Source organism: Amia ocellicauda, chromosome 8 (genome assembly GCF_036373705.1).
Source record: "Amia ocellicauda isolate fAmiCal2 chromosome 8, fAmiCal2.hap1, whole genome shotgun sequence".
NCBI lineage: Eukaryota > Metazoa > Chordata > Actinopteri > Amiiformes > Amiidae > Amia > Amia ocellicauda.
In genome coordinates this window covers 22,707,187-22,985,510 of record NC_089857.1, presented here as the reverse complement: position 1 = coordinate 22,985,510, position 278,324 = coordinate 22,707,187, and the positions used below count along the sequence as shown (strand labels likewise).

At 43.5% G+C, this 278,324-nt stretch overlaps 10 protein-coding genes, 1 long non-coding RNA gene, 57 other non-coding genes and 10 pseudogenes across 77 annotated transcripts in view; 9 read left to right on the top strand and 69 right to left on the bottom strand.

The window, feature by feature from the left end:
* Nucleotides 1-30, bottom strand: part of LOC136755698 (5S ribosomal RNA) — a 119-nt gene extending 89 nt beyond the window's left edge. The window contains exon 1 of the ribosomal RNA XR_010817812.1: nucleotides 1-30. This exon is cut by the window's left edge and continues 89 nt beyond it. This is a non-coding gene — a ribosomal RNA (5S ribosomal RNA).
* Nucleotides 31-1,052: 1,022 nt separating this feature from the next.
* LOC136755697 (5S ribosomal RNA) lies at nucleotides 1,053-1,171 on the bottom strand. The gene has a single exon (XR_010817811.1). It is a non-coding gene; the product is annotated as a 5S ribosomal RNA (ribosomal RNA).
* Nucleotides 1,172-2,193: 1,022 nt separating this feature from the next.
* On the bottom strand, nucleotides 2,194-2,312 carry LOC136755696 (5S ribosomal RNA). The gene has a single exon (XR_010817810.1). It is a non-coding gene; the product is annotated as a 5S ribosomal RNA (ribosomal RNA).
* Nucleotides 2,313-3,334: 1,022 nt separating this feature from the next.
* On the bottom strand, nucleotides 3,335-3,453 carry LOC136755695 (5S ribosomal RNA). Its single transcript, XR_010817809.1, has one exon. It is a non-coding gene; the product is annotated as a 5S ribosomal RNA (ribosomal RNA).
* Nucleotides 3,454-4,475: 1,022 nt separating this feature from the next.
* On the bottom strand, nucleotides 4,476-4,594 carry LOC136755694 (5S ribosomal RNA). The gene has a single exon (XR_010817808.1). It is a non-coding gene; the product is annotated as a 5S ribosomal RNA (ribosomal RNA).
* A 1,022-nt stretch (nucleotides 4,595-5,616) lies between these two features.
* LOC136755693 (5S ribosomal RNA) lies at nucleotides 5,617-5,735 on the bottom strand. Its single transcript, XR_010817807.1, has one exon. It is a non-coding gene; the product is annotated as a 5S ribosomal RNA (ribosomal RNA).
* A 1,022-nt stretch (nucleotides 5,736-6,757) lies between these two features.
* Nucleotides 6,758-6,876, bottom strand: LOC136755692 (5S ribosomal RNA). The gene has a single exon (XR_010817806.1). It is a non-coding gene; the product is annotated as a 5S ribosomal RNA (ribosomal RNA).
* A 1,022-nt stretch (nucleotides 6,877-7,898) lies between these two features.
* Nucleotides 7,899-8,017, bottom strand: LOC136755691 (5S ribosomal RNA). The gene has a single exon (XR_010817805.1). It is a non-coding gene; the product is annotated as a 5S ribosomal RNA (ribosomal RNA).
* Nucleotides 8,018-9,475: 1,458 nt separating this feature from the next.
* Nucleotides 9,476-9,656, bottom strand: LOC136757796 (uncharacterized; annotated as a pseudogene).
* A 284-nt stretch (nucleotides 9,657-9,940) lies between these two features.
* On the top strand, nucleotides 9,941-10,059 carry LOC136755690 (5S ribosomal RNA). The gene has a single exon (XR_010817804.1). It is a non-coding gene; the product is annotated as a 5S ribosomal RNA (ribosomal RNA).
* A 3,917-nt stretch (nucleotides 10,060-13,976) lies between these two features.
* Nucleotides 13,977-14,095, bottom strand: LOC136756253 (5S ribosomal RNA). The gene has a single exon (XR_010818349.1). It is a non-coding gene; the product is annotated as a 5S ribosomal RNA (ribosomal RNA).
* A 1,022-nt stretch (nucleotides 14,096-15,117) lies between these two features.
* Nucleotides 15,118-15,235, bottom strand: LOC136757426 (5S ribosomal RNA). The gene has a single exon (XR_010819453.1). It is a non-coding gene; the product is annotated as a 5S ribosomal RNA (ribosomal RNA).
* A 1,022-nt stretch (nucleotides 15,236-16,257) lies between these two features.
* On the bottom strand, nucleotides 16,258-16,375 carry LOC136757530 (5S ribosomal RNA). The gene has a single exon (XR_010819535.1). It is a non-coding gene; the product is annotated as a 5S ribosomal RNA (ribosomal RNA).
* A 1,022-nt stretch (nucleotides 16,376-17,397) lies between these two features.
* Nucleotides 17,398-17,516, bottom strand: LOC136757163 (5S ribosomal RNA). Its single transcript, XR_010819204.1, has one exon. It is a non-coding gene; the product is annotated as a 5S ribosomal RNA (ribosomal RNA).
* Nucleotides 17,517-18,538: 1,022 nt separating this feature from the next.
* On the bottom strand, nucleotides 18,539-18,656 carry LOC136757306 (5S ribosomal RNA). The gene has a single exon (XR_010819340.1). It is a non-coding gene; the product is annotated as a 5S ribosomal RNA (ribosomal RNA).
* A 1,022-nt stretch (nucleotides 18,657-19,678) lies between these two features.
* Nucleotides 19,679-19,796, bottom strand: LOC136757305 (5S ribosomal RNA). Its single transcript, XR_010819339.1, has one exon. It is a non-coding gene; the product is annotated as a 5S ribosomal RNA (ribosomal RNA).
* A 1,022-nt stretch (nucleotides 19,797-20,818) lies between these two features.
* Nucleotides 20,819-20,937, bottom strand: LOC136756878 (5S ribosomal RNA). Its single transcript, XR_010818932.1, has one exon. It is a non-coding gene; the product is annotated as a 5S ribosomal RNA (ribosomal RNA).
* A 1,022-nt stretch (nucleotides 20,938-21,959) lies between these two features.
* LOC136757032 (5S ribosomal RNA) lies at nucleotides 21,960-22,078 on the bottom strand. Its single transcript, XR_010819080.1, has one exon. It is a non-coding gene; the product is annotated as a 5S ribosomal RNA (ribosomal RNA).
* A 1,022-nt stretch (nucleotides 22,079-23,100) lies between these two features.
* Nucleotides 23,101-23,219, bottom strand: LOC136756502 (5S ribosomal RNA). Its single transcript, XR_010818582.1, has one exon. It is a non-coding gene; the product is annotated as a 5S ribosomal RNA (ribosomal RNA).
* Nucleotides 23,220-24,241: 1,022 nt separating this feature from the next.
* LOC136755687 (5S ribosomal RNA) lies at nucleotides 24,242-24,360 on the bottom strand. The gene has a single exon (XR_010817802.1). It is a non-coding gene; the product is annotated as a 5S ribosomal RNA (ribosomal RNA).
* A 1,022-nt stretch (nucleotides 24,361-25,382) lies between these two features.
* On the bottom strand, nucleotides 25,383-25,501 carry LOC136755913 (5S ribosomal RNA). Its single transcript, XR_010818021.1, has one exon. It is a non-coding gene; the product is annotated as a 5S ribosomal RNA (ribosomal RNA).
* Nucleotides 25,502-26,523: 1,022 nt separating this feature from the next.
* Nucleotides 26,524-26,641, bottom strand: LOC136757507 (5S ribosomal RNA). The gene has a single exon (XR_010819523.1). It is a non-coding gene; the product is annotated as a 5S ribosomal RNA (ribosomal RNA).
* Nucleotides 26,642-27,663: 1,022 nt separating this feature from the next.
* Nucleotides 27,664-27,781, bottom strand: LOC136757304 (5S ribosomal RNA). Its single transcript, XR_010819338.1, has one exon. It is a non-coding gene; the product is annotated as a 5S ribosomal RNA (ribosomal RNA).
* A 1,022-nt stretch (nucleotides 27,782-28,803) lies between these two features.
* On the bottom strand, nucleotides 28,804-28,922 carry LOC136756801 (5S ribosomal RNA). Its single transcript, XR_010818860.1, has one exon. It is a non-coding gene; the product is annotated as a 5S ribosomal RNA (ribosomal RNA).
* A 1,022-nt stretch (nucleotides 28,923-29,944) lies between these two features.
* LOC136756372 (5S ribosomal RNA) lies at nucleotides 29,945-30,063 on the bottom strand. Its single transcript, XR_010818461.1, has one exon. It is a non-coding gene; the product is annotated as a 5S ribosomal RNA (ribosomal RNA).
* Nucleotides 30,064-30,996: 933 nt separating this feature from the next.
* On the bottom strand, nucleotides 30,997-31,115 carry LOC136757255 (5S ribosomal RNA). The gene has a single exon (XR_010819292.1). It is a non-coding gene; the product is annotated as a 5S ribosomal RNA (ribosomal RNA).
* A 1,022-nt stretch (nucleotides 31,116-32,137) lies between these two features.
* Nucleotides 32,138-32,256, bottom strand: LOC136757357 (5S ribosomal RNA). Its single transcript, XR_010819386.1, has one exon. It is a non-coding gene; the product is annotated as a 5S ribosomal RNA (ribosomal RNA).
* A 933-nt stretch (nucleotides 32,257-33,189) lies between these two features.
* Nucleotides 33,190-33,308, bottom strand: LOC136757254 (5S ribosomal RNA). Its single transcript, XR_010819291.1, has one exon. It is a non-coding gene; the product is annotated as a 5S ribosomal RNA (ribosomal RNA).
* A 1,022-nt stretch (nucleotides 33,309-34,330) lies between these two features.
* On the bottom strand, nucleotides 34,331-34,449 carry LOC136757356 (5S ribosomal RNA). The gene has a single exon (XR_010819385.1). It is a non-coding gene; the product is annotated as a 5S ribosomal RNA (ribosomal RNA).
* A 933-nt stretch (nucleotides 34,450-35,382) lies between these two features.
* Nucleotides 35,383-35,501, bottom strand: LOC136756067 (5S ribosomal RNA). The gene has a single exon (XR_010818170.1). It is a non-coding gene; the product is annotated as a 5S ribosomal RNA (ribosomal RNA).
* A 1,022-nt stretch (nucleotides 35,502-36,523) lies between these two features.
* Nucleotides 36,524-36,632, bottom strand: LOC136757752 (uncharacterized; annotated as a pseudogene).
* A 933-nt stretch (nucleotides 36,633-37,565) lies between these two features.
* LOC136756544 (5S ribosomal RNA) lies at nucleotides 37,566-37,684 on the bottom strand. The gene has a single exon (XR_010818621.1). It is a non-coding gene; the product is annotated as a 5S ribosomal RNA (ribosomal RNA).
* A 1,022-nt stretch (nucleotides 37,685-38,706) lies between these two features.
* LOC136757695 (uncharacterized) lies at nucleotides 38,707-38,815 on the bottom strand (annotated as a pseudogene).
* Nucleotides 38,816-39,748: 933 nt separating this feature from the next.
* On the bottom strand, nucleotides 39,749-39,867 carry LOC136756066 (5S ribosomal RNA). The gene has a single exon (XR_010818169.1). It is a non-coding gene; the product is annotated as a 5S ribosomal RNA (ribosomal RNA).
* Nucleotides 39,868-40,800: 933 nt separating this feature from the next.
* Nucleotides 40,801-40,919, bottom strand: LOC136756543 (5S ribosomal RNA). The gene has a single exon (XR_010818620.1). It is a non-coding gene; the product is annotated as a 5S ribosomal RNA (ribosomal RNA).
* Nucleotides 40,920-41,941: 1,022 nt separating this feature from the next.
* Nucleotides 41,942-42,050, bottom strand: LOC136757693 (uncharacterized; annotated as a pseudogene).
* Nucleotides 42,051-42,983: 933 nt separating this feature from the next.
* On the bottom strand, nucleotides 42,984-43,102 carry LOC136756809 (5S ribosomal RNA). Its single transcript, XR_010818868.1, has one exon. It is a non-coding gene; the product is annotated as a 5S ribosomal RNA (ribosomal RNA).
* Nucleotides 43,103-44,124: 1,022 nt separating this feature from the next.
* On the bottom strand, nucleotides 44,125-44,243 carry LOC136755722 (5S ribosomal RNA). Its single transcript, XR_010817836.1, has one exon. It is a non-coding gene; the product is annotated as a 5S ribosomal RNA (ribosomal RNA).
* A 933-nt stretch (nucleotides 44,244-45,176) lies between these two features.
* Nucleotides 45,177-45,295, bottom strand: LOC136756995 (5S ribosomal RNA). The gene has a single exon (XR_010819044.1). It is a non-coding gene; the product is annotated as a 5S ribosomal RNA (ribosomal RNA).
* A 1,022-nt stretch (nucleotides 45,296-46,317) lies between these two features.
* LOC136756369 (5S ribosomal RNA) lies at nucleotides 46,318-46,436 on the bottom strand. The gene has a single exon (XR_010818458.1). It is a non-coding gene; the product is annotated as a 5S ribosomal RNA (ribosomal RNA).
* A 1,022-nt stretch (nucleotides 46,437-47,458) lies between these two features.
* Nucleotides 47,459-47,587, bottom strand: LOC136757448 (uncharacterized; annotated as a pseudogene).
* A 933-nt stretch (nucleotides 47,588-48,520) lies between these two features.
* LOC136757510 (5S ribosomal RNA) lies at nucleotides 48,521-48,639 on the bottom strand. Its single transcript, XR_010819526.1, has one exon. It is a non-coding gene; the product is annotated as a 5S ribosomal RNA (ribosomal RNA).
* Nucleotides 48,640-49,572: 933 nt separating this feature from the next.
* On the bottom strand, nucleotides 49,573-49,691 carry LOC136757021 (5S ribosomal RNA). The gene has a single exon (XR_010819070.1). It is a non-coding gene; the product is annotated as a 5S ribosomal RNA (ribosomal RNA).
* A 933-nt stretch (nucleotides 49,692-50,624) lies between these two features.
* On the bottom strand, nucleotides 50,625-50,743 carry LOC136757198 (5S ribosomal RNA). Its single transcript, XR_010819238.1, has one exon. It is a non-coding gene; the product is annotated as a 5S ribosomal RNA (ribosomal RNA).
* A 933-nt stretch (nucleotides 50,744-51,676) lies between these two features.
* Nucleotides 51,677-51,795, bottom strand: LOC136757020 (5S ribosomal RNA). Its single transcript, XR_010819069.1, has one exon. It is a non-coding gene; the product is annotated as a 5S ribosomal RNA (ribosomal RNA).
* Nucleotides 51,796-52,728: 933 nt separating this feature from the next.
* On the bottom strand, nucleotides 52,729-52,847 carry LOC136756046 (5S ribosomal RNA). Its single transcript, XR_010818151.1, has one exon. It is a non-coding gene; the product is annotated as a 5S ribosomal RNA (ribosomal RNA).
* A 933-nt stretch (nucleotides 52,848-53,780) lies between these two features.
* Nucleotides 53,781-53,899, bottom strand: LOC136756226 (5S ribosomal RNA). Its single transcript, XR_010818324.1, has one exon. It is a non-coding gene; the product is annotated as a 5S ribosomal RNA (ribosomal RNA).
* A 933-nt stretch (nucleotides 53,900-54,832) lies between these two features.
* Nucleotides 54,833-54,951, bottom strand: LOC136756648 (5S ribosomal RNA). The gene has a single exon (XR_010818717.1). It is a non-coding gene; the product is annotated as a 5S ribosomal RNA (ribosomal RNA).
* A 1,022-nt stretch (nucleotides 54,952-55,973) lies between these two features.
* Nucleotides 55,974-56,112, bottom strand: LOC136757487 (uncharacterized; annotated as a pseudogene).
* Nucleotides 56,113-57,045: 933 nt separating this feature from the next.
* LOC136757019 (5S ribosomal RNA) lies at nucleotides 57,046-57,164 on the bottom strand. The gene has a single exon (XR_010819068.1). It is a non-coding gene; the product is annotated as a 5S ribosomal RNA (ribosomal RNA).
* Nucleotides 57,165-58,088: 924 nt separating this feature from the next.
* LOC136755711 (5S ribosomal RNA) lies at nucleotides 58,089-58,207 on the bottom strand. Its single transcript, XR_010817825.1, has one exon. It is a non-coding gene; the product is annotated as a 5S ribosomal RNA (ribosomal RNA).
* A 933-nt stretch (nucleotides 58,208-59,140) lies between these two features.
* Nucleotides 59,141-59,259, bottom strand: LOC136756234 (5S ribosomal RNA). Its single transcript, XR_010818332.1, has one exon. It is a non-coding gene; the product is annotated as a 5S ribosomal RNA (ribosomal RNA).
* A 933-nt stretch (nucleotides 59,260-60,192) lies between these two features.
* Nucleotides 60,193-60,311, bottom strand: LOC136756647 (5S ribosomal RNA). Its single transcript, XR_010818716.1, has one exon. It is a non-coding gene; the product is annotated as a 5S ribosomal RNA (ribosomal RNA).
* Nucleotides 60,312-61,333: 1,022 nt separating this feature from the next.
* On the bottom strand, nucleotides 61,334-61,462 carry LOC136757642 (uncharacterized; annotated as a pseudogene).
* A 933-nt stretch (nucleotides 61,463-62,395) lies between these two features.
* On the bottom strand, nucleotides 62,396-62,514 carry LOC136756001 (5S ribosomal RNA). The gene has a single exon (XR_010818108.1). It is a non-coding gene; the product is annotated as a 5S ribosomal RNA (ribosomal RNA).
* Nucleotides 62,515-63,536: 1,022 nt separating this feature from the next.
* Nucleotides 63,537-63,645, bottom strand: LOC136757698 (uncharacterized; annotated as a pseudogene).
* Nucleotides 63,646-64,667: 1,022 nt separating this feature from the next.
* Nucleotides 64,668-64,786, bottom strand: LOC136756045 (5S ribosomal RNA). Its single transcript, XR_010818150.1, has one exon. It is a non-coding gene; the product is annotated as a 5S ribosomal RNA (ribosomal RNA).
* A 1,022-nt stretch (nucleotides 64,787-65,808) lies between these two features.
* LOC136757441 (5S ribosomal RNA) lies at nucleotides 65,809-65,927 on the bottom strand. Its single transcript, XR_010819467.1, has one exon. It is a non-coding gene; the product is annotated as a 5S ribosomal RNA (ribosomal RNA).
* Nucleotides 65,928-66,949: 1,022 nt separating this feature from the next.
* Nucleotides 66,950-67,068, bottom strand: LOC136757440 (5S ribosomal RNA). The gene has a single exon (XR_010819466.1). It is a non-coding gene; the product is annotated as a 5S ribosomal RNA (ribosomal RNA).
* A 1,022-nt stretch (nucleotides 67,069-68,090) lies between these two features.
* On the bottom strand, nucleotides 68,091-68,199 carry LOC136757697 (uncharacterized; annotated as a pseudogene).
* Nucleotides 68,200-69,221: 1,022 nt separating this feature from the next.
* On the bottom strand, nucleotides 69,222-69,340 carry LOC136757172 (5S ribosomal RNA). The gene has a single exon (XR_010819212.1). It is a non-coding gene; the product is annotated as a 5S ribosomal RNA (ribosomal RNA).
* A 1,438-nt stretch (nucleotides 69,341-70,778) lies between these two features.
* On the bottom strand, nucleotides 70,779-70,970 carry LOC136757793 (uncharacterized; annotated as a pseudogene).
* A 4,266-nt stretch (nucleotides 70,971-75,236) lies between these two features.
* LOC136757777 (U1 spliceosomal RNA) lies at nucleotides 75,237-75,400 on the bottom strand. The gene has a single exon (XR_010819601.1). It is a non-coding gene; the product is annotated as a U1 spliceosomal RNA (small nuclear RNA).
* Nucleotides 75,401-116,699: 41,299 nt separating this feature from the next.
* LOC136757794 (U1 spliceosomal RNA) lies at nucleotides 116,700-116,865 on the top strand. Its single transcript, XR_010819616.1, has one exon. It is a non-coding gene; the product is annotated as a U1 spliceosomal RNA (small nuclear RNA).
* A 4,177-nt stretch (nucleotides 116,866-121,042) lies between these two features.
* LOC136755686 (5S ribosomal RNA) lies at nucleotides 121,043-121,161 on the bottom strand. The gene has a single exon (XR_010817801.1). It is a non-coding gene; the product is annotated as a 5S ribosomal RNA (ribosomal RNA).
* A 644-nt stretch (nucleotides 121,162-121,805) lies between these two features.
* LOC136757776 (U1 spliceosomal RNA) lies at nucleotides 121,806-121,969 on the top strand. Its single transcript, XR_010819600.1, has one exon. It is a non-coding gene; the product is annotated as a U1 spliceosomal RNA (small nuclear RNA).
* A 1,258-nt stretch (nucleotides 121,970-123,227) lies between these two features.
* On the top strand, nucleotides 123,228-137,954 carry LOC136755274 (kinesin-like protein KIF24). The gene is made up of 14 exons (XM_066711741.1): nucleotides 123,228-123,423; nucleotides 124,842-125,379; nucleotides 129,030-129,213; nucleotides 129,390-129,487; nucleotides 129,933-130,151; nucleotides 130,373-130,460; nucleotides 130,852-130,973; nucleotides 131,237-131,342; nucleotides 131,636-131,707; nucleotides 132,338-132,447; nucleotides 132,696-134,554; nucleotides 134,955-135,663; nucleotides 135,772-135,865; nucleotides 135,973-137,954. The coding sequence occupies exons 2-14, from the start codon at nucleotides 124,877-124,879 to the stop codon at nucleotides 136,090-136,092; spliced, it is 4,284 nt and encodes a 1,427-aa protein (XP_066567838.1). The 5' UTR covers nucleotides 123,228-123,423; nucleotides 124,842-124,876; the 3' UTR covers nucleotides 136,093-137,954.
* Nucleotides 137,955-139,080: 1,126 nt separating this feature from the next.
* Nucleotides 139,081-163,756, top strand: ubap1 (ubiquitin associated protein 1). Its single transcript, XM_066710722.1, has 7 exons — nucleotides 139,081-139,251; nucleotides 155,712-155,758; nucleotides 156,473-156,594; nucleotides 157,765-158,586; nucleotides 158,771-158,986; nucleotides 159,112-159,213; nucleotides 159,453-163,756. The coding sequence occupies exons 2-7, from the start codon at nucleotides 155,719-155,721 to the stop codon at nucleotides 159,591-159,593; spliced, it is 1,443 nt and encodes a 480-aa protein (XP_066566819.1). The 5' UTR covers nucleotides 139,081-139,251; nucleotides 155,712-155,718; the 3' UTR covers nucleotides 159,594-163,756.
* Nucleotides 163,757-164,516: 760 nt separating this feature from the next.
* Nucleotides 164,517-173,276, top strand: dcaf12 (DDB1 and CUL4 associated factor 12). The gene is made up of 9 exons (XM_066710721.1): nucleotides 164,517-164,882; nucleotides 168,829-169,086; nucleotides 169,275-169,487; nucleotides 169,707-169,767; nucleotides 170,005-170,198; nucleotides 170,294-170,359; nucleotides 170,822-170,984; nucleotides 171,240-171,418; nucleotides 171,746-173,276. The coding sequence occupies exons 1-9, from the start codon at nucleotides 164,826-164,828 to the stop codon at nucleotides 171,902-171,904; spliced, it is 1,350 nt and encodes a 449-aa protein (XP_066566818.1). The 5' UTR covers nucleotides 164,517-164,825; the 3' UTR covers nucleotides 171,905-173,276.
* A 4,767-nt stretch (nucleotides 173,277-178,043) lies between these two features.
* ubap2a (ubiquitin associated protein 2a) lies at nucleotides 178,044-209,847 on the top strand. Of its 6 annotated transcripts, none has more exons than XM_066710711.1 (27): nucleotides 178,044-178,110; nucleotides 189,671-189,804; nucleotides 190,052-190,129; nucleotides 190,563-190,673; nucleotides 191,290-191,440; nucleotides 191,858-191,935; nucleotides 195,473-195,536; nucleotides 195,893-195,972; nucleotides 196,745-196,797; nucleotides 197,040-197,110; nucleotides 197,646-197,838; nucleotides 198,124-198,361; nucleotides 198,790-199,082; nucleotides 199,175-199,347; nucleotides 200,272-200,497; nucleotides 202,875-202,914; nucleotides 203,053-203,233; nucleotides 203,641-203,710; nucleotides 203,879-204,095; nucleotides 204,860-204,951; nucleotides 205,303-205,353; nucleotides 206,508-206,652; nucleotides 206,772-207,098; nucleotides 207,209-207,316; nucleotides 208,122-208,189; nucleotides 208,421-208,612; nucleotides 208,699-209,847. In XM_066710711.1, the coding sequence occupies exons 2-27, from the start codon at nucleotides 189,712-189,714 to the stop codon at nucleotides 208,792-208,794; spliced, it is 3,489 nt and encodes a 1,162-aa protein (XP_066566808.1). In that variant the 5' UTR covers nucleotides 178,044-178,110; nucleotides 189,671-189,711; the 3' UTR covers nucleotides 208,795-209,847. The 6 variants fall into 6 exon arrangements, with proteins under 6 accessions (XP_066566808.1, XP_066566810.1, XP_066566807.1 ...); XM_066710713.1 differs by having other exon boundaries at nucleotides 195,893-195,996; nucleotides 205,306-205,353; nucleotides 206,508-206,589; XM_066710710.1 differs by having other exon boundaries at nucleotides 195,893-195,996; nucleotides 205,306-205,353.
* A 1,539-nt stretch (nucleotides 209,848-211,386) lies between these two features.
* On the bottom strand, nucleotides 211,387-219,463 carry nop56 (NOP56 ribonucleoprotein homolog). The gene is made up of 12 exons (XM_066710715.1): nucleotides 219,218-219,463; nucleotides 217,980-218,069; nucleotides 217,461-217,575; nucleotides 216,921-217,088; nucleotides 216,394-216,592; nucleotides 215,774-215,961; nucleotides 215,287-215,438; nucleotides 214,965-215,065; nucleotides 214,514-214,662; nucleotides 214,043-214,164; nucleotides 213,435-213,578; nucleotides 211,387-213,340 (listed from the first exon to the last, which is right to left on the bottom strand). Exons 1-12 carry the CDS (start codon nucleotides 219,446-219,448, stop codon nucleotides 213,113-213,115), a joined length of 1,887 nt encoding a protein of 628 aa, XP_066566812.1. The 5' UTR covers nucleotides 219,449-219,463; the 3' UTR covers nucleotides 211,387-213,112.
* Nucleotides 213,776-213,844, bottom strand: LOC136757804 (small nucleolar RNA SNORD57). The gene has a single exon (XR_010819624.1). It is a non-coding gene; the product is annotated as a small nucleolar RNA SNORD57 (small nucleolar RNA).
* Nucleotides 219,464-220,082: 619 nt separating the features above from the next.
* LOC136754679 (uncharacterized) lies at nucleotides 220,083-224,190 on the top strand. 4 transcript variants are annotated; one of them, XM_066710720.1, is made up of 5 exons: nucleotides 220,083-220,625; nucleotides 221,072-221,302; nucleotides 221,467-221,633; nucleotides 221,775-222,829; nucleotides 223,095-224,190. In XM_066710720.1, the coding sequence occupies exons 2-5, from the start codon at nucleotides 221,092-221,094 to the stop codon at nucleotides 223,492-223,494; spliced, it is 1,833 nt and encodes a 610-aa protein (XP_066566817.1). In that variant the 5' UTR covers nucleotides 220,083-220,625; nucleotides 221,072-221,091; the 3' UTR covers nucleotides 223,495-224,190. The 4 variants fall into 4 exon arrangements, with proteins under 4 accessions (XP_066566817.1, XP_066566813.1, XP_066566816.1 ...); XM_066710716.1 differs by having other exon boundaries at nucleotides 220,083-220,691; XM_066710719.1 differs by having other exon boundaries at nucleotides 220,083-220,726.
* Nucleotides 224,191-226,423: 2,233 nt separating this feature from the next.
* LOC136754675 (retinol dehydrogenase 12) lies at nucleotides 226,424-232,633 on the bottom strand. Its single transcript, XM_066710707.1, has 6 exons — nucleotides 232,361-232,633; nucleotides 229,724-229,963; nucleotides 229,533-229,622; nucleotides 228,992-229,180; nucleotides 227,780-227,889; nucleotides 226,424-226,791 (listed from the first exon to the last, which is right to left on the bottom strand). The coding sequence occupies exons 1-6, from the start codon at nucleotides 232,521-232,523 to the stop codon at nucleotides 226,606-226,608; spliced, it is 978 nt and encodes a 325-aa protein (XP_066566804.1). The 5' UTR covers nucleotides 232,524-232,633; the 3' UTR covers nucleotides 226,424-226,605.
* On the bottom strand, nucleotides 228,391-228,985 carry LOC136754676 (uncharacterized). The gene is made up of 2 exons (XR_010817582.1): nucleotides 228,886-228,985; nucleotides 228,391-228,780 (listed from the first exon to the last, which is right to left on the bottom strand). It is a non-coding gene; the product is annotated as an uncharacterized LOC136754676 (long non-coding RNA).
* Nucleotides 232,634-236,942: 4,309 nt separating the features above from the next.
* LOC136755272 (retinol dehydrogenase 12-like) lies at nucleotides 236,943-240,533 on the bottom strand (the record flags this gene model as incomplete). The annotated part of the gene is made up of 5 exons (XM_066711740.1): nucleotides 236,943-237,310; nucleotides 238,295-238,404; nucleotides 239,507-239,695; nucleotides 240,048-240,137; nucleotides 240,239-240,533. Coding segments are annotated over 5 exons (870 nt in total), but the record flags the coding sequence as incomplete, so codon positions are not given.
* Nucleotides 240,534-244,363: 3,830 nt separating this feature from the next.
* tpgs2 (tubulin polyglutamylase complex subunit 2) lies at nucleotides 244,364-247,645 on the bottom strand. 2 transcript variants are annotated; one of them, XM_066710705.1, is made up of 7 exons: nucleotides 247,475-247,645; nucleotides 246,968-247,047; nucleotides 246,710-246,797; nucleotides 246,246-246,377; nucleotides 245,921-246,034; nucleotides 245,604-245,767; nucleotides 244,364-244,880 (listed from the first exon to the last, which is right to left on the bottom strand). In XM_066710705.1, exons 1-7 carry the CDS (start codon nucleotides 247,548-247,550, stop codon nucleotides 244,665-244,667), a joined length of 870 nt encoding a protein of 289 aa, XP_066566802.1. In that variant the 5' UTR covers nucleotides 247,551-247,645; the 3' UTR covers nucleotides 244,364-244,664. The 2 variants fall into 2 exon arrangements, with proteins under 2 accessions (XP_066566802.1, XP_066566803.1); XM_066710706.1 differs by having other exon boundaries at nucleotides 244,364-244,877.
* Nucleotides 247,646-247,662: 17 nt separating this feature from the next.
* kiaa1328 (KIAA1328 ortholog) lies at nucleotides 247,663-274,484 on the top strand. Its single transcript, XM_066710704.1, has 11 exons — nucleotides 247,663-248,026; nucleotides 248,866-248,901; nucleotides 249,823-250,019; nucleotides 250,371-250,468; nucleotides 250,697-250,812; nucleotides 256,885-257,009; nucleotides 260,268-260,890; nucleotides 261,815-261,922; nucleotides 263,133-263,311; nucleotides 263,444-263,549; nucleotides 273,263-274,484. Exons 1-11 carry the CDS (start codon nucleotides 247,972-247,974, stop codon nucleotides 273,501-273,503), a joined length of 1,884 nt encoding a protein of 627 aa, XP_066566801.1. The 5' UTR covers nucleotides 247,663-247,971; the 3' UTR covers nucleotides 273,504-274,484.
* The last annotated feature ends 3,840 nt before the right edge of the window (nucleotides 274,485-278,324 follow it).

Below are 278,324 nucleotides of genomic sequence, written 5' to 3'. Positions count from 1 at the left end.
GGGCGTATTCAGGCTAGTATGGCCGTAAGCGAGGGAAGCTGTCCCTGACACTCTACTTAAAGGGAAGGCAATATCCGTTTCTGACTTTTATATTTACCTTTGACCTGTCTCTCTCTCTGCTCTAAAGCCCGGGACACACCAGCGCGCCGCAGACAGTCCCTGCTAACACACAATGTTGTGGCAGACCGGAACTATATTTTACAACACGAACACATTGTATTGAGAGAACAGCTGTAGCTGAGTGCCTGCCAAGCCAGTCAAGCGCAATCTTGAGAAGGTGTGCATTTAAGTAAGGATGTCAATTGACATGCAGTATGAAAGGAGGTTGCATCACTATGATGCATAATATTGCATATATTGTATTTTCAGGTGTGGGCATTCATCCTGTTTTAATTTTATTTTGAAAGCAGAAGAATCATTCAACAGGCTGCTGAGAGAAATGTAAACCAGTAAAATACATGAAGAAAAACAAACCTTGAATATAAGTGCAGTTGTTTAAACATTTGAAAAACTATAGTGAGGGGGTAAGAAAACACACAAATCCAGCAGCTCTTGTATTTCAGTGCACCAGAACCCAATATTATTGGCGAGTCGGGTAGTCCATCATCACAGTTCGAGGGCAGGCATAATTTCAGTTATTTCATCCCGTTTCATTCACATTCGTGCCTTGAATGAGATTGAATGTAATCTTTAGTCTCAAGTATGTTCCCAAGTTTTACACTTTCGTGCTTTGCATGAATGGGAAATGAACCGTGTGTGTTGAATGAGGTTCCTTGTGAGCATTGAACTTTGTACGGTGGAGTTCAGTTTTGTGTTGCTGTAATTGTGTCACTTATTGACGAAAAAGATGAGGCAACTTTAGTTCGTTTTACCCATGATGCTCAATTTATTTACGAATGTATCCTAGTTACTTAGGACCGTTTTCGTTGGAGAACAACATCTATTGTATGTGTGTGTATTTGGGGAAGTAAAATCTGAAATAATGATGAAATTGTGTGTATCCAAAGTTAAAACTCGTGATTTGTCGCCCTCTGGTGTGTAAAAGGTGCAAAAGCTTACAGCACCTGGTATTCCCAGGCGGTCTCCCATCCAAGTACTGACCAGGCCCGAGCCTGCTTAGCTTCCGAGATCGGACGAGATCGGGCGTATTCAGGCTAGTATGGCCGTAAGCGAGGGAAGCTGTCCCTGACACTCTACTTAAAGGGAAGGCAATATCCGTTTCTGACTTTTATATTTACCTTTGACCTGTCTCTCTCTCTGCTCTAAAGCCCGGGACACACCAGCGCGCCGCAGACAGTCCCTGCTAACACACAATGTTGTGGCAGACCGGAACTATATTTTACAACACGAACACATTGTATTGAGAGAACAGCTGTAGCTGAGTGCCTGCCAAGCCAGTCAAGCGCAATCTTGAGAAGGTGTGCATTTAAGTAAGGATGTCAATTGACATGCAGTATGAAAGGAGGTTGCATCACTATGATGCATAATATTGCATATATTGTATTTTCAGGTGTGGGCATTCATCCTGTTTTAATTTTATTTTGAAAGCAGAAGAATCATTCAACAGGCTGCTGAGAGAAATGTAAACCAGTAAAATACATGAAGAAAAACAAACCTTGAATATAAGTGCAGTTGTTTAAACATTTGAAAAACTATAGTGAGGGGGTAAGAAAACACACAAATCCAGCAGCTCTTGTATTTCAGTGCACCAGAACCCAATATTATTGGCGAGTCGGGTAGTCCATCATCACAGTTCGAGGGCAGGCATAATTTCAGTTATTTCATCCCGTTTCATTCACATTCGTGCCTTGAATGAGATTGAATGTAATCTTTAGTCTCAAGTATGTTCCCAAGTTTTACACTTTCGTGCTTTGCATGAATGGGAAATGAACCGTGTGTGTTGAATGAGGTTCCTTGTGAGCATTGAACTTTGTACGGTGGAGTTCAGTTTTGTGTTGCTGTAATTGTGTCACTTATTGACGAAAAAGATGAGGCAACTTTAGTTCGTTTTACCCATGATGCTCAATTTATTTACGAATGTATCCTAGTTACTTAGGACCGTTTTCGTTGGAGAACAACATCTATTGTATGTGTGTGTATTTGGGGAAGTAAAATCTGAAATAATGATGAAATTGTGTGTATCCAAAGTTAAAACTCGTGATTTGTCGCCCTCTGGTGTGTAAAAGGTGCAAAAGCTTACAGCACCTGGTATTCCCAGGCGGTCTCCCATCCAAGTACTGACCAGGCCCGAGCCTGCTTAGCTTCCGAGATCGGACGAGATCGGGCGTATTCAGGCTAGTATGGCCGTAAGCGAGGGAAGCTGTCCCTGACACTCTACTTAAAGGGAAGGCAATATCCGTTTCTGACTTTTATATTTACCTTTGACCTGTCTCTCTCTCTGCTCTAAAGCCCGGGACACACCAGCGCGCCGCAGACAGTCCCTGCTAACACACAATGTTGTGGCAGACCGGAACTATATTTTACAACACGAACACATTGTATTGAGAGAACAGCTGTAGCTGAGTGCCTGCCAAGCCAGTCAAGCGCAATCTTGAGAAGGTGTGCATTTAAGTAAGGATGTCAATTGACATGCAGTATGAAAGGAGGTTGCATCACTATGATGCATAATATTGCATATATTGTATTTTCAGGTGTGGGCATTCATCCTGTTTTAATTTTATTTTGAAAGCAGAAGAATCATTCAACAGGCTGCTGAGAGAAATGTAAACCAGTAAAATACATGAAGAAAAACAAACCTTGAATATAAGTGCAGTTGTTTAAACATTTGAAAAACTATAGTGAGGGGGTAAGAAAACACACAAATCCAGCAGCTCTTGTATTTCAGTGCACCAGAACCCAATATTATTGGCGAGTCGGGTAGTCCATCATCACAGTTCGAGGGCAGGCATAATTTCAGTTATTTCATCCCGTTTCATTCACATTCGTGCCTTGAATGAGATTGAATGTAATCTTTAGTCTCAAGTATGTTCCCAAGTTTTACACTTTCGTGCTTTGCATGAATGGGAAATGAACCGTGTGTGTTGAATGAGGTTCCTTGTGAGCATTGAACTTTGTACGGTGGAGTTCAGTTTTGTGTTGCTGTAATTGTGTCACTTATTGACGAAAAAGATGAGGCAACTTTAGTTCGTTTTACCCATGATGCTCAATTTATTTACGAATGTATCCTAGTTACTTAGGACCGTTTTCGTTGGAGAACAACATCTATTGTATGTGTGTGTATTTGGGGAAGTAAAATCTGAAATAATGATGAAATTGTGTGTATCCAAAGTTAAAACTCGTGATTTGTCGCCCTCTGGTGTGTAAAAGGTGCAAAAGCTTACAGCACCTGGTATTCCCAGGCGGTCTCCCATCCAAGTACTGACCAGGCCCGAGCCTGCTTAGCTTCCGAGATCGGACGAGATCGGGCGTATTCAGGCTAGTATGGCCGTAAGCGAGGGAAGCTGTCCCTGACACTCTACTTAAAGGGAAGGCAATATCCGTTTCTGACTTTTATATTTACCTTTGACCTGTCTCTCTCTCTGCTCTAAAGCCCGGGACACACCAGCGCGCCGCAGACAGTCCCTGCTAACACACAATGTTGTGGCAGACCGGAACTATATTTTACAACACGAACACATTGTATTGAGAGAACAGCTGTAGCTGAGTGCCTGCCAAGCCAGTCAAGCGCAATCTTGAGAAGGTGTGCATTTAAGTAAGGATGTCAATTGACATGCAGTATGAAAGGAGGTTGCATCACTATGATGCATAATATTGCATATATTGTATTTTCAGGTGTGGGCATTCATCCTGTTTTAATTTTATTTTGAAAGCAGAAGAATCATTCAACAGGCTGCTGAGAGAAATGTAAACCAGTAAAATACATGAAGAAAAACAAACCTTGAATATAAGTGCAGTTGTTTAAACATTTGAAAAACTATAGTGAGGGGGTAAGAAAACACACAAATCCAGCAGCTCTTGTATTTCAGTGCACCAGAACCCAATATTATTGGCGAGTCGGGTAGTCCATCATCACAGTTCGAGGGCAGGCATAATTTCAGTTATTTCATCCCGTTTCATTCACATTCGTGCCTTGAATGAGATTGAATGTAATCTTTAGTCTCAAGTATGTTCCCAAGTTTTACACTTTCGTGCTTTGCATGAATGGGAAATGAACCGTGTGTGTTGAATGAGGTTCCTTGTGAGCATTGAACTTTGTACGGTGGAGTTCAGTTTTGTGTTGCTGTAATTGTGTCACTTATTGACGAAAAAGATGAGGCAACTTTAGTTCGTTTTACCCATGATGCTCAATTTATTTACGAATGTATCCTAGTTACTTAGGACCGTTTTCGTTGGAGAACAACATCTATTGTATGTGTGTGTATTTGGGGAAGTAAAATCTGAAATAATGATGAAATTGTGTGTATCCAAAGTTAAAACTCGTGATTTGTCGCCCTCTGGTGTGTAAAAGGTGCAAAAGCTTACAGCACCTGGTATTCCCAGGCGGTCTCCCATCCAAGTACTGACCAGGCCCGAGCCTGCTTAGCTTCCGAGATCGGACGAGATCGGGCGTATTCAGGCTAGTATGGCCGTAAGCGAGGGAAGCTGTCCCTGACACTCTACTTAAAGGGAAGGCAATATCCGTTTCTGACTTTTATATTTACCTTTGACCTGTCTCTCTCTCTGCTCTAAAGCCCGGGACACACCAGCGCGCCGCAGACAGTCCCTGCTAACACACAATGTTGTGGCAGACCGGAACTATATTTTACAACACGAACACATTGTATTGAGAGAACAGCTGTAGCTGAGTGCCTGCCAAGCCAGTCAAGCGCAATCTTGAGAAGGTGTGCATTTAAGTAAGGATGTCAATTGACATGCAGTATGAAAGGAGGTTGCATCACTATGATGCATAATATTGCATATATTGTATTTTCAGGTGTGGGCATTCATCCTGTTTTAATTTTATTTTGAAAGCAGAAGAATCATTCAACAGGCTGCTGAGAGAAATGTAAACCAGTAAAATACATGAAGAAAAACAAACCTTGAATATAAGTGCAGTTGTTTAAACATTTGAAAAACTATAGTGAGGGGGTAAGAAAACACACAAATCCAGCAGCTCTTGTATTTCAGTGCACCAGAACCCAATATTATTGGCGAGTCGGGTAGTCCATCATCACAGTTCGAGGGCAGGCATAATTTCAGTTATTTCATCCCGTTTCATTCACATTCGTGCCTTGAATGAGATTGAATGTAATCTTTAGTCTCAAGTATGTTCCCAAGTTTTACACTTTCGTGCTTTGCATGAATGGGAAATGAACCGTGTGTGTTGAATGAGGTTCCTTGTGAGCATTGAACTTTGTACGGTGGAGTTCAGTTTTGTGTTGCTGTAATTGTGTCACTTATTGACGAAAAAGATGAGGCAACTTTAGTTCGTTTTACCCATGATGCTCAATTTATTTACGAATGTATCCTAGTTACTTAGGACCGTTTTCGTTGGAGAACAACATCTATTGTATGTGTGTGTATTTGGGGAAGTAAAATCTGAAATAATGATGAAATTGTGTGTATCCAAAGTTAAAACTCGTGATTTGTCGCCCTCTGGTGTGTAAAAGGTGCAAAAGCTTACAGCACCTGGTATTCCCAGGCGGTCTCCCATCCAAGTACTGACCAGGCCCGAGCCTGCTTAGCTTCCGAGATCGGACGAGATCGGGCGTATTCAGGCTAGTATGGCCGTAAGCGAGGGAAGCTGTCCCTGACACTCTACTTAAAGGGAAGGCAATATCCGTTTCTGACTTTTATATTTACCTTTGACCTGTCTCTCTCTCTGCTCTAAAGCCCGGGACACACCAGCGCGCCGCAGACAGTCCCTGCTAACACACAATGTTGTGGCAGACCGGAACTATATTTTACAACACGAACACATTGTATTGAGAGAACAGCTGTAGCTGAGTGCCTGCCAAGCCAGTCAAGCGCAATCTTGAGAAGGTGTGCATTTAAGTAAGGATGTCAATTGACATGCAGTATGAAAGGAGGTTGCATCACTATGATGCATAATATTGCATATATTGTATTTTCAGGTGTGGGCATTCATCCTGTTTTAATTTTATTTTGAAAGCAGAAGAATCATTCAACAGGCTGCTGAGAGAAATGTAAACCAGTAAAATACATGAAGAAAAACAAACCTTGAATATAAGTGCAGTTGTTTAAACATTTGAAAAACTATAGTGAGGGGGTAAGAAAACACACAAATCCAGCAGCTCTTGTATTTCAGTGCACCAGAACCCAATATTATTGGCGAGTCGGGTAGTCCATCATCACAGTTCGAGGGCAGGCATAATTTCAGTTATTTCATCCCGTTTCATTCACATTCGTGCCTTGAATGAGATTGAATGTAATCTTTAGTCTCAAGTATGTTCCCAAGTTTTACACTTTCGTGCTTTGCATGAATGGGAAATGAACCGTGTGTGTTGAATGAGGTTCCTTGTGAGCATTGAACTTTGTACGGTGGAGTTCAGTTTTGTGTTGCTGTAATTGTGTCACTTATTGACGAAAAAGATGAGGCAACTTTAGTTCGTTTTACCCATGATGCTCAATTTATTTACGAATGTATCCTAGTTACTTAGGACCGTTTTCGTTGGAGAACAACATCTATTGTATGTGTGTGTATTTGGGGAAGTAAAATCTGAAATAATGATGAAATTGAGTGTATCCAAAGTTAAAACTCGTGATTTGTCGCCCTCTGGTGTGTAAAAGGTGCAAAAGCTTACAGCACCTGGTATTCCCAGGCGGTCTCCCATCCAAGTACTGACCAGGCCCGAGCCTGCTTAGCTTCCGAGATCGGACGAGATCGGGCGTATTCAGGCTAGTATGGCCGTAAGCGAGGGAAGCTGTCCCTGACACTCTACTTAAAGGGAAGGCAATATCCGTTTCTGACTTTTATATTTACCTTTGACCTGTCTCTCTCTCTGCTCTAAAGCCCGGGACACACCAGCGCGCCGCAGACAGTCCCTGCTAACACACAATGTTGTGGCAGACCGGAACTATATTTTACAACACGAACACATTGTATTGAGAGAACAGCTGTAGCTGAGTGCCTGCCAAGCCAGTCAAGCGCAATCTTGAGAAGGTGTGCATTTAAGTAAGGATGTCAATTGACATGCAGTATGAAAGGAGGTTGCATCACTATGATGCATAATATTGCATATATTGTATTTTCAGGTGTGGGCATTCATCCTGTTTTAATTTTATTTTGAAAGCAGAAGAATCATTCAACAGGCTGCTGAGAGAAATGTAAACCAGTAAAATACATGAAGAAAAACAAACCTTGAATATAAGTGCAGTTGTTTAAACATTTGAAAAACTATAGTGAGGGGGTAAGAAAACACACAAATCCAGCAGCTCTTGTATTTCAGTGCACCAGAACCCAATATTATTGGCGAGTCGGGTAGTCCATCATCACAGTTCGAGGGCAGGCATAATTTCAGTTATTTCATCCCGTTTCATTCACATTCGTGCCTTGAATGAGATTGAATGTAATCTTTAGTCTCAAGTATGTTCCCAAGTTTTACACTTTCGTGCTTTGCATGAATGGGAAATGAACCGTGTGTGTTGAATGAGGTTCCTTGTGAGCATTGAACTTTGTACGGTGGAGTTCAGTTTTGTGTTGCTGTAATTGTGTCACTTATTGACGAAAAAGATGAGGCAACTTTAGTTCGTTTTACCCATGATGCTCAATTTATTTACGAATGTATCCTAGTTACTTAGGACCGTTTTCGTTGGAGAACAACATCTATTGTATGTGTGTGTATTTGGGGAAGTAAAATCTGAAATAATGATGAAATTGAGTGTATCCAAAGTTAAAACTCGTGATTTGTCGCCCTCTGGTGTGTAAAAGGTGCAAAAGCTTACAGCACCTGGTATTCCCAGGCGGTCTCCCATCCAAGTACTGACCAGGCCCGAGCCTGCTTAGCTTCCGAGATCGGACGAGATCGGGCGTATTCAGGCTAGTATGGCCGTAAGCGAGGGAAGCTGTCCCTGACACTCTACTTAAAGGGAAGGCAATATCCGTTTCTGACTTTTATATTTACCTTTGACCTGTCTCTCTCTCTGCTCTAAAGCCCGGGACACACCAGCGCGCCGCAGACAGTCCCTGCTAACACACAATGTTGTGGCAGACCGGAACTATATTTTACAACACGAACACATTGTATTGAGAGAACAGCTGTAGCTGAGTGCCTTCCAAGCCAGTCAAGCGCAATCTTGAGAAGGTGTGCATTTAAGTAAGGATGTCAATTGACATGCAGTATGAAAGGAGGTTGTTAAGTCATGATGCTTAAAGACACAGGTCACTATGATGGATACATATTGCATATATTGTATTTTCAGGTGTGGGCATTCATCCTGTTTTAATTTTATTTTGAAAGCAGAAGAATCATTCAACAGGCTGCTGACAGAAATGTAAACCAGTAAAATACATGAAGAAAAACAAACCTTGAATATAAGTGCAGTTGTTTAAACATTTGAAAAACTATAGTGAGGGGGTAAGAAAACACACAAATCCAGCAGCTCTTGTATTTCAGTGCACCAGAACCCAATATTATTGGCGAGTCGGGTAGTCCATCATCAGTGTTCGAGGGCAGGCTTCATATTTCAAAACGTCGTGAGAGCACAGGGAAGATAAAAATGAGCAAAAGAACCCCCTGTTTCTTACTGTTGCCCCCTGTTTGATAGCCTTTCCCCGCACGTTTCCCCGCTTGCAATATTTCCCCCCATGGCTTGGTTTTACCCCCAGTCTGGCAACGCTGCCCTGAAACGCATGGGCTTATCTAATACTGTCATACAGGGCAGTCTCACCACTGTCCGAGCTGACGGTGGGGACTATATACACATGTCTATTATAAAAGTCCTTTGCTCGTACGTACTGCAGGTGGATGGCGATGCTCTGCGAAATTGAAGTGTGTACAGCAGATCATGTGTCGTATACACTGCCATGTGAAATGCCCCGTTGAGCTGCAATCATAAGGCAGTCACAGAGATGAGGGATGAGGTCTGTTGTGAATTGACAGCTGGGTGCGAGTCGTGTGAAGCCGAGTAAGAGACTTCGGTGTGCTCATGGGCAGAGCAGGCGGAACACGCCTGATGCTCGTCAGTTTGAAGCTCGTGTTCACAGCGCTTCATTGAGATTCGTGTTTTGTTCAGAACGGGATTGACTTTTAGTATCAATTAGCCAGGATTGGAGTGTGTATCTTGCGTTGCTTTCCATGAATGAGAAATGAAGAGTGAGCGTTTAGCTTTGTAGGGCGGGGTTCGGTGGAGATTGTAAGGGACCGAAGAAACGAGTAGAAACGGTGAGAGGAGGGGAGAACTTAGCGAGACAGCAGCTCACAGTCACAGTGACGCTTGCAGGCGTAATGGAAAGCGCGGAGCCGCAGGGGCGCCTGTGAGCAGCGCAAGAGCATCTGTCTTTGTACCGCGGGATCAGGGGAGAGCGCGAACGCAGTCCCCCACTACCAGAAATTATGCAGTCGAGATTCCCACATTTGGGGAATTCGCAGGGGTCAGCACAGCCGGAGTGCAATGGCCGAACGGCGGCGTAAAATGTAGTGCAGCGCCTTAGCAAAGACATTGCATGTAATATATTTCACCTCGCGTATATGTATGGTATGTGAAATAAATGGTGCTGATGAACTTGTTCAAGTGCGGGAGGTTGTTGAAAATGCGAATGATCTGAACTGCCAAATCACCAACTGATACGGCGACTGAAGAGAGTGCAGATCAGACAGTTTGGGCTCAGAGAAGTGTCACGTTGGCAGCGATAACACAAGAGTCACATCCCGACACACACTGAAATCACAGACAACACAAAGTCTTTACACGAATCACTAGTGGATGACACGGGCTTGTCTTGTTCATTATTAGTAGAGTGTCAGGGACAGCGTCCCTCGCTTACGGCCATACTAGCCTGAATACGCCCGATCTCGTCCGATCTCGGAAGCTAAGCAGGCTCGGGCCTGGTCAGTACTTGGATGGGAGACCGCCTGGGAATACCAGGTGCTGTAAGCTTTTGCGCCTTTTACACACCAGGGGACGACAAGTCACGAGTTTTAGGTACCATCCTCCTGTTTCTTTTCCTTCGACAGCAGGACGCGACACCACTATTTTGACTATACATGTTGTATTTATTTTTAAAAATGTTAAGTGATTTTAAGAATTGATTTTCATAAATTTTAATCACAAGTATTAAACATTGAATGAATGTTTTTATTGTAATGTAAAATACTTTAAACAATAAAACAGTATTTATTTTTATAAACCTCCTTTGATTGGAATTTGCATCATTTCAATTTGGCAAGTTGATCAGGATCATGCCGCTACGGATGCATGAACTATCAATAAACAATCACTCTGCACTGATCAGCTTTTACAGTCCAGGATGTAAGACCTCATATATTGTGTACATTGGAATTTGTAAAATGTATTATGCTTCGAATTGCACCGTATTATGTGAATTGCAATTTGTAATATGTTATGCCTTGTACTGCACTGTAGTTTTGCACTTTGTATTGTATTGTAAGTCGCCCTGGATAAGGCCGTCTGCTAATAAATAAATTATTATAATAATAATCAATGATTAGAGAACAGTGCAGATCCTGATCCGAATGCATATGACTTGGATTTACACTGAACGCTTCTCAAAATAAACAATACTGATAATAATTCTTAAAATTAGTTTTAATAAATACGTTTTGTATCGAATCGAGATTGGAACCTGACAGAAAAAAACATAATTCATAGTTTAAACTTAGTGGAGGAATGCATAATAAAAAGTGATGAAAGACATCATGTATGTGGTTTTGTTATAGATCGGAGCAGTTGATTGCAATATTTGACAGGGTAAATTGCCATGAGTTTTTTCACGGTTTGAACACGTCTCAACTTTTACTTCCATACTTACACATAGAAATGTCCAGGGATCGGCATCGTGTCCGAGGTAGAGAATTGAGGTCCGTGGTAATGTATTCAAATGAACGCAAACTGTTGACAACATTACGTTTAACCTATGAAACCTAATATTATGATTGCGAGGCAAGGGGGCTATATTTGGCTTCTACTACTCACCGTAGAGCTATGACGCCAAATGTGATGACGCTGAAGCTTTGCTATCCAATCGGAAAGCGTTAGCTACACCCGCCTTGTGTAACTTTTTTTTGTTTTTAACTAAAAACATGGCGTCGAATTCAAAGAAAAGATCGTTCAGCCCAGCTTGGGAAGAGGAATATTTAATTTCCGAAAGAGCCACAGATTGTTTTATGGAGTGTGCGAGATGTGGAGAAATAATGAAAGCGCTCAAGTCAACTGTAGCTTGCGACCCCGCTGAAAGATGGTGCAAAACAAATGTCTAAGACTTCTAACGTGTCAAGCACAGAGAAGGATCGATTCATCAGGGATGCCGAAGCCAAGAGTGGAAGCCAGGTAAGTGTAATGACGTACTTTCTTAACCAGCATATCAAATATGCACAGAACGATCTTTTATTATTATTATTATTATTATTATTATTATTATTATTATTATTATTGGGCAGCACTTTGGTGAAGTGGTTAGCGCTGATGTGTGTGTAGTTTACATGTTATTCCTGTCTTCGAGTGGGCTTTTGCGTGCTATTAAATTAGCTACACGCTTTGTATACAGCAGGGTAATATATATAGGCACATTTTTCCCCATCCATGTCTGCCACTGAGTCCGGAGATTTTGTCCGTTGTCCGTCGCGCAACATCGCGATGCCGACCCCTGGAAATGTCTAGGTAACAAATGGGTACAAATGTATATCCAAGTTGCACAGTTATCAGTGCTTAAACAATGAACTCATATGTTGTCAAAGAAAACATAATCTTGACTTGCAAGAATCACTTGCAAGTGCAGGTTTTTAATATAGATAGCCAAATGACCAGCCTATCCCTTTTAATATACAGTCGAGGTTAATTTCAATGAACATGAAATAAACCACACAACTGTCAACAAATTCAATTTACTGACAATGTGATCAGCATATTCTGAGATTGTCATGGCTGGAGGGTTTTATGTCCGATCGACCAATATCTGTCAACCACTTTTTTACACGATCACTGACTCAACCTTAACCCTGCCGATAATTTTGCCCTGCAAAATTGTTAAATCCTACGACTTATATGCGTAAAAACATCTTTTTTATTAAAAGAATGAAATCAGTTTATTATAAAATTGATAAGTCAACTCTTTGTATTATAAGATGGACTTGTTTTCACCTGTATTGCATTAGATATTGTCTAAATCTAAATTTGGTTGAACTCATGAAAGAGATCATTGATAGTTTGGATTACTGAAGGTATAATGATCAATAGATTAGCAGGCAGTTTATTTGACGCTTTAAACACATATAGGTAGAAGACAGTAAAGTATGGTGAAGTTTCAGTTGTGACTTTGAGACATTGCACAAAGTGTACTTTTACGTTTTGCTTTATATTGTACGTAAAAGATAAGTCTCCCTGGCATTTGATAGAAAGAACTAAGGTCTACAGGACCTTCACAAATCAGCTCGTTAACTGAAGAGATCGTAAAGTTATGGGGTCATGAAAAGCGATGAACTGTAAATGTTTGAGCAAAAGTACGACGTTTGATGTTGTATTACTGAAATCCTGGCAAGTTGTATGTGGATAACTTTCATTTCCAGCTTAAGTACATATATGAAGTCAAGAAACCATTGAGAGAAAGTAGTCCCCACGTTGGTGGAACGGAACCATATTTCTAGCCACATTCTGGTGTACAGTTGATGGCCTACATCTGCACCTCAGGTGGATAATTGAGCGACCGACAAGACAGTCAAATAGGGTTGCCAGATGCTACTCCGAGAATCCCCCTAGTGGTGAGCCGGTTTCCCCCATTTCCAAATGGGTCCCCCCATTTGCACGATAACCCTTATTAGAGAGGAGATGCATATACAGCATCGCCGTACGTATGTATATGGGCCTTAAATGCCCCATGAATGCATATGAACTTGATTAAAATAGGCCACTGAATCAATGTACTGCTGTAACTGTAACAAAATGGTGTCTTACCGATGAATGCTTCTGTCCCAGGAAATGTAAGCGTAACAGGCTGCTGACCAGGTGCATTTCATAGTCTTTTCATGTAATCTTGAGAAGGTGTGCATTTACGTAAGAATTTAAATTGACATGCAGTATGAAAGGAGGTTGTTAAGTCATGATGCTTAAAGACACAGGTCACTATGATGCATAATATTGCATATATTGTATTTTCAGGTGTGGGCATTCATCCTGTTTTAATTTTATTTTGAAAGCAGAAGAATCATTCAACAGGCTGCTGAGAGAAATGTAAACCAGTAAAATACATGAAGAAAAACAAACCTTGAATATAAGTGCAGTTGTTTAAACATTTGAAAAACTATAGTGAGGGGGTAAGAAAACACACAAATCCAGCAGCTCTTGTATTTCAGTGCACCAGAACCCAATATTATTGGCGAGTCGGGTAGTCCATCATCACAGTTCGAGGGCAGGCATAATTTCAGTTATTTCATCCCGTTTCATTCACATTCGTGCCTTGAATGAGATTGAATGTAATCTTTAGTCTCAAGTATGTTCCCAAGTTTTACACTTTCGTGCTTTGCATGAATGGGAAATGAACCGTGTGTGTTGAATGAGGTTCCTTGTGAGCATTGAACTTTGTACGGTGGAGTTCAGTTTTGTGTTGCTGTAATTGTGTCACTTATTGACGAAAAAGATGAGGCAACTTTAGTTCGTTTTACCCATGATGCTCAATTTATTTACGAATGTATCCTAGTTACTTAGGACCGTTTTCGTTGGAGAACAACATCTATTGTATGTGTGTGTATTTGGGGAAGTAAAATCTGAAATAATGATGAAATTGTGTGTATCCAAAGTTAAAACTCGTGATTTGTCGCCCTCTGGTGTGTAAAAGGTGCAAAAGCTTACAGCACCTGGTATTCCCAGGCGGCCTCCCATCCAAGTACTGACCAGGCCCGAGCCTGCTTAGCTTCCGAGATCGGACGAGATCGGGCGTATTCAGGCTAGTATGGCCGTAAGCGAGGGAAGCTGTCCCTGACACTCTACTTAAAGGGAAGGCAATATCCGTTTCTGACTTTTATATTTACCTTTGACCTGTCTCTCTCTCTGCTCTAAAGCCCGGGACACACCAGCGCGCCGCAGACAGTCCCTGCTAACACACAATGTTGTGGCAGACCGGAACTATATTTTACAACACGAACACATTGTATTGAGAGAACAGCTGTAGCTGAGTGCCTGCCAAGCCAGTCAAGCGCAATCTTGAGAAGGTGTGCATTTAAGTAAGGATGTCAATTGACATGCAGTATGAAAGGAGGTTGCATCACTATGATGCATAATATTGCATATATTGTATTTTCAGGTGTGGGCATTCATCCTGTTTTAATTTTATTTTGAAAGCAGAAGAATCATTCAACAGGCTGCTGAGAGAAATGTAAACCAGTAAAATACATGAAGAAAAACAAACCTTGAATATAAGTGCAGTTGTTTAAACATTTGAAAAACTATAGTGAGGGGGTAAGAAAACACACAAATCCAGCAGCTCTTGTATTTCAGTGCACCAGAACCCAATATTATTGGCGAGTCGGGTAGTCCATCATCACAGTTCGAGGGCAGGCATAATTTCAGTTATTTCATCCCGTTTCATTCACATTCGTGCCTTGAATGAGATTGAATGTAATCTTTAGTCTCAAGTATGTTCCCAAGTTTTACACTTTCGTGCTTTGCATGAATGGGAAATGAACCGTGTGTGTTGAATGAGGTTCCTTGTGAGCATTGAACTTTGTACGGTGGAGTTCAGTTTTGTGTTGCTGTAATTGTGTCACTTATTGACGAAAAAGATGAGGCAACTTTAGTTCGTTTTACCCATGATGCTCAATTTATTTACGAATGTATCCTAGTTACTTAGGACCGTTTTCGTTGGAGAACAACATCTATTGTATGTGTGTGTATTTGGGGAAGTAAAATCTGAAATAATGATGAAATTGTGTGTATCCAAAGTTAAAACTCGTGATTTGTCGCCCTCTGGTGTGTAAAAGGTGCAAAAGCTTACAGCACCTGGTATTCCCAGGCGGTCTCCCATCCAAGTACTGACCAGGCCCGAGCCTGCTTAGCTTCCGAGATCGTACGAGATCGGGCGTATTCAGGCTAGTATGGCGTAAGCGAGGGAAGCTGTCCCTGACACTCTACTTAAAGGGAAGACAATATCCGTTTCTGACTTTTATATTTACCTTTGACCTGTCTCTCTCTCTGCTCTAAAGCCCGGGACACAGCAGCGCGCCGCAGACAGTCCCTGCTAACACACAATGTTGTGGCAGACCGGAACTATATTTTACAACACGAACACATTGTATTGAGAGAACAGCTGTAGCTGAGTGCCTGCCAAGCCAGTCAAGCGCAATCTTGAGAAGGTGTGCATTTAAGTAAGGATGTCAATTGACATGCAGTATGAAAGGAGGTTGCATCACTATGATGCATAATATTGCATATATTGTATTTTCAGGTGTGGGCATTCATCCTGTTTTAATTTTATTTTGAAAGCAGAAGAATCATTAAACAGGCTGCTGAGAGAAACGTAAACCAGTAAAATACATGAAGAAAAACAAACCTTGAATATAAGTGCAGTTGTTTAAACATTTGAAAAACTATAGTGAGGGGGTAAGAAAACACACAAATCCAGCAGCTCTTGTATTTCAGTGCACCAGAACCCAATATTATTGGCGAGTCGGGTAGTCCATCATCACAGTTCGAGGGCAGGCATAATTTCAGTTATTTCATCCCGTTTCATTCACATTCGTGCCTTGAATGAGATTGAATGTAATCTTTAGTCTCAAGTATGTTCCCAAGTTTTACACTTTCGTGCTTTGCATGAATGGGAAATGAACCGTGTGTGTTGAATGAGGTTCCTTGTGAGCATTGAACTTTGTACGGTGGAGTTCAGTTTTGTGTTGCTGTAATTGTGTCACTTATTGACGAAAAAGATGAGGCAACTTTAGTTCGTTTTACCCATGATGCTCAATTTATTTACGAATGTATCCTAGTTACTTAGGACCGTTTTCGTTGGAGAACAACATCTATTGTATGTGTGTGTATTTGGGGAAGTAAAATCTGAAATAATGATGAAATTGTGTGTATCCAAAGTTAAAACTCATGATTTGTCGCCCTCTGGTGTGTAAAAGGTGCAAAAGCTTACAGCACCTGGTATTCCCAGGCGGTCTCCCATCCAAGTACTGACCAGGCCCGAGCCTGCTTAGCTTCCGACATCGGACGAGATCGGGCGTATTCAGGCTAGTATGGCGTAAGCGAGGGAAGCTGTCCCTGACACTCTACTTAAAGGGAAGGCAATATCCGTTTCTGACTTTTATATTTACCTTTGACCTGTCTCTCTCTCTGCTCTAAAGCCCGGGACACACCAGCGCGCCGCAGACAGTCCCTGCTAACACACAATGTTGTGGCAGACCGGAACTATATTTTACAACACGAACACATTGTATTGAGAGAACAGCTGTAGCTGAGTGCCTGCCAAGCCAGTCAAGCGCAATCTTGAGAAGGTGTGCATTTAAGTAAGGATGTCAATTGACATGCAGTATGAAAGGAGGTTGCATCACTATGATGCATAATATTGCATATATTGTATTTTCAGGTGTGGGCATTCATCCTGTTTTAATTTTATTTTGAAAGCAGAAGAATCATTCAACAGGCTGCTGAGAGAAATGTAAACCAGTAAAATACATGAAGAAAAACAAACCTTGAATATAAGTGCAGTTGTTTAAACATTTGAAAAACTATAGTGAGGGGGTAAGAAAACACACAAATCCAGCAGCTCTTGTATTTCAGTGCACCAGAACCCAATATTATTGGCGAGTCGGGTAGTCCATCATCACAGTTCGAGGGCAGGCATAATTTCAGTTATTTCATCCCGTTTCATTCACATTCGTGCCTTGAATGAGATTGAATGTAATCTTTAGTCTCAAGTATGTTCCCAAGTTTTACACTTTCGTGCTTTGCATGAATGGGAAATGAACCGTGTGTGTTGAATGAGGTTCCTTGTGAGCATTGAACTTTGTACGGTGGAGTTCAGTTTTGTGTTGCTGTAATTGTGTCACTTATTGACGAAAAAGATGAGGCAACTTTAGTTCGTTTTACCCATGATGCTCAATTTATTTACGAATGTATCCTAGTTACTTAGGACCGTTTTCGTTGGAGAACAACATCTATTGTATGTCTGTGTATTTGGGGAAGTAAAATCTGAAATAATGATGAAATTGTGTGTATCCAAAGTTAAAACTCGTGATTTGTCGCCCTCAGGTGTGTAAAAGGTGCAAAAGCTTACAGCACCTGGTATTCCCAGGCGGTCTCCCATCCAAGTACTGACCAGGCCGAAGCCTGCTTAGCTTCCGACATCGGACGAGATCGGGCGTATTCAGGCTAGTATGGCCGTAAGCGAGGGAAGCTGTCCCTGACACTCTACTTAAAGGGAAGGCAATATCCGTTTCTGACTTTTATATTTACCTTTGACCTGTCTCTCTCTCTGCTCTAAAGCCCGGGACACACCAGCGCGCCGCAGACAGTCCCTGCTAACACACAATGTTGTGGCAGACCGGAACTATATTTTACAACACGAACACATTGTATTGAGAGAACAGCTGTAGCTGAGTGCCTGCCAAGCCAGTCAAGCGCAATCTTGAGAAGGTGTGCATTTAAGTAAGGATGTCAATTGACATGCAGTATGAAAGGAGGTTGCATCACTATGATGCATAATATTGCATATATTGTATTTTCAGGTGTGGGCATTCATCCTGTTTTAATTTTATTTTGAAAGCAGAAGAATCATTCAACAGGCTGCTGAGAGAAACGTAAACCAGTAAAATACATGAAGAAAAACAAACCTTGAATATAAGTGCAGTTGTTTAAACATTTGAAAAACTATAGTGAGGGGGTAAGAAAACACACAAATCCAGCAGCTCTTGTATTTCAGTGCACCAGAACCCAATATTATTGGCGAGTCGGGTAGTCCATCATCACAGTTCGAGGGCAGGCATAATTTCAGTTATTTCATCCCGTTTCATTCACATTCGTGCCTTGAATGAGATTGAATGTAATCTTTAGTCTCAAGTATGTTCCCAAGTTTTACACTTTCGTGCTTTGCATGAATGGGAAATGAACCGTGTGTGTTGAATGAGGTTCCTTGTGAGCATTGAACTTTGTACGGTGGAGTTCAGTTTTGTGTTGCTGTAATTGTGTCACTTATTGACGAAAAAGATGAGGCAACTTTAGTTCGTTTTACCCGTGATGCTCAATTTATTTACGAATGTATCCTAGTTACTTAGGACCGTTTTCGTTGGAGAACAACATCTATTGTATGTGTGTGTATTTGGGGAAGTAAAATCTGAAATAATGATGAAATTGTGTGTATCCAAAGTTAAAACTCGTGATTTGTCGCCCTCTGGTGTGTAAAAGGTGCAAAAGCTTACAGCACCTGGTATTCCCAGGCGGTCTCCCATCCAAGTACTGACCAGGCCCGAGCCTGCTTAGCTTCCGAGATCGGACGAGATCGGGCGTATTCAGGCTAGTATGGCGTAAGCGAGGGAAGCTGTCCCTGACACTTTACTTAAAGGGAAGGCAATATCCGTTTCTGACTTTTATATTTACCTTTGACCTGTCTCTCTCTCTGCTCTAAAGCCCGGGACACAGCAGCGCGCCGCAGACAGTCCCTGCTAACACACAATGTTGTGGCAGACCGGAACTATATTTTACAACACGAACACATTGTATTGAGAGAACAGCTGTAGCTGAGTGCCTGCCAAGCCAGTCAAGCGCAATCTTGAGAAGGTGTGCATTTAAGTAAGGATGTCAATTGACATGCAGTATGAAAGGAGGTTGCATCACTATGATGCATAATATTGCATATATTGTATTTTCAGGTGTGGGCATTCATCCTGTTTTAATTTTATTTTGAAAGCAGAAGAATCATTCAACAGGCTGCTGAGAGAAACGTAAACCAGTAAAATACATGAAGAAAAACAAACCTTGAATATAAGTGCAGTTGTTTAAACATTTGAAAAACTATAGTGAGGGGGTAAGAAAACACACAAATCCAGCAGCTCTTGTATTTCAGTGCACCAGAACCCAATATTATTGGCGAGTCGGGTAGTCCATCATCACAGTTCGAGGGCAGGCATAATTTCAGTTATTTCATCCCGTTTCATTCACATTCGTGCCTTGAATGAGATTGAATGTAATCTTTAGTCTCAAGTATGTTCCCAAGTTTTACACTTTCGTGCTTTGCATGAATGGGAAATGAACCGTGTGTGTTGAATGAGGTTCCTTGTGAGCATTGAACTTTGTACGGTGGAGTTCAGTTTTGTGTTGCTGTAATTGTGTCACTTATTGACGAAAAAGATGAGGCAACTTTAGTTCGTTTTACCCGTGATGCTCAATTTATTTACGAATGTATCCTAGTTACTTAGGACCGTTTTCGTTGGAGAACAACATCTATTGTATGTGTGTGTATTTGGGGAAGTAAAATCTGAAATAATGATGAAATTGTGTGTATCCAAAGTTAAAACTCGTGATTTGTCGCCCTCTGGTGTGTAAAAGGTGCAAAAGCTTACAGCACCTGGTATTCCCAGGCGGTCTCCCATCCAAGTACTGACCAGGCCCGAGCCTGCTTAGCTTCCGAGATCGGACGAGATCGGGCGTATTCAGGCTAGTATGGCGTAAGCGAGGGAAGCTGTCCCTGACACTCTACTTAAAGGGAAGGCAATATCCGTTTCTGACTTTTATATTTACCTTTGACCTGTCTCTCTCTCTGCTCTAAAGCCCGGGACACAGCAGCGCGCCGCAGACAGTCCCTGCTAACACACAATGTTGTGGCAGACCGGAACTATATTTTACAACACGAACACATTGTATTGAGAGAACAGCTGTAGCTGAGTGCCTGCCAAGCCAGTCAAGCGCAATCTTGAGAAGGTGTGCATTTAAGTAAGGATGTCAATTGACATGCAGTATGAAAGGAGGTTGCATCACTATGATGCATAATATTGCATATATTGTATTTTCAGGTGTGGGCATTCATCCTGTTTTAATTTTATTTTGAAAGCAGAAGAATCATTCAACAGGCTGCTGAGAGAAATGTAAACCAGTAAAATACATGAAGAAAAACAAACCTTGAATATAAGTGCAGTTGTTTAAACATTTGAAAAACTATAGTGAGGGGGTAAGAAAACACACAAATCCAGCAGCTCTTGTATTTCAGTGCACCAGAACCCAATATTATTGGCGAGTCGGGTAGTCCATCATCACAGTTCGAGGGCAGGCATAATTTCAGTTATTTCATCCCGTTTCATTCACATTCGTGCCTTGAATGAGATTGAATGTAATCTTTAGTCTCAAGTATGTTCCCAAGTTTTACACTTTCGTGCTTTGCATGAATGGGAAATGAACCGTGTGTGTTGAATGAGGTTCCTTGTGAGCATTGAACTTTGTACGGTGGAGTTCAGTTTTGTGTTGCTGTAATTGTGTCACTTATTGACGAAAAAGATGAGGCAACTTTAGTTCGTTTTACCCATGATGCTCAATTTATTTACGAATGTATCCTAGTTACTTAGGACCGTTTTCGTTGGAGAACAACATCTATTGTATGTCTGTGTATTTGGGGAAGTAAAATCTGAAATAATGATGAAATTGTGTGTATCCAAAGTTAAAACTCGTGATTTGTCGCCCTCAGGTGTGTAAAAGGTGCAGAAGCTTACAGCACCTGGTATTCCCAGGCGGTCTCCCATCCAAGTACTGACCAGGCCCGAGCCTGCTTAGCTTCCGACATCGGACGAGATCGGGCGTATTCAGGCTAGTATGGCCGTAAGCGAGGGAAGCTGTCCCTGACACTCTACTTAAAGGGAAGGCAATATCCGTTTCTGACTTTTATATTTACCTTTGACCTGTCTCTCTCTTTGCTCTAAAGCCCGGGACACACCAGCGCGCCGCAGACAGTCCCTGCTAACACACAATGTTGTGGCAGACCGGAACTATATTTTACAACACGAACACATTGTATTGAGAGAACAGCTGTAGCTGAGTGCCTGCCAAGCCAGTCAAGCGCAATCTTGAGAAGGTGTGCATTTAAGTAAGGATGTCAATTGACATGCAGTATGAAAGGAGGTTGCATCACTATGATGCATAATATTGCATATATTGTATTTTCAGGTGTGGGCATTCATCCTGTTTTAATTTTATTTTGAAAGCAGAAGAATCATTCAACAGGCTGCTGAGAGAAATGTAAACCAGTAAAATACATGAAGAAAAACAAACCTTGAATATAAGTGCAGTTGTTTAAACATTTGAAAAACTATAGTGAGGGGGTAAGAAAACACACAAATCCAGCAGCTCTTGTATTTCAGTGCACCAGAACCCAATATTATTGGCGAGTCGGGTAGTCCATCATCTCAGTTCGAGGGCAGGCATAATTTCAGTTATTTCATCCCGTTTCATTCACATTGGTGCCTTGAATGAGATTGAATGTAATCTTTAGTCTCAAGTATGTTCCCAAGTTTTACACTTTCGTGCTTTGCATGAATGGGAAATGAACCGTGTGTGTTGAATGAGGTTCCTTGTGAGCATTGAACTTTGTACGGTGGAGTTCAGTTTTGTGTTGCTGTAATTGTGTCACTTATTGACGAAAAAGATGAGGCAACTTTAGTTCGTTTTACCCATGATGCTCAATTTATTTACGAATGTATCCTAGTTACTTAGGACCGTTTTCGTTGGAGAACAACATCTATTGTATGTCTGTGTATTTGGGGAAGTAAAATCTGAAATAATGATGAAATTGTGTGTATCCAAAGTTAAAACTCGTGCTTTGTCGCCCTCTGGTGTGTAAAAGGTGCAAAAGCTTACAGCACCTGGTATTCCGAGGCGGTCTCCCATCCAAGTACTGACCAGGCCCGAGCCTGCTTAGCTTCCGAGATCGGACGAGATCGGGCGTATTCAGGCTAGTAAGGCCGTAAGCGAGGGAAGCTGTCCCTGACACTCTACTTAAAGGGAAGGCAATATCCGTTTCTGACTTTTATATTTACCTTTGACCTGTCTCTCTCTCTGCTCTAAAGCCCGGGACACACCAGCGCGCCGCAGACAGTCCCTGCTAACACACAATGTTGTGGCAGACCGGAACTATATTTTACAACACGAACACATTGTATTGAGAGAACAGCTGTAGCTGAGTGCCTGCCAAGCCAGTCAAGCGCAATCTTGAGAAGGTGTGCATTTAAGTAAGGATGTCAATTGACATGCAGTATGAAAGGAGGTTGCATCACTATGATGCATAATATTGCATATATTGTATTTTCAGGTGTGGGCATTCATCCTGTTTTAATTTTATTTTGAAAGCAGAAGAATCATTCAAGAGGCTGCTGAGAGAAACGTAAACCAGTAAAATACATGAAGAAAAACAAACCTTGAATATAAGTGCAGTTGTTTAAACATTTGAAAAACTATAGTGAGGGGGTAAGAAAACACACAAATCCAGCAGCTCTTGTATTTCAGTGCACCAGAACCCAATATTATTGGCGAGTCGGGTAGTCCATCATCTCAGTTCGAGGGCAGGCATAATTTCAGTTATTTCATCCCGTTTCATTCACATTGGTGCCTTGAATGAGATTGAATGTAATCTTTAGTCTCAAGTATGTTCCCAAGTTTTACACTTTCGTGCTTTGCATGAATGGGAAATGAACCGTGTGTGTTGAATGAGGTTCCTTGTGAGCATTGAACTTTGTACGGTGGAGTTCAGTTTTGTGTTGCTGTAATTGTGTCACTTATTGACGAAAAAGATGAGGCAACTTTAGTTCGTTTTACCCATGATGCTCAATTTATTTACGAATGTATCCTAGTTACTTAGGACCGTTTTCGTTGGAGAACAACATCTATTGTATGTCTGTGTATTTGGGGAAGTAAAATCTGAAATAATGATGAAATTGTGTGTATCCAAAGTTAAAACTCGTGCTTTGTCGCCCTCTGGTGTGTAAAAGGTGCAAAAGCTTACAGCACCTGGTATTCCCAGGCGGTCTCCCATCCAAGTACTGACCAGGCCCGAGCCTGCTTAGCTTCCAAGATCGGACGAGATCGGGCGTATTCAGGCTAGTATGGCCGTAAGCAAGGGAAGCTGTCCCTGACACTCTACTTAAAGGGAAGGCAATATCCGTTTCTGACTTTTATATTTACCTTTGACCTGTCTCTCTCTCTGCTCTAAAGCCCGGGACACACCAGCGCGCCGCAGACAGTCCCTGCTAACACACAATGTTGTGGCAGACCGGAACTATATTTTACAACACGAACACATTGTATTGAGAGAACAGCTGTAGCTGAGTGCCTGCCAAGCCAGTCAAGCGCAATCTTGAGAAGGTGTGCATTTAAGTAAGGATGTCAATTGACATGCAGTATGAAAGGAGGTTGCATCACTATGATGCATAATATTGCATATATTGTATTTTCAGGTGTGGGCATTCATCCTGTTTTAATTTTATTTTGAAAGCAGAAGAATCATTCAACAGGCTGCTGAGAGAAACGTAAACCAGTAAAATACATGAAGAAAAACAAACCTTGAATATAAGTGCAGTTGTTTAAACATTTGAAAAACTATAGTGAGGGGGTAAGAAAACACACAAATCCAGCAGCTCTTGTATTTCAGTGCACCAGAACCCAATATTATTGGCGAGTCGGGTAGTCCATCATCTCAGTTCGAGGGCAGGCATAATTTCAGTTATTTCATCCCGTTTCATTCACATTCGTGCCTTGAATGAGATTGAATGTAATCTTTAGTCTCAAGTATGTTCCCAAGTTTTACACTTTCGTGCTTTGCATGAATGGGAAATGAACCGTGTGTGTTGAATGAGGTTCCTTGTGAGCATTGAACTTTGTACGGTGGAGTTCAGTTTTGTGTTGCTGTAATTGTGTCACTTATTGACGAAAAAGATGAGGCAACTTTAGTTCGTTTTACCCATGATGCTCAATTTATTTACGAATGTATCCTAGTTACTTAGGACCGTTTTCGTTGGAGAACAACATCTATTGTATGTCTGTGTATTTGGGGAAGTAAAATCTGAAATAATGATGAAATTGTGTGTATCCAAAGTTAAAACTCGTGCTTTGTCGCCCTCTGGTGTGTAAAAGGTGCAAAAGCTTACAGCACCTGGTATTCCCAGGCGGTCTCCCATCCAAGTACTGACCAGGCCCGAGCCTGCTTAGCTTCCGAGATCGGACGAGATCGGGCGTATTCAGGCTAGTATGGCCGTAAGCGAGGGAAGCTGTCCCTGACACTCTACTTAAAGGGAAGGCAATATCCGTTTCTGACTTTTATATTTACCTTTGACCTGTCTCTCTCTCTGCTCTAAAGCCCGGGACACACCAGCGCGCCGCAGACAGTCCCTGCTAACACACAATGTTGTGGCAGACCGGAACTATATTTTACAACACGAACACATTGTATTGAGAGAACAGCTGTAGCTGAGTGCCTGCCAAGCCAGTCAAGCGCAATCTTGAGAAGGTGTGCATTTAAGTAAGGATGTCAATTGACATGCAGTATGAAAGGAGGTTGCATCACTATGATGCATAATATTGCATATATTGTATTTTCAGGTGTGGGCATTCATCCTGTTTTAATTTTATTTTGAAAGCAGAAGAATCATTCAACAGGCTGCTGAGAGAAACGTAAACCAGTAAAATACATGAAGAAAAACAAACCTTGAATATAAGTGCAGTTGTTTAAACATTTGAAAAACTATAGTGAGGGGGTAAGAAAACACACAAATCCAGCAGCTCTTGTATTTCAGTGCACCAGAACCCAATATTATTGGCGAGTCGGGTAGTCCATCATCACAGTTCGAGGGCAGGCATAATTTCAGATATTTCATCCCGTTTCATTCACATTGGTGCCTTGAATGAGATTGAATGTAATCTTTAGTCTCAAGTATGTTCCCAAGTTTTACACTTTCGTGCTTTGCATGAATGGGAAATGAACCGTGTGTGTTGAATGAGGTTCCTTGTGAGCATTGAACTTTGTACGGTGGAGTTCAGTTTTGTGTTGCTGTAATTGTGTCACTTATTGACGAAAAAGATGAGGCAACTTTAGTTCGTTTTACCCATGATGCTCAATTTATTTACGAATGTATCCTAGTTACTTAGGACCGTTTTCGTTGGAGAACAACATCTATTGTATGTCTGTGTATTTGGGGAAGTAAAATCTGAAATAATGATGAAATTGTGTGTATCCAAAGTTAAAACTCGTGCTTTGTCGCCCTCTGGTGTGTAAAAGGTGCAAATGCTTACAGCACCTGGTATTCCCAGGCGGTCTCCCATCCAAGTACTGACCAGGCCCGAGCCTGCTTAGCTTCCGAGATCGGACGAGATCGGGCGTATTCAGGCTAGTATGGCCGTAAGCGAGGGAAGCTGTCCCTGACACTCTACTTAAAGGGAAGGCAATATCCGTTTCTGACTTTTATATTTACCTTTGACCTGTCTCTCTCTCTGCTCTAAAGCCCGGGACACACCAGCGCGCCGCAGACAGTCCCTGCTAACACACAATGTTGTGGCAGACCGGAACTATATTTTACAACACGAACACATTGTATTGAGAGAACAGCTGTAGCTGAGTGCCTGCCAAGCCAGTCAAGCGCAATCTTGAGAAGGTGTGCATTTAAGTAAGGATGTCAATTGACATGCAGTATGAAAGGAAGTTGCATCACTATGATGCATAATATTGCATATATTGTATTTTCAGGTGTGGGCATTCATCCTGTTTTAATTTTATTTTGAAAGCAGAAGAATCATTCAACAGGCTGCTGAGAGAAATGTAAACCAGTAAAATACATGAAGAAAAACAAACCTTGAATATAAGTGCAGTTGTTTAAACATTTGAAAAACTATAGTGAGGGGGTAAGAAAACACACAAATCCAGCAGCTCTTGTATTTCAGTGCACCAGAACCCAATATTATTGGCGAGTCGGGTAGTCCATCATCACAGTTCGAGGGCAGGCATAATTTCAGATATTTCATCCCGTTTCATTCACATTGGTGCCTTGAATGAGATTGAATGTAATCTTTAGTCTCAAGTATGTTCCCAAGTTTTACACTTTCGTGCTTTGCATGAATGGGAAATGAACCGTGTGTGTTGAATGAGGTTCCTTGTGAGCATTGAACTTTGTACGGTGGAGTTCAGTTTTGTGTTGCTGTAATTGTGTCACTTATTGACGAAAAAGATGAGGCAACTTTAGTTCGTTTTACCCATGATGCTCAATTTATTTACGAATGTATCCTAGTTACTTAGGACCGTTTTCGTTGGAGAACAACATCTATTGTATGTGTGTGTATTTGGGGAAGTAAAATCTGAAATATTGATGAAATTGTGTGTATCCAAAGTTAAAACTCGTGATTTGTCGCCCTCTGGTGTGTAAAAGGTGCAAAAGCTTACAGCACCTGGTATTCCCAGGCGGTCTCCCATCCAAGTACTGACCAGGCCCGAGCCTGCTTAGTTTCCGAGATCGGACGAGATCGGGCGTATTCAGGCTAGTATGGCGTAAGCGAGGGAAGCTGTCCCTGACACTCTACTTAAAGGGAAGGCAATATCCGTTTCTGACTTTTATATTTACCTTTGACCTGTCTCTCTCTCTGCTCTAAAGCCCGGGACACAGCAGCGCGCCGCAGACAGTCCCTGCTAACACACAATGTTGTGGCAGACCGGAACTATATTTTACAACACGAACACATTGTATTGAGAGAACAGCTGTAGCTGAGTGCCTGCCAAGCCAGTCAAGCGCAATCTTGAGAAGGTGTGCATTTAAGTAAGGATGTCAATTGACATGCAGTATGAAAGGAGGTTGCATCACTATGATGCATAATATTGCATATATTGTATTTTCAGGTGTGGGCATTCATCCTGTTTTAATTTTATTTTGAAAGCAGAAGAATCATTCAACAGGCTGCTGAGAGAAACGTAAACCAGTAAAATACATGAAGAAAAACAAACCTTGAATATAAGTGCAGTTGTTTAAACATTTGAAAAACTATAGTGAGGGGGTAGGAAAACACACAAATCCAGCAGCTCTTGTATTTCAGTGCACCAGAACCTAATATTATTGGCGAGTCGGGTAGTCCATCATCACAGTTCGAGGGCAGGCATAATTTCAGTTATTTCATCCCGTTTCATTCACATTCGTGCCTTGAATGAGATTGAATGTAATCTTTAGTCTCAAGTATGTTCCCAAGTTTTACACTTTCGTGCTTTGCATGAATGGGAAATGAACCGTGTGTGTTGAATGAGGTTCCTTGTGAGCATTGAACTTTGTACGGTGGAGTTCAGTTTTGTGTTGCTGTAATTGTGTCACTTATTGACGAAAAAGATGAGGCAACTTTAGTTCGTTTTACCCATGATGCTCAATTTATTTACGAATGTATCCTAGTTACTTAGGACCGTTTTCGTTGGAGAACAACATCTATTGTATGTGTGTGTATTTGGGGAAGTAAAATCTGAAATAATGATGAAATTGTGTGTATCCAAAGTTAAAACTCGTGATTTGTCGCCCTCTGGTGTGTAAAAGGTGCAAAAGCTTACAGCACCTGGTATTCCCAGGCGGTCTCCCATCCAAGTACTGACCAGGCCCGAGCCTGCTTAGCTTCCGAGATCGGACGAGATCGGGCGTATTCAGGCTAGTATGGCGTAAGCGAGAGAAGCTGTCCCTGACACTCTACTTAAAGGGAAGGCAATATCCGTTTCTGATTTTTATATTTACCTTTGACCTGTCTCTCTCTCTGCTCTAAAGCCCGGGACACACCAGCGCGCCGCAGACAGTCCCTGCTAAAACACAATGTTGTGGCAGACCGGAACTATATTTTACAACACGAACACATTGTATTGAGAGAACAGCTGTAGCTGAGTGCCTGCCAAGCCAGTCAAGCGCAATCTTGAGAAGGTGTGCATTTAAGTAAGGATGTCAATTGACATGCAGTATGAAAGGAGGTTGCATCACTATGATGCATAATATTGCATATATTGTATTTTCAGGTGTGGGCATTCATCCTGTTTTAATTTTATTTTGAAAGCAGAAGAATCATTCAACAGGCTGCTGAGAGAAACGTAAACCAGTAAAATACATGAAGAAAAACAAACCTTGAATATAAGTGCAGTTGTTTAAACATTTGAAAAACTATAGTGAGGGGGTAAGAAAACACACAAATCCAGCAGCTCTTGTATTTCAGTGCACCAGAACCCAATATTATTGGCGAGTCGGGTAGTCCATCATCTCAGTTCGAGGGCAGGCATAATTTCAGTTATTTCATCCCGTTTCATTCACATTGGTGCCTTGAATGAGATTGAATGTAATCTTTAGTCTCAAGTATGTTCCCAAGTTTTACACTTTCGTGCTTTGCATGAATGGGAAATGAACCGTGTGTGTTGAATGAGGTTCCTTGTGAGCATTGAACTTTGTACGGTGGAGTTCAGTTTTGTGTTGCTGTAATTGTGTCACTTATTGACGAAAAAGATGAGGCAACTTTAGTTCGTTTTACCCATGATGCTCAATTTATTTACGAATGTATCCTAGTTACTTAGGACCGTTTTCGTTGGAGAACAACATCTATTGTATGTCTGTGTATTTGGGGAAGTAAAATCTGAAATAATGATGAAATTGTGTGTATCCAAAGTTAAAACTCGTGCTTTGTCGCCCTCTGGTGTGTAAAAGGTGCAAAAGCTTACAGCACCTGGTATTCCCAGGCAGTCTCCCAGCCAAGTACTGACCAGGCCCGAGCCTGCTTAGCTTCCGAGATCGGACGAGATCGGGCGTATTCAGGCTAGTATGGCCGTAAGCGAGGGAAGCTGTCCCTGACACTCTACTTAAAGGGAAGACAATATCCGTTTCTGACTTTTATATTTACCTTTGACCTGTCTCTCTCTCTGCTCTAAAGCCCGGGACACACTAGCGCGCCGCAGACAGTCCCTGCTAACACACAATGTTGTGGCAGACCGGAACTATATTTTACAACACGAACACATTGTATTGAGAGAACAGCTGTAGCTGAGTGCCTGCCAAGCCAGTCAAGCGCAATCTTGAGAAGGTGTGCATTTAAGTAAGAATGTCAATTGACATGCAGTATGAAAGGAGGTTGCATCACTATGATGCATAATATTGCATATATTGTATTTTCAGGTGTGGGCATTCATCCTGTTTTAATTTTATTTTGAAAGCAGAAGAATCTTTCAACAGGCTGCTGAGAGAAATGTAAACCAGTAAAATACATGAAGAAAAACAAACCTTGAATATAAGTGCAGTTGTTTAAACATTTGAAAAACTATAGTGAGGGGGTAAGAAAACACACAAATCCAGCAGCTCTTGTATTTCAGTGCACCAGAACCCAATATTATTGGCGAGTCGGGTAGTCCATCATCACAGTTCGAGGGCAGGCATAATTTCAGTTATTTCATCCCGTTTCATTCACATTCGTGCCTTGAATGAGATTGAATGTAATCTTTAGTCTCAAGTATGTTCCCAAGTTTTACACTTTCGTGCTTTGCATGAATGGGAAATGAACCGTGTGTGTTGAATGAGGTTCCTTGTGAGCATTGAACTTTGTACGGTGGAGTTCAGTTTTGTGTTGCTGTAATTGTGTCACTTATTGACGAAAAAGATGAGGCAACTTTAGTTCGTTTTACTCGTGATGCTCAATTTATTTACGAATGTATCCTAGTTACTTAGGACCGTTTTCGTTGGAGAACAACATCTATTGTATGTCTGTGTATTTGGGGAAGTAAAATCTGAAATAATGATGAAATTGTGTGTATCCAAAGTTAAAACTCGTGATTTGTCGCCCTCTGGTGTGTAAAAGGTGCAAAAGCTTACAGCACCTGGTATTCCCAGGCGGTCTCCCATCCAAGTACTGACCAGGCCCAAGCCTGCTTAGCTTCCGAGATCGGACAAGATCGGGCGTATTCAGGCTAGTATGGCCGTAAGCGAGGGAAGCTGTCCCTGACACTCTACTTAAAGGGAAGACAATATCCGTTTCTGACTTTTATATTTACCTTTGACCTGTCTCTCTCTCTGCTCTAAAGCCCGGGACACAGCAGCGCGCCGCAGACAGTCCCTGCTAACACACAATGTTGTGGCAGACCGGAACTATATTTTACAACACGAACACATTGTATTGAGAGAACAGCTGTAGCTGAGTGCCTGCCAAGCCAGTCAAGCGCAATCTTGAGAAGGTGTGCATTTAAGTAAGGATGTCAATTGACATGCAGTATGAAAGGAGGTTGCATCACTATGATGCATAATATTGCATATATTGTATTTTCAGGTGTGGGCATTCATCCTTTTTTAATTTTATTTTGAAAGCAGAAGAATCATTCAACAGGCTGCTGAGAGAAATGTAAACCAGTAAAATACATGAAGAAAAACAAACCTTGAATATAAGTGCAGTTGTTTAAACATTTGAAAAACTATAGTGAGGGGGTAAGAAAACACACAAATCCAGCAGCTCTTGTATTTCAGTGCATCATTCGTGCCTTGAATGAGATTGAATGTAATCTTTAGTCTCAAGTATGTTCCCAAGTTTTACACTTTCGTGCTTTGCATGAATGGGAAATGAACCGTGTGTGTTGAATGAGGTTCCTTGTGAGCATTGAACTTTGTACGGTGGAGTTCAGTTTTGTGTTGCTGTAATTGTGTCACTTATTGACGAAAAAGATGAGGCAACTTTAGTTCGTTTTACCCGTGATGCTCAATTTATTTACGAATGTATCCTAGTTACTTAGGACCGTTTTCGTTGGAGAACAACATCTATTGTATGTCTGTGTATTTGGGGAAGTAAAATCTGAAATAATGATGAAATTGTGTGTATCCAAAGTTAAAACTCGTGATTTGTCGCCCTCTGGTGTGTAAAAGGTGCAAAAGCTTACAGCAACTGGTATTCCCAGGCGGTCTCCCATCCAAGTACTGACCAGGCCCGAGCCTGCTTAGCTTCCGAGATCGGACGAGATCGGGCGTATTCAGGCTAGTACGGCCGTAAGCGAGGGAAGCTGTCCCTGACACTCTACTTAAAGGGAAGGCAATATCCGTTTCTGACTTTTATATTTACCTTTGACCTGTCTCTCTCTCTGCTCTAAAGCCCGGGACACAGCAGCGCGCCGCAGACAGTCCCTGCTAACACACAATGTTGTGGCAGACCGGAACTATATTTTACAACACGAACACATTGTATTGAGAGAACAGCTGTAGCTGAGTGCCTGCCAAGCCAGTCAAGCGCAATCTTGAGAAGGTGTGCATTTAAGTAAGAATGTCAATTGACATGCAGTATGAAAGGAGGTTGCATCACTATGATGCATAATATTGCATATATTGTATTTTCAGGTGTGGGCATTCATCCTGTTTTAATTTTATTTTGAAAGCAGAAGAATCATTCAACAGGCTGCTGAGAGAAACGTAAACCAGTAAAATACATGAAGAAAAACAAACCTTGAATATAAGTGCAGTTGTTTAAACATTTGAAAAACTATAGTGAGGGGGTAAGAAAACACACAAATCCAGCAGCTCTTGTATTTCAGTGCACCAGAACCCAATATTATTGGCGAGTCGGGTAGTCCATCATCACAGTTCGAGGGCAGGCATAATTTCAGTTATTTCATCCCGTTTCATTCACATTCGTGCCTTGAATGAGATTGAATGTAATCTTTAGTCTCAAGTATGTTCCCAAGTTTTACACTTTCGTGCTTTGCATGAATGGGAAATGAACCGTGTGTGTTGAATGAGGTTCCTTGTGAGCATTGAACTTTGTACGGTGGAGTTCAGTTTTGTGTTGCTGTAATTGTGTCACTTATTGACGAAAAAGATGAGGCATCTTTAGTTCGTTTTACCCATGATACTCAATTTATTTACGAATGTATCCTAGTTACTTAGGACCGTTTTTGTTGGAGAACAACATCTATTGTATGTCTGTGTATTTGGGGAAGTAAAATCTGAAATAATGATGAAATTGTGTGTATCCAAAGTTAAAACTCGTGATTTGTCGCCCTCTGGTGTGTAAAAGGTGCAAAAGCTTACAGCACCTGGTATTCCCAGGGGGTCTCCCATCCAAGTACTGACCAGGCCCGAGCCTGCTTAGCTTCCAAGATCGGACGAGATCGGGCGTATTCAGGCTAGTACGGCCGTACGCGAGGGAAGCTGTCCCTGACACTCTACTTAAAGGGAAGGCAATATCCGTTTCTGACTTTTATATTTACCTTTGACCTGTCTCTCTCTCTGCTCTAAAGCCCGGGACACACCAGCGCGCCGCAGACAGTCCCTGCTAACACACAATGTTGTGGCAGACCGGACCTATATTTTACAACACGAACACATTGTATTGAGAGAACAGCTGTAGCTGAGTGCCTGCCAAGCCAGTCAAGCGCAATCTTGAGAAGGTGTGCATTTAAGTAAGAATGTCAATTGACATGCAGTATGAAAGGAGGTTGCATCACTATGATGCATAATATTGCATATATTGTATTTTCAGGTGTGGGCATTCATCCTTTTTTAATTTTATTTTGAAAGCAGAAGAATCATTCAACAGGCTGCTGAGAGAAATGTAAACCAGTAAAATACATGAAGAAAAACAAACCTTGAATATAAGTGCAGTTGTTTAAACATTTGAAAAACTATAGTGAGGGGGTAAGAAAACACACAAATCCAGCAGCTCTTGTATTTCAGTGCATCATTCGTGCCTTGAATGAGATTGAATGTAATCTTTAGTCTCAAGTATGTTCCCAAGTTTTACACTTTCGTGCTTTGCATGAATGGGAAATGAACCGTGTGTGTTGAATGAGGTTCCTTGTGAGCATTGAACTTTGTACGGTGGAGTTCAGTTTTGTGTTGCTGTAATTGTGTCACTTATTGACGAAAAAGATGAGGCAACTTTAGTTCGTTTTACCCGTGATGCTCAATTTATTTACGAATGTATCCTAGTTACTTAGGACCGTTTTCGTTGGAGAACAACATCTATTGTATGTCTGTGTATTTGGGGAAGTAAAATCTGAAATAATGATGAAATTGTGTGTATCCAAAGTTAAAACTCGTGATTTGTCGCCCTCTGGTGTGTAAAAGGTGCAAAAGCTTACAGCAACTGGTATTCCCAGGCGGTCTCCCATCCAAGTACTGACCAGGCCCGAGCCTGCTTAGCTTCCGAGATCGGACGAGATCGGGCGTATTCAGGCTAGTACGGCCGTAAGCGAGGGAAGCTGTCCCTGACACTCTACTTAAAGGGAAGGCAATATCCGTTTCTGACTTTTATATTTACCTTTGACCTGTCTCTCTCTCTGCTCTAAAGCCCGGGACACAGCAGCGCGCCGCAGACAGTCCCTGCTAACACACAATGTTGTGGCAGACCGGAACTATATTTTACAACACGAACACATTGTATTGAGAGAACAGCTGTAGCTGAGTGCCTGCCAAGCCAGTCAAGCGCAATCTTGAGAAGGTGTGCATTTAAGTAAGAATGTCAATTGACATGCAGTATGAAAGGAGGTTGCATCACTATGATGCATAATATTGCATATATTGTATTTTCAGGTGTGGGCATTCATCCTGTTTTAATTTTATTTTGAAAGCAGAAGAATCATTCAACAGGCTGCTGAGAGAAACGTAAACCAGTAAAATACATGAAGAAAAACAAACCTTGAATATAAGTGCAGTTGTTTAAACATTTGAAAAACTATAGTGAGGGGGTAAGAAAACACACAAATCCAGCAGCTCTTGTATTTCAGTGCACCAGAACCCAATATTATTGGCGAGTCGGGTAGTCCATCATCACAGTTCGAGGGCAGGCATAATTTCAGTTATTTCATCCCGTTTCATTCACATTCGTGCCTTGAATGAGATTGAATGTAATCTTTAGTCTCAAGTATGTTCCCAAGTTTTACACTTTCGTGCTTTGCATGAATGGGAAATGAACCGTGTGTGTTGAATGAGGTTCCTTGTGAGCATTGAACTTTGTACGGTGGAGTTCAGTTTTGTGTTGCTGTAATTGTGTCACTTATTGACGAAAAAGATGAGGCATCTTTAGTTCGTTTTACCCATGATGCTCAATTTATTTACGAATGTATCCTAGTTACTTAGGACCGTTTTTGTTGGAGAACAACATCTATTGTATGTCTGTGTATTTGGGGAAGTAAAATCTGAAATAATGATGAAATTGTGTGTATCCAAAGTTAAAACTCGTGATTTGTCGCCCTCTGGTGTGTAAAAGGTGCAAAAGCTTACAGCACCTGGTATTCCCAGGGGGTCTCCCATCCAAGTACTGACCAGGCCCGAGCCTGCTTAGCTTCCAAGATCGGACGAGATCGGGCGTATTCAGGCTAGTACGGCCGTACGCGAGGGAAGCTGTCCCTGACACTCTACTTAAAGGGAAGGCAATATCCGTTTCTGACTTTTATATTTACCTTTGACCTGTCTCTCTCTCTGCTCTAAAGCCCGGGACACACCAGCGCGCCGCAGACAGTCCCTGCTAACACACAATGTTGTGGCAGACCGGACCTATATTTTACAACACGAACACATTGTATTGAGAGAACAGCTGTAGCTGAGTGCCTGCCAAGCCAGTCAAGCGCAATCTTGAGAAGGTGTGCATTTAAGTAAGAATGTCAATTGACATGCAGTATGAAAGGAGGTTGCATCACTATGATGCATAATATTGCATATATTGTATTTTCAGGTGTGGGCATTCATCCTGTTTTAATTTTATTTTGAAAGCAGAAGAATCATTCAACAGGCTGCTGAGAGAAATGTAAACCAGTAAAATACATGAAGAAAAACAAACCTTGAATATAAGTGCAGTTGTTTAAACATTTGAAAAACTATAGTGAGGGGGTAAGAAAACACACAAATCCAGCAGCTCTTGTATTTCAGTGCACCATTCGTGCCTTGAATGAGATTGAATGTAATCTTTAGTCTCAAGTATGTTCCCAAGTTTTACACTTTCGTGCTTTGCATGAATGGGAAATGAACCGTGTGTGTTGAATGAGGTTCCTTGTGAGCATTGAACTTTGTACGGTGGAGTTCAGTTTTGTGTTGCTGTAATTGTGTCACTTATTGACGAAAAAGATGAGGCAACTTTAGTTCGTTTTACCCGTGATGCTCAATTTATTTACGAATGTATCCTAGTTACTTAGGACCGTTTTCGTTGGAGAACAACATCTATTGTATGTCTGTGTATTTGGGGAAGTAAAATCTGAAATAATGATGAAATTGTGTGTATCCAAAGTTAAAACTCGTGCTTTGTCGCCCTCTGGTGTGTAAAAGGTGCAAAAGCTTACAGCACCTGGTATTCCCAGGCAGTCTCCCATCCAAGTACTGACCAGGCCCAAGCCTGCTTAGCTTCCGAGATCGGACGAGATCGGGCGTATTCAGGCTAGTATGGCCGTAAGCGAGGGAAGCTGTCCCTGACACTCTACTTAAAGGGAAGGCAATATCCGTTTCTGACTTTTATATTTACCTTTGACCTGTCTCTCTCTCTGCTCTAAAGCCCGGGACACAGCAGCGCGCCGCAGACAGTCCCTGCTAACACACAATGTTGTGGCAGACCGGAACTATATTTTACAACACGAACACATTGTATTGAGAGAACAGCTGTAGCTGAGTGCCTGCCAAGCCAGTCAAGCGCAATCTTGAGAAGGTGTGCATTTAAGTAAGGATGTCAATTGACATGCAGTATGAAAGGAGGTTGCATCAGTATGATGCATAATATTGCATATATTGTATTTTCAGGTGTGGGCATTCATCCTGTTTTAATTTTATTTTGAAAGCAGAAGAATCATTCAACAGGCTGCTGAGAGAAATGTAAACCAGTAAAATACATGAAGAAAAACAAACCTTGAATATAAGTGCAGTTGTTTAAACATTTGAAAAACTATAGTGAGGGGGTAAGAAAACACACAAATCCAGCAGCTCTTGTATTTCAGTGCACCAGAACCCAATATTATTGGCGAGTCGGGTAGTCCATCATCTCAGTTCGAGGGCAGGCATAATTTCAGTTATTTCATCCCGTTTCATTCACATTCGTGCCTTGAATGAGATTGAATGTAATCTTTAGTCTCAAGTATGTTCCCAAGTTTTACACTTTCGTGCTTTGCATGAATGGGAAATGAACCGTGTGTGTTGAATGAGGTTCCTAGTGAGCATTGAACTTTGTACGGTGAAGTTCAGTTTTGTGTTGCTGTAATTGTGTCACTTATTGACGAAAAAGATGAGGCAACTTTAGTTCGTTTTACCCATGATGCTCAATTTATTTACGAATGTATCCTAGTTACTTAGGACCGTTTTCGTTGGAGAACAACATCTATTGTATGTCTGTGTATTTGGGGAAGTAAAATCTGAAATAATGATGAAATTGTGTGTATCCAAAGTTACAACTCGTGCTTTGTCGCCCTCTGGTGTGTAAAAGGTGCAAAAGCTTACAGCACCTGGTATTCCCAGGCGGTCTCCCATCCAAGTACTGACCAGGCTCGAGCCTGCTTAGCTTCCGAGATCGGACGTATTCAGGCTAGTATGGCCGTAAGCGAGGTAAGCTGTCCCTGACACTCTACTTAAAGGGAAGGCAATATCCGTTTCTGACTTTTATATTTACCTTTGACCTGTCTCTCTCTCTGCTCTAAAGCCCGGGACACACCAGCGCGCCGCAGACAGTCCCTGCTAACACACAATGTTGTGGCAGACCGGACCTATATTTTACAACACGAACACATTGTATTGAGAGAACAGCTGTAGCTGAGTGCCTGCCAAGCCAGTCAAGCGCAATCTTGAGAAGGTGTGCATTTAAGTAAGAATGTCAATTGACATGCAGTATGAAAGGAGGTTGCATCACTATGATGCATAATATTGCATATATTGTATTTTCAGGTGTGGGCATTCATCCTGTTTTAATTTTATTTTGAAAGCAGAAGAATCATTCAACAGGCTGCTGAGAGAAATGTAAACCAGTAAAATACATGAAGAAAAACAAACCTTGAATATAAGTGCAGTTGTTTAAACATTTGAAAAACTATAGTGAGGGGGTAAGAAAACACACAAATCCAGCAGCTCTTGTATTTCAGTGCACCATTCGTGCCTTGAATGAGATTGAATGTAATCTTTAGTCTCAAGTATGTTCCCAAGTTTTACACTTTCGTGCTTTGCATGAATGGGAAATGAACCGTGTGTGTTGAATGAGGTTCCTTGTGAGCATTGAACTTTGTACGGTGGAGTTCAGTTTTGTGTTGCTGTAATTGTGTCACTTATTGACGAAAAAGATGAGGCAACTTTAGTTCGTTTTACCCGTGATGCTCAATTTATTTACGAATGTATCCTAGTTACTTAGGACCGTTTTCGTTGGAGAACATCATCTATTGTATGTCTGTGTATTTGGGGAAGTAAAATCTGAAATAATGATGAAATTGTGTGTATCCAAAGTTAAAACTCGTGCTTTGTCGCCCTCTGGTGTGTAAAAGGTGCAAAAGCTTACAGCACCTGGTATCCCCAGGCGGTCTCCCATCCAAGTACTGACCAGGCCCAAGCCTGCTTAGCTTCCGAGATCGGACGAGATCGGGCGTATTCAGGCTAGTATGGCCGTAAGCGAGGGAAGCTGTCCCTGACACTCTACTTAAAGGGAAGGCAATATCCGTTTCTGACTTTTATATTTACCTTTGACCTGTCTCTCTCTCTGCTCTAAAGCCCGGGACACAGCAGCGCGCCGCAGACAGTCCCTGCTAACACACAATGTTGTGGCAGACCGGAACTATATTTTACAACACGAACACATTGTATTGAGAGAACAGCTGTAGCTGAGTGCCTGCCAAGCCAGTCAAGCGCAATCTTGAGAAGGTGTGCATTTAAGTAAGGATGTCAATTGACATGCAGTATGAAAGGAGGTTGCATCACTATGATGCATAATATTGCATATATTGTATTTTCAGGTGTGGGCATTCATCCTGTTTTAATTTTATTTTGAAAGCAGAAGAATCATTCAACAGGCTGCTGAGAGAAATGTAAACCAGTAAAATACATGAAGAAAAACAAACCTTGAATATAAGTGCAGTTGTTTAAACATTTGAAAAACTATAGTGAGGGGGTAAGAAAACACACAAATCCAGCAGCTCTTGTATTTCAGTGCACCAGAACCCAATATTATTGGCGAGTCGGGTAGTCCATCATCACAGTTCGAGGGCAGGCATAATTTCAGTTATTTCATCCCGTTTCATTCACATTCGTGCCTTGAATGAGATTGAATGTAATCTTTAGTCTCAAGTATGTTCCCAAGTTTTACACTTTCGTGCTTTGCATGAATGGGAAATGAACCGTGTGTGTTGAATGAGGTTCCTAGTGAGCATTGAACTTTGTACGGTGAAGTTCAGTTTTGTGTTGCTGTAATTGTGTCACTTATTGACGAAAAAGATGAGGCAACTTTAGTTCGTTTTACCCATGATGCTCAATTTATTTACGAATGTATCCTAGTTACTTAGGACCGTTTTCGTTGGAGAACAACATCTATTGTATGTCTGTGTATTTGGGGAAGTAAAATCTGAAATAATGATGAAATTGTGTGTATCCAAAGTTACAACTCGTGCTTTGTCGCCCTCTGGTGTGTAAAAGGTGCAAAAGCTTACAGCACCTGGTATTCCCAGGCGGTCTCCCATCCAAGTACTGACCAGGCCCGAGCCTGCTTAGCTTCCGAGATCGGACGTATTCAGGCTAGTATGGCCGTAAGCGAGGTAAGCTGTCCCTGACACTCTACTTAAAGGGAAGGCAATATCCGTTTCTGACTTTTATATTTACCTTTGACCTGTCTCTCTCTCTGCTCTAAAGCCCGGGACACAGCAGCGCGCCGCAGACAGTCCCTGCTAACACACAATGTTGTGGCAGACCGGAACTATATTTTACAACACGAACACATTGTATTGAGAGAACAGCTGTAGCTGAGTGCCTGCCAAGCCAGTCAAGCGCAATCTTGAGAAGGTGTGCATTTAAGTAAGGATGTCAATTGACATGCAGTATGAAAGGAGGTTGCATCAGTATGATGCATAATATTGCATATATTGTATTTTCAGGTGTGGGCATTCATCCTGTTTTAATTTTATTTTGAAAGCAGAAGAATCATTCAACAGGCTGCTGAGAGAAATGTAAACCAGTAAAATACATGAAGAAAAACAAACCTTGAATATAAGTGCAGTTGTTTAAACATTTGAAAAACTATAGTGAGGGGGTAAGAAAACACACAAATCCAGCAGCTCTTGTATTTCAGTGCACCATTCGTGCCTTGAATGAGATTGAATGTAATCTTTAGTCTCAAGTATGTTCCCAAGTTTTACACTTTCGTGCTTTGCATGAATGGGAAATGAACCGTGTGTGTTGAATGAGGTTCCTTGTGAGCATTGAACTTTGTACGGTGGAGTTCAGTTTTGTGTTGCTGTAATTGTGTCACTTATTGACGAAAAAGATGAGGCAACTTTAGTTCGTTTTTCCCGTGATGCTCAATTTATTTACGAATGTATCCTAGTTACTTAGGACCGTTTTCGTTGGAGAACAACATCTATTGTATGTCTGTGTATTTGGGGAAGTAAAATCTGAAATAATGATGAAATTGTGTGTATCCAAAGTTAAAACTCGTGCTTTGTCGCCCTCTGGTGTGTAAAAGGTGCAAAAGCTTACAGCACCTGGTATTCCCAGGCAGTCTCCCATCCAAGTACTGACCAGGCCCAAGCCTGCTTAGCTTCCGAGATCGGACGAGATCGGGCGTATTCAGGCTAGTATGGCCGTAAGCGAGGGAAGCTGTCCCTGACACTCTACATAAAGGGAAGGCAATATCCGTTTCTGACTTTTATATTTACCTTTGACCTGTCTCTCTCTCTGCTCTAAAGCCCGGGACACAGCAGCGCGCCACAGACAGTCCCTGCTAACACACAATGTTGTGGCAGACCGGAACTATATTTTACAACACGAACACATTGTATTGAGAGAACAGCTGTAGCTGAGTGCCTGCCAAGCCAGTCAAGCGCAATCTTGAGAAGGTGTGCATTTAAGTAAGGATGTCAATTGACATGCAGTATGAAAGGAGGTTGCATCACTATGATGCATAATATTGCATATATTGTATTTTCAGGTGTGGGCATTCATCCTGTTTTAATTTTATTTTGAAAGCAGAAGAATCATTCAACAGGCTGCTGAGAGAAATGTAAACCAGTAAAATACATGAAGAAAAACAAACCTTGAATATAAGTGCAGTTGTTTAAACATTTGAAAAACTATAGTGAGGGGGTAAGAAAACACACAAATCCAGCAGCTCTTGTATTTCAGTGCACCATTCGTGCCTTGAATGAGATTGAATGTAATCTTTAGTCTCAAGTATGTTCCCAAGTTTTACACTTTCGTGCTTTGCATGAATGGGAAATGAACCGTGTGTGTTGAATGAGGTTCCTTGTGAGCATTGAACTTTGTACGGTGGAGTTCAGTTTTGTGTTGCTGTAATTGTGTCACTTATTGACGAAAAAGATGAGGCAACTTTAGTTCGTTTTACCCGTGATGCTCAATTTATTTACGAATGTATCCTAGTTACTTAGGACCGTTTTCGTTGGAGAACATCATCTATTGTATGTCTGTGTATTTGGGGAAGTAAAATCTGAAATAATGATGAAATTGTGTGTATCCAAAGTTAAAACTCGTGCTTTGTCGCCCTCTGGTGTGTAAAAGGTGCAAAAGCTTACAGCACCTGGTATCCCCAGGCGGTCTCCCATCCAAGTACTGACCAGGCCCAAGCCTGCTTAGCTTCCGAGATCGGACGAGATCGGGCGTATTCAGGCTAGTATGGCCGTAAGCGAGGGAAGCTGTCCCTGACACTCTACTTAAAGGGAAGGCAATATCCGTTTCTGACTTTTATATTTACCTTTGACCTGTCTCTCTCTCTGCTCTAAAGCCCGGGACACAGCAGCGCGCCGCAGACAGTCCCTGCTAACACACAATGTTGTGGCAGACCGGAACTATATTTTACAACACGAACACATTGTATTGAGAGAACAGCTGTAGCTGAGTGCCTGCCAAGCCAGTCAAGCGCAATCTTGAGAAGGTGTGCATTTAAGTAAGGATGTCAATTGACATGCAGTATGAAAGGAGGTTGCATCACTATGATGCATAATATTGCATATATTGTATTTTCAGGTGTGGGCATTCATCCTGTTTTAATTTTATTTTGAAAGCAGAAGAATCATTCAACAGGCTGCTGAGAGAAATGTAAACCAGTAAAATACATGAAGAAAAACAAACCTTGAATATAAGTGCAGTTGTTTAAACATTTGAAAAACTATAGTGAGGGGGTAAGAAAACACACAAATCCAGCAGCTCTTGTATTTCAGTGCACCAGAACCCAATATTATTGGCGAGTCGGGTAGTCCATCATCTCAGTTCGAGGGCAGGCATAATTTCAGTTATTTCATCCCGTTTCATTCACATTCGTGCCTTGAATGAGATTGAATGTAATCTTTAGTCTCAAGTATGTTCCCAAGTTTTACACTTTCGTGCTTTGCATGAATGGGAAATGAACCGTGTGTGTTGAATGAGGTTCCTAGTGAGCATTGAACTTTGTACGGTGAAGTTCAGTTTTGTGTTGCTGTAATTGTGTCACTTATTGACGAAAAAGATGAGGCAACTTTAGTTCGTTTTACCCATGATGCTCAATTTATTTACGAATGTATCCTAGTTACTTAGGACCGTTTTCGTTGGAGAACAACATCTATTGTATGTCTGTGTATTTGGGGAAGTAAAATCTGAAATAATGATGAAATTGTGTGTATCCAAAGTTAAAACTCGTGCTTTGTCGCCCTCTGGTGTGTAAAAGGTGCAAAAGCTTACAGCACCTGGTATTCCCAGGCGGTCTCCCATCCAAGTACTGACCAGGCCCGAGCCTGCTTAGCTTCCGAGATCGGACGTATTCAGGCTAGTATGGCCGTAAGCGAGGTAAGCTGTCCCTGACACTCTACTTAAAGGGAAGGCAATATCCGTTTCTGACTTTTATATTTACCTTTGACCTGTCTCTCTCTCTGCTCTAAAGCCCGGGACACAGCAGCGCGCCGCAGACAGTCCCTGCTAACACACAATGTTGTGGCAGACCGGAACTATATTTTACAACACGAACACATTGTATTGAGAGAACAGCTGTAGCTGAGTGCCTGCCAAGCCAGTCAAGCGCAATCTTGAGAAGGTGTGCATTTAAGTAAGGATGTCAATTGACATGCAGTATGAAAGGAGGTTGCATCAGTATGATGCATAATATTGCATATATTGTATTTTCAGGTGTGGGCATTCATCCTGTTTTAATTTTATTTTGAAAGCAGAAGAATCATTCAACAGGCTGCTGAGAGAAATGTAAACCAGTAAAATACATGAAGAAAAACAAACCTTGAATATAAGTGCAGTTGTTTAAACATTTGAAAAACTATAGTGAGGGGGTAAGAAAACACACAAATCCAGCAGCTCTTGTATTTCAGTGCACCATTCGTGCCTTGAATGAGATTGAATGTAATCTTTAGTCTCAAGTATGTTCCCAAGTTTTACACTTTCGTGCTTTGCATGAATGGGAAATGAACCGTGTGTGTTGAATGAGGTTCCTTGTGAGCATTGAACTTTGTACGGTGGAGTTCAGTTTTGTGTTGCTGTAATTGTGTCACTTATTGACGAAAAAGATGAGGCAACTTTAGTTCGTTTTTCCCGTGATGCTCAATTTATTTACGAATGTATCCTAGTTACTTAGGACCGTTTTCGTTGGAGAACAACATCTATTGTATGTCTGTGTATTTGGGGAAGTAAAATCTGAAATAATGATGAAATTGTGTGTATCCAAAGTTAAAACTCGTGCTTTGTCGCCCTCTGGTGTGTAAAAGGTGCAAAAGCTTACAGCACCTGGTATTCCCAGGAGGTCTCCCATCCAAGTACTGACCAGGCCCGAGCCTGCTTAGCTTCCAAGATCAGACGAGATCGGGCGTATTCAGGCTAGTATGGCCATAAGCGAGGGAAGCTGTCCCTGACACTCTACTTAAAGGGAAGGCAATATCCGTTTCTGACTTTTATATTTACCTTTGACCTGTCTCTCTCTCTGCTCTAAAGCCCGGGACACACCAGCGCGCCGCAGACAGTCCCTGCTAACACACAATGTTGTGGCAGACCGGAACTATATTTTACAACACGAACACATTGTATTGAGAGAACAGCTGTAGCTGAGTGCCTGCCAAGCCAGTCAAGCGCAAACTTGAGAAGGTGTGCATTTAAGTAAGGATGTCAATTGACATGCAGTATGAAAGGAGGTTGCATCACTATGATGCATAATATTGCATATATTGTATTTTCAGGTGTGGGCATTCATCCTGTTTTAATTTTATTTTGAAAGCAGAAGAATCATTCAACAGGCTGCTGAGAGAAATGTAAACCAGTAAAATACATGAAGAAAAACAAACCTTGAATATAAGTGCAGTTGTTTAAACATTTGAAAAACTATAGTGAGGGGGTAGGAAAACACACAAATCCAGCAGCTCTTGTATTTCAGTGCACCAGAACCCAATATTATTGGCGAGTCGGGTAGTCCATCATCACAGTTCGAGGGCAGGCATAATTTCAGTTATTTCATCCCGTTTCATTCACATTCGTGCCTTGAATGAGATTGAATGTAATCTTTAGTCTCAAGTATGTTCCCAAGTTTTACACTTTCGTGCTTTGCATGAATGGGAAATGAACCGTGTGTGTTGAATGAGGTTCCTTGTGAGCATTGAACTTTGTACGGTGGAGTTCAGTTTTGTGTTGCTGTAATTGTGTCACTTATTGACGAAAAAGATGAGGCAACTTTAGTTCGTTTTACCCATGATGCTCAATTTATTTACGAATGTATCCTAGTTACTTACGACCGTTTTCGTTGGAGAACAACATCTATTGTATGTCTGTGTATTTGGGGAAGTAAAATCTGAAATAATGATGAAATTGTGTGTATCCAAAGTTACAACTTGTGATTTGTCGCCCTCTGGTGTGTAAAAGGTGCAAAAGCTTACAGCACCTGGTATTCCCAGGCGGTCTCCCATCCAAGTACTGACCAGGCCCAAGCCTGCTTAGCTTCCGAGATCGGACGAGATCGGGCGTATTCAGGCTAGTATGGCCGTAAGCGAGGGAAGCTGTCCCTGACACTCTACTTAAAGGGAAGGCAATATCCGTTTCTGACTTTTATATTTACCTTTGACCTGTCTCTCTCTCTGCTCTAAAGCCCGGGACACACCAGCGCGCCGCAGACAGTCCCTGCTAACACACAATGTTGTGGCAGACCGGAACTGTATTTTACAACACGAACACATTGTATTGAGAGAACAGCTGTAGCTGAGTGCCTGCCAAGCCAGTCAAGCGCAATCTTGAGAAGGTGTGCATTTAAGTAAGAATGTCAATTGACATGCAGTATGAAAGGAGGTTGCATCACTATGATGCATAATATTGCATATATTGTATTTTCAGGTGTGGGCATTCATCCTGTTTTAATTTTATTTTGAAAGCAGAAGAATCATTCAACAGGCTGCTGAGAGAAACGTAAACCAGTAAAATACATGAAGAAAAACAAACCTTGAATATAAGTGCAGTTGTTCAAACATTTGAAAAACTATAGTGAGGGGGTAAGAAAACACACAAATCCAGCAGCTCTTGTATTTCAGTGCACCATTCGTGCTTTGAATGAGATTGAATGTAATCTTTAGTCTCAAGTATGTTCCCAAGTTTTACACTTTCGTGCTTTGCATGAATGGGAAATGAACCGTGTGTGTTGAATGAGGTTCCTTGTGAGCATTGAACTTTGTACGGTGGAGTTCAGTTTTGTGTTGCTGTAATTGTGTCACTTATTGACGAAAAAGATGAGGCAACTTTAGTTCGTTTTACCCATGATGCTCAATTTATTTACGAATGTATCCTAGTTTATTAGGACCGTTTTCGTTGGAGAACAACATCTATTGTATGTCTGTGTATTTGGGGAAGTAAAATCTGAAATAATGATGAAATTGTGTGTATCCAAAGTTAAAACTCGTGATTTGTCGCCCTCTGGTGTGTAAAAGGTGCAAAAGCTTACAGCACCTGGTATTCCCAGCGGGTCTCCCATTCAAGTACTGACCAGGCCCGAGCCTGCTTAGCTTCCGAGATCGGACGAGATCGGGCGTATTCAGGCTAGTATGGCCATAAGCGAGGGAAGCTGTCCCTGACACTCTACTTAAAGGGAAGGCAATATCCGTTTCTGACTTTTATATTTACCTTTGACCTGTCTCTCTCTCTGCTCTAAAGCCCGGGACACACCAGCGCGCCGCAGACAGTCCCTGCTAACACACAATGTTGTGGCAGACCGGAACTATATTTTACAACACGAACACATTGTATTGAGAGAACAGCTGTAGCTGAGTGCCTGCCAAGCCAGTCAAGCGCAATCTTGAGAAGGTGTGCATTTAAGTAAGGATGTCAATTGACATGCAGTATGAAAGGAGGTTGCATCACTATGATGCATAATATTGCATATATTGTATTTTCAGGTGTGGGCATTCATCCTGTTTTAATTTTATTTTGAAAGCAGAAGAATCATTCAACAGGCTGCTGAGAGAAACGTAAACCAGTAAAATACATGAAGAAAAACAAACCTTGAATATAAGTGCAGTTGTTTAAACATTTGAAAAACTATAGTGAGGGGGTAAGAAAACACACAAATCCAGCAGCTCTTGTATTTCAGTGCACCAGAACCCAATATTATTGGCGAGTCGGGTAGTCCATCATCACAGTTCGAGGGCAGGCATAATTTCAGTTATTTCATCCCGTTTCATTCACATTCGTGCCTTGAATGAGATTGAATGTAATCTTTAGTCTCAAGTATGTTCCCAAGTTTTACACTTTCGTGCTTTGCATGAATGGGAAATGAACCGTGTGTGTTGAATGAGGTTCCTTGTGAGCATTGAACTTTGTACGGTGGAGTTCAGTTTTGTGTTGCTGTAATTGTGTCACTTATTGACGAAAAAGGTGAGGCAACTTTAGTTCGTTTTACCCATGATGCTCAATTTATTTACGAATGTATCCTAGTTACTTAGGACCGTTTTCGTTGGAGAACAACATCTATTGTATGTCTGTGTATTTGGGGAAGTAAAATCTGAAATAATGATGAAATTGTGTGTATCCAAAGTTAAAACTCGTGATTTGTCGCCCTCTGGTGTGTAAAAGGTGCAAGAGCTTACAGCACCTGGTATTCCCAGGCGGTCTCCCATCCAAGTACTGACCAGGCCCGAGCCTGCTTAGCTTCCGAGATCGGACGAGATCGGGCGTATTCAGGCTAGTACGGCCGTAAGCGAGGGAAACTGTCCCTGACACTCTACTTAAAGGGAAGGCAATATCCGTTTCTGACTTTTATATTTACCTTTGACCTGTCTCTCTCTCTGCTCTAAAGCCCGGGACACACCAGCGCGCCGCAGACAGTCCCTGCTAACACACAATGTTGTGGTAGACCGGAACTATATTTTACAACACGAACACATTGTATTGAGAGAACAGCTGTAGCTGAGTGCCTGCCAAGCCAGTCAAGCGCAAACTTGAGAAGGTGTGCATTTAAGTAAGGATGTCAATTGACATGCAGTATGAAAGGAGGTTGCATCACTATGATGCATAATATTGCATATATTGTATTTTCAGGTGTGGGCATTCATCCTGTTTTAATTTTATTTTGAAAGCAGAAGAATCATTCAACAGGCTGCTGAGAGAAATGTAAACCAGTAAAATACATGAAGAAAAACAAACCTTGAATATAAGTGCAGTTGTTTAAACATTTGAAAAACTATGGTGAGGGGGTAAGAAAACACTCAAATCCAGCAGCTCTTGTATTTCAGTGCACCAGAACCCAATATTATTGGCGAGTCGGGTAGTCCATCATCACAGTTCGAGGGCAGGCATAATTTCAGTTATTTCATCCCGTTTCATTCACATTCGTGCCTTGAATGAGATTGAATGTAATCTTTAGTCTCAAGTATGTTCCCAAGTTTTACACTTTCGTGCTTTGCATGAATGGGAAATGAACCGTGTGTGTTGAATGAGGTTCCTTGTGAGCATTGAACTTTGTACGGTGGAGTTCAGTTTTGTGTTGCTGTAATTGTGTCACTTATTGACGAAAAAGATGAGGCAACTTTAGTTCGTTTTACCCATGATGCTCAATTTATTTACGAATGTATCCTAGTTACTTAGGACCGTTTTCGTTGGAGAACAACATCTATTGTATGTCTGTGTATTTGGGGAAGTAAAATCTGAAATAATGATGAAATTGTGTGTATCCAAAGTTAAAACTCGTGATTTGTCGCCCTCTGGTGTGTAAAAGGTGCAAGAGCTTACAGCACCTGGTATTCCTAGGCGGTCTCCCATCCAAGTACTGACCAGGCCCGAGCCTGCTTAGCTTCCGAGATCGGACGAGATCGGACGAGATCGGGCGTATTCAGGCTAGTATGGCCGTAAGCGAGGTAAGCTGTCCCTGACACTCTACTTAAAGGGAAGGCAATATCCGTTTCTGACTTTTATATTTACCTTTGACCTGTCTCTCTCTCTGCTCTAAAGCCCGGGACACACCAGCGCGCCGCAGACAGTCCCTGCTAACACACAATGTTGTGGCAGACCGGAACTATATTTTACAACACGAACACATTGTATTGAGAGAACAGCCGTAGCTGAGTGCCTGCCAAGCCAGTCAAGCGCAATCTTGAGAAGGTGTGCATTTAAGTAAGGATGTCAATTGACATGCAGTATGAAAAGAGGTTGCATCACTATGATGCATAATATTGCATATATTGTATTTTCAGGTGTGGGCATTCATCCTGTTTTAATTGTTTTTTGAAAGCAGAAGAATCATTCAACAGGCTGCTGAGAGAAACGTAAACCAGTAAAATACATGAAGAAAAACAAACCTTGAATATAAGTGCAGTTGTTCAAACATTTGAAAAACTATAGTGAGGGGGTAAGAAAACACACAAATCCAGCAGCTCTTGTATTTCAGTGCACCATTCGTGCCTTGAATGAGATTGAATGTAATCTTTAGTCTCAAGTATGTTCCCAAGTTTTACACTTTCGTGCTTTGCATGAATGGGAAATGAACCGTGTGTGTTGAATGAGGTTCCTTGTGAGCATTGAACTTTGTACGGTGGAGTTCAGTTTTGTGTTGCTGTAATTGTGTCACTTATTGACGAAAAAGATGAGGCAACTTTAGTTCGTTTTACCCGTGATGCTCAATTTATTTACGAATGTATCCTAGTTACTTAGGACCGTTTTCGTTGGAGAACAACATCTATTGTATGTCTGTGTATTTGGGGAAGTAAAATCTGAAATAATGATGAAATTGTGTGTATCCAAAGTTAAAACTCGTGCTTTGTCGCCCTCTGGTGTGTAAAAGGTGCAAAAGCTTACAGCACCTGGTATTCCCAGGCCCTCTCCCATCCAAGTACTGACCAGGCCCAAGCCTGCTTAGCTTCCAAGATCGGACGAGATCGGGCGTATTCAGGCTAGTATGGCCGTAAGCGAGGGAAGCTGTCCCTGACACTCTACTTAAAGGGAAGGCAATATCCGTTTCTGACTTTTATATTTACCTTTGACCTGTCTCTCTCTCTGCTCTAAAGCCCGGGACACAGCAGCGCGCCGCAGACAGTCCCTGCTAACACACAATGTTGTGGCAGACCGGAACTATATTTTACAACACGAACACATTGTATTGAGAGAACAGCTGTAGCTGAGTGCCTGCCAAGCCAGTCAAGCGCAATCTTGAGAAGGTGTGCATTTAAGTAAGGATGTCAATTGACATGCAGTATGAAAGGAGGTTGCATCACTATGATGCATAATATTGCATATATTGTATTTTCAGGTGTGGGCATTCATCCTGTTTTAATTTTATTTTGAAAGCAGAAGAATCATTCAACAGGCTGCTGAGAGAAATGTAAACCAGTAAAATACATGAAGAAAAACAAACCTTGAATATAAGTGCAGTTGTTTAAACATTTGAAAAACTATAGTGAGGGGGTAAGAAAACACACAAATCCAGCAGCTCTTGTATTTCAGTGCACCATTCGTGCCTTGAATGAGATTGAATGTAATCTTTAGTCTCAAGTATGTTCCCAAGTTTTACACTTTCGTGCTTTGCATGAATGGGAAATGAACCGTGTGTGTTGAATGAGGTTCCTTGTGAGCATTGAACTTTGTACGGTGGAGTTCAGTTTTGTGTTGCTGTAATTGTGTCACTTATTGACGAGAAAGATGAGGCAACTTTAGTTCGTTTTACCCGTGATGCTCAATTTATTTACGAATGTATCCTAGTTACTTAGGACTGTTTTCGTTGGAGAACAACATCTATTGTATGTCTGTGTATTTGGGGAAGTAAAATCTGAAATAATGATGAAATTGTGTGTATCCAAAGTTAAAACTCGTGCTTTGTCGCCCTCTGGTGTGTAAAAGGTGCAAAAGCTTACAGCACCTGGTATTCCCAGGCAGTCTCCCATCCAAGTACTGACCAGGCCCAAGCCTGCTTAGCTTCCGAGATCGGACAAGATCGGGCGTATTCAGGCTAGTATGGCCGTAAGCGAGGTAAGTTGTCCCTGACACTCTACTTAAAGGGAAGGCAATATCCGTTTCTGACTTTTATATTTACCTTTGACCTGTCTCTCTCTCTGCTCTAAAGCCCGGGACACAGCAGCGCGCCGCAGACAGTCCCTGCTAACACACAATGTTGTGGCAGACCGGAACTATATTTTACAACACGAACACATTGTATTGAGAGAACAGCTGTAGCTGAGTGCCTGCCAAGCCAGTCAAGCGCAATCTTGAGAAGGTGTGCATTTAAGTAAGGATGTCAATTGACATGCAGTATGAAAGGAGGTTGCATCACTATGATGCATAATATTGCATATATTGTATTTTCAGGTGTGGGCATTCATCCTGTTTTAATTGTTTTTTGAAAGCAGAAGAATCATTCAACAGGCTGCTGAGAGAAACGTAAACCAGTAAAATACATGAAGAAAAACAAACCTTGAATATAAGTGCAGTTGTTCAAACATTTGAAAAACTATAGTGAGGGGGTAAGAAAACACACAAATCCAGCAGCTCTTGTATTTCAGTGCACCATTCGTGCCTTGAATGAGATTGAATGTAATCTTTAGTCTCAAGTATGTTCCCAAGTTTTACACTTTCGTGCTTTGCATGAATGGGAAATGAACCGTGTGTGTTGAATGAGGTTCCTTGTGAGCATTGAACTTTGTACGGTGGAGTTCAGTTTTGTGTTGCTGTAATTGTGTCACTTATTGACGAAAAAGATGAGGCAACTTTAGTTCGTTTTACCCGTGATGCTCAATTTATTTACGAATGTATCCTAGTTACTTAGGACCGTTTTCGTTGGAGAACAACATCTATTGTATGTCTGTGTATTTGGGGAAGTAAAATCTGAAATAATGATGAAATTGTGTGTATCCAAAGTTAAAACTCGTGCTTTGTCGCCCTCTGGTGTGTAAAAGGTGCAAAAGCTTACAGCACCTGGTATTCCCAGGCGCTCTCCCATCCAAGTACTGACCAGGCCCAAGCCTGCTTAGCTTCCAAGATCGGACGAGATCGGGCGTATTCAGGCTAGTATGGCCGTAAGCGAGGGAAGCTGTCCCTGACACTCTACTTAAAGGGAAGGCAATATCCGTTTCTGACTTTTATATTTACCTTTGACCTGTCTCTCTCTCTGCTCTAAAGCCCGGGACACAGCAGCGCGCCGCAGACAGTCCCTGCTAACACACAATGTTGTGGCAGACCGGAACTATATTTTACAACACGAACACATTGTATTGAGAGAACAGCTGTAGCTGAGTGCCTGCCAAGCCAGTCAAGCGCAATCTTGAGAAGGTGTGCATTTAAGTAAGGATGTCAATTGACATGCAGTATGAAAGGAGGTTGCATCACTATGATGCATAATATTGCATATATTGTATTTTCAGGTGTGGGCATTCATCCTGTTTTAATTTTATTTTGAAAGCAGAAGAATCATTCAACAGGCTGCTGAGAGAAATGTAAACCAGTAAAATACATGAAGAAAAACAAACCTTGAATATAAGTGCAGTTGTTTAAACATTTGAAAAACTATAGTGAGGGGGTAAGAAAACACACAAATCCAGCAGCTCTTGTATTTCAGTGCACCATTCGTGCCTTGAATGAGATTGAATGTAATCTTTAGTCTCAAGTATGTTCCCAAGTTTTACACTTTCGTGCTTTGCATGAATGGGAAATGAACCGTGTGTGTTGAATGAGGTTCCTTGTGAGCATTGAACTTTGTACGGTGGAGTTCAGTTTTGTGTTGCTGTAATTGTGTCACTTATTGACGAGAAAGATGAGGCAACTTTAGTTCGTTTTACCCGTGATGCTCAATTTATTTACGAATGTATCCTAGTTACTTAGGACTGTTTTCGTTGGAGAACAACATCTATTGTATGTCTGTGTATTTGGGGAAGTAAAATCTGAAATAATGATGAAATTGTGTGTATCCAAAGTTAAAACTCGTGGTTTGTCGCCCTCTGGTGTGTAAAAGGTGCAAAAGCTTACAGCACCTGGTATTCCCAGGCAGTCTCCCATCCAAGTACTGACCAGGCCCAAGCCTGCTTAGCTTCCGAGATCGGACAAGATCGGGCGTATTCAGGCTAGTATGGCCGTAAGCGAGGTAAGTTGTCCCTGACACTCTACTTAAAGGGAAGGCAATATCCGTTTCTGACTTTTATATTTACCTTTGACCTGTCTCTCTCTCTGCTCTAAAGCCCGGGACACAGCAGCGCGCCGCAGACAGTCCCTGCTAACACACAATGTTGTGGCAGACCGGAACTATATTTTACAACACGAACACATTGTATTGAGAGAACAGCTGTAGCTGAGTGCCTGCCAAGCCAGTCAAGCGCAATCTTGAGAAGGTGTGCATTTAAGTAAGGATGTCAATTGACATGCAGTATGAAAGGAGGTTGCATCACTATGATGCATAATATTGCATATATTGTATTTTCAGGTGTGGGCATTCATCCTGTTTTAATTTTATTTTGAAAGCAGAAGAATCATTCAACAGGCTGCTGAGAGAAATGTAAACCAGTAAAATACATGAAGAAAAACAAACCTTGAATATAAGTGCAGTTGTTCAAACATTTGAAAAACTATAGTGAGGGGGTAAGAAAACACACAAATCCAGCAGCTCTTGTATTTCAGTGCACCATTCGTGCCTTGAATGAGATTGAATGTAATCTTTAGTCTCAAGTATGTTCCCAAGTTTTACACTTTCGTGCTTTGCATGAATGGGAAATGAACCGTGTGTGTTGAATGAGGTTCCTTGTGAGCATTGAACTTTGTACGGTGGAGTTCAGTTTTGTGTTGCTGTAATTGTGTCACTTATTGACGAAAAAGATGAGGCAACTTTAGTTCGTTTTACCCATGATGCTCAATTTATTTACGAATGTATCCTAGTTACTTAGGACCGTTTTCGTTGGAGAACAACATCTATTGTATGTCTGTGTATTTGGGGAAGTAAAATCTGAAATAATGATGAAATTGTGTGTATCCAAAGTTAAAACTCGTGATTTGTCGCCCTCTGGTGTGTAAAAGGTGCAAAAGCTTACAGCACCTGGTATTCCCAGGCGGTCTCCCATCCAAGTACTGACCAGGCCCAAGCCTGCTTAGCTTCCGAGATCGGACGAGATCGGGCGTATTCAGGCTAGTATGGCCGTAAGTGAGGGAAGCTGTCCCTGACACTCTACTTAAAGGGAAGGCAATATCCGTTTCTGACTTTTATATTTACCTTTGACCTGTCTCTCTCTCTGCTCTAAAGCCCGGGACACACCAGCGCGCCGCAGACAGTCCCTGCTAACACACAATGTTGTGGCAGACCGGAACTGTATTTTACAACACGAACACATTGTATTGAGAGAACAGCTGTAGCTGAGTGCCTGCCAAGCCAGTCAAGCGCAATCTTGAGAAGGTGTGCATTTAAGTAAGAATGTCAATTGACATGCAGTATGAAAGGAGGTTGCATCACTATGATGCATAATATTGCATATATTGTATTTTCAGGTGTGGGCATTCATCCTGTTTTAATTGTTTTTTGAAAGCAGAAGAATCATTCAACAGGCTGCTGAGAGAAACGTAAACCAGTAAAATACATGAAGAAAAACAAACCTTGAATATAAGTGCAGTTGTTCAAACATTTGAAAAACTATAGTGAGGGGGTAAGAAAACACACAAATCCAGCAGCTCTTGTATTTCAGTGCACCATTCGTGCCTTGAATGAGATTGAATGTAATCTTTAGTCTCAAGTATGTTCCCAAGTTTTACACTTTCGTGCTTTGCATGAATGGGAAATGAACCGTGTGTGTTGAATGAGGTTCCTTGTGAGCATTGAACTTTGTACGGTGGAGTTCAGTTTTGTGTTGCTGTAATTGTGTCACTTATTGACGAAAAAGATGAGGCAACTTTAGTTCGTTTTACCCGTGATGCTCAATTTATTTACGAATGTATCCTAGTTACTTAGGACCGTTTTCGTTGGAGAACAACATCTATTGTATGTCTGTGTATTTGGGGAAGTAAAATCTGAAATAATGATGAAATTGTGTGTATCCAAAGTTAAAACTCGTGCTTTGTCGCCCTCTGGTGTGTAAAAGGTGCAAAAGCTTACAGCACCTGGTATTCCCAGGCGGTCTCCCATCCAAGTACTGACCAGGCCCAAGCCTGCTTAGCTTCCAAGATCGGACGAGATCGGGCGTATTCAGGCTAGTATGGCCGTAAGCGAGGGAAGCTGTCCCTGACACTCTACTTAAAGGGAAGGCAATATCCGTTTCTGACTTTTATATTTACCTTTGACCTGTCTCTCTCTCTGCTCTAAAGCCCGGGACACAGCAGCGCGCCGCAGACAGTCCCTGCTAACACACAATGTTGTGGCAGACCGGAACTATATTTTACAACACGAACACATTGTATTGAGAGAACAGCTGTAGCTGAGTGCCTGCCAAGCCAGTCAAGCGCAATCTTGAGAAGGTGTGCATTTAAGTAAGGATGTCAATTGACATGCAGTATGAAAGGAGGTTGCATCACTATGATGCATAATATTGCATATATTGTATTTTCAGGTGTGGGCATTCATCCTGTTTTAATTTTATTTTGAAAGCAGAAGAATCATTCAACAGGCTGCTGAGAGAAATGTAAACCAGTAAAATACATGAAGAAAAACAAACCTTGAATATAAGTGCAGTTGTTCAAACATTTGAAAAACTATAGTGAGGGGGTAAGAAAACACACAAATCCAGCAGCTCTTGTATTTCAGTGCACCATTCGTGCCTTGAATGAGATTGAATGTAATCTTTAGTCTCAAGTATGTTCCCAAGTTTTACACTTTCGTGCTTTGCATGAATGGGAAATGAACCGTGTGTGTTGAATGAGGTTCCTTGTGAGCATTGAACTTTGTACGGTGGAGTTCAGTTTTGTGTTGCTGTAATTGTGTCACTTATTGACGAAAAAGATGAGGCAACTTTAGTTCGTTTTACCCATGATGCTCAATTTATTTACGAATGTATCCTAGTTACTTAGGACCGTTTTCGTTGGAGAACAACATCTATTGTATGTCTGTGTATTTGGGGAAGTAAAATCTGAAATAATGATGAAATTGTGTGTATCCAAAGTTAAAACTCGTGATTTGTCGCCCTCTGGTGTGTAAAAGGTGCAAAAGCTTACAGCACCTGGTATTCCCAGGCGGTCTCCCATCCAAGTACTGACCAGGCCCGAGCCTGCTTAGCTTCCAAGATCAGACGAGATCGGGCGTATTCAGGCTAGTATGGCCGTAAGCGAGGGAAGCTGTCCCTGACACTCTACTTAAAGGGAAGGCAATATCCGTTTCTGACTTTTATATTTACCTTTGACCTGTCTCTCTCTCTGCTCTAAAGCCCGGGACACACCAGCGCGCCGCAGACAGTCCCTGCTAACACACAATGTTGTGGCAGACCGGAACTATATTTTACAACACGAACACATTGTATTGAGAGAACAGCTGTAGCTGAGTGCCTGCCAAGCCAGTCAAGCGCAAACTTGAGAAGGTGTGCATTTAAGTAAGGATGTCAATTGACATGCAGTATGAAAGGAGGTTGCATCACTATGATGCATAATATTGCATATATTGTATTTTCAGGTGTGGGCATTCATCCTGTTTTAATTTTATTTTGAAAGCAGAAGAATCATTCAACAGGCTGCTGAGAGAAATGTAAACCAGTAAAATACATGAAGAAAAACAAACCTTGAATATAAGTGCAGTTGTTTAAACATTTGAAAAACTATAGTGAGGGGGTAGGAAAACACACAAATCCAGCAGCTCTTGTATTTCAGTGCACCAGAACCCAATATTATTGGCGAGTCGGGTAGTCCATCATCACAGTTCGAGGGCAGGCATAATTTCAGTTATTTCATCCCGTTTCATTCACATTCGTGCCTTGAATGAGATTGAATGTAATCTTTAGTCTCAAGTATGTTCCCAAGTTTTACACTTTCGTGCTTTGCATGAATGGGAAATGAACCGTGTGTGTTGAATGAGGTTCCTTGTGAGCATTGAACTTTGTACGGTGGAGTTCAGTTTTGTGTTGCTGTAATTGTGTCACTTATTGACGAAAAAGATGAGGCAACTTTAGTTCGTTTTACCCATGATGCTCAATTTATTTACGAATGTATCCTAGTTACTTAGGACCGTTTTCGTTGGAGAACAACATCTATTGTATGTCTGTGTATTTGGGGAAGTAAAATCTGAAATAATGATGAAATTGTGTGTATCCAAAGTTAAAACTCGTGATTTGTCGCCCTCTGGTGTGTAAAAGGTGCAAGAGCTTACAGCACCTGGTATTCCTAGGCGGTCTCCCATCCAAGTACTGACCAGGCCCGAGCCTGCTTAGCTTCCGAGATCGGACGAGATCGGACGAGATCGGACGAGATCGGGCGTATTCAGGCTAGTATGGCCGTAAGCGAGGTAAGCTGTCCCTGACACTCTACTTAAAGGGAAGGCAATATCCGTTTCTGACTTTTATATTTACCTTTGACCTGTCTCTCTCTCTGCTCTAAAGCCCGGGACACAGCAGCGCGCCGCAGACAGTCCCTGCTAACACACAATGTTGTGGCAGACCGGAACTATATTTTACAACACGAACACATTGTATTGAGAGAACAGCTGTAGCTGAGTGCCTGCCAAGCCAGTCAAGCGCAATCTTGAGAAGGTGTGCATTTAAGTAAGGATGTCAATTGACATGCAGTATGAAAGGAGGTTGCATCACTATGATGCATAATATTGCATATATTGTATTTTCAGGTGTGGGCATTCATCCTGTTTTAATTTTATTTTGAAAGCAGAAGAATCATTCAACAGGCTGCTGAGAGAAATGTAAACCAGTAAAATACACGAAGAAAAACAAACCTTGAATATAAGTGCAGTTGTTTAAACATTTGAAAAACTATAGTGAGGGGGTAAGAAAACACACAAATCCAGCAGCTCTTGTATTTCAGTGCACCATTCGTGCCTTGAATGAGATTGAATGTAATCTTTAGTCTCAAGTATGTTCCCAAGTTTTACACTTTCGTGCTTTGCATGAATGGGAAATGAACCGTGTGTGTTGAATGAGGTTCCTTGTGAGCATTGAACTTTGTACGGTGGAGTTCAGTTTTGTGTTGCTGTAATTGTGTCACTTATTGACGAAAAAGATGAGGCAACTTTAGTTCGTTTTACCCGTGATGCTCAATTTATTTACGAATGTATCCTAGTTACTTAGGACTGTTTTCGTTGGAGAACAACATCTATTGTATGTCTGTGTATTTGGGGAAGTAAAATCTGAAATAATGATGAAATTGTGTGTATCCAAAGTTAAAACTCGTGCTTTGTCGCCCTCTGGTGTGTAAAAGGTGCAAAAGCTTACAGCACCTGGTATTCCCAGGCAGTCTCCCATCCAAGTACTGACCAGGCCCAAGCCTGCTTAGCTTCCGAGATCGGACAAGATCGGGCGTATTCAGGCTAGTATGGCCGTAAGCTGTCCCTGACACTCTACTTAAAGGGAAGGCAATATCCGTTTCTGACTTTTATATTTACCTTTGACCTGTCTCTCTCTCTGCTCTAAAGCCCGGGACACAGCAGCGCGCCGCAGACAGTCCCTGCTAACACACAATGTTGTGGCAGACCGGAACTATATTTTACAACACGAACACATTGTATTGAGAGAACAGCTGTAGCTGAGTGCCTGCCAAGCCAGTCAAGCGCAATCTTGAGAAGGTGTGCATTTAAGTAAGGATGTCAATTGACATGCAGTATGAAAGGAGGTTGCATCACTATGATGCATAATATTGCATATATTGTATTTTCAGGTGTGGGCATTCATCCTGTTTTAATTTTATTTTGAAAGCAGAAGAATCATTCAACAGGCTGCTGAGAGAAATGTAAACCAGTAAAATACATGAAGAAAAACAAACCTTGAATATAAGTGCAGTTGTTCAAACATTTGAAAAACTATAGTGAGGGGGTAAGAAAACACACAAATCCAGCAGCTCTTGTATTTCAGTGCACCATTCGTGCCTTGAATGAGATTGAATGTAATCTTTAGTCTCAAGTATGTTCCCAAGTTTTACACTTTCGTGCTTTGCATGAATGGGAAATGAACCGTGTGTGTTGAATGAGGTTCCTTGTGAGCATTGAACTTTGTACGGTGGAGTTCAGTTTTGTGTTGCTGTAATTGTGTCACTTATTGACGAAAAAGATGAGGCAACTTTAGTTCGTTTTACCCATGATGCTCAATTTATTTACGAATGTATCCTAGTTACTTAGGACCGTTTTCGTTGGAGAACAACATCTATTGTATGTCTGTGTATTTGGGGAAGTAAAATCTGAAATAATGATGAAATTGTGTGTATCCAAAGTTAAAACTCGTGATTTGTCGCCCTCTGGTGTGTAAAAGGTGCAAAAGCTTACAGCACCTGGTATTCCCAGGCGGTCTCCCATCCAAGTACTGACCAGGCCCAAGCCTGCTTAGCTTCCGAGATCGGACGAGATCGGGCGTATTCAGGCTAGTATGGCCGTAAGCGAGGGAAGCTGTCCCTGACACTCTACTTAAAGGGAAGGCAATATCCGTTTCTGACTTTTATATTTACCTTTGACCTGTCTCTCTCTCTGCTCTAAAGCCCGGGACACACCAGCGCGCCGCAGACAGTCCCTGCTAACACACAATGTTGTGGCAGACCGGAACTGTATTTTACAACACGAACACATTGTATTGAGAGAACAGCTGTAGCTGAGTGCCTGCCAAGCCAGTCAAGCGCAATCTTGAGAAGGTGTGCATTTAAGTAAGAATGTCAATTGACATGCAGTATGAAAGGAGGTTGCATCACTATGATGCATAATATTGCATATATTGTATTTTCAGGTGTGGGCATTCATCCTGTTTTAATTGTTTTTTGAAAGCAGAAGAATCATTCAACAGGCTGCTGAGAGAAACGTAAACCAGTAAAATACATGAAGAAAAACAAACCTTGAATATAAGTGCAGTTGTTCAAACATTTGAAAAACTATAGTGAGGGGGTAAGAAAACACACAAATCCAGCAGCTCTTGTATTTCAGTGCACCATTCGTGCCTTGAATGAGATTGAATGTAATCTTTAGTCTCAAGTATGTTCCCAAGTTTTACACTTTCGTGCTTTGCATGAATGGGAAATGAACCGTGTGTGTTGAATGAGGTTCCTTGTGAGCATTGAACTTTGTACGGTGGAGTTCAGTTTTGTGTTGCTGTAATTGTGTCACTTATTGACGAAAAAGATGAGGCAACTTTAGTTCGTTTTACCCATGATGCTCAATTTATTTACGAATGTATCCTAGTTCCTTAGGACCGTTTTCGTTGGAGAACAACATCTATTGTATGTGTGTGTATTTGGGGAAGTAAAATCTGAAATAATGATGAAATTGTGTGTATCCAAAGTTAAAACTCGTGATTTGTCGCCCTCTGGTGTGTAAAAGGTGCAAGAGCTTACAGCACCTGGTATTCCTAGGCGGTCTCCCATCCAAGTACTGACCAGGCCCGAGCCTGCTTAGCTTCCGAGATCGGACGAGATCGGGCGTATTCAGGCTAGTATGGCCGTAAGCGAGGTAAGCTGTCCCTGACACTCTACTTAAAGGGAAGGCAATATCCGTTTCTGACTTTTATATTTACCTTTGACCTGTCTCTCTCTCTGCTCTAAAGCCCGGGACACACCAGCGCGCCGCAGACAGTCCCTGCTAACACACAATGTTGTGGCAGACCGGAACTATATTTTACAACACGAACACATTGTATTGAGAGAACAGCTGTAGCTGAGTGCCTGCCAAGCCAGTCAAGCGCAATCTTGAGAAGGTGTGCATTTAAGTAAGGATGTCAATTGACATGCAGTATGAAAGGAGGTTGCATCACTATGATGCATAATATTGCATATATTGTATTTTCAGGTGTGGGCATTCATCCTGTTTTAATTTTATTTTGAAAGCAGAAGAATCATTCAACAGGCTGCTGAGAGAAATGTAAACCAGTAAAATACATGAAGAAAAACAAACCTTGAATATAAGTGCAGTTGTTCAAACATTTGAAAAACTATAGTGAGGGGGTAAGAAAACACACAAATCCAGCAGCTCTTGTATTTCAGTGCACCATTCGTGCCTTGAATGAGATTGAATGTAATCTTTAGTCTCAAGTATGTTCCCAAGTTTTACACTTTCGTGCTTTGCATGAATGGGAAATGAACCGTGTGTGTTGAATGAGGTTCCTTGTGAGCATTGAACTTTGTACGGTGGAGTTCAGTTTTGTGTTGCTGTAATTGTGTCACTTATTGACGAAAAAGATGAGGCAACTTTAGTTCGTTTTACCCATGATGCTCAATTTATTTACGAATGTATCCTAGTTACTTAGGACCGTTTTCGTTGGAGAACAACATCTATTGTATGTCTGTGTATTTGGGGAAGTAAAATCTGAAATAATGATGAAATTGTGTGTATCCAAAGTTAAAACTCGTGATTTGTCGCCCTCTGGTGTGTAAAAGGTGCAAAAGCTTACAGCACCTGGTATTCCCAGGCGGTCTCCCATCCAAGTACTGACCAGGCCCGAGCCTGCTTAGCTTCCAAGATCAGACGAGATCGGGCGTATTCAGGCTAGTATGGCCGTAAGCGAGGGAAGCTGTCCCTGACACTCTACTTAAAGGGAAGGCAATATCCGTTTCTGACTTTTATATTTACCTTTGACCTGTCTCTCTCTCTGCTCTAAAGCCCGGGACACACCAGCGCGCCGCAGACAGTCCCTGCTAACACACAATGTTGTGGCAGACCGGAACTATATTTTACAACACGAACACATTGTATTGAGAGAACAGCTGTAGCTGAGTGCCTGCCAAGCCAGTCAAGCGCAAACTTGAGAAGGTGTGCATTTAAGTAAGGATGTCAATTGACATGCAGTATGAAAGGAGGTTGCATCACTATGATGCATAATATTGCATATATTGTATTTTCAGGTGTGGGCATTCATCCTGTTTTAATTTTATTTTGAAAGCAGAAGAATCATTCAACAGGCTGCTGAGAGAAATGTAAACCAGTAAAATACATGAAGAAAAACAAACCTTGAATATAAGTGCAGTTGTTTAAACATTTGAAAAACTATAGTGAGGGGGTAGGAAAACACACAAATCCAGCAGCTCTTGTATTTCAGTGCACCAGAACCCAATATTATTGGCGAGTCGGGTAGTCCATCATCACAGTTCGAGGGCAGGCATAATTTCAGTTATTTCATCCCGTTTCATTCACATTCGTGCCTTGAATGAGATTGAATGTAATCTTTAGTCTCAAGTATGTTCCCAAGTTTTACACTTTCGTGCTTTGCATGAATGGGAAATGAACCGTGTGTGTTGAATGAGGTTCCTTGTGAGCATTGAACTTTGTACGGTGGAGTTCAGTTTTGTGTTGCTGTAATTGTGTCACTTATTGACGAAAAAGATGAGGCAACTTTAGTTCGTTTTACCCATGATGCTCAATTTATTTACGAATGTATCCTAGTTACTTAGGACCGTTTTCGTTGGAGAACAACATCTATTGTATGTCTGTGTATTTGGGGAAGTAAAATCTGAAATAATGATGAAATTGTGTGTATCCAAAGTTAAAACTCGTGATTTGTCGCCCTCTGGTGTGTAAAAGGTGCAAGAGCTTACAGCACCTGGTATTCCTAGGCGGTCTCCCATCCAAGTACTGACCAGGCCCGAGCCTGCTTAGCTTCCGAGATCGGACGAGATCGGACGAGATCGGGCGTACTCAGGCTTGTATGGCCGTAAGCGAGGTAAGCTGTCCCTGACACTCTACTTAAAGGGAAGGCAATATCCGTTTCTGACTTTTATATTTACCTTTGACCTGTCTCTCTCTCTGCTCTAAAGCCCGGGACACACCAGCGCGCCGCAGACAGTCCCTGCTAACACACAATGTTGTGGCAGACCGGAACTATATTTTACAACACGAACACATTGTATTGAGAGAACAGCTGTAGCTGAGTGCCTGCCAAGCCAGTCAAGCGCAATCTTGAGAAGGTGTGCATTTAAGTAAGGATGTCAATTGACATGCAGTATGAAAGGAGGTTGCATCACTATGATGCATAATATTGCATATATTGTATTTTCAGGTGTGGGCATTCATCCTGTTTTAATTTTATTTTGAAAGCAGAAGAATCATTCAACAGGCTGCTGAGAGAAATGTAAACCAGTAAAATACATGAAGAAAAACAAACCTTGAATATAAGTGCAGTTGTTCAAACATTTGAAAAACTATAGTGAGGGGGTAAGAAAACACACAAATCCAGCAGCTCTTGTATTTCAGTGCACCATTCGTGCCTTGAATGAGATTGAATGTAATCTTTAGTCTCAAGTATGTTCCCAAGTTTTACACTTTCGTGCTTTGCATGAATGGGAAATGAACCGTGTGTGTTGAATGAGGTTCCTTGTGAGCATTGAACTTTGTACGGTGGAGTTCAGTTTTGTGTTGCTGTAATTGTGTCACTTATTGACGAAAAAGATGAGGCAACTTTAGTTCGTTTTACCCATGATGCTCAATTTATTTACGAATGTATCCTAGTTACTTAGGACCGTTTTCGTTGGAGAACAACATCTATTGTATGTCTGTGTATTTGGGGAAGTAAAATCTGAAATAATGATGAAATTGTGTGTATCCAAAGTTAAAACTCGTGATTTGTCGCCCTCTGGTGTGTAAAAGGTGCAAAAGCTTACAGCACCTGGTATTCCCAGGCGGTCTCCCATCCAAGTACTGACCAGGCCCGAGCCTGCTTAGCTTCCGAGATCGGACGAGATCGGGCGTATTCAGGCTAGTATGGCCATAAGCGAGGGAAGCTGTCCCTGACACTCTACTTAAAGGGAAGGCAATATCCGTTTCTGACTTTTATATTTACCTTTGACCTGTCTCTCTCTCTGCTCTAAAGCCCGGGACACACCAGCGCGCCGCAGACAGTCCCTGCTAACACACAATGTTGTGGCAGACCGGAACTATATTTTACAACACGAACACATTGTATTGAGAGAACAGCTGTAGCTGAGTGCCTGCCAAGCCAGTCAAGCGCAAACTTGAGAAGGTGTGCATTTAAGTAAGGATGTCAATTGACATGCAGTATGAAAGGAGGTTGCATCACTATGATGCATAATATTGCATATATTGTATTTTCAGGTGTGGGCATTCATCCTGTTTTAATTTTATTTTGAAAGCAGAAGAATCATTCAACAGGCTGCTGAGAGAAATGTAAACCAGTAAAATACATGAAGAAAAACAAACCTTGAATATAAGTGCAGTTGTTTAAACATTTGAAAAACTATAGTGAGGGGGTAGGAAAACACACAAATCCAGCAGCTCTTGTATTTCAGTGCACCAGAACCCAATATTATTGGCGAGTCGGGTAGTCCATCATCACAGTTCGAGGGCAGGCATAATTTCAGTTATTTCATCCCGTTTCATTCACATTCGTGCCTTGAATGAGATTGAATGTAATCTTTAGTCTCAAGTATGTTCCCAAGTTTTACACTTTCGTGCTTTGCATGAATGGGAAATGAACCGTGTGTGTTGAATGAGGTTCCTTGTGAGCATTGAACTTTGTACGGTGGAGTTCAGTTTTGTGTTGCTGTAATTGTGTCACTTATTGACGAAAAAGATGAGGCAACTTTAGTTCGTTTTACCCATGATGCTCAATTTATTTACGAATGTATCCTAGTTACTTAGGACCGTTTTCGTTGGAGAACAACATCTATTGTATGTCTGTGTATTTGGGGAAGTAAAATCTGAAATAATGATGAAATTGTGTGTATCCAAAGTTAAAAATCGTGATTTGTCGCCCTCTGGTGTGTAAAAGGTGCAAGAGCTTACAGCACCTGGTATTCCCAGGCGGTCTCCCATCCAAGTACTGACCAGGACCGAGCCTGCTTAGCTTCCGAGATCGGGCGTATTCAGGCTAGTATGGCCGTAAGCAAGGGAAGCTGTCCCTGACACTCTACTTAAAGGGAAGGTAATATCCGTTTCTGACTTTTATATTTACCTTTGACCTGTCTCTCTCTCTGCTCTAAAGCCCGGGACACACCAGCGCGCCGCAGACAGTCCCTGCTAACACACAATGTTGTGGCAGACCGGAACTATATTTTACAACACGAACACATTGTATTGAGAGAACAGCTGTAGCTGAGTGCCTGCCAAGCCAGTCAAGCGCAATCTTGAGAAGGTGTGCATTTAAGTAAGGATGTCAATTGACATGCAGTATGAAAGGAGGTTGCATCACTATGATGCATAATATTGCATATATTGTATTTTCAGGTGTGGGCATTCATCCTGTTTTAATTTTATTTTGAAAGCAGAAGAATCATTCAACAGGCTGCTGAGAGAAATGTAAACCAGTAAAATACATGAAGAAAAACAAACCTTGAATATAAGTGCAGTTGTTTAAACATTTGAAAAACTATAGTGAGGGGGTAAGAAAACACACAAATCCAGCAGCTCTTGTATTTCAGTGCACCAGAACCCAATATTATTGGCGAGTCGGGTAGTCCATCATCACAGTTCGAGGGCAGGCATAATTTCAGTTATTTCATCCCGTTTCATTCACATCCGTGCCTTGAATGAGATTGAATGTAATCTTTAGTCTCAAGTATGTTCCCAAGTTTTACACTTTCGTGCTTTGCATGAATGGGAAATGAACCGTGTGTGTTGAATGAGGTTCCTTGTGAGCATTGAACTTTGTACGGTGGAGTTCAGTTTTGTGTTGCTGTAATTGTGTCACTTATTGACGAAAAAGATGAGGCAACTTTAGTTCGTTTTACCCATGATGCTCAATTTATTTACGAATGTATCCTAGTTACTTAGGACCGTTTTCGTTGGAGAACAACATCTATTGTATGTCTGTGTATTTGGGGAAGTAAAATCTGAAATAATGATGAAATTGTGTGTATCCAAAGTTAAAACTCGTGATTTGTCGCCCTCTGGTGTGTAAAAGGTGCAAGAGCTTACAGCACCTGGTATTCCCAGGCGGTCTCCCATCCAAGTACTGACCAGGCCTGAGCCTGCTTAGCTTCCAAGATCAGATGAGATCGGGCGTATTCAGGCTAGTATGGCCGTAAGCGAGGGAAGCTGTCCCTGACACTCTACTTAAAGGGAAGGCAATATCCGTTTCTGACTTTTATATTTACCTTTGACCTGTCTCTCTCTCTGCTCTAAAGCCCGGGACACACCAGCGCGCCGCAGACAGTCCCTGCTAACACACAATGTTGTGGCAGACCGGAACTATATTTTACAACACGAACACATTGTATTGAGAGAACAGCTGTAGCTGAGTGCCTGCCAAGCCAGTCAAGCGCAAACTTGAGAAGGTGTGCATTTAAGTAAGGATGTCAATTGACATGCAGTATGAAAGGAGGTTGCATCACTATGATGCATAATATTGCATATATTGTATTTTCAGGTGTGGGCATTCATCCTGTTTTAATTTTATTTTGAAAGCAGAAGAATCATTCAACAGGCTGCTGAGAGAAATGTAAACCAGTAAAATACATGAAGAAAAACAAACCTTGAATATAAGTGCAGTTGTTTAAACATTTGAAAAACTATAGTGAGGGGGTAGGAAAACACACAAATCCAGCAGCTCTTGTATTTCAGTGCACCAGAACCCAATATTATTGGCGAGTCGGGTAGTCCATCATCACAGTTCGAGGGCAGGCATAATTTCAGTTATTTCATCCCGTTTCATTCACATTCGTGCCTTGAATGAGATTGAATGTAATCTTTAGTCTCAAGTATGTTCCCAAGTTTTACACTTTCGTGCTTTGCATGAATGGGAAATGAACCGTGTGTGTTGAATGAGGTTCCTTGTGAGCATTGAACTTTGTACGGTGGAGTTCAGTTTTGTGTTGCTGTAATTGTGTCACTTATTGACGAAAAAGATGAGGCAACTTTAGTTCGTTTTACCCATGATGCTCAATTTATTTACGAATGTATCCTAGTTACTTAGGACCGTTTTCGTTGGAGAACAACATCTATTGTATGTCTGTGTATTTGGGGAAGTAAAATCTGAAATAATGATGAAATTGTGTGTATCCAAAGTTAAAACTTGTGATTTGTCGCCCTCTGGTGTGTAAAAGGTGCAAAAGCTTAAAGCACCTGGTATTCCCAGGCAGTCTCCCATCCAAGTACTGACCAGGCCCGAGCCTGCTTAGCTTCCAAGATCGGACGAGATCGGGCGTATTCAGGCTAGTATGGCCGTAAGCGAGAGAAGCTGTCCCTGACACTCTACTTAAAGGGAAGGCAATATCCGTTTCTGACTTTTATATTTACCTTTGACCTGTCTCTCTCTCTGCTCTAAAGCCCGGGACACACCAGCGCGCCGCAGACAGTCCCTGCTAACACACAATGTTGTGGCAGACCGGAACTGTATTTTACAACACGAACACATTGTATTGAGAGAATAGCTGTAGCTGAGTGCCTGCCAAGCCAGTCAAGCGCAATCTTGAGAAGGTGTGCATTTAAGTAAGAATGTCAATTGACATGCAGTATGAAAGGAGGTTGCATCACTATGATGCATAATATTGCATATATTGTATTTTCAGGTGTGGGCATTCATCCTGTTTTAATTGTTTTTTGAAAGCAGAAGAATCATTCAACAGGCTGCTGAGAGAAACGTAAACCAGTAAAATACATGAAGAAAAACAAACCTTGAATATAAGTGCAGTTGTTTAAACATTTGAAAAACTATAGTGAGGGGGTAAGAAAACACACAAATCCAGCAGCTCTTGTATTTCAGTGCACCAGAACCCAATATTATTGGCGAGTCGGGTAGTCCATCATCACAGTTCGAGGGCAGGCATAATTTCAGTTATTTCATCCCGTTTCATTCACATTCGTGCCTTGAATGAGATTGAATGTAATCTTTAGTCTCAAGTATGTTCCCAAGTTTTACACTTTCGTGCTTTGCATGAATGGGAAATGAACCGTGTGTGTTGAATGAGGTTCCTTGTGAGCATTGAACTTTGTACGGTGGAGTTCAGTTTTGTGTTGCTGTAATTGTGTCACTTATTGACGAAAAAGATGAGGCAACTTTAGTTCGTTTTACCCATGATGCTCAATTTATTTACGAATGTATCCTAGTTACTTACGACCGTTTTCGTTGGAGAACAACATCTATTGTATGTCTGTGTATTTGGGGAAGTAAAATCTGAAATAATGATGAAATTGTGTGTATCCAAAGTTACAACTTGTGATTTGTCGCCCTCTGGTGTGTAAAAGGTGCAAAAGCTTAAAGCACCTGGTATTCCCAGGCAGTCTCCCATCCAAGTACTGACCAGGCCCGAGCCTGCTTAGCTTCCAAGATCGGACGAGATCGGGCGTATTCAGGCTAGTATGGCCGTAAGCGAGAGAAGCTGTCCCTGACACTCTACTTAAAGGGAAGGCAATATCCGTTTCTGACTTTTATATTTACCTTTGACCTGTCTCTCTCTCTGCTCTAAAGCCCGGGACACACCAGCGCGCCGCAGACAGTCCCTGCTAACACACAATGTTGTGGCAGACCGGAACTGTATTTTACAACACGAACACATTGTATTGAGAGAACAGCTGTAGCTGAGTGCCTGCCAAGCCAGTCAAGCGCAATCTTGAGAAGGTGTGCATTTAAGTAAGAATGTCAATTGACATGCAGTATGAAAGGAGGTTGCATCACTATGATGCATAATATTGCATATATTGTATTTTCAGGTGTGGGCATTCATCCTGTTTTAATTTTATTTTGAAAGCAGAAGAATCATTCAACAGGCTGCTGAGAGAAACGTAAACCAGTAAAATACATGAAGAAAAACAAACCTTGAATATAAGTGCAGTTGTTTAAACATTTGAAAAACTATAGTGAGGGGGTAAGAAAACACACAAATCCAGCAGCTCTTGTATTTCAGTGCACCAGAACCCAATATTATTGGCGAGTCGGGTAGTCCATCATCACAGTTCGAGGGCAGGCATAATTTCAGTTATTTCATCCCGTTTCATTCACATTCGTGCCTTGAATGAGATTGAATGTAATCTTTAGTCTCAAGTATGTTCCCAAGTTTTACACTTTCGTGCTTTGCATGAATGGGAAATGAACCGTGTGTGTTGAATGAGGTTCCTTGTGAGCATTGAACTTTGTACGGTGGAGTTCAGTTTAGTGTTGCTGTAATTGTGTCACTTATTGACGAAAAAGGTGAGGCAACTTTAGTTCGTTTTACCCATGATGCTCAATTTATTTACGAATGTATCCTAGTTACTTAGGACCGTTTTCGTTGGAGAACAACATCTATTGTATGTCTGTGTATTTGGGGAAGTAAAATCTGAAATAATGATGAAATTGTGTGTATCCAAAGTTAAAAATCGTGATTTGTCGCCCTCTGGTGTGTAAAAGGTGCAAGAGCTTACAGCACCTGGTATTCCCAGGCGGTCTCCCATCCAAGTACTGACCAGGACCGAGCCTGCTTAGCTTCCGAGATCGGGCGTATTCAGGCTAGTATGGCCGTAAGCAAGGGAAGCTGTCCCTGACACTCTACTTAAAGGGAAGGCAATATCCGTTTCTGACTTTTATATTTACCTTTGACCTGTCTCTCTCTCTGCTCTAAAGCCCGGGACACACCAGCGCGCCGCAGACAGTCCCTGCTAACACACAATGTTGTGGCAGACCGGAACTATATTTTACAACACGAACACATTGTATTGAGAGAACAGCTGTAGCTGAGTGCCTGCCAAGCCAGTCAAGCGCAATCTTGAGAAGGTGTGCATTTAAGTAAGGATGTCAATTGACATGCAGTATGAAAGGAGGTTGCATCACTATGATGCATAATATTGCATATATTGTATTTTCAGGTGTGGGCATTCATCCTGTTTTAATTTTATTTTGAAAGCAGAAGAATCATTCAACAGGCTGCTGAGAGAAATGTAAACCAGTAAAATACATGAAGAAAAACAAACCTTGAATATAAGTGCAGTTGTTTAAACATTTGAAAAACTATAGTGAGGGGGTAAGAAAACACACAAATCCAGCAGCTCTTGTATTTCAGTGCACCAGAACCCAATATTATTGGCGAGTCGGGTAGTCCATCATCACAGTTCGAGGGCAGGCATAATTTCAGTTATTTCATCCCGTTTCATTCACATTCGTGCCTTGAATGAGATTGAATGTAATCTTTAGTCTCAAGTATGTTCCCAAGTTTTACACTTTCGTGCTTTGCATGAATGGGAAATGAACCGTGTGTGTTGAATGAGGTTCCTTGTGAGCATTGAACTTTGTACGGTGGAGTTCAGTTTTGTGTTGCTGTAATTGTGTCACTTATTGATGAAAAAGATGAGGCAACTTTAGTTCGTTTTACCCATGATGCTCAATTTATTTACGAATGTATCCTAGTTACTTAGGACCGTTTTCGTTGGAGAACAACATCTTGTGTATGTCTGTGTATTTGGGGAAGTAAAATCTGAAATAATGATGAAATTGTGTGTATCCAAAGTTAAAACTCGTGATTTGTCGCCCTCTGGTGTGTAAAAGGTGCAAAAGCTTACAGCACCTGGTATTCCCAGGCGGTCTCCCATCCAAGTACTGACCAGGCCCGAGCCTGCTTAGCTTCCAATATCGGACGAGATCGGGCGTATTCAGGCTAGTATGGCCGTAAGCAAAGAAGCTGTCCCTGACACTCTACTTAAAGGGAAGGCAATATCCGTTTCAGACTTTTATATTTACCTTTGACCTGTCTCTCTCTCTGCTCTAAAGCCCGGGACACACCAGCGCGCCGCAGACAGTCCCTGCTAACACACAATGTTGTGGCAGACCGGAACTATATTTTACAACACGAACACATTGTATTGAGAGAACAGCTGTAGCTGAGTGCCTGCCAAGCCAGTCAAGCGCAATCTTGAGAAGGTGTGCATTTAAGTAAGGATGTCAATTGACATGCAGTATGAAAGGAGGTTGCATCACTATGATGCATAATATTGCATATATTGTATTTTCAGGTGTGGGCATTCATCCTGTTTTAATTTTATTTTGAAAGCAGAAGAATCATTCAACAGGCTGCTGAGAGAAATGTAAACCAGTAAAATACATGAAGAAAAACAAACCTTGAATATAAGTGCAGTTGTTTAAACATTTGAAAAACTATAGTGAGGGGGTAAGAAAACACACAAATCCAGCAGCTCTTGTATTTCAGTGCACCAGAACCCAATATTATTGGCGAGTCGGGTAGTCCATCATCACTGTTCGAGGGCAGGCTTCATATTTCAAAACGTTGTGAGAGCACAGGGAAGATAAAAATGAGCAAAAGAACCCCCTGTTTCTTACTGTTGCCCCCTGTTTGATAGCCTTTCCCCGCACGTTTCCCCGCTTGCAATATTTCCCCCCATGGCTTGGGTTTACCCCCAGTCTGGCAACCCTGCCCTGAAACGCATGGGCTTATCTAATACTGTCATACAGGGCAGTCTCACCACTGTCCGAGCTGACGGTGGGGACTATATACACATGTCTATTATAAAAGTCCTTTGCTTGTACGTACTGCAGGTGGATGGCGATGCTCTGCGAAATTGAAGTGTGTACAGCAGATCATGTGTCGTATACACTGCCATGTGAAATGCCCCGTTGAGCTGCAATCATAAGGCAGTCACAGAGATGAGGGATGAGGTCTGTTGTGAATTGACAGCTGGGTGCGAGTCGTGTGAAGCCGAGTAAGAGACTTCGGTGTGCTCATGGGCAGAGCAGGCGGAACACGCCTGATGCTCGTCAGTTTGAAGCTCGTGTTCACAGCGCTTCATTGAGATTCGTGTTTTGTTCAGAATGGGATTGACTTGAATCTTTTAGTATCAATTAGCCAGGATTGGAGTGTGTATCTTGCGTTGCTTTCCATGAATGAGAAATGAAGAGTGAGCGTTTAGCTTTGTAGGGCGGGGTTCGGTGGAGATTGTAAGGGACCGAAGAAACGAGTAGAAACGGTGAGAGGAGGGGAGAACTTAGCGAGACAGCAGCTCACAGTCACAGTGACGCTTGCAGGCGTAATGGAAAGCGCGGAGCCGCAGGGGCGCCTGTGAGCAGCGCAAGAGCATCTGTCTTTGTACCGCGGGATCAGGGGAGAGCGCGAACGCAGTCCCCCACTACCAGAAATTATGCAGTCGAGATTCCCACATTTGGGGAATTCGCAGGGGTCAGCACAGCCGGAGTGCAATGGCCGAGCCTCGCCCTGGGTGAACCAATTTTTCAATTTTTCAATTTTTAAAATACTTTATTGATTCAATTCAAAATACCTGCAGTTCATTTACATCTTTTCATTTTCACTCAAACAACTCACATTTCATATCCTAAAATCATGTGCTAAAACTATGAAAGCTAAACTGTGCAGATATACATTTCCACCTAAATACTCAATAGGAGTTACTCTAGGTGAAAGAATTTAAATATTCAATGATACAGAAATAACCATGGAGTAAAAAAAATATATACTTAAACAATGACAACTGTCACATCCTATTTTTGTTTAACTACATAATTACTATCTCCATTGGAAAGTGTATTTTTTAAGAGGAGGAAAAAAAAAAACTATTTCCAATAAAAGTGCAAGTGCATAGAAAAAAACACCCTAAAAATAAAACTATATACAAATTATACATTTTGCCAAAAAAAATTAACATATATCCATTACACAGCCCAACACAATTTTATTGCAAAACGCCCCTAGCCAGCTCCCCTCCTTCCTCGATTTTCCACCATAAGACTGCCTCCTCTTTGCCCACCTTACCCACATCTCTTAGAAAATAATCTTTAGCTATAGAAACTGCCAATTTACCCACGTATTCTACTGGGACCTGAAGCCCCTTGATAGCCAACATATTTCTGGCTCGCAATAGAGCATCTTTACCACAATTTACCAAGGCCCAGATTCTATTTCGTGTGGGGGGCGGAAGGTTCATTTCAAAAAGTCCATATAATATACACGAAGGAGTATAGGAGAGAGGAGTTTTTGTCAAAAAGGGCCCAAAAAGTTTTTGCAAACAAACATTGTAACAATAAGTGTGAGACCGACTCCTCCAAAACAGCCAGGTCTAACACAGTGAGGGCTGGGGGTAATACCCCGTTTATATAAAAATTCTCTAATCGACAAACACTGATGTGCTATACTCCAGGCCAGATCTTTATGGGCATTAATAAGAAAGCCAGAAGAGATGCGTTTCCATGCTATTCTTGTCTGGGTCTCCGTCAAAAGACCAGCCGGTGTTAGTCTCTCCCCATCTACCGAAAGCAAGGTTTCCAAACTATGGGCATTAACTTTGTCAGGAGGGATGCTACTATGAACATAGATTCTTAAAAAAACTCTAACTAACTCATAGGGAGGGGGGCATGTATCCGAGAAGGGGGTGTCTAAGCTTATCCTTGTGCCACATACCCTGAGCACCTCTCTGCCCACCCAGAGACGGGCAAAAAAGGTCCAAACACGTTCACTGGGGGTGGTTAAACAACCTTTCAAGATAAAAGAAAAAAATAAACACCGCAGTTTTTTACCAACATCTGGTACACCCTTTCCCCCCAATTCTGGGGCTCTATACAATATTTCCCTCCTCAACCTCTCTTGTTTCCCTCCCCATAAAAACTGGAACATAAGCCTCCGAACAACAACTATGCACCTACAAGGGATAGGAAAGGTAGTAGCCAAGAAATTCAAGGTGGATAAAAGTTCTGATTTTATGACCAAGATTTTTCCTGTCATGGTGAGATCTCTGTCACTCCACTGGTAAAGTTTTCTGGTAATAATAGGGATTTTGTTTTCCCAATTAATTACCTCCATCCCCTGTCCAAAAAACACACCCAGAATTTTTATTCTGTCCTTCTGCAATCGAAGCCCATGATCCATTCTGGACTCTCTCCAATTATGGTAATAGAGCTCACTTTTTTCTTTGTTAATCTGTACACTAGAGGCCAAAGAAAATTGGTCACAAGTCTGCAGTGCTTTCTCTACCGAGACATTATCAACAAGCAATAGGGTAACATCATCCATATAGAGGGTCAATTTGACCTCCCTGCCTCCACTACCAGGCACAGGAAATCCCCTAATCGCCCAATTCTGACGAAGGGCACAAACAAGTGGCTCCATTGCTAAAACAAAAAGCAGCGGCGATAGTGGGCAGCCCTGTCTAACTCCTGAAGCAATATTAAATGGCTCGGATTTAAAACCATTTACTAAGACTCTACTTTTGCTGCCAGTGTACAACAAATCTACCCAAGCTCTAAAAACTTGGCCCAAATTCATTTTCATAAGAACAGATTTTAAAAACTCATGATTTAGATGGTCAAATGCTTTCTCAAAATCTAAGGCTAAAATACAAAGGGGGAGAGAACGTTCCTCTGAAAACAAGCACACATCTCTTAGCAGAGACAGATTATCTGCCATTAAGCGGCCTGGAATTCCACAAGATTGTTCTGTGCCTAGCACTGTGGCCACAACTGGCTGTAAACACAAGAAGAGGGCCTTGGACAAGATTTTTGTGTCCACTCCTAACAAACTGAGAGGCCTCCAATTTGTTATGTCTTGCTTATTGCCCTTTTTATGAAGGAGAGAGATAACACCTTCTCTTAAGGAGTCAGGGAGCAGACCTTTTTGAAGACTGTCATTGAAGATTTGGAGTAGTGGGTTACAAAGCAGATCCCAAAAGGCACAATAAAACTCTTTCGGGAGGCCATCAGCACCTGGAGATTTATCATTTTGCATACTCTCTACCGCCTTCCTCAGCTCCTCAACTGTGAGCTCTTTCTCCAAGCTGTCCCTGTCCACCTTACTCAAAGTTTGTTCTATTTTAGATAAAAAGGGGGAAACAGAATCCTTTTCTACTTGTGAGGGGCTGTATAACTTGGTGTAAAATGCCTCAACATAGGAGAGCATATCCCTGGAATCTGCCATTTCTCTCTGTTCTTCATCCACTATACTCTCCATAATGGTTTTTGAGCGGGCCACCTTCCTAAAAAAGAAACGGGTACACTTTTCATTTTCTTCTAGGAATTGTACTCTGCTCCTTAACAAGGTACCTCGGCTTCTCTCTTCAGCAATCCTCATCATATCTTTCTTTAGATTAGCGATATCCACGGCAACATCAAAGCCGCTATGCAGCATGGTGTAATAACGCTGTAGTTTTCCCTGTTTTCTGGCTAAAAAGGCTCTCCGTCTAGCTGCAACCTTACGCCCCTCCGCAATAAAAAAGGCCTTGGTTCTCCCTTTTACCTCCTCCAACCATTCTCCCATTGTCCCATATAAAAATTGTAAGGATGACCACTGGGTTAATTTTTCCTTGTAACGATCTACTATTTTAGGGTTTTCTAGTAATTTTAGGTTTAATTTCCAAATACCCGGGCCAAAAGCAGCACCCCCCTGGAATCTCACTTGACAATCCAATGCCTGGTGGTCAGTAAAACATGCTGGCCGAAGAGAGGCATCAATGATATGGACCCTTACTGACGCAAATACAAAATCAATTCGGGAGCTAGTACTGCGTCCCGACCACGTAAACCCTGGGGAGCTAGGGTGTTTACTTCTATATGCGTCAACTAGTTTAAAATCTTTCAATATGTCATTTAATAAGTGGGAGCTAGAATCTAATTTTACTGCAGATACGGACTGCCGATCTTTTCTGTCCAAAATACAGTTAAAATCCCCTCCCACAATGACATCCCTCCCACACAACAACAGGGGAGACAAGGCCCTAAAAAGATCACCCCGGCCCGTCACATCTGTAGGGCAATAAACATTAATTAACCTGATTAGATTTCCTCTCAATACAATGTCCACGCACAACAATCTCCCATCGATCACCCTCTGTACCCTTTCAATGTTGGGGGTCCCCCCTTTAAAGAGTATAGCAACCCCTGAAGCCCTATTGTTATTATCCCCAGACCACACAGAAATCCCCCCAGTCCACATGTCCTCAAACTTCTTATATTTATCTTGATAAGTCAGGCCACATTCTTGCAACATGAACACATCCCCTCTACCCTGGAGAAAGAAATCAAAGACAGCCTGGCACTTGACTCCGTCATTAATCCCCCGAGTGTTTAAGGAGACTATATTCAGAGACATAAGCAGAAAAGAAAAGATTATCTTAGCCATAGACATAGTCTAACATGTACCTTCAATTACTGCCCTTCTTTTCTTCTTTTTCTTTTTTAGAGAGGCTCATGGGCAGAGCAGGCGGAACACGCCTGATGCTCGTCAGTTTGAAGCTCGTGTTCACAGCGCTTCATTGAGATTCGTGTTTTGTTCAGAACGGGATTGACTTTTAGTATCAATTAGCCAGGATTGGAGTGTGTATCTTGCGTTGCTTCCCATGAATGAGAAATGAAGAGTGAGCGTTTAGCTTTGTAGGGCGGGGTTCGGTGGAGATTGTAAGGGACCGAAGAAACGAGTAGAAACGGTGAGAGGAGGGGAGAACTTAGCGAGACAGCAGCTCACAGTCACAGTGACGCTTGCAGGCGTAATGGAAAGCGCGGAGCCGCAGGGGCGCCTGTGAGCAGCGCAAGAGCATCTGTCTTTGTACCGCGGGATCAGGGGAGAGCGCGAACGCAGTCCCCCACTACCAGAAATTATGCAGTCGAGATTCCCACATTTGGGGAATTCGCAGGGGTCAGCACAGCCGGAGTGCAATGGCCGAGCCTCGCCCTGGGTGAACCACCTTCATGATCATGGTGTCTCCCCTGCCAGGTAAGTATGAGTTGTACACGGGCCGGCCCACACCCTGCCTCAGAGCGGGTTCTTCCGTCACACGGTGGGGTACTGTGCGCCACGCCCCTTGATTGCACATCTTCTCTACACGGGAGTGTCGATACTGGTGGTCCTTTGGGTTTGCTGTAACTGCGTCATGTATTGATGAGAAAGATTAGGCAACACTTGAGGTACACTTTTACCCATGATGCTCAGCTTATTTACATACCGCTGTACCATTGGTTCATCGTTATCATCCAAATTCCTGCACGGCAAAGCGTTTACGTGCGGAGACGGCGGCGTAAAATGTAGTGCAGCGCCTTAGCAAAGACATTGCATGTAATATATTTCACCTTTTTAATTGTTTTTTTATTTGTCCGTTGCATTTTCAGTTATTTTCAATGTAGTTGACTTTTTTTGTTGGTAGCAGTTTGCTTTAATCACGTTTGTTTTGTTGTTTTGTGCACTTGTTTATTTGAGTTCAAGTAATTGTTTACGTTAATCACTAAGATTTTAAAAATGTTAAGTGATTTTAGAATATTGATTTTAACAAATTTTAAATCATAAGTATTTAAATTTGTTTTGATTGTTTTTATTATTGAAATGTAAAATACTTTCCCAATAAAACAGTATTTTAACCCTTTTATGAATATTGCTTTTTAAAATTAATTTTAAAAATCGAATTTTAACTGTTTGTAAAGATTTAGTTGTTTTTAAAAGCACTTGTTTTGTTTGTTTCTTTTGGCTGTTATGTTCAATTTTTTTGTGAAATACATTGACCGTTTGGATTTAATTTTAAAATGCATCGGACTGTTTTGGTTTGTTTTTTATTTTTTTGTTTTATTTGTTTTTTGTTTTGTCCGGTGCATTTTCAGTTATTTTCAATGTATTTGACTCCTTTGTTGGTAGCAGTTTGCTTTAATCACGTTTGTTTTGTTTTGTGCACTTGTTTATTTGCAGTTCATATATATTGTTTATGTTAATCACTAAGATTTTAAAATTTTTGAAGTGATTTTAAGAATTGATTTAAAAAATTTTTAGTCATGAGTATTAAAATTTGTTTGAATGTTTTTATCTTTGAAATGTAAAATACTTTACCAAATAAAACAGTAATATTAGCACACATTAGTTTTTTGTATTCTGTTTACGTTAATCACTTAAGATTTTTAATTTTTTAAGTGATTTTAAGAATTGATTTTAATTTTTTTTAATCATAAGTATTAAGATTTGTTTTGAATGTTTTTATTATTGATTGTAAAATACTCTACCCAATAAAACAGTAATATTAGCACACAGCAGATCCTCTATGGACCAGCCAGAGGAATTACATCGACAACCCTGAGGTGCTGGTGGCGTGTCGTCTGCACAGTGAAACAGGCCCTGTGGGAGGGACGGAACATCTGTCTATTCAATAAGCAGGAGCTGGACCCAATTGTCATCGCGCGGAGGGACATGGTACTAGTTAGGGATTATGTCAATCTGGAGGTTCATCAGAGGGGCAAAGGATGAAGCCTTTAAAAACAGGCAAATAAAATATCTGGGGGAGCTCAGGATCCCGTGATGGGACCCCACCTCCGGGGACGGTCATCTCCCAATGCTGGACCCCGAGTCCAAGATCTTTTAATTGTTTTATGAATGATTATATTTTAAAATGAATTTTAATTGTTTTTAAAGATTTAGTTGTTTTTAAAACACTAATTGTTTAGGGCTTTTTTGGTTTAGTTTTGTTCTATTTTTTTGTCAAATACATTGTCCGTTTTGGATTTAATTTTAAATGCATTGGACCGTTTTTGTTTGTTTTTTATTTTTACCTTTTTAATTGTTTTTTTATTTTGTCCAGTGCATTTTCAGTTATTTTCAATGTATTTGACTATTATGTTGGTTAGCAGTTTTGCTTTAATCACGTATGTTTTGTTGTTTTGTGCACTTGTTTATTTGAAGTTAAGTTTTTTGTTTTCGTTAAATCACAAAGATTTTAAAATTTTTAAGTGATTTTAAGAATTGATTTAAAAAAAGTTTTTAATCACAAGTATTAAAAATTTGAAATGTTTTTATTTGTAAAATGTAAAATACTTTAAACAATAAAACAGTATTCTGTAGCTTCTCTGAATTTAATATTCAATAGGTATAATTTGGGTCAAGCTATCATCTATAATATATGGAGAACTATCCATGCCAAAATTAATACATAATTAAATTTTGAGACTCCTTCCCCTTTATTACTGTTTTACTGTTGGAGTATTTTACACAAAGTTAAAACAATCACATTTTAATTCTCATCTTTAAAATTCTTCTAAAGTTAATTTTAAAATCATCCAAGTGTCAATAAGAACCAAGAAAAAAAAAGAATCAGTGCATTAATAGAACCATTAGTGCATTGAACTAAAACAAATATCCATGAACACTGAAAGAAAAACAATTCAGAACAATCTGATGTATTGTGTCATAATGGTAAATGCATTAAACAAATAAAAAACAAAACATGCTACTAAAACAAAACAGTCTAATGTATTTATTATTTTTTAAACGGTCAAATCATAAAAGTAACATTCTTTAAACAATGAAATCAAAAACCCTGTGCATTTAAACATTTAAAATACTGTTTAATTTGGTATAGTATTTTACATTGGAAATATAAAACGTCAAATTTTAATACGTGTGATTAAAAAAAACAAAGCAATAACAAATCACCAAGTGCATTTAAAAACAACCAATTTCAATAAATCATGTTATTTTAAAATACAATAATTTACATTAAAAACATTATTTTACATTTACAAGGATAAAACCAAACACATTTTAATACTTGATTCATTTTTTTAAATTCAGTTCTAAAATCCTTTAAAACTTTTAAAATCCTAAGGTGTTTGAAAAATAAAAAACACAAAATGAACTCAATAAACAAGTGCATAAAAGCAATAAAAACAATTAAATTTGTGAATAAGTGGCAAACTGCGAAACCAGCAAAATTTTACAAAAACAGTTGAATGCATTGAATATTAACAGAAAATGCATCAGATAAATAATAATAATAATAATAATAATAATAATAATAATAATAATAATAAATGCATTTAAAGGGATAATAATGGTCAATGCTTTAGACAATTAAAAAACAAAAAAAACATCAAACATTCAAAACAACAGAAAAACAAGTCCCTTTAAAACAATTAATTTCATTAAAAACAATTATAATGGCTCAACAATCATATCAATAAGAGAATAAAAGCACTTGGACTCGGGCTCCAGCAGGGGGAGTATCCGTCCCCAGACGTGATAATACCGAATAAACAGATATTACGTCCTTCCCACAGGGCCTGTTTCACTGCACAGACGACACACCACCAGCACCTCAGAGTTGGTGTTGAAAGTCCTCTGGACGGTCGTCTATGCAGGAGCGGCAAACCTGTGGAGGAATGGAGAAGACAGGAGCCAGACCCTGCAAGCACAGAGGCATTCCTTAACAATGTGAGCCTCCATCTCCTTTCTCAGGCAGCCCTTGTAGGGGCAGGTGTCAAACGGGGCTAAGCCCCTTCTGTACATGAACACTCAGGTGGGGAGACACTGACTCACAGCCATCCAGGACACATCTTTTTGCCTATTTGTGAGGCAAACGTGCATAGCATAAGCCCAGATATTCCAGCAGGTTTCGGGAGGAAACTCTTCTATTCCGCTGGTCTCCTGGGCAGATCTCTTCTGACTACAGATGGTCTTGTAGTCCCAGGAGACCAGCACGGCTTTGTGGAGGCCTACTTCAAGTGCGAAGATTCAGAGTGCCCAGTAGAACAGCGGGGGATGCCACGAGTGTGGCCTGGTGTTATCCATGGCGCAGAGGCCCAGTGGTCTCAGGCTGCTGGCAAAGTAAAAGCGGTTCAGAAAACAGCAGCCTGGATGTTCTTAACCACATATGACAGATTTGTTTAAACAAAAAAAGTCCCAGCACTTGAAAAAATTAATATTGTCCTATTGAGACATATTGAGGGAAAAACAATTAATGTGGTTATGTTTTCTGAACTGGCTAAAATGGAGGATATCTATACGTGGCTTGTTTAATACTGCTCTGTATACCATGGGAGCAGTGTGAGAGATGCTGATGGGTTTAAACTGGGGCCTACAGGTTCCAAGTGAGACTGAACAAAGACAATGTGAATGGAGGCTTGTGTCATTTACCATCAACTATTCAGATTGGGTCATGTCGGGGTCATGTCTTTTACATGGGGCAACCGAAAGTTTATCGATGTTGTGGAACTGTAGGACATTTTGCAGCAACTTGTACCATAGTGAGTTGTAAAATATGCGGGGAGAAGGGTCACTTGGCCTCTAATTGTACGAAGCCTTTAAAATGTAATTTGTGCAGCTCTGAAGAGCACGTGTTCAAGAATTACCCCCATGCCTACGCTAACAAAGTTAAAACTAACACTATGGCTGAAATGCACAAGACTGTTAAAAGAAGGGGAATAACAGCTGAACCGAGCAGTGATGAGTCAGACCAGGAGGACGCTTAAACAACTCTTCCCCTAGCACCTGAGCCAGAGTAACAGCACACCAAGGACAAAGGCAGGATAGGATGTTAATATTTTCCCCCCCCATTCCCTCCTTTTGTCATAACGTGACAACTATTCCCCATTTCCCATTTTACCCAGTGTGTACACGGCTACTGTTGATCCCTACAACTATCAACATCGAGAAATAGGTTGGGAGGATTTTTTTTTTTTTTTTTTTATAATAGTCTTGTGCATTTAAAATCACCAGAACACAACAATCATTCCAGTTCCAGGGCAAGTAAGTATAAGCTTGGTCTCTGCACAACCAGTAATGGTCATAAGGAGTCAGAGCAGAAACAATCATTGGGCGTGTCTGCGAGTGACACCAGGGACCACACTACTTAGTGTGGTTGTGAATACTAAATGCTCCAGCAGACAATAATACTGTTTTATTGGGTTTAGTATTTTACATTTCAAAATAATATCAACATTTAAAAAAAAATTTTTTTAATACTCATAATTTTTTTTGTTAAAATCAATCTTCTAAAATCACTTACAATTTTTAAAATCTTAAAGTGATTAACTTAAACAAAATACATGTACTCAAATAAACATGTGCTTAAATCAGTAAAACAATAAACTTGTGATAAAAGGCAAACTGCCAAACCAACAAAAAAGGTCAAATACATTGAAATTAACTGAAAATGCATTAGATAAATCATAAAACAAAAAACAAAAACAAAACAATCTGATGCATTTAAAATTAAAAACCAAACGGCCAATGTATTTGACAAAATAACAGAACAGAACAACCAAAAAAAAAACACAAAAAAAACAAGTGCATTTAAAATCAACTAATTCTTTAAAAACAATTAGGCAGCAGACAATAAGTCAGGAAACCGGTTTTATTCCCAAACATTGCTGCTCTCGTTAAGAGCCGCTTCTGTTATGGCAAGGACTGTTGAACACTGACTGGCCAATAGGAAGCCCTGCACGGGCTTAGCAACTAAGTGCCATGGGGAGTCTACAGAATGGGGAACAGCAGCACATACATAACATTATTCATTTGTATATCATCTAGCAGTAAAGTTACATACTGTCCACCATGCATTTCTTCATACATGATTTTAACATACTCTTTCATTTCAGAAGGAGTGAGGCTCATCTGCATTTCTTTAACAGTGCAAACACAACAACACTTGAACAACACAAAACGGAGAAAAATTAATATTCCAAGAATAAAAAGCATATATATATATATATATATATAAGAGCACCAAGATTTCCTAGGGAGCCACTTATCCAGTTCCCCACAGACCACTCCGAGATCTGGTGAATTTGAGCTACTTTTCTTTTCAAATGTGATCTGTAAGATCATGAATCTATTCTGAGTTATCAGGTATATAGGTACCACATTCTTTACAGATGAGCACACACCCTCCTTTTTCTACCAGAGAGAAAACTAGGGCTTTGCGATTCTGTAACACCATATGGCAACCATTTCAGCTGTTATGTTATCAGCAGACTCAGCAGTTTCATCATGTTTCTATTGTATCTGTTCCGGTCAGCACAGACATCTTTAGCTGTGTGAGGGATGTGGATCATGGGAATTCCTCCCAGAGCATTGTGGGGCACGTGAGCACACTCAGCACCCTGATTATATTCAAGTCTTTTAGTAAACTAGTAGGACAGTTGGAGATAGGTGTTCTCTCTCGTCAGGTGGCTTTGTCGTCGCTGTTGAATCCTCAGTCATATTTTATCAGTGTGAGTGTTACTGTCTGTGGTCAATATGCAAAAGGTGAGAGGTTACTAGCACATCACCTGGTATTTGTGGACCCGTATGTCCTGTTGCTCCTTTTGGGCCACTGCTCCAGCCCTGTGCTGGCCTTGTTAGCTGGTGGCTGATGATGATGTCAGCTGCTTCTGGACTGATTTTCTCAGTCAGCAATGATCCCATTGGCTAGGCACTGAAGCGCCCTCTTTCCCTGGCTGTTATGGCGCAAACTATGGTTCTGCAGGCAACGAGGAAGAGGATCTAATCGAAGGGGGAATATCTCTCTGGTCTCCACCAGTGTCGTTTTGATTGCTTTGATGGGCAAGTGGATCCATGTCTTTCCTCTTCGTACTTCACAGCTGTGTGGGAGATCAGGAGCACCCGGTAGGACCCAGTCCACCTGGGCTGCTGGGAGGACTTTCTCTTGTGTGCTTTGATGTACACAGTCACCTGGTTAAAATGGGTGACAGTCCTGCTGGGCTGGTTGAGTCTGGGCAGCTTTTACCTGTGAATGGCTTCGAATGCTCATGTTAGACCCAATCAAAAAACAACATAGCATCATCCATCAAGTGGATGTCCATCTCCCTTACAAACACTGGAGGAGTGATGGAGAGTCTCATAAGTCATCCCATAATAATCTCACGCAGAGAAAGACCAGTTTTTCGATTTGCTGGCTATAGGAAGGGCATCTGGAGCTTGACAAATACTATTTTATTGGTAAAAGTATTTTACATTACAATAAAAAACAATCAAAACAAATTTTAATACTCATGATTAAAAAAAAAAAAAATCAATTCTTAAAATCACTTAAACATTTTAAAATCTTAGTGATTAACATAAACAAAATACTGAACTTCAAATAAACAAGTGCACAAAACAATAAAACAAACTAGTGATTAAAGCAAAAAATGCTACCAACAAAAGAGTCAAATACATTGAAAATAACTGAAAATGCACTGGACAAATTAAAAAACAATTAAAATGGTTAAAATAAAAAACAAACCAAAACGGTCCAATGCATTTAAAATTAAATCCAAACGGTCAATGTATTTGACAAAAAAATAGAACAAAACTAAACCAAAAAAACCCAAACAACTAGTGCTTTAAAAACAACTAAATCTTTAAAAATCATTTTAAAAGACAATCATTCATAAAAAGATTAAAAGATCTTGGACTCGGGCTCCAGCAGGGGGAAATGACCGTCCCCGGAGGTGGGTCCCATCATGGGATCCTGAGCTCCCCCAGATCTTGTATATGCCAGTTCTTAAAGGCTTCAGGATAAACACAAAATTGTAAAGAAACTAGACACAAAAGATCTATTTGAGGTTGATTCAAAACATTTGATTTGTTGTTATTACAAAGTAACAACAAAGACAATGTTATTTAGCTTGATAAGTCACACTGCAGAAAGGAGGCCAACTGATACATTGATCTTTTTGCTGCAAACAAACGTATATTCCATAGTTTTATAAATGTAAGATATGGATACAGACTGAACTGAACAGGGAATCTTTGAATTGGGACAATAAAAAGTGTTGCATCACTGTAATGGATTAATTAATTTCTTTACTAAATCCTTTGTAACAAAGCTCAAGTTTGGGTGCGGCTGTGTGTACCCAGTCAAGACAACGTAGCGGCTCTCTGATGGCATGACTCACCACACAAGCTGGGCAATGTGCCTTTTAAATCAGACACAAGTATATTTCAGCATTGTAAACTAATATAAACAGGGCTGGTGAAAAACCCTCTGATGGACCTCCAGATTGACATAATCCCTCACAAATACCATGCCCCTCCGCACAATGACAATTGGGTCCAGCTCCTGCTTATTGAATAGACAGATGTTCCGTCCCTCCCACAGGGCCTGTTTCACTGCGCAGACGACACGCCACCAGCACCTCAGGGTGGAAGATGTTAATCCCCTGGCTGGACCATATAAGATCTGCTGGGCGGTCGCTCGCACAGGAACGGCAAACCTGTGGAGGAACGGAGAAAACAGGAGCCAGACCCTGCAGGCGGAGGGCCAATCCCTAAAGATGTGAGCCTCCGTCTCCTTCCCCAGGCAACCCTTGTAGGGGCAGATGTCATAAGGGGCTGGCCCCTTCTGTGCATGAACACTCGGGTGGGGAGACACCGACTCGCAGCCATCCAGGAGACATCTTTCTGCGTATTTGTGAGGCAAACGTGCGTAGCGTTAGCCCAGATAAACCGGCAGGTTTCGGGAGGGAAATCTTCTATCCGGCTGGTCTCCTGGGTAGATCTCATCTGGCTACAGATGGTCTTATAATCCCAGGAGGCCAGCACGACTTTATGGAGGCCTACTTTGAGCGCAAAGGCTAGGAGCGCCCTGTAGAACGGCGGGGGATCCCACGAGTGCGGCCTGGTGTTATCCATGGCGCAGAGGCCGAAAGGTCTCAGGCTGCTGGCAAAATAAAAGCGGTTCATAAAACTCACTTTCTTGCCAGCAGCCTGGATGTTCTTGACCACGTAGGCCAACCCCTGCGCCTTTATCAGCCGCACAACGTCCGGGACCCCCCTGCCTCCATCCAGGGTACCCTTCACCATTTGCACTTGGAGCTTGACAAATACTGTTTTATTTCGTGTAGTATTTTACATTTACATAAAAACAATTCAATTTTTTAATACTTATGATTAAAATCTTTAAAAATCAATTCTTAAAATCACTTAAAAAAAAATTAAATCTTTGTGATTTTTAACGAAAAACAAAACAATTAACTTAAAATAAACGTGCCCAAAACAACAAAACAAATGTGATTAATGCAAAACTGCTCACCAACATAAAAGTCAAATACATTGAAAATAACTGAAAATGCATTGGACAAAATAAAGAAACAATTAAAAAGGTAAAAATAAAAAACAAACAAAAAAGGTCCAATGCATTTAAAATTAAATCCAAGACGGACAATGTATTTGACAAAAGAATATAACAAAACGAAACCAAAAAACCCCTAAAACAATTAGTGATTTAAAAACAACTAAATCTTTAAAAACAATTAAGATTCATTTTTAAAATCTTTTTAAAAACAATCATCCATAAAATATTTAAAAGATCTTGGACTCGGGCTCCAGCAGGGGGAACTGACCGTCCCCGGAGGTGGGTCCCATCATGGGATCCTGAGCTCCCCCAGATCTTGTATATGCCAGCTTGACAAATGTGGCAAGTTCACCTGCTTTGTGAGAAAAGACTGCTTCACACATTCCCCCTCCCCCTTTGCCCGTGTGGCCAACAACATGCGCCAGACAGGCAAGCCAGGGTAGGAGTGCCCGTGGGGCAACCATGCATTAGCAAATATTTGAGCTCTCTTATGGAAAGTGCAGTGGCCAGCTGCAATGTCCTGGAGCTTTTGGCAACACATCTCAGATTGTTTTTATCCTGCCTTAGGTCATAAGGTTCAATTTCATCCAGATATGATTCATAATGTGCATATCAGATAGATTCATAATATGGAATAAATGGATAATCTGTAGACACAATGTGCGGTTCATACAACATTAGAGATCCTCCTTATAAAAGGCATCTCTCTCAAATTGAACATTCAAAGGTACACAATAGGGCTATTTCTCTACCATGTAGGATTCTTTCCCTGGGAGCCTACAGCTCCCAACAGTCTGCAGTTTAACCTTATGTAGTACATTCCTGAGTTCACCTTATGACCTCCACTTTGGCACAGAAGAGGTTGCTTGCTAGGTTGAAAGCAGTATAGAAAAAAAACTCTCAAAACATGTAAAACAGTAGTTGACATCTGCACAGTTTGCAAGGTTTGCAGTATAAGATAAAGTTCTTAATAATCTTAAGTATGATGTATCACAAGCACAGATGATGTGGTATAGTACTCAATTATCGTCCACAGCACCATATGTCCTGCACTTATTAGATCAATTTTACTTATCAGTGCAAAACATACTCAGTTTTTGTGTGGAGTTGTCAAACTTTTCAAAGCAAAGGGCTCATCTCTGTCCTCTTTCACATCTAATTTATAAATATCTGAGATCTAATTAATATTCCTTAGACAATCTAGTTAACAATTATTAGATTAATTGCTGTAATTAATTGTTACGCTCCACACTCCGATGATAGAGTGGAGGGAAACATAACCGCCCATACACACACACTCTGGGGTAGGAAGGACAAATGTAATGGCGAGGGTACAAACAAATGTACCAGAAGACAGAACAGGTCTCCCAAAAGAGGGATTTTATTTCCTTTTGAATAAGCAAGGAACTACTTATTATCCAAGGTAATGAAAATTAATACAAAGGTTACATACACTCACCTAAAGGATTATTAGGAACACCATACTAATACTGTGTTTGACCCCCTTTCGCCTTCAGAACTGCCTTAATTCTACGTGGCATTGATTCAACAAGGTGCTGAAAGCATTCTTTAGAAATGTTGGCCCATATTGATAGGATAGCATCTTGCAGTTGATGGAGATTTGTGGGATGCACATCCAGGGCACGAAGCTCCCGTTCCACCACATCCCAAAGATGCTCTATTGGGTTGAGATCTGGTGACTGTGGGGGCCAGTTTAGTACAGTGAACTCATTGTCATGTTCAAGAAACCAATTTGAAATGATTCGACCTTTGTGACATGGTGCATTATCCTGCTGGAAGTAGCCATCAGAGGATGGGTACATGGTGGTCATAAAGGGATGGACATGGTCAGAAACAATGCTCAGGTAGGCCGTGGCATTTAAACGATGCCCAGTTGGCACTAAGGGGCCTAAAGTGTGCCAAGAAAACATCCCCCACACCATTACACCACCACCACCAGCCTGCACAGTGGTAACAAGGCATGATGGATCCATGTTCTCATTCTGTTTATGCCAAATTCTGACTCTACCATCTGAATGTCTCAACAGAAATCGAGACTCATCAGACCAGGCAACATTTTTCCAGTCTTCAACTGTCCAATTTTGGTGAGCTTGTGCAAACTGTAGCCTCTTTTTCCTATTTGTAGTGGAGATGAGTGGTACCCGGTGGGGTCTTCTGCTGTTGTAGCCCATCCGCCTCAAGGTTGTACGTGTTGTGGCTTCACAAATGCTTTGCTGCCTACCTCGGTTGTAACGAGTGGTTATTTCAGTCAAAGTTGCTCTTCTATCAGCTTGAATCAGTCGGCCCATTCTCCTCTAACCTCTAGCATCAACAAGGCATTTTCGCCCACAGGACTGCTGCATACTGGATGTTTTTCCCTTTTCACACCATTCTTTGTAAACCCTAGAAATGGTTGTGCGTGAAAATCCCAGTAACTGAGCAGATTGTGAAATACTCAGACCGGCCCGTCTGGCACCAACAACCATGCCACGCTCAAAATTGCTTAAATCACCTTTCTTTCCCATTCAGACATTCAGTTTGGAGTTCAGGAGATTGTCTTGACCAGGACCACACCCTTAAATGCATTGAAGCAACTGCCATGTGATTGGTTGGTTAGATAATTGCATGAATGAGAAATTGAACAGGTGTTCCTAATAATCCTTTAGGTGAGTGTATATGGAACATAGGACAGGGTTACACAATATAACAATAGGCAGGGTTTACAAATAACAATAGACAGATAAGGTAAACAAAGGGGTGGTGGTTAACTGACAAAGGGTAGGAGAAGGGCCTTGCGAATGGTCTGTCAAATCAACAAAGTAAAAAAAAGGCCCTGACTTCCCTACGCCTCTATCCCTACCTACAACAATACTAAGCCCTCAATCTAACCTACCTGCTACAGAAAAATGGTGACATCCACTCGCTCCTAACCTAGTGTATATAACAAACAACAGCTACGTGATGCAGAGTGTACCCATGGATTTCTTACCTAGCCCTTCTCCATACTGACAGGAATCGAATGGGAAACAGAAACAGAGCCAGGCAAGACAAAACAAGAACACCACCATAACAGTGTCCTCACACTCTGAACATACACAGGTACATATGAGTGATGGGTCTTTCTGTGATTGACCGGCGACAAAGGATGGGGGGAACCAATTAGGACCGGTAACACGCCCCCTCTTCAGCAGCAAATAGCACCTAAAAGAGATTCACAGACAAAATTCCAATTCCTTTCTACTTTTCCTAATTTCTTACTAGAAATATATTCAAGTTATATTTATCAGTCTATATTATTACTATTTATACATGAAGAAAAAAAATGTAGTCCAAGACCATTTGTAGTTCTTATGGGTAATCTCGCAATACGACATGGATAGGAAGGATAGAAACTTAATAAACTAACATACTACTTGTGCGAGACATTCTAACACTCCTTCAGGATCCAGTGTGTGAAGAGGGTGTCTGGTGGCTTGAGTTTCCACAAAGCCCTGTTGAATGCATATAAGGTGCATCATTTTATACCCATGAAGCTTCCCGTGTTTACCTATTTCTGCGATCACAAACAATGATACTTCAAGTAAAGCGGGCATGGTTTTCTATTAAAACCCTTCTGAATGTTCTCATACTGAGCACAGTTCCATTTACGTGGCTCAAACATTGTAATATTTATTTATGCTGAAGACCAAGGTTAAAGTAAAAGTGGACAATGTCTGACACACTTGCAATTCCTGTTTAGCGGGCTTAATACTCTACTGTGCTTGAGTGGCTGCGGTTCCTGTGGTTGTCAGTTCGACTCCAGCTACACTTTTAATTTGTGTATTGCCTGGTACATGTTTTTAATTAATATATTTTGTGGCAGCTTTTGGTTTTTGTTTAATGACAACACAACACAATGAAATATATCAGGCTAAAAGACGCATTTGTAGAACAATTCACATGAGCAATATAGTTCCTATCCAGTTCTGTCATATTGTGAGGTTACCCATAAGAACTACAAATGGACAACAACACCCCAAAAAAAAAAAAATCCCTGGCAGCAACACGCACCCAAAATACGTGTGGCAGCAATACGCTTCCGTACTATTTTGCTAAACCCCCCTTTATTATTATTATTTTTTTTCCAAATAAACGCAGGCCTCCACTGATTTATCATTTTTCGTCCAGGAGCAACCTGACTCCCTGCTTATATATATATATATATATATATACACACAATGAGGGAAAAAAGTATTTGATCCCCTGCTTATTTTGTATGTTTGCCCATTGACAAATAAATGATCAGTCTATAATTTTAATGGTAGGTGTATTTTAACAGTGAGACAGAATAACAACAAAAAAATCCAGAAAAACGCATTTCAAAAAAGTTATAAATTGATTTGCATGTTAATGAGGGAAATAAGTATTTGATCCCCTATCAATCAGCAAGATTTCTGGCTCCCAGGTGTCTTTTATACAGGTAACGAGCTGAGATTAGGAGCACTCTCTTAAAGGGAGTGTTCCTAATCTCAGCTCATTACCTGTATAAAAGACACCTGTCCACAGAAGCAATCAATCAGATTCCAAATTCTCCACCATGGCCAAGACCAAAGAGCTGTCCAAGGATGTCAGGGACAAGATTGTAGACCTACACAAGGCTGGAATGGGCTACAAGACCATTGCCAAGCAGCTTGTGAGAAGGTGACAACAGTTGGTGCGATTATTCGCAAATGGAAGAAACACAAAATAACTGTCAGTCTCCCTCGATCTGGGGCTCCATGCAAGATCTCACCTCGTGGAGTTTCAATGATCATGAGAACGGTGAGGAATCAGCCCAGAACTACATGGGAGGATCTTGTTAATGATCTCAAGGCAGCTGGGACCATAGTCACCAAGAAAACAAATGGTAACACACTACGCCATGAAGGACTGAAATCCTGCAGCGGCCGCAAGGTCCCCCTGCTCAAGAAAGCACATGTACAGGCCCGTCTGAAGTTTGCCAGTGAACATCTGAATGATTCAGAGGAGAACTGGGTGAAAGTGTTGTGGTCAGATGAGACCAAAATCGAGCTCTTTGGCATCAACTCAACTCGCCGTGTTTGGAGGAGGAGGAATGACCCCAAGAACACCATCCCCACCGTCAAACATGGAGGTGGAAACATTATGCTTTGGGGGTGTTTTTCTGCTAAGGGGACAGGACAACTGCACCGCATCAAAGGGACGATGGACGGGGCCATGTACCGTCAAATCTTGGGTGAGAACCTCCTTCCCTCAGCCAGGGCATTGAAAATGGGTCGTGGATGGATATTCCAGCATGACAATGACCCAAAACACACAACCAAGGCAACAAAGGAGTGGCTCAAGAAGAAGCACACTAAGGTCCTGGAGTGGCCTAGCCAGTCCCCAGACCTTAATCCCATAGAAAATCTGTGGAGGGAGCTGAAGGTTCGAGTTGCCAAACGTCAGCCTCGAAACCTTAATGACTTGGAGATGATCTGCAAAGAGGAGTGGGACAAAATCCCACCTGAGATGTGTGCAAATCTGATGGCCAACTACAAGAAACGTCAAAAAGTCGAAGGGGTCAAATACTTATTTCCCTCATTAACATGCAAATCAATTTATAACTTTTTTGAAATGTGTTTTTCTGGATTTTTTTGTTGTTATCCTGTCTCTCACTGTTAAAATACACCTACCATTAAAATTATAGACTGATCATTTCTTTGTCAGTGGGCAAACGTACAAAATCAGCAGGGGATCAAATACTTTTTTCCCCTCACTGTATATTATATATATATATATATATATATATATATATATATATATATATAATCCGATCAGCCATAACATTATGACCACCTGCCTAATATTGTGTAGGTCCTCCTTTTGCCGCAAAAACAGCCCTGACCCATCGAGGCATGGACTCCACTAGACCTCTGAAGGTGTGCTGTGGTATCTGGCACCAAGACGTTAGCAGCACATCCAAGTTTGTCCAGCACATCCCACAGATGCTCGATTGGTTTGAGATCTGGGGAATTTGGAGGCCAAGTCAACACCTTGAACTCGTGATTCATCAGACCAGGCCACCTTCTTCCATTGCTCCGTGGTCCAGCTCACATGCCCATTGTATGGCGCTTTCTGTATTGGACAGGGGTCAGCATGGGCACCCTGACTGGTCTGTGGCTACGCAGCCCCATACGCAACAAACTGTGATGCACTGTGTGTTCTGACACCTTTCTATCAGAACCGGCATTAACTTTTTCAGCAATTTGAGCTACAGTACCTCAAAAACTGCAGTGTTTATTTTTTCTTTTATCCTGAAGTGTTGTCTAACTACCCCCAGAGAACGAGTTTGGACCATTTTTGCTCATTTCTGGGTGTGCAGAGAGGTTCTCAGGGTATGGGGCACGAGGATAAGTTTAGACAACCCCTTTTCAGATACATGCCCCCCTCCCTATGAGTTTTAAGGACCTACCTCCCCAATAGCATCCCCTTTGATAAAATGAATGCACATAATTTGGAGACTTTGCTTTCGGCAGACAGGGAGAGACTAACCCCTGCTGGTTTTTTGACAGAGACTCAGACAAGAACAGCATGGAAATGCATCTCCTCTTGCTATTACCCCCAGCCCCCGTTGTGTCTGAACTGGCTGTTTTGGAGAAGAGTTGGTGCGCAATGTTTGATTACAAAAGCTTTTTGGGTTTTGTTTAAAAACTGGCTTGGAATTTTTGCACCTAACGTCTCTCTAACCCCTTCATGCCTATTATACGGATTTTTTTGAGATAGACCTTCCACCCACCATGCGCAATAGAATATGGGCCATAGTAAAATAGTGGCAAAGCTGCTATATTGCGAGCCAGAAACATGTTGGCCTTCAAGGGGCTTCAGGTCCCAGTTGAATCGGTGGGTAAACTGGCAGTCTCTATAGCCAAAGATTATTTCTTGAGAGATGTGGGCAAAGAGGAGGCAGCCTCACTGTGAAAAATCGAGGGAGGAGGGGAACTGGCCGGGGCCCTTCTGCAATAACAATCCGGATGGGTTGTGCAATGGATAAATGTTAATTTATTGGGTTTTATAGATGTAAAATATTTAACTGTATATAGTTCTTTTAGTAGTTTTTATTGGTGATTTTTTAATGCAATTTTTATGGAAATATTTATTTATTTATTTATTTAAAGGTACACCTTTTTATGGAAATAGTAATTATATAGTTAAGAAACAAAAGTAGGATGGGGGAGTTTATTCAGTATTGACAGTTATCAATGTTGTTTGTGTATATCACTATATATTTCATAGTTATTTATTTGTAATGTTCTCAATCAACAGTTTTAAAAATAGAATTGGTTCACCCTAGGTAACTCTTCCGAGTATTCAGGCGACAATACATTTTTCAATACAAGATTTTAATGTTGGAAATGTTTTTACACATATTGAACTTGTTTTTATTTTCAGATATATGATGGGACCCACCTCCGGGGACAGCCATCTCCCCCTGCTGGAGCCCGAGTCCAAGATCTTTTAACCTTTTTATGAAAAGATTGGTTTTTAAAAAGGACTTTAAAAAAAATGAATTTTAACCGTTTTTAAATATTTAGTTGTTTTTAAAAGCACTTATTTTGTTTGGGTTTCTTGGTTGGTTTTGTTCTGTTTTTTTCTTTTGTCAAATACATTGGCTGTTTGGTTATAATTTTAAATGCATCGGACTGTTTTGGTTTGTTTTTTATTTTATCGTTTTATTAGTTTTTTGGTTTGTCCAGTGCATTTTCAGTTAATTTCAATGTATTTGACCATATTGTTTATTTGTTTAAATGGGTTTATTTGGCAGTATTGCCCTGAACACAGGTTTATTTGATTTATTGCACGTTTATTTGAGTTTATGTGTTTTGTTAATCACTTTTTAAGTGGTTTTAGAATATTGATTTTAACAAATTTTAAATCATAAGTATTAAAATTTGTTTGAATGTTTTTATCTGTATTGTAAAATACTTTCCCAATAAAACAGTATTTTCAGATATAACTGCATTGATTGCATTGTTTTTTTTGAAAAAGCAAGGACTTTTTTCTTTCAAACTAAGGGAAGGCTGCTGTTGTAGGACGCCGGAATGATGTTCATTTGTAACTGTTGGAGGACTTGTTGATGGATCGTCTGCAGTTCAGTAAAATGATCTTGCAGAAAGAACTTGGTTTTGAACCTCGCCACTTGGATTTAATCTTTGCGCTACCCGGTTAAAAGGTATTTGAAGTTGTCTTTTCTACTTACCCTAAAAAATGTTTAGATGTTTTTGAGGAAAAGAAGAAAACAGAACAGAGTAGAGGGGATTATTGACTCTCAAGCCTTTCCTACCTCCCCCTTAATCTTTGAGGACAAAGATACCCAAGACACCCAGGACTGTCGGAAGAGAAAGATGGATTTGTCCCCTCCTCATATTGGGGAGGTTGAGGGTAGTTGAGTGGAGATGAGGGGAGCGATAACAGCAGCTGGCACTCATCTTTCAGCCCACCCTTCCTCAAATCTCAGTTGGTGGAACCCTTCAGATCGACTACCTTGATGAGAGTGTGTTCAGGGGAGGTGTGGCATCAGCCAGGGATGAAGAAAAAGAAGAAGAGGCTGAATGACGAAAGTAAGGACTAATTTAAAATGATCTCATGCTTGTATTATTTTATTTATAATGTCCTTACAAATTGTTTCCCTTAACACCAGAGGATTTAATGATGGGGTTAAGTGCCATTCGGTATTTGATTTTCTACACTCAGGAGGAGGGGATGTATTTATGCTGCAGGAGTGTGGGATAGCCTACAATGAAAAATATACCAAATCTGAGAATAGGTGGGGTGTGGGTCCTTCAGTATGGTCTGGAGACAATAATAATAGGTCATCTGGGGTGGCCATTATTTTTAAGGGGAGAAATTTTATTATTAACGGTGCAAAAAGATGTAAATTAACACTTTGTCCTTTGTCTAGGGTATTTTTTATGGCAGAGGGATGGAAAGTAGCAGCTAAATGGAGGGCAGTATTGGGTAGAAAGCAAAGTAAATTGCAATGACTTTACATCATGCTACATTGCGGATTTGATGTAATAGGTGAAATAGCCAGACTCAAGAAGGACATGCGTAGAACAGCTCCTTATTGAGGAGCACAGTGCAATTTTTGGAAGAGAATGAGAGGAAGTTGGTTCGCTCAAAGTCCCACATGTAAATTATACTGGATGGGGAGGGCAGGGAAAGAGTTGATTCTAGAGACATCCTATTATATGTAGAGTCTTTCTATGCACAGTTGTACAGTCCCCCTCAGATACATGACAATATATTTCAGTTTTTCTCCTCAAAATTAGAAAATCTTGAATGAGGAGGATAGGGAGCTCTTGGAAAGGGAGTTTACAGAGGAACTGAACCATGCTATGGAGAGCATGCAGGCTGGTAAATCCCCAGGTGCAGATGGTTTGCCCAAGGAATTTTATAATCAATTTTGGGACCTGTTAAGTGCATCTCTGCTTCAGATGTACAATGAAAGTTTTAGAAATAAATTACTCACTGATTCACTGAGGGAAGGCACTCTCTCTCTTTTATACAAGAAAGGATAGAAAAGGGACATTAAAAACTGGAAACCATTCAGTCTCTTAGGGGTGGATATTAAGATACTGTCTAAAGCTCTGTTTTCCCGATTGCAACTGGTGGTAGCCTCATTAATAGATGTAGAACAGACCTGTGGCATTCCAGGTCGCCTAATGAGTGATAACCTGGCTCTGATGAAGGATGTGTGCCTTTATTCTAAAGAGCGTTCTCTCCCCCTGTGCATCTTGGGGCTAGATTTAGAGAAAGCCTTCAACCACTTTAATCATCATTACTTAAAGGCTATTTTAAAGAGATTCATTTTGGCCCAGTACTCAAATCCTGGATAGATTTACTATATGCAGATATTTTTAGCAGGGTAATGGTTAATGGTTTTAGGTCTAAGCCCTTTACTGTAAGTTCAGGTGTGAGACAGGTGTCCACTCTCCCCATTCCTCTTTGTGTTAGCCATGGAACTCCTGGCATGCGTTCTGCACCAGGATCAGGCCATTAGGGGCAGCGGAGGCAAGCAGGTAACAATATCATTATACATGGATGATGTTACCCTCCTCCTCACAGATAATGCTTCAATTTCTAGAGCCCTGCAACAACTTCTCCCAGGCCTCCTTTGCAAAAATCAAACTATTTAAAACGTGAGATTTTTTACCAACACTGGAAGTAAATCGAGCCACCAGATGGTTATCCAGTACAGAATGACAGGATAAAGATCTTGGGGGTTTATTTCAGGAAGGACATGGAATCCTTAAATTGGGGAAAAGAAAAGGTCCCAGTGGTTATAGGGAAGCTTTTGAGGTGGAGTAACAGGGATCTGACCTTGATTGGAAAAATCTTGGTTGTCAAGGCACAGTTACTATCGACCCATATGTTTCTGGCCTCTGTTTTCCCAATTCCTTCTTGTGTTGTAATTTTTAGGACAGTTATGTTCTAGTTCCTTTGGGGAGCAAAACAAGAACGTCTAAGAAGGGAATCTATGTATAAACCTCTTGCCCTGGGTGGAAAAGCTGTCCCTGACTTCAGAAACAAACTACTTTGAATGTTTGTAGGCTTTATCCTACAAGGAGTTGCATTGCCACCTGGGACATGTGCTTGGACTTACTTTGCCTGTTTTTGGGTGAGCAGGGAGATTTTTAGAGCTTGGAATATAAGAATTAGCCTGGCAGTCCCTTTCTCCGATACCTGCCCCCACCTTTATAGGGTAATTAGAAAGCTTTTACAACTCTACCTGTTGAGTAACATTCCACAAAAGTCACAAACTGGAGGAGGTACTTGCAGCCTATCGAAATAGAGTCATCCTGGTAGGAATTTTAACCGATTCCCAAACTAGAACTGTGAAGAAAAACACCTCCATTAAGTTCTTGCTAAACATCCACAAAGATCTAGATTGGAGCACAGTGCACCAGTGTATGCCAGTTAGGACATTTCTTTATCGCCGTGGCCTCACACCTAGCCCACGCTGCGTCAGGGCCAGCTGTTGGGAGAATGAAGATATCTTCAACCTTTTCTGGTCTTGTGACTTTACTAAAACCTTCTGGATCATGTTCCAGGGGTGGGTTCATAGTTTTATGCCAGATTTCACCTTTACTGCCAGGTTTGTTATCTATGGGGTTACAGACAAAGACCTTCCACAGGATATATTTTTAAGATTATGGGCTATGGTCAACTGTGGTAAAGATGCCCTGTGAAGGGTGAGGAACATGGGGCTTTTCCTGGGGAAATGCCCAGGTACCAGTAGAAGGAGTAGGTAGCCTCGCAGCATCACTATTGAAATATTATTTTATAAGAGATGTAGAGGGAATGGGAAGAGCTGAGGCAGTGAGGCTATGGAGGATAGAGGAGGGAGGGGAGCTGGCTAGGGCATTAACATGATTCTATTATTCCTATGGCATACAGCTAATTCTGATCAAAAAGTTAAAATGTGGGTAGAACTGGGTACTGATAATGTATTATGGATGGGTTGTTATTGGATTTTTTCAATGTGTTTTATAATTAACTTGTAATAGATGTTTAAATATAAGGAAAAAACAGAAAGAAAGCGGTTTGGGTTCACCCAAGATGAGACAGTGTCATTTCCATCTATGTAGTTGTCCACTTTTGTTCTTAATAAAAAAAAAAAAAAGTATTATGTGTGGTTTTGTTTTTCGGTATGTTCCCTTTTTTTTCATTGGTATTACAAGAGGTAGGTTTTAATACATTTTTAATGTTTTTATGTTTTGTGTTCAAAATGATACATTACAATAATTTGCACTGATACAAGCACTTAAATTGATTATTTGCACACAAATGTGAGACTGAATAAGTTTTGCTTTCTTGATGTGAAGATGGACCTGATTTTAAAGTTTGTGGATAAACACTGAAGCCCTTTTGGATATTGGATTAAGACTGTAATTCTTGAAAGATTGATGTTTTTTCTGTTACTTGTGTTTTGCTGTATAATGACTGTACTATTTTTGAATTGAATAAATAAAGCCTTTAAAAACTGACGGCTGTGCTGACCCCTGAGAATGGGGATGCGCCATACTGTATTGCAATTTGTCTTGAATGTCATTGGGCTAAAGGCTACAGTGTAGAAATCAATAATTTGACTTGATTGGTCAGTCTGTAAACAAAACAAAAACCATTAAACACCTGTGCCCTCCCTCTCTGCATCCGTTGAGGCTCCTCAACTTACACGCCACGAAACATCCACCATCACAAAGACCACCTCCATCTCATCTGCAGACCTACCTCCACCACCACACCAACCAGCAGTCCTCCCTCCACCAGACTACACCCTGATGGAATATGTGCCTACACCCAGCACAGCAGGGACAAAGGTGTTAAAGGGAAGGACACATATAATGATGCCACTCTCCTGGCCTCAACCACCACTACCACCCGAGCTACTGCCACCGCCAGTGAGAAAACCCCCCGCCACCTCTACCATCACCAGACCTCTGCCCTCCCTCTCTGCATCTACAGCAACCCCTGGGATTGCTGGCCCCTCCACACGGCCCATAATGCCGGCCAGTCAGGCAACCCCTGGGATTGCTGGTCCGCCTACATCAGTCCCTACAACTCTGCCCATAATGCCTACTACTATTAGCACAGCGCACAGTACTGGCAGTCCTTCATTCTGCTCCTGTTTTTTCTTGGACTCGGGTTTCCCTCCAATAGTGAGAGAAACCTTTGTCCAGCAGGGGGCATCGAACTGTATTTGACAGTCTCTTTCTTTTCCTTGCAGGGAGCTGATCCATCAGGCCAGACCAGACGAGACGGGGAGGTGCCGGTTGACAGAGCTGCAGAGTCCTGGGTCCTTGAGGCCGAGGCGAGTGGAGATTGGGACGGACCGGGAGCGACAGGGGACCTAGCCAGAGGAGTCGGCGGACTCCTCGCGGAGTGGGTCCCATCCAGAAGCCCGGCCGACCATCTACCCGGAGCCCGGCCTGACCAGGACTGCTCCCTGCTGACGTCACCAGCCAGGATCCAGGAGAGGCCTCGGATCCCAGGGACCGACCAGGCCGATCGGCAACGTCCCTGAGGGAGGCCTCCTGCAGCCAGGGCCCGGACTTCTCCCCGCAAGGCCCGCTCCCTGCAAGAGCCCCGGAGGTGGAAGCTGCTCCCCAGCCAGGTGGACTTGCCCCGACCTCCGGATTGAGAGCCTCTGGACCCTTCTCCCAGGTAGGAAAGCGCAGCATGGCCCAGTGAACCACCGGTGTGAGGCGCCATAATGCGGTGCGCTTCAGCCGTGAGGCTGGAGCCGAGACCGCGGCCCTCACCCGGCTGGAGTTCAGCAGGTCCGTGCTGCAGAGGGGCCTGGGCTTTGCCCCTTCTGAGCTGAACAGCGTGGTTAAACTGCCTGGACCTAGGGACGTGTTTGAGGTGAGTTTTAAGAACCCTCAAGTGCTGGAGAGTTTCTGGAATCTATACAGAGAAAAAAAAGATAGTATGCCCCTGAGTGACTTTGTGGTCGATGCCCTGACTGATAGAGAGATTAAAATAGTAACTATCCAGTTTTATAATGAAGCAGTGGCAGAGTACAATGTAGAGGTATGGCTGAGGAGACACTGTGAGATTCTGTCTGAAAGCAGGAGAGTTAATGATGAGGACGGGGTCTGGACCGGTGTTCGGCGGTGGCAGGTGCGCCTGCAGGTGGAAGTGGCCGCCATCGGCGGAGTACGCCATCTGCCGAGCACCGTGGTACTAGGAGCAAATAGGGGGCTTGTCTTCTACCATGGCATGCCCAAATTATGCAGGAACTGCGGGGCCCTGGGTCATTTAGCCGCAGCCTGCACTGTTGTTAAGTGCAAGGTCTGCGGCGGAGAACATCTGACCAGGGCCTGCAAGCAGGAGAGGGCCTGCAACCTGTGTGGTGGGGGAGGGCATCTCTTCAGGAATTGTCCCTCCTCCTATGCAAATAGGGCGCGGGCCCTCGGGGGAGGTGGAGAGAGAGAGAATCAATTGGAGGCTCCTCCAAAGGTGATACCCCAAGATGGGGGTAGAGAGGAAACAGTCCTCAGGAGTCTCATAGGCTCCCTCTCTGACTCTGGGTCAGAAGTGGAGGCAGAGGGGGAGTGGACAGTGGTAGCGGGGAAGAGGAGGAGAGCAGAAAAGAGGAGCATGGGTAGGGGGGGTATGATGAATAAAAGGATCCACTCTGCAGCTCCTCCCCCGCTGCAGAGACCTCTCCCTCTAATTTCTACATGCCCCACTCTGACTCTGGAGAGGAGAGCTGTGGGCCTTCTCCACTGCCCCGAGTGGGCAGCCTGCTGGATGAGAGGCCCCCTAGAAATAACATTCCTCCTGCCCCACAACTGAGACTCTCCCAGGGGAGGGGTCAGGTATGCCCTCCCGGCAGTAGTGGGAGAGCCGCAGGTCCTCAAGAGAGGAGAGTCGGCGCCAGTGTCCTTTCCCATAAAGACCTAAGGGACGTAATGGCAAGGTCACTGGCGCTGGGGGAGGAGGCCTGCGGCAGCAGACAGCCGGGAAGGGAGAGACCACCCCCTCCCCCACCATTAGTAAAAAGAACAACTAGCGGGGTCTACCCAGTTCTCTCCCCAGTTGTACACAAAGCCTCTGCCCTGCCATCTGCTCGTCGGGCCTCGGCCACAAAGGAACCAGGGAGAACCACCAGCACCAAGGGCCCTGAGCCCAGTGGAGTTTCACCAGCCTTACCGGGTGGCGGGAGCCGAGCCCCCCCCATAGTCTTCCTAGAGGATCAAGCGGTGAGGCAAATGATTGAAATGATGGGTGTTAGCGATAAGCTGGGTGAGGGAGAAGAGAGGAGTGGGGAAGAGAAAGGTTTCTTTACATGATTGTTATAGAGCGGGTAATTGCCCTCACAGCCATTATGGCATTAATTATTATATCAATAAATGTGAGGAGCATTGCTGAGGTGAAAAAAAGGACCGATGTTTTAAACTCTCTGGCTGGTATGAAGGCGGATATCATCTGTTTGCAGGAGTGCGGCATCCCCTTCCAAAAGGAATATAAAGATCTCCGGGACACTTGGACCCTAGGAGAATCCTTCTGGTCGGGGTCCAATGTGTCCCGAGCGGACGGGATTGCCGTACTCCTGAAAAACCCCTTCATAAATGTAAAGACATTTAAGGTAATAGAGGCGGGCAGACTGGCCAGCCTCGATTTTAAATAAAAGGGGGCTGTATTGAGGCTGGTCAATGTCTATGCCCCCACCAGCCAGAGAGAGAGAGAGTCCTCTTTCTCCCTCACCTACGCCCGCTCCTGATCGGCACCTTACCAGTTTCATTTCAGGTGATTTCAACTGTGCTCTGAGGGATGTAGACCGGAGTAAGCCCCACAACGATAGATCCAGCAGGGACCTCGCTGCGTTCGTGGAGGACTTTGAACTCTGTGATGCAGGTCGTGACCTGGTCCCCTTGTTCACCTGGGTGAGTTCTTCTGGCTCCTCCTTCTCCAGGATAGATCTCGTCCTCCTCAGTAAGCCACTGGAGAGGACCGCCATGTCTTCGGAGGCGGTCTTCTTTTCAGACCACAGGCTCCTGACAACAGAGGTGCTCATCCCGAGCACACGGGAGTCGGGGCCTGGGGTCTGGAAGCTCAACACCTCCATGCTCGATGACCCTCGTGTTATTAAGACCTTTAGCAGACACCTCGAGGAGTGGAGGACCCTGAAGGACCTTTTTGATTCTCCCATAGAGTGGTGGGAGATGGTGAAGAAAAGGACCAAGGGCTATTTCATTCAGCTAGGGAAACGGAAAGCTCGTGAGAGGCGGGCGAGATATTCCCATCTAAACACCCGCCTCCAGCGCCTGAGTCTTTTTCAGCTCAGAGGCTTCGACCTAGCTGAGGAGGTGGCTCGGGACAAACTGAGTCTCTCCGCCCTCTATCGGGAGGAGCAAGAGAAGATCAAGGTCCTTTCCAGGGTCCGCATCATGAAGGACGATGAGAAATGCAGCCGCTTCTTCTTCAAGAAAACGAAGGAGAGGCAGCCTGCAATGTCCTCCATGATCGACTCCTCGGGGCAAGAGGTGGAGGGCAGAGAGGCTGTTGAGACAGTGGTGTGGGATTTCTACAGGGAGTTGTATGATCAGAAGGTGGTGGATCAAAATCTGATCCATCACTTCCTGTCCCTGTAGGAGTCCCGCAATGAGGGGGACGAGGAGGAGGAGGAGGATCCAGAGATCACCACCACTGAACTCTCCCAGGTGATAAAGAGTCTTAACTCTGGAAGGACACCGGGTCCCGATGGGATCCCTGCTGAGTTTTATAAGATCTTTTGGGAGGTGCTTAAAGAAGATCTGGCCCAGGTCTTGGGGTCGATGTACAGAGAGGGCAGATTGGCCCCTTCTATGAAGAAGAGTATCCTCTCCCTTCTTCACAAGAAGGGAGACCAAAAAGATCTGAGGAACTGGCGGACGGTCAGCCTCCTGTGCACCGACTACAAGATACTGGCCAAAGCACTGATGCTCCGGCTGCAGCGGCCACTCCCTCAAGTCGTGGGTCCCGACCAGGTCTGTGGTGCCCGGGGGAGATCGGCGGCCGACAACGCCATGCTGCTCAGGGATGTCGTGGCCTACTCGAACGAGAGAGGGCTTCCCCTGGTCCTAATCAGCTTGGACCAGGAGAAAGCCTTCGACAGAGTGGGCCACGAATACCTGCAGCTCGTCATGGAGAGGATGGGTCTCGCTCTTGGCCTGAGGAAATGGGTTAAGATCATTTACAGCGGTCTAAGCAGCAGGGTCCTTGTGAACCGCCACCTGACCGAACCATTTCCGGTCAGGTCAGGGGTCCGGCAGGGTTGTCCCCTGTCGGCCCTGCTGTACGTCCTCTGTCTGGAGCCGTTCATGCAGGCGATCCGCCGGGACGTCCGGGTGACAGGTTTCCATCTCCCGGGTTCCGGCGGAGAGCAACTGAAGGCCCTGGCCTACATGGACGACGTGGCCGTGGTCTGCACGGACGCTCCGTCCGTGGCCAGGGTCGAGGAACTGCTGGACGACTTCTGCAGGGCGACGGGGGCCGCTGTCAACAAGGCCAAGAGCGAGGTCTACCTCTCCAGGGCATGGCCTGTCGGCTGGGGCCCGCCGACCGTGTTCCCTGTGAAGCCGTTTATCAAGGTTCTGGGGATCACGATCGAAGGGACCAACACGGGCACCCGGAGCTGGGAGGAGGCCATATCTAAGGTCCAAAAGAAGATCCACGGCTGGAGCACAAGGACCTTGACGATGGCTGGTAAGGTGCTGGTCGTAAAGGCCATCCTCTTCCCGATACTCCTCTACGTAGGAATGATCTTCCCCCCAGACAAGGTCATCGCAAAACTAGTGACCCGAATTATATTTCGGTTTGTCTGGGGGAGCAAAATGGAGAGGCTGAAAAGAGTGCAGATGGTGAAGGGTACCCTGGATGGAGGCAGGGGGGTCCCGGACGTTGTGCGGCTGATAAAGGCGCAGGGGCTGGCCTATGTGTTCAAGAACATCCAGGCTGCTGGCAAGAAAGTGAGTTTTATGAACCGCTTTTATTTTGCCAGCAGCCTGAGACCATTCGGCCTCTGCACCATGGATAACACCAGGCCGCACTCGTGGGATCCCCCGCCGTTCTACAGGGCGCTCCGAGCCTTTGCGCTCGAAGTAGGCCTCCATAAAGTCGTGCTGGCCTCCTGGGATTATAAGACCATCTAGCCAGATGAGATCTACCCAGGAGACCAGCCAGATAGAAGATTTCCCTCCTGAAACCTGCCGGTTTATCTGGGCTAACGCTACGCACATTTGCCTCACGAATACACAGAAGATGTCTCCTGGATGGCTGTGAGTCGGTGTCTCCCCACCCGAGTGTTCATGCACAGAAGGGGCATAGCTCCTTATGACACCTGCCCCTATAAGGGTTGCCTGGGGAAGGAGACGGAGGCTCATATCTTTAGGGATTGCCCCTCCGCCTGCAGGGTCTGGCTCCTGTTTTTCCCGTTCCTCCGCAGGTTTGCCGTTCCTGTGCGGACGACCACCCAGCGGATCCTTTATGGCCCTGCCAAAGGAATAACATCTCCCTCCCTGAGGTGCTGGTGGCGTGACGTCTGCGCAGTGAAGCAGGCCCTGTGGGAGGGACGGAACATCTGCCTTTCTTAATAAGCAGGAGCTGGACCCGATTGTCACCGCGCGGAGGGGCATGGTGCTTGTGAGGGACTACGTCAATCTGGAGGTCCAACAGAGGGGCAAGGAGGAAGCCTATAAGAACTGGCATATACAAGATCTGGGGGAGCTCAGGATCCCATGATGGGACCCACCTCCGGGGACGGTCATCTCCACCTGCTGGAGCCCGAGTCCAAGATCTTTTAACTATTTTATGAATGAATGTCTTTTAAAATGACTTTTAAAAATGAATTTTAACTGTTTTTAAAGATTTAGTTGTTTTTAAAACACTAGTTGTTTGTTTTTTTTTTGGTTTAGTTTTGTTCAATTTATTTGTCAAATACATTGACCGTTTTGGATTTAATTTTAAATGCATTGGACAGTTTTGGTTTGTTTTTTATTTTTTCCTTTTTAATTGTTTCTTTATTTTGTCCAGTGCATTTTCAGTTATTTTCAATGTATTTGACTTTTATGTTGGTAGCAGTTTGCTTTAATCACGTTTGTTTTGTTGTTTTGGGCACAAGTTTATTATTTTGTTTTTGTTAAATCACAAAGATTTAAAAAATTTTAAGTGATTTTAAGAATTGATTTTAATTTTTTTTAATCACAAGTATTAAAATGTTTAATGTTTTTATTTGTAAAATGTAAAATACTTTCACTTAATAAACAGTATTCTGGGTGAGAGCTATGCAATTCAAGTGGAAGCATAAGGAACACACCTCAGAAGTAGGAACCAAACTGTCGCTGGTGCAAAATCTCCCTGTCTGTACACTCTGTGGCCAAACAACCCAGGGACATAAAATAAAAATGTTGCCTTGCAAAAATGATGTCCCCATCAAAAGGTCTGGACAACAGAGTGTACGACAGCTACGAACACTTCAACTCTGTTGTTGACAAGTTGTAGCAATGTAAATGTAAATAGGGATCCGACGTAAACAGCAAAAAACGCACTTTCGGTGTTCGGCCGAATAATGAAAAGACCGAATAAATTTTACCAATGCCGTTTTTGATGACACGATCAAATAGCAACTAGCTATTGCTGTTTATTTTGTATTCGCTGGAACTCGAACACACAGTTATGTTTCTGAACACAGAGCGGCAGTCTGAGTGTGGTTTGGAGAGGAAGAGTCAATCGTTTAGTCAAGTATATTGTATTAGCTAGATAGATAGGTCTTATACATTTTGTATTTCGCGGTTGTGACCGGATAACATTGCCACAAGGACGCTAATGTTAAGGTATTTTCGTTGCAGCTCACATTGCTAAACTGGCATTTGAATTAAAATTTATAAAAAATGAAAAAGAAAAACATATTGTTCGGTCAATTACAGCTGTAATTGCAAAATATTCCTTTTTAAAACAAATAGTCACAACCTTTATAGTTAATTTGAAATTGTGATAATAAAAAGTCATGATAATGTCAGGACAATAATACAAGAGTGACCAACATGCGTGAGAGTTGACAGCTCTGCTGTTATTATGCCATTTCCATACGTCTTCTAACAACGCAATTTTACATAAATATTTAATTAACAAAGTTGTTGTGTTAGATAAGTATTCATCATTTGCATCAATTACAACGTATTAATTTGTGTTGAACTGATTTGTGATAGAGACATGCATGTTTTGCTGCGTAGTGGAGATTCTGCTGAAGAGAAACGTGCGGTTTGTTTACAGTGCGTCTTTGCTGGCATGCATGGTATTGACCAATGGAAAGGACGTTACTGTCTGTCATCATCTCCAGAGATTATGTATTTTTTACCCAACCACAGACCGTGACTCTATGAATATCTAGCCAATCCAATTCAATCCTTTTAACCCACAGAAGGGAGTACCACTGAAGAGGAAGAGGAGTATGAAGAGTCTACACAGGTGTGCAATTAGCTTTTGTTATAGTGATTGATTAATTACCTGAATAATTGCCACATTTTAACATGTTCACCACACATTTATGCACCCCCAGTCAGTTATAGGCCTAATATAGGCTATTCAAGAAGGGTGCTCAAAGATGGCGTTCGGTGTTCGGTATTCGGCCAGGTGTTTAATTATATTTGGTTTCGGCTTCGGCCAAGAATTTTCATTTCCTTGCATCCCTATATGTAAATATGCTGTAATAAATCTGTAAATATTTTATGGGGTTGCATTGTACATATTGTAAATAGTACAATGACACCTTTTAAATTGTCTACACTGTAGTGCTGTTTTTCCCCCCCATTACATGCACTTTATTCAATAAAGTGGTCAGTGCTACAGCAGGGTTTTTCCTGCATAGATGGATTTTTGGTGCCCCCCAAAAAGGTTTTAGCGAGCGCCAAAGGAAAATCACCACCAGAAATGCAAAACAAAAAAAGCATTTCAAATACTCTCCGAATGTGTTTAATAGCAATTTATCAAACAACTGTTGAACAAGCAGAAGACAAACTTAAAATACAACATCTTTGACTTCCAGCAGTCAACTCACCTATATTTTACACTTGCAGCTGGCGCTGGATTTATAAGCAGCTGCTGCATTGGTTTGACTGCGCCTGAACGCTGCACTACGAAGCTGGCACTAATGGGAGAGAGGACTTCCTGTCATTTTTGACAAATTAAAACCGTTTTATTTCTGGTGAAATTCTTAAAAACGCTGAATTACAACCACAGCGTACTTTTTCCGTCATGTCCTGCCTCCTGCACCCCTCGCCTAAACCAAACAGTATTTCCAGTAGGTGAGAAAGCGTCTGACACAACAATCTCCTGTTGTGTGCTACATATGTGAAAGGACAACTGGTATCTGTCTGGATTCTCCAGACATTAACGGCTAGACAGCTAGCGGAGCCTTCAAATTGGATCACCTGTGAGGTAAGTTTCCAATGAAATCCATCGTATTTTCTATGTATTAATATGAGTATATTTATACATGCATTTCTTACTGGCCACCGTCAGCGCATCAATCAGCGACTGCCTTGGTTGGGTAACGAGAGTGATTAGCACTAGTAAATACAGAATACATTTATGTGAATAAATGTCAGTGTAACGGTCATTAAAATGCTTCCACTTGCTAACATCCAAATTCAAAAAATGTTGTTTAAATAACTTACACTGGTTGGCCCACATTTGTCTTTTCTTTTAAACCCAGTAAAATGTTCTGGTTGGACAGTGATGTGCTATATTATCACTTATATTAGATCATACCACTTCAGAAAAATGGGAGGAGTTATTACACATGGTAATACGCAGTGTTTTGTTGAAAATGCCTAAGTAATTAATTGGTAGATAAATACCAATTGTAATAGATATACATTCTGCATGTTTGTAAATTGTCATGCAATAGGCTGCCAGTGATAAATTAAGGATTCCATAAAAATGAGTCAGTCCATGAATCTGAAGAAAAAGCTGCGGCAGCTATAAACTCATCCAATTTCTGAACTGTACGAAACTGGTAAGGACCGTGCTACTTTTGGTTATTTATTTATTTTAATTATTTTTACATACATATTATTTTTAACTACTGCTTTTCAAATATCTTGCAAATGTTAAAAAATGTTATGAATAATATTCTGAATGTACGAGTCAGTGTATTTTGTTTTTAATACGATGTATGTATTTTGCATGCCTCATGGTTTTATTTTAAGTGAATCTGATATTTTATATAAAAAGAGCTAGGGCACTGCTGGTTTATTTTAAATTAATTGCAAGGGACGAGTATTTTACAAGTATGTGGATTAAAACTGTGGCAAACTTCTGCAGTATTTTTAAATAAACGATGTGTAATCTGCAATATAGAGTATATGCCCCACCCCAAAATTATTATTATTATTATTATTATTATTATTATTATTATTTCTTGGCAGGGCGACTTACAACATAAGTGCAAAACAAAGTGCAAAAATACAGTTAATAAAAGCCTATAAAAAATGTTAAAGGATTGTTCATATTATTTGTTGATAGCACAATCATTGCATTCTCCATTCAATTGGTGAAAACATCATTGAGGAACCAGCTCAAGAATGACCACCTTGCTGTGTGCTGCAGGGTGGCCATTGATGGACCGAAGGCTGATGAGATAGACTACCATGGCCTTGTCAGATCCTTTTATTTAGTCAATAAAAAGAGGAGGGTGAAATGCTCTGAAGCAGGATGTGACCTCTGCAACTGACTGACTGCCCTCTCCCAACCCCACACCCCTCTCCCTCAAACTCACTTCCCCCCCTTCCAATGTTGTAATCAAATTCTTTTTTTTAACCAGTTTTGTTAATGGGGTTTCATTTATTCAAGCATGATAGACATTTTTGTTTATCAAACGGTCAAAAATCCCAAGAAAATGCTTAGATTTCTGTCATAAGGTAACTCATTGCCTTTACTGTATGCGGACAGATCATGCTTACTGTCGTGCGTAGTCACCCCCCAGAGGCCTCTTCTGAGCCAGGAAGAACCTTGTACAGTAACAGATGTAGAGTGCCCGATTACTTGCAGGTAAGGACATGTGCCATAGTACAATGATATCAGATAATGTTGCACATATAGCAATAAAAACATGGGGCATGACAGTAAACTCAACCACATCATAACACTGGGTCCTCGAAATCGCTCGATCAGGAGAAAAATTAGACCAAATTGCACCAAACCAAAAAGTTGGTTAAGGTCTCAAAGGACCTCAGATTACTGCACGACTGTAGAATCGATCCCTGTGAATTCCCCAAATGTGGGAATCTAGACTGCATAATTTCTGGTAGTGGGGGACTGCGTTCTCGCTCTCCCCTGATCTCGCAATATAAAGACAGATCCTATTGCACTGCTCAGAGGCATCCGTGTGGTTTTGTGTTTTAGATTATACCGGGAAAGTTCACTATTAACCTCTCTCTCTCCCCTAGCTTCTCTTGCTAAATTCTCCTGTATTCTCAACATTTGTACTCTTTTCTTCATTCACTTACAATCTCTACCGAAACCCACCCTACAAAGCTAAACGCTCACAAGCAGCCTCATTCAACACGCACTCTTCATTTCTCATTCATGGACAGCAAGACAAGATACACACTCCAATCCTGTCTAATTGATACTAAAAGATTCAAGTCAATCCCATTCAAAACAAAACACAAATCTCAATGAAAGGGTGTGAAGCGGCGCACTATGCTGTGGACACAAGGTTATAAACTGACGAGGATCAGGCGTGTTCCGCCTGCTCTGCCCATGAGCACACCATGAGTAAGTCTCTTACTCGGCTTCACACGACTCACACCCAGCTGTCAATTCACAACAGACCTCATCCCTCATCTCTGTGACTGCCTTATGATTGGAGCTCAACGTGGAATTTCACATGGCAGTGTATACGGCACAATGCACATGATCTGCTGTACACACTTCAATTCCGCAGAGCATCGACATCCACCTGCAGTACGTACAACCAAAGGACTTTTATAATATACATGTATATAGTCCCCACCGTCAGCTCGGACAGTGGTGAGACTGCCCTGTATGACAGTACTAGACAATCCCGTGTGTTTCACTGCAGGGTTGCCAGACTGGGGGTAAACCCAAGCCATGGGGGGAAATATTGCATGCGGGGAAACGTGCGGGGAAAGGCTATCAAACAGGGGCCAACAGTAAGAAACAGGGGGTTCTTGTCCTCATTTTTATTTTCCCTGTGCTCTCACGACGTTTTGAAATATGAAGCCTGCCCTCGAACAGTGATGATGGACTACCCGACTCGCCAATAATATTGGGTTCTGGTGCACTGAAATACAAGAGCTGCTGAATGATTCTTCTGCTTTCAAAATAAAATTAAAACAGGATGAATGCACACACTTGAAAATACAATATATGCAATATTTATCCATCATAGTGACCTGTGTCTTTAAGCATCATGACTTAACAACCTCCGTTCATACTGCATGTCAATTTAAATTCTTACGTAAATGCACACCTTCTCAAGATTACATGAAAAGACTATGAAATGCACCTGGTCTGCATTTCCTGGGACAGAAGCATTCATCGGTAAGACACCATTTTGTTACAGTTACAGCAGTACATTGATTCAGTGGCCTATTTTAATCAAGTTCATATGCATTCATGGGGCATTTAAGGCCCATATACATACGTACGGCGATGCTGTATATGCATCTCCTCTCTAATAAGGGTTATCGTGCAAATGGGGGGACCCATTTGGAAATGGGGGAAACCGGCTCACCACTAGGGGGATTCTCGGAGTAGCATCTGGCAACCCTATTTGACTGTCTTGTCGGTCGCTCAATTATCCACCTGAGGTGCAGATGTAGGCCATCAACTGTACACCAGAATGTGGCTAGAAATATGGTTCCGTTCCACCAACGTGGGGACTACTTTCTCTCAATGGTTTCTTGACTTCATATATGTACTTAAGCTGGAAATGAAAGTTATCCACATACAACTTGCCAGGATTTCAGTAATACAACATCAAACGTCGTACTTTTGCTCAAACATTTACAGTTCATCGCTTTTCATGACCCCATAACTTTACGATCTCTTCAGTTAACGAGCTGATTTGTGAAGGTCCTGTAGACCTTAGTTCTTTCTATCAAATGCCAGGGAGACTTATCTTTTACGTACAATATAAAGCAAAACGTAAAAGTACACTTTGTGCAATGTCTCAAAGTCACAACTGAAACTTCACCATACTTTACTGTCTTCTACCTATATGTGTTTAAAGCGTCAAATAAACTGCCTGTTAATCTATTGATCATTATACCTTCAGTAATCCAAACTATCAATGATCTCTTTCATGAGTTCAACCAAATTTAGATTTAGACAATATCTAATGCAATACAGGTGAAAACAAGTCCATCTTATAATACAAAGAGTTGACTTATCAATTATATAATAAACTGATTTCATTCTTTTAATAATAAAGATGTTTTTACGCATATAAGTCGTAGGATTTAACAATTTTGAAGGGCAAAATTATCGGCAGGGTTAAGGTTGAGTCAGTGATCATGTAAAAAAAGTGGTAGACAGATATTGGTCGATCGGACATAAAACCCTCCAGCCATGACAATCTCAGAATATGCTGATCACATTTTCAGTAAATTGAATTTGTTGACAGTTGTGTGGTTTATTTCATGTTCATTGAAATTAACCTCGACTGTATATTAAAAGGGATAGGCTGGTCATTTGGCTATCTATATTAAAAACCTGCACTTGCAAGTGATTCTTGCAAGTCAAGATTATGTTTTCTTTGACAACATATGAGTTCATTGTTTAAGCACTGATAACTGTGCAACTTGGATATACATTTGTACCCATTTGTTACCTAGACATTTCCAGGGGTCGGCATCACGATGTTGCGCGACGGACAACGGACAAAATCTCCGGACTCAGTGGCAGACATGGATGGGGAAAAATGTGCCTATATATATTACCCTGCTGTATACAAAGCGTGTAGCTAATTTAATAGCACGCAAAAGCCCACACGAAGACAGGAATAACATGTAAACTACACACACATCAGCGCTAACCACTTCACCAAAGTGCTGCCCAATAATAACAATAATAATAATAATAATAATAATAATAATAATAAAAGATCGTTCTGTGCATATTTGATATGCTGGTTAAGAAAGTACGTCATTACACTTACCTGGCTTCCTCTCTTGGCTTCGGCATCCCTGACGAATCGATCCTTCTCTGTGCTTGACACGTTAGAAGTCTTAGACATTTGTTTTGCACCATCTTTCAGCGGGGTCGCAAGCTACAGTTGACTTGAGCGCTTTCATTATTTCTCCACATCTCGCACACTCCATAAAACAATCTGTGGCTCTTTCGGAAATTAAATATTCCTCTTCCCAAGCTGGGCTGAACGATCTTTTCTTTGAATTCGACGCCATGTTTTTAGTTAAAAACAAAAAAAAGTTACACAAGGCGGGTGTAGCTAACGCTTTCCGATTGGATAGCAAAGCTTCAGCGTCATCACATTTGGCGTCATAGCTCTACGGTGAGTAGTAGAAGCCAAATATAGCCCCCTTGCCTCGCAATCATAATATTAGGTTTCATAGGTTAAACGTAATGTTGTCAACAGTTTGCGTTCATTTGAATACATTACCACGGACCTCAATTCTCTACCTCGGACACGATGCCGATCCTTGGACATTTCTATGTGTAAGTATGGAAGTAAAAGTTGAGACGTGTTCAAACCGTGAAAAAACTCATGGCAATTTACCCTGTCAAATATTGCAATCAACTGCTCCGATCTATAACAAAACCACATACATGATGTCTTTCATCACTTTTTATTATGCATTCCTCCACTAAGTTTAAACTATGAATTATGTTTTTTTCTGTCAGGTTCCAATCTCGATTCGATACAAAACGTATTTATTAAAACTAATTTTAAGAATTATTATCAGTATTGTTTATTTTGAGAAGCGTTCAGTGTAAATCCAAGTCATATGCATTCGGATCAGGATCTGCACTGTTCTCTAATCATTGATTATTATTATTATAATTTATTTATTAGCAGACGGCCTTATCCAGGGCGACTTACAATACAATACAAAGTGCAAAACTACAGTGCAGTACAAGGCATAACATATTACAAATTGCAATTCACATAATACGGTGCAATTCGAAGCATAATACATTTTACAAATTCCAATGTACACAATATATGAGGTCTTACATCCTGGACTGTAAAAGCTGATCAGTGCAGAGTGATTGTTTATTGATAGTTCATGCATGCGTAGCGGCATGATCCTGATCAACTTGCCAAATTGAAATGATGCAAATTCCAATCAAAGGAGGTTTATAAAAATAAATACAACATGTATAGTCAAAATAGTGGATTTGACTATGGATCGAATGCAGTTCAGCAGAGAAGTTTTGCAGAAGGAGCTGGCCATGGAACCCAGACATCTGGACTACATTTTTGTCTTAACAGGTCAGAAAGCCTTTGAAGTGGTTTTTACGACATACCCTCTATTTGAGAAGTGCATTGATTTGTTTGAAAAAAGAAGTCGTCCCAGCATTTGAAAAAATTTATATTGTTCCGTTGACTGCAAGAGAGAAAAACTGTTAATGTGGTTACGTTTTCTGAACTGGCAAAAATGGAGGATATTTATACTTGGCTTGCTCAATACTGCTCTGTATACCATGGGAGCAGTGTGAGAGATGCTGATGGAGTTAAAACTGGGGCCTATAGGTTTCAAGTGAGACTAAACAAAGACACTGTGAATGGAGGCTTGTGTCATTTACCATCGACTATTCAGATTGGAGCATGTCGGGGTTATGCGTTTTACTTGGGGCAACCGAAAGTTTGTCGACGCTGTGGAACTGTAGGACATTTTGCAGCAACTTGTACCATAGTGAGTTGTAAAATACGCGGGAAGAAGGGTCACTTGGCCTCTAATTGTACGAAACCTTTAAAATGTAATCTGTGCAGCTCTCAAGAGCATGTGTTCAAAAATTGCCCCTATGCCTATGCTAACAAAGTTAAAACTAACACTATGGCTGAAATGCACAAGCCTGTTAAAAGAAGGGGAATAACGGTTGAACTGAGCAGTGATGAGTCAGACCAGGAGGTCGTTCAAACAAAGCTCCCCCAAGCACCTGAGCCAACGCCCCAAACCTTCTTTCAGTCTGCAAACACTTTGCCCTCTGTTGGTAAACAGGCTATATCGCCTGCAGATGAACTCCAACTAGAACAGCCTGAAGAAAATGCAAACCTAGCCCAGCCTTTTTCAGCAATTGGCAGACTTCCTGCAACATTTTCAATGAGTGCAGACCCAGAACTGCCTTTACTACAGCCTGTGGATGGAGTACAGCAGCCACAGCCCTCAAATAGTGCACAACTAGACCAGACAACACCTACAGCACAACATCCTGCTGATCTTGAACCTCCGCCTGACGTTCACCTGCTAGCAGCCCCCAAACAAGGTGAAACAGAATCAAGTGCAGTGACTAGTCCGGAGAATAGCAAGGACTTGTTCTCTTTACCCCTTGGCCAAGGTCAACAAGACTGGGATTGCACACAGCAGGTGGACACTCAGACCCTAGTACAAGACTTCATGGACATACTCTGTAGAGGTTCTGGCCTGGGAATTGATTTCAATAACCTTCCATCTTCCAGTGCCATCGAGCTTGATGATTCCACCAACAAAGGAGGTGAAAATATGGAGCCCAGAGCTCACCTAGATGTGAGCCCCCTGCCTTGGCCCTCTCAGAACGCCCTCCGTCAGGACACTAAGAAAAGAAAGCCCTCTCCTCTCTCCTCTCACAGGAGGGAGACCGAAGATTTTACAGACAGTGAAGAGAGCTGGCATTCTTCAGCTTCCAGCTCACCGGCTTTTCTTGAAACTGCATCTGTAAAAGCATGTACCAGTACGACGTTGATGCTACAGTCCACAGAGAAGCAATGGCAAGCCTCTCTAAAAAAGAAAAAGAAAAGAAGGGCAGTAATTAAAGGTACATATTAGACTATGTCCATGGCTAAGATAATCTTTCCTTTTCTGTTTATGTCTCTGAACATAGTCTCCTTAAACACTCAGGGGATCAATGACGGAGTCAAGTGCCAGGCTGTCTTTGATTTCCTTCTCCAGGGCGGAGGGGATGTGTTCATGATGCAAGAATGTGGCCTGGCTTATCAAGATAAATATAAGAAGTTTGAGGACATGTGGACCGGGGGGGTTTCTGTGTGGTCTGGGGATAATAACAATAGGGCTTCAGGGGTTGCCATACTCTTTAAGGGGGGGACCCCCACCATTGAAAGGGTACAGAGGGTGATCGATGGGAGACTGCTGTGCGTGGACATTGTATTGAGAGGGAATCTAATCGGGTTAATTAACGTTTACTGCCCTACAGATGTGACGGGCCAGGGTGATCTTTTCAGGGCTTTGTCTCCTCTGTTATTGTGTGGGAGGGATGTCATTGTGGGAAGGGATTTTAACTGTATTTTGGACAGAAAAGACCAGCAGTCCTTATCTGCAGTAAAATTAGATTCTAGCTCTCACCTATGAAATTACATATTGAAAGATTTTAAACTAGTTGACGCATATAGAAGTATACACCTCAGCTCCCCAGGGTTTACGTGGTCGGGACGCAGTACTAGCTCCCGAATTGATTTTGTATTTGCGTCAGAAAGGGTCAATGTCATTGATGCCTCTCTCCGGCCATTTGTTTAACTGACCACCAGGCATTGGATTGTCAAGTGAGACTCCAGGGGGGTGCTGCTTTTGGCCCGGGTACCTGGAAACTAAAGAGAGGTTGGGAGAACCAAGGACCTTTTTTCTTGCGGAGGGGCGTAAGGTTGCAGCTAGACGGAGAGCCTTTTTAGCCAGAAAACAGGGAACACTGCAGCGTTATTACACCATGCTGCATAGCGGCTTTGACGTTGCTGTGGATATTGCTAATCTTAAAAAAGATATGAGAATAGCTGAAGAGAGAAGCCGAGGTACCCTGTTAAGGAGCAGAGTACAATTCCTGGAAGAAAATGAAAAGTGTACCTGTTTCTTTTTTAGGAAGGTGGCCTGCTCAAAAACCATTATGGAGCGTATAGTGGATGAAGAACAGAGAGAAATGGCAGATTCCAGAGATATGCTCTCCTATGTTGAGGCATTTTACACCAAGTTATACAACCCCTCACAAGTAGAAAAGGATTCCGTTTCCCCCTTTTTATCTAAAATAGAACAAACCTTGAGCAAGGTGGACAGGGACAGCTTGGAGAAAGAGCTTATAGTTGAGGAGCTGAGGAAGGCGGTAGAGAGTATGCAAAATGGTAAATATCCAGGTGCTGATGGCCTCCCGAAAGAGTTTTATTGTGCCTTTTGGGATCTGCTTTGTAACCCACTACTCCAAATCTTCAATGACAGTCTTCAAAAAGGTCTGCTCCCTGACTCCTTAAGAGAAGGTGTTATCTCTCTCCTTCATAAAAAGGGCAATAAGCAAGACATAAAAAATTGGAGGCCTCTCAGTTTGTTAGGGGTGGACACAAAAATCTTGTCCAAGGCCCTCTTCTCACGTTTACAGCCAGTTGTGGCCACAGTGCTAGGCACAGAACAATCTTGTGGAATTCCAGGCTGCTTAATGGCAGACAATCTGTCCCTGCTAAGAGATGTGTGCCTGTTTTCAGAGGAACGCTCTCTTCCCCTTTGTATTTTAGTCTTAGATTTTGAGAAAGCATTTGACCGCCTAAACCAAGAGTTTTTAAAATCCGTTCTTGTGAAAATGAATTTGGGCCCAGTTTATAGAGCTTGAGTAGATTTGTTGTACACTGGCAGCAAAAGTAGAGTCTTCGTAAATGGTTTTAATTCCGAGCCATTTAATATCGCTTCAGGAGTTAGACAGGGCTGCCCACTATCGCCGCTGCTTTTTGTTTTGGCAATGGAGCCACTTGCTTGTGCCCTGAGTCAGAATTGGGCGATTAGGGGATTTCCTGTGCCTGGTAGTGGAGGCAGGGAGGTCAAACTGACCCTCTATATGGATGATGTTACCCTATTGCTTGCTGATAATGTCTCAGTAGAGAAAGCACTGCAGACTTGTGACCAATTTTCTTTGGCCTCTAGTGTACAGATCAACAAAGAAAAAAAGTGAGCTCTATTACCATAACTGGAGAGAGTCAAGAACAGAGCATGGGCTTCGATTGCAGAAGGACAGAATAAAAATTCTGGGTGTGTTTTTTGGACAGGGGATGGAGGTAATTAACTGGGAAAACAAAATCCCTATTATTACCAGAAAACTTTACCAGTGGAGCGACAGAGACCTCACCATGACAGGAAAAATCTTGGTCATAAAATCAGAACTTTTATCTACCTTGAATTTCTTGGCTACTACCTTTCCTATTCCTCATAGGTGCATAGTCATTGTTCGGAGGCTTATGTTCCAGTTTTTATGGGGAGGGAAGCAAGAAAGGTTGAGGAGGGAAATATTGTATAGAGCCCCAGAATTGGGGGGAAAGGGTGTACCAGATGTTGGTAAAAAAAACTGCGGTGTTTATTTTTTTCTTTTATCCTGAAAGGTTGTTTAACCACCTCCAGAGAACGAGTTTGGACCTTTTTTGCCCATCTCTGGGTGGGCAGTAGTTCACAGTAGTATCCCTCTTGACAAAGTTAATGCCCATAGTTTGGAAACCTTGCTTTCGGTAGATGGGGAGAGACTAACCCCGGCTGGTCTTTTGACAGAGACCCAGACAAGAACAGCATGGAAACGCATCTCCTCTTGCTTTCTTATTAATGCTCATAAAGATCTGGCCTGGAGTACAGCACATCAGTGTCTGCTGATTAGAGAATTTTTATATAAACGGGGGATTACCCCTAGCCCTCGCTGTGTGAGACCTGGCTGTTTTGGAGAGGAGTTGGTCCCACACTTACTGTTACAGTGTCTGTTTGCAAAAGCTTTTTGGGCCCTTTTTGACAATTGGCTTGGAAGTTTTTCCCCAAATTTCTCTTTAACTCCTTCGTGTATATTACATGGACTTTTTGAAATGGACCTTCCGCCCACCACACGAAATAGAATCTGGGCCTTAGTAAATTGTGGTAAAGATGCTCTATTGCGAGACAGAAATATGTTGGCTTTCAAGGGGCTTCAGGTCCCAGTAGAATTGGTGGGTAAATTGGCAGTTTCTATAGCTAAAGATTATTTCTTAAGAGATGTGGGTAAGGTGGGTAAGGTGGGCAAAGAGGAGGCAGCCTTACTGTGGAAAACTGAGGGAGGAGGGGAGCTGGCTGGGGGCTGTCTGCAATAAAAATTGTGTTGGGCTGTGCAATAGAAAAATGTTAATGTATTGGGTTTTTTATATGTTTTTTTTCCTCTTTTTAAAAAGTACACTTTTCTACGGAACTAGTAATTATGTAGTTAAACAAAAATAGGATGGGAAAGTGATGTTAGTATTGACAGTTGTCATTGTTGTTTATGTATATTTTTCTATATTTCATGGTTATTTATTTATAATGTTCTGCATCACTGAATACATAATTTTAAATTGAATTGGTTCACCTAGGGTAACTCCTTTTGAGTATTTAGGTGAAAATACATTCGCACAGTCTAGCATTTCATAGTTTTAGCACAAGATTTTAATATTTGTCATGGAAATGTTTTTAAACGTTAAACTTGCTTGAATTGTTTGACTGAAAATGCAAAGATGACAATTAATTATACATGTATTATTCTGAATTGAATCAATACAATTTTTAAAAATTCACCCAGGGCGAGGCTCGGCCATTGCACTCCGGCTGTGCTGACCCCTGCGAATTCCCCAAATGTGGGAATCTCGACTGCATAATTTCTGGTAGTGGGGGACTGCGTTCGCGCTCTCCCCTGATCCCGCGGTACAAAGACAGATGCTCTTGCGCTGCTCACAGGCGCCCCTGCGGCTCCGCGCTTTCCATTACGCCTGCAAGCGTCACTGTGACTGTGAGCTGCTGTCTCGCTAAGTTCTCCCCTCCTCTCAAAGTTTCTACTCATTTCTTCGTTCCCTTACAATCTCCACCGAACCCCGCCCTACAAAGCTAAACGCTCACGTGTTCCGCCTGCTCTGCCCATGAGCACACCGAAGTCTCTTACTCGGCTTCACACGACTCGCACCCAGCTGTCAATTCACAACAGACCTCATCCCTCATCTCTGTGACTGCCTTATGATTGCAGCTCAACGGGGCATTTCACATGGCAGTGTATACGACACATGATCTGCTGTACACACTTCAATTTCGCAGAGCATCGCCATCCACCTGCAGTACGTACAAGCAAAGGACTTTTATAATAGACATGTGTATATAGTCCCCACCGTCAGCTCGGACAGTGGTGAGACTGCCCTGTATGACAGTATTAGATAAGCCCATGCGTTTCAGGGCAGGGTTGCCAGACTGGGGGTAAACCCAAGCCATGGGGGGAAATATTGCAAGTGGGGAAACGTGCGGGGAAAGGCTATCAAACAGGGGGCAACAGTAAGAAACAGGGGGTTCTTTTGCTCATTTTTATCTTCCCTGTGCTCTCACGACGTTTTGAAATATGAAGCCTGCCCTCGAACAGTGATGATGGACTACCCGACTCGCCAATAATATTGGGTTCTGGTGCACTGAAATACAAGAGCTGCTGGATTTGTGTGTTTTCTTACCCCCTCACTATAGTTTTTCAAATGTTTAAACAACTGCACTTATATTCAAGGTTTGTTTTTCTTCATGTATTTTACTGGTTTACATTTCTCTCAGCAGCCTGTTGAATGATTCTTCTGCTTTCAAAATAAAATTAAAACAGGATGAATGCCCACACCTGAAAATACAATATATGCAATATTTATCCATCATAGTGACTTGTGTCTTTAAGCATCATGACTTAACAACCTCCTTTCATACTGCATGTCAATTAAAATTCTTATGTAAATGCACACCTTCTCAAGATTACATGAAAAGACTATGAAATGCACCTGGTCAGCAGCCTGTTACGCTTACATTTCCTGGGACAGAAGCATTCATCGGTAAGACACCATTTTGTTACAGTTACAGCAGTACATTGATTCAGTGGCCTATTTTAATCAAGTTCATATGCATTCATGGGGCATTTAAGGCCCATATACATACGTACGGCGATGCTGTATATGCATCTCCTCTCTAATAAGGGTTATCGTGCAAATGGGGGGACCCATTTGGAAATGGGGGAAACCGGCTCACCACTAGGGGGATTCTCGGAGTAGCATCTGGCAACCCTATTTGACTGTCTTGTCGGTCGCTCAATTATCCACCTGAGGTGCAGATGTAGGCCATCAACTGTACACCAGAATGTGGCTAGAAATATGGTTCCGTTCCACCAACGTGGGGACTACTTTCTCTCAATGGTTTCTTGACTTCATATATGTACTTAAGCTGGAAATGAAAGTTATCCACATACAACTTGCCAGGATTTCAGTAATACAACATCAAACGTCGTACTTTTGCTCAAACATTTACAGTTCATCGCTTTTCATGACCCCATAACTTTACGATCTCTTCAGTTAATGAGCTGATTTGTGAAGGTCCTGTAGACCTTAGTTCTTTCTATCAAATGCCAGGGAGACTTATCTTTTACGTACAATATAAAGCAAAACGTAAAAGTACACTTTGTGCAATGTCTCAAAGTAACAACTGAAACTTCACCATACTTTACTGTCTTCTACCTATATGTGTTTAAAGCGTCAAATAAACTGCCTGCTAATCTATTGATCATTATACCTTCAGTAATCCAAACTATCAATGATCTCTTTCATGAGTTCAACCAAATTTAGATTTAGACAATATCTAATGCAATACAGGTGAAAACAAGTCCATCTTATAATACAAAGAGTTGACTTATCAATTTTATAATAAACTGATTTCATTCTTTTAATAAAAAAGATGTTTTTACGCATATAAGTCGTAGGATTTAACAATTTTGCAGGGCAAAATTATCGGCAGGGTTAAGGTTGAGTCAGTGATCGTGTAAAAAAGTGGTTGACAGATATTGGTCGATCGGACATAAAACCCTCCAGCCATGACAATCTCAGAATATGCTGATCACATTGTCAGTAAATTGAATTTGTTGACAGTTGTGTGGTTTATTTCATGTTCATTGAAATTAACCTCGACTGTATATTAAAAGGGATAGGCTGGTCATTTGGCTATCTATATTAAAAACCTGCACTTGCAAGTGATTCTTGCAAGTCAAGATTATGTTTTCTTTGACAACATATGAGTTCATTGTTTAAGCACTGATAACTGTGCAACTTGGATATACATTTGTACCCATTTGTTACCTAGACATTTCCAGGGGTCGGCATCACGATGTTGCGCGACGGACAACGGACAAAATCTCCGGACTCAGTGGCAGACATGGATGGGGAAAAATGTGCCTATATATATTACCCTGCTGTATACAAAGCGTGTAGCTAATTTAATAGCACGCAAAAGCCCACTCGAAGACAGGAATAACATGTAAACTACACACACATCAGCGCTAACCACTTCACCAAAGTGCTGCCCAATAATAATAATAATAATAATAATAATAATAATAATAATAAAAGATCGTTCTGTGCATATTTGATATGCTGGTTAAGAAAGTACGTCATTACACTTACCTGGCTTCCTCTCTTGGCTTCGGCATCCCTGATGAATCGATCCTTCTCTGTGCTTGACACGTTAGAAGTCTTAGACATTTGTTTTGCACCATCTTTCAGCGGGGTCGCAAGCTACAGTTGACATGAGCACTTTCATTATTTCTCCACATCTCGCACACTCCATAAAACAATCTGTGGCTCTTTCGGAAATTAAATATTCCTCTTCCCAAGCTGGGCTGAACGATCTTTTCTTTGAATTCGACGCCATGTTTTTAGTTAAAAACAAAAAAAAGTTACACAAGGCGGGTGTAGCTAACGCTTTCCGATTGGATAGCAAAGCTTCAGCGTCATCACATTTGGCGTCATAGCTCTACGGTGAGTAGTAGAAGCCAAATATAGCCCCCTTGCCTCGCAATCATAATATTAGGTTTCATAGGTTAAACGTAATGTTGTCAACAGTTTGCGTTCATTTGAATACATTACCACGGACCTCAATTCTCTACCTCGGACACGATGCCGATCCTTGGACATTTCTATGTGTAAGTATGGAAGTAAAAGTTGAGACGTGTTCAAACCGTGAAAAAACTCATGGCAATTTACCCTGTCAAATATTGCAATCAACTGCTCCGATCTATAACAAAACCACATACATGATGTCTTTCATCACTTTTTATTATGCATTCCTCCACTAAGTTTAAACTATGAATTATGTTTTTTTCTGTCAGGTTCCAATCTCGATTCGATACAAAACGTATTTATTAAAACTAATTTTAAGAATTATTATCAGTATTGTTTATTTTGAGAAGCGTTCAGTGTAAATCCAAGTCATATGCATTCGGATCAGGATCTGCACTGTTCTCTAATCATTGATTATTATTATAATAATTTATTTATTAGCAGACGGCCTTATCCAGGGCGACTTACAATACAATACAAAGTGCAAAACTACAGTGCAGTACAAGGCATAACATATTACAAATTGCAATTCACATAATACGGTGCAATTCGAAGCATAATACATTTTACAAATTCCAATGTACACAATATATGAGGTCTTACATCCTGGACTGTAAAAGCTGATCAGTGCAGAGTGATTGTTTATTGATAGTTCATGCATCCGTAGCGGCATGATCCTGATCAACTTGCCAAATTGAAATGATGCAAATTCCAATCAAAGGAGGTTTATAAAAATAAATACTGTTTTATTGTTTAAAGTATTTTACATTACAATAAAAACATTCATTCAATGTTTAATACTTGTGATTAAAATTTATGAAAATCAATTCTTAAAATCACTTAACATTTTTAAAAATAAATACAACATGTATAGTCAAAATAGTGGTGTCGCGTCCTGCTGTCGAAGGAAAAGAAACAGGAGGATGGTACCTAAAACTCGTGACTTGTCGTCCCCTGGTGTGTAAAAGGCGCAAAAGCTTACAGCACCTGGTATTCCCAGGCGGTCTCCCATCCAAGTACTGACCAGGCCCGAGCCTGCTTAGCTTCCGAGATCGGACGAGATCGGGCGTATTCAGGCTAGTATGGCCGTAAGCGAGGGACGCTGTCCCTGACACTCTACTAATAATGAACAAGACAAGCCCGTGTCATCCACTAGTGATTCGTGTAAAGACTTTGTGTTGTCTGTGATTTCAGTGTGTGTCGGGATGTGACTCTTGTGTTATCGCTGCCAACGTGACACTTCTCTGAGCCCAAACTGTCTGATCTGCACTCTCTTCAGTCGCCGTATCAGTTGGTGATTTGGCAGTTCAGATCATTCGCATTTTCAACAACCTCCCGCACTTGAACAAGTTCATCAGCACCATTTATTTCACATACCATACATATACGCGAGGTGAAATATATTACATGCAATGTCTTTGCTAAGGCGCTGCACTACATTTTACGCCGCCGTCTCCGCACGCAAACGCTTTGCCGTGCAGGAATTTGGATGATAACGATGAACCAATGGTACAGCGGTATGTAAATAAGCTGAGCATCATGGGTAAAAGTGTACCTCAAGTGTTGCCTAATCTTTCTCATCAATACATGACGCAGTTACAGCAAACCCAAAGGACCACCAGTATCGACACTCCCGTGTAGAGAAGATGTGCAATCAAGGGGCGTGGCGCACAGTACCCCACCGTGTGACGGAAGAACCCGCTCTGAGGCAGGGTGTGGGCCGGCCCGTGTACAACTCATACTTACCTGGCAGGGGAGACACCATGATCATGAAGGTGGTTCACCCAGGGCGAGGCTCGGCCATTGCACTCCGGCTGTGCTGACCCCTGCGAATTCCCCAAATGTGGGAATCTCGACTGCATAATTTCTGGTAGTGGGGGACTGCGTTCGCGCTCTCCCCTGATCCCGCGGTACAAAGACAGATGCTCTTGCGCTGCTCACAGGCGCCCCTGCGGCTCCGCGCTTTCCATTACGCCTGCAAGCGTCACTGTGACTGTGAGCTGCTGTCTCGCTAAGTTCTCCCCTCCTCTCACCGTTTCTACTCGTTTCTTCGGTCCCTTACAATCTCCACCGAACCCCGCCCTACAAAGCTAAACGCTCACTCTTCATTTCTCATTCATGGAAAGCAACGCAAGATACACACTCCAATCCTGGCTAATTGATACTAAAAGTCAATCCCGTTCTGAACAAAACACGAATCTCAATGAAGCGCTGTGAACACGAGCTTCAAACTGACGAGCATCAGGCGTGTTCCGCCTGCTCTGCCCATGAGCACACCGAAGTCTCTTACTCGGCTTCACACGACTCGCACCCAGCTGTCAATTCACAACAGACCTCATCCCTCATCTCTGTGACTGCCTTATGATTGCAGCTCAACGGGGCATTTCACATGGCAGTGTATACGACACATGATCTGCTGTACACACTTCAATTTCGCAGAGCATCGCCATCCACCTGCAGTACGTACAAGCAAAGGACTTTTATAATAATATGTCGCAACTGACAGTTCAATCACTACAATTCACAGGAATACAAATATACAGTAATATACGCATATGCATATCAAGTTAGAAATAACCTAATGAAAACACACGTGATGGTGTTGTTTAATTAATATACGCTATATATAGTTAGTGAAAAGAAGAAAGATGCAAAAAATAAAAGTGTACCTAAATGGGAGGTTTTGTGGGAGGTTCTTTCAAACGTGTTAATGCATCTTTAGAAACTGTATCGATTTCCCTTTTCCTTATTAATAAAACATAGTCAAGTAACCCGGCGTTTATTAGAGACCGGCTTTTGTTTACATGATTGTGCAAATCTGAGACCCGGTACATTAGGTATAAATCGTGAACACCTGCAACGCAATCATTACAGGTCGGTAGTAACAGCTTTTTTGGAGCGCACAGTTTGAGGCGCGCTTCCGCCTTGGACCAGAAATACTCACTGATTGGCTCGCCGTACCGCTTTCTGTCCTATCACGACCGCTGTTTCACTAATCCCCGCCTCTCAGTGTCAGTGGCCCGTCATGAGTGGTGTGTCCGGCTGTCACTCAGGTCGCAGAGGTTCTGGAGGTGGACCCCGATTGGCTGGAGTCGCACGCGGGACAGAGCGCGCGCGCGGTTTGGAGCGCGGCCGTGTTGCTATGGAGACCAGGGAAGCGGCGGCAACAGACTAGCCTGAGATCCGACGCGTCGTTTGACTTATATACTTATATTATTATATATTTGTCTGATGTAGTGAAAACTCTGAAAAGCAGTTAAGCGTGAACGCGTTAGCTAATGAATTCAACACAATCATTACTTGACAGCGTATAGAGTTGCTAACTTTATTAGCATCCTCTCTGGGCTTACAAGCTGGTAAGTATTTTTGTTTCCGTACAGACTCAATTAAGGAGAGCTCACTTTAAACTCTTCTTGGCAGTTTCAGTGCTGACGGATAAGGGATGGTTACTTTGTGTCTTTTGCCAATGCGTGTGCACAGTTTGCTAATATCGTGTTTTAAGTATTTTGCCGGAAATGTGCCGCTAAGGTTTTTAACACAACATATACGTCGTTTACTGAACCGATTCCAGCGATTGATTGTTTCTGATGCCCTGCATTACTTGGGTTAAAGTTCAAAGTCAGCGCCGAGGTTGGTACAAAAAGTCGTAATAATAAGGGAGAAGTGGCAACTCAAACATGCATCTGCACTCTGCACATATTTGGCTGCAATGCTGTGACTTGTGTGTTTAAGGGAGACTAGCAAGGTTGGAGTATTGACTTGGCTCGTCTAAACGGATTATTTTCAAAGCTTCTTGCTGAAGCAAAGTAACTGCTTAGATTTTAAAGTGGCAAATCTAACGACGCAGTTTATGTAAAGAACAAGATCCTGAAGGTTTTTGCTACTTCTACATAGTTTGGGAATTTAAATGGAAAGAGGCCTTTTCTTTGTATAGCATCCTGCAAACAGCACCACAACTTAATGTGATGAACAGTGTTGTGCAGATGCAGGGTGTATAATGCTCTGACACAGCTGGCATATTCACTCTCTGGCTGGGTTTATTGCACTGTGTCCTGCCTTACTGTACATTACATTCCTCATGCCATGCCCCTGTGTGCTTCAGACTGCAGCTGTCTAGCACAGCACCACAGCTGCGCTGGTGTATCTATAATTATCCTGTGATATTTCATACTGCCCCACTGATAGAGTTTCAATACTGGACAGCATGAGACAGCAGCCGTGAGACAGAGCGTAGTGTGGAGGGGACGCCGAGGACCAGAGACAGAGAGAAAACTCCTTTGTTTTAGTTTCACGAAACGCATTCTAAAGATAAGGTAAATTAACTTAAATAATCGAAAACATTATAGATAAGTAGAGGAGACAGGACTGTAATGTGGGACTGGCCTCACAGTGGTATGTCTACAGGATACAGCAACATCTAATAGAATTACTGCATTAAAAATACGTGACCACAGGTCTGTCATAGGTTCTTGCAGCAGAGGGTTCAAATTGTTTGCAGGGCTTTATATGCTAAGGTGGGTATCTTTTTAAGAATGTTTTAGCCAATGGTACAAGGTGATGCCATGTTTTCTTAGCCTTGAGATTCTGGCCATTCCTTGGATTCCACTGGACTTCAAAAGATTATGTCTCTCATTTCAATTTTAATGATATTTCTGATACAGTTAGTTGTTTGATCAGTATGTATACAGGTGCGTGTGAACGTTTGTGAACAATTGCTGCTAGAATGAACGTTGTGGTTATTATTGTTTTATTTTTATGGGCTGTTTTATAACAGGGCTGGCAGGGAGCAGATTGAGTGGGCATGGTGAGATGGCGTCCTGTCTGTACGAGTGCCTGTGCGAGGCTGGGCTGCAGCGCTACTACCCCCAGTTCACCGCGCTCGGGCTGCGTCGGCCCGGGCACCTCTCTCACCTCACCATGAGCGACTACCCGCGGCTGGGCGTGCACCACATGCAGGACCGCACTCGGCTCTTCCACCTGGTTCAGCTGGTCAAGGCCCTGCAAGGAGGACAGGAGAAAGAAGAAGAAGAAGAAGAAGAAGAGAGCAATACGCCTCCCATGAGGGGCACCCCCCGTCGCCAGCTGGATTTCAGCACTCCTGCCCAGCCCAAAGCACCGAGACCCCAGCCCAGGCATGGCAGCGACATGGAGCGTCCCTTACACAAACACAGCCACAGCAAGGGCCGGGCAGCAGCCACACACAGGCCCAGCAGCCCAGCTGAGGAAGAGCCAGCCCTCGTACACAGGGTGGCACACAGCCAGGGCTACAACTATGGGCTGCCATGCTCCTCGACCAGGTACCCAGCACCTCTGTCTTGTTACTCCTTCATCTATTTGATCATTGCAACTTAAAATGTAATTGTGTCAATTCCTGCAGCTCTCTCACCAGTTGCCGATCTTCTATTCCCCCCGGGATGATGTCTTTTGATTCTGTCTTTTATCCTGTCGAGCATCTTCAGTTCTAAAATTGTCTAAACATTAAAATCTGAAATAAATCATAATGAAAAAAACAAGCCCTAAAATAACCAAATACATAAAACTATCAGTGCATGAATTCACAAACCTTAAAAGAACAATTCAAAACAAAACTATCTGATGCATTGTAAAAAAACAGTAAAAGCATTAGACAAATTAAAGAACAGAAAATGGAACCAAACAAAACCATCTAATGCATTTTTATAAAGGAGAACAGCTAATGCATCAGACAGATCAAAGACCACTAAACAGTCAAAGTAGTAACAAATCAAGTGTATTTACAAACAAATAATTTCGATAAAATCATCAAATTATTTTAAAATACAATCATTTACATTCATTTAAAAGAATAAAAGCACTTGGACTCAGGCTGCAGCAGGGGAAGTATCCGTCCCCAGAGGTGGGATCCCATCATCCCATCATCTTCAAGGAAAAATACTATTTATTGAGTTACAAATAAAAAATGTAAAAGGTATTTTACATTTACAAAAATAAAATCATACAAAATGTTAATACTTACAATTATTTTTTGTTTTAAATCCATTTCTAAAAATCATTTAAAATCCTGATATAAATCATATTCAGAACTAAAATAAAACCAAGTGATCAGGTGCATTCAAATCAAACAATAAATTCATAGAACCAAGTGCAAAAAGTGAATCTCAAATAAAAAAAACTGTTACATTGAAAAACGTAATGGTAAATGCATTAGACAAACAAAAAACATAACAAAGAAAACCAAACAAAAATAATCTAATGCATTTTTAAAGAAGGAAGAACGGTCAATACAACGGACAGATCATAAACCAAAACAAATCAGGATATAGAATTTAAAATACATTACAAACAATTCAAATCAATTTAAAAGCAATACTTTTCTTGAATAAAATAATAAAAGCACTTGGACTAGGGCTCAAAATACATTGAAAATGCTGTTTTTATTGTTTGAGTATTTTACATTTAACAACATAAAAACATACAAAAAATTAAATTCTCATGATTAAAATTTTGTTAATATCCATTTCTAAAAACCATTTAAAATCCTGATGCAGAACAGAACTTAAAACAAAACAAAGTGACAAGTGTATAAAACAATAATTACATTAGATTAAATCAAGTGCCAAAAAAGTGAATATTCAAATACGTAAGGGTAAGGAAAAGAATCTGGTGTATTGCAAAACTTAATGGTTAATGCATTGGATAAAACAAAAACCTAGCAAAACCATCAAAAACCAAACAAAACAATCCAATGCCGTTAAAGAAAAGATAACAGTCAATACACCAGATAAATAGATAAATCATAAACAAAATAAAACCACCACAGAAACAAATCAGGATATACATTAATACTTTATAAATACTTTAAAAACAGTTTTATATATATATATATATATATATATACACTCACCTAAAGGATTATTAGGGACACCATACTAATACTGTGTTTGACCCCCTTTCGCCTTCAGAACTGCCTTAATTCTATGTGGCATTGATTCAACAAGGTGCTGAAAGCATTCTTTAGAAATGTTGGCCCATATTGATAGGATAGCATCTTGCAGTTGATGGAGATTTGTGGGATGCACATCCAGGGCACGACGCTCCCGTTCCACCACATCCCAAAGATGCTCTAATGGGTTGAGATCTGGTGACTGTGGGGGCCAGTTTAGTACAGTGAACTCATTGTCATGTTCAAGAAACCAATTTGAAATGATTCGACCTTTGTGACATGGTGCATTATCCTGCTGGAAGTAGCCATCAGAGGATGGGTACATGGTGGTCATAAAGGGATGGACATGGTCAGAAACAATGCTCAGGTAGGCCGTGGCATTTAAACGATGCCCAATTGGCACTAAGGGGCCTAAAGTGTGCCAAGAAAACATCCCCCACACCATTACACCACCACCACCAGCCTGCACAGTGGTAACAAGGCATGATGGATCCATGTTCTCATTCTGTTTACGCCAAATTCTGACTCTACCATCTGAATGTCTCAACAGAAATCGAGACTCATCAGACCAGGCAACATTTTTCCAGTCTTCAACTGTCCAATTTTGGTGAGCTGGTGCAAATTGTAGCCTCTTTTTCCTATTTGTAGTGGAGATGAGTGGTACCCGGTGGGGTCTTCTGCTGTTGTAGCCCATCCGCCTCAAGGTTGTACGTGTTGTGGCTTCACAAATGCTTTGCTGCATACCTCGGTTGTAACAAGTGGTTATTTCAGTCAAAGTTGCTCTTCTATCAGCTTGAATCAGTCGGCCCATTCTCCTCTGACCTCTAGCATCAACAAGGCATTTTCGCCCACAGGACTGCCGCATACTGGATGTTTTTCCCTTTTCACACCATTCTTTGTAAACCCTAGAAATGGTTGTGCGTGAAAATCCCAGTAACTTAGCAGATTGTGAAATACTCAGACCGGCCCGTCTGGCACCAACAACCATGCCACGCTCAAAATTGCTTAAATCACCTTTCTTTCCCATTCAGACATTCAGTTTGGAGTTCAGGAGATTGTCTTGACCAGGACCACACCCCTAAATGCATTGAAGCAACTGCCATGTGATTGGTTGGTTAGATAATTGCATTAATGAGAAATTGAACAGGTGTTCCTAATAATCCTTTAGGTGAGTGTATATATATATATATATATATATATATATATATAAAAAAAATATTTAAAAGATTTAAAGGTCTTGGACTCGGGCTCAAGCAGGGGGAGTGTCCGTCCCCGGAGGTGGTATCCCATCATGGGATTCTGAGCTCCTCCAGATCTTGCATTTTCCAGTTCTTAAAGGGTTCCTCCTTGTCCGTCTGATGGATCTCCAGATTGACGTGATCTTTCACCAGGTTCAAGCCTCTCTGTGCGATGGCTTTCGGGTCTGGCTCCTGCTTATTCAACAAGCAGATGTACCGTCCCTCCCACAAAATACATTGAAAATACTGTTTTATTGGTAAAAGTATTTCACATTTCAAAAATAAAAACATTCATACAAATTTTAATACTCATGATTAAAATTTTAAAAATCAATTCTTAGAATCACTTAATTTTTAAATCTTTGTGATTTAACGAAAACAAAATACTAAACTTCAAATAAACAAGTGCACAAAACAACAAAACAAACGTGATTAAAGCAAACTGCTACCAACATAAAAGTCAAATACATTGAAAATAACTGAAAATGCACTGGACAAAATAAAGAAACAATTAAACAGGTAAAAATAAAAAACAAACCAAAATGGTCCAATGCATTTAAAATTAAATCCAAAACGGTCAATGTATTTGACAAAAAAATATAACAAAACTAAACCAAAAAAAAAACCAAACAACTAGTGTTTTAAAAACAACTAAATCTTTAAAAACAGTTAAAATTAATTTTTTAAAGTAATTTTAAAAACAATCATCCATAAAATGCAATGACTAGTATTTAAAGTGTGGCCCTGTTACTGTTTCCACTTGAGTTGCTGTGGCTGTCAGCTCCTGGGGTCTGTGTTTCAGGGGGTCCGGTGGTATCCCAGGTCCTTCGGGGGCGGACAGGATCCGTGTGTGTGTGCGTAAGCGGCCGCTGGGCCGAGGGGAAGAGAGGCGGGGGGAGGTGGACGTGGTGAGCATCCGGGATGCCAGGTCTCTGCTGGTCCACGAGAAGAAGGAAGCCGTGGACCTGACTCAGTACATCCTGCAGGCAAGAGATTCCCAGCATGCACTGCACATACTCGCCAGCTTCCTCCACAGCTACAGTCTGTCTGATGATACCAAGCACAGACACACTTTCACATCGGCTCACACTTCAAACAGATTGTGTATATTGTCTCAGGCTCTCCAGTTAATACACCTAACAGAGGTCTCTCCGTTCCTCAGCACGTGTTTTATTTTGACGATGTTTTTGACGAGTCTTGCTCCAGTGAGGATGTGTACCTGAAGACAGCGTCCCCTCTGATCCAGCACATCTTCAGTGGGTAGGAGACTTGCTTCCCATTTACTGCAGTTCAACACTTCCTCCCCCTGCTCTTCCTTTCCCACTCTAACCTCCTCCCCCTGCTCCTCCATTCCCACTCTTCCAAACATCCATGACCAAAGGGTGGCACCAGAGAGACTGCTTTCTTCTTTGATTAAGAAGATGAAGATGAACGTTTCATTCCCTGCACTTGACCAAAACTTCTTTCCAACAGAAGTTTTGAGCATCTATTTGACTTTTCTCTCGTAATATATTGTCTCCCCCCTCGCTTTAACATTTATTTGCCAGATGGAAGTTCTAGAAGTAGACTAGAATCAGGACTTGATCAAAATGTGAACAACAAGGTACCCAATTGTTTTCGTGCATCTACAGGGCTTTACAGATCAGAATATGAGTTTGCGCTGGAGTAGCTGTGTTGATGCTCCCTGTCTCGCTCCCCACTTTAGTGGTAAAGCCACGTGCTTCGCATACGGGCAGACGGGCGCAGGGAAGACACACACCATGATGGGAACGGCACGGAGCCCCGGCCTGTATGCGCTGGCCGCCCGCGACATCTTCAAGCAGCTGGGGGAGTTGGCACCCGGCCGCCCCGCGCTGCACGTCTGCATCAGCTTCTTCGAGATTTACTGCGGGCAGCTGTATGACTTGCTGGACCACAGGAAAAGGTGCGTGTAGGGGGCTTCGAAAGCCGGACATTTTTGACATAGACCTCCTGTTCACGGCAGGATTTCTCGGTGGGAGAGAGCTGTTGGTGCTGTTCTGCTTTATTTTTTTATTTCCAAAAAGTGTGCTGGGGTGCTTCAAAGTTTCAAAGTGTGAATTGAAACTGTGTAATGCTGTCCAGGATGGGGGTGTAATGTTAGGCCTCCCCTCTCTCTCCATGCAGGCTGTTTGCCAGGGAGGATGGGCATCATGTGGTCCAGATCGTGGGGCTGCGAGAGGAGAGGGTGGAGTCGGTGGCCACGCTGCTGGAGGTAATTTTTTCACGATTGTTTCTTGTCCGTTTATTGAAAAACTGAACAATCTAGCCTGCAGTATAATATCCAGCGCAGTGCTAAGTCAAATTATGTGGTAAAAAACAATCAAATGTGCGTACATTAACAGAATAGAATGAATCTTGAATCACAGTTTTTTATTATTAATATTATTATTTATTCTTATTGTTCTTATTATTATTCACAAGAACTTCAAATACTCAAATGTCGCATACTTCAAAAGGTGATATAATTCAACTGAAATACCATGGCATTTGATAGAGGATCATCTTTACAGTGTTTGTTGTCTTTTGTTTATTTATTTTTTATTTGTGTCCATGGTGGGAAGGGGGTGTTGTTAGTAACGCTTTGTGTGCCCTGTGCTGTGCAGATCATCTCATGGGGCAGCAGAGAGCGCAGCCGGGGAGCCAGCGGCGTCAATGCGGACTCGTCTCGCTCCCACGCCATCTTACAGATACACGTCAAGAACAATTCCCACAGGCTGATCGGCAGGTCAGCACGCTCCCGCCGCCAGGCCTCGCTGTGCCGTACAGGGGCCAAGTCACAGCACAGCTACAGTAAAAAACAACCCCTCCACACAGACACACAGACACAGTCTACTACCACCACTAGGGTGCGCTGACGTCACATCCCACAACTCTGACACCACTCTCCATGACAGAGACGTGACTGACACTGCCTTCACGTCCTGATTGGTCAGGGCTGTGAGGGTAGTCAGAGTATCAGTGCTCAGACTGGGGACTGTTTGGTTGCAGGATTTCCTTCATTGACCTGGCCGGCAGTGAGAGAGCGGCAGATACCAGGGACCCCGACCGCCAGACCAAGATGGAGGGAGCAGAGATCAACCAGAGTCTGCTGGCTGTGAGTCCGCCCTCCGCCGCCTCCACTGTGCTGTCTTAGTGCCGCTGCTGCCAAGGACAAGGAGTAGGCATGGGGCAAACTACACACTGAGTATAGGCATAAGTGTGATTGAAAGCGAGTGTCGGCACCTGGCTGGTGATCTTCACTGGTTTACAGATGTTCACTGTTTCAAACACTCCTCAAAGACCCTGAAGGCCCATCTCCATAGCTGCAGAACACGATTATCAATGTTATTAATGAACGTGGTGACTTTCAAGGTTCAGGTGGCACAGATGTTTGTGTTGGTGTTTCAGCTGAAAGAGTGCATCCGAGCGCTGGACCAGGAGCAGTCCCACACGCCCTTCAGGCAGAGCAAACTCACACAGGTCAGAACTGCAGGGTCGACATTTTTCTCAAAACATTCACATCTTCAGTCAATACAGATTTATTAGCCTAAGGCCTAAATATCTTTCATGATCTTTATTCTGAACTGTGATATCACTGTACGCCATTTAATATGTCTTCAGTAGGTTACCTGGACCGAATACAAAATTTCAAATTGTATGGTGTGCCACAGAGTTTTGGAAAAGACACATATTAGAGAAATGTGCTATTAAATACATTAATTATTTCTGTCAGAGTTACACAAGTGTGTACATCAGGTGTTTAAAATGGGCTGGGTGGGCAGAAGGGGTTGGTATGTTCACAAAATGTGATGTTAAGTAGGTAAGGCTTGAAATGTTTTGAAAACAATGTTCTAGTGAATGGCAAGAAATAATTAGGGGTATATCATAATTATTCAGCCATAAATACATATTTTACCTTTTAACTTTTTTTAATTAGGGTCACATTTTTTGGTGGTAACTGCAAAAAAGTTGAAAATGTACCAAACAAAATAATTTATCAAATTGGATGTTGCTGTTAAGTGTGATATCTTTGTATCTTTTGCTTATGTTTGTGTTGGTACATGTTGCATTTATTCCATCGCATTGTTCTTGGAAAATGTGCTCTGCTAGGTGCTGAAGGACTCATTTGTGGGGAATTCAAAGACCTGCATGATAGCGAACATCTCTCCCAGCTACATTGCCACAGAGCACACCCTCAACACCTTGCGCTACGCAGATAGGTGAGCGCCGTTCTGTCCTGCCAAGTCGGTCACACGGGAACTGGACTATACCAGATCCACCACAGCCATGTGAGAAAGTCATATTTTATTTGTTTTGGCATCAGTAGATTATTGACTGACTCTGTGATCTGCTTCTTGCTGCCAGAGGTGCTTGGGCATTTGTAGAAGTAATTCAGTCAGTCATTTGCATATCTTTATAACAGAGAGATATTCTTTTTAAATGACAGTTTTGTATATGTGTGCTGTAGGGTGAAGGAGCTGAAAAAAGGGGTCAAGCCTTCTCCGAGTTATAAAGGTGCCAGTAGGCTGGTGGGCAGCCCCTCCCCGAAACGCAACAAAAACCCCTGCAGAGAGAGGACGTCCCCGAAGAAAGTAAGGCTGGGTGGGTTCAAGGGGGCCCGGGACCCCGCAGGGCTGCTACCAGGAGACGCAGAAGCAGGGATATTTTCCACAAACGGCACCCTGCTCTGCTCCACACCCAAGACAGGCACGACAACCCTAGCCCAGGCATCTGCACGGGAAGCATGGCCGGTGCACACAGCTGTTGGGCGGGGGGCGCTGAATAGAGGCACACAGGAGGAGAAGTGGGCACAAGGCCGTCGAGACGGAGGGGTGAATTCCGCAGGCTCTGCCTCAGTCGCTCACAAAGCGCAGGCCGTGACGCGGCCCGTGTGGAAAGAGACTGTGCCCAGAGAGCATCTACGGGACTCCAGCTTGGGAGGAGTGTCAGTGCAGGAGAGCAAGAGAGCGCAGGGGGGCCTGGAGACTTCACACCCATGGGCCGAGTCCCATCTGCACCAGAGGGAGGGGGAAATAGAGAGATGGAGGGAGAGGGAGAGGGAAGGAGAGGGGTGCATGCAGTGGAGGCCGGAGATTAAAAATAGGGATGACATGGATTGGAAAAGACGAAGGGAGTGGGGAAGAGGGAGCGAGGAGGAGAGGGAGAGGCAGAGCCACCTGAGAAAGTACCATCAGCAGCTCCAGCAGCCACACATTCTGCAGCAAACCCGGCTGCCCTACCAGCCTCTAGAGGAGCTGCTGGCCCGGTACCGGGCACAGAGCATGGAGCTGGACTCCATCCGGGGCCCGGCCTTCAGGCTGCACGGCCACATGTCCCCCGAGGACACCGCAGAGGACAGCCCCAGCGACTGCAGCCAGGACTCCCTCTCTGTGGTGGGGGGCAGCAGCAGCGAGGAGGACAGCGTCAGTGTTCATGCCGAGGTCTCCCACGTCTGTGGATGCAGATCGGAGCCTTGCGCCCCTGTGCACCTTGACAGGAGCAGGACAGGAGACAGCCGTGCTGAAGTGGGATCTGGAGGAGATCTCGTGGAGCTGGACAGAGGGGATTGGGAAGATCGGTCCAGGCCCCAGCAGCGGGAGAGGGAAGTGGTCGACAAACCTGCACTGCTAGAGCCCGGGATCAGTGAGAGCTGGGGTCAGGGAGGAAGGCCACGCTGGGGGGACTGGCAGCAGGACCGCCAAGGTCTCTCTGACTGGAGTACAGAAGAGGATTTACCCACCTACAGGTCGAATGCCAGCAACAACGCCCCCGAAAAACCCTACTCCCCAACAGGGGACCAACAGCAGGGCAGCAGCTACCTGAACGACCTGTCTGCTGACCACAAGCAAATCAACTCTGTCCTCTCGGATGAGCTGGGAGACCTGACCCCGTCTCCTCCCAGGGCCTGCGTCAATATTCCCCCGACCGAGGCTGATCTCTGTGGGGTGGGGGCAGGTGGAGATGCAGTGAGGACGCTCATGTCACCGGTCACGGGGGCCACTGAAGCACATGAGGACAGCAGCAGTGTCTGTCCACCACACTCGGACGATTCTGCCGCCACAATGGACCCTCTGACCATCTCCCTCTTGGACATCGAACGGCAGGCAGCGACGGACTCCTTCTTCCACTGCGGCTCTCCATCTCCTGGGCTTTCTCAGGCGGGGGGCACTCGGGAAGAGCCTAATGAGGAGATGCACTGCCCTCCAGAGGGACCCCCGGTGCCCCCGGGCCAGAGTCCACAGTATGCAATGGCACAGGATGGCCACAAGGGGCAGCCACACACACAACTGGAGCCCAGCCTTCCCACTGCAGTGACCGCAGTGAAGTGTGAGTAGCAACACAAGTGCAGTCTCCTAATATACCGTATATGTGTGGTTATAAAGTAACAGTTAATCCACTGTGGCAGGAAGACAGATACGTTCGAACAGAGGTGAAATTTGCAGCTTGATCCAGGTTACTTGCAAAGAAAGCCACAACCTTGACATGTAATTCCCAACACTGTTGTCTGTTTCAAATTAAACACTATGAAATTTAATCAAATTCAGTGAATCTAGAAACAGCAGGTAACTTATTTAGGCCTTTATTTAACTGCCTAAGTTATAAGATTCAATGTAATTTTATAGTTCACAGATTATAAAACTCCTCCACCCAACAGTAGATTGATACATTCTCAGACTATATTCTTGAACCAGTGGATAAACTAGTCCTCGCCTCGTTTCGTTCTCAGGTGCTCCCACAGACTGTACAGCTCTGGGCCTGCGGCCGTGTGAGGAGAGGTCAGAGGTATGTGCGACACGGCCGTCCCTCAGTCTGATCCCCATCCCAGGCAGCTTCCTGGAGAGCTCCGCCCTGGAGGCCAGCGTCACCCCTTCCCACGATGCCAGTGATCTTGCCGTGCCCTCTGAAGACTTCCCTCTGCCTCCCAGTGGCCTCTCCCCTGCTTCTACCACCCAGGAGGGGTCCAGGGTGGGCTTTTCCTCCCCGGGGCTGGTCTGGCAGCCAGGCAGCATCAGAGGGGAGCTGGGCCCAGCAGAGTTGAGCCCCATCCTTCCAGCGCCAGCAGCAGTGATGCCTGGGCAGAGTCCCAGCCAAGAGCCAGGGCCCGGTGAGAGCTGGACCTGGAGGGGCGCTGAGCTGTGGCAGGAGGGGCTTGCAGACTACCGGCTGCTGAGGTTGAGGGCTGAGGTGCTGGAGGCCCTGGGGCTGAAGCTCTCTGACACCCAGGGCTCTTCTCAGGCTGGTTCAGAGGGCATGGCAGAGGCAGACCCCAGCAGTCCTCTTAGGTCTGAGCAGGGCTCCCTCCCCAGCCCAGAGGACCGGGCTGCTGAACAGGGTGTCACACAGCACGGCTCTCCCGTGCCTTCCCTGCCATCACCCACTGGAGCTGGACAGCCTCTCCGCCTCGCCCAGCAGCAGGACGCACTTGGAAGAGCACAGTAAGAGTGTCTCAGTCTTCACGTCTGTACTGACCCTTGACTGTCATGGGTTGAGATTAAATGTGAGCCACGTTGCCCTCAGTGTCTCTCTGCTTTTCTCCCATCCAGGCGGCTGGTGGTCCAGGCGCACCATGAGGAGCTGGAGGAGATGGCATCCCTGGGCCGCAGAGAACAGGCCCTGCTCAGCCTACAGCCTGACATGGTGAGAGACGAGAGAACTGTTAAGAGGGCATTTCAGCACACTTGACCCAAATAAAAGCTTAAAGTCGTGGGCTGTGACTAAACCCCCTGTCTGCTGTGTCTCGGCAGGATTTTACAGACTACGTGCTCAAGCTGGAGGAGATCATGGAGCTGAAGGCCAAGTGCGTGCGCAGTGTGAGGGCCCAGCTGCAGCTCTACCTCACCTACCCCGGGGCCACCTGTTCCTAGCACCTTGGCCCGCCCCTGCCGTCTGTCTGTCTGTCTGCATCTCAGAGTCCTGGGGTGTGTGTGTGTGTGTGTGTGTGTTGCTCGAAGGTTCTCTCCTTCTGTGCACAGACTCCTTATATATGCAGGAACAACTCCCCTACCTCACCTCTCCTCTCCAGCACTTGATCTGTAACACTCTGTAGCGCTGTCTGTCAGAGGGAACACAAACTGAGTGCTGACTCTGTATTTTATTGTGTAAACAAGCCCTGCCTTGCTTTACCTGCCTCAACCCCAGGGTGGCCTTTTAACTGTGCCTGACGTGCTCGTATATCATGTTTTCTGTCAAGACTGCATTGCTGTGGCGCGTGATATCTGGCACTGTGCCCCCTGTTCCTCAGCTTGTCATTACACACATAGTGGATTCAGTCTCAGTGTTTGAGTCTCTTCCTTTCTGGTAAAGTATCTTAAGACACTACTGACAAAACCATGTGACACACTGGAGACAGTTGTTTTTAAAAAAGGTAGAATATCTTGGTTTTGTGCAAATTTGATAACTGAATGTATGAAGATATCAGATTTGTTTCATTCCATTTTGTGTCCTGCTAGCAAACCTTGTTGTGGTGCTGTGTGATGGGGCAGCAAACGATACTGGACACTAAATATGACATACATACCCTCACACAGTTAAAAAAGGCTTATGATAGATGGGCAGGTGCATAAATGCAGTATTTAACACAACAATCCCTGAGGGAGAGGAGAAACAGCTTTTAATTGTTTAATAGTTGTGTTGGTATAATTGTCTCCAACCTGTGAGCTGTAAATCTTCTGGTGCACAAGCCTCTCCCCGCTGTACTAATGTGGTATTTAATAATGTTGAATAATTGTAAGCCCCCAGAGGGCAAATACAATAGCAGGATTAAAATGCAATTTAAAAAGGGCTGAAGTATTTATATTCCATACGATTTATGTAATCAAGAAAATCCTGTGCCCTCTGGAAGTCAGAAAGGTAAAGCAACTCAAAGCAAGGAGGAGAAACAGCCCTCGCGACTACTGTAAACTGAAACTTTCAAGGTGAAGTTTCTGTCTAACCATCCCTGTATATACAACAGCGGATAGAAAGTATTATGGGTTACTAGTAATAGTGGAACCAGACTCAGATAGCAATCCGATAACATTTGTCCAACACTGAGAGGAATACAGTAACAAATACGGACATTTTGATATTGGGAGTGGCCCGCTGTATCAGAGACATGTGGGCTTCACTGTCTTGGCAGTGGAAAGACACTGTCACTGTGGCATAGAGCAATAAGAACTCCTTCCTGGGTGTGGCAAACCATACATTAAAATGTGCAGAAAACATCTGGGGTGGGGACATTGTTGGGCATCTATTACTGGACAAAGAAGGCTGCAATACCCCTGATTGCTCACCAGGGAGCATCCTTGAGGCCAGGCTAGGTCTCTTCTTTAAATCTTAGGGCTGCTAGACACAGGAGAGCCTTCAGAACATATTGCACAGAACTAAATTGCATCAAATGCCTAAAGTATAAATGTCTGCAATATCAAATACAACAGCTTTCCACTTAATTAGCATATTTACTTATGTTATGGTTGCTCAATCTCAATAAACACAAGGGACCACTTAAGGGGAAACTTCACTTACAGGTATTGTATGTGTTTTATGCAACTGGCCCTTGGTCTATTGTTACAATGAAAAGATTAATAGTTTTAAAATGTTATTATTATTATTATTATTATTATTATTATTATTATTATCATCATCATCATCAGTTGCATTTAAAGTTAAATAATTAATTGCTTTTGGTATCAGAAACTGGAAAGAAAATCTTTGTTAATTTAAATTAATGGTAATTAAGGAAGATATTCCTTCATTTGTTTGTATGTTTAACTACTGTTAAATAAAATTGATTGCATCTTGTACCCACTATGGTTTGTCTTTTATGATCAGATCTGGTATCACAGATGGTGTGTCATTACAGAGCACGGCCCTTCAGGCTTCATTGTACAGTGACACAGCGTTGGGCCATGAATGCCAAAAAACAAACCAAAAACTTCCCAGGCAGTGAAAGAAATTCATCACCAGCCAAAGCGTCTACTGGTTTTCCCTGTTTCATGATGTGATTCTATTCACAGAGTAAGAGCCTTGCGTCACCACAGGCCTGAGTCCGAGTGCCAGGTTTCACTGGAGATTGACGATTTATTTATTAACATTCTTCCCCTAAGAATTAAATTGTGTATGGCACAAAAGCACAATTTGTTGGCAAGAACATCCAATAAATCTTTTGCCATGGCCTATTGTCTTTTTCAGTAAAGAATACAGCAGATTGATCAAAAGAGTTGGGCCCATTTTGTATTTCAACTGCCTCACTTGGCATCCCACCAGCTATAAGAACTGGGAGATTTGGGAGACCACCAGGAGGACCACTCCTCCTCTTGAGGACTCATGTTCATATTTTCTCCATTTGTTTTTAAATGTATATATATATATATATATATTAGATTAAAGAACAAATAGGTTTACATGTCCTTGTTATGGCCCTTAGAATTGCAACTGCTGTCTGCTTTACAGGTTTTGTTAAGATTTGGAAAGTTGTAGTCAAGCAATATGCACTGCAATTAATCTTAATGATATATTTGTAGTAGTCGTCAGAACTGAAATAACTACGTTCAGTCGGCAGGTGTGGCATATTCGCAGTAAATGTATTTGGCACATTACATTTCTCCAGTTTGGGACTTTAAATTAAGCTCTGTCTGACAAGACTACTGAAGAAGACACATTTTGTCGACAAGGTCCGAGCGACGACAACCCACTACATCTCTTTATCTGACTTCTCGGGCACAAAACGAAAATAGCGATTGAAACCATAATAAACAATATGATCTCAGCCCCCATGACTCAACTTCACTCCCAAAGAGGGGGGCGGGCCGGAGTTCACGACAGAGCAGAGCCCTCCTATTGGTCCCGTCTGCGTCACTCGCTGAACGTGATGACGTCAGGGAGGACCGAGAGGTGGAGAAATGGAGAGACAATATGGCGTCCTGCGATGAAGCAGGAAATAGATTTCGGTTTCATTAAAACTTATTTCAGACGAGATTCGAAGCAGAACAGTTCGGGGGCAGCCGGAACAGGCCTTTCGGACACACAAGAAGTAGCAGACACAGGTGAGAGGGCGCCAGGGCGGTGCTGGAGAGGATGAGAGCTGTCGGAGGGAATGGGGACGGTTAGGTTTACATGGATACCCGTCTGGACATCGGTTGTTCGTTGTGTGTTTGCCCGTTACATAAACCACAGACAGCGGGCTGAGGGGCGCAGCAGGCCCCGGCTCCGTCGATAAACAGGCTGAACGAGTTGGTGAGTTTTAAACTGGGAGGCTAAGCCGCGGACCGACAGATACCCGTACAGAAGTTTCACTGTCACCGCTGTTTACGGTCTGTTTAGGCGAACAGTAGGTTTGGGTCCAGGCTGGCTCTGTCTACCACGTTGTCATGATTATTTTGCAATTCAAGATTTCACTATCGATACCTAATCCAAATACCTGCGTGATTGTCTGTTTCAGCAGGACTTTGTGGCCTCTAAACCCGACAGTTTATTACTGTAGTGATGAAGTACGATGTTGACATGCGTGGCTTTGTAGCGTACGGTGTGTGTATTACTGTAGCCCATAGCTGTGGGCTTTCATTGGGACAGTCATTCTGGTTAACAGCCTTTTATTAGTGAATCGTTTTAATTCCCTGTCCGTAATATATGAGAGTCACCAGAAATGATGCAGGTCTTGAAATAAGTAGAGGGTTGTAATGCACAGTGTTACATGACCGAATAAGATGAACAATAATGTGATATTGTGTTACAGCCAAAAGAAGAAACGATTCCACAGATTTGAGACTGATCACCAATACCGGTAGTCGTCAAAACTTGTGAGGTTTGAAATACGGACACTAGGAGTGAAAAAATAAAAATGCGCACACAGACTTGAACCTCACAGAACAATCTCAATGACTACTATTACAATTATAGTCGTGTTTACTAACCCCTTATTCAATTCCCTGAAGTTAGACCAGATAATGCTTTCTGGTAGAAATGTGTGTCACCGACATTGTCGGGTACGTTTGACGGTGAAATCGGCTGCAAGTTTAATTTTAACAAACGATATACGTGGCTGCCAAGGTAACTACCAAAGTAAATGACAGATTTAATTAATTGTTTAATGGGAATCAAAATAATTGTAAGAGCTGCGTTGTGACGAACCTTGCTTTAGTCTTCATCTTTTATTCATGGCAGTAGTTTCTGATTGATTTTGCTTATTCACCTTTACAGAATAGACAACAATTATTTACACTGATTGATGAGAAGTGTGGTAATGTGTATGTACCTAAGCAGAGCAGAACCTCCTAAATCTAGTAGCAAGAGTAATTGTATATTCATACATATTATGACACATCATGTGGATGGGGTAATAGGTAATGTGGTGGCCTCATCCACTACATTAATGCATCTGGACAGTACTTCAGCAGTTGGTGGATTGGTGTATTCATCATCTGTAATGTGAGGACAGGAGTCTCTAGTAGTCTTGCTCCTGTTTTGATCAGTCTTCTGGAATTGCATTGTCTAGATGTGATGATCAGAAAGGGGCATGACAGTTAAAAGGACTTGCCAAAGGATCATGCCCTCAGAATTGAAAATCAGCCAACAGAAACTTGAAATCTTTCAAACGGCAGTCATTGTTTACTTTAATACTCATTTAGTTGGATGAAGCTTTTATTGTGGGTGTCTTGTATGAGTTACATGTGCTATTTCTAATGCAAATGTGTGTGCTTTGTAAATAACGGGATCCAATGCGGAGCAAGTACAATATTTGAAGCAGAGAAAAAAAAGTATACATAAGTAGTTGGAGGGAGCTCCTGTGAAGAGAGCAATAAGTCACTACCAGTGGTCTTTATTGGATGCCACACTGAAACACATAGGCAGTCATAGTGAGTAATTGCTCTCTGGTAATTCCCATTCTCGCAAGGTTTCCATAGAATGGCTGCTCTTTCACTGCTGCTGGACTCGAAGACCAGCACTGTGGGGTTTTTGGAAGGCTTTGCCTCTTCATATAGTGACTTGGTGTAAAAATAAACAGTCACCTTTTTGTGAAATAAAGCTCCCTCTGTTTTAAGAATGCAGTGAGGAGACACTGTGCAACTAACTGAAGACATTGCCCTTTTTGGTTACTGGGATAGTTTTGATTCGGCTTGCAAACAAGCGCACAGTGATTGATTTTGTCTTTTATTTTTTAGTTTGAGGAGGAAACCTGTGACCTGAAACAAGTATAGTGTGTCTGGCCAAGAGCGGTGGCTTGGCTTGTTTTTGGCACATCCGCTGAGGGTGTGAAACAAACTGATTTGAATCCCAGTGGTCAGAGTACATCAGAGTTGTATAGTTTATTTTATTGGTAAACCTCTTAACGGGATCTTATCCACACATTCTATGGGAGGAAAATTAACCATTTGTAGGCACCACCGGGATAAAGCATGCTGTGCTTATTAGGGTACACCAGGGTTACACTGCTCTGGTGCAACAGCGTGTTTGGGGCTCTATGAATAATTTACAGCCAAATACCAGTGGGAGAGTGTTACATTTTCCAAATTATGTAAAACATTAGTTCAGTTCCTTATGACAGAGCTCAGACAGAAAATGGAAAACTGGAGAATCTTTGGAGAACTGGAGTTGTGAGGGGTAACGTGTGGGCTCAAATTAGCACCATAAGTAATGAATTCAAAATAAAATATATCATAAACGAGATATTTAGTTGAGAAAAAATGGATGTTGAGATAAAAGAATCAAAAGCAAAATGTATAGAATTGTAAACAAAAATAATGATATCAAAAGCAAACCAAAAAAACTTGATTTTAAATCGAAAGCAAAACTCGAATTGATTGATTGATTTCCCTCAGGCGCTCGCTTGGAGTTGCTGCCTGTGGTTGACTAGAAAGTAAATTGTATGTATATTTAGTAGTCTCCTGCCCACTAAAAGCACATAGTTTTGTCCTGGCATGACAGATTCCAATTAGCTCTTACATTTTGGGTGTTAGGAATAATGATACACGTCTGGATGGAGTCCCATTGCAACAGATTCTAATGTCTTAATCGGTTACTGTTTTGGCAGAAGCTGAATTGTTGTGCAATGAGGCCTGTGATAATCTGCTAGGTAGTTTAATGTAACTGGCTTTGATTAAATTGCTGCTTTATTTACTGCAGTTTTGCCTGCCTGTGAGTGATATATAATTTTACTTATTTAAATTTAAGATGCCTCTAACTGGCATTGGCATTCCTTGTGATCCTATACGGTTGGAAAGCTGTTTGTAGACCTTGCCTTGACAGCAGCCTGAGATGGACCCAGTGTTTGAGAGCCACACTACATCAAGAGCTGATGGACAGTCAGAAGACAGCGTGGACACTTTCATTGCTTATTTGTCACAGCTTAAGAAACAAATGGCATTCGCCTATAGCATTAGCTTGTGATATGTGCCCTTTGTGTGGACCACCTGTGACGAGGTAATTTCACTAACGGCTTCATTATTGCTACTCAGTGTAATTAATCAGAGCCCATTTAATCCTAAGGAGTATTTCATTCTCTCACTTGTTTCTTTGCTAATTATGTAGTTATATGAGCGCAAGAATTAAACCCTTACATGAATTACAGATTTACTTTTGTTAGATGAATATTTGCACCTAAAGAAGACATTTTAACCTGTATAGTGATTTCAGCCCATTACGAATGTGAAAGGACACACTTGCTGCTATTACTATGTTTTGGTTCCTGATTTAGCTTTGCTTTGTGCACTCTTTCTGGGCAGCCATGGTCTGCAGCATTTCTCTGCAACTTTGGAAAGATGACAGCACTGTGTTTGTCAGGGGCTTTCCATGTGTTGGGACTATATGAAACAATTGTTTCATTATTAAGCATGGGTTGTTTTGGAAGGGAAATATACGGGGGGAAAAATGCACAAAACAACCTGGAAGATAACTCCTCTATTATAGCACAAGTTCCTAATTGTTTGTTGTCTAGTCTGTTCAGTAGTTACTTAATTATCTCCTGTGTCATCCTTAAACATGAATTACTGTTTCAGTGAAGAAAATGCAAAGCATTTATACTCTTGGCAGCATAATCAAGCTGTTTCATTTCTTTTGTATACGCAAGGAAATTCAAGACAAGATCAGTACACTCTTTTTTTCCCTTTGAAAGCAATCACCTGTCAGACTGTCCTGCAAAAGCTACATTAAAATCACTCTTAATTCTGTTTGTTTCTGTGCAGCTGTGTTTGTGTATTCAGCAGAATTGGTAACCTAAGATCCCCCCCCCAGTTGAGCTGCCATACCAGTTTAAGGAAAGGGGCTTTGATTCACCTTGAGTTACAGAAAGAGGAGAGCAAATTGGTTTTGTCTTGTCTGACATTTCAGAGCAGCACACAGGAGCCCAGTTAAGGCTTTGTTAAGGGGAGGTGAGCAGGGAACAATAAGGCATGTATTTAACCAGGAAAGTTCCATGGAACTTCAGATTTGTTTTCTAAAGAGACATGATTAATTGGGAAGAAGCAAGATACAGATCTGAACCGTGACTATGATGTGAGTGACTTCAGACTTTGACTTTGTGCTTCTCTAGAGAGACATGCTTTGCAATTATTGAGGATAATATTGAGAGAGAACCCTTAGTAAACCTTTGGCATCTGAAATACAGAACCTTCTACCACACAGAACTCCCTGTCATCCTCCAGGACAATGGGTGTGGAATTTCTGATCCAGACAGAACTTCAACCAACTGTTCCGCCTACTTCATTCCCAGCAGCCACTTGCATTCGGAACTACTGTCTCCTAATCAAAATACTGCATCACAGTTGCTTACTCTTAACTTTTGAAACTGAGCAGAGTAGCTTCATTGTGTTGGAGCTACTGACCAGACTTTCTAATTTCATTTTTTTTCTTTTTGTTGTTTAGCGTCAGTGGCTATGAAACCAAAACTGCCTTTTGTGTATGAACACCCATTGCAAGAGATTAATCTGTTAATCACTTAACACTGAAAAGACTGTTTAGTTACAACATTGATCTTGTGATGCACAAACTGCATACATTTCTGCTATGTAAATAAACCAGAATAAAGTATCATGTTACCAATCAGAAATATATTTTCCAGACTGACAAAACTGAATTTATGTGATCAAATTGATCCCAGTAAAGCAACATCCTTAAGGAAAAGCCTAATGAAGTAACTGGGAAAACTTTAAAATCACATATTTAGTGGTATCTTTCAGAAATAACTTTTGAACTTTTCAATGTATTCACCCAGTCTGACACTGAGCTGCACTGGCGTGAGCCAGGATGTTATTTTAGTGATAACTGCAAATAATTGTGCTTGTGTTTACAGTTGTCTCTGTGTCTTCGCAGCTTTCTGCTTTTCTGGGCACTGGGCTGTCCTTATAAGATAAGAGATTAAACACCGTGTGAATTAGGGGTTTTGTTTTGTTTAGTATTTTTGGAATACATAGAGGATATCCCAAAAGTGTAGGCAGTCAGACATTTTTCAGCCAGTGCTGAATTTTCGTATAGGCATGTGAATATGGCAGGGCACCATAGATGTAGGCATGTGTGTAATTATTTTTCCTCTTTTTAAGAATCCGCTTCCCAGAGCTTTTGATGTCTTTCTCAAGGGAGCATGTGCTTCCTTCCAGAAAAAAAAGTATGTTTTTTATGTAACCTCCTCCTTGGCAATATAGGTGTTCGTTATCATTTCAGTTTTAATGAAAGCTTGTTCGTTTAGGATCGGGTCATTGATCTTTAGAGTGAGGGAATTGCACTTCTGCTTTGCCACAGTTTGGATCTTGATTTCCAGGTGGTATGGTGCTTGCTTGCTGAAGGCAGGGTGAGGCTGCCATGACTCACCTGAACGTGCCTGTGATTTGTGTAATTGATGTCACTCTCAGACACACCTAGCTCTCCAAAGTTCTGCTATGCTGTTGGCCTATGAATAATAAAAACCTCCATGCAGCAACTGCAAGGAATGTCAAGCGCCCATTCTCCAGGCATGCTGACTTAATGTCTATCTGCTGAGATGCCAGAACTTGTCATAAACACCTGTGCCTCATCTGGGGCTTATTGTTTCCTTGGTGCTGGTAACGGCAGGTACTCTGTCCCTTCAGTTTCTGAGGGAAATTAGCCCTCTGTCTTCTGCTCAGTGATTGGTGTTTTGGTGGTCACAGGCTGGGCTCTTTTTGAGGTCTTCAGGCTGTAGAAAGACATTTCTTCAGGTAATAAACTCATTGATGTTTTAACAAGGTCTTATTGGTCAAAGTTGTATTGGTGTAGCCTATGTCTGTAAAATCTATAAAACCAGAATGCATAAACAGTCTGCACTCACATTCTGTATTGGCCCTTCCTTTTCCCCATTTCAACATCCTGGCCTGAGAGAGCAAGATCGTTGGTTAAGAAGCTCAAAGTCCCTACAAAAACCAATTTCAAAATCCTCAAGGGGTTGGTAGATGAATTTCTAGCAATCGGAGAGATCATAAGGAAGGTTTTCAAACAAGTAGGCTGTTCAGCCACCCTTGCCTGCCTTGCTGTAATTAATGCATTAATGCACCTCATCTGGCTCCCAGTGGCATTAAATAGTGTGACCCAGTTAACTATGCCACACATTTACAATATCCACAGTGTGCAACTGCAGTTTAAAAACTGTTTAGCAAGTATTGGCAGATGTTAGTTCTGACTTATTTGCTACATCTTTGTTAATTCCTTTTCTGGATTTGCCTCCATTGACCTTCATCTATTTGCACTGTTTTAGTGAGCTGATCACCTGTAATAGTTAGTTAAACCATGACATAACAAGTTGTGCTATGTGGTGTATCTCCACGTGTCTTCTGTTACAGTCACTTGTTTGTTAAAACTGCTGCGTCAACCTTTTCACATGCATTTTCGTCGGCACACTCCTTCCCCCGGCCCCAGCCTAATGCAAGTCTGCTTATGTTCTCCACGTTCATATTGTAAGAAGCTTTTCTCACAGTTGATGGTGAGTTACTCTTATATTTGCAGACCCCTGGCCCACATAGTACCTGTTCTCTCCTCGGGAGACCTAAAGTATTTCACAATGGAAGTGCTGTTTTACTGAACAGAAAGCCAGTCACCTCACCTTAGATTTCCATTCCCGCCTTATAAATGGTTGTTTGTGTAATGTTGTTCTTTTAAACATGGGATCTATCCAACATATCTGATTGCTAGATCATAAGCATTTTGTTTTCCATATGCTGAAAGTTAAGTGTCTCCCAGGATGCTTTGCTTTAGACACCTATAGATTTAATCTATTCTGAAAATGCAGCGTATGATTTGATAACCGCCTCCCATTTTAGTAAAAATTGAAGATTGTGTATCTGTAAGACTCCCCATTTAACTAATTAAAGTAATGTCAGGCTTTGGTAGTTTTAGGGTTGGCACTATTTCATCCAGAAGATGAACAATTCTGTCTATTATTTTTAATGCTAGAGATTTTATTGGATTTGGCATTAGTTCCAAACAGGAAAACGGACCAAAACATCAATACAAACTGAAACCAAGTGTAAACATTTTTAACAAAAATAATACTTTAGAAAATGAACCACAACTGTGCAACCACAAATCATTTCTCTGAAAATTTAGTTACGTGACAATAACCCCATTCACACTGAAACAGTTGCCGGTAATTTGTCTGCATTTTGTTGCCAGCAAGGTCTGTATGAATGGGTCATTGCCGGCAATTTTCTGGCAAGGCTCCTAGTCTAATTGCCGGCAACGTGTCTGTGTGAATGTAGCAGGAAAATGATTGCGGGCAAATTCAGTGTCAAGTCCTTGCCTGTCGTAACCAATCAGAATAGGGGCGCGTTTTTGCGACCACAACCCGACAAGGTTAAGTCACCTTTGAACAAGAACTTGTGACCGTAACGAGAAACGGACCGGGTTTCTAGAAATGACGGAGGTTGAAAATAATATAGTCGCAGCAATTCTGAGTGTTACTGATGAACCAACAGGTTGGCGTATGTAATGCTATCTGTTGTCACACATATGTCAGAAGTTATGTACCAATAAATCATACAAAATATATTCTCTATACAGGCAAACATGTTACCCCCTCACCCTGGGTTTGTTTCAAACGAACTCGTTCGGTTCGGTTCGGTTCGTTTGCTTTGAAACAATGTATCAGTCAGTGTGCTGTTTACTTGTCTTGTGTACAAATGCGTTCAGTTTGTAACTCGGGTTCGTTTTCGTGATTAATTTCAATGTTTTCTCGGGACTCATTTTGCAATAATAAGATGAGCTTGGTTCATTTTGTATTAATAAAACACTGGACATTTACATTTTACGTGATTAGTGCATATAAGAAATGGCAGCATAACGCATACAATAACAAATACATATGACTGCATTGTATTGTTTACTGTATATTTCCTATACACGTGTGTAAATTTGATTTTGTAAATTGCATTATGCTTTGAACTGTACTGTTTTGCACTTTGTGTTGCTCTTATTTGTAAGTCACCCTGGATAAGGGCGTTTGCCAATAAATAGATAATAATGACGCAATACTACATGCAGTCTAACATATTTGACTCCTTCTGATATAACCAAATAATACACAGAATGCACAGAATGTGCTCAGATCTGACCAGCAAAGCAATTCATTTTCATAATCGTATGACAACAGTTTGAACGGTGACGCATCCAACTGTCTATTTAAACACTGTATGCAGTTATACAGAACACAGCAATAGCCTCGTATATTTGTGAATATTATAATCAGCGTTGCGCTGCCAAACAGTGATTGTTTTGCCTGTATACACATATACAATAACACAGTAGTGTGACATCTCCTCAATATCCATCTCGTAGTATTTTACTGCTACTGCCATATCTTTAAACTGGGACATGATCGCACTTTTACAAACACGTCCGAGTGTCGGTCCGACTCTGCTCTCCGGATCCACGGGCTTCTGTACCATCTTAGTCCCATGGCCACAGTGCTCTTGCCAGCAATCTCTGTTTTCTGTGTGAATGGGTCCTTGCCACCAATTTTCTGCCATTTCAAACCCGGTGTGAATGGGAGGCAACGAGAAAAAAGTAGGAAAACGTTGCCAGCAATTTTCCGGCAATATTCCGACATTTCAGTGTGAATGGGACTTTAGTGACATGTTTTTTTTTTAAACACTGGGGATGACGATGTCGTGCACATGTGATGCATGTAAAAATGTTTAGACTTCCCTCGTTGTGGGACATGCACCAGAAAGAGGCAGCCAGGATAGTGCCACTGATGTCTAGGGCACCATTGTTGATGGTTCCTGAGTTGATCTGCTCCCTGCCTGTCGACAGCCCGACCGTCGAGCTGTGGAGCCCTGTGTTGTGCTGAGCAGCGATGTTGCAGCACAAGCCTCCCGCTGCCTTTTACACTGCAGGCCTTGCATTGCCTCACTGCAGAGCACAAGTGTAGAGGAAGTCTGATGCAAGTGTTTCTGTATGGGGTTCTATGGGGAGCAGTCAGTTATGAAACACACAATATAAAAACAAGATGTATATTTCCACCTCCTATAGTAATAGTAGGTATAGTATAAATGGTAAAGTATATTCCTGTTCGTGAGAAGGGGTTAAAGTTAGCTCCTTTTTAATGGGCTGATTTATTTTTCGTTGTGAAAAAGACAGATGTGTCTATGTGCCTTAAATACAGGAAACTCTGGCTTCTTCTACAGTGTCAGAGCCCAGAAAGGGAGAAAGCAATGCTGATGACTGACTGACTAATTTCGCTTCTCTAATTGAGTGGAGAAAGAAACCAACCTTTTCGTCCAGTGCATTTGGATTGCAATGCTGCTAACCGCTCATTCACTACCCTGCTGAGGCCGATGCCAGCAGAAGCACTTGGCAGTGACCTAAATTTAATGCACACCAGAATGCTTTTTGTGCCTGCCTTTCGCAAACGCAAACCAAAATGATTTTCTCTCCTCTTCCCCGATTTCTTTCCTCTCGAGCATGTAGATTAAGATCGGCGTAGCTTTCGATAGGCGCTGTTGAAGTAAGTTACTCATGACATGCCTGTCAGGATCTTGACAGCAGGGTGCTCTGCATTGCAGTACATTGCGGCTCCATCTCAGGTTTTAGGGGTTTAGTTTTTAATTCATACTTTTTCTTGCCAGTGTATCCCGCTTATATCCACCCTCAGATTGTTGCCATTTATTAAGGGTGAGATCATGTGTGGCAGCTGTACTCTGAGGGAGACAGCAGCGGTCACTCTGGATATACAGGTCAAATCCGCTTTCTCTTGGGATAATGAGAAGAGGCAGGCAGCAGTGAAGGGAGGAGTGGGCACTGGTGTAGTGCTCTGCTACTGTCAGTGAAAAGAAACTGGGGGTGCCAGGTCCCACTGTTCTGACCCAGTGTCCAGACATGTCCCCATCGGACCTATACTGGTCTCTCTGTCAGGTGGAATCCATTCAGGGCCTCAGCTCAGCAGGAGACCATAGAGTTCAGTGGCAGTGGGAGTAGGTGCTTGCAGGGAAAGGGGGTAGAGGAGGATGAATGTCACAGTGCTCTTCCACAAAGACATTTATAATGCGCACTCAGCTCTGTTTCTGGTTGAGTGGTTCTTTCAGTCAGGTTGTTGAAGCTGCTGATCCTCAGCTGGTGGACAACTAACATGGGGCCCAGAGGTGGCTACAGTTCAGTGTTCGATTGCGTTTCTGTCAGGTGGCGCTACAGCAGTGGGGTATCTTGGCTGCAATAAGACTGATGCCGATATATGCTCAGTGTATTTAATTTGCTCACCCTTTAGGTGTTGAGATCTTAAAGGGGTTTTATCGTAAGTATTGAGTGCACTCTCATTTGGACCAAGAGAGCTAAAGTAAGACTCGTCCTGTTAAACACGTGCAAGTCAATCACAGTCAGTTCAAAGTGTTATCTTCTGCCTGCCTCCTGTTCCCGGTGCTAAAATGTATTTCATGTTTGGTTTTCCGGTCTGGGTGTCTGAGTCGAGATTGAACTAAAGGTTTTGTGTTGACTTTGCCAATGCCTTTCAGAATTCTGAACACCCTTATCTCGGCTCCTCAAAGTATTCTGTGCTCCAAAATGCTTTGATTAAACAACCCCTCCTTTTTCCCCTGCTCTGCTCTGGATTCTTTCCAGATTGGCAATTTCTTATTTTTTTATCATGTGTGATATTTATTACTTTACAAAACAGGTGGTAAAACTTTATGCATGAATTTTGCTACTGCATGGTAATGTATAAACAATTTATACTTCCAGAATTTGCTTCTAATTAAACTGTGAGACTGATCTCAGAGGTCCCTTAATCTAGCAGATTCTATCAGTTCTTGGAAGAATCAGCTCTTTAGAAACTGTGAAGTGTTTGCCAATTTGGCCAAAATAAGCCAATTATTAGGTGAATGAGGTCACTGAAAGCAATGAAAACTTGAAGACACCGTGGCCCTGCAAGACCGCAGGGCAGAGCACACACAGCAGCCTTGCAATAAATGTTTATTTTGTCCGAGAGATATCTATCTCTATCTATCTATCTATATATATATATATATATATAGTACTGTGCACAAATTTTAGGCAGGTGTGAAAAATGCTGTAAATTAAGAATGCTTTCAAAAATAGATGTTAATAGATTATATTTATCAATTAACTAAATGCAAAGTGAGTGAACAAGAAGAAGAAGCTACATCAAATCAATATTTGGTGTGACCACCCTTTGCCTTCAAAACACCATCAGTTCTTCTAGGTACACTTGCACACAGTTTTTGAAGGAACTCGGCAGGTAGGTTGGCACAAACATCTTGGAGAACTAACCACAGTTGTTCTGTGGGTTTAGGCAGCTTCAGTTGCTTCTCTCTCGCAATGTAATCCCAGACAGACTCAATGATGTTGAGATCAGGGCTCTGTGGGGGCCATACCATCACTTCCAGGACTCCTTGTTCTTCTTTATGCTGAAGATAGTTCTTAATGACTGTCGCTGTATGTTTGGGGTCGTTGTCATGCTGCAGAATCAATTTGGGGCCAATCAGATGCCTCCCTGATGGTATTGCATGATGGATAAGTATCTGCCTGTACTTCTCAGCATTGAGGAAACCATTTATTCTGAACAAATCCCCAACTCCATTTGCAGAAATGCAGCCCCAAACCTGCAAGGAAGCTCCACCATGCTTCACTGTTGCCTGCAGACACTCATTCGTGTACCACTCTCCAGTCCTTCAGCTAACAAACTGCCTTTTGCTACAGCCAAATATTTCAAATTTTGACTCATCAGTCCAGAGCACCTGCTGCCATTTTTCTGCACCCCAGTTCCTGTGTTTTCGTGCATAGTTCAGTTGCTTGGCCTTGTTTCCATGTCGGAGGTATAGCTCAACACACAGACTGCCGGTCTACGTTCAGAAAGATACCTGTGTGTTTGAGTTCCAGTGAATAACAAATAAATAGTAAAAGCTGGCTGTGTGTGTAGATTAATAATATGACTTTTTCTGTTGCCCGTCTTTCCTTTTCTGTTATTGCTAGTGTCGCAGAAGTGTGAGTCTTTTATGTGGGCATACCAGCTGTTAATTAATGGGAAACGCTGTATATACACACATCGTTAACCTTTCAACGATATACATACACCTCTCCAAGGTACCCTTTGATTTCTGCGCATCTCTTCATTATGCATCCTGCTTACACGACTTCCTGGTGACGTGCCAGCATTTTGAGTTTCCTGACTAATGTTCAAGGAGGGCTTTATCAGAGGCTTTGGGCAGAATCTTCTAGTGCACAGTAATAGTGATAGTCTCTGGACAAGCCTTCCGTGAACCCATACGCATTCTGTATTGCACTTAAAGGGCTAGTCCTTGAACTTGTGTTTTATGGTCTTTCAGGATACAGTTGTCAGCATGACTTATAAAGCATGCCATGTGCATTCCCCTGTATTTGCACAGCGTGTGTGCTGCTGCACTGGTTTTCGCTGGAGGCTGGAGCTTGCGTCATCCACTGGACCTGCTGTAGCAAGATGGCAGGTGTTTTTCAAAGGAGCAGTTGAGAGAAGGACACCCATAGGCAGCCAATGTAGAACTTCAAAACCTCATGTGTTCTAGGCAGGAAGATAAATAAATCTGTGACTAAAGAAGTTCTATCCTGCAAAAAGTTGTTCTTTGTTGTAAATGTTCTACATGTATTAACAGCTCCCTGTGCATTACCTCACAGCTGGGTGAGTCACATGACCAGGGTCTGTGAAAGTTTGGGAGCAAGGAAGGTGAAGTCTGTTAATCTATAATGACACACCAGGGAAATCAAACTGGGTCAGTCAGCGCCGTCTGCCTGTGTAGGAACTGGACGATGTGCCCTGGAAAAGAGAACACATTACTCCCTAGTAAGAGCTCCAGCGATTTTGCACAGAGGTACTTGGACTACAGTTTGGAATTTTTCACAGAGAATGAAGTATGATGTTCTGACAGTAGGCTTGTCCAAGCTATTATCACTAGTGTGCACAAGCTGCCTCAGAAAACCAAATAAAAATTAGTACAACAAGTAAGTGGTTAGTATGACACAACTGTATCTTAATTTTCCAGACCTGATCTGGATCTGAAATCTCTGCTGCTGAAATACTACACTTATTGTGAAGGAGGGTGTTGTCGGATATTTTTGGGAGTGATTTTCTGTTGCCTGTCTTTAGAGGCCTGCATGTTAATTTAAGTAACTGCACCATACTCATGTCATGCATGTCACCCCAATCAGGGCAGAAAAAAAATGAAGTTTTTGTGTTGCACAGAATGCTTCCCTTCTTTGATCTATAATTGCAGTTCATGACTCATTTAAGGACCTGAGAAAGATTGGCAAATTAGCTTATTTTTTGTGTGTGGCACAACACCAAGCACAATATGGAGCAGACACAAAGCACAGGGTCTGGTAGCTTCAAGGCATCATCAAACTGCTTCTTGAAGAATCTCAGGAAATTGTTTCTCTGTAACATCCTGCTATTCCTCCCTATATAGCTTCTGGCAGCTGCCTTAGAGAAGTCATTTTAAAATCAATTTTTGCCAGAGTAGTTAATTAGCATGCTAATGAAAAACTCGGCACGAATTACAACCAAGCCCCATGCTTAGTGCGCATACCCCCAAATGGATATGCCGAGAGTCAGAAATGGCGTACTGGGAAATTAGTAGACAAGATTCATACAGTGCAGCATTCTACTCACCAGTAGGTCAAAACCAATAGAACACTACAGTTATCGGGCCAGAAGTTCCAATTAATCATTAGCGGAAAATTCTGAAGAGAAGGTCTTGTTTGAACATCATTACTTGGCCAGTAATCTACTGCAGTCCTCAAATAGTCTATATTTATAAAGCATTAAACTTGATAAGAGTTTGAATACCACTGAGGGCAGATGCATGATGTCAAGTTGATTATGCCCTGGCACACTACAGAAGTCAATATCACTCAGCATTAATAAAGGGACACTTTTTTTTGTTTTCAGCCATGGAAATCTTGCAGTGCACCAACAAGCATCACAGTACAGTAGCGCCCAGCTGCAGCACAGGAACCCTGATTAATTCAATGCTACAATAAATGCTGTCACACTTCTGGCTTTGTTCAGATTTATTTTTAGGTGCCATGACTGTTCTGATTTTATTTATTTGGCCCAAACTTCCAAGCCTATATTTACCAACAGATATTCATAGGAACTGCTGTGAACAACTGAACCCATCTTTATAGCTTTAACAGTTTGGTCATTTGTGATCTTAGGTAGCCATATTGCATTTTTGTTTGTGTGGCATTTTTACAGAAATCTTTGCCAAAATAACATTTAAGAACCATATAAAACTTTAGTTAGGTGAATGAGGTCACTGACATTGTTGCCATAAGTTTTCAATTTGTTCAAAAGAAGGCACCTGGTTATGTTGTGTTTTAGGACAAACCTTTTGAGTACTTCTTCTGTGAAACTGTTTGTCTGATTGTGAAACTATGTAAACGGTCCCCTCTGAAGTTTGTTCGAATCAAATTTGCTGCAGTAAAAACATTGCTGCAGTGCGCCAATAAAATGTTGGCATTGTGTTACTTGCATATGTTCCTCCATATCTGTAATATTGCTCTATTGTGTGTTATGCAATGTAATACACTTTTGAAACGGCCCACTTTACACACATTGCTGTATTTGTGAACTCCTATGCCATACATACGTGCTACAAAGCGTCCCAACTAACAACAACTCCACCTGTTCTCTGCCATGCAACCATTAGGCTGCATATTTGGCTTTATCCTCACCTCCTATATGCAAATTGCAGAATTATAAATATGTCTGTAATCATTTATCTCTCTGTTCAAATGGAATGTTCTTGCTTTCCCAGTAGTCCTAGTGCTTGCTGATGTTACAATCTACCCCCCCACACACACATTTCTCAATAATTTGAATTGAAACCTCTACATACTATGTATACCAAGTGGAATAGGAGATTCCATAGAGGAGTGCCTTCCCCCCCCCCCCTGTTTTTTTCATTCATTGTGTATGTTTATCGGTGCATCTGTATATTTCAATGTCTGTCTGCATGTTTGAGCGTCTGTCTGTGAGTCCATTTGGGAGAGACGTGCAGTGCAAGCACTGTGTTGGAGCCGCAGCCTTGTTCTGCTGCTGCTGCTAAATGTGAGGAGCTGTCTTCTCCCACAGCTGTCAGCATACTGGCAGCAACCATTATGCTCCCTAACGGCTTCACCGCACTGAACCTCGCCCGTTTATTCATGGTGTCTCATCGAACTGCTTTTGTTTTATTTTATTCAGTTTGTTGGTACACAGTTTTGTTTTCTATACCAAAGACACTCTCAAATCACCAGGCATGTTTGCATGCGTGGCTCCCTGTTGATCTTCTGCCCCTGGGCCCCTTGCGCTCGTCTGGACTCCGATAAATGCGCCTGTATTACATGAATCCAAAGAGTGCATGGTGAGAGTCTCGCAGCTTCGGCTAGGCTGTAGCCGTATAAAACAGTCTTCTAAAAGGTTTACATTATAATGAGAGGGAAAATGGTTGAAGATGGACAGCAAGGTGATCTGTGATGATGGGGTTGTAAAGGTACAACAAACATTGAAAAGGCAATGGTAACCAAATAAAGATCATGGTTTCCTCATTTTCAAATATAACATTGAATGAAAATGGGAAGCACTTTTTATTGATGTATTTATGTACTTTTAACTTTGAATTCTGCAACTAAAACTCTTTGTTTAATGTTCCCATGATCACCACTGCAGCTCGTGCTTGTGGCCGCAGATAGATAAGCACAGCGGTGAAACCTGAAGTCTACCTATTGAGGGTGGTTAATGGAAATTCAGGAAACTACAGAAAATAGAAGCTGAACCAAGAAGTATAGTGGGACAATGTAGTAGTATTTAAAGTTATTCCCCCCCCCCCCCCCCACCCCTGTATGTTTCTGTTATCGAACCGTGCCCTTTCCTGTCTGGATACATCACGTCACATCAGTGTCTGCAGCTCCCAGTTTGTGTGGCTGCTGTTCTCCAGGAAGCTCAGTTTCCAGAATATTCTGTTTGGCTTGTTTACATGGAACGGTTTAATTACTGCAGGAACATAAACACATTCAAATTGTATGTCTTTTGTTTTCACAGAGTCTAAATGGCTTCAAGGAAGTCTGGGTCAGATTTCCACAACACTGGTGAGTTTATATCAGGGAGTGTATGTAAGGTAGATCTTATTGCCAGATATCTCGTTTTAGTTTTAAAGCACTCCATCAGTCCTAACTTGTATGAATGTCTTTTTTGTTTTAATGAAGTTAACAACAGCATTCCAGAGCTGAGGGAATGTTTCGATTTTTTTTTTTCAATACTGCTTCTGTTTTAAAACTCGAAATCTATAGGGGAGCTAAGCAGGTGTGTCGACTCTTGGAAAATTAATCTTAGTTTTGATCGAGATTCCTTATAACTTCTAATATAAAACCTGAGTCTGACCATTTCAAGTGATCTCTGAGGGGAGCTTGAAATAGAAAGTGGTGCATTCAAAGTTAAAATTAAATTAAAAGATGGAAGATGCAAAGTATACCAGTGGAGCTTAAGGTGTGATATATTTAGACAGATTTTGTTTAATCGACAACTTTAAATTGTAGGGGCCAAAGGCATGGTGTGTGTGCGCATAGAGAATTTTTTCATTTGCAGGATACTGGGACTAATACGAGAAGGATCTCTGGGCTGGGGTCAGCACTACAGGTTCTCAATCTCACTTTAGTTTGAGAAGTGAGGCAAACAGAAAAACACTTTCTGAATAGACTTTAAAACGTCACAAACCCCAGGAATGGCCAGACACACTGAATACCTTGACTAAGAATGATGAATGTGGAAGGGTCTTGATGGTGCCTTCTCGTCTTCTCCTGCAGGACCTTTCAGTTATCTGGATGATGTTCCCTTTAAGATCAGCGACAAGTTCAGAAGCCCGGCTAAAGTAGGCCTGCCCATTGGCTTCTGTCTGCCAGACTGTTCACAGCTCTCTGAGTTAGAGGTAAGAGCTGGAGTGGAAATGCCCGGAACCCACAATTAATTCACAGATTTAGGTTACCTACCCCGTTTTAGGCCCTAACAGCAGCCTGAACCCCAACCTTAGCTAATGCCAGCATTTCAAGATGGCCCATAAAAATCTACATCTGACTCGGTAGATAAACAACCCCAACCTAAACAAAAGATTTCATTTACTGTTTGCTCTGAACTTAACTGTAGCCCAGAACAAAATGTAACGCTAATTAAAATGCTAAATTATTTATAGTGCCTTATTTTACCAAATGTCGCAATTATGCACTCTAATTAACCTAACTAATGGTCAGACTAGTCTTACTTCCATCTGTTTTCATCCCTAATTAAAACTTCGCTTTGTCAAAATTTCCAAATTTAGATTTTCAGTTTTTTAGTGAACATTCTTAAACATCCAAATCTTAATTTCATACAGATGGCAGTTAATTAGCCTAACACTTAAATAATTGAGAATCTTTATTCTGAACTGTGATTCTGCATTGTGGTGTCAAAAGGAGAGACCTTACACCATTGTATTACATCAGTAGTTTACCTTCCCCTAATTAAAACTTGCCATTGTAAAGAATATAATTGTGTGTGCAAAGTAAGTGTGGGGGGAAAAAACCCAGAGAAAAATATAATCTTAATTAACTAGGCCTAAATAATTCCCACAATAATGATACAGCTATGTACATCAGGACAAGCTCAGGTTTCTTGCGGTTTTATTTATTGATTGATTTATTTATTTTTGTTGAAGTTGATAAATGGGTGGGTGTGCTACACAGAATACAATGTTAAATATGTGGGACTTAGGCTTTGAAAGGTTGGGAAACAGTGTACTAGACTATGATTTAGGAGCCTCATGTTATAATGGCTGAGATATTTGGGGGTCTTCAGGGGACCCCAGAAAAGCTTACAGATCCCCTGGGTTCTTAAAAACTAAGTTTAATACACCTGTATGTTTATATATTCTGAGAAACTGCAAAGGGCTGCCACACACTGATCTGTGTCCAGAACTGCTGCACATGAGGATCCTGACTTCAGTTGACTGGGCTCTGAGCAACCTGCATCTCAGGCAGTTTATAATTCAGTCTCATTGCAAAGTGCTGTTAGAGGCTTATGATGAGAAGCACCCACCCTCTCTCTCTCCCTACCTCTGCTGCAGTATGACTTCTCTCTGGAGCGGCGGACGGTGCGCTGGGCGGAGGAGTTGGCGGGGGTGCGGAAGGCCCAGGAGCGGGCGCGGCTGAAGGCAGAGGCTGCCCAGGCAAAGGGGGAGGGGGCTGGTCAGGAGCGGCGCCTCAATGGGGATCTGTCCCCGTCCGGAGACGATCCAGCCTCCTCACCACCCCCTCCCCTGCCTCCCGCAATGAACCCCGTGCTGGCGGGCCTGAGGCACAATGCCATCCTGACGCCCCTGCCAGCACCCAGCCTGCGGCAGCGCGAGCCCAGCCCCCCGGCACCGCACTACCTCAACCTGGCTGATTTCGAGTGTGAGGAGGACCCCTTCGACAAGCTGGAGCTCAAGACGCTCAATGACAAAGAGGAGCTGCGCAGCATCCTGCAGCTTCAGGCCGTCACGCCGCCCGAGCCCAAGCTGCCTCTCAATAAACCCGGCCTGCTGCACAAACCCAATGGGCTGGTGGCCCTGCTGCAGCTGGATGGCCCCGGTGGTCCCCTGTCCTCCTCTCCCCCTCTGGGCTCCCAGGGTCCGCTAGCAGCCTTCCCCTGCAACATCCGTTCCCTGTCCTTCCCCAAGCTGTCCGAGTCGGAGGAGAAGCCGCCGCCGTGTGAGGACCACCGGAGCTACAGCGCTGTGGCCTCCCTGGGCCCTGTGACACAGGGCCTCCCCAATGGCACCCACACATCCCAGCGGGGCTCTGTCAAGAGTCGCCCCGAGGGGCAGGAGGATCTGCCTGGCCCCCAGTCCTGCCCCCAAGTTCCTGCTGACCCGCACAACCACACACACAATGGAGCTCCCACACAGGTGAGCACTCGGCGCTCAGTGGACTTGCTTTTTGTTTTAAGATGGAAGTTTAGTCCATAAACGCACAATATTTCATTTTCCAGGCTTCCAAGTGTTGTCTGCTTATTGGGTTAATTTAGAGCTGCTTTGAGGTGATCAGTGACGTACTCCCTTTAGTTAACTCTTGCCTCTCTCAATTCCTCAGCCTAACACTCACACAGGGCCCCCCCCTGCGGTCAACACAGCCTCCTCCGGACCCTCGGGCCCCCCTGCTCCCGCCAGTGTGCCGGCAGGGCACTGTGGGCCACTGATGGCACTGTCGCAGAGTGAGCGCCAGTGCCTGGAGACCATCGTTGCCATGGGGTACCCGTGGGAGGGTGTCATCAAGGCCATGCAGAAACAGGGACAGAACATGGAGCAGGTATGAAGTCCTCTGTGTGGGGTCTAGTATTGGCTTGCTGAAGAATACTACAACCAAATATTAAATAAATGTATATTAAAAGTTACATTAATCTTGTACCCTCTTCTTTCCTGGTCTCTCTAAAGGTCCTGGATTACCTGTTTGTGCATGGCCGCCTGTGTGAGCGGGGCTTTGACCCCCGTTTGGTGGAGGAGTGTCTGGAGATGTACCAGTGCTCTGAGGAGAAGGTTAGTTCTACTGCCTGAATGCTCTGAGCCTGCCTCTCCATCTACTCTCTCTCAAACACTCTGTACTGTCCCCTGTCTTCACCCTGTCTCTTTCTCTGCATCACACTCTTCCCACTGGCCTTTGCTTACACCCTGTCTCTGTACTCCAGCTTCCTGTCACTCTTCCTTGTCACTCTCGTGCTTTTGCTCCCTGCCTGGTCTCTCCAAACCTCTGACGGCCCGTGACTGTGTGTCCTCAGGCTCTGGAGTTTCTGCAGCTGATGTCGAGGTTCCGGGAGATGGGTTTCGAGCGAGACGCCATCAAGGAGGTGCTGCTGGTCCACAACAACGACCAGGACAAGGCACTGGAGGACCTCATGTCTCGGGCCACTGCCAGCTGAGGGCCAGCCCTGGGCCATGCGCTTGCCCCTCGTTCCCTCCCTCTCCTCTCCTCTCCAGACGCTCGCGGACAGAAATCCTGCGCCACATACACACACCTGCAGAGAGAGAGAGTGGGCGAGAGAGAGAGGTGGCGAGAGAGAGTGCGCAAGGGAAAGAGGGAGGAAGGAAATGGGGGTTGCACAAGAGACAAAAGCTGCCTTCTCCAGCTCTTTCCACTGGGTTTTGTCGAGCAAGTGGGACATGAATCGACAAAACCGCAAAACAAGAAATGAACAAAAACAAATTAACATCAAAAAGGAGGAAATAATATTTACATGCTTTTTGGCGCTTGGTGTTTGTTGGGGCTGCGGACAGGGAGACTGGCGGAGAGGACACTGGGTCCCCTGCTGCAGCCCCGGGTTCGAGGCTGGGACTAAGACATAGCTAAAGAGCTGCCATCTTCAGCAATCCCCCCCAGCCCCGGTGGGGATCTGGGTATGAAACAACAAACAAGAAATCACACAAAAAATGACAACTAAAGAAGTGCCCTTTCTGCAACCGGTGGATATTTCCATTCTTGGAAGGAATTAAAACAGATCTTTTTTTTTGTTTGTTTGTTTGTTTTTCTTTTTTTTCTTTCACTCTCTTTGGGGATTTTTTGTCCTCCCATACTTTCGGATTTAGAGACTGCTTTACTGGACTAAAAAAAATAATATAAATAAAACTACTGCGCCTTTTGCTCTTGCACTGGATTTGGACCACAAAAAAAAACTGCAGGAGATGCAGAAATAAAAAAGAAATATATATATAAAATGAAACAAACTACAGAGACTTTCTGAAAGCTGCTCCAAATGGTATATAAAAGTGTTAAGGAGTTTAAAAGTATATTGTAGGTTTGTGTTGATGTGCAGCCAACCTTTAGTGCAATAGAGACTGAAGTGGTCTGGCAGTGCTGTCCTCTGGGATGGCCAGGGGGAGACCCTGCTTTCTGAGCTGGGCACTGGAGGTACTTTCGCTATAATACTGCCCCCTGGCGTCTCTGTGTGAAGTGCAGCGGTGCCAGGAGACTTGTGGACTGTGTGAGATTGTGAAACTGGGATTTGCTTGTGTCCTGAGTGTTCCAGAGACCATGTCACCAGCCCAATAGAAAAATAAATCATACATCTATTGATGTTATTTTATTTTTTTCTTCCTCCTGGAATCTGATGTAATTGCTCCTTGAAATGAGTTACCACAACAAGAATGGTCTCCCAGTAGTCTCTATGTAGGGCCAAGATTGATATCAAGTCTGTGGGGCACACGTTAGATGTGTAAAAGTGCTATGTTAAGAATTATTTATTTATTATTCATTTTCTGGTACTTCAGGTTTTTGTATACCCTCCCTAGTTGGTTCCTCCAGCTGTATCGAGATGTATTTTAGAGAATTGAAATCGGAGTTCCTGAGCAAGCTAGTGAAGTGAAAGTGACTCAAAGATTCATAGTGCAGCAGGGTCCCAAGGTCTCTGGGAAGCAGCAGTAGCTTAAGGTTTAAATCTGGATACTCCAAAGCATACAGAGAGTCCAGTTCTCTATTTAAGGAGTGGAATGGACGCGTGTTCCCTATCCAGAAGACCCCTGTGGCCCTCGAGTGCTGGACCTGCGGGTTGTGAAGCCAGACAGTGCCTGAAGCTCTGTGTAGAGTAGGAGTTGGGGAATTGCATCTAACAGCCCTGATTAACCTGACCTCATGTCTTTTCAATGGAAAGACGATGAACTTGTTAAGGGATGTGAGGCTGATTGCAGTGGTGAGTGTTCATGAAGTGCAGGTGAGTTAATGCAGGTTGGTGTCTTAACAGCTTTCTAAAGGAACTGCTCAGGGTGGGGAGTTACTGATCTCTGCGCATGATCTGACAGAAAGCGGAGATTAGTCTGTGTTTTGTGGGTTGTGGTCAATTCACTCTCCGACGTCGTCACTTCCTTAAAATTGCAGAAGAATCATCCCATTGTTTTGTTCAGTCACGGGCAAACTGTAAACTACCCAAGCCCACAGAAATGCATCACACATTAAAACCAACAAGAAAGCAAGCAAGTCCCTTGAGATCAGTTGCAAACCACTCTGATAAAAGCCTCTTCCATTGATGCCCCAGGAATCCCCCCAGACAGTGCCAGGGACTTAGTGAGGTGTAATCAGTTCCGGTGTGTGGGAGTTTTCTGCTTCCTGGACTCCACTGTTTCTGTTAGTGTCCTCCATTGTCAAAGAAGAGATTCCCCTGAGAGTGTGAGAGACACCTTGGTTGTCCCAGTTCCAGAAACCATCCAGACTGAAATCTGCTTTGGTTACATTACAATTTTAATTTCCCAATTTGCCCATTACTCTAATTTTTTCTTTAAAAATAAGGAAGGTATATTTAATCTTGGCTGAGGATCTGGAAGTGCCCCACAATGTACAGAGTCCACGAAGAGGGAATCCTTAAAACACTGCACATTTTTATTAGTGATTTTTATCTGAGCGCTTCTCAGAAATGCCTTTGTGGGTTTAAATTCTTTGCTGCTTTGTATTTGCAATTCTTCTAATATCACAAGTGCAAAACTAATACTGTGTTGAACATTGTGTGCATACCCTGAGTCAGATGTGCCCACACAGGCACAGCAAGGGCATCCGCTTGTGAAGAGCTGAGCCAGGGTACAGGTTGACAGGAGGACAAGACATCCCTTGGACACATTTGAGTTGGGTTTCAATCAAAACTCCGTACAAAAACTGACAGGACGCGTTACGGTTCAGATTGCAGTACCATTAAAGAGAACTGATCCGAATCTCCATCCAGCATTATTTTATTTATGTTTTGGACCCTTGCACTAGATCAATGTGTTGACCTAATGGTATTAGGTCAGTTCCTATTATTGTCATTTATTATTTGTATTGTTATTATTCTTTTTAATGTTGGTGTCACATGGCATCAGAACAAAAACACAACACACCAGTCTTCAGGGAATCTCGTATTGTGCCAAATCCCACTACTGATGTGTTTTAAGCTGATGGGAGAGGCAGCTTATCCAGCTGCAGCCAGTGTTCGTGAACCGGTATCCTTTGACTTGCATGGTGTTTAGATCTGCTTCTGCTCACAAACCATGGAATTGCACTGAAATTGAATGTAAAGCGGATTTAAATTCATAGGAAGTACCTGATGCTTAACGATGCAATTGATATTGATAGTGTGTACAAGGTGGGTTTAAACCGAGAAGACGAGGCAGTTAAAATCTGCTCCATTCTGTAGCAGTGGGAATGAATTTGACCACAGCCCTGTTTTACATTCATGGAGGGTAATAGGGTACATCTTTACTTAGTGTCGGATGGTTTTGATTTTTTTGTTTCCCTTTGGTATTAAACATAGACTCTATGTAGTGCACAAAGACCGTGTTTGCCATGGAGGCACTGTGTTATACCCAGGATGTGTTAGCTGGGTCGATCTCTTGAATGGCAGAAAGGTTGGAAAAGTACTTCAACAACAGCGGTTCTGACAGAGGGGACTGGAATTGGTTTGTCCTCGTGAGAGCCTGCTAGCTTTTTTTTTTTTTTTGGGGGGGGGGGGGGGAAACCCAAGGAAACTTGTGAAATCAGCATCCTTAGTTCTGTAATCACCAGATGTACAATTGCTAAAAGTAATCCAACTTTGCCTCCAGTTAAATAAATACTTTTAGTTGTTTGACTAATCTATTCCTGAGTGTGTATATATAGAGAGACGTGTTCTATACTGCACATTCTTTTGGTGACAATAAAATTGAATTGACAGTTACACATTCTTTTATGCCCACCATTTTGCAACCGTCAGTTGTGATTCAGCAGGACTCTGCTCCCACTTTGGCCACAATAACTGGAGCATGTGGGCCAACCCTGTGAGACGCACATCAACCCGTGACATGCATCCCATCGCCCCCTGCGAGCCCCGGAGCACAAACGGCAGGGCCCTGGACAGACTTGCCCTGCACTGGTATTGCCCAGACATGCAGAAACTAGGAGCCCCTCAGCCAACTGTATGGCACCTTAAAAAGAAATCTGCTGAAATCCTGGCATATTCTATAGAATTGCAAAGAGACTGGGGTACAAACTTTCATATGTCCCTTCTCACCCGGCAAGGGTGCTGTGGAATAAATTGTCATCAGCGAGTAGATGTTTAGCAAAACTAAAATAAACTGGAAAATGCTACAGCTTGTGTGTGTTTGTATGTATACATGCATGCATGTGTGAGTGTGTGTATATATGTATATATAATTATAATAAGGGGCGGGAGAGACTGACAGTGATCAGATATGGTAATGAGAGGAGGGCTCATGTGTGTGTCTGAATTTCAGTGTGTATATGCATGATTAGGTCAGTGTGGGTGTGTACTGGTGAATATTATAATTTCCTATCAGACATGATCTAAAGATTGTGGATTTCTGAGAGTGATATTCCATAGCCATCCAAAAACACATTTATTTTTAAAGCCTTTGGCTTAACCTTCCTAATAAGCCCTGTGCTTTTATAACAAATGTAAGATCAAATCTGGCAGTTCTGCCTGCTCTTCACAGAAAGAGTACCCTCTACTGCTCATTCATATAATACATTTAAAGGGTACAGTCTACTAAGACAGTTTTCCTAAATTACAATCGCAAAGGCTTTCTGCCAAAACAAAAACAAAACACGGAGGACAGTTCAGTGCGGCTTGGCTTCAAAAGGTTTGGAAACCAATCCATAACTGGAGTAGAAAATTGAGAAATCGTTGGAGTCAAGTTGTATAGCAATAAACGGTAAATACGCATGCACAAAAGCATCAAACAACAGAGCACACACGGAGGACCGGGCACACGCTGACGTCAGATTCACATTACCAGAAAACAAGTGCCCGGCTGCGCACGCAGGCTGCCGCCCGGCCCGCTCTTGTTGATGTTTGACTCCTTCAGTGCGCCTGCGCGGGGCCTGCTGTTGTTGCCGTTGGTGACGCGGGGTGCAGAGAGAGGGAGGAAGAGTGATAGAGAGGGGGAGCTCTCCTGATCGCTCCTCGAAGACAGACCTGTCCTGTGCACTTCTGTACCAGCTGGATGGTGGCGGCGGCGGCGGGGGGACACGACTGACCTAGCGACACGGATTGTGGGCTTCTTCTTCACAGGCGCTTCTCTGGAGGCCTAGGACGTGGCTCAACCCGGGCTATAATAAGCAAATCGCCATTATATGATCCAGTACCCAGCGGCGCTCCTGCCCTCCATGTGGGTGAGGGACCTGTGTGTGTCCGACTATGGCGAGAAAAACAGTTAGCAGGAAAAGGAAGGCAGGCGAGTCCAGGGAACAACAGGTAGGCTCCGGCCCAGGCACCTTCATTTTGGGTCCTTTAATGATCTCTACGTGTGTGGTTATGTATTTGTTGATTGTCATTTTAGTTTTGGGGGATTTTGTTGTGCTGATACTTAAATCGGCAGAGGAGTCGTGGGCTCTGCGGTGTTGGGAAAGCGGGTCATGGGAGCACGTAGCAATCACTGTTGGACCAGAACCGGGACCAGTGCACCGGATCACAGGACACGCTGCATTAATTGCGCCTGATGATCCGAATTACTTACACCGTGACTGCCATAGCGCGAAAACAAGTGAGCAGATAAACAAATAGCGTCGTGGTTCAACCCAACCTATCGCGATATTTTATTTTTATATTTGAAATGAATATCTGTACTACTATTATTGTCGTTCTGCATCTACATTGTTGACGGTGAATGAGGCCAGTACAGCAGTAAGTCAAAACCAGTTTCTGAAATGAGTTTGGGTTTGGGTTCCGGGTTAGCAGGAGGAGGCCCGTAAGCCTGCGTTGGGAAGGCCGTCCTCCAGAATCAGCCATATGGGATCGGCAATATATTGGGGAAAAGGCTGGCCTGTATTTGGCTGTGTGTGGAAACGCAGAAAAACAGACCCAGTTGGTGCTGTCAAGTCCACAGTTTGAAAGGTGTTCCGAGTCCTGACCCCACCGCCTGCGAATGAACTTGAGGCGTATTCGCTAACGATCAGCTCTATATTAATTTAATTGTTTATTTCCCTGCAACAACAAAAGCAAAGCAGTCACTATAATAATAATGATCTGCAGTAACTAAACACTTTCTCTAGCAAACAGCAGATCCTTCAAAGTTTATAAACGCCTTGCACACGGATTAGCGTGCTCTTAACTCGGCGTGACCATGACGTCACCGAACCGGGTGACACCAGGAGCAGCAGCTGTAAAGTTCACGCAGCAGAGGCGCTGCGCGATCGGTGGGGTGCAGTTGTGTGGAGAATAAAACGGTTGATTGGTGTGTTAGTATGGTCTTCAAGCATCAGGGCAATACGTGTGTTTTTGAAACGTGCATTTTGGCAGCAACTGACAGCTTCGGTTGACATTGTGTAACTGTCTTTGTACATCTCCTGTCGTTCTGCATCAGTTGTTTGAGTTATGTGGTTGATGATTACCTGCGACAGGATTAGAGCCCCCACACAGATTAGGTAAATATATATATCACACACACACACACACACCTTCCTATTATACAATTCCATGTAACACAATATTTTTGAGGCAATAAGGAATGCAATAATATTATTTAACTGTGGTTTAATTTTCTCTCTGTTTATTAGTGCACCTTTTATTTTGCATTATTTTAAGATACATATGTATTTTATTTGTAGCTTTTAATTAGTTGCTGTAAAATATTACTCTAAACAATCCCTAGGCTTTGTAATTAAACCAGATTTTTCTGCCAGTTTAATAATACAATCATCAATTAGGTATTTATTAGGCATGTTCTTGGGATTTGTTTTTATTAAGGACAATGAGGCTGACACATCTTTGTGTTGCTGGTTAATTAAACATGAGCTGGGGTTAATCAGGCGTAATGGTGGAGATTCAGGAAATCGTTGGGCCTGCGTTGGGCCAGTGGCTGCTGATTTAATTGAAAGGCCTCTGGAATATTTCAGAGATCCAGATCTGTAGCCTAAATTAATGGTAAGAGGTAGAATTACTCGCAAAAACTACCCCATAAATTGTTTCTTATTCTAATGTTTAGGCCCAGTGTGTTTTTTTTTTTTTTTTTGGATATTCTTTTCTTGCTGTGACTTTTCGTGAACAAGCAATTAGGTGTGCAACAAGTGTGCTTTTGTTTTTTGACACTGAGAATGCACATCTGCATGGTTCTTCTGTGTGCTCATAATTGAGGACATTAAGGCAATCATTTCTCAGGTTCCTTCTCTGCCTAGCTCCACACAATGCTGTAGGTGTTTGTGTTCCTCAGACAGGGCAGGTAGTCTGTCTGAGGCCCTGCCCTGCTCCTTCACCCCACTGGCGCTGGGCTTCCTCCCTTCACTATCTGTCCTAAAGTCCTCTGCACTGTACCGCAGATGGCGGTGGTGATAATAACTGTTGGAGGAGCAGCGTGTGCTCTGTGCAGCTCCAGTGTATTTAATTTATCATGAGAAATGTTCAGTTTCCTGCTAGATTTTCCATGAGAGAAAGGGTTAGCCTTTATTGTACATCTTAATATTACAACAGGCACGGTTTAGCTCCGGCTCCTGTGCTGCGCAGACACAAGTGGGATTTTTCCATGCTGTGAAATATTGAGCTGATGTGAGAATTGAAGCCATCTCTGTGTGTGCCTCATTTTGTGCGTTGTGATTTTTACAGAGATGGTAGATGTCATGTGGGAAGCGTCTGGTGATACCATCCGCAGTGGGGAACACTAATGAATGTGTCTGTTTGAGTACATGAGACATATTCAGCACATCGGATCCAATATTTATAGCAGTAAAAAAAGAAAAAAAGGTAGGGCTTTTGGGCCAGTGTCTTGTGTCCAGAGAGCCCAGCCCGGTGGAGAGAGACTCCCTCTGATCAGTACTGGAGGTGAGCCCCCATCCCTGGCTGTTTGAGCTGCCGGCTCCACACTGACCTTGCAGGAATGGCTGGAGATACTAATCCTGATCTGACCTAGTTGGCTCCTCAATGTGGGTCAGAGAGTGGCACTGCACCATGGCCCTGCTGGTCACCGAGCTCAGTGCGCCGGCATCTGCCCTGGACAGCAGGAGCCATGGGCAGAAAGGGTTTTATCAGACTTTTAGAGAGTAAAAATCTCCCTCCAAAAAACATTAAAACAAATAAGAGTTTGAATCCCTGCTGGGAATTCTCTAGCTTGCTGAAATATTTCTGGAATCTCTGATGTGTTGCAACTTCAGTCAACTATTTTTTTGTATTTTGTTTTCTTAAGAGGAGAAAACCAGTTTCAAATTAATGTGCATTGTCTGATATATTTCTATATGGCTCTGAAAGAGTGAGAAAGAGGTAGGCAGCAGTTAGTTAATGTAGAGACAGAGGGGAGGGTATTATTGTCCTTTGATCTACATCAAGGTTTTATAGGTTAAATATGTTTTACTTAGGAATTGATTGCACTGTGATACAGGTGTCTTTAGGCTTATTCTTTTGTATTGAAGTGCATTTTCTGTTTCTTGAAGTATTCATCTTTTCTGTGCATCATCTATGAACTCACTTAAAAGGACTTTGCTGTATTCTCACACTTGCCATGACATCATTATGGTAACACGGACAGTCTGCAGTTTGCAGTGTGGTGTAACAACTGTGCAGTGTTGCATTTGTGGTGAAATCAGACAGAAGAGGTCAGAGTGTCCTCTGGCCTCACACACAGCACTCTGGGTCAGGGAACCCAGCCAAAATGCTCTTATACTGGGCTGCAGCTGTTCTATCCCTCTCCCTCCCTTTGTTCGTCGCCAACAAGCAAACTTGAAAAAGTATTTTCCTTTTTCTCTACACAATCTGTAGCATACCTGAAATATGCTTCAATATATTTTGAAAATATAAACAATATGCTAACAAACAAAGTATTAAAACATTAAAAAATGTAAACCTGACAAAACCGATAGTCTACACACACTACATTTCCTCTGTGTTGTCTGTGGGTAGCCTAGTTATATTCCCAGAAAAGGCTGTTTTTGTTGTTTTTTCCAGTCAGATCAGCCTGTGTTTAAATGCTGTGTAACGTCTCTGTTTCTAGTTGATAGTGGTAAGACATGTTCCTTTGTTTTCACTTACTGACATGAAAGACTTCACTCAGTAGAGAGTGACGCACAGACAGTGCCCAGCTTAATTGCTTTGGCATTTTAAATACTGTTCTTTTTTGCACAACTCATAACTCCTCCATCTACAGTGTTTCTGTTATGTCTTAGTCTCCCCCTCTGTATCAGTACCAGTAACTAACTTCTCTCTCTCTCACCCCTAGCTGGGCTGGGCGCAGTCTCTGTGCAAGCGGCAGCGGGTGACGGCAGTGCGGCGCTCCATGGTGTGCGTTCTCCGTGGCCGGGAGTTCCGGCAGCAGTACCACGAGCACCGGCTGCAGCAGAGCATGCGGGGCTACGCAGCCCAGCGGCTGCCCGGCATCCTGCGCGAAAGGGAGTTCGCCCTGGGCACCCTCAACAAGGTGTTCGCTTCCCAGTGGCTCAACCACAGGCAGGTGGTGTGTGGGACTAAGTGCAACACGGTGAGGGGGCGATTGGTGTCTCTTTGTGTGTCTATTGTGTCACCTTTATCTGGAGGAGACTTGCTGGGGCGGGGGGAGGGATTGAGTTTGGGTGCAAGCAGCCTGGTTATTCATGCGTCTCTTTCTTTCCTCTCTTGCTCTTTTGCCGACCCGGCCTCTCTCCCCCTGCCTCACCTGCGCTGTGCCAGCTGTTCGTGGTGGACGTGATGACTGGGAAGATCACACGCATCCCCATGCTGAAGGACAGGGAGCCAGGCTGTGCTCTGCTGGATCAGCAGGGCTGTGGGATCCACGCCATCGAGCTCAACCCATCCCGCTCCCTACTGGCCACCGGTGGGGACAACCCCAACAGCCTGGCCGTATACCGCCTGCCCACCCTCGACCCCGTCTGCGTGGGAGATGTGAGTACGCCCGGGAAGGGCCCGCTCGTACCTGCAGGCATTCGCAGAGACACTGGGGCACTCGCATGCACCGAGTCGTGCTCACACACACACACACACACACACACAGTCTTTAGTAGTCTTTAGCTACAAGCCCTGAAGCAGTCAGTGTTCTTGGCAGAGCGTGCTGGCTGTGGGCGGTGCCGTGTTCATTTTCTCTTCTGTTCTCCTTTCTCCCAGGAAGGCCACAAGGACTGGATCTTCTCCATCGCATGGATCAGCGACACCATGGCTGTATCGGGTGAGTGCTCTTTCCTGGCTGCCGTGGGACTCCAGCACACAGGTGTTTTCACTTGGATTTTGAGCTCCTATAGATCCACACGGCCACACTGCTCACAGTGGAGAATTGCTGAGCTAGCTAATCCACTTATTCCCGGTGGCTTATTGTAGTCTGAGGTCTGTGCCATTGCTGTGCAGTCTTTACTCAGTGTGCGGTTCTGCAATTACCCCTCCACTGAGTGTCTGTCTTTGTGCGCAGGGTCCCGGGATGGCTCAATGGGCCTGTGGGAGGTGTCTGAGGAGGTCCTGAGCCGGGCAGAGCGGCAGCGGGATGCGGCCGGGGTGCCCACCTACTCTCACATCGCACACCGGGCCCTCAAAGACATTCCCAAGGAATACACCAACCCCTATAACTGCAAAGTGCGCGCTCTGGCCTTCAACAACAACAACAAAGTGAGGAAACGCGCACCTCTCTAGATAAAGAGCAGGAAGCAGCAGGGTAACTGAATAAGTGTAAATGCTGACCAAGAGTCTCCTCTCTCTCTCAGGAGCTCGGAGCGGTGTCCCTCGATGGCTATTTCCACCTTTGGAAAGCAGAGCAAAGTCTGTGCAAGGTGAGTCAGAGCCTGTTTGGCCCCCTTCTTATTAGCACACAAACCTGGGTTCTGCTATTCCTTATCATGAGAGGGGTATAAAGTGGATTGACCCCTCGGGAGGGCCTCAGCCAGGTCTGACCCAGATAGATCAAGACACTGTGTGTAACTTCGTCAGTGACTGTAGATCTAACCTACTTCTGGTGTGAAAGTGCGTAGCCAGCCTGCTTGACGCCGTGCACCAGATGCTAGTGTGAAAGGGGCTTATGTAGCTCTTGAGGGGAGAAGGCGGGCGGGCCTTTGTAGATTAGACTTTAAGGTTCAGTTTGTGAGGTGCTGGGCCTGTGCTAGGACCCCATAGACAGCTGGAAGAGATGGCCCTGTCAATCCGGGCCTGGCACACCTTTCACAACGTGTTTGACTTGGTTTGAGAAGGTGCATTGCGGCCAGTCCTCCGTTAGTAATATCTGTGTTCTCTCTCAGCTGCAGTCCATGAAGCTGCCTCACTGTAAGGAGAACGTGTGCCTGGCGTACGGTCAGGAGTGGTCAGTCTATGCTGTTGGCTCCCAGGCCCACGTCTCCTTCCTGGACCCCCGACAGCCCCCCAACAATGTGAAGTCTGTGTTTTCCCGAGAGAGAGGGAGTGGTGAGTACACGCATCCTAATTTTGTTCACAGCTGCTGAGAAGATCCTCTGTGTTGGATTCCATGTGAGCAATATACATAACATGTGCTCTGAAAATTGGGACAGTGTTGGAATCGCAGGCCTTCTGTGACCGATAGTTTGGGTTCTTGCAAAAACATATCATATTGAGCCTGCCCTGTACCCTGACTAGTCTCTATGTGTCCTGGCTGTGCCGGCTGTGCAGTGACGGCCCTACTCTGTGTTCGTCTGTCCCCAGGGATCCGCTCAGTCAGTTTCTACGAGCACATCATCACAGTGGGCACAGGCCAGGGCTCGCTGCTCTTCTATGACATCCGTGCCCAGCGCTTCCTGGAGGATCCCTCGGGCGTGGGCTGCGGGCACAAGGGGCGGCTGGGGGATGGCATCCTCAAGCTGAGCACCGGCAATGGCTGGCTGGTGAGTCAGTGTGTCTCGCTCTCTGTGAATGAGTCATCTGAGCCTTCCCGCCCAGCACGAGGCGGGCAGAGGTTATATTGACCTGAGGGTGAAGGGCGAGATGGGCTTCGTGCTCGTCCATGCCGGACTGTGGCTGCTGCTGCTGCCCTGCCTCTGTCTAATGATTTCTAAGCTTATGTGGCAGTATTTCGTAAAAAGAGTTGGGGAAAATTTCAAATTACTGGAGAAAGTGTAACCAGTCATGAATTACTTCGGGGGCAGGTACAATTAGAATTAGCTGTGGTGCCCAAACTGTGTTTAACTCCTGTCCCTCCTCTTCGACCTCAGAACCACGACGAGACGTGGAGAAGCTACTTCTCGGACATCAGCTCATTCCCCAACGCAGTGTACACGCACTGCTACGACACCTCCGGCACCAAGCTGTTCGTGGCTGGGGGGCCGCTGTGCTCCGGGCTGCATGGCAACTATGCGGGACTGTGGAGCTAGCACCGAGCCAGCCGGCCTGCCTGTTTATCCATCCATCCATCTATCCTTCCTTCTATCCACCCCTCGCTCCATCTCTCCACCACAAACATCCATCACTTCTCTCTTCAGCCCCACCTGTTTTTTTTGTTTGTTTTTGTTTTAATTCAATTTGATTTTATCTCTAGTCTTCAGGAAGCAGCAGGATGAGCTTTTTGTTTTTCGTCTAGTCGTCCTGCATCAGCTGGTAGATCTGAAGCGTGAGAGAGAGAGAGAGAGAGAGAGAGAGAGAGAGAGAGAGAGATAGAGAGAGAGAATGGGGCTGATAAAGATGTGAAACAAAAGTGGAGCAAAGACCATTCCCTTCTTCTGGACTGGACAGATTTCTTCTGAGATGATCACACCAGCATTGAAGTCCTATTAGAGACAACTATGAACCTTTATTCTAGGGAGTCTTTGTAAGATAACAAACCGAGCAAGCCTAATGTCTCCGGTGTGTTGAGACTGGTCTGTGAGTCTGCAGAGAGAACTGACGGACGCAGACCCTGTAGGGGAGGCTGGTGACCGAGTGGAGAGCTGGAATGATGACGTTGTACCATGTTGGAAATTAGATTTTCCTTTTTTTCTTGGTTTGTTTTTTGGGACGCCTCTCCCTCCTGCTCCAGCACAGTCAGTGTGAACGTCTCTCCTCGTGAGATAGGCCAGCCATACGCACCGTACTGTCCAGGACGCCCACAGCTAAGAGGACTGAAGAGTGGAAACCCAAACCTGTCCATCCCAGGAACTGGAGGATTTGTTTCTTTGTCTTTTAATTGTTTTTTTTTGGTTGTTGGACTCGATCCTCCTGATCGTGACGGTTCTTATTTATTCACTGTAGTCGCAGCCCTCTCTCCCACCATTGTGGTCCCATCATGGTCCTCTGTGTGTTTCTGTTGCTTCTGAGTTTTTATTAGTCGAGTGGTCTCTCCCCTCTCAGGCGGTCAGAGACAGGACATTATTTATTACTTTGCCTTCTCTGTCTTTCTGTGAAAGACCACTGCAGGCAGTCATTGTGCGTCATGGTACTACGTGTGTCTGTATGGTACTAGAACAAAACGAGAAATAAATGACCATATATCTAATGAATAACCATCACTTTTATTTTATATATAAATATATAAATATATATATATACATGTATGCCTGTGTGTATATATTATGTACACATGCACATACATACATGTATATACAAATTAATTTAACTAATCTGTTTTTGTTTCTGGTGGTGCCCTCTTTTATATACACTTCATGAAATGTTTTTACAAATTATGAGTCTGAAAATATTGTTAAACATCAAACAAAAACTAACAAACAAAAAAAGTTAAATAAAAGTCTATTGATGTATTTTTTTTTCCAACTGAAGGCTTATGGCTTGTTTATTTTCTCCAGAAAGCTGGACCTGTTCTCACCCCTCGACTGCACCAGCTTAGCAGAGGTTTTAGATCGATAAATATGAATGAATCGATACTTTTTCTGAATTCAAATTTCACGCCCCTAATTTGTGGTGCAGTCTTGAGTTAACCATAAAAGCTTGAGGTCAGGTTTGCTGATGCCGATAGCGCTGTGCTTTCAATCATTCATCAGAATACATGAGTGCTGTGAAAGCTTGGGAGAACTCGAGGCATGGTTCTACTATTGAGTGCGTACATTCCTCAACTCAGATCCTCCAGGGCTATAGTCTTAGTTGGATGATTTATTATTTCTTACATGGTTTCACTTCAGCAAATGAGTTTCAGTGGGTAAAAAAGAAGCAGTTTGGAATAATAAATAAATAAATAAATACAAATCTTAAGGACCTTAAAGACCTTAAGTGTTGAGGACCCAACCCAGCCAGCGTTGAGAAGTTCTAGCTGCCATCCCTTCTAGACCGGTGAGGACTAAGTGTATGCTGTAGCAATCGCCTCTAGAGCACATGAGCCACCCACGCCGTGATGAGACTGGCAGGAGGGAGAGGAAAGGGAGAGTGTACGTGTGCAAATTGTTATAAACTGGGGGCTGTTCAGACCAGTTTTCCATCCTGCTGTGTGCATCTTGCTTTCTGGTTAGTGGGTAGAAGCTGGTAAGGACCTGAAAGGAATAAAATTGCAATGTGATGTTTTCCAAGAGAGGCAGAAGCTTGTGTTTACAGTTTCCTAGTTTCGACACCAGGGGGGCATGTAGTTTCAAATGGGCTGGAAAACAATGCTGAAAAGATTTAGTGTTAAAAACTTCTGTTATTAAATGTAGTCTGTATACCTGGAGATAGTGTAGACTGGAAAACACTACAGCTACAAGTAAGGTGTGAGAAGCAGTGGACAAGCTGAAATTGAGTGAAAGTTTTGTTTATATGAGATGAATGCAGCACACACACGGTAACTTGTATGTGATTTTCCCACTGCTTGTGCACAGGTAAGTTGAGGCATGTTTTTAAGGAATGTCAATCCTGTTAATTCTACCATTCAAAGAAGACACAAGAGAGAGGATAATACTGTGTGGATCTGTGTCACCAACATTGCTTAGGTTCAGGTCCAATATACAGCGATCAGCCATAACATTATGACCACCTGCCTAATATTGTGTAGGTCTCCCCTTTGCCGCCAAAACAGCCCTGACCCATCGAGGCATGGACCCCACTAGACCTCTGAAGGTGTGCTGTGGTATCTGGCACCAAGACGTTAGAAGATCCTTTAAGTCCTGTAAGTTGCGAGGTGGGGCCTCCATGGATCGGACTTGTTTGTCCAGCACATCCCACAGATGCTCGATTGGTTTGAGATCTGGGGAATTTGGAGGCCAAGTCAACAACCTGAACTTGTGATTCATCAGACCAGACCACCTTCTTCCATTGCTCCGTGGTCCAGTTCTGATGCTCACATGCCCATTGTAGGCGCTTTCGGCAGTGGACAGGGGTCAGCATGGGCACCCTGACTGGTCTGCGTCTACGCAGCCCCATACACAACAAACTGCGATGCACTGTGTGTTCTGATGCCTTTCTATCAGAACCAGCATTAACTTTTTCAGCAATTTGAGCTACAGTAGCTCGTCTGTTGGATCGGACCACACGGGCCAGCCTTCGCTCTCCACATGTATCAATGAGCCTTGGCCGCCCATGACCCTGTCGCCGGTTCACCGCTTTTCCTTCCTTGGACCACTTTTGATAGGTACTGACCACTGCAGACCCAGAACACCCCACAAGAGCTGCAGTTTTGGAGATGCTCTGACCCAGTCATCTAGCCATCACAATTTGGCCCTTGTCAGAGTCGCTCAGATCCTTACGCTTATCCTTATCCAGATCCTTATCCTTTATATATATATATATATATATATAGATAGATCATCTTTTTAGATTTAAATGGCTTATTGAGCAAGTAGGAACTTGATGTAAAACATTTATGACTTGTGTGTGTGTATATATATATACACTATAAAATCAAGGTAAATGCAAGTACAAACTGCCGTCCTAAAAATCCCTAGGCCTGTAGTACATGCATATCTAAAAATCAGACATTACAATTATGTCTATACTGACATTGTTAATAACAATGTAAACTGTTCTAGTTTTTCTGAAACTACAAATGACTTTCACTGCCTGAAGTGCTGCTTTGAGCTGAGTGTTGGAAAATATTTTATGAGGATGAAATTCATATTGCCGTTGCAGCTGAGGTGTTTATTTCAATGTGTAATGTTTGTCATTAATGTGTAGGTCAATCAGAACACTATTTGTGTATTTTTTCTCTTCTAGAGCTGCCTCGATGCCCACAAAAGGCAATATTAGCTTGCCCTTTGTCACCTTAAATGAATTCCCACTGCTTATATATGCCTAAAGGGTCTGTTTTCTGTTGCTGCCACACAAGTAATTTATATTGGTGCAATCAACAAAGAATATTTTGATCGGTTCTCCTCTTTCAGGACAGGGTATGACAGAATGCAGCCCAGTGATATATGACCTTACGCAACTATCTGGTGCCTATTGACTCGATTCTCGGCAGGTGTTTCTCCTTATGTTTCCGTTTCCCTTGCTCGCTGTCTTTTTATAAAGCACAACCTCTGTATTTGCTCTTCAGGAACTCAATTAAAATTAACTCAAGAATGATCGTCGAGTGAACAGGGGCGCCAGCGGACGTGTGAGAAATTAAATTAGAGGGAGATTATATTTCATGCCATGTGTAACATATCTGGGCTTCTAGGGAGACGCGTCCCCTGGTTTGTGAAGTGTATGAACCTACACTCCATGGCACAGTGAGTTTTTTTTGCTAGTTTGTGTATAATTGAAATTGTAATCCTCGCCACAACAGATTATTATTCATAATAAAATAAAAACATCTATTTATTGGCCTGACGATGTTCGTGGTGAGATGCCAGTAACCGCCGCTCAAACCCCCTGCAGGACACATGTGCCACACCAGTCCAGCGGCGACTCTCGCCACGCAAAAACAAAGACGACGCATAATCATGACGTCACAAATATGGTCGGGCTTTTGAGATCTATTTACACACAACCTTTTTTTATTTTAGTTGTATATTTTTTTTTATGTACTCGCTCAGATATCGAATGATGTGGTCAATTTATATATTTGATATATATATGTTTTGGGCCGTCAGCGCGCGAGCTCTTTGCGGTGCACGAGCTCATTGAGCAGTGATGGCATGCGCGTGCACACACAAGCGGCCTCGCGCGCGCGCGCTGGCAAATGACGTTAGTCGGTGCATTCTTAAAACAATATATTTGTTCACTGTCAAATATCATTTCTTTAAACTCTATCAACGATTTAACATTAATCTATTAGAAAATGTGTTATTTATTTATAGAGAAAATAAGTTGTTCACTATGTGTCTGCTTTTTCTTTTAAATTCCACATTAACCCAAATAAAACGGATTCGAGGACGTAAGGATGACGCAATATACCTGTGCTCTTGCATCTATCATTTCTGATAGTTTCATAATTTATTAATTTGTGTCTTTAATCTCAGACACTCTCACTGTACATTTTAACCCTTAAGAACCCAGTGTGACATATATATCAGAAAACAATTAACAAAATGGTTTGACAAAAATGTCCCCCATTTATCAGGCATCTGTATGTGACTTATAGGTTTTCAATGGGTTAATACTCAATCAGAATTGCATTACTGCTTGCGAATGGCTTTGAACAGTTTCTTGGTATCGAGCGGCCCTTTCTAGTGTACGGTGTTGATTGTTTTTGGATGATTTCCACCAAAGGGACAATGAGCTCTGCAGGAACAAGCATGTTGGCAAGGTCGAGGATGGCAAGGTTATGATTAGACTACGCCACCTGCCCCCAAATTCCTCAACACTTTCACACAGTTTACAATCTGTTAACCACAAAATCCTTTACATAGCTATCAACATTTTCAAATGTGTATGTCCCAGTAGTCCACCTGATTAATTCTTGTAGTTTTGCCAGGTCTGGGGACAAGGGGGAGTGGGGGATCATGGGCACTGGAATCAGTCAAATGAGCATGACAGCCTGAATGACAGATTTAAGTACTGGAAGACAAGCACACCAGACCCCCCGTCATACACTTAGCCCAATAACATTTATTGTGTTATTGTGGTGGTATAATACCACAAAGTGCAGATGAGGAATTTGAAAAACAAAATAATATCTGGAAAGGAAAAAGATACAAAAGAACATAAGGAAGTTTACAAGTGAGAGGAGGCCATTCAACCCATCATGCTCGTTTGATGTCCATTAATAACTGAGTGATCCAAGGATCCTATCCAGTCTGATTTTAAATGTTCCCAAACTTTCAGCTTCTACCACATCACCGGGGAGTTTGTTCCAGATTGTGACGCCTCTCTGTGTAAAGAAGTGTCTCCTGTTTTCCATCTTGAATGCCTTGAAGCCCAATTTCCATTTGTGTCCCCGGGTGAGTGTGTCCCTGCTGATCTGGAAAAGCTCCTCTGGTTTGATGTGGTCGATGTTTGATGTTTCATGATATTTAAGACATGGCAGCTCCATTCTTCAAAAGTGTATGTGCTAGATATAGATCATTCTTAAAATGTCCCATTATGGTGCGTAATTAATGATATCATGACCCTTGCCTACGAGGGGAAGAGGACGCTGCGCGCGCGCGCCCGGCGACGCCCTCTGCCTCGGGGCCGCGCACGCAGGCCGCGCGAGTGTCTAGATCGGCGGCGGCAGCGCGGGTCACGTGACGGTGTCTGCTGGCTGAGTGAAGCACGTTAGCAGGTAACCAGCCTCCGGAGACGCACCAAACCCGTCCGAAATATCACTTAAAGGCGGCATTTTGTGTTATATTGTTTAAATATAGTTCGATACACTAGCTAGGGCGCTGGGCAGTGGGGTACGGGGGCTGGCGCCGATGTAATTTGCTACGGACTGGCTCCTGGCTGTGTGGGGATTGGAGAGAGAGCGAGAGTGTGGCCATTTTCTTTATATATTATATATATAAATATATAGTTAAACAAAGCTGCCCTGTGCCTAGCACTAGTATGTGATGTAATGATGTAAATAAATAATGAAATAAACGTGACAAAGGGGCTAGAATACGGGTGCCGGGCGAGTCTGGTTCGGCGACAGCGAAATAATGGACAAAAAGAACAAAAGGGGGCTTATTAGTGTCAGCCTACAGCCCCTCTATTAATCGAGGTAAAACGGGTTGTATTGCTGGGATCAATGGGATGCCGTTTATCTCGGTCGATAGCAAAGCAAAGCAAAGCAAAGCGTGGTCACTGGGAATCTGTAAACATTTTACATCAGCAGAAACAGCCCGGACTAAGATGAGTACCGGCCGGGTAGAATGTGCGGGCTGCCGGGTGGCTCCTTCACGCACTCTCGGTGTGAACCGGAGTGGACCTTACTGGCGACTGCGCTTTGTGTTCGCCCTCTGTCTCTCTCTCCGTGTGTCGAGGTAGTTTGTCTTCAATATGAAATGCGGTTATAATGCTGTGATGTAACTTTCCCTCTGTGTCGGCAGTGAAAGTTGATCATATTTGGTTATTAAGTAGTTGGCGGCTCCCACAGTACCGGCTGCGGCTTGGTTTTGGAGATCTCCGCGGTACCTGTTCACACGGCGTCTGCAGATCCGAGCTGAGCAGTTAGTGTTACGGTTGTGTAGCATGTCTGTGTGCGCCGAGGCCATTTTCTGTGTGTTGTTGCTGTTGAAACAATACAGATACAGTATGGTGAACTGAGAAGTGCTTCTCCCCTAAAAAGGGAGAATAGTGTTTACTGTAATTCAAAACCAAGATGGGGTTGTTCGTGGGGTTCCGAGGGGGGAAACTCAAGCCACGATTTTCCTGTCTTCGGTTTCTTAGCCCCCGTCGACATATTTCACAGGACCATATTGTTCTTGCTTTCATTGATCATAACACGATTCCTGTATAAGGGAACAGTGCATTTCAGTGCAGGATTGTTGCGGCGATTGTTTCTTTAACATAAACAAACGTATTGTGATCAATTCGCAACAATTAAGTGTTTCTTTTTGCACACAAAGCGCAATACAATTTGAGAAATAATGTGTTCCAGCCATCAGCATTTGTTGGTGCTTCATGCAATAAAATGTATGTGATTGAGTGCGTGTTTTCATTTTGTGTGCATTTTGTTGACAGCACGGAAGCATATTTGGAGCTGGCTGGGATTATTTCCTGGGTTATATCGTTGTTTGCTGTATTCCTGTGTGATTGTACTAGATATGGGCACTAGAAGCCTGTTTGCTCTTATTTGTCCGTCAGGAAGGTTTTCTCTCCTCCGTGTAATTTCTCTTCTTGTCCTCTTGTCACTGTACCTCTCACAGAGGGACACAAAGACTTTGAGAGGCATGATCAGTCTTTGGCCATACGTCCCTGTAACTGTTATCTCAGGTTGCTTTCAGATGCATTGCAATTCATCCAGAAATATCCTCCTTATTGCATTAGGAAGATTTTTGTTTTTCTTGTTCAGAATAGCTATATTATGTAGACTTGTTTTGTTGTAACAGTAGCTTACAAAACCAAAACAAGAAACATTATTAAAAATGTTTTATTGATACTTAAGCAGTTTGTGAGCAAGATGTTCATTTATCAGTGCAAATACTGCAATCTCCTTGTGATGGGAGTCATGAGGAATGGATGGAGAGAACCTGGTGTAGTAAGCTTTGGTGAAAAGAAGCTCATTGTTTGAATTGTGGAATCTTTCATGTTAGCCTACTTTGGTTGGATCTCGATTACATGTATCTGGTGTAATTGAATTGTGCTGATTGCTTGTGGAGTATTCTGTCTTGATGGGTATGCAAGGACCTGGAAGCCCCAGGTAGGCATTTGTAGTTCAGAGAATTAGCCTACATGTTGCATTCTCTTACTGTAATCAGTAACTCAATCTTCTCAATAATGTGCCTGTCAATTATTATAATTTGTCCTGTCTTGGGGGGGATCCATAGCGACTCCAGTCCAGAGGAACTATGTGTAAGGCAGTCTCTCACTTCCAGAAATGTAGTGTACTTCTGTCTGGTAGAGATTTAATAAATAGGAAGGAAGTAAATAGTGGGGAGTGTTCGGGACGCACATTTAAAGTGGTGTATGATTCACAGGCTGCTCCGGGGCCACCTTTTTTCTCATTCTTACCAGAGGCTATTCTGTTGTTGCTGTTAATACAAAAGTACATAGAAACTGCAAAAGAGAGTCTTCAGTAGAAAGGCATGGATACCTGATTGATAACCAAATAGAGATGTTGACTATTGTAAAGAGATAGATGATACTCGTATAACTGACTACTCATATAACTGACTACTGGCCATGAGCTCTTTGGGTTGTGGTCTTTGGCAGAGAGAAAAGCAATCCCCGCCTGCAGGGCTGTTCCTAAGGGCTGAGGTTCAAGTGTCAGTACCACATAGACCTAGGTCCATTGCCTGCCGGCTAGTGCAGGGCTGTAACAGTGCCTTCTGTATATTACGGGGCTGTCAGTTTAGCCTGAGTCTTCAGATGATTAGGCTTTGCAAAAATCTATATTCGGTGCTTGCTAACTTTAACCCCAAATAATGCATCTCCACACGCAACTATGTAGCTCTCTCTTTTCCTCCTAAACTGAATGTAATTTAAACTCTAGGAAGATAAACGCAGTAGGGGAAACAGGCTGCTTGGAAGTAATTACAAAAATATTCTTGGAGTTTCTAGTGAGCAGTTAGAGGTTTGAAAATGATGGCTCACTCCCCAAACCAAAATGAGAAAAGAAGGTAAATAACTAAAGGATACTTGACACTCACAGCCCCACTATAGCTTCCATCAGTATTTTTTCTTTCTTTCTAAAGGTATTTTGTATTGGCATGATCTGTAATTGTACCGAGCATAAATGTGCATCTTCTGTTAATTTTTTCCTCATCACCCTAGTCTTACTATTATTGTGATTTTTGTCAATAGTGTCCTGTTTGATTCAGCTCTTATTTTGTACAAGTTAATTGTTCATTCTTTAAGGTTGGAGATGATTGCATGTAGTGTATTGTGCATGTGTCCCATTCTCGTTTCAATCGAAAGTTGCCATTTCGTTTCAACTCCACTTAGTTCAGTTTTCTGTGATGGTCCTTATCTCCTGTGCTTTGTTCTTGCACCTCATCATTTTTCTTTCAGCAACTGGGGTATTTTCTTACCACAGTTATAAGCACGTTTACATACTCTGCTTACTCATTAGGCCTTTTACAGATCGGGGAGTGGTGGGGTTTGTATGGCACTTGTACTATGATGCAAAAGTTTTGGCTCTTTTCGTCAAGTCATAGACGAACACGTATAATACTGTATAGATTTCTGTTATGGCTTTGGCTGAGAGGAGTATTTATTTTAACACTTTCTCGTCATAGAACCTGCCCCCTGCCTCCCCCGTCTCTATCGTTTGCTGGAGTTCATCCAAGGCCCTTATTGAGACCTTGCAGTGAGGATCAACATGAATCAGCAGTCACAGTCTGGCCTGGGGAATCAGAGACCATGTTCTCGCTGTTCAAAGACCGATCTTCTCAGGTTCGGTCCTCAAATCAGCCCCTGATACCATCTGCCTTTTTTAGTCCTTTTCATCTCCTCTTGCCGACTACATTGTGAAATCCCTGAACCTGTGTGTGTGTGTGTGGGTGGGTGCTTACTGCGTAACGCAATACCTTCCAGCACTGGGATTATCCTGGCTGCCAGTCACTAGATGCTGTCTAGTGCCGAATCTGGCAATTTGCAGATGATAGTTGAACAAACACATCGTGTTTAAATTGGAGTCCTACCAGAGCACTGTGCAACCTTCATGACTCTCTCAGACAGTTGCTGTCACAGTGACATTCATAGACTTAGATGTGTTGTCCTGAGATTATATAATTTTGTTTATAATTTTTGTTTAAATGGTAAAAACAGTAACTAACTCAACTTGCCCAAGCTTCTAGCCTGGCTTCAGTGAACTGCTCTTTTGGTGGCAGTATAAATTGGCTTTACTAGGATGGGTGTGGGATGGGATGGTACTAGTAAAGAGTGCAGTGAAATTGGTGGTGTTCAGAGACTGGATTCAAATAAATTGCCACTCCACGAATGTCTAAGCATTAGAGAGTTGAGCCTAACCCTGCCCTTAAACCTAAAGTTAAGGGTTGTTGATTAACACGCTCTAGTACTCTAGCTGTGTTGTATAATTTTATAAATTATCGTGATTTAGCTGTACACTTATTCCGTCCCCCCCACCACCAGCCATGTTCTCCCCCATCTCTCGCTCTCTCCATCACTTTCATATTTCCTCTCTTGTTCTGTCACACTCTCCTCTTGTTTGTTTTTCATCTCTCCCCTATGTCTGTCTCTTCCTCTCTCACAGTCTCTGCTGGTGTGTGGCTTTTTAGTTTTTCTCACCCTCGCGGGTTGGAGGGGGAGCTCGGGGAATGTATTTGTACACTTGCAGCCTGGAGAGCAAGAGAGAGAGAGCACAAGAAAGTGTTTCATCAAAGATCTCCCTTCTCTGAGCGCTCCCGTGTCTATCCTTCAGCGGCAAGAGACAGAGAGGTATGAGAGAATAATACAAAGCCCAGAGGTGCTCTGTGGATCGCTCCTAGCTCTTTCTTCTACTCCCTCCTTCTACTCCACTGCTTCCTGTCTTCTTCTGAGGCTGATGTCACCCCTTTAGTATGAGATCACCAGAACTTTTTTAAGAGGGTGGTGGCAGGGGTGGGAGACAGGGAAGTGGAGAGTGTGTCTGGGAAAGCAACACTTCAGGAGGAAGAGAATAGCAGTGTGTGGGGCGGGGGGCAGAGCTGCATTGATTTCACCATCCTATCTTTCATCCTTCCCTCCCTTCCTTGTTGTCCTCTATTTATCTTCCTCATCTCTCTGTTTGTGAATGGCCGTGGGGTGGAAAGGAACCTTCCTTCTTGCTATAGAGACCGAGAGTGAGTGAGGCAATCGATCTCGAGGGGGGTTGGAGGAGGAAGGCAGGAAGACATAACCAGTGAGATTCCCCCGTGCTCTGATGCTGTAGTTGTACAGCGTACTGTGCTGCAGTGGGCAGGCATGTGTGTGCTGGGTGTTAGTGTCCAGATTTTTGTTGACACTTTGCACTGTTTCTGACTCTTTATGAGAGAGAGAGAGAGAGAGAGAGAGACACTTTTGATACACTATTGTATAAGTATACTTCAATTTCAGCTTATGGACTGACAAGGAGATGGAGAAAACATATTGGAGAAAATTAAAATTATTTTTCAAGGGAAATAAAATGATTTTGGAAGCAGAGAGAGTCCCTTCCTGAACAGGCTAACAGTGTGTTGTAAAGACTTGTGAACTTAGTGTAAGGACCTGGGCTGAGGAGCACATTAACAGTACTGGGTATCATCAACTTTGTCATTGCTTTTGAATAGTCTTGGAAGGTCCTACTATTACCAACCTGCTCCACACGGAAGAAAAAAAACAACAACAACACAGTTCCTTTGTTTTGTTTTAAAATGCTGTGTCACGTTTCCTTGTCTAAATTGCAGCCTTGAATGATTTACAAATATGCAAACCTCAGGGTGCTGGGCAGAGCATTCCACTTGGAGTCGCTGTGTTGTTCAGGCATTTGTTTCTGGGGAATCGCCTGTTCGGGCTAGTGTCGTGTGGGTGATGGGCAGACGCTGGTACTATTACTGCTGTCCTCATTGTGAGGGTCTGGGTGACATGGTGGTTTTCATCACAAAGCCAGAGACCTTGAATTCCACAGTGTGTTTAATCAGTCCATCGCAAGCAAGCATTGCAAGAGTAAATGTTTGGGATTTAAAAAAAAGTCTGTTTAGGTTTATTTCTATGTATATGTCCTTGAAGGTATACAGCAACTGAAAATATATGTTTTTTTGGCATATCATTATTTGCCAATGGTTTTGCATGTTCTTTATCCTTTCAGTGCAATCACTTTTATGATCAGTGTTTTGTGCACCTGTAGTTTTCTGTGTGTATGCTGAGTGCAATTAGGAACCATTGTTTTTAAACAGGAGAGGCTGCAATTCTGGATCAAAATATGATTTTCTGAAAGATCAGCAGCTTTGGGGGAGGAGGGGGAGGGGGTTATATAAACAGTTTTTCTTGCTTTCATGCCTAATTATGTATTTGAGAACCATAAAACAATTATTTTAGGTTTTCATATTCTTATCGTTAGGTATTTCTCTCAAAAGCTCTTGAGCCTAATTGAGAACGATAAGTGTAATTGAAGAGAAGGGATAACAGTCACTGTGCACCGGCATTATAGACTATATCATTATTGTCGCAGCCTTTTGGAAAACAAGTAATTGAATTCAGATGTCTTAGAAGTGTAATGCTCTGTTCAGAAAGCAGTTTGGTAAAAAAGGCCCATGTTAATAAGCAGAGGGATTCATCGCTCCAGACACTTCAGCCAAGCATGGAGAAGGTGAGGGCTGTTGTCTGTAAAGCCCTCAGTCTGTGGGATGGGAAGGGGCTGTGACAGTCAGTTCATGGTGTTGCCTGCGATGTAAGGAAGATTCACATGCACTGGCAGTTGGCTGTCAGTGTGATTAAGTACAGAATCCATAAGAGTAGTCTTAGCATTTGGTTAACCTCTTAAAAAATGATCGTAGTTAAAGTGTGTGTAGATCCTTGTTGGCATTTGAGGAGTGAAGTGGTGCTCTCTCCTTATGTTTTATTTGTGTGCTTATTCGTATTTAAACAGTAGTCTTTAATAATGGCAACCCTCTTGTATGTATTGCAAGTCACATTTTAAAAGGTACTCATTAGACATTCTCAGAGTGTATTAAATGTACCAGTTTAAAACTAAATCATTACAGTATTTAGTAAAAAAAAAAAAATCCTTAGGGGGTAAAGGAAGTGCATTATTCATAAGTCTTAATTTAATTGAATTCCCTGTAACACATTAAACACTATGCTATTCTTAATGGTGTGCCTGCTGTTTTAATGTGCTGTTTGTTTAGGAAATCTACCAGCTTTGAATGGTAGTTCACACCCCTGAGTCCCCCTTTCTAGTGAAGCCCTGTGCCCAGGGCCAGGGACACACTTTCTCTTTGTCTGTCTTTTTGTCGATCTCTGTCAGAGAAAGGGGAGGGGGAATGCGTGCCTGTCACCTATTTGCTCTATTTATGTAACCATGAGAAGTCTGTTATACAGTGAAGGGTAACATTAGTCACCACATGGCAGCCAGAGTGGAAGTCTGATTGACAGGGAGGTCTTGGCATGGCTGGGAAACCCTGCCAGTGTACTCTAAGGCAAGCTTATATAACGACATAAGCACATAGGAAAAGGTTACCGATCCAGCCTGCTTATTTGGCTGCTCGGTGCTTTACTGAGCTGAACCCAGAACTCCTCTTGCTGTGTCTTGAAGGACTCCCAACATTTCCCACCAGAACGTTGTTGCAATGTTCAGATCGGACTTTCGAGGATGGGCCACGTGCTTTTGGATGGGAACAAATGATTTATCACCTACTTACAGTTGGTTACCAAATGGACCTAGAAAACAATGTTAATTATTAAAGCTTGTGGAGGAGCAGCGTGTGCTTGTCCTCTGCTTTGGGATCAGTAAGGGGCTTGTGAACGTGCCCTGGATGGGGTGGACAATGCGGGGGTGTGCTGTTTGACAGCTCTGGGGGGGTCCTGCCCCAGACTGCCCTCCACTCGAGGCTCTACAGATGCTCCTGGTGGACCACGTGGTATATGTAGTGTGCTCGTACTTGCTGTACTGATTGAATACTTGCCACCCTCTCCCAGTGTCCGCTGAAGGGAGTTGGGCTTTGTGCTCCAGAGGCCGGGCTGGAAGCTGGGAGCCTCAGTGCTGCTTGTTGGTGGTCTGCTCTCCTCTTGGCCTCATTGATTCCCGATGCGGATCTCGCAGAGCAGCGGAAAGAGGCTATAAATTACAGCGCTGGCAGAGGGGATAGCAGGGTATACCAGTGCTCGATAAAATGTTGCCTGCACCAGGGACAGCCCTGTGTGTGGTTAAGTGCCTGTCTGTATCTCTGGGTACATGTTTACTGTATATATGTGGTGTGTGTATGTGTATATATATATATATGTGTATATATATATAAATATATATGCATGAGTAGACCTGTGACACTCCCGGGGTGTTGTGGATTGTAAGACGATACGGTGGATTTCTCATCAGAGACCTATATTAAGCCAATAGATAGCAGGTGATATCCTTACACTGCCGGGCTTCAGGACATGCAGAGTGTGCCTGCAAGACTGGCTGCTCTTGTGCAACGTGAAGCCTGTTGAGCAATGTCAGGAGTCTGGGGTATGGCCCTGCATAATCACTGCCCAACAGCATGATTGCGAACGACTGTTATTCAGCACTGACCGTTACAAATAAAGTGGTGGCTCATTTCGTGTCCTGCGGGCTCCTGTCAGGTCACTTCTTTGTATCAGTGTTCGTTCTCTGCCAATCTTGGTGGCGTCTTTGCCTTGATAGTTATGTGACATGCTGATGGCTGCCCAGCTGTAGAAAGCCTTCACAAAGCCATGCCAGAGGGACAGTGCCGGGGAAGTGATTAATTCTCAAAAATGATTCCCCCGTTGACTACTTCGGCATGGAATGACACTAATTTGATTGCCTTGCACAGCTGCCTAGCATGACAAATAGACACATTACACTGAAGAAACAACATAATGTGTCCAATAACACATGTGTAAGCTTACTAAAACGGTAGGTGGTATCAGCTTTCCCCAATTAATTGCTCAAGTTCCTGGAATAAGTTCAGTAGCTGGAGTGATGCAATAACTAGTAAATGTTACTGGGTGATACCTGTATTTGATTACTTTCCCTGAGTTGACTGTGGTCCAGTGTTTGGTGAGGGTCTCCTTTTAACTTAGTTCTGTGTCTTATCCCCACATTGAGGTTTCCCAAGTGGAATTAAACATTGTTTTGATTATCTCACCCTCATTTATATCAATCTAATTGTTTTCCGTTTGACCTTATTTTCACCCCACTTAGTCGCTTTATGAACAGCCTGTATATCAATTTTGACACTTTCCTAAACAATGTGGTTCTCTAAATTGTTGTGGCAACAGCTGGGTGTTTGGTATCTGTTCCATCTCGAGCATTTGTTTTTGTAAACATTTCAAATTAAAATGAGACTCTGAATAAAACAAGATTTATACACAAACAAAGACACAGACTACTGCCAAATTATTTAGTAAACTTACAAGAAATTGCTTTGAAAACTTATTTTCTTTAGTGTCCAGGGCTTCATTACTGCTCCTCAATGTAGCTGAACCCTTTGGTCTCTAAGTTTAGAAGATGTTCTTGTTGTATACCAATCAGATACCGCTATTGCAGTTTTTCCTGTGTGGGCACTGGCTTTTCTCATTTTTAGATTGGGCTCTTAATCTACTGGTTTCAAAGTTATACAAAAAAATCATATAATTACACAAACATCCCTTTGATGTGTGTGTGTATATATATATATATATATATATATTTGTGTAACCCACAGAATGTCAGTGTCAATACTTCTGACTTATTTCCAAGTGGATAAAAGTTGAGTCCTATGTGTGGTTTGAATTGCTTGCACTGGGGTGAATAGCTGTGCCTACTGACACTTTCCTCCATTGTTTATGGGCATATCTTGTGTATGCTCTTTCAGAATAATTACAAGCTAAATAAAATGCATGTAGGCCCTTATACTCCTTCATGTGCATATGAGGCATTAATTCTTTATCCTGCATTGTTGGTCCCCAGCCCTGGTCCTGGAGCCCTGTGATTGTGCAGATTCTAATCGGTTTCATTAATCTGTGCAGTATGCCTGTTTAATAAATGACTCTTTGGATGCAAAAACCAATCAGTCAGGCAATCCCACTTACATATTTTATCATTTATAAAATGCTTTTTATTGCTTATTTAAAATGTATATTTTTACAGCTCAGTTTACATTAGTCCGTGTATGTTCTGGTTGTATTCCTTCTGAAGACCCGAGAGAAACTGTGTTGAAGGGAATCAGGCTGATTTCCCCCTGGCTCTGTGCAGGCCTGGTTTCAGTGCAGCAGTGTGCGGTTCTCTGTGGGGGAGGAGGAGGAGGAGGAGGTGGGGGTGTGAGGAGGTAGGAGGAGTTGCCTGCTCACAGTGCTGCCTGTGTGCTCCATGCTGTAAGTTTCCAGCAGCTGCCTGTGATAGAGGAGCCTGCTCGTGTAAACCCCCCTATCTTTCTCTCTCTCCCCTGTTCACAGTACACGGGCCCTGAGCTGTTCGGACATTTACTTCATCAGTAAATGTGGAAACAGACAGGATCAAACATATTTGTCCTTAATGTGCACATGTATTTATTTTCCCCTCTCTCTCTTCTGAGTAAAAAATAGCTGTGAGCACATCATGCCTTCTGTGTATAAATTGAATAGCCCAGAAAGGTAGTGGTGGAGAGCGGCAGGAGTGGGGTAGATGTTGGAATGAAGTCGGTTTCATTTCCAGAGATGACAGAGCTTGCAGGTCTGGTGGGGTTGTGTGGCCTCGGTGGGTGCTGCTCCCTGTTGGCCTAGGGGCGAGGGGGAGCCTGCCGATCATGGTCGTGCCTGGGATGGGTGGGCTGCGGGGGTCTGAGCGCAGACAGCGACTCTGCTGTGCCGTGCAATGACTTCGTAAGTGCCCGAGGAAATCTCTTGAGATTACCAGAGGACCATGCTCCATCTCTCCCACACTGCATGGGGCGTGGAGCACAGGGGTACGCTATATATTAGCACAGTAGAAAGATGGGACATACAGTGAAGGAGCCCTCACTCTGAGATAGCCATGGTGTGTGTTGTCTGTTGTTAAGAGAGAGGGAGGGAGGGGACATCTTTCTGCCTGTTACCATTACGGCAGACATACGCAGGAGCATGCTTTGCCTGTTTGTTTTGGTCTGCTTTGGTCTGGTCTCCCTTGCTCTGTGTGTGTGAATGTTTTGTAGTAAGCACCGTTCGGTGAGACAATTGAAATGAATTGAAGAAAAGATTTCTGTTTTTATGAAAGTCTAGGGGCTTGCAGACCGAGGCACTCTGAATGTGAAAAAGATTGTTTTCCTCCATTTATGACATTGGTCCCTTGGAGGCTCTGGAACTTGTAATTTTTCCAGCCCTGTCTATGAGACAAAAGGGAATCTTCTCATTTTACAGTTGCATTTATGATTCAATAAGCTGTGAAGAATTTACCTTTGCCAGTAGTTGGTTGTCCTTACCAGATAGCTCGTAACTTGTCTACTCCATTCTTCCTGTCGTGCCCTATTGTGACATCGGGACTGATGACAGGACATTGGTAGCACTTTGAGATGGCTCCAATAAATGCAAAATATATGCTTGGTTAAATTTGCTAACCATGCTCCTTCTCTTGTTTTGTCCCTTTACAGATTTTCTATTTTGTACATACATTGTTTTGTATATACTGTATATGATGACTTCGATAGGCAGCGAGAGGGCCCGGGGGAATCGGGACAAAGCGCCGCCTGCAACCACACAGACACAGCCCCAGAAACAAGTACAGGTTAGTGCACAGACACAACCTGTGAAACGGCTATGGGCGAGTGGACAGACATGCAGACATTGTCCATTGTCCAACAGCAGTTACTCTAAAAAGTGCACCAGTGAAGGGCACATGAAAATAAACTAAGATTAAATTAATTCAGTAAGTGTCTGAGTGTGGTATAGAGGGTTCGTGCTGCGGATTCTCACAGCTATCCTGGGTGTGTGAAATTGACTTTGTGCGTTTCTTTTTCTATTTTCCTCTGCAGGCTACAGCCGAACAGATCCGACTTGCTCAGATGATTTATGACAAGAATGATGCAGACTTTGAGGACAAAGTGAAACAGGTGATGGTCTCTAGCCTTACTGTGACTTCCTGTGAAATAAGAGCAGGGAAAAAAAGCAAAATCTGATGGAAAAATTAGTCCTATACTTCCTCCCTGCTACCCTATTTTGCTGCCTGACATGAGTGTGGCACACTTAATAAACAACCGACAGGCGGGCAGGGGAAGCTTGGTCCAGCAGGTGTTAAGGACAGTCTGCTCTCACTCAGTTTGTGATGCAATTTGAATGGAATGTTTTTTTTCCATAACATTTTGAAAAGATGAATAACATTAGGTTATTTTGTAGATTCCTATTCACAGAACACACCTGCACACCTGGAAGATACCAAGTGTTGTGGGAGAGCGGGCAATGATACTGAAATAACTTTTAAGTGTATTAAGAAAAGAAAAAAAAACTGAGCGTATCAGCTGATGGGTGGTGTTGGTATCTCTGCAGCTCATGGAGGTGACTGGAAAGAACCAGGACGAATGCATTGTGGCGCTACACGACTGCAATGAGGACGTCAACAGGGCGATCAACATCCTGCTGGAGGGCAGCTCAGATACGGTGAGACGGGGGGTGCACAGCTGCAGTGGAGAAGTGACACTTGCACCATTACACTGACACGCGTGTACTCGTTACATAGCATCCCCAGCGTGCACAGAAACTGTCATCTGCCTGTATTGTAGCGGTGTTAAAAAAAAATAAAAATCTAATGCCATTAGGTGCTCTGATCGATAAAGCTGCTGATTTCCCCAGGTAGAGAGGAAGGTTTTCTGTGGAGCTGAAGTCACAGAGTCCCTCCAGTCACTGAAGTGCCCTGAGCCCTAGAGCACTCTTCACATGTTGCTACTTTATCAGCTGTTACATCTCTACTACGTATTTCTGTTCCACATCTCATGAACTGTTTCACACAGTGCTCCAGAAGAGCAGGGAGCAGGGTCCTTGATCCAAGTACCTGGAACTCTGTGGGCATATGGGTCTGAACAGTCTTGCATGACACCTGGAAGTCTGGAGACAGGCCCAGTCCCAGATCTGTTGCCTTTTCATCCTATGTTTCATGATTTGTCCTTTAAGCATGTTCAGTGCAATGTCAGATTAGCAAATGTGGGGTTTTGTGTTGGCCAACTGGAGTTAACATTAGATTACCCCCCCCCTCTCTCTTCCTGTCTGTGTGTCTCAGACCTCCTGGGAGACGGTGGGAAAGAAGCGCAGTCTGGGCAAAGAGGGATCAGAGAACAAGGAGAACAGAGAGAAGCGCGGCGAGCGGGAGCCCAGCCGGGGCCGTGGGGGGGCCAGCAGGAGGGGCCGAGGGGCCAGCCGCAGCATAGAGTGTGGGTGTCTTGCCGAGGGTGCCAGGAGAAGCAAGGGAGGGGACGGTGTGGGACAGCGCTGTTTATATAGAGTGTTTGTGTGCTGGGAGAGAATAGCGTCTATCTAATGTTCAGTGTGTGAGTGTTGGGAAATAGATCTGTGTACAAGAGTGTGTGTTGGTGTGCTATGAAAGAATGGGTGTCTTAGTTTGTACCGAATAGTGTCTGCAGTGTGTGGTAGGAGAGAATGGTGTATATACAGAGAGTGTGAGAGCTTTGTGTACACTGATGGAGAATATAGACTGTACGTGTGTGAAATTGCAGAACACCTGATAGCTGGTAACTCCTGGAGCTCCTGTGCATAGTGGTTGTGTTTTCTCCCCCTGATTAATCATCTCACAGCGCAGTACTGACTGTGACGCTGTCTGTGTTTTTCAGTCCGGTCTGAGGAGAACGGGGTGGACCTGGGCCCAGGGGAGCGAGCCTTGGACCGAGGCCGGAGGGGAAGAGGCAGAGGTGAGTGCTGCCCTGTCGGTATTTGTCCTCCTATAACGTATCTTTCCATTTGTTCCCGATGTCTAGGAGGGCTAATGATGGCTTGATGGCACTGGGTCCTCTGGTTTCAATGTCTTACACTTTGAAGTCTCAAGACCAAGTGTGTGTGTGTGTGTATTCCTTTATTTATAATAAATTCACACTCACAGAAGTTTGGAGGTGATGTTCCAGGCACTGTCTGTTCTACGGTTGTATGCATATGTATAGAGTCGGTGTCAGTGAAGACATTTCTGTACACTAGGTGTAGATGTACAGTGACATGTGCACGGCAGGTGAAAGTCCTCAACATGAGCCGCAAACAGCAGAGCCGCTCACGGCCTGTGCAGGAGACGAGTGTGACACGAGTCAGGCATGGAGCAGCAGGGGAAACCCCCAGGGAAATGCACATGCTGTTTACTTCTACTTTGCCGTTTTGCAAAGCTGCACAAGCACCTGTTAGCGACCCCTGTGCTGGACAGCTCAGCCTGGTGTCCACTGAGTGACACGTTGGGGCCTGAGCTACCCCACCCCCCATCTCCCTGGGATTGGCACAGCTGCCTCTGCCAGCCCCTGGGCTGGGCCCTCACAATGTGGCCGTAGTGATCAGTGTGGGGGGAGGGGATCGGGTGGGGTGCAGGGGGCAGTGGTGTTTGAGGAATGTTCTATTTGTGGCACAAACCAATTACCAGGAGCCCTCTCAGAATGTGAGGAATGCACCGCGTTAGGCAGTTGCTCCCGGGCTGCGGTGGAGGGGATGCGGCAAGGAAGGCTGTCCCTCAGGCAGGCCAAGGAAACGTGTGTACACATGCGTGTACGCCATCTCCTGCGTGCTGGTGGTGTGTTTGTGGTGTCCCTGTGTGTGTAAGTGAAGGTATGTTTGCAAGTCTGCGAGTGTATGCGCTCACAAACGAGGAAGGGAAGGTAACTTGAGCTCTTTATTTTCTAAGTCAAGGCTGCTCTCCGAGGGGATTGTTTGGAGTAAAGACAGCACAGCCCTGATTCAGTGCCCAGCCGGTTTGGCCAGGGCCATGCTTGTTGGCTCCCTCCCTCAGCACTGTTGACTGAGGCCCCGATCTGGTGTTCTTCACATAGTGCAATGCCTAGGACCCAGTCACATTTCTCTGACTGCTGCCACTGCTGCAGACTCGACTGAGACATGCTGATGTTGACAGGGTGCTCCAGCAATCGCTTCATGCTAGCAGTATAAATATCAGCCTTCAGAAAGACCATCTGCAGACTTCAAACAGATGGAAGTGTAAATAAGGCCATCTTGGCTGATAGATCCCTGATGCGTCTCTTACTTGAGCAGCAGAGAGACTGGTACACAGTCTACACATATCAGTCCAGGAGGCGCCCATATTGCATTTTCCCTTGAACATGCAAGTTCTGCCAGTTTCCCCAATAGGATGTTATAAGATGGAGTATCTGGGTGCATCCTGTTTGTACATGCTGTCAAACATTTTTCATCTATTTTATAGTCTCTGTGCATGGCTCATTTAAACTGGAGGGAAACAAATGACAGAATGCCTCCATATTGCAGCAGTGCCAATGAGGAAATGGCTTTGTAAAAAAAAAAAAAAAAACTGGCACATTCTCCAAAGGGATTGTCTTTCAGGTTAGTCAGCCTAGTTTGGGAATGTTTAACATTATCTACCTCTCTCCAACATGGTTATTTTATGGAATAAAATTACAGGCAGAGGGCAACTGCAGTCAATTCAGGTACAAAGTGCTTTATTGGCATGACGAGTACAAGTCTTGCACCTGACTTCTGCCTTCCCAAACATCAGTGTTAAGCAACTAAACCACTTTTGCAGCGTTTGTTGCTTTCCATCCTTCCTCCTCCCTGTGCATATTGTAAGATGTCCATATGAATGGGATTTTATGGTGAAGACCTGTACATCTACCACCATGCCCTCTGCCACATAGCTTGGAGTGTCAGTGTAACACAGTGGCATAAAGCCCTGACCTTAATCCCCTAGAACACTTCTGGGATTAACTGGATCAACAAATCTGGCTTGAGAGACTGACTTCTCTCTCTCTGCAGTGGCAGGAAAGGGCACAATACTGAACCATCCGAAGGATTGAAGCCATTTGTAAGGCCATGGGTGAGCCTTAACCTTGTTCCATACATTCTGACTAGCTGTCTAGTGGTATGGGTCTGTTGTCCCAATACATTTGGTGGTAGTTTATTTTCCTCTGCCTTCAGTTTATGCACATCTGCTCATTTTGTGTTGTGTACACACAAGGGGGTATTTAATTCTCAGCAAAAGCAGAGAATGCCCAATGACAGTGTGCGGTTGTGAATTGATAACTTTCTAATGTGAATCCTGTGAAAATAATTGCACAGCAGCTTAATCTCCAGCTTTGATTTGAGCTAAGCAGCCTACGTTCCCTTCTTCAGATTTACAAATTATAGGCCCCTTTCGCTTTTCCTCTGTGTGCACTTCCTGCTGGAGGTTGTAGAGGCTCACAGCTGTGTGGGGGTGGGGGTGGCTGTAGTTCCGGAACACCATGTAGTGGAGGGGGAAGGGGAATGGGAGCGAATGGGAGGAGGCCTCTGGTTTACCTCCACCAGGGTTCAGCCAAGCGTGGCTGTAGATTCTGTGGTTCACCAGGAGAAACTACTCTGATGTGGGGATGCAAGTGTGGCTTTTGATTATTCCAGGCTTAATAAAATGTGGGATTAGTGGTGGGGGTGGGCGGAAGGATTTGAGCTTAAGATGAGAGAATGCAGAAAGCCCTGAATTTGGGGTTCGGATAAGACCTGAGGGTTAAAAGATAAAAAGCAAGATCTGACACTAAACACGACATGCTGGTTGTAACTGGAAACCACCCTGGCTGTGCTGCCCTTGCTGAGCCTCCAGTCAGCAGCAGAGGTCCACTAACACTGTGCCATCTGCTGTTTGTGTCAGAAATTACCCTGGAGTCGCATACGCTTGACCATTGTTGCCGATTTATCCTTGATGGAATTGGTTGAGGGTTCAATACAGGACATTGTATGTGGGCATTGTCCCGGTTGGTGCTCTATGTGCCAACATGAGCCATCCCTGCATCCTGCCACAAGCATCCTGCTCCCATTGCACAGTGAGTGAGCTTTGAGGTTGTTCGTTTGAACTGACCACACCTGTACTCATTCTCAGTCTTGTGTAGTCTAAGATCAGGTCTTAAATCAGACTGCTCGTGTTTTCCCATAATGCCACTGTCACGTGCTGCTATACATCATTTAAAACTACTGCAAATGGCACGGAAAAAGGGACTGTGAACCCAGGGTGGAACTGACAGCAACTGAGAGCCAGTGTTTTCTGTAGGATACACATGGGGGTGTGGGTAAAAATAGACCTAATTGAAGGCATAGGTCATGCATCTGCCAAGCCTTTTGTTACAATGCAGCATTAGTGCTGTGAGAACTACAGAGGGGCTCCCCCTGGTGCTGAGAGGGGGAGGAACAGACACTTGACAGAGGTAGCACAGCCAGAGAGGTCGGACATAGACTCACGCTGGTGTTGTTGTTGCTGTCAGGGTCTGGGGGCCGTGGACGAGGCAGGGCTGCAGGAGCCAGCAGGTTTTCAGCGCAGGGAATGGGGTGAGTCCTGCAGTTTCTGTCTCTCTTCAATCTTTTTGCTCTTGTTCACTTGCTGTAACGTGAAGAATGTATCATAGTGCATTGAGGAATGCAGTAATACACAGGCAGTGATCACCTGTTGGTAGATGGAGACTGCGCCTATCTGAGAAATTAATTGAGAGTGTAGGGGCATCAGAGCTAAGAGTTTAGATTGATTTGTTCTTTAAGGATAGTTCTTCACTGTTTATGCTTTCTCAAATTGTTTGTCTCTTTCTGCCTGTCACTTTTTACGTCAGTCTGTCAGACTTTCTCTCTCTCGATCTCTAGCTCTCGCTCCCTTTCCACCTCGGTCTTACTCTGTGCATCTTACTCTGCAGGACTTTTAACCCGGCAGACTACACCGAATCCTCGGGATCAGGTGCTGGTGGCTCCAGGACAGATGCATGGGAGTCTGGCGGTAATGATGCCGATGATGGGACAGGTCAGATCCTGTGGACTGACTGGTGGGGCCGTTTAGGATGGGGTTGGCGTGGTCTCTCTCTTGGAGAGAGTGGGTCGTGGGATGTGGGATGTGGCTGTTGGCTATATTAGTGGGGCTCTTTCCTGAATCGGTTTCACTAACAGCTGTGTCCAGGTCTGGTCTTTTAGGCACTGAAGGCTGGACAGGTGTACATCTCCACATATCATCTCCAGCTATCATTTCCTCACTTTTTTTAATTTATTTTTTATTTTGTCTGAAGTCATTGATATAAAGGTTCCAATAAGATGTAGTAGACTCCCACATGTCATCCATCACAAGCACTGAAATGCTCTTCAGAGTTATGCTTTGAGATGTTTGCTTTTCTCTTCAGAAATTAACTACTTGACTGGAGATTTCAGGCCTGCAAACAATATAGCAATAGACAAGATTGTAGTTTATTTTTTAAACCAGTGATTTCATCATACACATCTTTTGGTTTCTCTGTTCATTGTTGTCGGTTTATTTGTGATGTGGTTCTGGAACATGTGATGGCCATGTTTCTGTGGAGAAATGGCAGGATGAGTCAAATGCTTCTATTTCAAACCGTGAAGGCATTTGGTCATTTAAGGAATATTCAATGTGCATCATTCTGCATGCCTGCCTGTATTTCTCACATGTTCTGTCCCATCTTAGTGCTTCTTCTGACTGCTGTCACAGTCTCTCCCCTCTCTTCTCTCCTTATCTTTCTCTGTGTTGCTGCCCTCCCCAGGAGCATGGAGAAACTCTATGGACGACTGGACTGCAGATGACTGGAATGAAGACGTGAGTTATTAACCAGGAGTGGGGAAAAAATAAAATGAAAACAAGCTGTGGGACATCAAGATACAGCTGACTCCTTTAGAGCTAGTAGTTTTTAAGCTTTCTACACAGGTGTGGTCTCTCCTTTCTGAACTTGTATACAATACTTTTTGTGGAGCTTCTCCTGTTAGGATTTGTGTGTCATGCATCTTCTTGGAGCAGGATTCTGTGGTCTGGCGATGACATTTTGTGTTTGTCTGCTGCAGCTGTCTGAGACCAAAGTCTTCACGGCTTCCTCTGTCCCTGCCACAGAGAACCACATCACTCCTGGGCAGAGGTAAGGACTGGCCACTGCCCTCCCCACTCCTCGCAACTACTTCCAAAAGCTTCCTTTTTGCGTAAGGAAGTGCGGAAATTCGCTTTAGAACAAAACGCGCGGTGAAAGCATTTCCGATGCTGGGATTTGTTTTCATTACCTGTTTTTTAGTTCAGCCACAACACTAGGCTTAAGACTGGGTTGTGTGCATCTTCGTCGTGGTCCACACACTGTTACAGGTCAGAGTTATAGTCTGATAAAATATTATTGATTGATATAGTGAGTATTCATATATTTTTTTCTCTTCAATTAAGGACAAATTTGGTCCTAGAAGGCTGAAGGGAATACAGACATTTATTCCATTGATTTCTCTATATTGTTTAATTTACCAATTAACCAGCCTGTGTGATCAGGTCTAAGCATTTCCAAGTCTTTATAAAGGTGATTTTATGGTTGAAATGGAGCTCTGCAACACAATCCTGGTCTAAGGACTATTGCAAGGCATGTGGCCCTGCTGGAGCTCGAGCCTGGGCTGTGATATGTTGTTGTCTTCCAGCATCGACCTGGTGGCGCTGCTTCAGAAGCCGGCACCCAGCAGTGTGGGGGGGGAGCTCGGCTGTCTGGAGCCGTCGTCCCCGCAGAGCCTGGGCCAGAGTCTGGTGTTCACCAACTCGCACCACTCCACCGTCACCCTGCCCCCCGGGACCACCAGCACCACCACCGCCAACAGCTACCCGCACCATGGCCTGGTGAGACGTGACTGCAGGCACGCATGCACACAGGAATACACGCACAGACAGATGAATAGACACAAACAAATGGACAGATCCTCACAGACTAACACCCACTGTTTGCATGCAGACCTAACAGGTTCATAGAGATGTGTAAATAGACACTGCCTGACAAACTCAGATCCTCACAGATAAGCCGAAACAGCTGTCTTTCTCTCCTCCTAATCTCTCACTTTCCCCTCCCTCTCTCTCAACATCTCACTTTGTACTCGTCCCTCTCTCTGTCTCTCCCGCTCTCCGCAGTCCTCTGTCCTAGGCTCAGGTTTCGGTGAGCTGGGGGGCTCTAAGCTGGGTTCCTCGGCAGGAGCGCAGATCCTGGAGCAGCTGAAGGGCCCTGGTCTGGGGCAGCTCCCCCCACTGCAGGCTGGAGGAGGGGGCAGCAGTGGATCGTCTGGGGCTCCTGGTGGCTCTGGCGTCACCACATCATCTTGGGACATCAAGCCCATGGGTTCCCAGACTACTACAGCTCTCTCCCAGTTCAGTGAGTACAACACAGATCTCACACACACACACACACACACAGTGCAGCGCTGTCTCCACGCTGCCGCCCTAGAGGAGATGATGATGCCTACAAGCACATACCTGAAACAAGTATGTTGAGAACCTCACTGTCTGAATCTCCCCCAGGAGCCACAGCTTTAGAGTTCCTGTCCTGTGGTCAGACCCACGCTGCCATGCCCATCCCCAGCCTGCAGGCTTCACAGGCTGTGCTTTATCAGCAAATGTCTTCCTACCAGAATGTGCCGCACACTTAAACACACACACACACACCACATTTTCTCCTATACACCACTTCTGTGTCAGATACCCACACATGCCTATCCGCATACTGAACAGATGTGTTGACCGACTCCCTCACTCGATTGGACCGTCTGTTTTCAGTGCTTTGCCTCGGTTCTTCTCCACCAGATTTCAAGTCGCAGCCCGAGCCCTCCCTGGTGCTGAGCCAACTGAGCCAGAGACAGCACAGCCAGCCGCCCCTGCCCCTCGCCCGCCAGCCCAGCCCGCCCGTGCTGCCACCCCCTCCCCCCGGCCTGGACTCCTACGCCCCCTCCCAGCCCAAACCACGTGACCCCTCGCCCCCTGACTCCAGCAAACTGCTGCCGCTGCCACTGGGTGCCATGGACCCCCAGGGCAGCAACGCCACCTCACAGCACAAACAGATCAAACCGCAGAAACGCCGGATACCTCCCACTTCTAAGGTAAGCCACGTGAGAACCAGTACAAAGACGGCCAAGATGAACCAGATGACACAATGGCATGCTGATCCCCGTCTCTCGCCCCTCTGTGGCAGATTCCCTCCTCAGCAGTGGAGATGCCCGGCTCAGCGGACATCACCGGGCTCAACGTGCAGTTCGGAGCGCTGGAGTTCGGGTCAGAACCCGCCCTGCAGGAGTTCGGGTCATCGGACAGCAGCACTGAGCTGGCGCCACAGACGCAGAACAGCCTCTACTCCAAACCCATGAGGTGACACCCCCGCCACGTCCAAACAAACACTCCCACTTCCCCGTGCTGCACTTGCACACCTCTGGGGACTAAAAAGCACTCAGTTTTTTATTTTATTTTATATCCTAGTTTTATTGGTCCTCATTTTTTATACAGATTCCTTTTTCATTTTCTTTTCTACATTATGTACAAAACTAGGCTTGCTCACTTTCGAGGGGATTCAGAAACCTTATTGCTACAGTTAGGGTTGTGACGAAGTTTGAATCCGCTTTTGTTGACTTTGAATATTAAACTCAAATCTTTTGATGAATTTGTAGCAAAATACCCATTTCAACCTACACACATATGAAGCTCATTCAGTCAGGACGTTCCACATTTTACTCTAAGCACATGAGCCATGTTTATTAACTTGAGAACAGGTCAGTTCAGTCCAAAGTCGTTTTGACTAAAGTTGATTTGGCACTTGCGTATATTCTGTTTTGTGGTCTGATTTGTATCATTATTTATTTATTTTTGAAACCTATCGAATATCAAATTGTATTTCCACACAGCCATATAGCCTACAGGTGCATACTACTTATTTCATGTCATGTTATCATCGGTATCCTGGTGTAATTAGTAAATCCTATTTGCTAGAACTGTACAGACTTGCCACCTATTCTGATTTCTAAAAATGATCGATCAACAAACAACTAAATAAACTGCATCCGCATTCAAGGGATATGGATCTCTGTCAGCTTCGTCACATCCCTGGATGCAGTGTGGGTTTCCTTCTCTGTTGCAGCAAGACTACATCTGTAATAGGAACTGGGCAAAAAGACTGATAACCCTCCATCACGATGATGGTTTTTGTTGCTTAGATTTAATTTGACATACTGGTCTGGTTTATGGAGCACCACAGAGCTCAGTAAATGTGTAATAGTAACAGACAGTTTACCCTCACAGTGAGGCTCTGAGCAGCTCCATGGCGATGCCCCTGGCCTCTGTGGAATCGACCTACACTACAGCCGCCGTCACCTCCTCCAGCATGCCCCCCACCAGCGCCGCGCCGCCACCCACCACCTCGGGTGCAGCCTCTTTCGAGCAGAGCCCCCCCCAGCACAGCCGCATCACCTTCCCCAGCCCCATGGCCCCCTCCCCAGCCAAGGAGCCTTCACCAGCACCAGTCACGGTGAGTCTGTGAGCAGGAAGCAGTCAGCATCCTTTCGCACAGTTCAGTTTATTACAGCAACACGATGCAGCAGTCAATTGCTTTAAAAAGCCTTCACTGGAGTGGCTATTTGTGGAGTACTCAGCTGAGCAGCCTGGAAAGTCATTATGATCCACACAGAGCGAATGTAATAGTATGTAAAACTGACTAGGTACGGGATTAGCTGGATAAGGCACAGCACGGCTACTCTGACATCGAGGCCTAGCCTGAGCCTTTGCAGGTATCCCCCTAAGCAGTGTCCTGCTGAGTCATATAGCGCTTTTCCACCGACATGGTGCCGGAGCTGGTGCTTGGCCTGGGGACCAGCTGAACTTTAAGCGAACTGGCCTGCATTTCTACCGGTTTGGGATCCGAACGCTGATGTCACTGGATGTGGACGTTCCCAAGCACGGAGTAGAAGTGGAGAAACGCACGGCAATAATAATCAGCACCGAGGCGGACTACGCCCTTAATTTGCAAGCTTGACTACCGTCTCTAGAACCCTGTTTAGCCATCAAAATTAAACTCATTCAGCGTCTACACACAGCACAAATGCATTGTAAAAAAGAAGAAAAAAAAACGTCACATGTAGACGAGCAGAAATGAAAATATAGCTATACGAATATGCAAAGATGGCTCAGCCTTTTGTTTATATGCAGACACAAAATAATACATGTTTCCCCCTCGTTCCTTCATTACGAGGACGTTAAGATGTTACATGGAATTCAAATGCTAGATTAATTTCACATTCATAATCACAATCCTAAAATACAGCCTGTATAAAACATTTAATTGAACAATATTTGTCCTTCCCTTGTTCATAGGAAAATGTCCATAGGTGGAAACACTGAGGTTTATGCATTAAGGGATTTATACCGATTCGCTATTTCAGACACTTTTACTGTATTGAATAAAAAAAAAAAAAAAAAAAATTTAGTTAACATGCATTTGTCACCGAACACACAGTTTATTATGAATATACTTTGTATGAGTGGATACATTTTCATTCATTTTGTGGCATATTTTGTTTTATTCTTGTTTAAAAAACAATGACTATAGGCCAGCCTATGATTATGGATGGGGCTGTTTTGGGGGTATTTGCAGAGCAGTCGTGGACAGATCAATAAACTGTCGGATGATCTCAGGTGATGTTAATGGTTTGATGGGAAATTGTGCTTATTGATGAAGTCTGTGATGATGGTCCTAAATCATTGTTGCATTGTCCCTGTCGCCAGACACCGCAACAATGCTCTTGTTTTGAAAGTCGCCCTGGATAAGAGCGTCTGCTAAGAAATACATAATAACAATAATAAACTGTCAGCACTCTGCTGGCGTGTGATCACCCCCTCACCCGCTGCGCAAAGCACATCACTGTCATCAGTGCTCTGCTGCAAACAGTGAGTGTAGTGCTTCTGCACGGCAGTGATTTTGTGTTTGTGCAATTGTTGAAATACAGCAGCAACAACAATGTAAATTGTGTTTCTTCATGTGTTTTAAATTAGTTACACTTTTAGGACATAAGTATTCCATGTACATTGTGATTATCAATCTGTATATACACATGTAGGTAAAGTTGCACTCATCAGCACATATTCTGTGCTAAGAATTAATGTATTCATAAATTATTAATCATGTGCAAACCAACCAGGGACACATGATTCATAGGGGGCACTGAATTGGGCATAACACCGCATTTCTGCCAGTGGCGGAAGAAACTGCCCAGTTAAGGACCAGTTAATGACCAGTTCATTAACAAACAATATTCAATTTCTATCCAATCTATATCGTCGCATTAATGCTCCATCATAATATTGCTGTAACATGTCTTTCCTTTCACGTAAAGTGAGCTCAGTTGTCTCTCATTGCTGCCATTTGCCAGTTAGTTGACCTGGTGAGACCATATTTTTACTAATGTGTCTCTCTAATCGACAGACCGTTGTTTGGTGGTGATTTCTCTCATTTTTAACTCCAGCAAATAACTTTTTGTGGAGACGACTTTACCCCGCCCACCAGCCCCTGACGTCACGGGTTCCTTTGTTTCAGACCAGGAAGTTTTTGGTGCCTGAAAAAGAAACTTTGTGCCGGCCGGGAAACTTTTTTTTTGCAGTGGGAATGTGTGGAACGGTTCCAGATTAGGCACCGGCTCCGAACCAGCACGGACACCATGTCGGTGGAAAAGCACTAATAGTGGGTCTGTTAAGCTGGAAATCGGACTATTCTGACTAGCTAGCCAGGAGTCCTGTGATTGAAGCCTGCTCTTTCCCACTGACACAGCAGAGAAAGCTTCATGACGAGGCGTGAAACTGTTGCTGATGTTTAAACTATGAAATAACTCTGGCACTTGTGCTGTTTGTTCCAGAATGGCTTCAACGGAGTGAGGACACCGACCGGACTAGACAGTAAGTCGGTTTCATCATTGTGTGTGTGTCGTTGTTTGTGACTCTGCGTGTGTGTCGCTCTGGCTGTGTGTCAGTGTTTGACAGTGTGTTTGTGTGAGAGAGAGTGTGAGGTGTTTGACAGTGTCCATGTGTTCCCAGCTACATCAGCCTCCTCCACCCCGAAGCCGGAGTCGCCCTCTCTGCCCAACGTGGGCTCTCTGTCCAGCAGCGCCGCCCCGCCGACACCGACCCTCCTGCCCCCCTCGGCGCCCCAGCACAGCTCCGCACTCTCCAGCCTGACGCCCGAGCTGCCCTCTGCCTCGCTGCCCCAGCTCAGCAGGTGGGATTTCTCTGCCTGGGTCTTCCTCTGTCTGTCCTTGCTGGCAGCTGACTGCACTTCCCCAGCCCGGCATGTTAGTCTGTCTCTCTAAACCACCTCAAGGCATGTCTGTCTCTCTCCCCTCATGCAGACACGTGTGACAGAATAGTTGGTTGAAATAGCGAATAATATTCTTAATATATAAGAAGCCATGAGCTCTCAGCCACTGAAATAAAGTGTGTGTGTGTATAATATATATATATATTTATATATATATATATATATATATATATGCATGCAGACAAAAATATGCACACTCCTCTGTAGTATTGCTCAGGAATAATGGTGGATGGCTTGAAATCGGCCCGTAAAGTACACTCAAAATAATGAAAAATCTCCCTCTCTCTCTTGCTCCCTCCATCCCACAGTTCCCTGTCGAGCAATCATCAGAACAGTCACTCGTCGGCATCAGTGCTGTCGTCCAGCTCCGCTCTCACAGTGAGTGTCTGGCCTGGTGTCTCTCTGTCTACCTGCCTCTCAGTCACAGGTTGATTGTGACTTCAACCGTCTTCGTCTTTTACTGATGTTGACTTCATCTGCTTTAAAAACAAAACGGAAATTAGTGTGTGTGCGCTAACCAAGCTGCCCTTTCCCTGTGTCTTTCAGTACACCAGTGTGGACTGTGTGAGCTCCTTGCCCCCCTCCACCGCCTCTGCCTTCTCCGCCGCTCCGGCGCCCGTCCCCCCCAGCAACAGCAGTGTGGGCGGGGGACCGGTCAGCGTGGCCAGCAGTCTCCACGCCTCAGGGGCCCTGGGGCTGACCGGCAATGGGGCGTCTGTCCCGTCCGTCTCCAGGACTGCGCCGCTCCTGTCCTCCTCCTCCGGTAGGCTCTGATGGGCCATCCCAGCTGCCCATTCTCTGACCTTTAATTTCGGGTTAATGAACGTCCCTTTTAACTAGGTTTTTACAATATCTGCCCACCCCGCCCCTGGCCTGGACTCCTATGTCCCCTCCCATTCCGCAACAACTCCAAAAATGCACTCGGTACAATTACCCACCCCACATTATCACCCAACCCAAAATAATCTTCTAAATAAATACGAGAGAAAGTTTGACAGAAAATAGACTGCAGATGTTTTTGATGGCTTGTGTATTTTGTGCCATGACACAATGGCCAGATGGGCACGTTCGAGCCTGAGCGCTGGGCGCCATGTGTCGATACGCTGCAGCCTGTATCTTCTGAGGGATGTTCAGACGCTCGCCGACATGACTCTGGCATCCGCAGTATCCAGTCCACGAGATCAGGGCCCGTTACCATGGGTACGGCTCACGTCTGTTCCAGTGGGGGTCTTGCCTGTGCTTTTCCGGGGCTTGCTCTCCTACTGTGCGTTTTTAATTATCTCTTGTCATGCTGTTTTGATTACAGCAGGAACTTGTGTTTCTTTTAATTTTTTTTCGCAACATCAAGATTGCAAGCTGTGTTGCAGAACCCCCCCCACCCCCCCCACCCCCCCCAGAATGAAAAACAAATAAAAGTAGAGGAGATCCAGTTCTACTTCTGCGGGCATATTGTGACTGTGAGGTATTGTCAGATTGACTGACTGATCTGCGTGCTACTGTGTTCTGTTTTCTCCTCCTCTCCTGTAGGTAAAGCCCCCCCAAACTTGCCTCAGGGGGTCCCTCCTCTGCTGCCCAACCAGTACATTGTGGGTCCTGGGGGTCTGCTTCCTGCCTACCCGGTAACTGCACTGTACTGCTTCCCCACTCTTTTCCCTGCTGCGATACCGCACTGTACCACACAGCCCTTGGCCTGGTTTAAATTAGCAGTGTACACATGGACACAATGCCAAGCATAAAGCAGAGTACACTCAAACACCGCCGTCGTGTCTGTAGGGAGAAATGGGAGTTTGAATTTCAATATGGTGGGGCCTCTTTAGTAGGATTTTTATTATCATCACCATAATATATGAAGTTATGTATGGCCATAGAGAGTAACATTCTTGTGACACCAGTCTGAAAGTCACAGCTCTCTGGCCGGAGGGTTGTGTCTGAATGTGACGCCCGCTGTGTTTGTGTGTCGTGTCCTAAAGCAGATCTACGGTTACGAGGACCTACAGATGCTGCAGTCCAGACTGCCCATGGTGAGTCAGCTTTAACCCTTTCCTTTGCACAACACTGGCTTGTCTATTGCATGCAAACTCCAGCAGAAACAAACCCTGCAGTGTATCGGACTGTGCCGAGACCTCCCTCTGTGATGTAATAGTCATCACCTTTTCAATAACAAAACACCAAAATCAGTCTCTGGTATGCTCCTTATGGCAGCCTGGGACAGAACGACATGCCCTGGATGTTTTTTTGAAACATTTGTGTAGTACTACATGAAAGCATTGTAATTCAGTTCAAATGAAGCCTGTTTTTTCTGGGTTAGGGAGCAGCAGGTCTCCAAGTAAAAGGGTGCGAAACCCACCCAGCAGTGTCACGGGCACTAGTGAAGCAGGGGATGGCGTTTTGGGGGGGCAGTGTTACTCAGGTACCCGGTCTGCCCCCAGCCCTCTCCAGCTCTCCCTGATGTGTAATTGAAGAGTCACGGTTTCCAGTGAAGAGAAAATTTACCCCTTTGGCTGATTCGCTCCAATAGTCGTGCCTTCGTACCCGCTGAGATGGCAGATTTCCCTGGGGGTGAGCTGATGCAGGGTCTGCTTGCTGGTCTGCGCTGCGCTGCACTTGTGTTTGTGCACTGTTTTGCTCCTTATAAACCAGGCTAAATGCGTTAGATGCTTTCTAAATTACAGTGGGAGGTTCCTCTCTCTCTCCGCATGCTGACCTATCTAGATTATAACAGTCAAGCTTTGTAACAATAAGGCCTGTACACTGTATCCTCTTATTGTGGTCGTCTTAGACCAGTGCACACCTCAGGGATTCTATCCAATCAGTTGAATTGCTTCATTGGTTCAATTATTGGGCTTAGTAGTTCAGTATCAGCCCTGTGTTGAAGCTATGCAGTGATCTGATAGCTTGGAGAGACCAGTAAAAGGAGCAGGGTTGGCTGTGTTAGTCTCGCTGACCACAGGCCTGGCCAGGTCTGTGTGCCTGCAGTTCTCAGGCATCCCTACTGGGGATTCTGCATTCTAAATGGACAGACCTCAGTTCTTACCATTCAGGTTCAAGTGAGCTCACAGAAGTAGTTGACTCTGCTGTGCTGCTACTGGTTTGATTGATCCATTCATTCTCCTACCCACCTGTTTCTCTGTCCCTCTCTCTCTCTGTCTTTTTCTCTTGCTCTCTCTCTCTGCAGGATTACTATGGAATCACATTCCCAGGCCCCACAGCAACACTAGCAGGCAGAGACGGGAGCCTAACCAATAATCCTTACTCAGGTATGCTGCGCTGGGTTCGCTGTGCAGAGCCCTGGCAAATTAACATGAGCAGCCTTGATCGAGGTAATCCGTTTCTCTCTCTCTGTCTCTCTGCGTCTCTCTCTCTCTGTCTCTCTGCCACCCACATTGCGATCTGAAGCGCTGACCGCCGCCCCCCCGCCCCGTCCTCTCTCCCCCCCCAGGTGAAGTGACGAAGTTCGGCAGGGGGGACTCGGCCTCCCCGGCCCCAGCCACCAGCCTGGCCGCCCAGCCGCCCCAGCCTCAGAGCCAGGCCCAGCAGACACACCACAGCGGGCAGCAGGCCTTCCTGAACCCTGCACTGCCGCCGGGCTACAGCTACACCGGGCTTCCCTACTACCCCGGGGTGCCGGGCGTGCCCAGCGCCTTCCAGTACGGCCCCACCATGTTCGTGCCCCCTGCCTCTGCCAAGCAGCACGGCGTGGGGCTCAGCACCCCCTCCACCCCCTTCCAGCAGCCCAGCGGCTACAGCCAGCATAGCTATGGCTCAGGTAGGGCTGCCGGGCCAGCACAGTCACTGGCATGAAACATTCACACTCCTGTTTGGAAAAAGAATGAAGTAAATTCTTTTGAATTGATGATTAAAAAGTCTCTCTCTCAGGTTATGATGATCTGACAGCGGGCACGGCTGGAGGGGAGTACGGGAAAGGGGGCTACAGTGGCTCATCTCAAGCACAAGCCAAGTCTGCTGCCACGGGGCCGGGCAAAGGTGAGGGCCCACCTTTGTCTTAGTATAAAGTCATACTAACGATAGACACTCGGTTAAATGGTTGCATAAAACAGACTTTCCTTAAACTGGTCATGTTTAGTCAATCACACAGTGCATTCTGGGAATTTTAAGACTTAAAAAAGACTAAAAAAAAAAAAAAACTAAAAAAAAAACATGGCGGACACTTATCTAAAACAGCAACAATCCCAGTTCACAATAACTGAAAATCTATGCTAGATATTCAAATCTAATGCAGAAATATATAATTTTGGGAAAATCTTCTGAAACGCACTCAAACGCGATGTGTGGAGCAAAATAAGTTAACAGCGTCAACCTGCTGTGTGTATAGTCTGTAAAAGAGACAGTTAGAAACGATGAAAGAATATGCTAATTTAACATCCGCACCCTTAGCCAGGGAGACCTTACAGGATACAAAAGCAAAACAAATATGCTAAAATACAGTACACAATTAGAAATGTGTACAAGAGTGTGTGAGAGTCAGTGGGAGAGACCCCCTGTCAGCATCAGTGAACTCAGGCCATCAGTTTGAATGGAAAGATAGACTTAAACTCTGTTAGCCTGGGGGGTGAGGAGGAGGAGTCTTAAGTCTTAATCAGTCTTCTTCAACTGATTAACTTGCATTGGGCTTGTCCAACTGTCAAATTAAGACAAGTCTAATATGGTTTTATGGAACCGGCTCCTGAGAAGGACCAAAACAGTCACTTTGCTTCTGCAGTTTGTCAGTGTTGTGAAGTGTGTTCTGTGAATCGGTGGGTGAATTGTCCTTTGTCCTCTCTGGTCCCAGGTGTCTCTGTGACGTCCAGTAACACAGGAGTGCCGGACATCAGCGGCTCTGTTTACAACAAGACTCAGGTGAGTCAGACTGTCAGAACTGGATCATGACCAAGACTGACATGTGGCCCCTTCCTAGTGTCCAGGAGCCACACTCTGGACTCCTCTTTCCCACGGCCCTTTTCCTGGTCCCTCTGCACTCAGGCTGTCCAGCCGCTGCCCGTCTCCATCCTTAAGCACCTGATCTGACCTGAGAGGCCGTTTGTTGTCTCTGAACTCAAAATAACGCAATACTGCTTCTCTCCCCTGCAGTCCTTCGATAAGCAGGGTTTCCATGCGGCCACCCCCCCGCCCTTCAGCCTGCCCTCGGCACTGGGCGGGACAGGCCCCCTGAACCCCGGGGCGGCCCCTGGGTACGCCCCTGCGCCCTTCCTGCACATCCTGCCCGCCCACCAGCAGCCCCACTCCCAGCTGCTGCACCACCACCTGCAGCAGGATAGCCAGGTACCCAAACAAACCGCACCCACACACCCGCACCCACACACCTGCACCCACACCACTCCCCTGTCACGCTCTGTCTCCCCCTGCAGGGTGGGACCAGCCAGCGCAGTCAGTCCAACAGCATGCAGCAGAAGACACAGACTAACAAGTCCAGCTACAGCAACTCTCCGTACTGGGGCAACTAAGGCTGGTGGGCGACCCCCTCTCAACACCCCCCCCACAGCCCCCACTGGGGGGGAAGGAAATCAAACTGACTGGTCAGAGACGTCATCGCTGCCTTCCACTGGGAGACCAAGACAGAGTTTAGTGCAGATCAGCCGCACCGCCCCAGTTCTCACTCGCGTTTTTTTTTTTTTTTTTTTTCTTCTCCTGTTGTTGTATGTAAAATATTTATGTATGTATTTATATATATATATGTAATAGTAGAACCTGAGATGTGGTCTCTGCATTTTTGAAGGATGTTTTTTGTCTTTTTTTCAAATTGTAGGGGATATTAAAAAAGAAGAAAAAAGAAAAGAGAAATTAATGGAGAGAACTTATTTAAATAAAAAAAAATGGGGGGAAGGAACAAAATAAAAATAATGAACCTCAAGGTGTATGGAAAAGATTTTTTTATATATATATATATATATGAAGCTCTGAAGAACTGAAGAATTATAGTCATTAATATAAATTGGAAGGGAGGCCCCTCTTTAGACCAGTTTCTGTAGCTGGGGTTACACTTGCCCAGCATACAGCTTGTAACAGACCCTTCCTTTTCTTTTGGGGTTAAACTGGATTTAAAAAAAAAAAATTGTTCTTGGTTTGTGATTTCCCTCCTTTTATAGCCAGTGCCACCCTGTTCGCTGCCTGTAACTGGGCAAACAGCCAGAACCGCACTGAAGGTACAACTCCCTGCCTGTTGAACAATTTTGTCTCTCATTTGGTTTTAAATCCTTCAGGATATTTTTTTTCTCTGTAATGAGAAAAGACACCCTTGTATTTTTTTTTTTCTTTATTGTATTTTTTCCATCCCTCAAGATTGTTACAAATCCTTTGTGAGCCAAGAAGTATGTCCCATACCTGGCTTTCCCCCTTCTTATCTCGGCTATACTGAGTCTGGAATTTTATTTGTATTGTTTGGACAGAAAACCCGTTTTTTTGTAAAACCCCCCCCCCCCCAGGCCCATTCAGTTTATTTTATTTTTTTTATTTAGTTTTAAACCTGTCGCCCAAATAAAGTTCTGAGCAGTTCAGAATGCGTCTGTGCTGTTTGTGATGTATAACAGAGAACCTATTTCACTTATTTTATTTATGAATTTCATATACAATTATGTACAGGGGAAAATAGATCCTAGACTATTGTAATGCATTATAGTTGCACATTATGACCAGAATGGATGGCTACTAGTCAGCTCTTGTTATACGGCCTGGTCAAAACGGGCCATGTAGCGGGGGTGGTGTTACAGTGAGTATTAAAAAAAAAATCTACAGTTTGCAATAAATTCAAGGGAGTTATTTTAAGTATGATGCTCATTTCCAGGCTATTTCACAAAACTTCAAAAAGTAGTCAAGGTATTTTACAGTAGATACACTAGTGGGCCCTACTCATACAGTAGGTATATACAGTATTTAACTATTTTCCTGATGCATCACTAAACTAAAATTATTAAAAAATCAGTTTCTTCAGTACTGTACTGGTGCTCATAAACTCCACTATATGTAGCACAACTAGTGTTTTGACAAAGCAATTACTGAATACTGTACCTTCAGTAACATATTGTTCAAGTACAGTTCAAACTGAAATAAACCAGTTCTGTACTTAATATGCAAACCTAGTCAGAATCTACAGTAGTTTTTAATTCATTGGACTTAATTGAAGCAGAACCATCACAGAACAAGCCTCTCACTGTACTTTTTATTCTTTTGTCCTTTGTGGTTTATAGAAGTCACTTTTTAGACTGTCGAGCCTTTCCAATCAGCTATGCAGCACATGGTAAGGCTGGAGCAGGGACATTAGTTCAGTATTTAGTTGGCGCTATAAGGTAAGCTACAATGGCTGTCTGTCTGGCTTGGGAAGCTGGTGGTTAGTAGGGGTGGCAGTATAGTGTATAGTATATATATATATATAGGAAGACATTTGTACACATGAATAGCAGGTGCTATAGTGGGACAGTACTGTAATATTGGGGTGACAAAATAGGTGCAAGTGTTAGCATTGCCTGTTTGTTTTGCAATATTCATGCAGGATTGTGGGATCAGAAAATAAACATTCAAGCAGCATGGTCTGTGATGTTGGCTTCCCCATGAGCAGCTTGTGTGAAGGACAGCTGAGCTGCGAGACACAGGGGACCTAGACACTCCGGCCAGCAGAGGCGAGAGTCGCACAGTAGGGATATACATTTGTGTCCTAGTCTCCAGCGCACCTGTGGAGGCCTCTACTCCACTGCCTGACTGGAGCTGAAGTGTTACTGGGGCAGCTGAACACACCTTTAAAGATAATGAAGCAAAGGTACCTTTAAAAACTGGGTTCTGTTCCAGCCTAACTCTAATTTATGCACTTAAATTGACCTTGGCTTTGGCATTAAAAAAATACTTTCAGGATAACCATTGGTGGCTCTTATCCTCCAGTTTGAGATCCCCACTTTAAATATTACCATATAAATTCCCATTAGTACTAATGAAATACTCAAACTCTTTCCCTTAGAATAGCAATACTACAGTCTGAGGTTCTTTTTTAGATCTGAAAATGTTGAGCCGTTTTCCTACTGGTCCCCCAAAGATGCACAAGACCGGCAGGTTATGTACAATTTTATTACACAGATCAATCAAAATACGTGAGCAGTTACAATGGACGTCTCTGGTTTGGTTTATGATAAAGCAGTAGGTTTTACATTCCAACACAAAATAATCTAAATCCCCTCCAGCTATGGCACGGGATACCATGAGGACTGAGTGTCAAAGGTCAGTCAAACCCTGTACTTCCTCATGGGGCCCCATCCTTCCAGATATAAGTCCGCTACCCTTGGGTCCATTACTTGTCAAGTTTTCCTGACTCCTCCCCTATCAAAGGTATTAATTACCCACAAAGTCATGGTGTGCTTAAACAAAAACTATTCAGCTGTAAAGCTAGTACAGCTTAATCTTTCACAACAGGGAATCCATTTCAGCACAAAAATACAATCCCTCTTTTGGCCAGGACTACTAAGTCTTGATAAAAAAAATTGTCAATATAAAAATACCATTCTTGCATTACATTAAGAGCTAAACCGAAAACCTCAAAAGGCAGCACTTAAGGTCACAGTTACAAACAAGCTGTCTGGGAACTACATGATATGAACCGTGTAAAATAAGCACAAGACAGGAAAGCGGTGGGAAGCTGCTGGCGATGCGCCGAACCCACAGTAGTGTGAACCAGCTTCCCCAAATTATATAGAAAAATACCACACAATGGATTCATATGTTGATCACCAGCTGACCGATAACATTTAAAATCAACCCAGTTGAAGTCTCCACAAACAGCCCCATCTCACGATCTTCACCACAGCTTCGATGTTTTGTTCAGTCAGGCACTCATCCCCTTCACTGGTCCAACTCAACACCACTCACCAGCAGATGAAGTCTCTACAGAAGACTTGCACCCCATCATCTTTCCTTCTCCACACTGGCCACCACACACAGCAAGCCAAGGCCCACCTTGGCCACCCCTCCCTAACACGACCAACACGTTCCAGTAGAGATCCCCCTCACAAAGCTGCTCCTAATGAACAAACAAGCCTCGTAGCAGTGTGCATACACATTCAGTCTCCTGAGTGCATCACTTGCTCTCAAGATCTGAGGGGGTGCTAGAAGAGAAATCTGACCACTTGAACATACTTCCACCCACCCCACTCCCACTGGAAGCTGGGGGGAGGGACTTCCTGCATGCTTTAGGCATGTTACATGGGCTCTGGGAAGTGAAGTCAGAGTAACAGTCTAAATTAGCACGGTTTAAGATCTGGAGTGGGATGAAGAGCAGTCAGCAGTCCTGGACCACCAGTGTGGGGGGAGAAAGATTTTCACTCAGATTTACAAAATGCATACACTTCCCATTTCTGAGACATCACACACGGACGAGGACCTCCTAACCCCATCACTAGCCCACAGCGTCCTGCAGCATTACTGCACTGACCAGAGCCGACCTATGAGTCGGCAAGGCTCAAGCACTCCAGTCAGGTCAGTGTGTCCATTACTGGAGCCGATTACACTGGACTTCAGTCCCTTCCGGAAATGGAGCCTGAACTCGGCCCTTAAAAGATACAGAAACAAAAATCAGCGTTTTTAATTTTTTTTTTTTTATATAAAAGCTTCTGAGTGGAGACTCTTGCATCCACAATGCTGACGCCAGTTTCTTCTCTTCAGTTTAAAACCTTAAGGCAAGCATATCACCAATGGGGGAGGGGGGGGGAGATAAGATAACGCTGCACAGTACTAGAAGAAATTTCAAAATTGTTTCAGTCTTTGAGGACGGCAGGTGCCTGGCGGTTATTCATCTTCCCCTTTCATTTTTTTCTTCTTCTTTTTCTTCTCTGTCTGTGGTGTCTCTGGCACAGCCTCCTCCTCCTCCTCCGCCACAGCCTCGCTCTTTCGCTTCTTCTTCTTGGCCGGGGTGGCCTCCTGCAGCCCATTCTCAGACAGCACCGCCGCCTCCTCCTCTTCTGGTTTCTGCTTCTTCTTTTTCTTCTTCCCCACCGTCTCCGTTTCACCGTTCTCCTGCAGAGGGAGGGAGGGAGCGGTGGTTAAGAACACAAAGTCAAATGCACAGTAACATGGGGGGGGGGGGTGGTACTGTCCCCGGATCTCTTACCTCTCCATTAGACTTGGCTTTCTTCGCTTCAGTCTCCTCCTCTCCCTCGGCTGCCAGTTCTTCCAGCCTCCTCTTCTCTCTCTTCTTGCGCTTCTTCTCCTTCTTCTCCATCTTTCGTTTAATCTCCACAGCCACCTCTGTTGCCTGGGAGACAGAGAAAACGAGGTCATCAGACACCAAAAGTAAAGATCTATGCAGTACTGTCTACGGGCCTCAACAAACTTAACTTCTGCTCCAAACACTCAACTGCTCTAGGGTTCAACACTGACTGTTCATCAGATCACAACAGCTGGAACACTTCCAAGTCAACCTTGTTCATATTTTGTGGCAAGACCCTTGCTGTGTCAGGCTCATTAAATCAGTTTATGCCCCCATGAGTTTGTGTCGGGGTAAGAGACTCATCACTCACAGCCGGGTGGGGTCCGAACACTGGGCGGCTCCCATCTGCCCACCAGGGCCAGGGGCACCGTGACCAGTCTGAGAATCTTAGGCTCGCTACCAATACCAGCAGGAAATTCAGACCGTGTGCGTGGGTAACCGGGAGTGTCACTAGTAACGGCTAAACAGACACCCCCCACCAGCTCAGTCCACCTCCCCCGACTCCATACCTCCAACATCGCCTCCTTCATGACGTCCAGGTTCTTTCGTGGCGCGTCTCCGGTCTCGTAGAACGAGAGGCGCTCCTCCACCTGGTCTCGCAGCTTGTCCCCATACACACTGGTGGGGATCTCTGATGGGCACCAACACACAGACCATGAGTAACACAGCCAACACTGACTGTCCCAGTCCTCTCCCCTCTCACAGACCCAAGTCTTCTCTTCTACAGGGTAATGCTAAGCCCAATGGGACCATATAAGCATTTCTCTGTGCAGACTTTGCTCAGTTGAAGTTTCTCAACATCCACCAGAGGTGGGATACTGTTGACGAAAAATTGAGCATCATTGCTAAAGTCTGCAGAACTGATGCACTCTCCTTTACACCATTAGCACTTTTAGTCACAGTAAACTAGCATAAACGATGCAACTCCGCTGCTCTTCTCCTGGTTCACAGCTCTAGAGATGCTCAATTCCACTCCTCACCTGAGAAGCAGTCGATGCGGGAGGCGATGGTGCACTTGTTGGCCAGGTAACGCGAGATGCGGCCCTTGTTCTTGGCGGCAGCGCGGCCGATGAAGGTGGAGTGGAAGATCAGGCCGTACTTGGGCGTGTTCCCCCGTGTCTTCAGGGCTCTGTGGATGACCGGCATAATCACACGCTGCATTTCCTGCACCCCCTACCAATGCCAATCTCCTCACCCAACCCAAACCCACCCGATGCCAATCTGTGGTTCTCTTACACTGAGCTGCAGTCTGCACCACCTCCCTCCATCCATCAGTACCTATCCTCTCCCTCCCTCTCATCCCTCTCTCACACAGTGCCGGGTGGCTGCTCAGAGAGCGGGGCACGGCCGATCATTCAGGCACCATGTTGACGGCCCGTCACTCCGCAGCCCCGCCGGCCTGCCATCACCACAGCCACACCAGGGCAATACCTGAACAGCGCCTTCTCTGCACCCAGGATCTGCACTGTGGAGGCCGGGTACTTCGCCAGGTTGGTCAGGCTGCCGGCGTGGGAGATCAAACGAGCACCGACCTGTGGAGGTAAAGACGGGTTAGTTAAACTTACATGAGGAAAATATTGAAGACCCCTGAGCTATAAATAGAATGGAAGCTCTCGCTGTCCGGGCATATCAGCACCTACAGGCTGTCATCAGTGCGTCAGAGGATTGACAGATTTGGTTAACATCATGTGTCCCTTTAGAGAGAGCTGCAGTGGGAAGAGCCTCCGGGGAGGACCAGGCAGGAGACACGTACCACATCACCGATGAGCGTCGCCAGGTTGGGTGCCACCTGGTTCATCTTGGAGTGGAGGTACTCCTGCAGCCCCTTCCGGTACTCGGCCAGAGAGATCACACGGCTGGAGAAGCTCTCGATGTTGATCAGGTCGATGGGGGAGATGTCCATGCCTGAGGGAGGGAGAGTGAGTGAGTTTTAAATAGCTTTGGACTGAGGAGCTCCAGCACTGGGCCATCATGGTAACCCAAGAGCTAGTCTTTCAAGAGAGCAGGAGCTGAGGACAACTTCAGATGGCTGGAGGTGGAAGCCTCCATGAGAGATGTGTGGAGACTGGGAGGGAGGGCACATCAGAATAAAGGCTGTCAGTCACGGGGAAATCAGTGGATTGACAGATTTTAATAACATCACTTATGACCTCCTCCAAAACGAGCAGAGCACTAAGCACTGCTGCATCAGACAGGCTTGCTTGGTTTGGGTTCAGGAGTATACTTGGCCGTGTACTGACCCATGGAGCTGCGCGAGGCATCCAGGACCGCCTGGGCCTTGGCGCTGTCCATCACCACCTCCTCCATGGCCTCCAGGTTCTCCTCGCTCAGCTCCTTGCGGTTGCCGATGAGCTTGGCCATGCGGCAGTAGGTGTAATTGTCGCTGACTATCTTGATCAGCTCTGGGAAGTGGTAGCCGTACCACTCTCTGCAAGGGGAGAGGGAGGGAGGTGAGAATTGTACAGTACACATTTCTGGGGGCCAACTGGATTAGTTATGTGGCCCTTAGTGTCCACAGCATTGGTCTTCATTATAAACGAGTGAAGGTAAAGCAGATCAAAAGTCATTTTATTTGTATAACGAGAGTCCAAGAAAAATAAATAAAAAAATCAAACCATGTGGACTGTGGCCCCTCGTTCGCAATACTAAAGGTGCTGTCTCCCCCACCCTGCACCCCCTCAGAGGAGGATAGAAGCAGCCCTGCCCTGTGTAGGGGGAGTGGGGGAGTGATGCTGTTCCTCCACTTTCTATACAGACAGCGCTGGAAGGGCACTGCCTGTGGTAAGCATTGGGAGGGGCTGAGGCACGCAAACCACACCATAACCAGAGTATAGCATCCACGAAGGCGCCAGGGACCAACCTGACGCGCATGGAGAAGGTGTTGATGTCCTTGTCCAGCTGGTCCAGCAGGGCGATGGACTGGATGATCATGTTATCGGCCCGGTTGACATTGAACTTGACCTTGGCGCGGGAGTAGCTGTGGCCCAGACCCAGTTGGGCCTTGGAGGCAGACTGAGCCGTCAGGCCCTTGACCAGGGTGTGGAAGTGCAGGCGGATTCCTGGAAGAGGAGGGCAGAGCAAGAGAGGAAAGAGGGAGTGAAAGAGGAGATGGAGTGAAAAAGGCAAAAATTACTTTTGGGACTAGGACTGAAAGGAAAAAGGGGTCTCTGACATTCTGCCTAACTTTTCAGTTTTTCAGTATCAAACCATCAGATGTCAGTTGATCAAATGTCATCACAAATTAGGCAGAGTAATCAATCCTGGCACTACAATCCAGGTGTCTAGACAAGAAGCTCTCAATCACACGACCTTTGTGGATATTTCCCATCAGAATGCTTCAACATGCAAGGTAGGTCGTGTAGTACAGGTAATTTTAACAGTTCTCACCTCTGAGGATCTCCGCCACAACGCCCCCGGTCTGGATGGACAGCCCCAGCTCCTCCTGCAGCGCCGCGCCGACCTTGGCGTCTCCCACTCCCAACATCACCTTCCTCTTCTTGCCAGAGGCGGGCAGATTGGTCTCCAGGAGCAGCTTCAGGTCAGCATGGACCACGCCTTTAAAGGACATCACCAGAACAAAATCAGGACCGGGCAGAGTGGGGCAGGTATAGCGAGTGCAGCACAGTGCAGACAGGAGAGAGGGGAAGGGCAGTCAGGACACAGAGCGCACACGGACAAGGAGAAATAAGAGAATAAAGAGATGGGAGAAGCAGGATAAACTATTCAAGTCTTCTGTACTTTTACTGCAGATTCACAGAAAGGAGAACTGGCCCAAATGTTCAGTTTAATGTTGTGTTGGCATCACTTCTATCAGTGGATTGACAGATTATTGAAACATCACTACATCTGGGCTCAGATATACCATAGTCCTGGCTCCTGCACTAACCCACACCACCCACCCCTTTCCCTCTATCCTCCCTCTCTCACCCTCAGAGATGGCATTGATGTTCTCCAGCGCAGACTGGGCCGATTTGAAGGGGAAAAAAGCCACCAGCTTCACAATGGTGTTGAACTTCCCCACATTCAGCACACACTCCTCCACCTGGCCACAGAATATAATTTGAAGCACACGTTATAAACAAGTCTGGCGAAACGAGACCACGCTGTGTGCCCGTAGGACACATTACAGCAGAGGTGCAGACGCCACACCAGGTGCTGTGATTTGATCTTATTAGGAGTGGAAGAATCTGCTAGGGATGGGCATTTGAAATTACATCTTAAATGTAATTAAGTGGTGCCATGTGATTTTAAATGTTACAACCCTTAGGATCATGTATAAAAAGCTATCCCTGTTAGATCTCCCAGAATTACTACTCACTACCTACCAAATACTAATATCCCTCTCAATGCTTGTGCCCATGCCTAGAATTAGCCCAGACAAAGGTCACCCTAAGGAGACCTGCAATGGATGTGGATTGAGTGAGATAGTTCAATAGTGGGTCTCACCTGGGGCAGAAGCATCCCAATCTCCTCCACCTCCTTCACAGCGAAGAGAGCATACCCCGCCGCATGCTCGAACAGCACGTGTAACAGCACCTGCGAAGATCAACACTCAGTTAAACAGCTTAAAAGTACGAGTTTTATAGAGTCAGCCATAAACTATTAATATTAAACTTCTCTCTGCAATATTAAGCCAGTACCCTCTAGCACAGTGCAGCCATATACACAAATCTGTATATTCTCCCCCAAACAGATAAACATCCTCGTTGTCTGCCCTGCAAAATGTCAGGGCTCAGTTTATAAACATGGATCTGCAGCTATCCCTTTCGTAAGTGGATCAAAAAGCGCAGACAGGCACTCCTGGGTTTGCGCAACAGAAGCTGCCCCCAGTGGAACAGTACGGGATATTTAAAACTACCTTCTCACCAACACAAAGCATGGCGGCTGATAATATCCCGATTTTAACTTTTCACAGCCCAATGCAAACGGTGGAGGGGTTTGGGTTGTGAGGGGAAAAGGAGCAAATGCCGGATGCACTAGTACGATAGCACAATAAATGTTAGGGCAATGACCCATACACGTAGGAACACGTGGTCGGTAGGAGATGGTATGGTAACTTGTGGATTGATATTGATCATGCATTTTTGCACCGGCTGCAGTAATGTAAGGGAGCGGACTCAATCCTGCCGCCACGTGTCTGCCAGGCGGCCACCATGGTGGCCGCCTGGCAGACACGTGGCGGCAGGATTGAGTCCGCTCCCTTACATTACTGCGAACCGAGACCACCAGTACCGGAAAGACACGAAAAGCCAAATAGGCCCAGAAACAGACCCCCACGCCGAGCTGCATCACCCACTTCGCACAGCTTAACTGTAACGATATCGACATTTCCAGGCCAATGAGGCCTACTCCATCCACACGCAATAGGCTCCTCGAAAAAAAGTCGCTAAATAAGAGAGCCGCTATTCTTCATAAAACACCGCATTTTTTCCGAGACCCGGCACGGCCTATTCACAGGGCCCAGATATGGTGCCGATTACTCGTCTGCAGGCGTGACCCGGACTGCATGGCCACGAACAGGCGCAGGCCGTCTGCTGCCATTTGCCCTCGGATCCCTTGAGATGTGCAGATTGTGGGAGGCTGGTCTTTCGCTCTAGTTCTAGTTCTAGTTGTGCGGGGATTCAGTAATCACACCTAGTAATGGTTATATTTCTCGTCTCTTAGATAAAGCATGCGTCTCTCACCATGGTCGTCCTCCTCTTGCGGCGCCTCTTCTCTTCTGCCTCCCAAGCAGCACCGCGCGTCGCATTCACTGCGCTCCAACTCTCGGGCCCTCCCCTCAGCCCTCTAAGTATCGCGACATCCGGCAGGGCTGGCGCGGTTTTGGCTCTAGAGCGCCCTCTGCCGCCACAAAGACAGGCTGGCGGTAGCGTAGCGCAGATGTCCGCAGATCTGAGCAATCCCAGCCCTCCCATTGGTGGAGCCGCGCAGATCTGCGGACATCAGCGCTACGCTACCGCCACCGAGGATCTTGTGTCGTGTGGGTGACACATCTGAGGGCTTTTCCCAGTCGCATCTCTAACTACTCTCATTTTAAAACTTGAGGAATTGAATTAAGATGCAGGAATTGATTGTTCTTATGCAGGATTACAATTTGCATATAAAAATGATTTACTGTATTTCTCTGGAGAAGCCCATTGACTTATTCCTTTGTCTTAACAGAACAAAATGAAGAGTGAGATTATTTCTAAGAATCTATACAGGTGGACAATTTTTTCAAGCCACACATATATCACTACCTTAACCAATCAGGTGCCAGTACTGTGACAATGCGCATCACTATAATCTCAATTCATATTTAAGGTAATGATGCCTTATAACCAATGAACATCCAAGCAAGAGTCGGATTAAACCGTGGACTGTTCTGTAGATACAGCCTTTATTAGACACATGAAAGCCCACATTTTCAACAAAACTCGCAAAAAACGAAAATGATACTATTCATAATAAATTGCCTAAAGAACACGATTAGATATAGTCATATGAATAGCCTGCGAATTATTATTTCCTAGCACACACCCTTATCCAGGATGACTTACAACTGTTACAATATATCACATTTTGATACTCCCTGCTAAACTCCAGATGCGTAGCGACACTTGACAGCTGATGACTGATGTGACAAATAAGCGATGCATGGCAAACAAACCGCAAAACCACGTACGAACATCTGACGACGACAATGTCCTTCTCTGGACACCGTACTGCTCTCACACATAAGTAACACTGGCTTAACCCTTCCCACCCGATCTCTTCTGCTGCTGACACACGTTACACGTTTAAATACACGTTCAGTAACCATCAAATAGTTAATGAAAGTAAGCACGAAACAGCAGCTGGATACACAGCCCTAGAGCAGGCGGCCGCGGGAGGGTGTGCGGGAGCGGACGGGCTTCAGACGCGGAAGCAGAGCCGCACACACGGCTATTCGCGCTGTTCCCAGCGGTTTACGCGGGTTGTCGGCCTTTGGTTCAGCACGGCGACAGGAAGGGTCATCTGCCGGGGACTGCGGCTCTGTGTGGAGGGTCACGTCGGTCTGGCAGCCGCTGAGTCAGGCGACGAGTCCACGTAGACGGGAATCCAGGAGCTCAGGTCTGCCCCCGGCCCTGTGGAGTCGGCCCGTCTTCCCCTCCATGTTCCAGGGCGTAGTTGTGAGAAGTGAGACTGGTACCCTGGCAGAGCTGGCTGGTATTGTACGCGCTGAGAAAGGGAACATTTCTACGTGAGGGACATGCACTCAGGGGGTCCCTATGGGATCTGGGTTGCTAGACACTAAGAACTCATTGAATGCGATATGAGGCAGCAGCAGGTGTGTAGAGTACACAATGCATGCGTGCTGTCACTTGACTGAGGTTGCCAGCCTGATTGTGTTTGCAGGTCCATTGTAAATATGTTTAGCTTAAAATCACTGCTGCAGCATATCACACTATTGTTACATTTGCAATAAGAAATACATGAAAGGTGGCGTTATTGCTTCGGCAGGGGGATATAACAAGCACACTCTTCAGTGCATGTTCTGTGTTCCATCGGACTTGCAGGCCCGTCGCAGAAGTGGGGGATGCCTCTGTTTCGTGGGCTGCAGTGGCAGCGAGAGCGAGGGCGCTGGACGGGGGGGGACCGGAAGAGAAGGGGAGAGGTGTGGACCCTTGTCCGGCTGTGTCTTGTCAGCCTGGCCGACAACATGAAGGAGGTGTGGGCCAAGGACTATGCCAACAACTACCTGGACCTCTACAACTTCCGATACATCATGGGCCCCTTCAGCCTGCTGCGTGAGCACATGGAACATCTGTCTGTCTGTGTGTCCATCTGCCTACGCATCTACTTTCTCTGACTGCCTGTGTATCTGTATTTTCATCCTTTTTTGTGTGTGTCTGCCAGGCCCAGTGTGGTTACAGATGTGTGAGCACAGTTCTCCCTCCCTCTCTCCCCTCAGCGGGTGAGCTGGTAGAGGAGCTGCTGTCTGTGCTGTGCTCTCAGCACCAAGCGTCCCGCTCCTCCCTGCACCTCCTGCTGGTGCCACAGCTGCGCCGACTCTGCTTGACGCCCTGCAGCGGCCTGGTCACCACACCTCTGTGCCAGGCCATCGCCCTCCGCTGCCAGGTCAGCCCCTACCCACCTCTCTCTTATCCTTGGGACGGAGAGGCGTCGTATAGACCTGACTGTGCTTGGCCTCCTTGGTATCTGTCACAAAGTGGTTCCATCATGCAGTGCTGAATTTCTTCCCCCTCTCTCCCGTCTCAGGGCTTGCTCTCTCTGGACCTCTCTGGCTGCCAGCGTGTGGCGCCTGCTGCGCTGGCGGAGGTGGTCAGCAGTGTCCCCAGGCTGCGCAGCCTGGCTCTGTCAGGGTGCCAGTGTGACAGGGGCGTCATGGCGGCCATAGGGAGAGGCTGCCCGTCGCTGCAGCACCTGGACGTAACCCGCTGCCAAAGCCTGCCTCCCCGCGCCCTGCTGCACACGGCCTATCTGCCCACAGAGGGGCGCTACACACACAGGCCCCTGCGCAGCCTGCTGGCCACTGATATCGGGCTGGGGGACGGTGGGGGGGACGGCGTGGGCTCGGCTGTTTTCCTCCTCCTGGCCCTACCCAATCTGGAGCGTCTTGAGCATGACAACCTGGGCGAGGCCTGCAGGCTCCTTGACGGGCTGGACTTCTGGGACTGGGATGGGTTCGCAGTCCAGGATGGGTTCCCCACACTGGGGGAGGCACACACTGTCCGGCTGGGCGATGAGGAGAGCCAGGGGGTTGAGGGAGGAAGAGGAGAGTGGGAGGGAGGCTCAGACGGAAAGGGAGACAAAGGAGTGGATGGAGACAGCGGCGGGAAAGAGGGCTGCAGAATTGGGCAGCGGGACCCCAGTGGGCATTTGACTCTGAGGCTGAAGGAGGTGGGGGCGGTGCATTGTGGGGATCTGTATTCTCTGGGGCGGCTGTGCCCGGGCCTGCGGTCACTCTTGGTGCTCTGTGAAGATACGCGGAAGCTAGCCAGGGAGCTGGGCCTGTGGGCTGGCCTGGCCAGTCTCACGGTGCAGTACTCCGGCTCTCTGGTGGAGCTCCTCCCCGCCCTGGAGAGAGGGGGGCACTGGCTGTCCTCACTCTGCCTGCGGGGGCTGCGCATCAACTGCCCCGCCTCCCTCATCGGCCTCCTCCGCTGCTGCCCCTCGCTGCGCAGCCTCGAGCTGCAGCCGCAGTCCCCCCCACAGCAGGAGGAGGAAGAGGAGCAAGAAGAGGAGGAAGAGGACCCTCTGTCTCCTCCTCAGAATATTCCACGTCTCCCTCAGCTCCGTGTACTCACTCTCAGGTAAGACATCATCAGCTGCCTGTTATACAGGGGGAAACGATTGCAAAGGGCTGCAGTAATCACTACAGGCAGGCAGATTGTATTCCAGAAAGCCTTTCTGTTTTGGTTCCTCGTTTTGATTCTGTAAACGTTTTCTGTCTGTGTTGGTCTCCTCTTTGCAGAGGGAGGAGTGCCACCGGGTGGACCATTAACACCATTACAGCAATGTTGCTGCAGAGCTTGAAATTCAAATTCAAATGAACTTTTCTCTCTCTCTCTTTCCCAGCTTTCTCTCTGACGAGCCCCAGAGATGCCCTGCCCTGGTGCCGTGGCTCCTGCAGGGGGTGCTACAGTCTCTGCTGTGCGGTTCCCCCTTGCTAGACAAGGTCCTCTTGTTCGGCCTGCCCTGCAGCATGGACAGGGTTTTCCGGAAGGTTCTGAATGGCAGGCCCGGAACCTCCGGAGTCTCCAGAACCGCCAGTCCCACACCGCTGCAGAACCTCCGGGAGCTCAGCCTGGCCCACTGCCATGTCTCCACAGACACAGCCCAGCGCCTGATCGCTGAGCACAACCGGCTGAGCCTGCTGGACCTCAGCGGCTGCTGGGGGGTGAGCCGGGCGGACTTCACACAGTTACAGAGGCTGGCCAGCAGGAAGAGCCGGGAGCTCGTCATCCAGTGGAGCTGAAAGCAGGGGAGGGTGTTAGAATCTTTAAAGTCTTTATTCAGGGCTACTTAAGGGGTTTACAGGATTATTATTATAGGTTGTTTGCAGGTTAGAGATGGGCGACTGAAGGACGGGGAGTGAAGGATTTTTTAGTAGATATAAGCATTTGAAGACTCTGAATTGGTATGATGAAGAAAGTGTTTTATGTTAACTATATCATATTTTATATTGATATTATAAATAATGACATTTGTGCAGACATGGTGAATTGGATTTATTAGTGGGAGCCCAATCAAAGCAGTTAATGATACCCCCTTTCTTAAATTCTCTCACCGTTTCTGTTTTTGTATGATAAGAGAAATGGGTTTGTCCGAATGTATCTGCCCATGGGCTTGACCGCTTGTGTGGATTTCCTGTTTCTCCTCTCAAAGCTAAAGATGTTACCTCGTTGTTAAGAAAACCACAAGATCGTACCGTTTGTATGCTGTAACAGGACCAGACATCTGCCTCCGTGATGGCCCTCTCCCTTAGGAAGAGCAGCCTACAAACTTTCCAGAGCTTGCATCTTTTGAAGCCTTTGATTGGATGAACGTCCACAAGATTCTACGTCATTTTCCTATAAAGCTTCACTCATGTTTGTAAACACTAAGTTCTCACTGAAGGAATTCCCTGACGTGGTGCTTCCAAGCCGGCTTGATTAAAGTTCTATTTGCTTTATCTCTACGACTTCTCCACTTATTTCCGAGACGGGTTCTACAGTATTATTTTTGGTTGTGAAGAACATGAAAACTTTATAACAGGAGATTGTACAGCAGCCATAACAGAGTCTGATTCATGCACTGCAGAGACGTTTTTAATGAGAAAATTGAATTTGTAGTCACTCTGAAGTTGTAGTAAGTAAATCATATTATATTTTGATATATATTATATTGTGCTCTACCAAAAAAATGAAATGCGTGTTTTTGTTTACATTATTGTAGAGAGCTTCAGCTGCAGAGTAACGCTTCACAGATGTTTCAGTGCCTTTCATTGTCGAAACAGCCAATTAGAGTAGAGTTGGTGAATCCGGTCTCGCAGGCCGTCGGTCGGATGAACTCTGGGGCTGCGTCCCAAATCGTTCACTTCGACAAGTGTACACTTTGTGTGACGTAGTGCTGACGTCACAGATTGTGCACTTGAGTGAGGAGGTTGTACCTTGTCTCCGCCTTTACCTTTACCGCACAGAGTTCTGGGACTTCAGCGCTAAACACTTCCGCATCAGTGCGCTGTTTAGTTCACTGCGCCAAAGCGAGCATGAAGGACAAACAGCGCGATTAGGCTCCTTCTCTCGCTGCGGAGGGCCTGGGACAGCCCTTAAGATGGCCGCCGCAGTACCCCCGCCCCGCAAGGGAAGGACGAGGGAGCGAGTGTGAGATTTGGGACGCAGCCTAGCTGATGGCTCCAGCTTCATCACATAGCCCCACCCCCCCTTCCCATTTCCCAGATAGCTTCAGATGAACAGCCCTCCCTCTGAACCATGGCTCCTGACGCCAAACGCACAGACAAAACATTGCCACAAGGATCTTTATCTACCAGCAGACTCAGTCTAAAAGCAGCCTGTATCTGATGTGTATTTCCACTCATCTGATAATTAAAACTACTCTGGAATGATATGCAGTCAATAGTTCACATATCACTCTCCATTTTAACTTCCGCAGCTTGTCTAGACCTAACCCTCGTTGCAGCGCACCCTGCCTTGCTTATTCCAGAAACATTATATCATCCATCCATCCATCCATTTGTTTTCAGTAACCTCTTCATCCATAACAGGGTCGAACCTAGGTGTGTGAGACAGCCTGGACAGGACCGCAGATATCACAGTGCAGCTCACACTCACACAACTCACGTGACAACAGGCCATTCACTCACTACCTCAGTCAGTGTAGCATCAATGGCCGGGTCTTTGCCACTGCATTGTTAATTCACTTTAAGTTCTAACATCTAAACTGTAGATTCATTCGGAAAGCCGAACAGGAAGGTGTGTAGCTAAGATCTGAATATTGTTTTTTCCTAGTTTGTACAAACCTTTTTTACCAAGAACCAAGTAACCAAATGGGTGGAACTGCTGGGGTCAAGAGTTCAAGAGGAAGTTCAGGAATGCTGAGTGGAATGAACTAGTCTGGAATCAATGATAAGATATGGTACGACAAACAGTGGATGAGAGAGGGTACGCACAGGTCAAGGCCAGCTTGCAAGGCCGTCAGGAAAAGACTCTGATTGAATCTAAGATGGGCAACTTAAAAGTCCTTATGGCCATGTTTGTGTGAACATCATCGCTCATGTATGAGTCACCTGGAAGTGTTGAAGAATCTGTGTGCTTGTAATTGTTTAAACTCCAACACTGATTAATTTTCGTGTGGAAGTTTCGGTTGGATTGCTGTTGAACGGCTTTTCTCCTGGCCGGCCTCGCAGTGCAGGTGACTGGTACTATGGTTACCCAGCTGCCTGTTCACCCAACAATAAATTGTATACACTTCATGTGTAGTGTTGTGGATGAATTCTGCTCTTCCAAGGGCTATTTGTGTGATTGTAATAAAACCACAAAAATCTCTTCAGCTATGCAATAAAATTTAAGCAAAAGAAGGAAACGTTTTACTAAAGTTCATTGTGTAATACCTGCAATCCCTGTTTTCTCCGGTGAAACTATCCATTGCATTGAGTCCCTAGGTCTCCTAGTGATGTACCAGCTTTTGCAGGGCTACCATGTGACATGTCTTGGTAAATGAAAGATCACATCAATGAATGCAAAGAGTTACATGTGTAGAGCATATGTTCTGAGCTCAGCATGGAACCGGCATCTTTGGAACATCTGTGAGAGTCAGATTTCTACAGACTGAACAAACAAGAAACCTTGCATTCTTGAGAATGAAACACACACAAAGAATGTGAAACACAATGAGGAACCGGTTGCTTATTTATCAAACCAGATGTTTTATTGCAGTCATAAAACCTATAAAATCCAACCATGACAACTAAGCAGAAACAAGAAGTGTCTGTTTCTCCGGTGAAGAACGGGTCAGAAAGTTCTCTCCTACTCTTCAGTCAGCTCTGACGTGTGAGGTCAAAGGGCCCGTCCTTGCCGAGGCGGCGAGCCTATTGGCCGGAGAGTCCGACGAGCCTCTCGCACACCTCCCAGTCCTTGGTGGCGAGGGCGGGGTCTTGGGCGAGGGGCGCGGGCAGCGTGAGGGAGCAGTCGCTGTCGAAGTACTTCCCCGAGATGCCCTCGACGTCTTCCGACACGGCACAGTAGATGGAGCTGACGGCTCCTTCCTCTGAGGACTGTGGGCAGAGAGACTGGGCTGAGCGGGGTGAGAGTCACGCACACGTGCCTGTCTAGGATAGTGCATCAACCTACCGCCACCACCACTGTCAGACCTCAGACACTACACACTAGAGTAATAACCCCGGGCACACTGATTGATAGTCCCCGGTGAATATTTACACACTGTCTCTCCGCACCAAGCTCAAGGACAACACTTGATTATTTGTATAAGTAAACTTACAATTTCTAAAGCAAGATAATAATAATAATAATGAACTACAATAATAAACTAGCCCAAAAAACAGTTTATAAACTTGAGTAAAGCACCTTTGAGTTCAACCCCATGCATTTCTCAAACACCCAGTGATAAAGAAGTGAACTTTGAAACGCCACAGGGTGAGTCTATGAGTCAGGATTGGTCCGGTGCACAGCAGACCTGTGACCGAGTGCCCTGAAACTCATAACCCTGATTATATAATGTCTTGTTTCCCAACTGGTCTCTTTCACAATGTCCACTATTCCAGATGCTTGGTTATTTTCTTAAAAAAACAAAAATAAAAAAACAACAGAAATCTGTTTTTGCAGCAGGTAGAACTTTAAATGTCTCAGAGTCGCTGAGGAATTTGTTCTGATTTTATTTTGTAAGATCTTTATGGAATATGTATTCGAATTTCTAAAGGGCCCCAGCAAAGTTGTTCCACAAGGCGCATACTGTCAGTGTAGCTGATGCTGTGTCTCTGTGCCTCTGAGAGGAAGTTTGACCTGTGTGCCTGTGTGTTTGTTTGTTTGTGTTCTGGTGGAATAATGAAGTGTTGTAGAGGTAGCAGTGTGGTTGCTCAGGGCTCTGGACTCTGGAGTGGAGGGTTGTGGTTCAATCCTAGGTGGGGGACACGGTTGTTCCTAGATAAAAACCCAGCTGTAGAAATGGGTTTTTGTATGTAAAATAATGTGATAGATAGTAGGGTTACTTCAAACTGTTATATCCTCACTGCCATCATACATCACCTTGAAGAAGAAGAAGCCAATGATGTTGAAGATCAGCTGCACCACGAAGTTATAGTGTCTCATCACCTCTGTCAGCACAACTCCGGGATGCAGTGAGTTCGCGGTCACCCCTGAGACACACAGAGCACCATTAACTACACCCCAACAACATGAATCAAACACTGGGAATACAGTTACTGCTGTCTGTTTGTGTGCTGAAGTAATTGTCCTCCTCGTCACTGGGGCTTTCACTCGTATAGAACTACCAGAGAGGATAGGATTGGGCAGTCTTAGCCTTTTCAGACAAAGAAATCACTGTGTCACCAACACACCAGTTTAGACCCCACTGACAAATACGTAGGTGTAGTGAGTTATAAATTACATGCCTTTGATGTGAATTAGAGTTACTCATTGTTTTCATAAGTCATTTCCAACATTGCACTTATGTTGTAAGTCGCCCTGCCAAGAAATACAAATAATAATAATAATTTCCAAATCACAGGGAGCTGGCAACGGATTTTACTAGAGCCTTGTAATACATATAAAATGAGACCATGAATATGCTTTCTGGGACTACCTTCTAAAGTTTAATCTAAAGTGTATAACTACGTTTAAACAATTAATGCAAAGAGTTAAGTTGATTAAATAGGTTTTAATATAACTTTTCCACTTTTCCTCTAATATAATTACACAACACATAAACAGAGAAGAAATTAGGGTAGCAAGGAGTAACAAATGCAAGATCCAAACACAAAGTGGACAACCAAGAATTTAAATTAAATCGATTTTAAATGACCTCAAAATTAAAATGTATTTATTTTATTGTCTTGTCAGAAATGAAGATAGTTTGAGTGTATCCAAGCGCAACCAAGGAACTTCTGAAGTGTCACCGTATGTTCGGTCTCTCTCTACCCAACTGTACAGTCATGCGCAGATTGGGTTTCTGGGGAGGAATCTGGGCCGCTTGCCTGGTCAGTCCACTCAGTATTGCCTTCGTGAAGCAACAGCTTTGCATCTGGCTTCTGCGTGAATTTGCATTAAAGAGCCATGACAATGGTAATCAGGATGATGACTGAACACAGGAGACTGTCAAAACAGATATAGTTATGGAATGAACAGAACCTTACCTGTAGCTAGAGTATCAATGGTGATAGGTGTTGATATTCCTATCCAGGTCACCTACCTCCCACCCCATGACCTCCCCATGACCTTTGGCCCCAGCGGTGTCAGTACCTGAACCCTGCAGCCTGCGCGCCAGCTCGTTGGTGCAGATGATGTTGTGCAGCTTGGTGTGGTTGTACACGCTGTCCATCACGTACTTCAGGTTCTCACCCCGGAAGTGGGAGAAGTCCACTTCCCCTCGCCAGTGATTGGTAGAGGAGACATTCACGATGCGGGCGGGGGAGGAGCTCTTCATCAGGTCTGCGGAAGCGAGGGGAGAGAGCAAGGCAAGGTAAGAGAGGAGAGGAGAGGAAGAGGGAAAGCCAGGGAGGAAAGAGGAATTAAGAATACAGATAGAAGAGGGAGTCACTTTATCATATTTAGGTTCCAATATGATAAAAAGTCAATTGTATCAATTTTCCTATGTAGCTCAAAACTTAGACCAGACTTCTAACCTCCAAATCCCCCAGAGCATATTCTATGGTAGAAGCCAGTGGACACCTGACCCATGTTGTAATGTCATGCCCTTGAGCCCTGACCCTATGATGTAATGTCATGCACTTGACCCCTGACCCTATGATGTAATGGCAGGTGATTAGGCCCCTGAGCTCACCTAGCAGCAGGTTGGTGAGCAGGAACGGCCCCAGGTGATTGGTGGCGAAGGAGACCTCCAGCCCCTCTGGTGTTATCCCTCTGGGTAAACCTGCATCACAGAGAGACAGCAAGACTGATCCACCCACAGCTCACCATAAACAAGAACCGCCACCCCAGCCACCCGCCACTATTCCTCCTTCCGCCACTGACCAGAGGCCCCCGCATTATTGACCAGGATGTGCAGGTGCTTCTCCTCCTGGGTGAAGCGCTGGGCAAAGTCCCGCACCGAGGACAGCGAGCTGGTGTCCAGGAGGCGCAGGTGCACGTTGGCGTTGCCAGAGCAGGCACGGATATCCTCCAGCGCCCTTTGACCGCGCTCCCTACTGCGGCAGGCCAGAATGACACGAGCCCCCCGCCGAGCCAGGTCCAGGGCGATGAACTTCCCGATGCCTGAAAGGGAGGGAGAGATAGAGAGAGTGGGGGGAGAGGAGACGCACGACACAAGAAATGCAGTACAGTCCAGTCACAACATTTCCAACACACAAATCTTGAAGTCTTGAACAACCTTAGAAGCCAATGGCAAATCTCTGCACCGCACAGCGGTATTTTTAATAAGACGGTAAGACCTGCTGGCTGTGGGATCACGTGACACACAGCTTCACACAGCATGACTTCGCCTCACCAGCCGTTTCAGTTCTGTACAGACCGTCACAGTGTGTGTGTGTTGCATTCGTTCACTATTGATTGCTGATCCCTTCTATTATAACTATGGCAAGGAGCAAGTGCCAAGGATCTCATTCAGATGGTCACAGATCACTCAGTTTGCAAATAGACTTGTTTTGTTCAGAACAACCTAATGATTAATCCAGTATATATGAGTTTTATCAAGTTCAGATCAAATTATGTAAAATCATTGTGTATTGGTACACAGTAAACAGAGTTTTCCATCTTGACATTGTGACCTCTCTACGGGTGTGTGTTGCTTCTACAAAAAAGTGGATGGTCTTGGTTTGATCAGTAGACTGTCTGGTTTCAGAATATGTCATAATTGTCAATATTTTCAGAGAGTTTGTATTCCTACTCAGACCAAGTGTCCCCCCACCCCCCTATTTCTTTTATACATATAACGCTGGTCCTCTCAGGCCAGTGATGCTATGGAAACGGAGGAGAAGGAAGAAACTGAATCACTGGGGGAGGTTTAGAGAGGATGATAATTAAGTGGCACAGTAACCAGGGGGTGAGAGGAAAGGAAAGGCAATATGATTAAGAAAGAAGAGGGCAGGATGTGGGGAGCATAGCCTGCATTTACAGTGCCTTACAATTGCATTCAGACCATCTCACAGTTTTCACATTTTGTTGCTTTAAAGCTTGCAGTCATGACACTTTGAAGTAGGAGTTCATATACAACCGAACCCATACATTCCAAACAAAAACAAAATGATAGTAAATAGAGAATTCATATGAAATAAAAATGGAAAAGTCATGATTGCATAAGTATTTAAACCCTTTGCTGTGTGCAAACTAAATCAGTTGCACACAATGAGTTGAATGGCTTCTGTCTGTGTGCAGTTATAGTGATTGTAATGCTTTCAGAATTAAAACACCTGTCTCTGTGAGGTTCTTTGGTCAGGAAGTGAATTTCAAGCAAAGAGTCAAATATGAAGACCAAGGATCTTTCAAAGCAAATCAGGGATCAAATCTGGCGATTACTCAAGACACATTGCTTTACTAGTACTCGTATTGTTTATTTTAATTTCCCCTATGCTCCCTTTCCCTTGGCGTTGACTGTGACCTATCATCTTGTCTGCACTTATCAGCTTTTACAATCTAGGATGTAAGACCTTATATATTGTTTACTGTATCTCTTATACACTTGTGTAAATTGGAATTTGTCAAATGTATTATGCCCTGAACTGCACTGTATTATTGCACTTTGTATTGATTTTATATTTTGTAAGTCGACCTGGACAAGGGTGTCTGCTAAGAAATAAATAATAATAATAATAATAATAATAATAATAATAATAATTGAAAATAACAGACCTTCCCTTCCATACTGGAATGCAATATATGCAAATACAATGTAAACTGTATATATTATTATTATCATCATCATTATCGTTATTAGTATTTCTACTATTATACAGCTTGAATTTAGTGCAGAACTGTATACAGTAGAAATAGTAGACCCTGGTCCTGGAGAGCCGCAATTCTGCAGGATTTCCAAGTCTCTCTTAATTACCAATCAGTGGCTATCTTGAACACAGGGACTTTTTGCCTAATTAAGACGCATAATTGGTTCAATTAAGCAGTTAACGATCTGGATTAAACAAAAACCTGCAGACCCAGCGGCTCTCCAGGACCAGGGTTAGTCACCCCAAGTATATATAAAGGTCGGACTCGGACCAGTTTATTACTTTTCTCATGGATTAACTCTCAGTCGTGGTTAATGGTTAGATGAGGTCGAACTGGCAACTGCTCAATCGTAACGCCACACCAAAGCGCAATCTTTTGGGCGCATTCTAGAAGCGCAGATTTCCACTGTGCAGAACTGCGCAAATCTGCGCTAAAACAGCCCGACCTGTGATGTCCTCCCATCTATAGCCTACATCCCATGCATGCGCGGTCCAGAATCACACTGGGTACGTTTTTTAATTATCATGTGTATACAGGTTTTTGTGTCAGCAAAATATGAATCCAGAAGATGATAAAGGAAAGACATGTACTGGACAAACCGGTCTCATTTTTGAACGCACAATTTGTACAACCTCCGTCTCCACTTTCTATAGTGCCACAGTAATCAAAGTGAACAAAGTCATCAATGGACCTGAGCTCAGCCCTGCTCACCTGTGTTGGCACCTGTGACTATCGCTGTCTTTCCAGTCAGGTCAACGCGGCAAGCTTTGGGGCTCCAGGACCGTTTCCTCTGCGCCCTCACCACCAGCCCCAGGACCACAGTGGTCACCACCCAAAACGGGTGACAGAAAAGGCCGCTCCATGACCACTCCATCCTCAGCGCAGAGCTGCACGGACACTAACCCGCTCTCTGGGGGAGCCCGCACCGCTGGCGATAACGCAAGTCCACAGGTCTGTAGTGCTGACCAACATCCAAGGCTATTTCAACTGCCGATTCGGCGCTGGGTCTTAAAGTTAGATTGGTTCATGGTCGGGTCTGCGCTGCTCCACCAATGGGATCGGTGGGACTCTGCAGATCTGACTTAATAAGTAGCCTATTGTCGACAATCTGATCTTGTTTCTTTGTTTTATCTGATGAATTTCCTATTCATTTCAATGTATTCGACTGTTTTGTTTAATTGTTGTTCTTTTGGCAGTTTGACAACTTAACAAATTGATTGTTTTGATTGCTTTAATGCGTTTTGTCTTTAATTCACTTTGTATTTTTGTTTCTAATCACTTTAAGATTTTAAGGTTTTAGAACTTATTTTAGAACTGGATTTTAACATTTTTTTAATCATGAGAATATATATATTTTTGTATGGTTTTATTTTGTAATGTAAAATACTCATTCTAATAAAACAGTATTATCGATAATTAGCAATAGATCAAGTGGATCCCGGGCTACAGGCTTTGCAGGCTGCATTCCTTTCAGGAGTCTTGGGATAGGGTCAGTACTTACATTTTCACTTTTATTAGCCCTGAGATTCACAGCCAACTCTCCACTCCATCTGTTTATCAAGTGAAAGCTTATGTTGCCATGAATGTATCCACAATTGTTTTTTTGTACAGTCAGTTCAAACTTCATGTGTTTTGCTAAGGAACTGCTGGAATGGGATGTGAATATCCTTGTGTGAGGGGGCTCATTGTGTATTGAGCTTGTAACAGTGACGTAACCCCACTGAACAGATTGTTTTATACTCCCGAGACCAGTCTTTATCCTCAACTGGAGTATGGTGCTCCGATAGGTATATGCTACACACAAGTCCATATTTAATAGCAGCAACCTTCTCCCTGAGAGACTCACTATTGCATTCTTCTGTAGTTCCTCAACATCCTATTGTGTGGTTTGTCAGGCATCTGATATTCATAGCAAGAACCGGGTGATGTACATGAATCTGGATTCTGGAACAAATGGCAAAAACGGGTGACCTATTAACAAAATCAAACAGTCCCCAGTTTATCGTAACTTAAGTGGAATGCTGCTCAATTCTGGAGTGTTTGTTTAGGAAATACATTTGATGTAAAGCCAGATGTTGAGTAGGAACTGTAGTGCATCACAAGGGTATACAGTATACTATATAAAAAAATTATAGGGAATGAATTAAGGTATGTAGGTTGTAGTAGTGAATTATATGGAATAATAATATTAATCGGTACTAAAGCTGTGCATATACGATTTTAATGTAGTGTAATTATGATTAGCAGTAGAACTAAGATTGTATTGTATATAATACAGTATTCAATTAATATAATATACTATAATAATGATTAGCATAAGTGGAGTAAGTAGTATTTAATAGTCTAGTAGAAGTGGAATACGTATTAGTATATAAAACAGTATTAAATGAATGTAATGTAGTATAAATATTATAAGTAGTATAAGTGAAATAAGTATATGTAGGCTATACAGTAGTAAACAAATGTAGTATAATTATTATTAGTAGTAAAAGCGGAATGAGTATTAGTATAATACAGTATCGTATGGGGATATCATATGGTAAAAGCTTCTTAAATGCAAGATAAAATCATAGAACATTTGCTATTTTATAGGGAATTAACTGAGGTATATAGTTTTCTTTCTAACCAAGTCTCGAAGCGCAAAGTTGTGATGAGTGAATAGTGTGGAATAATAATACAAATAATCTGTATTCATTATCCGTATACAGTAATTTAATCTGTTATAAGTATTATTAGTAGTATAAGTGCTATGCGTATTAGTATAATACAGTATTTTATGGGGAAAGCAAATGCTCTCAAACTGCTTTTTACAGGTTGCAATCGGCAGTTCTAGGGGGAAAGAACATCTGAACTAAATGTGGCACGATAAACAGACTTTAGATGGCCGTTAGGTCTTCTTAGTATTTAGTTGTTAGCCACTAAATTAAATTGCCTGATAAACGCAAATGTTTCTTAAAAGAAGGCTGTCAATAACTGCCTTCTGAAGCTTGATTTAACTCTCTCTCCTTTTTCGCTTTCCTTTGCTGAGAGGCCGATTCAATTGTTTGCTAACAGACATGATGCCAGTGCAGCCGGCAGCCAGCCGGTATCTTGTCTTGAGTGAGGAGGGTGTAGGTGCAGGTGAAGCTAAAGCGCTCAGTGGGACTCACTTCAGCATCAGCATTCAGCACCTTTGCCTTTGACCGAAAAAGTACCTAAGCAGTCTTTCCTTGTCATCTGTCTCTGTATTTAATTCAAATAATATTATTTATTATTATTATTATTATTATTATTAATAATAATAATAATCAGGAGGTGATATTAATGAACAATGTATTTCCAAGTTTTATAGGCTATGTACTGCTTAAGTAATTAATTAATTGATAGGTGCTGAAAAGTTTTTTGGCTGAACTTTCTAATCATATATTTAAATCATGATTATATAATGATTTTATATTATCTCTGTATTATAATTTCCTTGATACATAATTGAACAATTTCTACATCTGTCTAGCTAGTACTACATTACATTACATTATATACACCCGCCGCTGCAATATTGTCCCAGTTGACGTGTCTCCGCCTTTACCGCACAGAGTTCTGGGACTTCAGCGCTAAACACTTCCGCATCAGTGCGCTGTTTAGTTCACTGCGCCAAAGCGAGCATGAAGGACAAACAGCGCGATTAGGCTCCTTCTCTCGCTGCGGAGGGCCTGGGACAGCCCTTAAGATGGCCGCCGCAGTACCCCCGCCCCGCAAGGGAAGGACGAGGGAGCGAGTGTGAGATTTGGGACGCAGCCTAGCTGATGGCTCCAGCTTCATCACATAGCCCCACCCCCCCTTCCCATTTCCCAGATAGCTTCAGATGAACAGCCCTCCCTCTGAACCATGGCTCCTGACGCCAAACGCACAGACAAAACATTGCCACAAGGATCTTTATCTACCAGCAGACTCAGTCTAAAAGCAGCCTGTATCTGATGTGTATTTCCACTCATCTGATAATTAAAACTACTCTGGAATGATATGCAGTCAATAGTTCACATATCACTCTCCATTTTAACTTCCGCAGCTTGTCTAGACCTAACCCTCGTGGCAGCGCACCCTGCCTTGCTTATTCCAGAAACATTATATCATCCATCCATTTGTTTTCAGTAACCTCTTCATCCATAACAGGGTCGAACCTAGGTGTGTGAGACAGCCTGGACAGGACCGCAGATATCACAGTGCAGCTCACACTCACACAACTCACGTGACAACAGGCCATTCACTCACTACCTCAGTCAGTGTAGCATCAATGGCCGGGTCTTTGCCACTGCATTGTTAATTCACTTTAAGTTCTAACATCTAAACTGTAGATTCATTCGGAAAGCCGAACAGGAAGGTGTGTAGCTAAGATCTGAATATTGTTTTTTCCTAGTTTGTACAAACCTTTTTTACCAAGAACCAAGTAACCAAATGGGTGGAACTGCTGGGGTCAAGAGTTCAAGAGGAAGTTCAGGAATGCTGAGTGGAATGAACTAGTCTGGAATCAATGATAAGATATGGTACGACAAACAGTGGATGAGAGAGGGTACGCACAGGTCAAGGCCAGCTTGCAAGGCCGTCAGGAAAAGACTCTGATTGAATCTAAGATGGGCAACTTAAAAGTCCTTATGGCCATGTTTGTGTGAACATCATCGCTCATGTATGAGTCACCTGGAAGTGTTGAAGAATCTGTGTGCTTGTAATTGTTTAAACTCCAACACTGATTAATTTTCGTGTGGAAGTTTCGGTTGGATTGCTGTTGAACGGCTTTTCTCCTGGCCGGCCTCGCAGTGCAGGTGACTGGTACTATGGTTACCCAGCTGCCTGTTCACCCAACAATAAATTGTATACACTTCATGTGTAGTGTTGTGGATGAATTCTGCTCTTCCAAGGGCTATTTGTGTGATTGTAATAAAACCACAAAAATCTCTTCAGCTATGCAATAAAATTTAAGCAAAAGAAGGAAACGTTTTACTAAAGTTCATTGTGTAATACCTGCAATCCCTGTTTTCTCCGGTGAAACTATCCATTGCATTGAGTCCCTAGGTCTCCTAGTGATGTACCAGCTTTTGCAGGGCTACCATGTGACATGTCTTGGTAAATGAAAGATCACATCAATGAATGCAAAGAGTTACATGTGTAGAGCATATGTTCTGAGCTCAGCATGGAACCGGCATCTTTGGAACATCTGTGAGAGTCAGATTTCTACAGACTGAACAAACAAGAAACCTTGCATTCTTGAGAATGAAACACACACAAAGAATGTGAAACACAATGAGGAACCGGTTGCTTATTTATCAAACCAGATGTTTTATTGCAGTCATAAAACCTATAAAATCCAACCATGACAACTAAGCAGAAACAAGAAGTGTCTGTTTCTCCGGTGAAGAACGGGTCAGAAAGTTCTCTCCTACTCTTCAGTCAGCTCTGACGTGTGAGGTCAAAGGGCCCGTCCTTGCCGAGGCGGCGAGCCTATTGGCCGGAGAGTCCGACGAGCCTCTCGCACACCTCCCAGTCCTTGGTGGTGAGGGCGGGGTCTTGGGCGAGGGGCGCGGGCAGCGTGAGGGAGCAGTCGCTGTCGAAGTACTTCCCCGAGATGCCCTCGACGTCTTCCGACACGGCACAGTAGATGGAGCTGACGGCTCCTTCCTCTGAGGACTGTGGGCAGAGAGACTGGGCTGAGCGGGGTGAGAGTCACGCACACGTGCCTGTCTAGGATAGTGCATCAACCTACCGCCACCACCACTGTCAGACCTCAGACACTACACACTAGAGTAATAACCCCGGGCACACTGATTGATAGTCCCCGGTGAATATTTACACACTGTCTCTCCGCATCAAGCTCAAGGACAACACTTGATTATTTGTATAAGTAAACTTACAATTTCTAAAGCAAGATAATAATAATAATAATGAACTACAATAATAAACTAGCCCATAAAACAGTTTATAAACTTGAGTAAAGCACCTTTGAGTTCAACCCCATGCATTTCTCAAACACCCAGTGATAAAGAAGTGAACTTTGAAACGCCACAGGGTGAGTCTATGAGTCAGGATTGGTCCGGTGCACAGCAGACCTGTGACCGAGTGCCCTGAAACTCATAACCCTGATTATATAATGTCTTGTTTCCCAACTGGTCTCTTTCACAATGTCCACTATTCCAGATGCTTGGTTATTTTCTTAAAAAAACAAAAATAAAAAAACAACAGAAATCTGTTTTTGCAGCAGGTAGAACTTTAAATGTCTCAGAGTCGCTGAGGAATTTGTTCTGATTTTATTTTGTAAGATCTTTATGGAATATGTATTCGAATTTCTAAAGGGCCCCAGCAAAGTTGTTCCACAAGGCGCATACTGTCAGTGTAGCTGATGCTGTGTCTCTGTGCCTCTGAGAGGAAGTTTGACCTGTGTGCCTGTGTGTTTGTTTGTGTTCTGGTGGAATAATGAAGTGTTGTAGAGGTAGCAGTGTGGTTGCTCAGGGCTCTGGACTCTGGAGTGGAGGGTTGTGGTTCAATCCTAGGTGGGGGACACGGTTGTTCCTAGATAAAAACCCAGCTGTAGAAATGGGTTTTTGTATGTAAAATAATGTGATAGATAGTAGGGTTACTTCAAACTGTTATATCCTCACTGCCATCATACATCACCTTGAAGAAGAAGAAGCCAATGATGTTGAAGATCAGCTGCACCACGAAGTTATAGTGTCTCATCACCTCCGTCAGCACAACTCCGGGATGCAGTGAGTTCGCGGTCACCCCTGAGACACACAGAGCACCATTAACTACACCCCAACAACATGAATCAAACACTGGGAATACAGTTACTGCTGTCTGTTTGTGTGCTGAAGTAATTGTCCTCCTCGTCACTGGGGCTTTCACTCGTATAGAACTACCAGAGAGGATAGGATTGGGCAGTCTTAGCCTTTTCAGACAAAGAAATCACTGTGTCACCAACACACCAGTTTAGACCCCACTGACAAATACGTAGGTGTAGTGAGTTATAAATTACATGCCTTTGATGTGAATTAGAGTTACTCATTGTTTTCATAAGTCATTTCCAACATTGCACTTATGTTGTTAGTCGCCCTGCCAAGAAATACAAATAATAATAATAATTTCCAAATCACAGGGAGCTGGCAACGGATTTTACTAGAGCCTTGTAATACATATAAAATGAGACCATGAATATGCTTTCTGGGACTACCTTCTAAAGTTTAATCTAAAGTGTATAACTACGTTTAAACAATTAATGCAAAGAGTTAAGTTGATTAAATAGGTTTTAATATAACTTTTCCACATTTCCTCTAATATAATTACACAACACATAAACAGAGAAGAAATTAGGGTAGCAAGGAGTAACAAATGCAAGATCCAAACACAAAGTGGACAACCAAGAATTTAAATTAAATCGATTTTAAATGACCTCAAAATTAAAATGTATTTATTTTATTGTCTTGTCAGAAATGAAGATAGTTTGAGTGTATCCAAGCGCAACCAAGGAACTTCTGAAGTGTCACCGTATGTTCGGTCTCTCTCTACCCAACTGTACAGTCATGCGCAGATTGGGTTTCTGGGGAGGAATCTGGGCCGCTTGCCTGGTCAGTCCACTCAGTATTGCCTTCGTGAAGCAACAGCTTTGCATCTGGCTTCTGCGTGAATTTGCATTAAAGAGCCATGACAATGGTAATCAGGATGATGACTGAACACAGGAGACTGTCAAAACAGATATAGTTATGGAATGAACAGAACCTTACCTGTAGCTAGAGTATCAATGGTGATAGGTGTTGATATTCCTATCCAGGTCACCTACCTCCCACCCCATGACCTCCCCATGACCTTTGGCCCCAGCGGTGTCAGTACCTGAACCCTGCAGCCTGCGCGCCAGCTCGTTGGTGCAGATGATGTTGTGCAGCTTGGTGTGGTTGTACACGCTGTCCATCACGTACTTCAGGTTCTCACCCCGGAAGTGGGAGAAGTCCACTTCCCCTCGCCAGTGATTGGTAGAGGAGACATTCACGATGCGGGCGGGGGAGGAGCTCTTCATCAGGTCTGCGGAAGCGAGGGGAGAGAGCAAGGCAAGGTAAGAGAGGAGAGGAGAGGAAGAGGGAAAGCCAGGGAGGAAAGAGGAATTAAGAATACAGATAGAAGAGGGAGTCACTTTATCATATTTAGGTTCCAATATGATAAAAAGTCAATTGTATCAATTTTCCTATGTAGCTCAAAACTTAGACCAGACTTCTAACCTCCAAATCCCCCAGAGCATATTCTATGGTAGAAGCCAGTGGACACCTGACCCATGTTGTAATGTCATGCCCTTGAGCCCTGACCCTATGATGTAATGTCATGCACTTGACCCCTGACCCTATGATGTAATGGCAGGTGATTAGGCCCCTGAGCTCACCTAGCAGCAGGTTGGTGAGCAGGAACGGCCCCAGGTGATTGGTGGCGAAGGAGACCTCCAGCCCCTCTGGTGTTATCCCTCTGGGTAAACCTGCATCACAGAGAGACAGCAAGACTGATCCACCCACAGCTCACCATAAACAAGAACCGCCACCCCAGCCACCCGCCACTATTCCTCCTTCCGCCACTGACCAGAGGCCCCCGCATTATTGACCAGGATGTGCAGGTGCTTCTCCTCCTGGGTGAAGCGCTGGGCAAAGTCCCGCACCGAGGACAGCGAGCTGGTGTCCAGGAGGCGCAGGTGCACGTTGGCGTTGCCAGAGCAGGCACGGATATCCTCCAGCGCCCTTTGACCGCGCTCCCTACTGCGGCAGGCCAGAATGACACGAGCCCCCCGCCGAGCCAGGTCCAGGGCGATGAACTTCCCGATGCCTGAAAGGGAGGGAGAGATAGAGAGAGTGGGGGGAGAGGAGACGCACGACACAAGAAATGCAGTACAGTCCAGTCACAACATTTCCAACACACAAATCTTGAAGTCTTGAACAACCTTAGAAGCCAATGGCAAATCTCTGCACCGCACAGCGGTATTTTTAATAAGACGGTAAGACCTGCTGGCTGTGGGATCACGTGACACACAGCTTCACACAGCATGACTTCGCCTCACCAGCCGTTTCAGTTCTGTACAGACCGTCACAGTGTGTATGTGTTGCATTCGTTCGCTATTGATTGCTGATCCCTTCTATTATAACTATGGCAAGGAGCAAGTGCCAAGGATCTCATTCAGATGGTCACAGATCACTCAGTTTGCAAATAGACTTGTTTTGTTCAGAACAACCTAATGATTAATCCAGTATATATGAGTTTTATCAAGTTCAGATCAAATTATGTAAAATCATTGTGTGTTGGTACACAGTAAACAGAGTTTTCCATCTTGACATTGTGACCTCTCTACGGGTGTGTGTTGCTTCTACAAAAAAGTGGATGGTCTTGGTTTGATCAGTAGACTGTCTGGTTTCAGAATATGTCATAATTGTCAATATTTTCAGAGAGTTTGTATTCCTACTCAGACCAAGTGTCCCCCCACCCCCCTATTTCTTTTATACATATAACGCTGGTCCTCTCAGGCCAGTGATGCTATGGAAACGGAGGAGAAGGAAGAAACTGAATCACTGGGGGAGGTTTAGAGAGGATGATAATTAAGTGGCACAGTAACCAGGGGGTGAGAGGAAAGGAAAGGCAATATGATTAAGAAAGAAGAGGGCAGGATGTGGGGAGCATAGCCTGCATTTACAGTGCCTTACAATTGCATTCAGACCATCTCACAGTTTTCACATTTTGTTGCTTTAAAGCTTGCAGTCATGACACTTTGAAGTAGGAGTTCATATACAACCGAACCCATACATTCCAAACAAAAACAAAATGATAGTAAATAGAGAATTCATATGAAATAAAAATGGAAAAGTCATGATTGCATAAGTATTTAAACCCTTTGCTGTGTGCAAACTAAATCAGTTGCACACAATGAGTTGAATGGCTTCTGTCTGTGTGCAGTTATAGTGATTGTAATGCTTTCAGAATTAAAACACCTGTCTCTGTGAGGTTCTTTGGTCAGGAAGTGAATTTCAAGCAAAGAGTCAAATATGAAGACCAAGGATCTTTCAAAGCAAATCAGGGATCAAATCTGGCGATTACTCAAGACACATTGCTTTACTAGTACTCGTATTGTTTATTTTAATTTCCCCTATAATAATAATAATAATAATAATAATAATAATAATAATAATAATAATTGACGCAATTGTCTCTGTATTTAATTCAAATAATTATAATAATATTATTAATATTATTATTATTAATATTAATAATAATAATAATCAGGAGGTGATATTAATGAACAATGTATTTCCAAGTTTTATAGGCTATGTACTGCTTAAGTAATTAATTAATTGATAGGTGCTGAAAAGTTTTTTGGCTGAACTTTCTAATCATATATTTAAATCATGATTATATAATAATTGTATATTATCTATCTATTATAGTTTTCTTGATACATAATTTAACTATTTCTACAACTGTCTAGCTAGCATTACATTTACATTTACCCGAACTAGTCTGCGTGCCGCCGAACAGAAGTGGAAAAGGACCAAACTCCCAGCTGCCCTCTAACTCTACCGCTCTCTACTGTCCACATTCTCCTCCTCACTCACCTCAGCCAAGAAGTCTTACTTCCAATCTCTCTTCGAATCCACTGTCAACAACCCTTGCAAGCTCTTCTCCACCTTCTCCTCCCTCCTTGCACCCCCTCTCCCTCCTCCACCCCCATCTCTCACTGCTGATGACTTCACCTCCTTCTGCAGACATCCGCAGGCTGTTCAACAGTCCCCCCTCCTCTCCAATCACACCCAAACCTCCCACTGATCAAGCTTCTTTTTCTTCATTCTCACCTCTCTCAGACGCTGAAGTTTCCGCTCTCCTCCTACGTCACAAACCTACAACGTGTGCCCTGGACCCTCTCCCTTCTCGCCTCCTCCAAGCGACCACTCCTGATCTTCTCCCTTCATCTCCTCCCTCCTCAACTCCTCACTCCTCTCTGGCTGTTTCCCCTCTGCATTTAAACAAGCTGCTGTCATCCCACTCCTCAAGAAACCAACCCTTGACACCACCTCTCCTCAGAACTACCTCCCTGTGATCACACGTGTTTCTGTGAGATGTGGGGAGTTTGGAGGCTATGACGCAGATCAGTCGTTAATGTGTGACCCCCTGTACTTAAGCAATCGGGTACTGTGCACTCCTTCATGATGCAAAAGACATAAATTCGGTGCAAAATAGTCGTTAAGTGTGAACTGCCCACTATTCATAAAATTGGGTCGGATTGTAAAAATCGTGTAGTGTGACCCCAGTATTAATCTGTAATTAGGAGTGTGACCTGTCAGTGAGGCCAGGGGTGGAGACAGAGGGTGGAGTGGCAGCAACAAGGAGGCTAGAGAGAGGGAAAGAGAGAGAAAATCACTTTGAGAGAACTATTGAACTTCACATGTTCACATGTGACCTTATAAATGTAATAAGCTCACCTGTGATTTGTATAACATAACAATGTTGCAATAATATCTACTGTCCATTTGAAGGTAAAACTCAATATAATTACTTACGTGTCACAGCAATGGTGGATGGAGAAACTGGTGCATCTGGACTCCATCAGAGTGTTTTTAATTGAAAAGATGTTTAGAGACAGACTTGTTTATGGATTATGAATCACTTATAAACCACTGCAGAATGTACAAAAAGTGTCAAAACAAGTAAATGTATATTATGTAATGTGTATGAAGTGCCTTTTCATACTTGTATTTTTTCCCCGATTAAAACCAGCTGTCTGAATTCAGTTCATTACATTTTCCCCCAATATTTTCCAGTTCAGATACATTATTTACAATTTACTCTCAGAGTTATCAGCTCCAGTCAAGGTTAAGAACTTGCCCAGCCTCTATAGGATGTGGCTCTTTTATTGACCGAGAGGACTAGAATCTTGTACTAAGTTGTTAAACAAAATAAAAAGCATGGACAAACTGCACAGACAAGCTGTTGGCTTTCACACAGTGCTGGACAGAAGTTAGGTTTGAAGGATGACAGAGGCCTCTTCCAATGAAATGAAGAGAAAGGAAATTAAATGTAAACACTGTAACCTATGATTTAGTGCAGCTTCCACTTATCTCACTCATGGGTGATTCATATGACTGAAAGTAAGAATGCATTCCCACAGCACTGCGTTAAAAATAATTAAACAGCTTCACATTTATTGAAACCTTCATTTCTGAAATAATTGAATAATAATTTTGAATGTGCAAATGGTGGTAAAATGCTATAAAAAAGTTAAACAAAAGCCATTATACATTGTTTCACAAATTCACGATGTTTTGGAAAGCTAGCTGGAGTTTTGTTTTTGGCCCAGGCATTGAAAGCTCTGCCTGAGGACAGGACAGAGAGCACACTCTCCTGGTCTCTCAGTTACCAGCCTCAGGGGTATTCAGTCCTCAGAGCTGGGGCTGCTGGGAACTCATGCCTGACTGCTCCACTTCCTGTACCACTTCCTCCTGTCCCAACCTGAGCATCAGACACCCAGGGGGCTGGCTGTTGTGTGCGTATCAGTATCATTGACTACTGTGTGCGTTCTCAGTGTCGGTGACTGAGCCCTGTGTGTGAATCAGTGTTGGTGACCGTATTGTGTGTGTGTGTGTGTTTCAGTTTCATTGCCAAAGGCTATACTGTACCAACACTGTCTGATGGATTTTCTGAGGCAGTAATCAAGGGAGGACTTGGACATCAGGTGAAGCAACTTTAATTTAAACATTATTACACAAATAAATAAATAAATAAATAAACAAACAACCCATCCACGTGTGTAGTGCAGTGCTGCATTCCTTTCATGCAGAAGGGAGGCGTTTGGCTGCCTGGAGACGGCCGCTGTGGCACAGGGAGGACAGAGGCAGGGGCTACAGTGCTGCCCGGCCCCCTGAGGGAGCAGCACTCCTGGGGAAGGCAGCATCATTTCCCCAGCACCATCGCTGATGGGGCTTCTTCAGGAGGGATTCGCATGCTGTGAGAATGCCCAACCACACATCCCTCACTTCCTGGTGCCAGAGTGCCGCCCCCCCCCTGGGCCCACTGCCGCCTTCTGTGTGCCCCCCCCAGCCTGGGCAGGGGGCTTCTTCTTGGGCAGGGGCTGCTTGGTTTTGCCCCGGAAGGCCCTGTTTGGATCCAGCTTGTTGAGGAGGGGCTCCCCAGGGTCCGTCTGCAGGTCACAGTGGGTAGTGAGGGGCTGATACAGGCAGGCCCACTGCTGCAGAGAGACACAGACACTGACTGAAGAATATATGCAAGTTGAGATCTAATTTCACACAGTTAATTCATTTAATACGAGAGTACTGTCTTCAATACGGTTTGGTATGGTCCAGTATGGCTTGGTTTGATAAATTGAGCTTCCCGCGGTAAATTAATAGTTTTTACTTCATGCTGTGAGTCCTAAAGATGGAGATTTCTTGGGGAATGACCCTAAAAAATGCAGGCATTTCAATTAATCCATGTAATGTACTTTTAATAGTTCGGGTAAGTAATAGGATTCAATTTTACACCCAGCAGGAGAATCCCATCCTTTGAGCTTCTCCCACTTAGCAAATAAAGCTGCCTGTATGAGAAATGGACGTGTGGTGCTCTTTCACAGGTCTCTGGTAGGAAGTTTCACTGACTGACCCATTTTGTAATAAAATCAACAGGATCTCTCCATAATACTACAGGATATATCAATAATACATTTTTAAGTGTGTATGTGGGGGGGATATTGATTCAATCCAGTCATGTGACCAGACAGGAAGCCCTGGTACTACATCTGTACTGTTTACTTTCAAGGAAAATGCGTTTTGCAGTGAACAGCATGGGGAATTTTTTTATTTGGGTGCAATTCATATTTATATTTATACTCATATTCTATAATGAGTACTACTGGGACAGATGTGTTCTGGCAGGGAGGGCTAGGAATCTCGTGGTCCAGGCCGAGGCTCCATACCCTGGCCTGGGGGCTGGGTCCGTACGGAGTGAATCTGTACTGCCACTCGGGCAAACCCAGGTGGGTGATCATCAGCCGGTAGTACGCGGTGAAGGAGGAGGTTAGGTAGTGCCAGTACAAAGCCAGGTCCAGGAACCACACCTCGCACTGCTCAGCCACAGCCCCTGGGGGAGACGGGGAGAGAGAGGGCGGAGAACCAGATGTGGTAATGAGGCATAAACAGGATATTCGATATTTCTGTCAAGTTTATTTGAATCCAACGTAGAACAAATACATAAATGAATGAATGAATGAATGCACTGATAGCAGCTCTCTACCTGGTTCTGTGTTTCTGTACACAAGGCAGACTTTGCCGTTTCCACTGCAGGGGTCCAGTTCAAAGATGCGACTTCGGGAGTCAAAATGCGGCTCCTGTAGCTGGCAGTCTAACCCTGCGGGCACAGCACATGTGACTTTCTTATGTCCCACCCCATTATTTGTTTCTTAGCAGAAACCCTCGGGAAACTTACAGCCTTCTCAAATACAGTAAGGACAATTCACATCAATCCGATTTTATTTTTATTGTTACTGTGAACGTACAATCCTTGTATACAGTTCTGGGCTGTGTGTTTAAGCTATGGCACTGTACTGGCCTGGACTCACCTTCTCTGTCCTCCTCACAGTCCAGGTCTGCCAGGGTTGGGGTGCTGGGCAGGGAGTACACAGGAGACTGGCACAGGGGCAGCAGTTTCGACACACTGTTTACCACCATACAGCCCAGCGGGAGTGGCTCACCTGGGGCACAGAGACAATGGGAGACATGTTAACAAAGGGGAAAACATTGTAAAATACAATGTCGCATTTCATGTCCCAATGGAGAACATTGACACAGCTTAAAACCCAAAATGTAGAGGGCACTGATTAGATAAAAAAAAAAAAAAAAGATCACTATAATGACCCACATGGATGGAAAGAGGTATACGATCTTATGAATAGAGTAAGACAGAGAACTGCAGAGGAGTGATGAAAGGTATTTGTCTTCTCCAAGTCTAGCGTTGAAAGTTCAGAGGACAAGACAAGGCGCAACCGCGTGAAATGAGCAAAAGCGATCTCTGAAAGTCACTTGCCATCCAGTTTGGAGCTCCAGGACAGATGGAAGCCATCCATGGTGAGATAGAAATCCTTCAGGTCCTCCGGCAGGACGCAGTCGTGTTTCTGGAACAAAGGGCACACCCAAGCGTTGTTATCTCATCTGTTTGAAATGCCCGATGCGCTGCATGAGGTGATCCCCGAGAGTGTAGTGCATCTAGTGCAAGTATGTAGTGTAAACTGTCAATCTACAGGAATATACTAGCCAACTTCGACCCTGCGCTGTCTGTACGCACCTGCTCCCAGGACAGCAGCATGTGGCGCTCTGCCGGCTCCCTCTCCACCAACTGCACATCCATCACTCCAGGAAGACTGTCTGTGGTGTAGATATAGATATACACACACACACACCAATAAACCTGTCTGTGCTGAAGGACAGGGGAGTCAGATGCATTCTTGTAACAGAACAGCCATTATTAACAACCATTACTTAAACCATATCTGTGCAGTAGAAACCCGAACAATGCTTTATTTCAATGTGTAACATTCTGTTGTAATGTATTTAATTAGAATATAAACATCAGAGGCTGGCTGCATTGCATAGTCGTAGTTCTCATCAGTATAAAATCACAGTGGTGCCTTGCATTGGATGATTGTCCAGCCTCTTTCTCACTTCTCATAGAGCTGACTTGGTGGACTGGTGTCCTGGAGGGATGCTGTCCCGCATCTGAGCCACAGACCCGCACATCCGGCTCTCCCTGCGCGCGGGTTACCACGGCAACGCGCCGCTCGGCCGCACTCACCCAGCACGCGCGCGATGCCCAGGGTCAGCCTCTCCACGAAGCGCCCCGCCGCGCCGCGGCTCCCAGCGTCGTCCATCCGCGTACACAGCGCAGTCAGCCGGGACGCGAACCTCTAACACGGAGTGACTGTGGATGTTGAGTGTCACACCATCAACAACAGTTCTGGTCGTCTGTCACACGCCGCTGCGCACATTACCTGGGAACTGTAGTTTATTTGGGTTGTTCCCAGCATTCTGCCGCAAAGATCAGGGCCAGGGAACTGCAATTCCCACAATCCATTGCAGTGATGAAGCCAACAATGGGAACTGTAGTCTGAAAATATATATAAAAAAACTCCAGACTCCACAATCCCAGGAATCGCGTAATAATGATTTACAGGATTTTAACTCAATCGGGGCTCTGCAATCCGATACACAGCCAATCATTCCCCCTGGGAGAGGCGGGACGTGGTATCCCGCCGCAGCGCTTGGCTCGCTGGGAGTGGCGGTTGTTTCAATATGGCGGATGTTGCTGGCGGCGGAGCTGCTGCTGGAATTTATTGGACTGCTGACAGTATCCTTAATAAACAACAACTTAGTTGAAAAACAGTTCATTTTGATGTATACAGTTGTACAAGCCCTAATTTATCGGCAGCGTCACTGTCATTTCAGCGCATGGCAAAATAAAACCTTAGAGCAACTTTGCCGTTCAAGCCATTGTTCATAAGAAACGCTAACCAGCTACACTTGCTCAAATAATGTTAAAACTAGAAGAAAACACACCGTAACTCAGGTTCGCAGAAAGGTAAGGGTATAGTGAGACTAGGTTTAAAATAAATAATCGGACATTGTGTTCGTTAAATGCGACAATACGAGGTTTAACTGTAACTAAGTGTAAGCAGTTAGACACGACGCGATTTACACTTTGACATTATTTATATGTTTCGTGTCACGTAATTACTTGTGTCAGTAGTACTTAACTCAATTTGAAAGTGAAGAAGTGTTAATTTGGGAAAACCAACATTTTAATATTAATATAACCAAATCAAACCGACGTCTTGACGTTGCTATATTTCCTATGCGTGTCGTAACGGGTTGCTTTGTAAATATATGGAAGTCGCACCTCAGGCCATTTACGTTGTCACTTAAGTTAGCTGCAGTATTGCTGTTCATCACATTTTTATGTAGAAATACTAAATATGCCAACATGGAGGCTACATTGCACTGTAGTTTGGAAGAATACTGTAGCAGAATAACACTGCTAGCCGAGTCGCTGGCTGGGAGTGGGGGATTGTGGGATTGCAGGGGCGCTGTTTGCATTTGTTCTGCAGCTTTATCCTGGAAACCATTAGGACAGCTGTCATATTTCATAATACCCATTCCCGTCATTTCCCTTGATTCTGTATCCTACAGCATCTGACGAAGACCAGCCCATGGTATTTATCCCAGGTATGTGAGTTGTATGTGTTGAACTAAAAGACTATCCTATTTGGATTGTATTTTCTGAGACCTCTGGCTGAGGTGTTTGACAGTTTGCATTGATTCATCACTGGAGTATTTGATCCTTTTTAGTGGTCCCTAGCAAAGTACACCACTGTTAATTAACTAGTCATTTTCTCTTTATTGTGTCATTGCAATTACCTGACAACTGATATACAGTGAAGTTGTTTAATACAATCTCCCCACGTTTTGTATAATGATTTTGTATATTTTAATCAGGAATAACGTTTTGGTGCAGCTTTAAAATGAATCTGTAATTATAAACTATTCCTTTATATGACATAATTGTGTGTTTCCAGTACTCCATGCTTCCTGAAACACGAGATATTGGAAGTATTCTTAGTATAAAAACACAGGCGGTTTTAAATAACGTAGTCTGGATGTTTCTTGCCACTAGAGGGCAGTATCGCTCCATTTACTGTTTACTCTTCGTTGCATAAACCTAACCCAAGTTGATGTAAATAACTAAATTAATGTCTTGAAGAAACCTCCAGTCTTCTATCCAGTGTGTCCCCAGAAGAGGCTCCTTGCAGTAAAGGAGGATGAAGCTAATGTTGGTCTCCAAATACAGACATCAGACCCTTGCCTCAGAGTGCAAATATGGTCAAAGCTTCACTTTTCCCATTTTATCAGCTGGATGTTTGCTTCTGACACATATCAACTAAAGATCGCTGAACTGGTTAAGAGTTAATTGAGGCGCATTCATTTTTGGCTCAGTGGCCAGTTACGTTAAACAGCTTAAGGTGCGTTTCCCTGTGATTTTCGACATAAAACGTTCCTTGAATTTAAGGGTTGTTGCGCAAAGTACTGTAGCATGCTGATCTCAACCCAGCAGTAATATTTACTATATGTGTGCATCTGTGCTTGCAGGCTTGACAAACGAAGCAAACCTGCGAATGGGGCTGAATGTGAAAGTCGCCCGCAGTGAGGAGAGGGTATGTAGGAGGAAGGGCTCTGCTCTCCTCTCCCAGACTGCCCCTGCCTACCAGAAGATGCCTCACCAGAGCTGCACCAGTCCACAGAGCCACAGGGCCCCGGGGCCGCCAGCAGGCCTGGCAGGACACCAGGTTAGACTCCATTCGGACACGTCGTGTATCGTTTTATTTATTTCTAAATCTAGGATCTACCCGTTTGTCACAAAGTTGGCATATCATAACAAATTAATAATAATAAGGTCGGTGGGTGGGTGGGTGGGTTTGGGAAGGGTTGGTGTGCTGCTCATACGTTTAGAAGGTTTCTGTAGGCTTGAAATGGGAACCACCGATGTACGCAAAACAGCACAGCCACTTAGCATAGAGGAAAGTAAAAGACGGCACTATATAACTGAAGGCTCTTGTTTGCAGTGTAAAACAGGACATCCTTTTTCCTTCTGTTTGTGCACTCCAAGCTCAGTAATGGCTCTTACATGTTTCGAGCAGGCACTATCCGAGACGGCGGAAAGCAGGGCGGCCTCCCTGAAGGACCTCTGCCCCGAGGACAAGCGACGCATTGCCAACCTCATCCAGGAGCTGGCCAGGTACTACGCTGATAATAGCAGCTGCAGTAAAGAGCCAGGCTAATACTGTGTGTGCTGTGAGCGGGTCTATAGGTATGGGTTTAGTCTAGTTTAGTTCATGTAAGAAAAAAAAAAAAGAGGAAAGTGACTTTTGGATTACCCAGACCTCCTTGCAGCCTCCCTCTAGCCTGTGTGTGCTGGTCTGTCAACCTGAGCGGTGTCAGTACAGTGTCTGTGTCTGTGCTGCAGGGTGAGTGAGGAGAAGGACGAGACGGTGCAGAGACTCAGAGTGGAGCAGGAGTCCTTTGAGAAGAAGATCCAGCAGCTGGAGGAGCAGAACCAGCTCATTGTCCAGGAGAGGGAGAATATCCTTCTATAACCGCCGTCTGAAAGCTTGATTTAATTTTGTAGTGCTTTTACCACAAGGTATTTTGCGGTGGGATCCATTGATTTAGTTTTGTTAAGAAGTGGGCATATTTGTGATGGCGTTGAACATTATTGCCTGTAGGGCCTTCGGGTCTTTAACACACGCACAAAGCTTAAAGGGATTTGTTTAATATGGGAGCTTTGGGCTGGGTTTCATTTTGCTCCGCAGAACATTAAATAGGAGTTGACAATCTAATGCTAACCCCAGTAGCTGCCCCGGGTAGCACACAAACAGACCAGAGGCAATGAAATTGAAGTAGCAGATTGAAGACTGAAGCTAGGAGATTCTTCTTGATAGTGATGGGGTTTGGGAACAATTGCCAAGCAGTGTTGTGGAAGTGGTTTGCTTGAAACCTTTAACAGCGTCCAGGTTGGTTTCTTACATTCACTTCTAGTTCCAGTTCCACGTCTGTTCAGTCTAGTCAAGTCCAATTACAATTCTCTAATTGTAATTCTCTAATCTCCAGCATTGAATTGGCCTTGAATTGCAACTGACCCCAGCAGTGACCATCGAGCAAAGCCCTGCCGAGGTGTATAGGTTACCTAGCCTTGGCCGGGCCCCGTGGTTTACTAAATTAATGTTTTTTAAACTCGCTGGTACGCTTGTCTTTGCCTACGATAGCGCGTGTGATAGTGTGCATGTGGGCGGGCAGGAGTGGGCGTGGTACACGGGCATCTAAGCTCTTTAATCACTGTGCTCCCCTGGATTTATGAAATCCCAAGGTCAGGGTTATCTGGAAGCTCATTAAAGATTTCTTCAGGTCTTAGTTTTTTTTTTTTTTCCTTTCTATTTCAGTTCATTTTTGGCTTGAGTACAGACATCCTGAGACTCCCGTGCAGCCTGCATAAATACGGTGAAGTGGGAAGCAAACTGACCTGTAGTGGCATGTTGCAGCTTACAGGGGGCAGTGTTTACCAGCTTATGCTCGGTTTCTTGTAGGATACAGCCTTGGGTAAAAGGAGAATGATTCTCTTATGTTTTTAGTGTCTGAGTTTAGGGCTGATCCCAGAAGGCTCACTTCAACCCTGATGCATCAATTCATGGATTTTAATCTTCTGGATTAAATCACTTTTGCCCTTTTTCTTTCTATGATGACTAATGTGTAGCATGGAAACCAAAAATTACAGGACTCTCATTGTGGAATGCAGAACATGCAGCAACATGAATATATAGGTCATTTAAAGCTTAATTAGAAAAGTACTGGTATGCTTCCAACTTATCCAGAAGTAGTGATTAGTGGAGGGTTGTGCGTTCAATTCCAGTGGGTGTACCCTTGAGCAAGGTACTGTACCTAGATTGCTCCAGTAAAAACCGTGCTGTATAAATGGATAACTATGGAAAAAAAAAGGAAAAAAGGGTATGTATAGTAGCAGTTTTAAGTTGCTTTGGATAAGGGCATTTGCTAGAAGATTTTGTAACAATAGATATTACAGACTGGACATTTTCTGTAGTCAGTAGTGGTGGCAGCACTAGAGGTCATTCCGCGCTGATGTCCGTTCTCAATGCACAGTTAAAGGAGGTCTGTTGAAATGCTGCAGATATTAACTGTTTAACACTTTGCTAATACCAATGTGCTGATCCCTGCATTGATTTATTCCCAATGAACTGTAGGGTAATTGAGTGCTTCTCCAACTGCACTACACCAGTCAATGAATTGGTGGGCACCATCTGAAAATCGTTAGAACTTGGCGTAGTGTGATTATATTAAACAATATAATAAATAAATAAAAAAAAACAATGAATCTGATAGTTTACAGTGAGGCTAATAAAATCATAGATACTGGACGTCAACACACTTTAAATTGATAGCCTGGTACACTTAGCTTCCAAAATTCACAAAAAGATGAATTTCAGAGCAAGTCGCAGTACAAGTTAAACTAAGGAGGGCTTTCAATAAGAGACATCAGTAGTGATCCGGAAGGTGGCGGTAGAGCAACAGAATATATATATTTGTCTATTTATGTCTTTCCTCTGAACCCACAGTGGCTGCATTGAATTTGCAGCCGTTTAAAATGCTGATCTTAAAACAACCCCACAAATATGGACTATGCCTGCCTACTCTTCTTTCACATAAGCAATGAGGGAGGTCAGGGATGTTTTTCCCTTTGGAAATCCAAAGTTCAAAAACCATCAACCTTCACTAAAATATGTATGGAAGTAAATGTCATTTCTGTGGAGTATTTTAAGAGAAAGCTTGTTTTTGCAGCTATTCCTCTGTGCATTGTAAATAACCTCCTGCTGTTTAAGATGGGGTACAGTTTTGTAGCTGCAGATCTGCCTGTTCTGTATTCATTGTTTTATTTTCTGTGCTGATAAAATTTTAAAATGAGCTTTTTTTTCCAATCCATTCCAAAAAGCCAAACAATACAATACTTCTGAGGGTTTAAATAGTATAAGGATTACTAATTATATTTATTTGTTTTATTAAATCTCCCTGACTGCTATGAAAACAAGTAAGACTGAACTAATCAGTGATATTTACCTGGTTTTTGATGATAATTTTAATTCGTATAGTCTGTATCTTTCACCATTTTTGGATGTTCTGGCAGTGAACCTTGTTGACTGCTGGGTCTGAAAGTGTTAAAAGAAAACTTTGATTTGGGAGAGCAAGTAAATCTGTTCTGGCCTTGAAGTCGTGTAACACTGTCGAAGAGCAATGGCAGGTGGTTGTCCAGTGCGATGAAACTGATTCACTGGTAGGGGGAGTTTAATAGTGTTGTATAGCCTGAGTGGAATAGCTATGGTGACTTTGATGGCTTCTGGGCCAGCAGAGAATAGGCTAGAAAAAAAATGGTGCAGTGGAAGAAAATCAACACGCAGATAAGGAATAAGTGATAGTGCGAAAAGTTAGTTGGTATAGATTTATGGGTGCTGTGGCATTATCTTGTTAATTCTGAGCTGGCCGTCTGTCATTAGCGTAGCTGTCAGCTGTGAGTCCTTTCATTTTCGTTCCCAGATTGATTTTATGGGGTGAAGTATTTACACCATGGCCTGTCTGAGTGTCTGACAGACTGGCGCAGACCCAAGAAGCCAGCAGGAGTGGGGTTTTGCCTAAAATTCATACTCTTCAGCTTTTCAAATGTCTCCTCGCTACTTAGGAATAAAAAAATAATGAGATATTCCCCACATGTGCACATCTCAGTTTTTTTTATTTAAGGAAACCCTGAAAATGCAATGCAAAAAATGCAAGATGCTTGTTTTTGTGTGACTAATTAAAATCTGAGAGAGATGAGGGCTGGATTGTGGCATTTTGTCTTCTCCGATGTCATTAAAAATAACGCAGAGTATTTCCTTCGAAAAGTGGGGCCTGCTGGTTAATTAATTCGTCCAGAATCTTGTTATGTGTGAAATTAGTTTAAAGGCCAGTTTTGCTGCAACCTGGATTAATCACGATCCTAGATTAAATCGAGGATTAGGCTATATTATGCTTTAATCTTGGAGCAGCAGACATTTTCTGCTTGCTTCTTTAGTGGATATTTTCCTAGTCTAAATCAATCCTGGATTTAACACCGCTTAATCCAGGATCAAGATAGTGCACCGTTAATAATTTCCAGGTTCAGAGTGAGATTAAATCCTTCGTAGGCTGTGCTGGAGAGGAACATGTGAAGCAGGGCATTTCACTTTGCTGAAGGAAAGTTTTCATCTACATATTCAGATTTTTTTAATTTCTCGCTTTTCTTGGTGTCATTATATGTCATGAGCTATGTTATTAACTTTTCTTTTTCTCTTAGATTTGCTGTCCTTATTAACTTCCAGATGCAATAGCCGCTGCTTTATAAAACGGTCCTGAACTTGGTGTTTCATTAGTGAAGAACAATGCCTTCTGCTTGGCTAAATTACTTATTTTTTACACTCCCTGTCAGTAAACCTTAATACAGCATGGAAAAGCCAAAACCGAAGTGTTTTTAGCTCTGTTGAGATCAGCGGAGGGTTCTGTGTCTTGGTTACTTTTTGCAGTGGTTCTCACTGTGGGGTTGGAGGGCTGTTGTGTTTTGTTGGTGTGGCCAGGGTGCTGTTGTGGGATGCTGCTTGTATAAACGTATGTTTTATTCATTTGTTGATTAGTTCATTTCAGCAGCACATTGATCTTATATGGCATCTTATACTTAATCATTGCGGACGGTCCCCAGGGGGAATGCTCTTGCTAGTTGAGTTAGCGCACATGATTGGTCATTACACTGATACCGAGGCGCACTGACACAAGTTGCTAGTTCTGGATGTTAAATAATTGCTGATGAGACTTCCCCTCCCTCCTCTGATCTCTAACAGCCGTGTAGCAGCTGAAAAGTGCAAACATTGTGTGCTCTCGGTGATGCTTACCAGAACTGGAGTCCCCCGCAGCTGTTGTCTGAGCACAGTCTAGAATAGGAACTGCCCTTCTCGGCCTACTCAGAACCTGTCATTGTAAGTGATCCTAGCATGACAGCTAACTGGATCTGAAAAATTGCCAGTGTATTGGATTCAGGGACATGGTTTGACAAGATATTCCAACCATCAGCTGTGTAAAAAGAAAGAACAATGTAACCAAACCAAAAGCATTTCCTTGTATCTTTTTTTAATCTGTCTTTATTCAGTTAACTTTTATGACCTTCCTGAAATCTGCCAGGTATCCTTTTGCAGTTATCAGCCTGCTTTAAATGTATTCCTTTCAATGATTTCATGACCTTAATGCTAGTGTCCTCTCAGGTAGTGAAGCACAACAGTCAAGGGCAGCATGGTCTTCCTGTTGTCATTCTATCAATTAAATCATTGGAACATATTTGCTTAACTGGATTTTTGTTGTTCTTTTTTCCTGCTGGGTGTCACCAGTTGGCAGTTTAAGGACACTCTTTCAAACTTGCAGAGGCTGCAGAGCTGTAAAAAAAAAAAAAAGGCCAAGGCCGCTTTCTCCTCTTCTTATTAAGCAACTTTGCTTGAGCTGATATTAATAATCAAAGGAATGTCTCTACAAAGGGATGGTAGACTTTGCTTTTGAAGATATTAACTGGATGTATTTTTAATTGTAATCTTTTTAATTCACTTTCTCCCTGAAGAGGAACTCTGTGGAAAGTTTGCCTTTGGAATCTGACTGCGTGTCTGCCTGCCTACCGAGAAACGCACAACCCAACTCCTCCTTTGATTGAAATGTTGATTTCTTTCTTTCTCTTTCGTGTTGTGTTTTTTTAATATTTTTTGCCCTCTTCTAATGATGAAGTGTCTCTCTGTATGGCGGCTGGTATCTAATTGAGATGTCCTTGAACAGCTAAATCCCAGCAAGAGTGAATTCTGTCAGAATTGTGAGACAAAGGACGTTTGTCTGAGGGACACATGCTGATAGGGATTTCAACGCACTGTTCCCCCTTTCAGTTTTAAAATTGATTATTCATATTACAGGGGGCTGATGTGGAATGTGCCCTGCAGTGATAATGCCAGATCTATATGTATTACTTATGAAGTGTTTTATCTCTAAAGCAACATGCAGAGAAAGGAGAGGGGAGGGGGAAAAACACGCCTGGAGAAAGCCTGCATCCTAATGCCAAAGTGGTGTGTGCATAAACAGAGTGATCGTGTGCATTAATGCAGCAGATTAACAACAGAAAAGTGGGGTTAAATTGGACTTGATTGCAACATTTTGCTACTTTAGTAGAAGAATGAGACTTTAATAATTTAATGCTAAACATCAATTTGTCAGTGAGCACTTAACTAAGAAGGAATCCCTTTTTTTGGGTGAAACCTCTTTGTTTCTATAGAAACTGTCGCAGCTCTGTTCAAGTAAAACTGCAGGAAAGAAGCCAAAACTTGAAACAATAGTGTAGAGAATCTGGTCAAATGAATATTAAGAATGAAATTGTCTGTGTGTTCTCAGGGTAAAATCAGAAGTTTAATGCGGTTGAAGTGTTTCCGCCTTTGGGAAGTTGCTCTTGCACGGTCACTCAGGATTCCTAGGGGAAGCTCAGCTGTTTCTCTGTGTGCGTGTGTTCGAGAGACGAACCCATTTCTGTTGTGCTCCTTGACCGCCCCTCCTGCTCACGCCTGCAGCAACAGTACCGAGAGTGTCAGGAGCTGCTTGCCCTGTACCAGCAGTACCTGTCCCAGCAACAGGAGAAACTGAACCGCTCCATCTCCCAGCTCAACAGCTCCCAGTCCTCCCAGCAGGTAAGGCATGCCCTCTCACTCTCCTGGTCAAAAAAACAAAAACGTAATGTTCATCTGATTACTGGATGGTACTGTGATAGTGTTTCATAGATGCAGAACCTCTGAAGGCTGGTTACTTGTCTCTACAGTGGGAAATGAAAAGTTAAAAGTAACGCATGGGTATAGTGTATTGTAATCTGCAGTTTGGGAGCATGGCTGACTTTCATCTGTCTCAAACCTCTGGAGCGATTGTGCTAGTAGAGCTGTCAACACTGGTTATTTATGGGACTTTTGTTGTTGTTTCGGAGTCACCAACTGGTTAAACGTGTACAGTCAAGGTTACTTCTCTCCCCCCCTGTCTCTGCTGTGTGGGGCATCAATATTAATGCTGAGCTACTGTCCCAACTGTATAATTCCTACACTGACATACTCTCAGACACATCCATATTGTGGTGTCAGTGCGGTATCTTTTTATTTTTATTTTTTATAACGATCGCTAATAGGAAATATAGGCCGTAAAATGTGCACCGCTTCCGCGGTGACTTTGAGATGAAGGGAACTGTCATTTCTCAGTGGGTTGCTCTTCGCATTGAGTCGTGGGGAGTGCAGCTGCGCCTGTTGCTTCACTTTTAATTTCCTGCGTCTCTGCGCTGACCAGACGCTGTCCTGTCTTGATTGCTTTGAGCTGTGGTGATTAACTGCCTGGCCGTGTCTCCGAACTCGTATTAGTAGCACAGCTTGATAACATTAGAAATTTAAATGCGGCACATTCTTGTGTGCCGAGCATCAATCTCTCCATCGGCCCTATCTATCTGTCTGTCTGCCGGCCTGCGTGTGGGGGTGTGTGTGCCGTATTTTACTGGCTCCTAGGACGGCGCCAGTGCTGGGATTTTGCCTTTCAACATTGGTCTTTAGCGGACTTGAGAGAGTCTGTGCAGTTGCGATTCTGTTTGTAACGCACCCAATTACTGGAATGGGAGAAGAATAAATAGACCATTATATTGGATGCTGAATACATTGGATGCCCCAATCTGTTCCAAACACCTTACCAGTCTTGTACCTCGGTGAGTCAGGGCTTAAGGTTGCCCTGTAGTGTGTAGTCTGTCTTCAATGTGTAGGTTACCCCGCCTGTCCATTCAGAATTGTCCTCTTATTTGGCCTCCACCTTGTCCTGCTCAGGACTTGGTGGCTATGCTCTAGGCTCTGCTGGGGTGTGGCCTTGTGGGAGTCGACCCTTCCCAAACACTGAAAGCAGTGAGAGACGCACATTTTCTGTTGAGCGATGCAGGACTGAATGCCAATAGCAATTACTGCCTGCTTCTAATATTTTTAAGCCCAAAATCACCTACACATCTGCCTGATTGCTCTGTCTGTTTTCATTGCTGCTGGCTAGCTGATTGTTCTTGGTGTGTGGTGTGTGTGTGTGGGGGGGGTGTGGGGGGTGTTCACAGCTCTTCGCAAGACTGCCTCTCACTGCCAGTCCCACGTATCAAACAGACCTTGACTTGAAGTCACTGGAGGGTTTTTGATTTGAATAACTTTCAATAAATAAATAGATTGTGGTCTCAGTGTATTTTTTATTAAGCGCCATCTAATGCAGTAAGTCCTGGAACAAAGTGTAGAGGATTTATTACATGAAGTCCTATGCATGCACTGGACCAGGGAGAAAATCACTATTTGAAGCCAATGTATAAATACCAGAAGAACGGAGGGAAAACGGTGAAACTTGGCATATAATGCCACTGATATACACAGGAAGAGAACAATTTGTACTACCTCTAAATGAGACATACACCAATCTGATGGAAATAATGTCATGCACTGAAGGACCTGCAGAGTTAGGAAGGGTGTTTAAAATCCAGTAACCCAGTCTGATTCTGAATGCCCTCTGACACTATTGACCTTTTTAGAGAAGAGTGTCTTTTGCAGTCCATCCCAATGCAGTCTCACAGACACAGGCTGTCAAAGACTTTTGGAGTTGTGTGGGTTCAAAGCTGATGAATGATTATTGTGTTTGTGTGCCTTTTTTTACACTGTATGGCTGGATGGTAAACCCCTGTAGGCTTGGGACTCTTTCCCATCAGGGTGTTTGTTCTTCCTGTGATCTCTCCCAGCCCTGTTCACTGTATAACGCCAGTCTCTTCTGGCTTCAGAAATTGCCCACTGCCCTGCCTTGCTCGAAGAGGAGCTCAAGGATACGCGCCCGCGCACCTGCACACCGATGCACATGGTTGCGCGCAGCACTTATAAACCACATCCTGTCCTTATTTGTTTGGCTGTGTACCAAACGGGGGAAGCTGAACACATTTCTGTTGTGTTTAACAGCCGCTCATTAAAATCCCGAATTATCCCCAGGCTGCTCTTCACAAGCCACTTCCCAGACAGGGGGAGTGCAAACCTGTCAACCCACTGGCAGGAACACGAGACGCAGGGATCCGGCGACAAGCGCGGAGTCAGGACGCCAGCCTGCCCTCCTAGGGTTGTTTAAACACTTTTGCATGCAGGATAACAGCCACTCATTTGTCTTATTAGTCCCCAGGACACTTCCAGCGAAACAGATGACACACCGTCACTGCTGCTTGTCTGTAGCTTAATTCCCAGTCGTGTGTGTTGCTTTGTGTAGCCCTCCAAAGGTGGGCAGTTGTGTCATCAGAAAATTCGGAGTCAGGAAAAAAAAAAAAAAAAAAGAGAAAAACAGATGCGCAGCCCGTTTCCATAGATCAGCATTAATTTGGGTGTGGCAAGTAGGATTAACTAACCTTCGAGTGCCTCGGACTGAATCCACTTTCAGAAGCCACAGGCGACAGAATCAATAGTAGTCGGTGTGTTCCCGAGAGGTACTTTCCTTTCAGCATGTATAGAGCCTGCGGTTTAATCAAACCCAGGGTTCAGATTTTGTTAAGGGTTTGTCTCCATTTGGCCAGTGTGGAGAAATGTACCTGTTACAAACATTTTCTTCATACCTAGATTTATTGATTGTGTTTTCTCCACCTGAGAAAATCAAATCAGATGTTTACAGGTTTTTTTTTAAATAAATAATTAGGTGTTTCATCTTCTGTAAAGAACAGAGTCTTCAGATTTTAATTCTTAGATCTGCTGTGTGTTGTTCAAAGTCATGTTTGACATTTCAAAAATCAATCTTCAGGAACGGTTTTTCAGTTGTTTCTTTGGAAGATGGTAAAACTGAGCTTGACTTTTTGTGTGTGAAGCTCATCTGAAAGGTTTGGATGTTTTCACCTCATTTAAAATGTTTCTTTTCTTATTGTGTGCTTTTTCCAGCTGCCTTGTGATGCGAACCGAGCCCCTGTGCTCCCCCGGGGGGCTCTGGACGGCTCTTATCTAGGTTTGCCCACTCCCAGAGGGGGAAGCGGAGGGAACATGCTTGGCACTGCCTCCCTCACAGAGCACAGCTTGGCGAGCTCTACTAGGAGACGGGGGCCCATCCCTTCTTGCTCTCCTGCTAACCCTCGCCTGTCAGAGGACAGTGAGCGAGGGGGTGTGCCAGCTGAGCAGCCTCCGGCACAGGGGTGGAGGCCGCAAATGGGTGGAAGTGAGCCACGGCTGGGCCGCCCCTCCCAGCTGCTCTGGAGCTCTGTGGATGGGATGCCAACACGCTCTGGGTCCACCGAACCACGTTTGGGTCACTGCTCTCGCCAGCACAGGGAGCCCCAGCACCCGACCACTGTGCCTCCCTGGGGGGCCAATGGACTGCAGGAGCCACCGGGCCGGCATGCTGCAAACCCCAGCGGTAGTGTGTGGGACAACAGGAGGCAGAAGCTGCTGCTCCAGAAGATGGAGCTGGAGGTGCAGCGGGAGCGGCTGCAGGCCCTGCTGGCCCAGCAGGAGGAGAAGCTGCTCCATCAACACCGGCAGCTGCAGCAGTCCCGCCTGGATTACAGCAGGTATGGCACCAGAGCCCACAGCCTCGCTCTGCTGTAGAATTGGGGAAGGCACTGACACGCACGTGCACACACGTGCACACGTACACATGCACGCACGCGCACACTAAATGCCGTTTGCTCAGATTTATTAAAAACATGTCTGTCGGACTGACATGTTCCTGCATGGGACATCAATTATGTTGTATCCGTGACAACGTGGACAGCATGCTGTATTCCACACACTGAGCAATTCACCAGCTCTTCCAATGCGCTGATTCCTTATCACATGACATGCACTGTGTGTTTAGACTGTATAGACAGTCAACAGCAGTATGAGTTTCTCTCTCAGAGTATCCAACGGTGAGATGAAATGAATGTCAGTTCAAGATGAACTGTATTGAAAATGTCACTTTTATACCAAATTCATAAGACTACAGATTTGATGGCTTTATAACTTTTCACTCCCTCGAGGAACTGACAAAATGAAGACTGAGAGGCCTGCTCTTGGGTTTCTGACCACTCAAAGCATTAAAAGCGACCATGAGGTTTTCTCAGACCAAGTCTACTGAAAAAGTATTTAAAATAATGTGGTCTAAAAGAATCTAAAATAAGTGGTGTGAAATTATATTCACAGGTTTTAGTTTCTACATATTTATTTGTATGCTGCATACATTTGAAAATCAAGTGTTTAAAAATATATGAATTTATTTATGAAAGAGATTACATTCATATACAAGATATCGATAGCCATGCACTTTTTCCCCTTTCTGATTTATTTGCAGAATGATACTTGATGGATTCCCACATCTTTGCATGTTTTGTGAATAAATGTGCATTCTTACAAAGAGAGGTTTTCAGTGCCTTGAAGGTACATTAGATCATGTCAGTTCCAGTGAACTGTAGTGCTGAAGGGGACTGACCTAGGGAAGCTGTGTATCTGTTCAGGTTTCAGGATGCTGCAGTGGCTGAGCTGGAGGACTCGATCTCTGGAGCCTTAGTGCCTGAGACACAGGAGCAGGCACGTGCAGCTGACCGCACCGCCGCAGGACTCGGGTATGGGGCACTGACCTGCCGTAGTTAGGCTTACTCTGCAGCACTTACAGTAAATGTTATCTGATTTATATCACATGTCTGTACTGAACGTCTTTCTGAAGCTCAGGGCTGAATGATTTATCAATGGACACAGGTCTGCCCCATCTGCTTTTCAGGTACAGTTACCTAGTCCAGACTATTTCGTTCCCTGGCTTTAACTGTGGTGGACAGTGCCAGTCAGCTCGAAAATCGACCTTTGAACAAGTTCTTGGGATCTAAATGCTAGATGTTCGTGAGTTCTGAAGAATACAGAAAAAATGCCAAAACAATAAGAAGTCAGGCTTAAAACAATAATAACAGTCAGGTGCTCTTAATGGCTCAGTGGCCTCCTCTTGCACAGTCCTCTGCTCTTGCCTGTGTGGGACTGCGTCTTGCTCTCTTAACAGCAAACATGACGGATTAAAGAAAGTGAAACGATGGTGAAATCGCGAGGGTGACAGCCTGTCACGGGGTAATGTTGCTTAATGATCAGCAGCAATTAATGTGCAAATTTGGCATAATTAGAGGAAATTAAAGGTGCTTAAATTTGCCTTCCCTTAAGAAATATTCAGATGGAAGCCGTAAATAATTCAGTTCTCCCTGGGCTTGCTGACTTACTATGTGTTGGGAGTTTGTTTGAATAGAATACCAATCTTGATTTTTGTCACAGGAAATTAAGGGGGGGGGGGGCACTGCTAAGTCAGGTAATTGTTTTCCCGTGTCTCAGAGTGACATCCATTCTTCATAAAGTGTCACCATTCCCACTGGGATTCTCCTTAAGTTTCCATTGTACTGTAGGAGGGAGGGAGAGGGAGAGAGAGAGAGACACACACATTTTTCCTCACTCTGCATTCTGTTCGGTTTACATCAGGAGCACAGGCTTGTGTACCAGGAGACCACCATGTTTGTTTGGTGTGTCCCAGTAAGCACTGTGCTGGTAAAAAGGCTCATCAATTTGTTTGAATTGTTGAATTGAATTATGAGTCTACAGAAAAATACATATTTTTTTTATTTTTCCCCTCTTCCACATTCGACCTAAACTCATAGAAACATTCAGTATGTTTATATTAATTTGACTTGAGTGGAATGTTTTACTGCTAGTTTTTTTTTGCAGTAGGCATGTATATAACATTCCTCATACCTGAAGCCAGTATGTATGGAGAACCGAGCTGTGCCCTGCACTTTTCCCCAGGTTGACCTCGGTGCAGAGAAGGACTTCCCCCAGTGGACTGGTGTCGCCGCAGGAGGCTAGAGCTCCCCCTGGTGTTTCGGAGGACCCAGTTGAGAGAGCAGTCCAAACTGGGAGGAGCCTCTCTGGGCAGGAGGAGGAGCCTGCAGCCTCACAGAGAGAGAGCCCTCGCCACTCCAGGGGTGATAAATGCATTGAGATCTCTACCCAAAGTGGCAGCCAGGCTGTACTTATGGAAGCTTTTATATAGTAGATTGACAATCTGGTGCCTGTTTTCCAGACTCACCCATTTGTGTTGCTGTCCCTTTTCCCAGGGGCTCCTACTGTGACCAGGAGGGATACTGCCACCTCTCCAGCACTCACATTGAGCCAGACAATCCCTGTGCCCACCGCCATTTTCCCCAAGAACCCAGATCCCTGGTAAGCCTCTGTCAAACCTGTGTGGCTATGTTCCGAAAGACGTCCCCTCTTACTAGTCTCAAGTCATTCTCTGGTATTGTCAATGCAGTTTTAATGTTCTCTATTTGATGTGGCATATCCTGCCAGCAACAGAATACACTGTAATTACATCTCTCTGACTGCACAAATACACTTTAATGAGGGAATGCAAAATATAAAAACACGAAATGCATTGGTGCAATTGCTCGGTTGCCATCAGTCATTTTGGCTTGATTGAACTTTGACTTTGGCATCCATTGTGCTTAGGGATTGTCCACATGCTTTTGTGTTGCTGTTGCCTAGCGACAGTACTGCAGTGCTCAGTTAAGTGGCCTCCTTTTTGACCGTAAATTAGCACAGCTTAACTCTTGATCCACCTTTTGACCCGTCTTCTCATCTCCCATGTTTTGGTGGCACTTCCATGGCTGTCTGTGACCCAGAGGATTACATGCGAAATCCTCTTCCTTGCCTCTGAGACTGTGCTGGCTGGCTCTCTGAGGTTTCTGTGCTTGTTCAGTAGTGAATACTACACCAGACCTCCGTACAGTACTGTGCCTTGTCATCTGATTGTTTTGTTTAAATACACCAAGTATATTTAACTTTTAACCAAGTATTTTTAGTTTATTTTAATGAGAGAAACTTTGCACTATAAGGAAGATGCGTTGATGTAATGGTGTTTATCTCATGCACTGATTGGTTTCATGGCCTCACTGTGCGTGGCTCTGTTGCTGGTGTTTTTGTTTTTTAGGCATCCTTCAGAAATGAGGCTGAGGACACATTAACAGCAGGGTGTGTGCTAACTGAGTTAATGTTCATTTCAAAGACAACCTGTATTCCTAAATTCACTGAATATCTCTTTGGTCCTCAAGTGATTTCTCAGAACATTTCTGATGGGGTCATCAACTCTCTCTTAATGAAGCAATTCTGATTGGCTTGTCGTGAATGTAGATTGTATGCAGACGACCATTAAGAAGAAATTAATAATTCTCCTGTGTCTCTGAGTAGTTATGTGTTTATGTACATTTGTATGTGTATATAAAGTCTATTTATTTATACAATAACTGTATTGTAACCATATCTAATATTGTATTTATTATAACTGCTAATGCTTTCAAAATCCGGTATTCTGGGTTTATTTGATTAAAGTATAAATCTGACTTTATTATAGTCAGAGGCAGAGTGTCAGTAACACCTGTGTCCAGTTTTGATCTTTATTATGACTATTGCATTGTTTTAAGAAATTAAAAGGCAGATTTATCCTCTCAGTCACACAGTGTATTTGAACACCTTTAACTAAATGTGAGCAGGGCTGGGTATACGCTCTGGTCTTGGTCTCTAGGCACTTGAGGACTGAAGGAACCCTGTTGAAAGGGAACAGGGCCTTGGAGACAGTAGTGTGTCACCCCAGCATGCGATCCTTCTGAGAAGATAGGCAGGCTGGCAGAGAAAAAGTCTGAACTCCCCAGGAGGCATGAGTGCTGTGAATAACATTGCTTTCCAAAAAAAGAAAGAAAAAAATAAGTTTATCAAAATGCATTTTACTCCTCCATTGTTTTCCTTCTGATAGTCTTACATAAACAGTGTGCCGTCGCAGTGGGACCGGGTACTACAGTTAGTGTTTAGTCTGCCACAGATAACGGGCTGCACTTACTTACCAGTGTGTTTGCTTATGAACTTTTTTCATGATTTATTTATTAAATTAAGATTATTTATTTTTCCACTTGCAGAAGGTTATTGAATGGATCAAGCTTGTAGTTGGTTGATATTCTTGTAGTGGTGCAAAATCAAGAGAAGAGAAAGGAAGAACAAACAATTAAGTTTGGGTGCCAGAGCCCTGAGGACCGAATAGATTGACCATCACCATGCCAGAGCAGGGTTTGTACTCATTAGCAGTATACCTCCATAGAAAATATCTGTAGAGAGTAGAATTAGTTAATATAATGTAAAAATGTAGTTTGTTTGTTTGTGTGTGTGTATATATGTGAATACATACATATTCCACCCCACCCTGCAGCAGCAATACATAACAAATTATGCAGATGATCCGAGAACGGGCAAATTGTAAAATTCGTATTCGCTTTCAGTAGTCTTCCCAGGAAATGTATTGCAGGGAAAAAGGCACAAAATATTGGTCAGATTTACTGTTCAAGAATGACTGGGGCAGAACTCATGAAACGTGGCGATGTGCACATGCAGCAGAGGGGGGGGGAGGGGCAACAAGCAACCAGCGAAGCAACACGCCACTGGCATCAGTCACTATCCCCCTTCAATTACACAAAACAGACCAGCAAGGCTCATAGAGCATTTTAAAAGAAAAATACAACTTCTTTACTAAATATGTCACTTACTTGCTTGTTAGCCAGCGCCTTCCTTTCAGACCACAGACGATTTATAACGACACCCAGCACACTTCCCCTAAACTTGATCTAGTCTAAGGCACAGTGGTGCTCCTGCTCACAGTTGAGGTTGCTGTAATGTACAGCTAAGGGGAAGTTTCATTAAACACTAGTAAAGGCCATTTTCTTGGATTTGCACTTAGTTTCTTGACATACAACTATTTATTTATTTATACTCTGCTCTGTGCAGTGTTACAAAATTCTTTTGCAAGTGAAAAGTATAGAAGACGGGCTGTGTTTGATTTGAACCTAATTTTGCTGGTTTTCAGTAGAGACAGACACAATTAATAAGTAAAGAGTCCTTTTGTTCTTTTTGTACATATGGCTATAATTGCATTTCTTGAAAAAATCAAAGTGGGAACTGAGTAGTTTTTTTTTTGCTTTGCTTGTTAGCATATCAAACGCCAGGTTAGATTTAACCTTGTTCACTTAATATGGGGAAAACAAAATGAATGTTTTGAGTTCAACTCTGTCCACACTTTGTGTGTAATACAAAATTTTTTAGCAGGAATATGCAGTCTATTCAATTAGTAAAGTGTGATTAGCTATGGAAGACATAATAAAACAAAAGCGCAAAAGCTATCTCATCTAGTTATCTGTAATTTTGTGGTGATATGTGCGGCAACATCTTTTCTGCCATCTTGGCGAGCTTAAAAAATAACACTCTTGAAAATAAGAAGTGTGGAGCATGCTTGTGGTGAGAGGCGCCAGTGTCTCTAACGGTGTGGCTTGTTGGGCTTTAGTACTCGATGGCAGTCCCATTTCTGCACCTTTCATGTGTCATTTAGCCCAATGTATTCATATCCTCACACAGAGTGTAGAGTTTGTGTTGGGGTTGCCTGTATGGCTGTGACTTAGCGCTGTTTACATGCTGTCTTTGTGTAATCTGTAGTATTGAAAAAAACTGGCTGCTGCAGAATGTGCTGAGTACTTACTAAACGCTAAACACTTGTCGACAGCCTGTTAAAATGCAGTTAAATGCTTTAGTTTCTTGTCCCCCCCTCTCGATATAGAAAACATGGACTGTCATCACTATAGTACAAAATTAACTTTTTTTTTTAGTTTTTGTTATATTGTGTAGATCTTAACAGCCTTTTATTGCTGAGAACATTTTTTTGGGATGCCGTTTAACTTCTCACTTAAAACAGGGAGATTAAGCCATTTACAGCTGGCTTTTTAAATCCATTAACTGTGTATTATAGAGAGTCATTGTGTTTTTAATCTTCTCCTCTTAATACAACTGTACAGTTCCTTTTCCAGATCACAAAGGTTTATTTTTTTCCCCTCCTGCGTATCAGGAGGCTTTTGTTAATGCTACTCTCATTTTAATCCACAATAAACGGCACTGAAGATAAGCGAATACTACAGAAATGTCTGCCCTCCCATTAGCCAACTGTTCGTATTGCTGTTGTCCAATATTCAACGATGAAGGCTGTGCCTGTGTTCTGAAGGAATCATGTGTGTCGTTCCTTTCACAGTTAGACCATGGTTAATTTTGCAATGTTTATATGGTGGGCTTAATATTTTCAGTGTTTATATTTTGTTTGCTTTAGGTTAAAATACAGTGTAGTATAAATAATGTATGTTCTGTGAAACGGCTGCAGTGTCCTGTCCGGTCTTCCTCTCTGCTGCGTCCACCTCTGATTCAGGTGTCCACTTTAATTACATTTTTAGCGGTCATACTGAACTTTAAAGGTGTCTTATCACACTGAACTGGTCCTATGGGTTAATGTAACATTTCAGGGTTTTAAACCAGAAAGAAAGTATTGGCAAAATTAATCTGTAGGCTACAAGTTGTTACGTTTAAGCCTCCAAATGTCTACTAAGTTTTATTTAATAAGATTTCTTTGGTATTCACTATATCTCACTGAAGGCAAGCTGAGTTCCATTAGCTTAGGTGGCGCAATCCTGCAGTAGGTTTAATTGAATTGAGTTCTTTATTAATGACAAGGGAATGTGAATTTCTATTGAAATAATGGAAGAGCAGGATGAATTCGAGAAACCATGTGAATTGCTTAAATTTTTTAATTAAATTTCCCCTTTAAGTAAAAAGGTAATTAATCTGACAGCATGTGTTAATTTTTTTTTTTTTTCGCCTTAATGTGAAATATTCTTAAGGTTTAAAAATAGCTCGGCAAGAAAACCATTGGTGAATGTTTCTTGTAATTCAAAATGGGAGCATTGAAAATGTGTTCACTACAAATTTGTCTGCTGTAATTAACAAAAAATGTATGGAAATAAACAAGAGTTTGATCACTTTTAATTATTCATTAATAGTTCATGACTAAATCATCTACTATGAAGTTTTAATTTTAACCAGAGGTAATGAAGTTGTACTACATACACACACATCTATATTCCCTATAAAGTACTTTCTTTTCAAGTATTCTGTTAATCAATGCACAGAAAATACTTTGATATGTATAAACGTATAATCAATGTAAAGCAGAGGATGTGGAAACTGCAGTATTGTTGCAGAAGGAATAAGCACCAGTGAAAGTTATGTTTAATAAATATTTAATTGTAGTTACCATTTGGAGGTGATATTGCATTATTCATTCTGAATCTGATTTCAGAAAATCAATGGAGCATGCCATTTTAAGGGTTTCTTTTTCATCAGAGGGGGAGAATCCAAAGCATAAATGTAAAGCAAGACACTGATACTCAGACCAGGCCTTTTCTGGGCTTTGTTAATGCACAGAATCTGTTTTGTGTTCGTATATTATCAGTTGAAAGCAGCGGGATGTTTGTTGTTACATTAAAAAAAAAAATATATATATGAGCTGCACTAATTTGTATCTGTTTTGTAAAGTAAGAACCACTCTGTGTGACTGAAATCTCTCGCCATGAAACTGCATTCCTTTCTGTCCTCTGTAGTGATTTAGTCTCTGAGTTGAATGTACTCCATTAGAGTGTCTCTGGCAGTCAGCGTGTTGGTTAAATACCTGGCCTCTTCATCTATCACTCGGTTGCAGAGACAGTTTGTCACTGAGGCTGATGCTGGAATTATCCCATCTGTACAGAACAGCCGTACATCGGTAACAATGTGTTGATGTTTAATACATATATATTTTTTGTAGTCAAGATCATCTTTGTTGGTCCCTCAATTGTACGGGCAACCTATTCTGTGTCTGGTCAGGCTGGACAGGGTTTGAACTTGGCTAGCACACTGCATAAAAAGTTACAGAAGCACAAAACCATTTGATTAGGCAGTGGAATTGTACCAGCAATATTTGTAATCCTTGAAAGATCCTCGTGAATCGCCAACGTTCACAGCATGGCCTAGTAGTTTATCCCACTGAACCACAGAAGTCTCCTCTTTCCTATAGTGTGCGGCCATCTTTCTGTTTAGTCTTTCTGTAGTTTCTGTATTCGTTGGAGATATTGATGCTCCAATTCTACAGGGATAAAACTATTGTTTGTTTCATGTGGAAGAAAAACAACTCTACTCATTTACTTGAGAACTATGTTTTAGAGAGATGAGAGATTTACCATAAAAGTACTTTGATCCTTTTTTTTGTGACTGAATCTTCATTGCCTGACGGGCCCCCCTGTGGATTAGTTAATGCATATTTAAGGAAATGGAGAACATCTGCTCACAATGACCTCTTCTGGGCTTTTTGTGCAATGTGAAGTGCAGCGCAGGAGAAAACATAAAAGCAACTTCACAAACTAGACTTCACAACTATCTCTGCGTGAGTAAACACATTGTCTTCAAAAAGGGTGCAAACACAGCTTTTTAAAATTTTAAATCTCCCCTAAAAACACATGCATTTGACTGGGGCTCCTCTTAATGAGACCTCTCCAGTTCATTGGCTTTAATAGGAGCTATTTGTATCTCCGAGTTCTAAGGTCTATTGGCTCCAGGTATTGATTCGATGGAAATTGACATGCTGGGTATATATTTACCCTTATAGGATTTTTATATTACCATTTTGGCTTTTAATGAGTAGGCCATTCATGCGTGACATCAATCATTAATGGGAGAGCAAATGAAAAGAAAGGGGAGAAACTCGCACTAAACAACTGTTTGAACGCAAAGTTTGTTTTGCAGTGTGATTTTTCGAGTTTTGCTGTGCGCTGCATTTAACATGGGCATGAATACTAAATGCCCCAGAGTCATTGAGAGACGTGGTTCAAGGGGCCCACTGAGCTGGGCAAACTGGCGCAAAGTGGTATACGCCTGTACATAAGAATGATCCCACTTCCTCACACTGCGAGCGCAGGTAACGAGATGGCAGGCGTCCGGGGTTAATGATTGATGGCAAGTTAAGCGGTTCGTAATGAGATTCTCATTGCTAACTCACTTCGCTGAGGGCAGGAAGCGTATTGGAGAATCAACAGCAATAAACGAATTGCAAACCGCCAGGAACCCTGATCGCCTCCCAGCCTTGAGGTTATAGATTGAGAATGAGCCTTATAAATGGTGAGCTCTTAGTCTTTGTTTTTATACCCCCCCTGTCAACTGAGGAGAATCTTTCTAATTGAGCACAGTGATTGATGGATGAATTTGACATTACTTTGACTGTCAGCAGCAATATTTTTGCCAGCCTTTTCCATTTCCATTTTAGGTATGTATGCATTTATTTATTTATTTTGAACTTTTATCCAGTAGGGGTGTTAACCTGAGATCAAGAGTTTGCAGGCTATCTCCCTGAGTAGTACAAAGCCACCGTTTACTCCGTGATTAATGACCATGGGTTATAGAGGAAGCTCTCTAAGTGTGCAACAGTGCAACACATTATGAAGGCGGTGCAAATGAGCGATTTTAGTGAGAACTTCTCTGTGGAAGCATGTCTATCCTTCCGTGGTTGTGCGGTTTTAGTTTTTCGCAGGTGTTTGTGTTTGTGTAGATGCCTCTTTCACTAGAGGGGGCTGTATATGGCTTTTTCAGAATGGGTGTGGGTCGGAGTGGGTCACTCACATGGGCATCAATCAAGGCGCTTTCTGGCCTGACGCCTCTGTAGGGCCCTTCCCCTGTCATCAACCTGGGGACTCATTGCGAACATACGAGAGATGTAGAATTGAGATTGGGCCTAAGTGATATTAATGTTCCACGACCACTGCTGATGAACCTTGAAAAAGCAATAAAGCCTGCCGAGTCTTTCGATAAATATTACACTGCGAGGCCATTAACATTCTGACGCAGAGCCCCAACACCCCCCCACCCTAGCTGCCTTCTACCCCCCCCTCCTCCCCCAACCACCCCCTGCTTATTATAGATTGTAACCGGCGGTATAAAATACATTATTCATATTCAGTGTGTCACCCAGTGATGGATTGCTGTTTGAGAGGCTGTCCGTTAAATAAATCAACAAATAAAAATGCAAATTCTCACATTTCAGCGCAGCCTCACCGGGGCCTCAAACACGGAATGAAAGCCCCTAACAGATATTGACAGGCGCAAGGAGAGCAAATGAATAAGACAGATTAACTTACAGGGACTCCAGTTTTCTGTATTTCTCCCCTCTCCTGCCAATGTGTCTCGGGTCCTGAAGCCGTCTTGCTTTCTCGCTTGCTCGCTCGCTCAGTCAACCACCATTTAAAGTTTGTCTGGATGTTGAATATTGGGGAAATGCCAGGATATTACAGTTGGGGAGGTGTCTGTTTTCATTTTTGATCTGTAAGAAAGCAATGTGGCAGGAGGAGGATTTTTCCCTTCCGTTGCTAAATGAAAGAGGCTTGCGTCATGTTGCAGCCTTGCAGCAATCTGTGCTTTGAACAGAGAGTGCTTTTGGCACAGCAAGGAAGCCAAACCAGTGGAGAAATGGGCCTTGTGTAGCAGAGTTTTCTTAAGTGTTTAAATTTGCAACCAGCAACTTTCTCTGGAGACGGTAGACCCAAGCCAGTGATGAGCGTCTTCAATCAGATAAGTAGTCTTTTCAGAAGATAGAAGAATGGTAAAGAATGAGCACAATGGTCCCTTTATTGAACCGAATGTGTGGTCAGGTCAGTGTGCCATCAGCATTCAATCAGTGTGACCGATCAGATAAAACCCTAGTATTTGAAGAACAGCCTCTCAACCAACTGGTCAGGGTCTTTTTCTCTGGGGTCAGGGGAGTTCATTGGGCCAGTTGGTTGAAGGAGCTGTTGACTGTAGACTGTCGGCATCAACAAGTGGCCAGCGCACCCCAGCAGTGGAGAGATGCAAATCAATGCTGTTTAAAATGAATGGGGAATTCTGCTGGCAACATCAGAGAGTGAGATTTAGAATTCATGTTTTAAATCTGAAACCTACTTGTCCGTCTATGTACCGTTGAATTATTTATCAGGTGCCGGAATGTGGTTTTGAATTCCTATTAGTTAATATATTTATTTATGTTGACTATTTTACAGGGTGGGTGGGTAAGCAGCCTCTAACACTTCTTCGCTTGCCTTTTCCCCATTGTGCCACTTATATGGCACACTTGCCGACCATTTACACAAATCTGAAGTAGATTTCTTCTCTTGGCAAAAGTGGCTTCTAAACCTGTATACAAAATGAGCAGTGCAGGATGTACACAAATGGTTATGCTCTTTATGGCAATAAACTTTTTGTTGCCTTGCAGAATTAATAATTTAAGAAAAATGAGGCTCTTCTCTTTAATAAAAACAGCTTAGTGAAAATAGTTTATTTTCCCTGTTTTAGGGAGAAAAAACAACTCCGGAGAATACTAAACAGGAACTTAATCTTTATTATAGTAGGACTGCCCTTGGAACTTCGGTCCACAAAGTCATTAGCTACACGCTTATACTGTGTAGATTTTCTCCTTCCCTGAAATATTAAAGTGCAGGAGAAGACTGCCTGCATACTGATCTATCGGTATTAATGCCAAGAAACCTGTGTCACCAATCATTACATTCATGTGTTTTTCTTCTCTTTTTTTGGGGGGGAATGTTCACACTCTCCTGTGTGCCATGTATGCAAATCCAGGTCAGACCAGTCCTGCCTCGCCTGAACTCACCCTGCATGCTTTGCTAATTTAATTTCTGGAAGCCTGCTGCAATAGGACACAGCACATCCATTGTACCTTATTAGATTTATGTGTTTTTAATATCTTTACATTAAATCTATTTGTCGGTCATCTATCAAAATGCAGCCCTGCTTGTGTACACCGTCACCTGGAGCTTGCGGCCAGCTGCTCCCCTTTGACTAGGAGATCATGGATGATTTCCCTGTACTAGATATCTTCAGCGGGCCGCGTTTGAGCACTGCTACGTCTGTCTGCGCTTTATTGAAAGACTGATCTGCGATTCACCTGTCAAACTTAAACATGTGCCCACTAAGCGTGATTGTCTTTTGTTTGTGTGCTTTGTCAGCTTGGATGCGTCTCTTATCGAGCTCCTGGAAGCTCTGAGTCCTGTCTCCAAGCCCCGTCTGCCCAGACACTCGAGGCACTCTGTCCAGAGGAAGTCCACTCTGTCCACCCCCCGGGCCCGTCCGCCCTTCCGAGGCCCAGCGACCCCTCGCTCTCCCTGGGGGATCTCCTCGGCGCAGGTGGGCTCTGAGGAGGAGCTGCAGGAAAGTCAAATTCTGGAGGAGATCTTCTTCATCTGCTGACCATGTCCCAGGGCAGCGCTTTAAGACTGGGCACTAAATGGCAAGAAGAGTGCCCCTGCTTCACCCTCATCACTGCAAGACCTTCTGTCCAAATCCTCTTAGTTTAAAAGGTATCCTCAGATAAACACTAAAGAGACAGCAGCCGACTGACAGGCTTCACTGAAGAGTAGATAACAGTTTTCTCACAGCCTCCCCAAGCAAGCGCTCTGTCGGCGGGCAGGTTTCCTCACAGCGGAGTGTGTCACAGCACTGCAGACGAAGCGCTATGGCGCTGCTCAGAACAGACTTGCTCTGCTGAGATAACACTTCAGAGACTGGCTGTCCAGATCATTACTGCACACACAGCACGCACTTCAGAGACAGGATTGCTTCAGTGAGTGTCTGCAGACACTGAGGAGGGCCTTGTAGGTAGAAGTCCAAATAAATTAAAAGAAAGATTTCTCTGACTTCGATATGTAACCCAGTGCAAACTTTACAGCAGACTGTTCCGCAAGCCGCTACTATGCAGATGTACTAAACTACTTTCATGTCCTGCACAGTCAGCCCCCCATCAACATGGCACACCTGTAGGACAGTCTGATTAATATGCTACACTCATACCCTGTCGGAGAGTATATGTAAAACCCTCACTCTCAGATTCAATATGTAGCCAGGAAAATGTTACACAGGTGTAGATGGTGTAATATCAATGTCTGTCTTGATCATTTTGTGCAGTTTGCTGCTTTTCTGCACAGGGAAGAACCAGGGCTCGTTTCATTCTGCATTACAATTGTCAAAGTGTTTCAATATATTCACTAAGAATCTTCACTGTTTTGTTGTGTTGGATTTGAATTGAATTTGTATAACATGTCAATTTGTTTTTATTATGACTGATTCAAATTGTTGCATTTTTAAGATTGCTTTTATTCCAATGTTTTTTGGTAGGCAATGCAAATAACTGTACTAACCTGCATTTTTATATTAAATATTTATTTTAGTTAATGTTTGTGTACCTTCATTTTCTTTCACAAGCATTTTATGTCCGTATGGGAACTGTCTGTGTACCTGCAGTACATTCTGAATCACAAACTGCACAAGCTCACTGACTTTATTTGTACTTATTGTGATCTCTCTTCTCCCACCTCCTTCACTTCTTCCTTAACCCGTATAAAGAGGAAAGGCACCTCAAGTCAAGAGTTCTGCTGCTTGATAGATCTCATCTGCAGTTGAGTAGTGGAGCACTGCCTTTTGTTTGGCACGTGGTTGTAATATTTTACGGTTGTTCCCATCCAGGCTTTAACACAGTCTGCTAAAACATTTACAGCAAAGGTCAGGCTGCTTGTAATATGACTGGACTCTCTTCTAAATGTCTGCTTGTAAAATTGTTCAGTGTACGCTGCCTGAATGAGGAAAAAACATTTCTGTACACTTCATGCAAATTTCTTTTTGTGTGTGTGTGTGCCTGGTTCCATCAAACCTTGAGAATGGTGACCCAACTGTTCTCCTTAACACTGCTGTATATCTGTACAGCTGCTTTGTCCTGTTCAGCAGGTATTGGGCATCTTATGATTTGCTTCCCCTACAACCCCAGTCCCCCACGTTGTGTTGGACAACCCAGTTCTGCTTTGAAATCTCATTCATCTTGTATGTGGGAAACCCCTCAAAGGGTGGGTCAGTCAATTTTCAGTCATGTTTGACCAGGCGGAGGAGTCGTTTCAGCAGGGAATATTCTTTAAACCCAGTGAAACCAAAATACAGGAGAGGAGTCAAAGTATTGCGTTCACAAATTAATCGTGTTGCAAATACAGTTGCTCGACTCATCTCAAAGCAATCTCACGTTTAATTTGTGAGCACGATCTGGATGGGTCTCTGGATTTAATCATGTGGAACAAAGGAGTAGGAACTACCATCTACTACCACCAGCAGCTGATCATTGCGAGATCTAGTTTAACCCCAAGTCCTACCGCTTGCAGACACAGAAGGCATCTCTGCTGTTCAGTGAACTAACTGCACTGTCCCCCTGCCACTGCAGTTAACCACGATCTGGAGTTTGCACACCCACTGCATGTTAGCACACCCCGTGTGTTGGAATGTTGGAATTTGGGTCCTCTAGGATGTCCTTTCAGATCACAGAGCACACAAAGCTCATCCAAGAGCCAAACAAACTGTCCTCTGAGAGAAGAGGCATCACTGCCCCTGAGCCCAGGCATGCTGGTTAGAAAGCTCACTCTGACTTGCGTGTGGTATCAAATAGTAAGTAACATGTTATTGCTCAGTTATGTTTGAGTGATGTAGAAATTCACAACCCATACTCTAATTGTTCACCAGTAACCATAGCCTAGAAAAGGCCTTGTTCACCAGTTTGGACAGAATCAAGTAGATGTCAATTCGTTATACTCTAACAGAACTTGGAGTGAAGTTTTCAATTCGGTGTATATATAGGTTTAAATGTTTTGTAAAGCTTTTTTCTCTCTCTCGTTTAACATTTTTAAAATTATGGCTTTGTTCTTTTCTAGTTTTATTCCTTGCATTATCCGGTGATGTCATCTGAAGGTTGACTGTGAAAGACTTTTCTCAGGGCTGAGCCTTTTCTGAACTATATACATAAATATATTATTAAAAAAAAGCATCTGCTATAACTCATCATGCCAACATCTTTTATCTAAATGGCACAAGGGCCTTTGATGTTGTTTATATCTTTTGTCTTTATTGTGAAGAAATCCTATTGACATTTTCCACAAAACGTAAAATACTATGATTAATGACCAATGACTGGCACAATAGAAATGTCAGGGAAATGTCAACCTTTCAGCCGCTCTGTGAGGTAAATGAGATCAGTGCCTCTCTTGTGTATATTGGCTGGGTGTGTGGATTGCTGGAGTATTTGCAGACATCACTGCATGCTTATCTGCGTCTGGGTTGCACAAAATGTCCTGCAGTTATCGAGTGGTTTTTTGGTTTTATTTTTTTAACATCACTGAGATCGAATTTGTCTAAAGCCTTGCAAAAATTCTCTATCTTACTGGCACTTACCGAGTCCTGAAACTATGGCTCCTTTTCTCTAAACTCTACACACAAAACCCCAAAACACACACACAACATGCAAAACATCATGCATCTCTTGCAAAAGCATACCCTTAAAAAACATTTTAACTCTTTTCAAAATGGTGTTTTTGCCTCAAAACTCTACACACAAACCATCAAATGACTAGCTCTTATATACGCCAACTATACACGGATGTGACAAATGTAAAACACTACTATCTTGTGTCTTTTACATGTTCAGTGTGCAGTGGAGTGGTATGTGCACAAATATATACAATATGTATGAATATTCAGTATATATTTACATTATAAACAGAAATGCAACTGGGGAAAAAATTTATTGTATTTCTTTCCCAAAACATTGTATTTTCATCCAGACTTAGGGATGAACAGTAACAGACAAAACAAATACAGTAGAAGATAAACATACGATTCATACGATTCTAATGGCGTTTCAGGAGATGGCCAAGTGCGGATAAACTCAACCTATTTATGAATGTTGTGTTGTCAGTGATGATGTGGTGTTGCAGTTGTCCTGAATGTATGCTGTTGTTTGCTATGACCATATTCATTATGTGTTGTTCTGATCTGCTGTGAACAGCCGGCTTCTTCCTCCATTGACGGGTCATCTAGCAATTCTGCAAAAACATGATGTGAATGGTTAGGGTGCAAGTGAAATGTGACTGTAGTGCTGTAAGTGCTGCAATTGCTGTAAGGACAGTAGCCTGATATAGAAGTTAGGTGTACTTACCTGTTCTCGTTTTGAAATGTCCGGATGACACTTGCTGCAGTGTAGCGGCTCAAATTAGGCTGGACCCTCTGCCCAGCCTCCCTGAAACTCATGGTTTCACATGGTCAACCAAAGTGGCCCAGATCTCATCAGTGATAGTTCTCCTTCCACCTCTTCCTTTTCCCACTCCTCGTCCTCGTCCTCGTCCTTGTCTTTGTCCTCCTCCTCATCCCTCTTTAACTCTCACCCTTACCCTCTTCCTCTGTCTCTCCAAAATTGGCCTCCATTATTGTCCAAACCAAGAAAGCCAACCTGAAGCCTATTTATAGTGCTCAAGCTCTGATTTTTAAGTGAAGAAATTAGCTATAAGTGTTTCACACTTAGCACTGAGTGTAGGTAATCAAATGAAGTGTTTTTCAAATGAAACACAAGAGCTGTTATTTTTAAGAACTTAAGAAGAAAGAACATAGTGTCCAATCGAGAGGAGGCCATTCGACCCATCGTGCTCGTTTGGTGTCCATTAGTATCTAAGTGATCCAAGGATCCTATCTATTTTTAAATGTTCCCAAATGTACAGCTTCATTTCAGTTTTAAATGATGTGTCTAATGTAGAAAACTGTGTTTAGTGTTTTGCAAAAAGTGTGTTTTACAATTGCAGACTGAGTGTTAAGCAGATAATGTGCTTGTAGTTTTGCAGACTTAGTCTGAAGATTAGGTACATGAGTTAATGGTTTCACTGAGTGTGCCTCAAGTACCATTTTTAGTGTGTAAGTGATTGTAAAAAAAATGTAATACGCAACTTAAACTGTATCCAGAACGATAAGACTTAACTTTGAACGTGCTTGTGTTTACATGATGGAGACTTTTTGGGGGTTTAGAAAAATGTGTATGCGTCTGTTTCCCTGTGTCATTTCCACAGTATTCATGTCAATCCCTGAAGACTTGCTCGTTAATTCTCTGTAATGCAGAATGGTTGACAATGTATAAATCTACATCCGTCTTGTGGTTTTTGGCTCAGCTTCCCTTAGACAAGGCTTGCACTTGGTAGTGTACAGCTGCAGCATTGT

Coding starts and splice junctions, on each gene's coding strand:
- LOC136755274 (XM_066711741.1), top strand. CDS start 124,877: ATGGCGTCCTGTCTGTACGAGTGCCTGTGCGAGGCTGGGCTGCAGCGC. Junction 130,152..130,372: donor TTGCTGGACCACAGGAAAAG/GTGCGTGTAGGG, acceptor CTCTCCATGCAG/GCTGTTTGCCAGGGAGGATG. Junction 131,708..132,337: donor GGCAGAGCAAACTCACACAG/GTCAGAACTGCA, acceptor GTGCTCTGCTAG/GTGCTGAAGGACTCATTTGT.
- LOC136754679 (XM_066710716.1), top strand. CDS start 220,667: ATGTTCCAGGGCGTAGTTGTGAGAA. Junction 220,692..221,071: donor CCAGGGCGTAGTTGTGAGAA/GTGAGACTGGTA, acceptor TCGGACTTGCAG/GCCCGTCGCAGAAGTGGGGG. Junction 221,634..221,774: donor CCATCGCCCTCCGCTGCCAG/GTCAGCCCCTAC, acceptor CTCCCGTCTCAG/GGCTTGCTCTCTCTGGACCT.
- LOC136754675 (XM_066710707.1), bottom strand. CDS start 232,523: ATGGAGTGGTCATGGAGCGGCCTTTTCTGTCACCCGTTTTGGGTGGTG. Junction 229,181..229,532: donor GCTCACCAACCTGCTGCTAG/GTGAGCTCAGGG, acceptor TCGCTTCCGCAG/ACCTGATGAAGAGCTCCTCC. Junction 226,792..227,779: donor TTGGCTTCTTCTTCTTCAAG/GTGATGTATGAT, acceptor CTCTGCCCACAG/TCCTCAGAGGAAGGAGCCGT.
- kiaa1328 (XM_066710704.1), top strand. CDS start 247,972: ATGGCGGATGTTGCTGGCGGCGGAGCTGCTGCTGGAATTTATTGGACT. Junction 260,891..261,814: donor TCCCGCCTGGATTACAGCAG/GTATGGCACCAG, acceptor GTATCTGTTCAG/GTTTCAGGATGCTGCAGTGG. Junction 263,550..273,262: donor CCCAAGAACCCAGATCCCTG/GTAAGCCTCTGT, acceptor GTGCTTTGTCAG/CTTGGATGCGTCTCTTATCG.
- ubap1 (XM_066710722.1), top strand. CDS start 155,719: ATGGCTTCAAGGAAGTCTGGGTCAGATTTCCACAACACTG. Junction 155,759..156,472: donor GTCAGATTTCCACAACACTG/GTGAGTTTATAT, acceptor CTTCTCCTGCAG/GACCTTTCAGTTATCTGGAT. Junction 156,595..157,764: donor CACAGCTCTCTGAGTTAGAG/GTAAGAGCTGGA, acceptor CCTCTGCTGCAG/TATGACTTCTCTCTGGAGCG.
- tpgs2 (XM_066710705.1), bottom strand. CDS start 247,550: ATGGACGACGCTGGGAGCCGCGGCGCGGCGGGGCGCTTCGTGGAGAGG. Junction 246,378..246,709: donor CTGGAGCTCCAAACTGGATG/GCAAGTGACTTT, acceptor TCTGTGCCCCAG/GTGAGCCACTCCCGCTGGGC. Junction 245,768..245,920: donor GTACAGAAACACAGAACCAG/GTAGAGAGCTGC, acceptor CGTCTCCCCCAG/GGGCTGTGGCTGAGCAGTGC.
- nop56 (XM_066710715.1), bottom strand. CDS start 219,448: ATGGGAGGGCTGGGATTGCTCAGATCTGCGGACATCTGCGCTACGCTA. Junction 215,439..215,773: donor TGCCTCGCGCAGCTCCATGG/GTCAGTACACGG, acceptor TCCCTCCCTCAG/GCATGGACATCTCCCCCATC. Junction 213,341..213,434: donor AAGCCAAGTCTAATGGAGAG/GTAAGAGATCCG, acceptor CTCCCTCTGCAG/GAGAACGGTGAAACGGAGAC.
- ubap2a (XM_066710709.1), top strand. CDS start 189,712: ATGATGACTTCGATAGGCAGCGAGAGGGCCCGGGGGAATCGGGACAAA. Junction 190,674..191,289: donor TGGAGGGCAGCTCAGATACG/GTGAGACGGGGG, acceptor TGTGTGTCTCAG/ACCTCCTGGGAGACGGTGGG. Junction 204,952..205,302: donor GTCTGCTTCCTGCCTACCCG/GTAACTGCACTG, acceptor CGTGTCCTAAAG/CAGATCTACGGTTACGAGGA.
- dcaf12 (XM_066710721.1), top strand. CDS start 164,826: ATGGCGAGAAAAACAGTTAGCAGGAAAAGGAAGGCAGGCGAGTCCAGG. Junction 170,199..170,293: donor CCTTCAACAACAACAACAAA/GTGAGGAAACGC, acceptor TCTCTCTCTCAG/GAGCTCGGAGCGGTGTCCCT. Junction 170,985..171,239: donor TTCCCGAGAGAGAGGGAGTG/GTGAGTACACGC, acceptor GTCTGTCCCCAG/GGATCCGCTCAGTCAGTTTC.